Source organism: Calonectris borealis, chromosome 6 (assembly GCF_964195595.1).
Source record: "Calonectris borealis chromosome 6, bCalBor7.hap1.2, whole genome shotgun sequence".
Lineage (NCBI taxonomy): Eukaryota > Metazoa > Chordata > Aves > Procellariiformes > Procellariidae > Calonectris > Calonectris borealis.
In genome coordinates, this window is record NC_134317.1 from 12,290,185 (window position 1) to 12,533,977 (window position 243,793).

Here is a 243,793-nt window from a genome sequence, read left to right on the forward strand (position 1 = left end):
CGCCTGACAGAAGTGCCACAGTTACAGGGGGATCTTTTTCAGGAATGAAATCATCTGTAAGCGAGATGTGTCAACTGTGAACGTCAGCTCTACACAGAGGCTGTGGTCATACCTAAATGCATCTTCAGTGAATGATTTCACATGCTGTTTGAAGACCAAGCTGAACTGAAAACCAAATGCTTTTGCAGACATATTCTGTTTATCAGGACACAGAGTGGAGACAATATTATCCCAGAGGTTCTCCACTTGTACTCTTAAATCTTTGTCCTGGCCACACACAAGACTTCAGTCACAGCGCACAGCCGCGCAACAACCCCCAGTCATGAAGTGACACCAGTAGTATTGCAAGTTCACCAGCAATGACGCATGCTGAAAATCTCCTTTTTGCACATGTGTGAACATCCATTACTACAGTTTTTACGCTGTGCTCCAAAGACAGTGTAAAAATGGTGCTTTGTTGACTGGAAAAAGAGCAGCTTAAACTAGTTAAAGCATAGTGGCCATCTGTGCTACAGTTAACATTATGTGGTTTATAGGCCCTTTAAGCATTTGCATGTCTAAAGACTACTTAGAAGTATTATTTCTTTTAAGACTCCTGGTTTTGTCCAAGCCCGTGATGAATTCTGGCTACTTCTCTGCTGCAATCATACAGCCAAAACATATATTTTTTTACTGCCTCCTCCCAGATTCTATTCTGTATTTAGAAACTAGCAGTGATGGTTTTGGACTTGCAATTATGATATTAAGCTAAGTGTAAAGTATTTTTCTTGGCATAATCTAGAATATAAATAACTTTAACATCAGTTTCAGGTTCTCTTTGTTCCCCTAGGAATGCCAGTTCTCTTTCATAGTTAGTCTCAGAACTAAGATCATCCCAACATCACCCTTGCCCCAGTGCCCCCTTTCCAAGAAACACAAGCGAAGCAGGGCCAAGAACTCTGCTCTGCCCCCCAAGGCTTCAGCCAGACAACACAGAATTATTGCTCTCTGCAGATGTTCCCATACATTCCCTCAACCTTCATCCTCTTTCCCTCCCCATCTGCGGAGATGCAGCAGTTCACCATGACATGGGGCTCTCTCCAGCACTAGCATTGTCTCCAACCAAAGTTTGCATTTCTGTTCAAAGAATTTTTCACCATGGCATTTTTATGTCTCACAATGGCCCCTGGGCGAGCGCTTGAAATTTAAGGGCTACTGATTTTCACCTTCCCTCTGTAATACCAAGCACACAGGAATGTTGCCACCTAGTCCAGCTTCTAAACCATGACCCTCTGTGCGAGAGAGCGGTGGAGCCTCCCTGTAAGGGATGAAGCTAGAGTTTAAGTGATTACTGTCATAGCAGCCATTGACTAAGGAATGACAAGCTCAGATCAGATTTTGAAGTGAGTTCTTTCAGAAAAAACTTACTATTTTTATTTTAAAAAGACTATTCATCATCAATCCGATTTGCTCAGTGTAACATATACTGAGCAAATATAGGCATTTGCCTGTTCCAGCTTCCTCGTTCTTCCCAGGAGTGTTCCTGAACAGGGTCCTGCAACCACTGCTATGCTGTTAAGAAGCCTCTGAGCTGCCCCAGCTCAAGGAGTCACAAATACCTACCTTTCCTCTGCAAGCGTAGGCAGCAATGCCGACCGCAATGTCAACGGAGACAACAGCCAGCAGCGCGCGTATGGACCGAGGAGTCACAGCCCAGCCCCATTCAGTCACTGTGTTCGGTGAACGCACGCTAAACACCCCCTCGCATGCCATCACTGTCCTTACTCCACTTTTGTCTCTGCCGTCTCATAGCCCAACCCTAATCCTTACAAAAGGGTTAAGATCGTCCCCTGAGAAAGCACTGCTTCCAGAGCCGGGCTCAGAGCGCATTCACTACAGCAGAGCCTCCCTCCTAGCAGCTGGCTGGGGACACAGGGGCAGGAATCAGCCCCACAAACCCGCCGAGGAGCCTCAGACACCGTTCATGCAGACTGTCTGAGGCCATGTACGGAAGAGCTGCTATTGTTAGTGCCACTCAGGAAATATTCTAGGGAGTGTGTAATTGTTTACGCTCAGATTCTTTTATCAACGCTTAATTAACTGCAGTTACAACACATGTTCACCATTAATATTTTAAATTACTGAGATGTTTTTTAAATCTATTCTGTCGACCTTCTTAGAAACTTCCACCAAAGGTTCCAAAAGTGATAGGACGTACTCCTGCGCTTGCAGTACTAGCCCTTTCTTGCTTAAGCGGCTTCAAGTATGATCTCGCATGACTTCTACATTTCACGCCCATGACAGTACAAAAGGGACCGTTTCTAAAAGTTATGTGATGCTGATTTAATTTTCTTCCTTTGTAAACAGCTCTGGGCATTTCTAAAACACTGTTTTACCCAGCTACAACAAAAGCTGTTGTCATCCAGCCACGCTGCAGAAAGTGGTTACTTTGGATTTGGCCACATCTTCCAAATACACTGTTTCATCAGTCATTTCAACCCACAGAAGCCACAATGGGAAACATTTTGCTTCTAAAATCCAGAGACCACTTCTAAACGTCTAGAAATTTTCCCCCAGTTGGCTTCTTCAGCTGGATCCCCTCTGCTGAAGTAACTGAGCAGCAGCTTCCTCACCTTTTAAATAGGAACATACTGAAAGGCTAGTTTTCCTTTTCCAGAGACCTGGGAGGACTGCAAATGAAAGTCATTTTACAGTGCCTGGGTTTTGTTGAAAAATCGGTCAGAGCTCCAAAAATTAGCAAAAACCCAGTCTCTTTTTGAAGATTACTTTACAGGCTTGCAAGAAGATTCATTACTTGGGTCACATGGCTTGAAGTTGATCATTCTCAGCCTATGCTCTAGACAGTCTGGCTGTGTAGTACGCCTAGTCATGAAAGATTTCATGTTTGTGGTTTTGCAGGATTTTAGTTTCTGAAGGAGTTATTCTGACTGTTTAAGGGGACATTAACTAGTCTTCTTGTTCCCAGCCACCTCTTGCAAATATTGACGATTAAATCAAGATTACAATTAATGCATTCCTTCTGTGCATTATTGCACTTATGGTTGATCAAATCTGGAAACATTCCATTAACATTGGGAAGACCGCGCATTTTTTTCTGGAGCAGTTGTGCATTTCTTGGCCTAATCTTTGCGGCTTTATGCTTATATATTAAAGCCCCTCCCTTTCCTTCCTGCCATACTTCTCTCCTTGCAAATACCATGTTTTACATGGTTCTGCTCCCATCTTCCTTCCAATCCAACCCTTACTGGGATAAGAGTCTTCCTCAGTTACCCACTGGAGGAAACAAATTCTTACCATAATGGCATCTGAATGTCTGTGGGTAGTTCATTATAAATCATGGCTCTAACTTCCAGGGACACTCTATTTCCAAGCCAAGTTCCCCAAAGAACGCTCATAAAAGTTTGTGTGCTTGAGATCAGTGTATCTGGGCTCCAAGCCTGTGAAGGCACTCTGCATCTCAGTTTTAGGATCAGGACCTGTATTTGCTAAATTATTCAGTGCTTACGCTATTTAACAGAGAAACTAATAGCTGAAGGGATGCTTTAACTAAGCTTGCAGTTATTCTGTTCTTCCTACTCCATCCGTAATTGATAATAAATTGCAATATTCTCATGCATCAGTCCCAATGTATTTACCGAAGGCTTCCATTGATCCAGAGAATATTAGGACTACTACTAGAGGGATATCCAGATTTTAATGTAAAGTGATTTTTTCCGCAGGTGGGAAAGGACTTAAAGGGTCATCCCAGAATAGTTAAGGAGAAAGATATTCATTAGCTTCCTTTGCTGAGGGCAGCAAATATTTTATCTACTGATAGAGCACAACCAGTGATAATCACCACACTGAAATCTGTGCAACCCTTATATGCGTGCTCTGTTGGTTAATTCAGAATCGCTGTGTTATTCTTTTATCATCACTTCCCCCGAGGGATCAGTACCAAGATGACATCTCCTGATCCATTTCTGACAAGAGAGAGCTTCCCTATATACAGAAAAGGTTAACACAAATGAACAAAAATTTGAGACTTTGTGACAAATGCAGGTTTGCGTGTCTGGTGCTTCTGGAACAAAAGCAGCAGTTTGCTAGTAAGAAATGTACGCAGACCAGTCATTTATTATAACATTTAAGGGCTGCCTTTCCACAGCCATTCTGAATCTGCTTCCAGTCAGATCAAGGGCTGATACTTATTAGTGAAGCTACTCACAATCCAAAAAGATATGAAACTGAGGCATGGGTTTTAAATAAAAACAAGTCCTTCTTGCCCTTTTCAGTTATGCACTAGCTATAACCTGTATGTAGTAATAGAAAACCAGTTTTAAAGAAATACTGTAAAAATCACCCCAGCAATGTGGCATCACTACTACAAGCTAGAGCGCTTTATTTTGGGTTTTTGAAGATGAAAGCTTTGCTTTCCTGGCCACTCGTTCTGTCGCTACATAAAGACAAACACAAATCACTGCCTTAACCCTGACGACAGAGATAAGCTCTATATAAAGCTAAATACATTTTAACAGTGAGAGCAAAATGAACAGTTTCCTCTTACACATTTCAACACTAAGCCATTGAAATATGTTATTATACCTCTAAGAGGCTTTATACATAATGTAAGAATATATACAACTTTTCACCAGAGTTATCATTACAGTAGATATTTTCAACGAAGCAAAGGCTTTTGTAAGAAGTACAGAACAAGTAATAGAAAGAATGTAAAACAAGCCAAGAAAACATAAGCAAGCTTTAACTACAGCAACCAATTTCTGGACCCTATACCTTCACCTTTCTGCTAACCATTTGACCATCCCTACAAAATAATAACTAAATAAAGCCTAGAGTACCGACTTTATTTGTTGAGAGGGGTGTAAATCAAAACACTGCCACTCCACCACATTCTGTGCTGACTGGCAAATGCCAACATAGCTACAGGGTCCCAGGAGTTAGCATTCAGGAACAGCTCCTGGTAGCTTTATATTACTTGTACTGAGGAGTTCCTTGAATATTCCCACTTCTTCCATATTTAGGCTGAGCAAGGAATTATTGTTAAACTTCTTGCTAAACTCCAGCTTTCAGCGGGATTTTTCATACGCATTTTTTCCTTATGCAATTGTATGGTTTGTCTGACAGTGGGAATCTTTTACCCGGGCACTGGATGTACCACACACGTTTGTAGAAAATCACGCTTTTGTCCTATTTATTTTCTTTTCAACTAATGTATATGTTTTGGTGAAAGACAAGCTTAAAGTATGCCGTAAACATCTGGAGAAGGTGCGAGTTGGTGACTGTGATGATCCTGGTCTCTCAGGAGAAATTCCCACGTAGAGCTGGAGCTGCCCTGGGAAAGGTCTTCCTCCTGCACTGCTGAGCTCTAATGCTGGACCTGCTGCCTGCACCATTACATGTGACAGGCAATTTTCCTGGAGAGCTCAAAGCAAAGTGAAGACTAAGTTTTGTAAGACATACATACAGTAAAAACTTGCTATGTTATATGACCTTTGAAGCTTTGTAGCTCTCCCGGTATCATTCTGATCATCTGAAAAGTCATTTAAGCATGAACAAAAGCTCCAAAGATTGCAAGGTAAGATAGTACTGCCTATCTTGTTAGATGTACATATCTAGGGATACCATCTCTTCCCTCATCGCTCAAGGAAAGGGCTTGAGCCCAACTTGTTACAGTGACAGTGAATGGCAGTGAAAGTCAGGCTGGGACTAAAAACAGATAAGAGAGAGAGAGAGAGAGAGAATCAGATGAGGTAGTGAGAAAATGTCTTTTGCTCACAAAGGAGGAAAAAACATTCTGCACAACCGACAGCAGCAGACGGCTGCCTGGTTAGGTCGTCCATCTTTCCATTTCCAGGATGGTTCAGTCACTGAAACACCTGAGGGACAACTTTACAGTTAGGTGTCATCACAATTTATATTCTATTACTTTTAGGTTTCTCCTCTATAATTTTATTTTCAAAGAATTGTTGCTAGAATGCCTTTGTTTGCTGTTTAAGCATGCCCAGTCCTACAAAGGATTCCAGTTAGCTCTAGCAGGCATGAGGTATGCTGTTTCTTTGGAAACATCACATCTAATTAAAACACTAGTGCAGATATAATGCCCTTGGGTGCCTGCAATCCAAGGCATAGCTGGGATGCTGGGAGATGGGATAATTTCTCATGAATCTGTAAAGGTCATTTTGGGGACTAGTGGCATCACCTTCCAAGACACAGAGAAGCCAGATGTTAATAATGCCCTGAAGCAAGGGACAGAAAGTGCAGAGATAACCAGTGACGTCAGGAAGCCCCAGACTGTCATCATCTAACACTATTTAAATATTAATTGTTAGGGACTGTTCGACTGCTCCAGCAGGCATAATTTACCCAAACTGTTGAGTAACTTACTCCCTCTGCTCAGGAGTCAGGTTCCAGCCCCTACCCGATTTCCTCTGATACGCTTTCAGGATGTCGGCCCCGAAGCGGTGAATGAAGTGCCCAGACCTGGACACAGCGCTCCGGAGGCAGCCGTCCCAGAGGCATACGGGGAACCAGCCCTCCCTTGGCAGTGACACCCTACCTGCACGGTCGGGACTTCTCCAGGCTACTCCTTTTATTTTGCGTTTCTATTTTCTGTTGCCATGCCACATTGCATTGTTCAGCAAAACTTTTAAGCTTTTTTTTTACTAATGGAACTTTCCAAGCTCCTTCCTACCTCTTGACAAGATTATTTTCTCTTAGATCTATTCATTTACATTTACCAAAACTACATTTTCCTTCTTTTATTGTTTTTTAGACCTGCTTCTACTCACTTTGCAACAATTCCCAATGTACCGTAAATTTAAGATTTAATTATTTTTCTGTTGTCTCTCCCTCTAAACATCTTTTTAAAGTTAAGTTTGGCTCTGCATCACAGCATCTTTGTTTCCTGTCTTTTGGAGAACTTTCAGTCTGACTATAGTGTTCCTATGCAACTAGTGGTAAATCCTGAACCATGAGTTTATATCCTGTATGCGCTCGTACAATCTATAACAAAACTAGAGAAATTCTTAATACCCAAACAGGTAGCTAATTGCTTTTTTAATTCTTTTAGCCTTTTGGCTTCAATGATATGAGTCAGAGCGCTTTGGAAGCTATTTACATTCTGTGATAATAAGTGGTATTTCGTTCAGTTGTAAATATGTTGCCTTGAAGTTTCAGCCGCTGTTCCGTAGTCCTGTACTGGCAGGCAAGATAATGGGACAGCTTGACATGCTTTCTTTGGTACCACTCGTAATTTCACAATCCTACTGTCCCTTCTTAATTACCTCCTCTCTAGACTGCACACATGCATAGCCACATTAAAAGCAGATGATGTTACTTGTATAAAAACGCTAAAATTTGTTATTCAGCTTTATGGAAGCCAAATGAGTTCTGGACAAAGCTGATGCCTCGGATAAAGATTGTGTGTAAGGAGGAAATGGGCTTTCCGATAGCAGCTGTAGAGCCTAAAGCCTCAGGTAGAGGTGTGTTAACAACAGTCAATCTGTTAGTACTCAGGCAGTTCTCAATACATAATGAAAGCCTGTATTTTTTTTGCTTAGCATGTATTTTTAGATCTATTTGATTAATTGTTGTTTTCAACCTATCATTACATTTGCCTTAATGAGATTAACTTATTAAAAGCCATAGTTCCATAATTCATTCATATGGTCAGTTCTTTAGACATATAACAAATTATTTTGAAATGTTCTCAGAGAAAAAAATCTATTGCACTAGAGAAACTGTTAAAGCTTTTATTACAAGATTTGTTGCAAATCATTTAGCACTTGAATGCCTCTACTGATGAATAGGAGTCCGATCTGAGTCTGAGCCTGTAGTTTATTCTGTTAATTAATTAAAGCCATTTTTCTGTGAAGCCAACATAATTATTCATATTGTTATGAGGCTAAAAAACTGCAAACTAGATTCTGTTTTAGAAGATGAAGGATTCATCTAAAGAAAAAGACAGTGTAAATCTTGTAGTCTTGAAAGTCTGGTACAAATAGGCAAAGAATATGTGCAATTAATTACTATTAGAACCTCCATTTAAAAGCAGGGAAGTTGAGATATAGAAAGCTGCCCAAATCAAATTACATTGTAAGTCTGCGGTAAAGAAATTAAAATGTTTCTTGAGCTGCTTAGAGGTGGTGAAAACATTTCCCTTTGATGTGACCAGGCTACCTCTAATTTCCAATTTTCAGCTAACATGAGAGACACATTTATGTTACTAATGAACTTGTCCCCCAGGATAAAAGCAATATGTGCGACAGAGAAACACGTCAAACAGTTCCCGTTGAAAATGAAACTCTGGCAGCAAAACATATAGGCTGAGGGGTTTTTTCCTGCAGTTTATTTTGGGGGTTGATTTTGGAGTCTTTTTTGGTTGTTTCTAAGCCCAGCCTTTTGGATGTTTCAGGGTGAAATGAATGCAGTGTTTCAACTGAAGTGGGCATGTTTTCCAACTTAGATGTGTTCAGAGAAAGACAGCTGGTAGGAAACCTCTCTCTTTTTTATTAAGGGGTAAAATTGTAACTGATTTTTTTTAATGTCTACAAAAGCATTGGGAATCAGCAAGTCTGGAGACCAACGCTTTCTATTCACATATGGAAGTGTCCATTCCTCTTCTATGCTTCTCACCCCTATCTAGAAACTGTAGTTGGTCAGCAGGGTGGTTCTTTCTATTGAAACACTCGTCATTTCTGAGCAGGTGGCCGATGCGGGTGCTGAATCAGCACTACTAGTGAGATAAGTAGTCTGAGCAATAATCCTATTTAAGAATAATTAAGATGTGCCAGAAATACTTCTAGATCTTAAAAAAACCCCACACCCTGCTTCATAGAACTATCAACGCACCTTTCAAGAGACATTTTCTGTGTAGAAGTAGGTTACTGAGTGTGGGAGAAACACTGACGCTCATTTGTTGCAGCGAGCACACTGATAAACAGCCATATATTAACTGATAAACAGCCATATATTAGCATAATTCATCTGCATCTCACACCTTTACGATTGTCTTATTTTGGACCTGGTTTTATTTCTTCATCTTTATGGTAGACATTTTGCAACACTCCGATAGAAACATCCATCCTTGATGAAATGACACCAGAGGTCTGGGGATGTGAGCAAGCTGTGGTTAGTACATATCTGAAAATTTGGGAAAAGTTTGAAAATAGTGTTCGTTGGAAGAATCTGCTGGTTACAATATTTCTGCTCCGCTCTGCTCCACTCCTTTATTTCTGCAGTTCACCAAAAACATATTTAGCCCTTTGAGCTGTCACAGCCATCAATCTTTAAATACCTCAAGGTCATTCAAAAGAATTGTTTTTGAAAATAATATTCAGAGTTGACATCTGCATTGCAATGACATCTTAGTCTGCGTTGGAGGTCAGAGAGGCAAACTAGCCTTTTTCCAGATTAAGGCTTGGAAAGATCTCAGTCCTCCGCTCGATGACTAAATATTGCCTTAGTGCTAAAGACATATGTATATTTATACATGTATGCATCCAGAGGCAAAAAAATCCTACAGCCACAACATTGTTTTTAAAAGACTGTAATATTTTGTTAATCCTTACGGTGGAATAACAGAGCATTAGTCACAGTTTTCTGTATCAGAAGCACTTCCAGAAACAAAACCCACAAAGTACACACTTTCACCAGAGTCAAATTCTCGCTCCTCCAGCAGGTAGAGAGGCTGAATGTCTTAATGAATGCCAGGTACAAAATACCTACCCACAGCTGCCTTCCTTTCCCAGCTAACAGCTTGTGTTGGAGCAGCATCAAAGCTGGCTACAGGCATAGCAAATGTATGCACCTGCACAGGGTAATTACCGAAGCTAATGCCAGGATGTATTAGCTTCAGTGCTCTTGTGAAAAAAGTATGGATTAACTCACAGCATTCAGCTTATTATAGCTGTCTCACTGCACATCCAGTTTTTATGAGCACTTATAAAGCAATATCCATCTATGTTCCTTTTTTATTTCTGATGATGGAGTCCTTCAGCCGTGACATTGGAGTGTACTTCAAAGCTACTCCTTTGTCTGCTTTTCTCCCTCTTTTTTTTTTCTATTTCAAACTCAGCATTAGTTTGCAGGTTACTGCTCATGGCCTGCCACCACACATACACCCATTGATCTATTTGCAACTTTTATATAATATTTACTTTTTAATGTCTTAGTACGGGTTTCTTCTTCATCACCTGGAACCAGTGGGAAGATTGGTTAGCCCCAAAAGACAATTTAGAGATCGCTTCTAAAAATTAAAATGGCTTTGACAATCAGTGCTGTCTGCAGTGGGTATCCATCTAATGAGAACTGCACTTAGACACTCCTGACTTTTGATCAGTATTGTCCTATGCTGGAATAAATCTGGAAACATAGAAATGAAAAGCTGCTACTTCTGTAACCATTCTCTTGAGCTATCCCAAAACCACTTAAAATTATTTTTATTGTGAAGTTACTTTTCTGTGAAAATGGAGTAAAGATAAAAATAACTTTGAGCTCTAACACCCTGCCTGCCCTGTGTATGCCTGTTTTGTCTAGACTGTGAGCAACGAGAACCAGACACCATCTGAAATGTTAATTTAGTTTATTAAGGAAATGAGGCTTATATGATCCTGGTATCTGTCTGTGTCCCCTTAATGACTTTTGAACTCATTGTCTGATTTCAAGCTGAGGTGACCGAAGTGGGGGAACAACAAGATAATTAATCTACTACAAGCTTCGTGAAAATTGGAAGTTGGATAGAAGAGACAGAGCTATAAATGCCCTGAAAGCCTACTGCAAGAATGCACACGTAGTCTGAGATTAAAGAATCCATAAGTAAAGATCTCTTATAAATTTCCCCTCTGCAGGGAAAACCCTAGAATCTGAAATTGCAGTTGGTCAAGAAATACAAAGAAAGAGCAACCCAAGCTTTATTAGTCTGGTGCCCAGGGAATTAGTCTGCTTATCTGCTGACAACCAGCAATGCATCCTGCCATGCACAGGAGGAGCTAACACTACAGTGTGACAGGGATCAGATTGTCCTGCTGCTGGGCTGGGGATCAGCCACCGAGGCTGGGGTTGGCAGCCTGCAGAGCTGGCACAGCTTGGAACAGACGGCATAAATGCTGTGTGAAAACTGAGTGTTTACTGTAAGTGTACTCGCTTGGATTTGGCTGCCAAAAATTTAGGAACTAGAAGGGCATAAAGCAGCCTGTGACAAAAGTACTTCTTTTGATCAGAGGTGACTTGAATACCCAATGTTTCACTGCAGGGCTGCAGAGAAAAGAGATGCCAACTTTGACATCTGCAGATTCTCTGCTGCAAGGAAGACAATTAAGCTATTTTTAAAAGACTCTTTTCCTAGACTGGGTGAAAGGAAGAGCATAACTGGTACTAAGAAGCTGCCCCTGGAACTGTAGTTCATAGTGACACTGTACTGGAAGAGCAGTGCTGTGAGCGAGTGCAAGCAGATATGGTATATTTTACACAGAGCATGTGGGGTGGGACCAGGAAGACGAACAGAGAAAGATGTGAGAAAAAAGTGGTTGCGTTTCTTTTTGGTCCTATATGTATCTCTGGGCTGTTACTCATTTTTGTGCTCAGTCTCTCCCCATTTTCAGCCCAAATGTTCAGGGACACTCTGAAGTCATCCCGTACTTAGCTTAAGGGTGAACACGTGGCAGAGTCAGCTGCTTTTCATCTACTTTCTTTCTCCTTGGGGAGCCCTGTTCCGCTTCTAGCAGAGAAGGGAACCCTTCCTCTGAAGATGGAGGAGAAGGTCTAACACCAGGAGTGAAAATTCAGCTGTGCATATGCTGATGGTGTTGTGCCAGGCTTGCAGGCACGCAAAGCAGTTCATTAGCCCAAAAAAATAATGTTTCCTAGGTGTCACATTAAAAATGCAACTGTGTCCTCTGCAACTGCTAACAGTATAACAATAATTGTCATGTAGCAAGCTCTGATCGTTGTTATTTTCTGGTAGATGGAGCTCACTGATCCCTTCTGTCAGCCAGCTGCTGCTTTGGAAGTTGTCTAGACAGGGAATGATTTCATTTAGAGTATAGTTAATTCATTTTCTATCCATGATGAAAACTAGGCTCACCTGCACGCTGCCCTACATCATCTTCTTCAAAGCACTCCGCCGATGTAACAGGCCACATTTAGCCGACCACCTGGTTTGTAACCGGGGTTTTTTATTCCATCAGTCACGAGAGGGCACTGTTAAACATGGTCTCCCTCTTCTCCACCCGAGGGGTTGCCAGCAGGAAGATTACAGAGTTTGTAATATCTTAATGCCTTGGAGCTATGCAAACAGTTATACTTTTCAAAGTTATGCTTTAGACCTGCCTCCTCTGGTGGTGTAAGACACCAACAGCAGAAGGAAATATTAATTGTGTATTTACTAATAAGGAACATGACCATTGTAATTTACTCACTGCTTTGCAATCGGAAAAAAGGAACAAGAACTTGTCTCGTGTAGTTCTCAGCCCTGCACCCAGATTCTAGGCATCCCTTAACCTTCCCTGGGGAGGAGATGGAAGAAGTGGGTAGGGTGTTTTTGTAACACACAAAATTTAAGCCAACACAAATTACTCTTCTGTTTCTTTTTCTTATAAGCTGTAATGGACATGCAGTAGCCAATATTTGTTTAAAATAAATTTTCTCAACACAAGGCAAGATTACGGAACTCCCTGCTACAGGACACGCTGGGATCAGAGAACCAGCATGACTTGAAAGAGTCTGAATGTGTCCGTGGACACCAGCAAACGCTGAGTCTTCAAAATTAACACAATTAATTTTAAAAGGGTATTAGTAATTATTTTGTAGCTTAAGTGATCTCTTTAGAGAAGCCATGTAGGGGCTTGCTGTTATACGTTGCTTACTACATGGTGATTGTGCTACTCTGGAAAGTTCCAGGTAGGTGGCACCTAACGTGGCTGCACCATCATCAGCGCCAAGCTACGCGGGCAGTCTCTCTGCCCAGCTCTTTCTTCACAGTGCCGCGTAGACAAACCCTACATCCTATAGTATCCCTCTGTTAAAGCTTGTACCTGGAGCATTACCCCACAGGCTGTGAGGGTAACAAATACTGATTTGGCATCCCCAGGTTTTCAAGGAATCATTTGTTTCCTAATTGGTAAAATTTCCCTTGTGCTGACTAAGCTTCTTGTCAGGCAAAGTAATATCAAGCGAATTCTAGATTTCAAGCAAAGAGAAGCAGGGACCAAAATGTTCTCTATTGCTTTTACTTTTTACTATTGCTATTCCTCATTTTAAGCATCTGAAATGCTGTTTATATCACTGCCCATGTGCCAAAGTTCTTAAATAACTGCTTGTTTGTCCCATGAGCAACTGGAGGCCTTCACACTTAGTTCTCTAAGTGCTTTCTCCTCCCTCATTCCCAGTAGGTTAAGACGTGTATGAATAAAATACACAAATGTGTAACATAAAAATGCTTTGGAAAAGGTTGCGTTTAGTAAAGCAAATGGCCTGACTTTGGGCAATTGGTTATTTGTACTGCAGGAGGCCTGTGAAGCCCCACTGGGCGAAGTATTTTCATAGGTCTATAAAAGAAAAGACTTTGCTTTGGAAGGAGCTGGGGAACACCTTGTGTCCTCCTTGTGTTACAGCCTAGAAATGGAGTTTGAGTGTGAATTGCCTCTTTTATCTGGAGTCAATGAGCTCAGATAAGTGGCCAGACTGTAACTTTCTTTGGTGTCCCAAAACGTTCCTGTAGTTATTTCCTTGCTTAATTTCTCCAAAGGCTATATTGACACTTAGAAACAGGATTAATTCCTAGCTTCTGCTGTTGCTGGTAGAGCTGAGAATTGCATATACTGCCTTTAGGGGTGCTATGATGGTCTTACTCTTTCTATGAATGATGCTGTTTACTGAGTTTGGACAGGTGAGTGCCATTCACTGTATGAAGAAAGGTACGGTAAGAATACAGTAAGAAGGCAGACCTTGGCTTAAAGTAAATGACGCTTCATCTTCTAGCTATAGGAAGAAAAGCTGGAAATGTTTTTAAAGATCTTTTAAAGAAAAACTTGGTCCTGCAAAAGGAAGCTGGACTCCAAAATAGAAAGTCGGTGGCAATTTTGCAGGGGGAGGAGTCCCTAGATGGACTGTAAACTTCCAACCTTCTCTCCGAGTCTGAGAACTTATTGTGTCTATGGTAAGTATTTGCTCACTGGCTACATGCTTTTAAATGCTGTGGTGGGAGAAGTGGATTTGAAGCAAACATATGAAATGTTCATGGTCTTGTGTAATTCTTGGTATGTTGACAGAGCAGTAATGAAAGACTGTTTCAGCTGACCAGTTGGAATACAGATAGAGAATATGCATGTGGTAAGGAGATCTGCATTCAATTACTGTCCTACCACAGACTGGCTGCAGAGAAGACAATTATTCTGTGCCTCAGTTCCCTAATTCTAAAACAATGGTATTCCTTTGTCTGACTTGCCTACTTAGATGAGATGCTCCTTAGGGCACTGATTGTCTCTTAAAATGTTTTATCAGTTAATACAAAGCAGCTCTGATCATTTGAGTGCTACTGGAATTCTATTGCTCCTAATCAGAAAAAGTGGTTAATTAGTTATTTGTTATCTCTGGGTTTCATTTTTGTTTTCTTTACCTAATCTTGGCAACAATGCTTTATTCTTGGATAACAACATCACATAGTACTTTTGGAAAACTGTCTTACATGATGTCTTTATTTCTCTTTAATCCCATTCCATCAAAATTCAAGAATATCAGCAATGGTAGTCCAAATTCCCATGGAATAGGACCATGCAGATAATTTTTTTCTTAGACTAAAAAATTTTGTTATAAACACATATGATTACCACTGCAGAGCTGTTTCATTGCCAGTTAGCCCCCTGTGCATAAAGATAGGTTGATGCTTTCAGTATAAATTTGAGATGCCAAAATGTCACTAGCCTAGGTGAATTTTAATGCAGTCTCTTGTGCATGTGTGTTATTCACATTAAAAATATCACTTTGGCACAGAAGCCACTTGGGCTGACTTAAAAATGTTTGACCCGATAACGAGAAGACGTAACAGTCACTGGAAGCATTTCCAACTTGGGATATTTAATTAGACCTTATGACTGAAAATTCTTATGATCATCAGAAGATCAACATTCCAACATATTCCTGGTTATGTTTATTAAATATTCCCTTTTTTGGTCCTAAGTGCGAATGTTTGGAAAAATGTTAAGTTAATACAACCCACTTGACTTCACTGGCACATTTTACAAAAGGAGGAGGAAAAAATGTGGAAGCCACTGAAAACTAAAGAGCTCTTGCTTTGGAGAAAAACAAAGTTCAAGCCAATGCTACAGACTGGCTGGAACTCTTCCACAGTTTTAAAAGGAAAAGACCCTATTGAAGACTCTTTTCACAAAACTCTTTTGCTTCCTTTGAATAAAAGAGGAACCAAGCACACTTAACACTGTGTAAAACACATTTCTTTCAGAGAAGCCAGCTTTATCTTCAAGTCCCAGCTAGTTAATCTGTTCAAACTCATTTTTAACTTAAAGTCTTAGAAATTTGACACACCACAGGGTCTTAAAGTTTTTAGTCTAGACGGAATTTGCTGACAATACTCTCAGCTAGGGCACTGATATAGCAGGATTGGTTTCTCTCATTATGTTTGCTAAGAATAAATGTTTTTCTCTCTCAGGGAAAAAGAAGGAAGGGGACAAGTAAAGAATTTATTTTCTCTCTCCCTAGATCTGTAAACTGTACTAAACTACTACATCTGTATGGTGTCTTCAGATGCCTGTGCCGTCTGTGCATGATGTGCAAATACAGTTGTTTTGGAAGTGTCTGGGAAATCCTGTATGAAGCATTCCCCTCCACGAGTTGCATGTTTTCACCTGCTCTGCAATAGAGGTCTAGCTATAAATCCAGAAGCCGAGGTATATATACAGTGTAATTGGGGTTGGCTTCCAAAATATAGATGGTGAACTATTTATGTGGAACTCCTGCTGTGGGTGGTTGGCAATCCCAAATGTGCACCGGAGCATGGTCAGAGATGTGTTGCATTTCCAGGTAACTATAATACCCTCTTGCATTTCCACTGTTTGAGTATTGGTTGATAATTGCAACAGAATTTCCTGGCAAAAACTTTTAATTACAAATGCTATGTTACTCTCCTATAACTGCTGAAGTTACCAAATCTGAGCTTTGACAAATAACTTTATTGCCATGAATTAGACAACCTTCAAATATACCTTCTCAGTTTATCATGTTTACTTCTTCAGTGTAACAGATTTGTGTTATATGAGACTTACCAGCAGTTGTTTTTATCACACTGTTCTTACCTTTCATTCCCAAGGGTTAGACTGTGTGCATGGCACTCTTAAGGTTTGGATTTAAAAAAAAAAAAAAAAAAAAAAGAAAAAAGAAAGGGGGAAAAAAAAGCAAGAATATTGTGCGCCTCTGTAATCATGCTGTAGCCATGTAGCCATTACCAGTACTTCTTTCTTTAGGCTAGAAATTGAGATTAGAGACTGAAGGTTGTAATAAAAGTAAATTATATTCTGTAGTTAGCTTGGCTGGTCTCTGTACGGAATGGGAATGGGCACTAACTGCATATGTAATGGAAGCTCTCTAGTTCTCGGCTATTACTTGAGCAGAACATAAGTATGCTCTGGTAGGAATGGTTAATAAGCATATTTGCTGAATTTTTCCAGCCTCTGATTCATCTCAGAATCCCCTGTCCATTTGAACTTAGTTCTGCTGAAGTGAGAGTTTCAGGACAAAAAGCTGTGTCTTCCCCATATGTGCAGGTACTATCTGTTTCCATTTCATGAAGAAAAGGATAAAGCTAACTGCATGATGCAGAGTGGCAATATTGTCTTTCTATTAATTGTCTTTATAGTGATCCATTCATTCGTAGGGACAATCTAGCCTCAGTCAGTACCTGTTTCTCAAAGCCTTTTTGCATAACACAGAGTAACCGCTCCCTTTGTCCATCACTCGACTGGCGTGAAAACCAATAGTACTCTGCTGATGGATTTCATTCAGCAACAGTCAGAAGTAGTTAATGTTTTTAATGCTTTAATGTATGAAAGTGGAAGTTCTCTGCCACCACCAGTGGCTTTAGAAAAATGATGGTGCAGAATTTTTTGCAGTCCAACCAAATATTTGGTCTGCTAGTCTGAACGGTTTGTTACTTTGAAAGACAACTCGTACATTTTAGCTGCTATTAAAATCAGTGAAATTGCTAGTTTTTCCTTGTTTATGCCGCTAGCTTATACATTATTCCAACCTCTAAATACAAGAGGATAAAACAGATGCTGAGTTTCCAAATCTGTAATTTCCCCAACGGCCAAATGCTTACAGCCCTGTTGCCTTTTTCCAACAAACCTAGCAGTGTAAAGACTCAGATACCTGTACATGTTACCAGATATGCATAAACTGCCTATGCGGTCTTTTGCTGACACATCTAATTCATTTTTCTTGCTCCTGAGCTGAGTGAACTAATGCTGGCCTAAACGTTATATGTCAATGTTAGTACTACGTTGTGTCTGACCTCTTGGCTTCCTCCCTCCTTAGGTACTCAATCTCTATTTGCAGCATGAAACTCGGAGGCTTCTCAATGCTTTCTATGTTCATGGTCAGCAAAGACACAAGCAGGATGGGGGATGATAATTTAGTCTGCCTGCAGATTTGGGAAGATATTATAGTGGCTCACTTTTAGAAGATTATCTTCTAATCTCAAGAGGCTTAGAAGCTGCATTGCTTTTTAAAATGAGTGCTTACATTCTGCAAAAAACAGGCACTTGTATGCCAGAAAGAGAAAAGAAAGAACTGGCTCTGGGAAATGGATGAATGTGTTCCTCCCCAACAAAGTTACTTCTTAAGCATCTGATTCTACCAGTTTCTCTGCTTAATAAGGGATCATATCAAGAACAAACCCTATACTTAAGCAACTTCTGGAGCAGAAGTTTAAGTGAGAAGGAAGCACATATAAAAGTGCAATTTTATTTAGGCACCTTCTGAACTTTATCCTGAAAGGAGCCGAAAAGATTTTACAGAAAGATTGCAAGTGAGAGAATGAATCAGGAAGAAAGCACAAGGCAAAAGGAGAGGTTATCTTTACTCCCTTTATGCAGCTCTGCTCCTTGTACTCCTAATCACCTGATAATCATCTGAACCCTATAGTTCAGCTTCAGTAACTCGCTTTTCCAAACACTTCAGCTGGGTAACTTCATCCTTCATTTGTTTCCTGTGCCTTGCCCTACAGAAGCTATATAAGCTCTCTGAGGGTTTTGCTGGCTACAGACCGTGGCTTGTAGGCTACAAAAATCTAAATGTAGGTCAAGATGAATTGAAATCTTTTAAATATAGCCAGCCGCTGTTTCCTAAACATCTCCCTGGAGCAGCTGCATGAAGGATGTTTACAATTAAAAAAAAAAAACTCAGGCCGCCAGCTAAGAATGCACAGGATTATTCTCGTCAGCAGCATTCATTAAATGTCATATCTGAACATTCATTATCTTGAGCTTGATCTGATTTAGGATCAGCATCTGAAGAAGTGGCACTATTGACTTCCAGCATTCTAGAGGGCTCTCAGGACAAAGGCCCAACTAGAAGATAAACAGTCCTAGCAAGGACTCTGGGGAGAAACTCTGACAGGACACGGAGTGTTATGTCATACTGGCTTCTACTAGGACGGGAGATCCCGCACTTTTTTTTTTTCCCCTTCTTGATCCGACTTGTGTAATCAAAGAAACAGTAAAAAAGAGAGAGAAATATGTGAGCTCTGCTGAGAATGAGTCAATCCCTTGAAACCCAGCAGGGGCACCGTCTGCTCTCCTTATGGAGCTCAGTGGCTTTCATCCTGATTCAAGTGTCTCCTACTCCTCCCTCTCAGCTGAAGGCAGATGTGGGTTCACTGGCAACACGAGGCCTTGTTCTTTGTGAGTGTTTAAGGCCTGAGCAATCATTTTAAATTGAAAGCAGAGATGGTGATGCTATTACAAGATTGTCTAGAGCAGCAATTCCCAACTGGTAAGACATGAGAACATTTACAAGAAAGAAGTTTCATGAAGTCTAGGCTAGAAATCAGCAAAGAAAAGCATAAGCATGATGCAGAGCAGCATCTGCTTGGAATGAACGCTTCAAAATGTTGAGAAGAAAACTCTTTCCCAAAAGGTGTTGCCAGTACAGACTTTGGTCAGCTGTGGCATGGAGAAGTTCGTGCCAGGCTCTGCGTGGCTATCTCAGGGTTTCATGTTCTTTCCGTATTCTAATGCCAAATACACATTTATCTGCAGAAAGTTCATATAACAAGCATCTTTCTTTCAACAGCTCATGTGCCAATGGGTATGTAGCTGTCGGATTCTCTGTGTGCGCACTACCATTTGAAATCAACTGTAGATAGAGAGCCATGCACTTCAGCAGAGATCTGGGATGTATATCCATTTGTTTTGGACTAAAGAGAAACACATCTGTACAGTCCAGAATATGCCACCACCATGCACTGGGGAGGAAAAAGCCTAGGAGTAACAGTCTGGCTGCATGTAATTAGCATAGTATGTATGTACAGTTGAATGCTAATGGTGTTACCTGGCACCAGATTACCTGTGAAGTAAACTGGCTAATAGCTGTCTTCAAAATTTATTTGTACCAACTCATAGGTTTACTTTACTTTACAGATATTCTTAAAATTTCCTTGAAACTCTGTTGTGACTTCACAGAAAAGAAAACCTGAAGAGGGAGGTTCAACAGAGCCCGTGAAAACTGAGGTATTCAGAACCTCTGAAAAGAAAGTCACTTTTCTTTAGGACTCCCATTTCAGTGATTCAGGTTAAAAAAAAAAAAAAATAAGAAAAAAAGGCTCTGTTTATCTTTTTTCGAAGTCCCAGAGCCTTTTAAACAGGAAAAGCATCTTGTGCACTAACAGATAGTCAATCTAAGGGAATGAGGACTAAGAAAAGTATCACTGCCAGCACACAACTTCTTCTTGAAGAGGCAGCAGCAATTCCTCCTAGTTCACTCACTTGGTACCGCACCTGGAAGAGAAAGAGTCAAAAGGGATGGCTACAACTTTTCATGGACTCATACTGGTAACTGCTCTCAGCCTGTGCTGAGAGCTTGTGCTCAGTAAGACAAACGACGTACCGGGAAAAGGCAACATCTTGCACTGCCTCCTTGTACAGCCTACTCAGGTTGCAGGACACATCCTCTATCAATGGCTGAAAAATTCACCTCAGAATCAAAATGAAAAACGTTGAGATCTCTGCAAATATAAAACTCCTGACTTTGTGCAGCAAAGTACAGCTTTGCTGTGACTTGCTTATCTTGGCCACGTTTTTCTGAGTTGACTGCTATTGAGTGGAAACAGAGTGAGGGGAGAAAAAGAGTTAGAGCCTGGACTGTGGTTTGCTCCATCACCCCTAGAGGTATTTTAGAGTCTGGTGAGGAAGCAAGTTCTCTGCAGCTTGTGCTTTCCCTTTTCTGTAGCAGTTCAGAACCACATTTTAAGATACCTAGCAGTAATTTAATCGCAGCACAGAAGAATGCAAGATGACAGAAAGGAAAGGCTTTATCTATAGAATCTGGGCTTTTGGTGTGTCTATCCCCATATGTGTTTATCATCTGGCTATAAATCAATTTCAGATAAAAAGTCTTTTTTTTTTGTATTTTTAAATGTGTAAATAAAGACTTTTAAAAGTACTAGAGTAAAAAGGCTTTAAGTTTGCAATGTACCTGGATTTCCCTACCCCTCTCCTTCAGGGTCTCTAGTTTCACATTATAGACAGCAGTTCTAAGGTCTTAGTATTGAAGAGGATTCAGTTTGTCCCCATCTCTCATTTGCTCTTCCTTCTACACTACTTTAGCACTTAACACAATTAACTGTAAACGGTTTATTAAACTAAATCCCCTGCCCCAGATCTGGACGTCCCTGGGCAGATGTGCCGGTGCACGAGCCCTAGCCAGGCGCTGGGGGTGGGGTGGGGGAGGCAGAGGGCAGCCCTGAGTCCCCTGTGTGCCTGAGAGTGCCCCATTGCTGCTATCGGGGTATTGGGTGGCAGGGCTGCAGCTCCATACAGACCCCTACACTCTCCATACATACTCATATGCACACCCCTGTAAACACACCCCTTAGGCATCCTATCCAAGTCCCATACAGACCTTCACATACATCCTCTATGCACTTCCCCTTTATGCAAGTCATACACTCACCCCAGAAAACATATATACGTCCCATACATATTTCATGCACATCCCATGCAAGCCCAAAAACAAACCCCTCTATGCTTCCCCATTACATGCACCCCATACAGTCCCCATACACACACTGCCTACAACCCCCATATGCACCTTTTCTGTCTACACCCCCCATACACACCTCACACAGCCACCACATCCCCGTACACTCTTCTGTACGCATCTCATGTAGCACCCACATGCACCCCTATACACTCCTCATACACCCCCACGTACACGGCTCTATACGCTCCCCCATACCTAGCCGCCCCACAGGTGCGGGGCTGCCCCAGGGTGGCCGGTCCCTCCCCGCCGCCTCCGCCGCTCGCTGTGGCGGGCCCGGGGCTCCCCCCGGCCCCGCGGCCGCTGCCTAATAAGGCTCCGAGGCGGCCGCCAGCCCGCGCTGGCGGGGCAGGGAAGGAGTTAAAGGGAGCCGCGCCGACCGCAGTGAGTATCGCCGTCGGGCACCGCTTCCCCCGCGGGCTCCGCGCTTCCCCCGCTCCCGGAGCGCGCGGGGCCGCGGCTGCGAGCCGAGCCGAGCCGAGCGGCAGGTGGGCTGCGGCCGGAGGCGCCGGTCCGGGGCTGGGGGAGCTCGGCGGCGGGGTGGCTCCGGCAGCGCTTCCCGGATCCGCGGGGCTCTCCCTGCCGGCTGCGCCCCGGGACGCGGAGGGAAGCCCGGGGGCGGGCACGGGTGGGGGGCACTGGGGCACCCTCCGGAGGGGGAGGTGGAGTAGGCGGAGAAGGAGGAGGGAAACCTGCTTCCTCAGAGGGACGAGGTAGCCGCGCTGCAGTGGGCCAGCCCAGCGGCGCGGGCTGGCGGGCACATGCCGGGCTTGGAGCATCGGAGCCGCGGGTCTCCTGCGGGTGTCTCAACCCAGCTGCCATCCCTTCCCCTGCAAGAGCGTCAGCTGGGCTCCTGCAGGGAGAAGTGCTCACCTGCGGCTCCCTTCCCAGAGTGCGTTAATCTGAGAGCAAGCAAACCTGGTAGTAAGTACTTGTCATCTTTTATGTGTGATTTGTTATAGTTTTATTGTTGTCTGTTGGCAGGTAGCAAAGGATTGTTAAGCGCAAGCATTTATAAGCTAGGCTGTAACGATCATCTCTTTGGCTCTCCCTGGGACTTCTGAGCCTTTCAAATATAAGGGTGCGTATGTGGAGGCACATGTAGAAATGTTCCTTCACTGCACATCTACATCTTTCATGTTTCAGACAAAATGTATGTGTCTGTTTTTTGGTTTTTTTTTAAACTTCTGCTGTTCTCAAAGTAATTTGTACTACGTTGCACAACACACTTAAGGTCTCAGAGAAGGATAAATCTTGGTGACACCAGTTAAACATACTGCATAAGGATGGGGGAAGAAGATGAATGCTTAAAATCATTAACTTAGGGGGGGAGGTGAAATCACTTCTCTGCGTGCTGCCTTCACGCTATGGAGCAATACGCTTTTGGGGATTCTTTGCCATTTAATCCTCTTTCCTGTATGTGCACATCTGGACTCTGGCCTGGCACCGCTCCCTGCGCTCAGACTGGAAGGGAGTGGCATGGCAGACTAGCAGAGGCTAGAGACCAGGGATGAAAAGACAGAGAATCCTTCCCTTCTCTTACAGTTTAAAGATACTTTTTAGCCTCAGCCTTCTGCAGAGTAAATGCATAGGAATACTTCTCCCAGATGAGGAAGCAGAATCAAAAGTGTTTTGAAGCCTCGATTATGCTCTCTACAAAGGGAATGGCTGAGAGGATAAGTGCAAATACCTGGTTCCACACATCCTACTTCTGAGGGTTTCCAAGCATTGAACCCTACAGAGGGTGAGCATGGAGTTACATGACATGCAGAAGGCATGCTTCCCACTAAGACTCTCCAAAATGATGCCACCTCTTAGCAGCGTGCTGGAAATACCATTTCTGTCAGCGAAGCTGTAAGCGAAGGAGTAATTCCTCTCACATTTTAAATCCCAAACAGAACGACTATCTCCCTCCCCCTACTTCCTGCACACGTCTTTGTTTTTTTTCCTAATGACTTGCATTATTATTTGCCAAATATGGTATGTGTCTTCCTGTACAACTTTATATTTGCTGAGATGTTCCTGGAACTAGGCTCTAAGAGCACATTTTAGGAGCCTTCCGTTTTTAAACCAGAATTATATTTACTAATAATGTCAGATGGCATGAATAGTTAATTTTCATCTGGCATGTATCCACAGTATTTTGTTTCCTCAAATGATCCTATTCTTCTGTAGCTAGTCGCTACGTGCACTGTAATTTGTAACATAGTGCTCACTATAACACATTTTCATCACACACCTATGTTACACTCATCCTTAGCATTTTGCATTCTGACCCTACAGGACAAGTGTTTTAACTCCAGCAGTAACTGGAGTGACTTTGTTGGTCGCAGTAGAAGAATGTTTGCCACCAGAGGACCAGCCACTAGAAGGATCGGCAGCACGTCCTGTGCTGGTGTGCAATGTGTTAATGGTATTTAATCTGTTTAGAGAGACATGAGCAGAAAGAAAATGACTGGTTTAATACACATCACAGCTAGGATTTTATATGAATGTGGGAGGCTCAGACTAGTTAATATCACTGACCCAATTTTTATTGGTCTTGTAGGGAAATCTTAAAAGGTCTGCTGCAAAGAAAGTTAGAAATCTGATACTTTGCTGTTGCAAGCATCTCTCCATAGCTTTAGTTGCCTTGCTACGTGGTGCAAAGGAGGATGAAGGAAATAAATCAGTGAAGTTCTGTTGGTTTGCTTGTATAATGCTGAAAGGGAATTTATAAAGTCTGAAATAAGCAGTGATTATGTATTGTCATTGGCTTAAGTGTAAGAGGTGCATGATTTTTCACCAGTTTTTGGTCTGTTTTGTGTTCTCCCTGACTCCTCCTTTAAGATCATTAGGACTTCCTCTGGGCGATGGTCCTATTTTTACAGTCAATCAAAATCCATACCAATATCCTTACGCAGGCCAAATAGACTGTATTAGAAAGACTATAAACCAACAGCTACAAATTACTTTCAGAGCCCTCCTAAAACAAAATGCAGATGTAAATAGAGTTCAGAATGGCTCCAAATGCTGCGCCTTAAAGTTGTGGATGTCTAAATCCGGAAAGTGTGCTCAGAAGCTTTGTTTGAGAGCCATGTAGGGAGATAGCTGAAGTTTTTGGTTAGACTCTGGAGAACTGGGAGCCACAGTCTGTGGTTGTTGGACTCTTCTGAGTAGTTTGGGTTCAGGCCTGAGCACGGGCTGGAAGGGATCCTGGACTGTTTCATCCTGTTTTTGCAGAAAGACTCATCTCCTCCTTCATAAACTTGTCAAGTTCATACTAAAATATGCTGCAGTTTGCTTTTGCTGTGTTTAGAGCTGTAATATATAGCTTTTCCAAACTTTACTCCATAGGTATGAGTTAGGAGGTAACAAAGGGTTTTTTTTTTCGCCCTGGCTGGTTAATACCCTCTTCCCTCTGCGAAATTACTCATTTTTAACCTCCCATTGGAAGGTAGGATGTCCTTTCTCTCATTACTCTAGAAACATGTTGCTACACCTGTTGCAGTAGGCTTTTAAAAACTTTTTCTGAGCCTGAATGATGACAGTGGCATCCACTGTTCCAGACAGAATCTTAGCAAGCCTTGTACAGCTACCTTCATGCCCTTCACTGATGGAAATGCTTCCGCGATGTACATTAGGATTACATATGCTGTTTGGATTTCAGCACTGCATGCAGAGAAGATATGATTAATCTATAGTGCTGAAAAGGATTCGTTAGTGAAGCCAGATGGATCCAGGTAGGATGGACTCTGGACTTTTTAAAAAATTTATCACAGCTTTAAATGTCATCTGTGTTGTCTGTGATTACAGTATGGGTTTTGCTAAAATCTGGGTCTTTCCTAAGCAATTGTAAAGGGTCTGCTGAATGTGCTACAGCAAGGTCTGTCTCTAATAATGTCTTCATTAAGCCTCTCTACAAACAGAAGAGTATACTAATTGTCAGACTAACATGTCATTTGGCTCTGTCAACAAGCTACTGAACGCTAACTTATGAATGAAAACTTAAAAGGATCATTTGCAACCTGCTACATGAAAGAAATACCAAAATGAAATGAAAATACATTTATACCTCTGTTGTTGCTGCTGTTGCTATTAAAGGTGATGTAGAATTCCAGTTTAATTTTCCTGAGAATCTTGACTAATTTAATGAACTTTTTTGCCTCTGAAGTTTCAGCAGCTGCTCCCTATATAAAAGCTAGAAATAACTGGTTCTCCTTTAGTAGGAATGAAAAGAGAATTGAGCTCTATAGAAATGAGGAGATTAGAGCTCCATGAGGCATATACCCATTTAATGCTGCTGGAAACCAAACCCGCTCGAATAATCTTAACTCGCACTTCTGGTGAGCAGAAATTCTAGGGGGAAAAAAAAATTCCCTTAGTGACTTATTAACAAAGGCTTTTCAGGTTTACTGGGATTTATCATGTGAGCCTAATCTACCTTTTGTTCATCCAGTTGGCAGGCTTTAAGATTTAAAAGGGTCTGCAGAAACTCCTCCCCCAAACTCCTTATTTAATTAAAGAGGCTTGGTGCATTATTTACCTTTGAGTCTTCCATTTATGTGGGAACAATGAGTTGGGGTTAACATATTGTAAAATATTTGTGAACACTGTATTATAAGCAGAGACAGGGAAAAGAAACAGAAACTCTGGCTATACCTTCAAATTTACACTGACCTATATGGGTTCACTCAGAATGTCTGGAAGTGAGGCCACTCCTACGTAAATACTAAAGTATAAATACAGGTGTGTAACTCTACAACCAATTTCCCTGCCTCTGTAGGCGATTAAAGAGCCTGGATGCGAGTCAGTCTTCATTTGCTTCTATGGGAGCTCTCCAGAGTCATTGGATGTGCAGATGAGGCCTTGCACATACTGGTATTTTATATATTTTGCTTTGATAGTTCAGCAAAGACAGACTGGTAGCTGTAGTTCTCTCACTGGTTCCCCCAGTTTCTTCTCCTCCCCCACTCCATTCATTGCTGTAGTTGTGAGCATCAAGTTGCAGATAAAACGACTTCTGAGAGAGCAATGGGATGCAGCTCTTGCCAAAGGCAATTAAGCACTTAGGATTACAGTGTGCTTTACGAAGCGTGTTCTTGCTGAATCCTTTTCCTCTTCTGCTTGCTGGCACAAAGCAGTTTCTTGGCACTTACCTTGGTTATAACAAGTCTGAGCATTGCTAAACTTCACTACAGCGTGTCAGCTCTCTAAATAAGTCTAGCAAGCTGCAGCGTCTTATGTTTTGAGGATGGTCTTGCTGGTGATTCTTCAGTAAGAGTCAGCTTGACCTCATCACCTCTGCTGTAATTGGATTAAATTCACTCACTTGCCAGGAACATGGCCAGCTGATGGCATATTAATTATTCAGACTGAAGTGCTGTTTTGTATGCACAGGATTCCTGGTGCTAAAGGCATTTTTAGGGCTTGTGATGCAGCTGATATGCCATAGGATACAGAATTATCACCGAGGGACGTTTTCAGTTATTTTCTTCATCAAGCAAGGGTTAAAATGGACCATACATCTGTTTGAAAGTAGAAGATACAACCTGTGAGAAAAGGAAGAGATGCTCTAGTTGCCAGTCTTGTGCATCACTTCTGTTTCTTCTTGTGAAATGTGATAAATTGCTGAGTCCACAGGTGGTCTGAAGCTGCAGACCTCCTGGCTGGGGAAAGCGAGTGATAGCATGTGCTGTTTTACACACCCACTGCAGTTTATTTCTAATTGTTGCACAGCAGGTTAAGACCATTGCTCTGAGTTGTCTTTTTACTGCTTCTTCTGTTATTTTTCAGCTGTCTTGTGATCTGGGGTATTTGCAGAGTGACAGGATGATATCTGAACAGAAAGATGTCCCCAAAATGATACCAGAACTGCGTAGTGGAGGATAATCCGACTGCCAAGCCTGTAGTTTCATCCCAAGACCTTTTATATGCTGTCTAAACCAGTGTAATCCAGCTTGCAGTGGGAAATGCTGCTAAGTAGCAAAAATCACTATCTTGATTGTTAACCTCAGCAAAATATTAAGAGATGAGTGGGTAATGGGGAGACCAAGGACTGAGTTGCAAATACTCTTACAAAGAGGATCAGGATTTGAGTGGCTGGAGAGACACGGTAGTACTTGGTCTGGCATAGACCCTCTGAGATGTTCCAAATAATGGAAGGATCCCCGTTTTGTGAGTTGGCTGTTCTTATCTGCCTGGAAGTATTGCAAGTTTCCTGTTTGCTTCTAAGGCCTACAAGAGTTGTGTTTTGCAGGCAGCACGAGTCAAAGGAAATACAGCTACCAGCTCTTAGTTCTGATCAGGACATTGTTGCATTTGATTTCAAGATGATGTTGTTTTCTTAAGTGCTATAAACTGATGAATACTCATGGTGCAAAACAATAGATAAACAAGGTGAGACAGGGATGTGAGATTTTCCGTATCTACTAAGTGACAGTCACAATTTCCTTTACTGTGTAAACGTGCAGTGCAAATAATAACAAGGATGCCTGCTTTAATACCCTATTATAAAATGTATGTAGTTTGTGTAATCATATTTTCTGCAGCGTTAACTCTTATGAAGTTACTTGTCTCTTAACGGAATAAATATATCATTCCATTAATTCCTTATAATGATGCAAGCAGTTTGTTAAATACTGAAGTAAAGTTTTTTTTCATTCATATCTCGTATTTTATGTCATGTATTTGGAATCAGTGTCATTTAAAAAAAAAAAAAATAAAAGAATCACTGACTATCTCTCCTGAACAAGCATTAACAGTCTGACTGGGTAAAGAAAAAGTGTGAGGGCACGTTCTGTAAGAAGCACTCACAAAGTCTAGGTCGGGGAACCACTGTCTGTATGGTCTTACAGTGTGATTATATCAAAAGGAAAGTTACAAAACAGAAGCAATAAGCAGGCTGTGTTTAAAATACAAGGAAAGACAGATTTGTCAAAAATGGCCTGCTTTACTCAGGTTATTTACCTTAGATCTTTTATGATCATAAGCTTTCCTTTCCTTTGGTGAAGAAGAGGAAGGTATTAAGTCAATGCTTCATGTCTGAAAGTGTTACTAGCTCTCCCCATCACTAGTTCAAGTCCAGCCTAGTTTTGGAGGAGAGAAACCTTTTGTGTTTTGTGCAGCATAAGTTTACTCTAGTGCTGTTGTGCGTTAGATTGGTGGGATCTGCCTGTATGCATGCTGCCACTGTTTAAGTGCTGACATTCTGCCTGTGGTGGCCTCAGGGGACGTATCTGAGGCAGAGACTGTGAGACCATCGCAGAGGGAGCCCTGGCTTTGAAATCTAACAGCTGGTGTATGGGTGTCTCACCCCCAACATCAGAGCAGTGCAATTCCTCTGACCTCAACAGAGTTGCAGCATTCATGGTTTTCAGTAATGTGGGAGCGAAACTGGGCCTATATTCTTTTAACTGGTCTATTTAGCAGCTCTTTTCCATATGCAGTCTCCATGCCAGTGACAGGAGCTTCCTGGAACTGACAGGAGACACAAAAGACCCTCTTCTCTAAATCACTGGACCTTAAGCATATTGAAAGGATGTTACAACAAGCCTCATAATACACCATTGTCAGGCTCTCTCTGAAGATGCCTGCAGTGGTATCATACCTCTAAGCTTTCCAGAGGGGGTGCGATGACCCCACATGGAAGAAAATAGAAGAGTAATGGTTTAGGTGGCTGTGAGGAATTTTACGGTACTATTTCCCCTGGCTGTAACTTGAAACCAGCTGGAGGTATTTAGCGCTGACTGAACTCGTATCAGTAAGAGGCAAGCAAATATCTGAGCATGTATCATGCATGTTTTTTTTAGGAAGAGATCCTGGCTTGTGTGTCTATGCATGTCTGGGTGCATCTTTCTCACGGACAAGGGAGTGGTGGAAGAAGGTTTTTTTCATTTTCTCCTTCATTTCCCTTTCTTCTTCCTACTCATTTTCCTGTTCCTTCACAGTACAGCAGTTTTCATGTTGCTGTGAAAATGTCCGTGCTCGTGAGTGGAATGAACACATTTGAAAGGAAGAGGCTGCTGGTTTTTGAAGCCTGAACTTCAGCATTCCCAGGGGAGTTGCAGAGTTTGCATTCTGTGCTTCCTTCAGCCCTGCTCAGGGATGTGCCCTAACAGCATGTAGTACTCTTGCAGGAGAGTTTGTGGCAAACTACCTCTGTGTTGCTGGCAAAACAGGCTTGAGTCAGAGAATTAAATGTTTTATTATTTTCTTGGCAATCAATACAAACTTCTGATCACAGATTCAGACACTGAGGAACAAGACCACCGCAAACAATTACGAAGTCACTTACATAGATACTTATTCGGCCCTTTCCATCGTAGTCTCCACGTGCTGCACACTCGCTGCAGGTTACCATCGCAGCAGCGCTGAGGCAGGCTGTCCCTCGGGGGTGTCCCTGCCCCCTTTGCCATGGGGGACCCCACAGAGGGTCTCCAGCCCTCAGCAGCCGCCGTTTTCTTTCCCTAACACCTTGTATCCAGGCACTTGTCTGGCTGACGGACATTTTGGCATGATGGTTGGGCTCTGGCGTGTGGTGGTTTTCCCCACTGGGCCCCCCCTCGCCGCCAGAGCCGGCGGGAACCGGCTGGGACCAGCTCGGGGCAGCTCAGGGCCTCCTGACAGGCCGCCCAGCTGTGCAACCTGTCACTCGTGCAGCTACAACGTCGTTAAGCGAGAGATGTGAATTAAGGTGTGGCTGTGGGATGGCGGTGAGTGTCCATGAGAGAATCCCCTCACGCTGAGGGGCAGGTGAGGAGGCAGGAACTGTGCCATGTCCTACAGATGTGGCTGGCCTGAACACCTACCAGGCAGGCTCAAAAGCACTCGCTCCATTTTGCCTCAGCCCTGACCTGTGGGACCAAAACTTTATTGCAACTGATGGGGAATTTTGCTCAAGTTACATGCTTAAGTCAACCTGAACATAGGTACTGGGCTACTTACTGATAAATTAAGCACATCTCAGGCAGAGTGAAAGTCAGTGTGGCTGTTTAAAAGGCTGTTTTATAGAGGTTTTCTTCAAATGCTTCTAAACTTAGTCAGCAGAAGTATTGCTCCTTCATTTTACCTGAAATTGTGCCATTATCTAGTTCATCTCAGATGACTAATAAAATATTTAGTTCTCATTCAATCTATTTAGCTCTTATCTGATATGAAACTCGAAGTTATATTCCTTCTCCAAGGTATTTCCAAGCTATAGCTGTGGACGTTAAGGTATGGAGACCAAATTGCTAGTCCTGGTTAGCCTGATCAGAAGTTGGGGGCTCAGTTCCTGACTGGACCACGGTGACATTCAGAAAATGAGGTTGCAAAAGTTAATGACTTGCATGGCATCTCAGTGGCAAGGACAGAAAGTCAGAGATGTTCAAATCGTTTTCCAGGTAAAATAGTGTGGACCTTACCCCCTTTCTCCGCATGCGTGATCTTGACTTTAGACTTAACGTAGTATCCTCTAACTGCAGACTCTTTACCACTTTATTCTTTTTGCTTTGTCTGAGATGGTAAAAGTAAACATAAATGTGTAAATATGTTTTAGTACTTGATGTTATATTGTTTGGTTTTTTTTTTAATTATATTGACTTTGCTTGACGACTAAGGTAACCTGCTTTGAACTTGCTGTGACTGTTCATCAGTACATGAGCACTGTGCAGGATCCTATATGTGTGCCAGGTACCCGTATATTACATTAGCAATGTATGGTTATTGATATTGGTGTTGGAAACTGTAGTAACATAGCCTACTTCTCACCAAATTAAGGAGGAGAAAAACGCATGGTGTTTCATGTCTGTTCATGTCTGTGTTCTGTGGTGAACAGAACTCACTATATAGCTTTCCGGTGCTAGTTCCTTTCTAGCAGGTTTTATTATAAGCATAAGGTTTTCAGACAAACTGTGTCAAGAGCAGGCATAAGAGTTAACTTTGTCAAACCTTGTTAATTTTTGATCTGTGTAACATTGAAATTTTTTCCCCAAGAACAAAACAAAAATATTTTCTTTTAAAACCATAAGAGTTACAAGATAATGAACTAAATTGAACCTCAAAACAAAGGATTTATTATCTTGAAGACAAACTCACTGTAATTGCACTTCTTGTGAGGTATTTTTTTTTCATCTGTCCAAGCTTATATTTCACTTACAAGACAGGAAATACAGCTTTGCTGATTAAATTTTTTTAGATATAAATAACTTACTGTCTTCAAAGACGGTGTTCATTTAAAAAATGCTTCTAAAATGAAACTTTGTGATGAATTAAAAATTAAATTAAAATTTTGATTTACCTGGGTTAGTAAAATAATCAGTTATGGATGTCTGCACTGTATGTACAGATGTAAAAGATGCTTTCAGGGGGAAGGGTGTGAAAAGAAAAGCTCTGTACCTGTAACTAGTCTGAATGGTTTTATTTCCTATTCTTTGCTGTTCGTATCTGTCCCTGTCCCACTCCCACCCCTGCCATGAGAAGTAATGAATATGTTTGCTTTCTATCAACGTGCTCCTTTGCTGGGGTTAGAGTACAGATAAAATAACAAAATTAATCCAGAAGCTGCACAGGAGAAAGAATACCAGCTATGTGTATATTTTATTTTATTGCATTGTTTATGGATAATTATGATTAGATACTAAGAGACAGTGGTCAGCATGTTGGCAGAAAGTAGATGTCTAAAACAATATTCCTGCATTAAACTATGCGATGAATTCTAGCCTGGTTGTCACAGTGGCAGGAGGTCCTTTTCTGAAGCCCTGATGAATCTTGGTCATTGCTTATCCTCAGGAAGTGGTATGATGTGTGGGAATGCTGACTTTACCTAAAAAATGAATAACATTAAAACTGCCTCCGTGTTCCAGTTAGCCCAGCATTGTGTTCAACAAGCTAACAGAAGATTCTTCAACAGACATTTTTTGAGATCCACTTCTCTCCCTACCTCTCCACAGCTCTGTTAAAAATGTTAAAGGATACGTACCCATTTAGTCCTTTAAGCGTCCATTTATGGACCCGTTGTCCAGAAGTTTGTTTAATCCCTTTTTTGAACCCATGGACATCCTTTGCCTTCACAGCCTCGTGTGACAGCAAGTTCCAGAAGCTTGTAACCTGCTGGGTAAAAAAGTATTTTCTATTTAAACGGGTTTATTGTTAGTTTCAGTGAGTAGTGCTGTGCCCTAGTGTTGGAGGATTGTGCAAATAATAGTTCTGCATTCAGCAGCTCATGGGTTTTTTTGTTATACCTGCTCATATCCACCCTCAGCCGTCTTCTCTCCAAGCTGAGGAGTCCTAGCCTTTTTAGTCTCTCCATGTAAAATATCTGCTCCATTTCCATTTGGTCGTTCTTTTCTGCACCCCTCTAACATGACTACGTCCTTCTTGGTATGTGGAGAGCAGATCACAACACTCAAGTTGTGGGAGCGGTCAAACTGTGTGAAGTGGCAGAAACGCCCTGTCTTGCTCTCTTTCTGATGATGCCCTGCATTTTGCTGGCTTTTCTGACTGCTGCTGAACACTGAGCCAATGACTTTAGAGAGCTGTCAAGGATGGCTCCAGCTTCTGAACAGGAACAGTTAGAGCTGGTATTGCCTAGATGAATTACTTGAAATTTATCTACACTAAAGCCTACCTACCAACTTTTCCCCCAATCAGTTAGTTTTGTCATTGATGAACATGTTTAGTAATACCAGTCCCAGCACTGATCCCAGGGATTGCACTGCTGATTCCTCTCTACCTTAAAAAGTGTCTGTTAAGCGCTATCCTTTGCTTTCTTATACTTTCTAATGTGCTCACTCTTACTGTGAATGAAGACGGACTTGCCAGAGTGGGGTTCCCAGGTTCCCCCACACAGCCCTTCCTGTAGCTGGGAGTTATGCAAGCAGGATCTGAGAGTCCTCCAGTACAGAGGTTAGCTAGTGGTTTTTCAAATTCACATTTGAGGTTCTTCAGAACTTGTGTGAATGTTGTTCTGTCCCAGTGATTTATTAACATCTAACTTCCTTGTTTGGAGGTATTTCCTGAATTTACTTCAGATTGACCTGGTTCCTCTGCCAGATTTGCAAAAAAGAGCGCAATGGGTGTGGAAATCTCCCCAAAGATTTCAGCACTAAAGACTGATGTAAAGCATTTACTGAGCTTCTCTGCTACAGCTTTATCATCCCCATCTGCCCCTTTTACACCTTTGTCATCCAGCAGTTCGACTGCTTTCCTAGCTGGCTTCCTGTTATTGATGTATTTAAAGAGCTGTTTACTAGCACCGTGATCTTCATTTGCAGGCACTTTTTGGATTGTCTTTTAGCCCTCTTAATTTCCTGCTTACATTTGACTTGCCATGTTTTAATGCTTCCCTGTCTTTACTTAAGCAATTTATTTTCTAAGAGCTGATCTATGCCATGCAATACTCTCCTAACTCTCCCTGAGGCTTCTTGCTTTTTAAACTGCTCCTTTTTAGTGTCCTCTTTCTTTCTTGCCACATCCTTATATAGTTCCCTTTCTTAAAATTGAATATCTATACACTGGTTTTGTTTGGTGACCCTTAGTATCAGTGCCATTCTTTGTGTTACCTACAGGTAGTCTGTATAGCTTTCTGTTTTGGATTGCACCCTATACTCTCTTTTCCACTGGAGAACTGTATATGGATCTAGAATAATGACTGATACTATATTGTCCCTTTCTTTTCCATATAGGCAAATAATGAATATTTCTGAATGTCCTCATGTGTTGTTGATATATGGCAGCTGTTAATATTGTAATACTCTGTGGAAGCCATCTATTAAAATTGAGAGGCACAAGCTGGGCATGAAGCTGTTCTGGGTGCTAATGGAGATACATACATTACCTTTTGCATACACACAGTATATGCAGTGATGATTAAAACTTTGCACTTATACATATTCTAGCCCAGGATTTCATAAAATTCAAAACCCTTGCACTTAAAACATCCAGGAAGAAGATAGCCTTGCTTTTCCAGTTTTGCAGACATGGAAAAAACCTGAAGGAGAATACTCTGTGGTTATGAGAGAGGTCTCTGTGGACATGTTTAGGAGAGTTGAAGTGTGTTTATATTCATTTCTGTGCAGTTACAGGAAGATTGTCCTTCTTCCATAAACCATGTGCATGCATTTGAAGGTGCAGTACAGAAGTTTATTCTCTACAGATGCACTTTGAAGGGCTGCTTTTACAGATGCAATCCAGCATTGAAACAAGATATGCAAACAAGTTATTGTTGATTAATATTGCTTAGCTAGTCGAAGCTAATATTAATCAATAACACCTAGATAGCTGAATAAACCTAGTACTGTGTTCTCTTTGCACTATACCAGTAAAGTCACGTACATTCTTTTTACTAGGAGCACAGGACTGGAGTGTTTTGGATTTTTTTTTTTTTAATTGATGTGGTTTTGGGGTGTTTTTGTTTTTTTTGTTTTGTTTTTTTCCTGGGCCACATCCCCTGCTATAGCAGCCACCTTGCATTCTGTAAATAGAAACATCTAAATTTGCAGAGCTTGTCTGTTTGAGCCTTTACTTCACCTGTGAGTGCTGGACCAATCTTGCTTCAAATCTGGCTATATGTCTGTGCTTTGCTGTTGAAGGTCTTGGATTTAAGCCTACTACGTATCTGCCTGGACCAGAAAGCTGTTGGAAATGTACATGCTGTCTCTGTGTGATGACTTTGCTGATGAGTTGCAGGAGTTCCCCATCATATGAGAAGCTAAATAATGAACTAGACTTGTATACTTTAAAAGTTACTGCAAAAAAATGAAATTGTCCAGAGCAATTTCTTCATCAAAACTGACTGGAATAACATCTGTGGTGAAAACCTGTACCTCATCGCTTCATTGTAATACGTGCAAGGGAAATGATGTTAAGTGAAACAGTTGCGTGTCATAAAGAGGAACTGGACTTCACAACACAGAAGACTTCTTACAGTCCTGTATCTGACTAATCCATACTCTTGAGTGATTTCTTATCGAAACGTCAGTGGCTGTCAGGATCTTTTGTGGTTATTGGCTTCTGTGGAGGTATTTAGCTGTGGAATTGTTCTCAGTGCCAGGCTTCAGAAGGGTTTTGCTTGTTATCAAGATAGCATTTTCTACTTTACAGTTAGGCTGGTAGGTTTATGTAGCTACTCCAGCCAGGTTTCACTTGTCTGATATTTAGGTATCGATAACTTCAACAGCATATTAATTTGTGTTTTTCTAACTGTAAAATACATTCATAAATGTGAATTATTTGCAGGATTTCTACTAGAATGTTTTTCAAATGGTATGGTCAAATACATAGTTCTTACTACTTTCATCACTAGGTTTCGAAACACTTTACAAAGAAGTATCAGAGGGAAAGGATTTTGAAAGGACTTCTCTAAGGCCTGAAAAAAGGTAAGCAAGGTGAATCTTCTGATTCCATATCTGAATGCAAAGTTGTCTTATTCTAACTAAAATCAGAGTTCACTGAATAAAACTTCTGAGTGAATACATTTGCATTATTTATAATGGAGGCTTAGTCTAGATTTAGCTTGATGTACTGGAAAAAAAATACAAACAGAAAAGTTACTTATAAATGCAAGTGTACCCACGAGAATATTTAGGTATTATCAAATATTTTAAGTCCTTACCTTTTAAAATGCATGCTTCATATGCAGAATTTCTGGAGCTTATTGGAGAATTATTTTTGGGTGAATTTTTTAGCCCAATTCTCTGTGAGTCTCTAATAAAAGATTTTGCTCTGTACTTGCATTAATATTAGTTCTGTTGGCTCAGCTGGATTAATTAGCTCAAAAATATGTAATTAATTTAGTGGTAAACCAAAATACTAATTTCTTCCACAATGAGAGACGCAATGTAAAAACAGTTTTCAGAGGTTAACTCTGACTTCTTATTATCCATAGCTATTCCACCCCATCTGCAGACCAAGAAGATTTTTAGATGCTTATAAACTGGACATGAAGCTATTACTAGCTACCTTTTGGAAGTTCGTAGCCTGAAAAATAAATAAATGAGATTAAAAATCACCCTTTAAACTTATTACATGGACTCCCTGTACCTTGCCCCTTCCAGATGACAAAGTTATTCACTCTTTTCCGTCTTCAAATGAGAGAACCTGAACATGCTTTATAGGAAAACTGCTCTGTAAAGTTTCCAGGCTTACAGGAGACAGAAAGACTTCTGTAAACTAAAAAAATGAGCTTACTAGAAAAATAAAAAGCTTTGAACTCTTTGACAAATATTGTGAAAACAAAACCTGAGTTTAGGTTCATGTTAAGCGCTTGATGCTGTTATTTTGAACAGTTCTGGTTAACTTAAATTCAGAACAAGGGCTGACTGCTCCCTTTTGTATTATGGAGTTACGCAGTATGACAATTAACTTCGGGTTGTGTTATGCCAGTTGCTGTGCAAACACTGAGGAAGACCTTGTCACTGCTCCCAAAGAGTTTTGTCCAAGATAATGAACAGCTGCTTATTTCCAGTGCAGTGATTTTTTTTAATATATATATATCTTTTTTTTTTTTTTATGGAGAGCTGTACTGATAAAACTGAATAGTTGTGAAATGTTTGTTACTTTAATCTACGGGGATTTGCTGTGCTTCTGCCTTTACTCTCTACTTTTCAGAAGTGTGTCTTTTCATTGGTCTTATAACATACTTAATAACTTGTGTTGTTAAAACATCTCCTATAAAACCACCTGGTTTTTCATTTGAGAAAGAAAGATAGGAGACCAAAATCTCATGCAACACTTTTTTTTCTCATTTGTTACCTTTTCTAATGCTTTAGAAGAAAGGCACTCTCAAATTTAGATTTCTGCAGCTTCAGTTTCCAGCCCCTGGGTTTTGGTATGTCTTTCTCTGAGATAACTTTAGCATCTGGTTCTGAGAGTCACGCTCTGAAAGTACTTCTGCTCTGTATGATAAGAAACCTTGTAACCATCTTAAACTGGACTTTGTATGTTTTTTGGCTGCAATAGACATATATGTATATATTTGTATTTTTTAATATATTTTTCCCAATCTCCAAATCATTGTCATGCCCCATTTAATTCTCTCCAGACTTTTTCAATGCCCTTTTAAGGGTTTATATGGATAACTCCACTGTCAAGGCAGAAGTCTGTGATTCTTCCTGGCTTATGTGTGAGAGGACTTGCATTTGCTTCAGTGAGGCAGTAGACATTTTCCATTACGTGTGTGTGCGTCAAACTGAGAGGCCTTGCTTGCACTTCGAAGTTCTCTGAAATGGTAAATTTAAACCCAAACACTGGGGGAAAAAATGCTAATGCTGTATGTTTTTTAAAGAAAAAAGGAAGAAAACAAAGGAGAGGAAGAACTAACTAGGCCCTGGGGATTGATCTTGACTGTGCCTTATTACCACAGTTTTATCCTTTCCAGTTCTAAAAGATGCTGTCAGTTATTGAACTCTGATGACCTGATTAATGCATTGGAGGGATGCCTATAGATTGTGGTATTAATATTGTTTCCAGATGGTTTCCTGGCAGGCAGATTGGCAATAAGATGTCATCTTTGTGGTGATGAGGGGGAATAGTGTGGATTTTTTTTTTTTTTTTTCCTTCCCTTTTTATGGAGCTTGTCTCAGCAAATAAATACCAGTCATTGGGTCAGTTGCTCTGAAAAACAGTAGCCTTGTGGTAAGCTGAATTCTGTAGATTTATTGGAGTCTATAGAGTAATACAGAAAAAGGATATGATATCTATATTGCTTGCAGAGGCTTAAAAGCCCTGTAATACCTGCTCCTCCTTCAGTCAGCAGGGAATTGTCTCTTGAAGTTGCATGTATCCTGTGCATGTGGAATCTATGGGATAATCCTAGACATGTTTCTTGGGGCAAATACTGGATTTTACAGGACTTAATTCAGAGACTTGAGTTCAGTCAATGCAGCAGGCAGCAGCTGTTAGAAATTCTTGAGATACCACTGTTTAGGAATTGTCTTCCTGTAATTTGTGCTTCACCCAGGTACCACTGGTCAATCTCAATATAGGTGTGAAAGGGTTAAACTGAATTGCTGGCAGCATCCAGTGGGTCAGTATAAATGACTGAACTGTCCCTTCTAACCTTCCTCCCTGTCCCTTTGTGACAACAGCGTAGTGTCCTATCCACTTTTCTGTGCTGCCAAGGAATAGCTTCTTTTTAGTGACACACTGTTTTGTTTGCACGATGGCCACATGTACAGCTGGTTCCATTTAACCCATGAGTCTAAAATGGTTTGTGAAGTGGCTTCTTATTTTTATTGTTAAAGCAAAGATTAACCTCTAATCTCCTTTTCCTTACAAGGGGATTTCTTCCATATATCAATATATAAAGTGAAGACTTTTTGGGCAGAAGAATCAGCTGGGAGACTGGGATTGTCACAATGCAGCTCCTCCTTTGGATCTGAGTTCTTTCACTCCTAGAAAAATGTTTCTTTTCTCTGAAGCCGGGTTCAGTGGGAAGTCCCTATCCTAATAAACTGAAAATTAGCTTACTTTCTTGGCGGGATTTGCAAGCTGTGCTATTTCACTGTCAATAACTCACTTTAAAACCAGTTCAACTGTGTTTAGATGAGCTGTTCTCTGTGCAAACAGTGGTGCACATACGTTTTGTGCATCATAACTTACAAGGAATAAGATGGAAAATTCCCTCGATTTTTTTTTTTTTTTTCCCCTTCCACCTTCATTGCATTACTGTTTCACACCACATCCACATAAATGCAGGATTCTACCTATGGACATGCTAGGGCACAATTTTGTTCCTTTCTTATCTGTTGATCTCTTTTAACGTCAGAAGAGATCAAGATGGAATGAGATGATTTGTTTTGCTGACCTCAGGACCCCACATGTCCCCAGTGGCTTGCACAGAAAGTGCTTTATTGGAAGGTGGATGCTGTAGCTCTGAACTGTTATTGCACATGTTTTAACATATAACCTAGGGAGACCATTGTTCTGTTGGACTTTTAGCACTAGAAGAGAGGGAGATAATAAACTGCTATAGGAATAAAAGCCTTGGCCAGAGTTTCAAACTTTAATAACAGTTTTTGTTGCGAGGAAGCTCTGAAATTGCAGTGGTTCTGAGCCAGGCCATGCTATAAATCTGAGATGTTAGAGACAACTTGCTAGTAATGTCCTCTGAGATTTCTTACAGAAAATGTGGTTCTTATTGCAATGTGCCTCCTCATTCCAAGAGGACTGGCAGCTGGTTCTACTACTGCTTGAGCCAACAAGGCTGTAACTCTGTTTTTCTCTTAATCATCAAATTAATTTTCTTCTAGACCATGAAATAGAGGCTTCCATTTAGACACAGGTTTAATGGTGGGTTTAAACTTGCTACAGCCTCTAGGCTGGTAGTGTGCAGTGTAGCAGGGAGAGGCTCATGGTTTTGGCAAAGCTCCACTTATCTACTTCACTTAAATTCAGTTTGTGACCTGTCCTTCATCAGCTTCACTGCTGAGTCCTACCCGCTTCTGTCTACAGCCAGGCAGTAAAAATGCCATAGGAATTTGAAATTATGCATCCAAGACACAACAGGAAAAAGCCAACTCCTTCTGCCATAGTTCTAAACCAACTAAATCCCTAATGCGTGATTTGTGTCTTCTGTATATCTGGCCAAATGTTCCCATGCAGTAATTAATGGCAACTGTCTGGTGAGCAATCTCTAGTGGAAGGATCACTAAAGCTTTCTGTGAGAAAGCTTTCGAGGAAAACCAGTATTCCAAATTCATTTCAGCACTTCGGTCATCTTCTGAGGACCCACAGCAGCCTGAAGAATACAGAAGCAACCAAAGTCTTGCTCTAGTTTGGATTACAAAATCGAATTAATGTGGTGAGAAAATACATATCAATGTCATTGGCTAGTGTCTTCCATAGGAGAAGAAATTACTCCAGAATGGGTTCATTGCTATAGAAGTTTGAGAGGGGCGGGGAGCGTCTTGGCTTAGTCTGTCTAAACCAAGGAAATCTGAAATAGAGATTTATGTTCTCTGCTTAATTCTTAAAGTTGTGGGCACGGAGGGAGAAAGGGAAGTGTATTCAGTGGTATGAGGCTAAAGGCAAATTGCCCAGATCTGCCCTCAGAAATGTAAGCACAACTTTCAGTAATTTCAGAGGGAACTGCACAACATAATGAAAGGATAACGTGGTACACAGAAGTATCCAACTCCAGTACTATCATTGTAGGGAATGAGACCCAGTGGTCCAGGGGGGCCTGTTCAGCCTTATTTACAATAGCTGTGCCATACAACCTCTTTCATACTCTGATCTTTAAGTGGAATTAGGCTTGCTTCTTTAGTTAGTGGGAAGCTGCTCCTCTGCCATCTTGGAAGCATTCTTCTGATTTCTAACATAAATATATTCAGTATTCACTTTGCACCCATGACTTTTATGTCTCTGGTTATCCCAGCCCCTTGTTACTCAGAGTTGTTTTATTTAAGTATTTTTTCTGTTTGATTTTGTTTGTTTGATATCTCTTAACAGTATGCTATCAAGAGTGGGGCTACAACCCAGCAGAGCGATGTTTACAGTGAGAAACAAAATGAACCAGTAGGGTACGTACACATGAAAGTTAACCCAATTAGGTTGCAAAACTGCAGCTTTGGGTGTAGAACTGTTCCTCTTCAAAAGCACAGCTGACCTCTTGCTGTGCTCCTTTGCCACCTGTGCAAGAGGAGGTTGGAGGCACTAATGGCCTTATGCACAGGGTCCCTGGATGTGCCCTGATCTTACCCAGTGGAAAGTGAGCTGTGGCAAGAAATTAAATTAGCACAGTACTTCCTAGTTCCTCATTTTATATCCCAGCTGTTAAGTCCCTGAAAATCAGTGTGTTTAGTCTTTCAATGGCAAGGGATGATGATGCAAAGCAGTAGCTGCCCGAGATGACTTATGAAGAATGATTAGTTTGAGAATGTGAGGGGTCACACGAAGTAAGGCTTCATTTTGTGCCCAGTCTAGTAGTTCCTAAAAATAAATAAAAACAAAAATTAAAAATTTCCCCATTAGTACACTAGGGATGAAGCTGGAATGTGTATTATTTGGTCTCTACCTTTTTTGCTTTGTGTAGGTAGCATTTTTCAGAAGTATCTGTGTTCTGTTGAACATCAGTGGAATTTAGCATAAAGTATCTGAGGAGCTCTCTGAAAAATACGTTCTCTATGAATACGTATTTTTGCTTTTGTCATGCATTTGTCACGACTCTCCAGGGAGGCAATGCTGCATTTGGGAGCAGGGAGCTTACCTGCTTTCCTGTGGTTCTCCTGTGTGTGGGCTGAAATAAAATGGCAAGTTCCTGATCTGTATGGAAATAGGAAACAAGGCTGCTGTACCATGGTTAGATGCATGGAAAAAATGTGAATTTGATTTGGATTGAAGAACTTGAACATATAAGCTTTGTTTATATATGCAGGTCCTCTCCTTGGCCGTATCTCAAACTTGTTCCTCAATAAACCAAAATAAGCTGTGCAAGTATTAGGGAAAATGTCACTTGAAATCCAATGTGTCATATTTTACACCTCACAAAAGCTGTTAGTGGTATATTATGATAAGAGTAAAGAAAATATAAATTTGCAGTAGCAACAACATGAAACAACATGGTTTGCTATGAGGTTCCTAAAAGTTCTTCTTATTTCCATTTGAAATAGTAACTGAACCCCAGTGAGTATTGCTTGTGAATTGTGCTGCTCCTGCCTCCATCAAACAGCTTGCTCAACAAAAGCCTAGAAATAATGCAGTTAAATATATAAAGGGGGAATGTTTGAGTTGTATGCTTTCTTCGTTTCACCTTTTCTTAAAGCATCAACGTACATACAGCTGCTTTGTCCCAGTGGAAGTCATAGGAGGTTTTGATAAGTTCTTCATTGTGAAGCTCATTTGGATAGTTAATCACAATTGCCTTTGTATTTATACCAGTCCACTTTGGGAAGTCTGAGAGCCACAGCATGTCTCAGGCTACTGTGTTGCTATATCTTCTGCTTCCTCAGCCAACCCAGATTATCAAAGGTAGTAAGCGAATAAAATAAAATTGTTTCATAACTCCCATCCTCCTCTTCACAAAACTCTCATTCAAGCTGATAAGACTCCACTTTCCCCACCCTGGAAAGTACTAGAAACTTCCCTTAAAGATGTCTCTTGTAGTCTCGTTTTAAATTACAGTTATGGGCAGTATTGCAAAAACTCAAAGGTTAAATAATGTTGGGCTCGTGTCTGCTTAGGTGGAAGATTATAGCATGCATTTCACTTACTACTGCAGAGGCTCTAGCATTTGCTTAGTTTGCAAAAGCACTGCTATGGCTCTTGCCTGTGCACCAGATTTGGATGCAGTGAGGGCAAACCCAGATTTGCCCTTTTTCATTTGCATAAAGTAACCTTGAAGCTTCCCAGCTCCCCTCCTGTTCTCTGTTCCCCAAAAGTATTCTAATATTTGGAATTTGTAAACACAGGATTTGGGATTCCATATGCATCTGGAACTGATAAACTGTTGGTATTACAGAGATGTAACCCTTTATACCTCTAACCTAGGAATTCTCTAGAGAGAACTTACAGGCACATCTGATGTAGATGCAGGCAGATTCCTAGCAGCTAAAACCAAAATGAAAAAGTTACTGTTGAATGAGTGGAATTTTCATTGAAAACTGTGTCACTTGGAGGGGGGGGGAATAAAAACTATAGAATCTGTTTGGCAATAAATACAGCCATAATATTTTCGAGCTAGGAACTGAGGAGATCTGAATTAAACAAAACTTGTCAGATGGCATTAGTGGGGGAGAGAACCTTTTGGAGGAGAAGGGTAGTGAAGAGGGGGGGGTGTGTGGAAAACCCAAACTAAAACCTCACCCCTAACAGAATCTTCAATTAGTTGAGGTTCAGTGAATGGCTTTGTTGAAAATGCAAGAAAAGAATTTAAATAGAGAAGGCCTGATAAGGTGCAGGGCATCACAGATCTGTTTCCATAGTGACATTGTTCCAGCAGAGGCTTAAAGGAACATGAATACCATTGCAGCTGAACACTATAGAAGATACCAGTCTTCCAATGGGGATACTGGTTGTTGGTTGTTTGATGTTTTTCCCTATTAGTTGGATTTGGGAAAAAGGTGGTGAGGGGAAAACAAGGGCTTAGACAAATAATTGGCTTGACAGACTACTGCTTCCTTCCAGCTCCTGCTTTCTGCATTTTACATGCCCTCTCCACTCATTTTTACTTTGACTGTTGTAATTGTTAAAAACTGTATTCAAGTGTGTTTTTTTTAGAAAAAGAAAGAGACACCTCCACACCCTACTCGCCTACACTGAAGCAAACACCACTTTATACCAGTGTGGGATTCAAATATGCATGTTCCTTCATGTCTGTGTTTATTCTCCTTTGATAAAAAGGTGCAACTGAACTATTTACTTAAAAGTGAGCCTAGTGTGAGTATAGCACAGTACATTTAGTATTTCATGTCGCCCACTGTCGTATTCATCCTATACCCATTGGGAAATTCACCAAGCATCACCTTTTCATAACTGATGCTTTTCCCTTTGAAAAGCAGGGTCAAGCTCTGGTTAGGAGAAAAGCTGTTTCATGTTACAAATATTGTGGTGTTGGAGTTCTTCCTTCCATTTTTCTTCTCAAAATTGCCATTCTGCAGATTTTTCTTAGCTAAGTGTACTCTGAAAATAAGCACAAAACCCTTAAGTTATAGCTGTATAGAACATATTTTAAGATTAAAAGCATACCACTCATGTCTCTGTCTAAATTATGATACATTTTCTTAAAAAAAAAAAAATCTTTATTTAAATAAAACTGCAGCAGTTCTTGGACTTGAACTTTTTAGTACAAGCTGAATAAGCAACCTAATAAAAAGAGAAATGTAGAAAGAGGGTAGAAAAACTCTTTGTGCTTCTTTAGCAGCTTGACTTCAGTGCATGGAAGACTGGGGCAGTATGGAAATGCTGATTTTTAGTCAGGTTTAGACAACTCACTCAGACATGAGTAGCTTCATATTTTGGATGGATCAGCTGATGCTTATCATTACCATGACTATTCTTCTCAAAGTGTTTGAGACCATATGGAGTCGTTGGAGTTGCACCCAATCTGGATCTGATCATTGGCCTGTTTTCATCTAAGAACACAAGTAGTTTGAATTGGAAACATTATGTACTCATTGAATCCATTGACCTTTAAAGTTAGGGAGAATTACCTAGGGAAGAGTTTTGGCTTCAGTAAGGTAAATGGATTAATTTTTTTCCCCAAATTGATTAGTTGGCTCAAAATTTTACCTTTAAAGTAACTTGAATGCATATTGCAAAATATTAATTTTCTATATGTTGATTCAATAGCTGCTTTATGAAGATATATCCCAAAGGTACTCAGCAGCAGAGGGAAGAAAAGCAAATAACTGTGAAAGTGCAGTGTCTTGGCATGAACATGCTAACTTTAAACATACTATTCTAGTTAGACTGCGTGTTTGTTTTGGTTAAGGAAACAGGTTAGTACAAATGTCCTGTAATAGCATAAATTTGAGTATCTAACTCAGATTGTGATGATGACAATAAACTTGGAAGAGAATTAACTTAAAATGGATGTTTCTGCAGAAACTACTTATATTTTGTAATGAAATCAGTTTTTACATATTCCATGGGTTTTTTTTCTCTCAATCATAGCCTTTCTGAGTGCCAACAGAGCAGATAATGTGCACTAAATTCTTCCCCTTTTCCATACCTACCTTAACGGGAAAAAAGCTTACACTGAAATTTCTTATTTCACTTCTTGGGCGGGATAGAGAGCTGGGAATCACAGACACCAGGGCAAAAGTGTGGAAGACAAATGGCACTTTTAACTAAATTCTGCTTTTAATGAAAGATGCTTGTTTATACTGTGCTATTGTATTTAATATAAAATTCTGTAAATTAGTGGGAAACTGAAAATTGGACTCTTCAGTCTCACTCTTTCCTTTCCAAAGAGATTTCATTGTTAAGTGTCTCCTACTCTAGTGGGAGATTTTCAAAGATTTCATATATAGTCTTGCTACTGAGCTGTCAATCAAATAGCAGCCTACAATTACTTGAAGGGGAGTTTACAAAGATGAAACAGCCAAGCTTTTCTCAGTAGTGGCAGGTGGAAAAATGAGGGACAGTGTCCACAAGTTGCAGCTTGAGTGGTTCGCATTGAAGCTTAGGGGGGTAGTGCAGCACTGGAGTTGGTTACCCAGAAATGTTGTGGCACCTCTGTGGAGATATTCAAGGCTTGTCTAGACAAAATCAGAGCTGATCTGATGGTAGTTCTGCTTCAAGTGGGATGTTGGGTTAGGGGTGGGTAGAGATCCCTTCCACCTAACATTTCTGGGACTCTGCCATTATGTTCTCAGTTTATTAGTTTCCCTTCTTTCATCCTCATCCCTGGGTAAGAGAAAGACCTCTTACAGCATCTCCCAAAACTGGTGAACTCTCAGTCTGTCTGGGGTCCTGGTTCATAGTTTATAAATTTGGACAGCTCATTCGACTTAAAGTTTACAAAGCTGTCTCTGTCATCCCAATTCTGAACTTTCCTGCATCTCAGCAAACAATGGTACATTTTGATCATATTTTCATTTGTGTTTTTTTTTCTGATGTGACAAACAATCTCTGTCTATTGATCTTTCCTGGAAATAATAATGTCCTACATCTCTTAATCTACTGCTATATTCTTTGAGCCTGAAGATGCATGTTCTTAGAACACCGGATGGTAGATGTAGAATATCTGCCTAGCTGTTTGGAGTATAAAAGACCAGTGCTCCTGACTTTAAAGATTGTGAAATCACATATATTTTTAAAAGCAGTAATTTCATGCAGTGTTGTGTTCCTCACTGCAGCACATCTTTTTCTTGGAAGTCCTTTTTTAGAAGGAATATAGTTGCATTTGGACTTTCTGCCTACCTTGTAGAGCTTCTGCCACAACTTGCTTCTATAATAACTGCGTAATTTCTCTTTGAACTTGAAAGGAGCATTACGTTTTTGATGGGAGTCAAAAGTAGTATAGTTCAGATTCTCTCTCTGGAGATTGCATTTGTTAACGTAGCTTGGCTCTCTGCAGGCAAACACTTGTCTGTGAAGAAAATATATGTTGAATCATATAATTACACCTGTAATCTATTATGAAAGTCTGTTACTAAATGGGTAATGCCAGAAATAACTCATATGATGGTTTAGGTTGGCTTCCTGTACAGCTAGAATCACAGAATTTCCTGTTCTATCTGAGCAGACTTATTGTCACAAGCTCTATAGCTGGCGTTTGTTGCACTCCATTCCAGGAAGGCTCTCTGACATGACCCTTGTTTTGGTAGTTTTCCTATGCATGTGTGGACATCTCCACTGTCAGTGCAATTCACTGAAGGTGCCTCCTGTATCTTTTGGATATTGGACAAATGTACTGGAAAGCTGAGCATGACAAGTGCATTGTGGTATGCTTGTTTTAAGGCTGATGACTCCTTCCATAAGAATGGGATGCCTTTTACCTTTAAATAATACTTAATACTTTGAAACATGTTACACCGAATACAAATATTTATTTTTAAAATCCAAAATGGGTAATACTGTTAGATTTTTATAAAGACACAGGTGACAAAGCTGAGAAAATCACACTTACCTGCCAGACCAAATCTTCTAACAAACAGGAAATGAATGTTACACTATGATTCTGACAATGCCGTTGTCCAATGTATATCCATGCAGGAGAAACTTGGTTTGATGTAGCTTATGAGTTTTATCTCTGTCTTGTCTTGGGATTTCTTTGAGGATGGCAGGTCATCTGACAGTCCAGTAGGAGGTAATTTTGCCTCTCCTCACTGGTACGTGGACAATTTCTGCCTCTTTGGATGTGCTATTGTCACTTTGGTAGGCCAGATGCAGTCATCTAAATTTTACCATCCTATTGTCAAATTATTAACTCGCTGTGTGGTGAGATGTTCTATCTATCCTGAGTATTGCAGAAAACATATTTCATATTAGCACATGAACTAACTGCTGAACCGTACACAAAGATAGGCTTGGATTAGTTAGTGAAGGATGTTACCAGCTTTTACTTGAGATTACACGTGATTTTGGCACGATGGACCGACATCCACACTCTGTCTTCTCCTTAATAAAGAATTTAAGGAATATTGTGACATTAACCTATGTATTTCTAAGACAGCATGTAGGCAGGGACCTTTGAAAAGTTGCGTCTTGGAATAGAGGAAGATATTCAAACTCCAAATTCTGATCCCTTTGAATGTAATGTGATTTTATTTTCAGTCCTGATCCAGTTCCCCCTGTGCTTGGGTGAATGCTAGAGTTAGTAAAAAGGGAAGGGTAAGAATATGAGAACAGGGGGTGGGGAGACGGGAAGGAGGAGGTGAATGTTGTCATTGGTAGAAGCTGATACACTTAAGGTGTGGATCCAAGACCCCTCTAGACTGAAGATCAGAAACCTGTTCATGTTGCTGTATGAGCACTAACAGGCACAGCTCCTGGGCTAAGGAGTTTCCACTTAAAAACACAAATGTCCCATCCTTTTACAAGCAAAGAGGTGAGGAACTCTGTCCTGAAAAGATGAAGTACCTTGACAAAGGTCACTGTAGTTACCCCTTCTCACACAAACTCATAGTGGCTCAACTCATGTCTTTTGAGTCCAGGGAATTACTGCCAAGCCATTCTTTTCTTTCCTTAATGTTTTCTAACAGTCTAGTCAACAAAACAGAAAGTTGGTTACCAGGGAGCTGGCAGAGACCTTCCCTGTGCTATGGAGGGAGTGTGTGTGCATATTCTATTCCTAGGATAAAACTACAGTTCTGCCTTCCGGGAGCCTTTGGAAATAATTTTCTCTCACTTGCTATCCAGGCAAGCAGTATTCAACCTGTGGATTTGGTATCTTAGAAGTGTCCTGAGCCAGTTGTTGTTTCGGAACCCAGTGTTGCATGCACAGAACCCGGAAGATCTCAGTGGGTGAGAAAAAAGCCACCTTTTCCAACTACTCTTTGAGGTATATACCGAATGATTATTTGTTTTTTAAGAGTCGATTAATATTGGTCAATCTTTGTCTGAGTTAACACTGAAGAACTAGTGAATTAGCAGCTTTCTTCTACTTCCAAAGGAATCCATATTAGCTTTGCTGGTTCTGGTTGTTCAAAACTAGAAAATCACTTAAAATTATGTTGCGAGGGGAAAAAATCATTAAAGACAATGAATAATCTTGCAAAGGAAGTGTCCCACTGTGAAACCTGACACCAGTGGGTTGGTTTTTTTTTTTTCTTTTGTATGGGGGTTATATTTATGTTCTCCCCTCCCATCCTTAGTCACCCCGCTACTTCTAAGTGATGTGGAAAATGTTGGTGCCAAAAAACAGCTAGATGAAATATTGATAAATGTGGGAATCACTTACTTAGAACAGAGGCAAATTAGAAAACAGCTGGTTTTCATCTTTTCTGTTAACTTGGGAGGTGGGTGTGTGTGTGAAGAACTGAGGCTACTGATTTATGTCCCCATATCATGCTCTTGGAGAAGGGGAAAAACAAGAGTGCTGAGAGTGAGAATTGAGCACACAGCATTTCTTCAGGCTTCTATTCATTATAGATTGACTTCTAAGAAATGGAGGGAATGGTTTTTGGAGCTTTTTGTCTCTGCTCTATGTCAAATGTCGTAAGTGCTAGGGATGATATAAGGCTAATTCATGGTATGCTTTATTCCCAAAACAACTTTCTACTTGAAAAACTTTATTGAAATGAAATGAGTGTTCTCGTATGTCTACAGCATTGGGGAGATGTTGTGGTGCTGAGCATGGTGTCTGGGTTAATTCTAGATTGACTATCAGAAAGGTATTGTAATAATAAATACAACTGAGGATTTAAGAATCTGCACGCAATATGTTAATGGAGAACATAATTTAAATTCTTATGTAGAGCAAGTGGTTTTGGCATTACTGTGGATAGTTCTTTCAAATTGTCAGTCCAGGGGTGGCCAAATAACAAAGTTAGGGATTATAATACAGAATAAAACTGAAATATTTATTCTGGCATTTTCAAAACTCGTATCTGCAGCTCTGAGTGTAACTCAGAAAGGCTTGATAGAACTGAGAAGAATTCAGAGGTGGGCAGGAAAATTGGAGGTATGGAATGACATCCATAGGACCAGAGGGTAAACTAGGACTCTTTAGTTTAGAAAAAATCTTGGTTGAAGGCTGAGGGTGTCATAAAACTAGAAATGGTGTAGAGAAGATAAACAAGGAATAATCAGTCATAGCTTCATTTGAATAAAGGGAGAACTCAGTAGAACTCAGACAGCAAGCTTAAAACAAGTCTTATTTTCATTTTTTTTTTTTCTAGTACAAGGCATGTGCAATTGTGGAACTCACTGCAACAAAATGTCAAGAAGGCCAAAATGGGTTGAGGAAGAGGTTAAATTCATAGAGGTTAAACTCAGGGACTATGAAACATGATGGTCTGGCTTCTTAAGTCTGTAAACTACTGACTGCCAGAAGCCAGGAGGGTGTATTTGGGAAAGAATTGTTGTAAGCTTACTCTGGCTTTATGTGTTCTTTCCCAAGGCAAGTGCTACTGATGGTCACTGGAGATAGGATATGCATAAGAATGAGACATTGGGGCATTTTTATGGCTTGCTTTCCAACATTTCTAGCTGTCTGACTCCATTTACAGACATGATATTTTGGTAACGTTCCACTTAACGATCACACTACATCTTTATATTTATTCTGTACTCCTATCTTCATATCAAGGCATACAGTAGCCCTGTCTGCCAGAGCATCATCAAGGAACTTCTCTGAGTTACCTATTCAGTGTGACTCCATAAATTTCATGAGAGTGATTGCTTTGTGAGGTGCTGATCCCAATTCTGTTTTGTCTCTTTTGTAGCATATATACACTCACTTCAGCTTCACTTGCTGTTGCTTTAATCATCTTGGAAGCCTTTTCCACTTCTATTTATTGAAGTTATTTACTGTTGTTATGTAGGTAATTTAGCTGTTGCTTTCCTAATTGGGATCCATGCTTCTTTCCAGCCGCTAACCTTTCAGTTTGTCCACTTTCAGTTTTAAGTATTCCTTCCTTGAAATAATGGGTGGGGGGAATTTCCTGCTTTTGTCATGGAGAGGATGGAAGTGTGGTGTTATGGTTCATGTTTGTGAAATTGAAGGAAGTGATACTGTAAGCTGTTAGTTCTGTAAAGCTCTCTGACAAGTGACAGACAATTGTATTTCACATGGGCAAATGCACGTGAGTTTTTGTTATTCTGGATTTTGCTTGTTTAATCCTGTAACTGCCATGAGTGAATTCCAGGTCAATGCCAGTGTCACATTAGCGGTGTGTGAGTCAGTGCAGTGAAGCTGCAGGGGCATGCTGGTTCGTTAACTTCTGTAGTGGTGTGCTCAGAAAATATGTATATTTTTGCTGCTGTCCCAGAGACTGGGAGTGGGAACTTGGAAATTTCCCACTACAATCAATAGGAAACCAGCAAGCACTTAGGAATGACAATTGCTTTCCTTTCTGGCATCTGGTCCACTGCCTATTTTTGTGGTTTATGTAATATTCCAGCTTTCACACTCCTCTGGGGGTGCAGAAGTGACTGCTTTCTTCCCTGACCATGCATATTAAAATACAGCTTGCATACAGTGTGAACGTATGCAAATCTAGGCAAGCCATCTTCAGGGAGCTGAGGAAATTTTTATGCCTTCCTAGGAAGGATGTCATGTTGAAAAATGCTGTCCTGAGGAAAACAAAAGAACTGTGGCTTAAACACAGGACTTTTAAACCAATGAGGCAGGCTTCCTTAAAAAGAACTAGCTAAAGTTTGAGGGCTAGGCAGATACCACAGTTATCTCTAGCTCTATTTTCTATGACCAGAAGTTTTCAAACTAACTTTCTAGCGTTTGTAGTTGTGAAGAAATCTTTTAAAGGGTGCAGTAACTGCTGCAGCCATAGCCACCTGAGTTGGCAGGCAGCCTGAAACAATAAGCCTTGAGGTGTGAATTCCTCTCATTCATTCAATGGATGGCTAATTCAAATGGCATTGATACAACTTTAAAGGTGAACATTAACTGTTTCATTGTGCATCAAAGCAGCTAGAAAAATGGGAGGGTATGTAATGAAGGTGAGTAATATTGTGTTGGGCAGTCTTTTAACAGCACAGGGTGAGCTAAACACTTGGCTTCTGAGTATCTTTGCAGCCCAAGTCTGCTCAATTAAAGAAACATTAGCTGTAGATGAGCAGCAGTAAACAACGGAAAGTATGAAGTGAATAAAGAGAAAGGGAAAAATAGACCTTTGTCATAACATTTCAACTGGAGTTAGTCATGTGTTTGCCTGCTGGCAGTCTCATGCTCACCGAATTCTTTGACACCCTTGGCATGCAAAAAGGTTTGTCTATTTGCTGGATTTGGGGTTGTTATCTATCTAGTCTGAAGGAGGAGACATCAAGTATGCTTCCTACCTGATAAATAGAAGTTTATGAGATAGGGAAATGCATGCTGTATTTTGTTGCTGACAGAAGTAAAGAGTAATTTTTATTTTTCATTCAGCACAAAATAATTAGTTTGAGAGGGAGAGTGCTGTTGCTGTGTCGTCTGGCTCAGGAGGAATTGGCATGCCCTTTAAAAATGGTTTTGTGCTCATCTGAGTTAGAGAACATGGAAGAAACTTACTGTATGAGCTTTTATTTTAAGGCAGCTCCAGCTGCTAAATAACCATTCTGAGAGGCTGAGATGCATCTAAAAATCTCCTTTCTCTATATCAAACATAACTTAATCGCTCTAATTACAGATTGTTATTGATATTTTTCAAATTGCTGTTATGTTAAAGGACTTCGGTGTCATAGTTTGGGGAAAAGACTGCTAGCCTCAAAGTACTTCAGACTGGAATGAAGTCAAGTGGTATGAAAGTAGAAGAGGAAAGTAGTAAAGCTTTCTAAGACTTTCAATGTAGATACATTACCCAGGAAAAAGAGCTCTTGGATTTGCATGGAAGTCAGTTCTGCAAAAGCCAGGAGCAGACAGACATTGGAAACTGTCAACAATATGGGAATGTTAATTTGAATATTTATAATTAGTTATAACACAATCCTCTTAGGCTGTGTCCTCCCTTTACAGAAGCTTCTAGAAAGCAGATTCTCCTTGTCCAAATCCATTTGGACATTTATGACATAGTAGATTTTTGCCAAGAGGCCTGGAAGGTCAAATAGCAGATCTAGTCCAGAATACATTTGCTGGACAAACTGGTCTTAATTCTATTCATTGGACCTTGAACAGGCCTGCAGTTACCCCAGGAAGGGGTTTGAATTGTCCTGGATGCCCATTGCTGAGCACTGGCCTTCAAAAATTATTCTGCAGGTTTTTCCATCCCAACTCAACGGGTTTGTTAACACATGTCCTATCTTTTGTTTAGAAACTCAGAAACACAGTGAAACAGGCAGTGAAGCTTTCATATGTATATGTAAAACTATGTCAGGGCCACCTTAAAATCTGCCTACTTTCACACTCTGCCTTGAGTCATTACTTTCCCTGATGTATCACATGTACCTTCCAAAGGAAGGGGCCAAATGCTGTGAAACTTATTGGAAAGGTTTAAAATCTTTGACCTGTTCTGTGTTCCACTTGTTCCTGTTTTTGTTAGACTCTCTACAATTGGTAATTCCATTCAATCTGTCCCATATTCTTCTAATCAATTCCCTCCTAGATCTTTTTCCATCTGGCTGTTCTTGGAGACTTCTGATCTTGTTGCCACAAACTCCTAAACTGGTTCAATTTCATGACATGTAAGTGTTATAAAATTTTTTAAGGGTGGCCAGTATTTCCCAAACTCTCCATTCATTTTCCAATGTCTGAATCTGACAGCTGCTCAGTCCTTTAAGCTGATGCAGTGTCTCCTGCTGCCCTAATTGATCCTGCTGACCTTGCACAGCTAAAGCTGTGCATCTCACCTCAGAGATGGCTGCACTCCAGGGCTGGGTGTGACAATTCACATACTAAACTACAATACCTGGAAAGCAGTTTGGGGCAAAAAGGGCACATGAATGTATCAGATATTATTATCAGTGTTCCTGGAGGTCTTACTGTCTCCCCACTAAAACAGGTCCAGAAATTGGCTTGCTTTCCCTGTGGCTGAATTCAGCCAAGATCATTCCTATCCAACTTCTTAAGTGACTTGAAAACACTGAAATGAATTGCTTTAAACCCTAATAAGTAATTTCTATTACGAAGAAGGATGTATTCACTGCCAGCATGGTACTGGTGCTGAAAGTGGATTACATTAGCCTTTTGTTTGAAATCAACTGAGTTTACAACTCCACTTCAAAATCTTTAGAGCTTTAAAATAGAGCCAGCAGAAACTGTTTAACAAGTCAATGCTACCCTGGGATTTGCATTGTTCTATCTTTAGTTGTGAGAGGGAAAGACTTCATTTTCCTGTACTTTCACTTCACCCAGGGAGAGTGGTGCAGAACAATAAGCAGCCTATTCAGTTTTGCCTTACCACTGGTTTGCTAGGTTTTACCTAGGTGCAGATGCTTCCCTACACAATGAATCGCAATTCATTCACAGTTTCAGAGTGCTCTCACTTTAAAGTCTGATTTATTGTTAGATTGCACTGTCCTTTTGGATTGTTTCACTTTTCAAAACTTTAGTTATGATGAAGAATTCCTTAAAATGAGTTTATGGATCAGTGGAACCTTTTAGACTTCACATATTAACTTCTTATTCCTGTTGTACAAAGGGCAGCACATTCTTTCAGTGACGCAGGGAAAACAAGAGCATTGGTTTAAAGCATAGATGATATCCTACCATTTCAAATTCATAGATTTCTCAGTCACTGTATGTGTTCTAGTGAAACTAACAAACCAGGAAGCCTTAGTTTAAACATCAACTGCTTCTTCTGAGGTGGGGGAAGCATTTTCCATAAAATAAGGGCTTGTCTTTAATCCCCACACAATGAAAAAACTTCTGTCAACATAAGTAGGCAGAAGGGGAAGCAGAGAGTGAGTGGGTGAGTACCATTGTTTCACCAAATCTTTGTCTTTGCTCTCTCATTTGTGGCTTAAGCAGTGAGGAAGCTGAAGCAAGCAGTGTGTTTTACCTTAGTGAAAGGCTACATCAGTTTTGGCTTGCTTTTCGAACTTTCCTTGGTCTGAGTTGTTCCAACTCAGGAGTAAGACTTCTGTATTTTTCAAGGGCCACTGACTTGGAAGAAGAAGAGGTGAAACATCAGCTCTGTTAAAATAAAAACCATAGATGTTTCCTGTTTAGGACTGAGTTGGTTAATCTCTAGTTTGAGGAGAAAATGTAGGGACTGGGTTACTCATAGAGTCTGTCAAAAATGCGACAGATAATGAAGAGCAATATGTATTCAAATCAAGCTTGACTCCTGGTGTGTTGAGCATGCAGATTTTTCTGTGGCTCTGCCACAGAAGGAACCCCAGACAGTTCTGTATTTCCCCCACCTCTTTCCCCTCAAGGACAGGAGAAAGGGGAGACACAGACTCGTTATACTCTTACTATTAAAACCTTTTAAATGCATTGAGACACTTCCCATGCACTTCACATGCATTAAATCATGTGGAAGTCATGTTCATTGCTGGTGTGTGATTCAGGCAGAGTTTACCTGTGGACTCCTGGGTCCTGACTCCTTTGGGGTAAGTTAAGGCTGGTTTTGTACTTTTTTTCTTTGGCTGGAAATGACCTCCTTCAGACTAGCCTGTATCTTTCCATGAAATGCTTTAGCTGTGACAAAGATACTGTTTTCTTAAATGGTTTTGCCCGAAGAGTCCTCATTCACTCTGCCCCATCCCATTAACATCCTGGTTTTTTCAGAGGAACATGAAGAGACCTTGGTTGTCCTGTTGTTACATGTGCTATCTCTGACAGCTTACACAAGCCTCTGCCTTGTTGCACAAATAGAAGCAAAGTTAGATAGTCTAGCAGCATGAAGCGCTAAAGTTTTGGACTGCCCCATGGTATTTGCTGCTTAGAGCTTCCTTGTTCATATAGCAAATGCACAAAGTACTAGTGATGGAACCAAACAGACCTTGGGGTGTGTGTGGCAGTGATAGTTAATGGATAAAGCAGTGTGCCTCCCTCTGTAACTGTTGTTTCTATAAAGCATGCATACAGATTTGTTTCATCAATGTTTCACAGTACGAAAAGGTTTAAATATCAAGTGAGCAAAGCTTGAATTGGATTTTATACTCTGAACCTTTGTTTAGGATTTTTAATGTCTCCGTGTTCTAGGGTGCATGGATTGGTGATAAGACTGGAGGTTATGAGCAAAGGATACTTATTTTTGCTTTTTCCTGAAGACTTGTGAAAAGTGGGGGGGGAATGTAATAAACCTAGGCCTTGTGCTTAGATCTTGGAAAAACATGCTAATGTCACAAAATGTCTTTGAATGAACAATAATTGATATTTACAAATAGTTTTTTCTGTTGGAGTGCAATTTGCATCCTAACACAAAGTCTTCATTATAAACACTGGTTTCCCTGAGCTGGTACGGAAGACGCATCAGTGCCTCACGCTGCCAAGCACTGTGGTTTTTCAGAAGGAAGAAAAAGGCTTAATGCTATTTGTTCAACCCAGCCAGAGATCTACTGTTTATAATCTGAAATATCATAAAATGTGTTTCCAATTACCTCGTGCATATTTTTAAAGAATTAAATTTCCATCAAAGGATTTTGTGAGCTGTTTGATCTCACTGTGTCTAAAGAGCCCAATCTGACTGGAGATAGTTTTGTCTGAACACATACGGCACAATTGTAACAAATGTGCCCTTTAAGTGTACGTGACTTTAAGAGAAATCAGTCAATTTATTAGTGAGAGAAGAGGATGGTGGGGGGCTAATTTCCAATGTTAGCTGTGAAGCGAATAGCTAAAGACTGGACGTGCGAAGGGACTATGGTTCTTTGTGCTATATGGCTGATTTAAGCTTTTGTTTTCTTCTGTATTAATCTGGATATAGTATTCCATTTTCCAGACATCTTTAAGTGTGAGACAGAGCCCTACCCTACTGTGAGAACCTGGAAACAAAAGATGTAGGTTTTTTTGTTGCACTGAAAAAAGACTGCTTGTGATGCCATTGTGCTAGGCTCTGTACAAGCACATAGATTCTTTGCACAGAATTTCAATACATAAACCAAAGATAAAAAGAAGAAAAAGAGAAAGAAAAATGAAATTGTTTTATCCATTTTTCCAGAAGTAATGTCAGATGTTTGAATTCCTACTACTAGATTATTCTGCCTGCTAGACCATGTTGTCTTTCCAGTGTCAGACTCTAAACAATGTAATGATGGAATTCAGATTTCTGCTGCTCCTGGATGGAAACTGCATTTCCTAAACTAGAAAAGCAAGGCAAAATATTGACAGTCCACAGTTTTGCTTTCTGTGCTGGTACATCTTATGCAAAGAAACACCTGGAAAAAATAGCTTAGGTCTCAAGAGTGAAAACTAGTCCAGTGGATTAGCATGCTCATGTTGCCATTTTAGCTTTGGAACTGGCCTGGATATGTCTATAGAATACTGTACTGCCCTGATTAGGTTTACATGAGATGTAAGAACACCTTTCATGTTCCATTAAAGTAGCTGTTATGCCTCCTTTATCAACGCAGCTATTGAGAAATAATTCTCCTACTGCAGTCAAGCATGTATCATGGTTTTTGATCTCTTTTCCTGTCATCCTTTATTTCTGGGGAATCCTGACATGAAAGCAGAGTTTTTCTTACACATCTTGCTTCTTCCCAGCACTGACTGCTCACCTGAAATCCAGGTCTTGTTTTGATTCAACTGAAGATTGGGTATGTTGATATTGCTCTTTCTATGTACTAATCTGCAGTCCTCTTTTAGAAAGCTAAATTCATCTGCATTTAACTAATTAATGAAAATGCATACTACACCAAGTTAAACCGAAATTAAGTTGGAAACACTTAGTTACATGTGTTTGTGTGGTGGCATTTGAGCTGTCTTTTGCTGACATTTAATTGCTGACATTTAATGCTGACATTTAATTTGTTTTGGGCCCCTCACTACAAGAAGGACATGGAGGTGCTGGAGCGCGTCCAGAGGAGGGCAACGAAGCTGGTGAAGGGCCTGGAGCACAAGTCTTATGAGGAGCGGCTGAGGGAACTGGGGTTGTTTAGCCTGGAGAAGAGGAGGCTGAGGGGAGACCTCATCGCACTCTACAACTACCTGAAAGGAGGGTGTAGCGAGGTGGGTGTTGGTCTCTTCTCCCAAGTAACTAGCGATAGGACAAGAGGAAATGGCCTCAAGTTGTGCCAAGGGAGGTTTAGATTGAACATTAGGAAAAATTTCTTTACTGAAAGAGTGGTCAGGCCTTGGAACAGGCTGCCCAGGGAAGTGGTGGAGTCACCATCCCTGGAGGTATTTAAAAGACGTGTAGATGAGGCCCTTAGGGACATGGTGTAGTGGGCATGGTGGTGTTGGGTTGACGGTTGGACACGATGATCTTAGAGGTCTTTTCCAACCTGTATGATTCTATGATTCTATGATTCTATGAAATCCCTATGATATTACAAATAGATGTCAGGTAGAAAATAAGCAGCAGTAGGTGAAGCCTTAAAAAGACAAAGAGCCTTTCTATGCAGATGTCATCCATACTAAGAGGAAGGAAAGAGAAAGCCAGACACTCTGTACAGCAACAGCACGGTTGTATCTAAACAGAAAGGGGCCTGTTTTTCCAAAGTTTCCAGCTAGTGATAGTAGAGGCAGTAATGAGATACAGGACTGCTTTCCATCTTACTCTGCCAATTCAGCTCCAACAAAGATGCCAAGTAAGTTTCCATTTATGAGCTTTTCAGTAGAAAACAGCTTTAGCAAAATCCGTGCTCTTTTTTTTCTGCTGAAATTGTCTTCCCCAGTTTGTGATATTTGCTACCTGTCTGACTGTCATTAGCATGAAGCAATGGAAGATTTGTATAAATTATATGTATGGAAAATCCATAAATCATTCACTAGCTGTTTCTTAGTATTTCTGGAAGGGAAGGTAGCAACATCTCCAGGGACGGTTTTTCTATCAGCTGGACGTTCACTAATGTGATTAGCAGGCTAAATGCTCCAAATAAATCCATCACTGGCATCAATTGCATCAGAGGTGAATTTTGTTCATTTATTAATATGTCAGTAAAAACCCAGTACTCCTTTCCAAGACTCAGTGGAAATGGATCAAATTCAATACTTATTTTCATCCACACTGTGTTCCAAATTAGTGTTTGGAACATACAACATGTACAAAACCATTAAAATCTCCTGACCTTTGCTTTTACTGAAATCTTATGGGGAAATACCCTCGGATCAGAAGCACCATGACTGCAGTACACCATGTTCTGATTCTAGGTGAGTGGTTAATTCTAAGGACTTATTGACACCATGCAAACCTCAGTGGGGCAGAGTGGTTTGGTTTTTTTCCTTATTTGTTTGTTTTTGTATTTGTTTTTTAACCAATAATGTAAGGAGCACATATAATAATATGTGCTAATCTGGATCTTATTGCAAGTCAGACTCATGTTTGTTAACAGTCACGTGTTAGATCATGTATATGGGAGCAGAATGTGGGTCACAGAAAATGGGATGTTACATCTGAGAAAGCGGCTTTGGAAATGTTTTGGGGCTAGTACTGGATAAACAAAGAAATAAGGACTGTCATTGTGATGCTGTAGGCAAGAGATCTGATTAAGCCCTTATTGAGATGTAGAGAAGGGAAACACCAAGGAGGAGAGAAGTGGGGATGTTACTTTTTTGTAACACCACGGAGACCATTATACACTTACCATATCCAATTCTAGTAGCCACAATTCACAAAGGAGGCTGAAATTGGAAAAGATTCAGGAAAGAGATAAAAGAATGATTCATTGTCTGGAAAAATGCCTTGAAACCAGAGTCTAAAGAAGCTCAGTCCATTTAACTTTTCAAAAGGATAAAAACGTGACTCTAACTGATTATAATTGTACCTACCTGGACAGGAGGTTACTGATGGTAGAATTAGACCCAGAGGTTGGAATCTGAAGGAGAGTTTAATTCTCATTAGAACTGAGATGCCAAAATGTTTAACGATCTTAAAAAAATAATAATATGGCTTTAGAGACATCTTAGGGTGACTGGATGTCTTCTCTAAAGGATCTTAAATAAGGGGAGGAGTTTTGCATGATTTCTTTGGGCTGTGTCCCACCAAGCTCAGACAAAATGATTGGAATAATCTCTTCTAACTTTGAAGTCAGTAAAAGTTCTCAGTTGCCAGTTTGAATTCAGTTCAAACTTCTAGTCTGCGGTCCAGTTTATAGTCTATCTGAAGACCTATTAAGAAGCTAATTAGTGTTGTCTTGTTTTTGGAGGACAGATATCTGTTATAAAGCATCCTTATAACTGATGCCAAGGGAAAGTCTCATTAAAGCCTACGTGACTTTGATAGTTAACTTCTCTATTGTTACCATACTGCTTTAACTCCTGGGTTACAGCAGGCTGTCTTCCTGTAAATCATGTTGAAAGGTCATAGGCCAAATGAAGGCTAGAGTCTCTGTTTGTTTGTACCGTAGCACAGGTAAGCTAGGGAAAAAACTGGAGTGTACAGCCAGCCTTATAGCACAAGACAGGGACAAACTTTTGAGCTTTAATCCCTCATCTGCAGTTTTCGAGAACTCACTTCGGTCAAAAATGTTATGAATGAATGAGCACAAGTGTATATGTCTGCCCAGAACACACTCAAGTGTGAGATTTGTGTAGAAGAAGCAAGGGAAGCTTGTGTTAGTTTTTTGTGTGAAACAGAGAAACTTAGGGAAAATTCAAGTTTAATGAGGGTGATTTGTGTTATTTTGTCCACTGTAGCTGTGACCTTTAAAAACAATAATAGTAATTTGACTAAGAGAGCCACAAAGAGCAGCTGGGTAGTATTACTGTTAGGTATGTCATCCACAGGAACGCCTGTTGTCTCTTTCTGTCAGGGCTATGGGAAAACTGGCAATCTTTTAAAATGCCTCACTTCTCAGCTCATACTCAAATTGAAACACAAAAGAATAAGCTCTCTTTATCCTCAGTCTGTCTGAGAAGTCAGCTACTGATAATAAAAACATGTATGGTATTGCACAAGGAGAACAACTTATTTTAGGAGTAACTTGCAGTCTTTTAAAGGGTTGCCACTGTATCAGTTACAGGTAAGCCTATATAACATCTAATTAAGAATGTATTGATCTGAGTTTGAGAGAAAAAGCTGAAAAGCAATCAGGTTTTATTAAGCAAAATTTTCAAGAGTAAGAGCACGGTGTTTCCACCACTGAGTGAAAAATTGGCCTGTGCTAGTGCTTTTCATGTAAACACATTCTTTTTTTCAAGTAACCTTATTTCATGAGACTGTGTTTATTCCAAAATACACAAATCATTCTGGGTGAAAGCTATAAACTTATCGTATTTGTTTTGGTTGGAAATGGCCATGGTCTCTCTCAGACCCGCAGAAATTGAATAGTCTGGTGATTGGCACTGTGGAAAAGAATTTAGGCTTATCAATTGCAGTTACCAATATACATGGAAAAAAGATGCATCTGTTTTCTTGGGCATTCTAGGGAACAGATCATCTTCAGGGAGGTGGCAAATTATTTTCTATGTATGCTGTCAGTCTCTACACCTCACTCTTCTTGCAGCCACTTTGTATGTCTCTTGGAAATATCCAGAGAGAACGGGTCGTACAACATGTTTTTAAACAGAGTTTTTTGGTTCATCTCTCTCTGTTCACAAAGCTCAAGCATATGAGCAGTAACCCTGAAAACTTTGAGCCCCAATTTAGAAGACGGATGCCCATAGTTGAAGTTCTGTGCTAGATGCATTTCAGGGTGAATTTTATTCCCTATGATAGGGTATCATAAACCTAACACCACTAGGCTTGACTGAAAAGAACAGTGATTATTCTGTGGTTTTTTTAACATATGAATCTGTTGTCTAAAGCTCTTACCTTCTCTATTTGCATATTGGTCAGTAATGTATAGAGGATAGTCTGTTTCTGGCCAAGACACTTGCTTTCTTACCAGGCAGGTTGTCTCATTTGCATTTGTGCTATTTTCCCTATTTTTTTCTGCGAAGTTCTAAGTGTAGCAGCCACTTTTGCAGCTAACCTGAGTTAGCTGTTACAATGGAAAAGAGGAAGCTGGATTGTACCTGTCTTTCTTCTGTACCTGTTAGCTCTGAATGGGGCATGATACTGCACTAGACTAATCCCAAGTCTCAGCTTATTAACAAGGCACCAAAACCAGTCTAGGTTTGAACTAGGGCCAAAGAGAATGGCTGAAGCACTGAGATTCAGCAATGGCACATTATCTGTGAATATGGCAATGCACTGTCTACTTGGGATGTCTTGGAATTTGGAGACAATGGGGAAGTAGTAGAGGTTCTCCTGTGGGCAGGCTTGCTGTTAGAAGTGGGAAACACTTTCCCTTGCACCGTTCTTCAGGGAAGAAATAAAATATTTCTTTGGGGAACTCAATGTATATGGGAATATTTTCTAGTTATTGAAAATCTCATAGGGACTAGGAGTGGTTCAGATTTGTTTCTTTACAGGGAGTGGCATATATTTTTGCCAGACATGGCTCAGCTCTGATTAATATAAATCCTGATTAAAAGAAAGTTTGCTATATTTTATGTGATTGGACTTTCCTTCCCTGCCCCCTCCCCCATCCAAAGATCCCTTCAGTGTGACAAAAAGAATACAGGCTCCCTTTAAGAGGTTATATTAAAGGAACTATACCTCTTCAAAAAACTGATGCAAGTCATTGTAATCCTTCCAGTCCCCTCTTGTGAATATCTGTTTCTCAAGTGGATTCAGAAATCCCCAAAGAATTTTAGATAAACAGGATTATATTATGTAGCCAATAAAAGGAGAAGCAATGAACTATTATGAGCATTAAACATGAAAATTCTAGACTACAACATTTTTGCAAATTATAGTCTTATCAGTTTTTAAACTACTGAAAGATCTGAGGTTCTTTTTCGTCCTTTTAAGATTAAAATTTAATCTGGTATAGCCTTCTGGTTAAAGGGATGTCAATGACTGCATTTTCGATTACTGTATTTTCCACTGTTCATGTGTGTCTGGACTTCTAAATAACATCTGTATAAAACTCTTAAAGGCAGTAGCCTTCCTGTAAATTCATTAATTTAGTACAGTTTGGCTCATGAGCCCTTTAAAGGGCTGTGAATTAAGCTTGCTATGAATTTCCATTTTCCCTATTATTGGGTGATGTCATTGCAGGCATAAAGAAAGAATATGAATATAGATGGAGCAGCCAAAATTCACAAGAGCAGAAGATGTTAATTTTTTTTTGTTTGGATTAGAGATTCATTCCAGAGAAGTAAGTCTATTTTTCCAGCATTAAAACCATTAGGTTTTTATTTAGTATTGTTTTTTTCCCAAGTTTTGGCACTAGTGAGAGGTCAGGACCTCACAAAAACTGGTCATAAGCAGGTATTGCTTAATCTGTTTTCTCTGCTTGTTGATGCTGCAGTACTTCCACTACAGAGCCAATCTCCTGATGATCCCTGTAGGATCAAATGCAGATATTTTGATCCTCCAACAGCTGTAAAATCCTGATTTCTTTGTGGTTTCACATGTCCAGTTTGCTTTACAGTGATAAATATGCTTTTTCAGCAAGAAACAAAATAGCAATTATACTGAGTGACGGCAAGTCAAGATAGCTCCTGGTATTCTGAAGAAACTCAGTAGTTCAAGTTACATATCTCCTTTTCTGTCTCTACCTAGTAGAAACCTGTAATGGGCCAAGAACAGTCAATAGCTTTTTGTGCTTTTTAAGGAAGGAGGTGCTTTGGTGCAGGGCTGTCAACAGGGGCTTAATTGAGTCTTTTGGTTGTTTTTTTCTCTTTTTTTCATCTTTATTTGTGTGATGTGGGGGTTTAGAGGGATACACAAGTCTTCATCACTTACTAATTGTCTTGTATGCATGGTCCCTCATTAAGAGAGGAGGCTGGTTAGAGGCATAATCTAGGTGCTGACAGTGGTAGACACCTCCAGCTTAACCACAGTAAGGTGTCATCACTGTCCCTGCCAGTTACCAAAAGACTGCATAAGTCTTCAATACTGAAAATATACCAGTTTCCAGAATGTTAATGCAGTACCTTTATGAGCATAAAATTCACCTGTGTATTTTTGGGATGTTATTGGATATGTTCTTTTTTTCTTTTGATATCCTTTCTCAGTGAATGAGATTTATCATGTATTTTCTCTGAATCGGCTGATCTGCAGGCATAACTAGGGTGTCTAGTGGAATCAATCCAGTTCAGAAAGCTTGGAAGTTAAACCATTTCTTGGGATGGAAAATTAATACTCTGAAGCTGATCTTGATTGTTCTCCTTTAATTCAGTGGAAGACATTCATATGCACTGCTTTTCCTCACTGGTTTGTGCTAGTAACCTCTGTGAAATAAATTATAACAATTAAATTAAAATCTGGCTTTTAATACTCAAGAGTTGAATGCACTGCACGTGGCTCAGCTCAAGAGAAGCCACTATGCCATGGCTAATTCTCTTCTCAATGGGATCAGAATGAAAAATCACACTACAGAAGGCAGATGATTGCAGAAGATGCATTAATAGGAAAACTGCTTGTCCTGGGAAGAGCTTACAGCTGTAAATCTAGCTCACATTTTAAGTTTCTTACTCGGATTCCCTTAAAGAAAGGTTTGGTCTTTTAAGCATAATACTCTCGGATACTACATATGTAGTAGTACAAACAAATTGTATGTTTTCTTTATAGATGAGTAAGTTTGTCTCCAAAGTATTTTGAAAACACTAGAATCTTTTTCTGGTTAAATAATTTTTGATTGTTGAGCCTCTGGTGTAATGGTAAGCATATGGCCAAAATTATGATGTTCTTTGTTGCTAGGAAACATGTTTCCTTGTAAAACATAACTAATAAAGTGACCCGTGAGAGCAGAAAAGGAAATAGGAAGAGAGAGAAAAGGTAAACCCAAATAATATGAAAGCACAGGTTTCCTTAAGCTCTTTGGGTTGGAGAGTTGAAGTTAACAGATGTCTTTCTGCATTGTAAAGGTTTTTTTTTTTTTTCTCTTATGCTTTAACTAACAACAGATTTGCCTGATTATTTATTATATTTATTTGTAAACAATGCAAATCAGTTTCACCCTGTGGATGAACTGAGTAGCTTGGAGCAGATGTCTCACTTACCCATGTTTATGTGCTTAGATTTTATTGGATGTCTGTTCCTGAGCCTTAAACCTGTCAGCAGTGCCCCCAGTCTGTGTTACAGGGGTGCTTTTCATGCTCTGTAAGTTCAGAATCAGTCATTGCCATTAAAGCATTTGCTTTCCTCAGTGTTTGCTTAACTCAAATGCAAAAATATTGCAAAGGATTCAGTTCTGTCAAGTGCCAATAATACTGCATCTGAAGACTTCACATGACCATGTTTCTTCTGACTGAAAGCTGTACTAGGATTTTGTATCCTTGTTCCATGGTTGTTGCTTCGTTTTTATTTCCATCCATGTGTGCATACTTAGTATCACTTATCTAAATAGACTCACCAAATTCATAAAGAGCTTTATGTATGTGCAAGGCTGTGCAGCAAGCAACGAAGCTTGCAACAAAGTCCTTAAGGAAAGGGACTGGCATTAACTAACGTTAGCATTTAGGGAAAAATGGTTGGTATTTTCAAACCAGAGGGCATACTGGTATGCTTTATATGATTTGCATATCTGTTCCCTTTATTTAACATTAACAATACAAATCACCCACTGATTTTTTTTTTTCTTCCACAATTTAAAATTATTTTTTAAAAAATCTACAGTAGTTTACACTTCAAAATCAACTTGGTGGTCTCCAAAGAATGGGGAAAGAAGTAACTTTGTAACAGCACAGACAGCCTGAAAAGGCTAGAAACCTGTAAGTAGTCATTTATCTATTTTTCATCATTCACCTTTTTTTCCTGAAGCTACATGTCTTTGTGAGGAGCTTGTTGATAGTTTATTCTGCATGCTGACAATCCTTATCTTGTTGGAACAGTAAGGACATCTAACAGTTATTTAAATGACTTGTACGTTTTTTGCCTCTAACAGACCATTTTGGGCTGTGATGATTTGAATCACAGATAGAGCAGCCCTGCATAAGAGGGGTTAAAACATAGGCAGCACTTCAGTCTAAAGAAAGTAGTAGTTAAAATACACATAGCATGGGGAAATCTGGCAAAAAGAACGCCCACAAAAATCCTTTTCTACTCTCTGGGAGATTTATAAGGTACTACAGGACCTTCCCAAAGTAAATTTAAAATATTTAAAAAATGCAGCAAGACATCAGTAAAGTTATCACTAGCACTTTTTTAAAACTTAGGGCAAACAGACAAAGAACTTAAACATTTAAGAATAACAAAATCCGAATCCTCTAGTCCTCCAAAACAATTGCTACTTTAAAAAAAAAAAAAAGAACATACTTTGGGAATAGTGTTACATCAAATACTCTTCCAACAGTCTCCAGTTAATGCAAGAATACTTTCCACTTCTCTGGATGGATGTCTTGGACACGAGAATCTGAAAGAGTGTAACTGATGAAGTTTGCCAAAAGACATGATCAGAAGTCTCTTAAATCAAGGGAACCTTCCCATTCAGTTCAACAGAACTTGAATGCGAGGTATTAACCCAATTTTAAGTTGAGGCAGTTTAAATACTAAAGTGAAGTATGAAGTTATTCATTACACGACCAGTTTTGACTACTTGTTTTAAACTCGCAGCCCTTGGCAATATCAGGTCTGTTCCTTGACAGAATTAAGACCTGAAGTATAATTAAAAAATTTTAATATACCAGCCTTCAGCTGATCTGTCTTTCTACAGGAATGTAGAGAACAAATTTAGGCCCTAATACTGTGAAAACTTACTTTCATGATTAGTTTGATTCAGAAGTGCAATCATATTGAACTTGGCTAAAACTCTCTCTGTGCAAGCTTCAGTGTTGTTTACTGTTATGCACAAAGGCTTATGGGAGAATCTCCAACAAAGCACGTGATGATCAGGACTGCCGGAGAAGTGGCCTGTGGATGAGATTTGACTTTGATTCCTTCTAGCTACTGAGTGATTTATTTCCTCGTCAAATGTAAGAATACTTGTTTGCCTTTTGACCTTTAAGGAACTGGCATCATCTAGCTCTGCTCTGTCAGAAAGCTGGACAGCCCTTTGGAAGAGATGGTTAGAGGTCCAGAGCCTTCACTTAAGATTTGTTACCTGTTGTAAGTCTTGTGGCAGTACAGTGTAGTTGGGCATGAAACCATCAGCACTTAGGTCACTGCAGCAAGTAGAAAACACTGAAGCATATCTCCTGCAAGACAGGCTACTATCAAAAATTCATACTTTATCGAAATATATAGAAAACCTGTCTTCTCTAACATTGTTCCTGAGGAGCAAACATCACAAGAACGTCTGTCAGCGAGTCCATATGTGAGATCTTATGTTATGTCAGTAGCAAGCAAAGCAAAGAATAAAATCTCTGACATAACCACTTGGTAGTCCTCAATCATTCAGCAGCGTGTCACTTCAAGACTAGCAGTCTCAGCTTCTACTTTGTATAAAAATAAATAAAGTGGATAATTATGGGTGCCCTAAATCCCCTTAGTGTTCTGACTGGATAGTCTCTTACTTTGTCTTAATCATTTAATATTGTATAGAATACAATAGAATAGCTATTAATATAGATAGCACCTGCTATCTATAAGGAAGTTATAGAATCACAGAATCATTAAGGTTGGAAAAGACCTCTAAGATCATCGAGTCCAACCGTCAACCCAACACCACCACACCCACTACACCATGTCCCTAAGGGCCTCATCTACACGTCTTTTAAATACCTCCAGGGATGGTGACTCCACCACTTCCCTGGGCAGCCTGTTCCAAGGCCTGACCACTCTTTCAGTAAAGAAATTTCCCCTAATGTCCAATCTAAACCTCCCTTGGCGCAACTTGAGGCCATTTCCTCTCATCCTATCGCTGGTTACTTGGGAGAAGAGACCAACACCCACCTCGCTACAACCTCCCTTCAGGTAGTTGTAGAGCACAATGAGGTCTCCCCTCAGCCTCCTCTTCTCCAGGCTAAACAACCCCAGTTCCCTCAGCCGCTCCTCACAAGACTTGTGCTCCAGGCCCTTCACCAGCTTTGTTGCCCTCCTCTGGACACGCTCCAGCACCTCCATGTCCTTCTTGTAGTGAGGGGCCCAAAACTGAACACAGTATTCGAGGTGCGGCCTCACCAGTGCCGAGTACAGGGATGTTTTTGCCTAGAATGTTTTCCTGTGATTTCCCCCCCTTCCCCCCATATATATATGAGAAATATATGTCAGGAAGAAAACAAGAACACATGTACATACCTGGTCAGTTATGATTTGTTCATAGTGTTATAAATCTAGATTAACTCCATCAATACCAATGGAGTTACTTCAGTTTCTCTCAGAAAAACAGCATATGTTGAATTCTGCAAATCTACTGTTTCAAGGACTTAATATTTAAGAGAAATAATACTGACTTTTAAAAGGAATACTTTATTTGATTAGGGTTTTCACAGCAGTTACTGTTGTATTGTTATCTTTGTGTGATCCAGGAAACAAACAAACAAACAAACCCAAAACCCAAAACCAAAACAAAACAACAGTTGTTTTCTATATTCTCTATCCTTATTCTAGTTTGGAAAAGCATTGTTTGGAATATCTTTGTGCAGTGAATTTCTATTTTTTCTTTTTCTGCTCCACCATATAGGAAGGTTAACCCCCGCCCCAGGACAGAAAACTAACTGTTAACATAATAACATTCAATAATGAATAACTGAAGATTTCTTGTGTGCTAGCGGAGGAACTTCCTGGGAAAAAGTTGCTCTAAATCTTGATTTTTTTTTTTTTTTTTTTTTAAATCAGCTAGTATTTCTAGTTTAGTTCATTATCACTTCTAGATAATGCAAAATACATATGCTGGATATGGGAAGGCTTTTTAAAACAGCTTAAAACAAAGATTTGCTCTCCTGTGGCAAGTGTTCTTGCTCAAACACTTGCTTACTCAACAGGTCTGTCTCTTGTCTTTTCAAAGACTGATCTGCTAATTTTCCATCACTATAATGATGTTTTGGTGCTCTTCTCTCATCTCTTCAAAGTCATGCCAAGAGGAACTAGCCATCACTAGTGGTGCTTTATATGGAAAGTTTCTAAGCTTATAAAGCAGAAGGGTAGAAGTGCAACTGGCACCTTTTCATAACAGCATCTTGAAGATTTGAGGTTGGTGCATGAAAATCCAGTGTAACTGTAGTTCCTGTCTCCTTTCGATGTGAGAAGAGATAGCCCTGCTGCTCTCCTGACATCTGTTACTGTCCTGTGCTGCCCTGAGGCAACAGAGTATTGCTGAGTGTTGATATTTCCATTATTCCCTTCTTGCTTCTAAATCCCTTTGATCATTGGATCCACATGGTTGAATGCAAGTGGAATTAATATTACTTTAAGCCTCCAGGCTCGTTCAATTTAGCATGTTTCTTCCTTCATATGTATTCAATATTAGAGCCTCCTGTTGAACTGAAAACAAATACAGTGCGTTTGTCTGCTTAATTCATTTTACGAGCTTCTAAGATTCTATGCTGCTGTGTCCCAGCTAACATATGTTAAAAAAACTAGCAGAAGGCTAGCTTCATTTTTCTGTGGCTTTGTGTGGCACAGGAGCAAAGCAGTCACTTGCTGAATTGGACCAGCAGTTTTTCAGCTGAAAAATGATTATTGTGACTACAGCAGCAAGAATCTCTGCAGCTTGACCCATACAGGCTCAGCATGGATCTGTTTTATCCCTTTTCTTCTTGATGTGGGTTTACATTAAGCTCAGGTTTCAAATTCAGAGAAAAGCCAATACTGGAAGGAAAAACTTGCTGTGATTAAGGATGGCAATGGTAACTGAAATGTTTGCCAACCTCAGGAAATTGGCCTAAGATTTAGACTTACAAGAAACCATTTCAAATTGGGCAATTTTCTTCTTTATTCAAGTTTTGTTCTAAGGATTTCCAATTGTGATATCAAAAACTTGTAAAAATTGGTTTACTTTATATTTTTTCCCAGATCTGTCTTCATGCATAGCACCAATAAATCCAATAATTCCAGCTGTCTTTTCTGCTGTCTTTTCCAGCACAGGAGCAACTACCTCTTTGCAGTAACTGGTTAATAATTGTTTCAGATATCTCATGGGCTTAGCCAATAGTGCTGGGAAAAGCTGCTCTTGTCTGTTAAATCAACAAACCAATTCTCATTTGGAATTTTGCTGCACCCTGTTATTTGTTCTTGCTGTTATTCCCCATCAGAAACTTAAAAATAGAAAATAGGGCAGTAGTGAGTGTTTTTGGTATCTGTCCTGACTGTAGGAATTGCCCTTACTTTTATTTCTTTCTTTTTTTCTTTTTTTTTTCTGACTCCTCAAGAAGGGAATTATTTTTCTCTTTGTGTTCGTGACTCTGTGTGTGTTAGAAATACTGATGTTTTGCTGAACATACTGTGTAATGTCATCTTCTAAGATCCTAGAAAAGCTGTTTTCTTTGTCACTTGTTGGGTGAATCATTCAGATGTATGCTGTAGAACCACACGTAAGCAACAATGCTGCCTCTGATCACTTGGACTGAAATGTCCTCAAAACAAAACTGCATCTGGCCACACACTTTAAAGCTTCAGAGTGGATTGTGGTGTTTGCTTTAATGACAAAGCGTAAAGCTGTAATAGGCACCTCATGACAATTTGCGAACTTCTATAATTTATAGCCAATCTGTATTTCTGAATGCCTAAACAGCTGCTTGCTAAGGGCTTCTTATGTAGAAATTGTTTGGTTGTCATTCCTGGTCATACAAAGTTGACATGAGGTCATACAAAGTTGACATGAATGGCACTTATTGTGCAAATAGTAAAGGTGATTAAAAAACAAAGACTCAAGCCCTACTGATTTCTTGCAGCAGGGTTTTGATCCAGAGTTATCAAACGTACTTTTAAAAAACCCAATTCTTATAGCCATCTCTGAGATGACTAGCATTCTTGCACCAACTAGGAGATGCATTGAGAGAATTGTGGCAGGAAAGGATCACAAACTGAGAGGGAATCAAGATCAGAAATGGTATCTGGAAGTTTGGGCTCCCTGTCCTCTCTTCAAATTACTAGATCTTGTGTGGAATTTGCCTGGATTACTCTTGTTTAAAGGTTATCTATTAAAGCAATGAAAAAGATGCTTTGAAATATCTCCACTATTTGAAAACAGGACCATGGTATTTAATCTAAAGAAGAAAACTCTTGCTAGCTACTCTACCTCTGGTTTCAGATAACCTAGTCATTCCAAATATGAGGCTGTTGCCTCAGAGGCAGAAATCATCCATTGTCCTGTACCTCACCAGGCAGATTCCTGAAGGCTGTTTTTTCCTGCCAGATAAGGAATAGAATAAATAATGCAGGGTCATTGTGATTGCAGATCTCACAGAACTGTAATAGTGTAGTTCATGATTAATGGGTTTACATTGAGCTGCCAAAACTTTTACAGAAAGATATGCTACCAGATCCCTAGCCAGTGTAAACTGGTTCACTTTTGTGACCCTATGAAAATAGACTGATTTATACCAGGTTAAAACTTAGCTCTTTACCTTAAGACATTCCTCTCCCTTATGGAAACATAATAGCAATCATAAAAGCATTATTTACGTGTGCTTGCCTGGCCTCTGTACTTTACCTTTTATTTTAAGTAGCCTGGTGCATCATAAGCCATGCATTTTTTGTTTCAGTCATCAGTAGTAGTGTCCGTAGAATACATCACTGTACTCCCATACAGCTAAAAAGCATCTGATAGTGATGTCGTCGGAACATTGTGTCATTGCTGTGGGAGGACAAAGGAGGCAGGAAGAAGCAGTAGATCATCTGAGCAGTGATGTGAGGAATCAAGAAGGTATTGAGCAAAAAAGCCCTCCAAGCTGAAAATAAACACTCACACCCTCAAAAAAACCACAAACAAACCAAAACAAAACCTCAGGAAGCAGAGGATGAGCCTTTCAACAGAGTCCAGTGGATTGAATACTGCCATGAAGAAATGCAGGGGAAGAAGATGATGATAAATGTGGGAACTTGGAACTTCTCAAATCATTTAGCATTCTGCTGTTTAAGAACTGAGGAACGACAGCGTTTCACAGAGCCCAAGGACAGCAATAGAACTGGGTCCTGCTTCTTATATGGACCTGCTGTATGTCTTCACTAAAGTCATTCAGAGCTCAGGTTTGAAGGTGACATGGCAAAGATGCATGGGAGAGATCTAGCTGATGCCAAAAAAAAAAAAACCCAACACAAAACAAAAAAAACCCAAACCAAAACAAAAAACCCCCACCCCCCAAAAAAACCAAAACCAAAAACCAAAGTCTAAAAGCTAACACAGCTGTGGCTTCATTGTAGTAGCCAGCAGTGTGATACTGAGAAAAATTGGCTAAGCAGCAGCACAGGGGTGTGCGTGATTTGATTAACACGTAAATGTTCTGCAGTACTTTTTTAGCTGGGGAATGTGGAGACATGTTGGCAGGGAAGGGATCCATGGCCATTGGAAATAGTAGCAAAGTGATTGCGGTTACAGGAAAAGTAGGAACAGTATTGGAAGCATAGGGGAAGTCTTCCTATGTTGTAACCTGTAACGTGTGACATCCTTATGCTGTTTGTCTGAGCCTGTGTGGCAGTGCACTGCTGGGGCTGGGTGATATGAACTCTGATGCTGTGGCATAGTAGGAATTCCACTTCAGACCTCGAACTTGCTATGCAAAAAGCTCTTTGTGCTTTTACTGCCATCTTAGCTTCCCGTGCAATGAATCCAAGAGGTAGTTACTGAGGATTTAGGATTTGCTGATACTTGCCAAAATATTGCTATATTGATTTGGAGTTGTTTAGTGATACACGTATCTAATTTATATATTCATATGGTCTTATTTTTATTTATTAGCTGATCTTTATCCATCTGTCTTCACAGCTAGATTCCTCAGAAACTACACCTGATGTTAAAAAAAAATCCTCATTCTGATGCCTTTAGATGTAATTTAGTTCTCTTCTTTTTGTTTTTGGTTTTTTTTTTCCCCGTTACTTGAAATAGTTGGGTACTTAGGTGCTTGGTTTCTCTTCATGAGTGTTTGTGCTCACAAATCTTTTTCAAAAATCCATTATTTTGCATGTGATTTTGGAGGCATCTTTTAAAACTGAAGCCTAAGCATTCCATGATCAGCAGACTTGGATATGTATCACGAGGTGCAAATATTCCAGGAATTTCCTCAGCAAGACCGATGAACTTTCTGTTTGTGTACATTTGTAGTTTTCAGTGCAATGATTTCTACTCCCTATTTACTGGTTCTGGATATAGATTATCCTTATAATTGTCTTTTATTGGAAAAACACTGTTTTAATAATCTCCATGAGAAAACGAAATCTTCTTGTGCAACTGGCCAAACCGCCCTTTGCTAGAATTGTGTCTATCTGTGGGTCCACTGGGAAAAGCAGTTTCTATCCTTCTCTCTCACCCCCTCAGTGTTGGTTTCTGGATTTGTGGCATGAAAATTTTTTGTCTAAAAGGGGAATTTTGTGGTTTGCAGAACTCTCATTCCAATTTTACATTTTCTGTGACAATTTCATAGGGTAACTTTCTGGTTGTTCCTGGTGTAAGAAAGGACACTCTGCTTAAGGGGGAAAGGGTATGGATTTTATTGGTATTTTCTCAACCTCCCTCCCCAAACTTTACAAAATTGTTTGAACTTTTTAATCCCATTCATACTAATCAAAGATCAGGTTTCCCATTTCTTTTGTTATTTCCAAGTTAATTAAGAACCTTTTGTTCATGGACACCTTCTAGAACTGAGGCATACTGTTCCTTTTTTAATTGATAAATGATACGCCAAGGCACATCTGGTTTAGAGCTTCTCTGCAGAATTTAAAAGTGCACCCAGTTCTAAACTGGTTTTCAGAGCCTGTAGAGCACTGTGTTGAATGCACAGAATTCTCCTAGCAAGTGCTTGTAAATGAAGAGCTTGCCTTGGACCTGGTTCCTTATTCAGGTCTCACCAAAGGCATTGGCAGTCCTTCTACTGACTTCAGCAAAATTGAAGTGAGACAACATTATTCTGTCTGTTGCTCACCTCAGATATACTACTTGTGGAATAAAATGTGTGACCGGGAACAAAACACAAACTGGCTGGGTTCTGCCCTTTGTCCTCCATGGTTGAAATTGGTTGTCAGAATAAATTTGACAGGGGGAAATCAAATTTTAATCTCAATTAAGGCTTCAATATGCTGGTCTGTTAAGAAGTGTAAGTATCTCAGTGTGGTGGAGGGGAGCTAAGGGGAGGAGAGGGATGATTCTCTTAATCTATCATTAGAGATTTTTTTCTGGTAGGAACTGCATGCAAAAGGAACTGAAAAGAGAATGGAGAAAACATGAACAATTTTTGTATATGCAAGAGATATACATAAGAAGTAATGGGATGTGAAGTGTCAGTAGCATTTGAAGAACTAGCTTTTTTCGTATGTGTTTTTTTTAAATCTTCTTTAATGCTTTATCTTTAAAAAAAAAGTGAAGAATGCATTTCTGTTTCTAATATCAACGTTGCACATTTTTATTCACATCTGTGTAAACACTTGGATAATTGGCGTCCTTCTGACCTGCTCACTTTCAGTATTGGCATCCAGAGCGGTTGTTGGGATCTCATATAAAGGAGAATTGCCCTAGACTGGCAACTAGACAGATTGAGTGAGGCACTTGGGTGGGGAAAAATATAAAACACTTTGCAAACAACAAAGCTTAAAATGCGGAGGGGAGTGTGGGGGGAATGACTCTTCAACGACTTTGTGGGTGAAAGTCAGTCAAAAGAGGTTTGTATGAACCTCAGTCATTCTTGGATTATTTGTCTGTTTTTATATAAGAGGGGAAAAATCAAAGAAAATGTCCTAAAGTTCACTCAATTAAAGCTGTAGAATTCAAAAACGGAGCCGTCATGATTCTCAACCATACTGCCAGTACAGCTGAATATTGGTTGGCCTTCGCCAGCCTTCATCATATGTTCTTTGTTATATTCTCTCTGCCTGTGTGACCGTACTCTTCCCTGATCCTCAGTGCCTTTCTCCATCCTCAGAGTTGTCTTTTTAATCTCCTGTTGATTTCTTTTTCCTTCTTATTCTCTTTTTTGTTTTTAGTCTCAATTCTTCCTTTTTTTCCTCTGTTCTCTCTTTGCTCGAGATCATCTCTGCCTGGCAGTGATACGAAATGGTATTCATCTCCCATCTTTCACTGCCCATGAGGAGAGCTAGACCAATTACTCCCAATGTGATAGACAAGTTGATGTGACTGACAGGATCAAGCCTCTATAGAACATGTTCACAAGAGCATTGTGTTATGCCTTGCTCAATTTTGGCCTTTTAAAAGGGGATAAGAAAACTTTTGCTTTGTGGACATGATGGAAAGATTTTATTATTCCTATCACTTCTTTCCCTGCTGATAGAGTAAATGTTGATATGTTTATTGAACAGATATACTGTGTAAAGAGGGGCTGAGGATTGGATGGGGCCCAGATTTCATGAGAAGAGCCATTCTAATGAATTTCCATGCAGAAGAAGGAAAACAGGCCCTTCTTGGGCTTGTCTCCCAGCTGGAAGCAGGGCAGTCAGGACAGGCTTGGATCTCAGACTGAGTCCAACCATTCTTCTGTTCATACCAGCCCCACTGAAATGTGAAGAGGCTCCAAACCACTGTTTCACATTTGAATCTTCTTTTACATACACTTTTAAGCTGATAGCTTCGAGAACGTGCATTGTGTGCTTTTGTAGAACATAGCTGAACAAATGTGACGTGATCTAAGTAACTTGCTGCAACTCTCTAATTTACAAACCCAGTAAAAAGTATGTAAAAACTTTTTTGTGCAGTAAGGTGTTTGAATGTAACAGGGCAGTTATTTTATGTTTGAAAATGGAAATGTCTTTAAAGGCATTGATTTCTTTGCCTGCATGTCTCACTCTCTGCAGTCTCAAATGAAAGCTAAGTTTACTTGTTATCAGAAATGGACATTTGGCTAAGCTTTGCAAACTGGTGCTTAAGTAAGATTAAACCAGATTCCTTCTGTCTCCCTCCTTCTCGCTAAGCTCTGCAATGTTAATGATTTATATATTGTTGTCGTTTTCACAGGCTGATTTTTTTTCACCTTATAACAGTTGTTTCTTTGCAGATTTATAGTGTTCTCTACAGAATAATAGTTGTCTTGCTGGCCCATATCCAGCATGTGAAAGTCCTATATTGTAGTCCAAATTTAACATCAATTGTCAGATGAATCATAGAGTCATGGGATTGGAAGGGACTTCAGAAGGCCATCCAGTCTCTCCCATGTCCAAAGCTAAATCAACTGTACATGTAATTCCTGACAGACATTTGTATGGCTTCCAGCACTGAAGACTCCACAGACTCCTTGAGCAATCTCTTCCAGGACTGCTTCAATTCTTATTTATTAAGCTTTTTGCCTAATGTCTAAATTGTCCCTGGTACAATTAAAAGCTTATGACATCACATGTTATTTCTCATATACATCGAGAATAAATTTGTCTTCATTTTTTTTGCAGCAAGCTGTTAAGTGTTTGAATATAATTACCATCTTAACTTCTCCACCTAGTGGGGCCCATTTGGGGAATTATTCCATTTAAGAATGTATAAAAATGCTACCACTTTTTGTTTGCTTGTTTCCAAAGTCTCCAGCTGGTTCAGACTTGGAGTGCAGCATGCAGCACTGGATGTGGAACCTTACTAGTTGTGAGAAGAGCAGATGGATGGCTTCAGTGTTAGGAGTTGGTCGTGTTTGGTTACATTATTGCTAAAACCTGGACAGTAGAGGTAAATTAGAAAAGAAGTCTCCAGCTCAAAGGATGCATGTAGGGGTTCACATTTCATCATCTGAAGACTGCTTTAACTTCTTGGTTACAGATCTCTGGTACAGCTCTCCTGGGTGGCACTCAAAGCTTTCACTTCTTTCTTTCTATGAGAGACAGGAAGAAGGTCGCAGGAAGCTGTCCTGTGTCAGATAGGTAATGGGGGGTTGAGGGTGTTGTGGACCAGCCATAAGCTCATTCTCTCTAGTAGACATCGCTTTATCCTGAAGTTTTGAGAGCTGTTACCCCTGTAGAAAAATTTCATCTGCAATCTAATTGTAGATGTTCTTGTTCATGCTGTAACTGTATGACTGTCTGGAGCATCTTGCAGCAGTAAGTTTTGCATGCTATCTACTGCTTTTATGAAATAAATCCAAATCTTTTTTAATTAAGAAAAAAAAGTATTGTTATTGTATAGCCCCATCTCACATCTAGGTTATAACTTTTTCAGCAAGGTGGTGTTTCTGTTTGCTTTACAGTGCCAAATACATTGTTAAGGATTGATGTATAACCAATGATTGTCGGAGTATGCTGGCTTGCATACATGAACAAAACTGCTGTTTCCAGAAAAAATAAACTTGCAGGAGAACTTATGGGCTAGGTTTTCTGCTGACAGTTAATGGGACTTTATAGAATGGAAGGCAGCACAGAATTTGGCCTTGTGCAGAGTATCTCAGCATGAAGAACCAGTGGCTCTTTCAAATGAAGAACCCAATTCCTTTAGTATTAAGTATTTGCAGTATAATTTGAAACTGAGACAGGGCCATGGATAAACATCACTATCTCTGGCTGAAGTCAACAGGTTTCTTTCCAATGTTACCCCAGGGCTCACACACCTCAGCCAGTAGAGTGCATGTGTTCATTTTCCCAAATGGCATAGAACTTGGCGGACTTGGGTCTCTCTTTATTTTTTGAGTTCTGGCTATATTTGAAACTAAAGCACAAAGCAAAACGTAGAGCCTAAAAATTCTGTGTTTTATGAACTACAAATCTTCCATGACTCACCTTTCATGCAATTTTATGGCCTACTGGCTTGGAAATGGGCAATAGCAATTGGCCACCTGCAGCATCAGCATCAAGGAAAGTTAATGTTGTGGTTACTCTTTGAAATGTGAAATCTAAAAAAAAAAAAAAACACCAACAAAAAACCCTCAAACAAACAAACAAACAAAACACAAACAAAAAAACCCAAACAAACAAAACCCCCACCAACAGACAACTTCACTGTAAACTGCTGATTTAGCATAACGTTCTACCACCACTAAGACATCGCAAAAAATACTACTTTTTCTATAAAATCTTTTAGTTAAATCAAATGGTAGGCAGATCTTTCAAAACTTGCCTCATGCTAACTTGCTCCAGAATTTAACTTGCTAGCGCTGCTACAAGCCTTGCTGAAACCTACACTCAGATAAAAGGAATTACCTTACAAAATAAATAAGAAATAAGATTTTTCTTTCTTTTTAAAAGATTCTTTTTTTTATTCAGTCCTTGGATCTTTGACATCTTGATTTTACTTTTTTTTTAATTGCCTCCCAGCTCTATAGTCTTATACTAAATCATTGAAGCACTGAATCATTCTTCTCCCTCAATGGGAGAGTTAATACATATCAATGACTTTTAAGGGGCTTGGATGGAAGGTATTGTTTAAGTGCTAAGTACTACTGTTAGCAAAGCAATATTATTGGGCTTTTGTATGTTGAGTATTAAGGTCTGAAGCCAGAGCTGTAGCTGCAAATTTGTGCTTGTGCACTTGAAACTTCATGCTATTATCAGCTTATGCTGGCAACCACATGGTTGCCACTGGCACTGAAAGTTATTCTAGAATTGCAAGTTACATTTCAGGAAGGTTTCAAGAGTCTCTATTCCAAACGTTTCACCCAAGTCCTCTTAAATCCATGGTCAGCTGGCATGGTCAGCTGATGCCACATGGATATGAGTTGGAAACGGGTTGGAAACTCTTATCTGCTGCGTGAAGATGACCTCAAACAAATGTCTTCCTACAGGTTTTTCTGCTACTTGCATCAGTAGGCAGCAGAAAAGCAGCACAGCACTGGGAAAATTGTTTTCCTTCCTGCAAAAATAGGTTAGTAGTCTAGGTCCTGCTGTTCAGTGATCGAGGTCATACCCACACCCAGAGGTCTCCCTGAATTTTGGATGATCTTTGACACGTGCATGTTTCTATCATAAACACCAAATTCTACCAGTTATTTTCTGTGCTTGTAAAGCATAAGATATAAGGTGTAAATTAAGTACAAAGGTTTATTGGTAAGATGAGGACTGGTGCGATCTCTCTTTCTTCAATTATAAGTGCATGCTCTGCATATCCTGAAAATCCTTCTTTAAGGACTATAAAAGGTATTATTGGAAGTTTGTTCCTTTATGAGACCAGCTGTCAATGACGAAATTCAGATTGAGATTTTTAGTCCAAACCTTCCTCAGACTAAGATGTTTGGATTCTGGTATATATTGAGTACTAGAAATGATCCTTTAAAGGAAAACCAGTAGAATTTTATTGCCAGTGAGCTGCTGCTTAGTACACTGAAAACCTTTCTGTACGTCTTGCCTCCCTCCCCTCCCCCCGTTGTTGGTTTTTTTTTTTAAATGTTGCTTATAAACTAGAATTGTAGCAGGTTTTGAAGTCAGATTGAATTACTCTCCCCAATGTGCTTCTATAGGAAGCGACTTTGGAATGGGCAAGAACAAGCCCAACTTGCATCCCATTTGCCATCTGGGTTTCCCTCTGGCTTCAATTTGCTGCTATAAAATAATTCTTAGGTATGGATGCTGTACTGAACCTGCCCAATGCATGTCACATTTAGTTACTCATATTTCTTCCAAGATAACAGCTGCAAAGAAGCTGTGTTTCTTGTGGTCTCTCCTGATTTACTGCTTCTTAATCTGGTGTTTCAAATTAAACATGCAAGGTTTTGAGTCTTAAAATGTCATTGTATTCTTTTAAGACACATGTTCAGCTGCTTTGTAATGGGCATGTTTTTTCTTAAAGTTAAATGCTCAGTGGTTATGGAATAATTGAATAATGTAACATGTCTGTTTATAATCAAGACAAGTATATGTTATCAAAGTTACACATCCATTTCTCTTTTATATGTTTTTCCACATCCTCCTTTGTACCTGAAATACCCTTTGCAGCTACTTCAATATATCAATAAACCATTAAGGTGCAATTGTGCAAGGGCACACATCAGGGCTCATGTTAAATGTGTTCTGTTGCCGCAACATGACTACTGACAGTAGGTGAAGTTAGACACCTGTACAAATCCAGTGGGCCTGGTATCGTTAGTACCCTAAGCAGCACTGTTCAACTGTGGAAAATTAGAGGATGTTTACAACTGTCTGTATCTGCAGGGAAGTCACATTCTTGCTAGTGATTTCTTTGCTAGGCAGCACAGAGGGCTAGGGAGAGCATAATTTTCTTTTTCCTTGATAAGAACATGTGGGAATTTTTTTTTCCCTTATATGATATATATAAATAAAGGTTTTTGACTGCCATCCTTCTTGTGCTCTGATAAGCCTATCTTTAAATAAATGTAAGTCACTTAGCATCATCTTGAATTATTCTTTTATATAAGATCAGGATGGAATTCCTCACCCAGATATGTGATTGTACATGGAAACCATTTCAGGTTAAAGCCCGTGCTGCATTAGTTATGCAAATATAATAAAAGCACCAAATTTATTGATTAGACAAATAGATTCTCTTCTTACCTCTATCTCTGATCTGCTAAAAATAATTCAGTTCTACGTCACACAAGCCATATGACAATATCTTTTTGTCTCTTTTAGAGACTTGTTAGCTGAATATTAATTATGAAGTTTGTTCTCAGTTACACCAGGTTAGCCACTTCTACTTATGGACACTTCTACAGTAGCCACTGTTGTGATTTGCATATTCAACAAAAGCTAATGAACTGATCATCGCAGAAGCCCTGAAAGAGTATGTAGGAAGAGTTGTCATTTTTCTTGCAAGGATATCCAAGACATACAGTAGACTGTATGTAGTCAGGAAAACTGTACAGTAGACAGGAAATCTGCCACAAAACACTTTTGTTCTCCACTTACCTCAAACAGTGTAGCCCGAACTCCTAGAAGATATTGCACATAGATAGTGCTACATAAGAACATGACCTAGCATCATTTCAGAAAGCTCCTACTATATTTCATAGCTCAAACTCTATATCACAGTCTCACATGCGTACATCTCCTTTGGAGGTTGACAGCATTTCAGTCTTTAAAGCCGCCTGGAGAATGTTATTGTATCAGAATAAAACATAGGGGCTGCAATAGTATTTTGTTAAAATAAGCACCTGGAACAGCTTGAACCTGTTCCTTTCTTTTTCTGTGTACAAGCTAATGCAAAGCCTCATGGCTGACTTTCTGAGTGTGAAATCCAAGCCATTGAAATGATGGGATTTGAAGAACTTGCTTACTTCTGGGAAAATCTTTGACATGATGGTCCCAAATGAAATTGTAATTTAGTTTGGAACTTTTTGCTGTCACTTTAGTGAGCCTAAGCTTTAGCAAAAATTTCAAGTTGATCTGTAATTCCCATTTGTGTGGGACAATTATGCAAATGCATATTGTGGGGACATAGCCAGGGATTTTACATGCATGGTGTTGCCAAAATTTAAGCTTGTAAAATTTTTGGATCATGGAGTTGTGTGTGAAGATTTGGCACCTGATCCTGTTCCTACTGCCATGTCTAATAGTCGCTATCAAATTTTACTGGGAAAAGGATAGAATATTTAGGGGTCTGGGTTGAAAATGTCTTGAAAATTTTTATGACGAAAGGGCTTTTCTTGAAACTAGGTATGTAGAGAACAAGTGAGATGATGATGATCATTTATGGACAAGACAACAGAGGAAGAAACCCCAGTATTAGTCATGACTTGACAAAATCTCATTTGCTCCCATAGTGTCAGGACACATTAGAAAAATAAAAGATCTATTTCTCTTGTATTAATAGCATGGCCAGCTCAAATTAGTCCTACCTGCAACAGCATAATCTTGTTATTCCTTTACCAGAGGCCAATACCTGTTATAATTGCTGGAACTGAAGGAGCAGCTGCCTGGAATAGCGTGGCTGCAATTGGTGGGGTTACAAGTCCCTCGCTTCCTGTTCCGGCTTCCAACCTCTTCCCATCTGCTAAATCTACACATGACTTCATCACCTTTGCTGATCCTCTGTGGTTTATTGTTCTCCCTACATGCTGTTTCTTGGATACCGGTAGCTGACAGGAGGCAGGATACTTCCTTGTGTGGTCTTGTAGGGCAAGACTGAAAAGATAGTCACAAGTCATGTGGCTGCAAAAATTCATTTCTGTAGTTGATGGAGAATGTGTTCAGTTATAGTTTTGTGTAGAAGTAGGGTAACCATATGTTAGTCCTTGTGGTAAAGAAAGAAGCTGTAGGAAAGGAAATAAGGTCTGTGAAAAGAGGAAGCTGTCAAGCAGGTTTAGAAACGAAAGAAACTCTTTTAAATACTGAAGGTTTTGAAGCATAATGGATAACATTTAGTCCCTAGTAAAACTCTGTTGAATTCAGTGATCTCTGTAAGGGAATAAATTTTACCTAATGTTTTAAAATGTGTGCTTTTTGAAAACACACCCCAATTGATTTATAAAAAAATAAAGGTAAATGAGACCTAGCTTCCTGTACGTATGGTAATTTTGTGCCTTTGTCTAGTTACGCTATTTATGTGGTCCTACTACTGTAGCCTGACTCCCATCCTTTAATACAGTTATCCTCACAGCACTTCTTTATGGTAAGGAAGTACAATAATCCCCACTTTACAAATGGGGAGCCATGGCAAAAGAGAGGCTTAGTGACTTGCCTGAGATCATGCAGGCAGCCCATTATGGAGCGGGGAATTCAACCAGGACTCCCAAACAGGAGACAAATGCTCTAACCCCTGGGCTGTCTGTTCTTCTGCTCCTATTTTTAAAGAGCTCAAAAGGTTCTATCCAGATTTCAGAGATGGTTCCGAGGTTATTGAATGCAGTCTGGCTAAAATAACAGAGTAGCTGGACCAAGTGAAAATGTGCCACTTAGGTGCAGAGTTGCAATATCAGTAAATCAAATAAAGGCTTTTCAGCTGGCAGCTCTGGTTTCCTTTCACTTGCGCGAGCTTGCTCTCTCATACACACACACATGCCCTCTCTGCAACTCATTTTTCTTCTGTCTCAGAGGAAGGACTTGGTAAAAGGAAATTAGTATAACTAAATGGTTATGTAGGAAGCTGATGGTGAGTATTTACTTATATAAAATAAGTGAAGGAAAAACAACTATGGGGTGGATTTCTTAATGTTTGCTTTTTTGGATTTATTTTTGTGAGCAGAGTATTGAGTAACAGAAATTTGTTCACAGTAGAAAATGCTTGAAACACATTAGTCTGCTTTGGTATTAGAAAGATTAGAGGGCACACTCTGAGAATTTGTAAGGATTTATTGCTTTTTAGAAAGGATTAAGAATAAAAAAAATCCAGATTAGAAATGCTGTCTAGTCACATTGCTACCCTACCAGCCAAGATTTGCATGGTGGTTTTCTTTTATGTTTAATACCACAATGTTTGTATTGCAACTTCAGTTACAGTTGGTTTTGTTTAAAGACCATAGTCTAGGTGCGCACAGCATGTGAAATGAAATGTTATGAGTTCACGTAGCATCCTTGAAATCTTATTCAGCAGCAAGCTTGAAATACTGAAGAGAAAGATTTTAGGGATAGGCTCATTCTAGAAAGTTGCTTAAATACAAGAAAAAAAATCAGATACATTCCATAGCTTTTAAGTGTCTGCTTTCTTCCTGTCTATCAAATTTTAAGCTTGAACAAGATTTGTTCTCTGGAACATTATTACTTTAAAATATTTGGACATGGTAGTTCCATAGTAACACCAAACTGTACAACATGGAATTATTTATTTGTTTGGGAACATAATTGTTAAACATCCTCTAAGCTGGAAAAAAAACTTCCTAATTATTTACTAGAAGCATCTTCAGCATACATAGCTAATTAAAGTCAGACTGCTAAATGTGGATGATTAGAGGCTTATGTTGCTAGAAAACTGCTTGTGCTGATTTGAGCTAATATTCATTTGTAAATTCAATCCCATTTAGACACTTTATTTAGAAAAGCATAAATCCGTGCAAGATGTGCGTATGGAAAAGACTCGATATTACTTTATTTTATGCTTTACAGTCTTTCTATATTAGGCAACAATTTGTTGACAGTTTTTGGCATCTTACCAACATGCAATAGAAATGTAGCCTGACCAGTAAGAGTGGCTTAGTTGTTCAGGATTGTTTTCTTCTTTCTATTTTCCCCCCTCCTGTTTCTTTCTTTTCTTTTCTTTTCTTTTCTTTTTTTTTTTTTCATTTCATTTTGTGTGGGGCTTGAATAGCCAGAGAAATCAGTGGAAAGCTGGTGTTGGGCTTTAGCTCAGTCTTTTCATCAGAGGGTATTTCCTAGCCACAGGTCTTCTCGTACAGTGCAGTCCGGACATACCTGAGCCCAGTGATGCTTGGAGGATGAGCATATGTTCAATAAAGTGTATTTTCCAGGCGTGTGCCAGTGGCTGTATTTCATGTACTTGGTGAATTTGGTCTTGTAGCATACCCAGTGAGGAGGTTTCTGTATGTAAGCAGGTGTCATGCCTAACAAGTTCTTTAAAGTTGCCCTGCATAAGCAGTGCATTGTACCTAAGGACAGATACTTGAGCATTCGGTCCCTACAGAATTGTCGTGTGACCATCTGCAGTGCATATAGTTTTCTCCCTTACTTGTTTCAGCCATTATAATGGCATTGGCCAAAATGGAGTTCCATTTGCATGGGTGAATATCAGGTTTGAATTGGATTCTGGATGTTGGTTGTTGGGTTTTTTTGTTTTGTTTTCAATTTTACTACTCTTACAATATTATTTTTAAAACAAAATTTAGGGGGTATATGCTTTTTTTGATGTTGTTTTGATTTTGTAAACTGTCTGCAAAGTTGATACAGATGTGTGTGGACAGATAGGTTTTGTTACTGACTTCTTATGGAATCAAATGTATTACAGTGTCTTCATACTGGAGAAGATTTTCATAGCATTATACCTGGCATGTTATTGTCACTACTGGTGGTCTGAAAATTTTATTGCAGGCTTGTATTGGCAGACTGATTTGTTAGGTAAGAGTTTCACAGCTAGAGAGACTAGCTGTGAAAGATTTTGGCAGATTTTGGCATTTATAGGCTATGGAAAGCTGTAGCTTAGCAGTGGAGAAAAACGTGGGAAGAAAAACTGAAGATTCAGTAGTTAGTTGAGCATGTCGAAAAGTGAAGATCATCTGTGGAAAAGATAAATTCAAGGAAGTACTTTGAGAAAGAGGACAGAAAAAAAGAAAATCAGAGATAAACCTTAAAATGGGTTTCAGGCCAATTCAGAAGAGGTAAGCAGATACAAAATTATCAACGTCATATACTAGAAGTGACAAAAGATCACAGTTGATATTTATGGCAATTTGAGATTTGAAAAATGTTTGTTCTTAATCTGTAAAGAAAAATAAATTCTAAAAATGTGCTGGTAAATATGGACTCAGTATGCATCAGTTTACAGCTGTAATGATGTAATTGAAAGTCTGCTGGGGTAAACTGGTTTTAGCTGAGCGGAGAACTGAGTTTGGAGTCTTGTCCTTAACAAAAGAACAATTAATTGAAAGAATAATTCTCTCACTTTTTCAGGCAAATGGTTGTTCATTGCAGTGACTATAGCTGTGAGAGACTGTCGATCTTTGTCTCTTAGGGTGCTAAGTACATTTATTAGAAAAGAAGCAAGTCTTTGATTTCACCTCTTGTCTCTGGAATACAATCAGTTTCTTCCTTATTTAAATTATATTATGATTTCATATGGTTCTTTGATAGGTTAAGGTACAATGATAATTTTGGTGGTTTTTTCTGTTTGTGTTTTGAAGAGTTGCTTATACTGGAAAGGGAGACTTACACTGTGCTCTCAAGTGACTGGGTGCCAATACAGAGTTTCACTGCAAGATTAACTCTCGTGTAAATGAAGGCAGAATTTCTCAGTTTAAAGCTTTGCATTGCAGTTAAGGAAACCATCTTTATTCCATTTATGTGCTCGTCTCAGCAATTCAATTGTTAGAAACACTAGAGGATTTTCTTGGTTTTTTGCATGTCAATATACAGAAATGCTAACAGAACACAATTCCAGAAGAAATCCAAAGTCCACGTCATCTGGATTCTTATGAATGAAGAAGGAGATTTCAAGCATTTTTTAAAAATCTGCATGCATACATGATTTAACTAATATCTTGGAAGGATTTGCCTTCTAAATCATAGTTCCTGACAAGTGCATACTGTGAAGCAGAAAGCTCTGTGGCTCCCACACCTTAGAACAAAACACCCTCTGAAGGCACCTCTTTCTCTCTGTTGGGAGCCAAAACTTCTAGTTCAGATTAAACATTTAACTTTTAGACTAATAATTTCCATGAGGGGAGCTGCCCTCTTAAGCTGTTTTTGATCAATGAGAGCAGGTGTTTCTGTATGTTTATGGAGCATGTCAGGTATGCTATATGGAAAACTATGTTTTCAGACAGGGTTTTCAGATGCATACGTGTGACATTCAAGTCCTATTTGGAAATGAATGAGTTTTGTGTTCCTCTGCCCCCCGAATAACTGCAGCCTGTTCTAGAAAAAGTATCCTTCACACAGTCAGGAATAATGTAGCCCTAGATTAATTGATTTTTCTCTTGTTCAAATTGAAGTTCACTGTTTACTCAAGTATTGTTTATCGTAACTTTCATCAGAATCAGATTAATAAATACATATCATGGATTGGTGTGTATGGCAGAGGATTATGACTGGAAGCCCAGTGTTCTTCATTGGTTCAACATGACCTATTGGTGGGTTAAGCCATTTCTCAGTTTTTTTTCTTTGTGAAACTTGTCTCTTAAATAGGCATTTTACAGTGGGGCTTCTAATTTACATAGATGATTCAAGGAACTGGTACTAGGGTCAGCTACTACTTTTTTTTCTGGAAAACCTGAAATTTTACTTTTCAAAAATAAAATAATTTTTACTTTCTGTTGGGAAGTATGAAATATGTAGCAGAAGAATCACCTCTGAAGCAGCTATCTGTAATGAGGTCTCTAAAATGCCATTTTTGTAGCATTAGGAAATTTGGTCTCCATGCTATTTTACTAGTCTATGTACTATAGAAGGATTTGCAGTAAAGTAGAGACTTAGAATTTCTGCAAAAGTATTTGTTATGTACTAGCAGTACTTTGGAAAGAGATATCCAGATATTTCTTAAGACCTTGAAAGCATGGTATGAAAAATCAGATTTTCCACATTCCTGCTTGCAACTGAAATCCAGTGCAAACAGAGGTCTCTTTATTTCATAAGTACTTGTTTAACGCTGGCTCTACTTTTGAGACTTATTGATTTTGGTGTAGTAGTCCAGGCCAGGAAAATCAAAGTCACGTTGCAAAAATATCCTCCTGAAATAAGTTATTACCTTTTAATGCAGTTGTAAAGGATGACATTTTGGTTAAGTCTCTGGCCAGGGACTTGAGAGTTCAAACTGAGTTCAGCTCAAGGCTGTGACCCTGACCGCAACTGTAGGCACACAGGCCATCTTCCTGGGTCTCAGTTCCCCACCCAGCAAATAGCACTTGTCACCTTAAGCTGAAGACTCTTATTATGTATACGAATATAGCATACATACGTGCTCCAGTCTGCTCCTGGTCTGATTCTTAGCTGTTACTGTAATGTAAGTAATTAATCATCATAACTTCTATATTACCACTTGTTTCTCTTTTACAGTCCACATCATGGGGGATGTGAAAATGGTGACATCTACTCGAGTCTCCAAAACCTCCCTGACACTCAGCCCTCCTGTCCCTGCTGAAGCACCAGCATTTACTCTTCCTCCTCGGAATATCCGAGTGCAGCTGGGAGCCATCGCAAGATTTGAGGGGAAGGTAAGAATGATAGAGGGCTTCTCCATCTGGTTTTGCCCTTTCCTCAAGCTGCCTACTAGGCTGCAAAGATAGTGAAGTTGCCTCTGCAATACAGGACCTTTACTCAAGAAGTACACACCAGTGTTTACCCTCCTAAGGAGACAGGAGCATTACAGGTCTGTTTCTGAGTAGAGGAGAGTGTTGCAAAACCTGAGTATCTGCGAAGTATAATCTAGTTGAGCACGCCAGGCACTGAGCTTAGTATCAGTGGAAAACTGCTTCAAGAGCTGTCTCTAATCAGAGAGTATGTATTCTCCTACTGCATATTCATCTCCCTGCATCCCAAATCTGCCTGTTTGTGAAGCTTCATGTGTAACACAAATCTAACCTTGCTACAGCATGTTCTTCCTAAGTAGTCAAGCTAGGAATCTGTAGAGAGTTGCGACATTTTTGTATCTGCACCACCTGCCATACATGTTGTTAATCTGAAAGCAAAAAGAGCATTTTTAGAGGAAAGATTGATTTGTTCAAGGCAACTTGTTAACCCAAAGGGTTTAAAAGGGTGTGTAGTGGGGTGTGGATCCCAGATTCTCCCCTTCCCCTCATGTTTAGGGCACTGAATTGTGCTTACTGGCATCCATATTTCTTTCATGCTTCAATCCTGGTATGATCTTTTCCTTGTTCCAGCTACCTTCCTTTCTCCTCCCTTAACCCAAATCTTCTTCCTGGAGCTGCCAGTTTTCTCTCTCAGCCCTTTCAGCGTCCTTCTGTCCATGTCACGCTCTGATTGCATGCTGACAACCATATCACCAAACTAACCCACTTGTAATCTTTGAAGTGGTGGGACTTGTCTGACAGAGGCAGGAAACTGCAGCTTTACTGTAAAAAAAGCAAGGGCTAGAAGGAATTTGGGAAATTCGTAACTTCTGAAACTCTAACGTAAACAGAGGGCCGGTAGAGGGCATCTGATATTTATCTCATTTGTTTATGCAAGACCAGGCCAGGAACTGGGATTTTTCAACAGGAACTGGGCAGAAAAACAATTTTTGGAGTATATAAATTTTTAAGTGCAAAACCAAAACTCAGAAGTAGTTCTTGGATTTGACTTTCTGAAGAAAAGTTGGCATTTTTTACAGAAGGCAGATAATTTCAATGAAAGTGTTTAAGCCAAAGAACAGTTTTTTATCAAACCTTTAGAAAGATTTTTTAAAAAATTATCTTACTTTTATTGTGATTTTAAGGCACCAGTCAGAAACTCTCTGTGTGTATGACATTGGCCAGTCCCAGTGAGCATTTACTTTCTTACTGTTTTTATCTTCCCCCGCCCCCTCATTATCTCACCTTGTTGTTGCAGAAACAGTGGAAAAATGGCAACATGTTGCTACTCTATGCATGTGACACCTATGCACTATACTATTCTAACTCTGGTTCTTCCAGACAACACTGTAACTGGCAATAACAGTACAGTGAAATCAAAGTTGAAGCATGTGATGTTGCTAAGATTTGGTTTTGCATTTCTCATGTTTCCTAATTAAAACCTCAAGTGGGATATTTCCAATTTTTAGTGCACTCTGCAGACTTTTTATTATTAGTCAAATGGAAGCAATTGTAAAATACAATGATGTACAAGCTAGAGTGCCATCACTGCTTTGCATTTTTTTTCCAATCTGGTTTTAAGGTGTTAATTTTTCAGGGATACCTATCCCCTTTTTCAAGTCACTTTGAAGGCTGGAAGGGTAATGACTGAGGGTTTTTTTGAGTGGCTTGGAAAAAATACACAAATTCAATACTAATTAAACTGACAGGCTTAAGTTCCTTGAAGGAACAAAGCATTGATTGAAGTCCTGGATTGAACCTACTTGATGAAAATCTAAATTCCAGTTCTGCCCATTTGGCATATGAGCATGACTGAAACCTTTAACTTTCCACCTTTAAAATGGGTGGATGATAATATGCTAGTTGCATGCATCTCATATAGCTGAAATAAACCTTTAATGCTCAAAGTGCTTTTGTAAGTGCCAAACATCAAGAGCACAGCTTTGCTGAAATACATGTGAGATCTGCAGTTACTTTGTGGCAGGTAGCCTGCCTTAATGGTTTGGCAAACCAAGATGACGCAATTATAGCCACTGTCTTTGGCACTTCAGCCCCTTGCTGTGCATGGAGCATTGCCTGGTTTTTGTTCAGTCCAGCTTGCGGCCCTGGAGGAGCTTTGTTTTACCTCTCTCAGCTAACACAAGTGAGGAGAAACATGTAATACAGCTGAAGACATAAACAAGCCAATCTTTATCATTGTAAATTAGTTAAAAATTTCCTGGAATCCACCCTAGCTGGAGGCTGAGATATGAACTTGCAATTTTTTTTTTTTTTTTTTTTTTTTTTTGCTTGGGGGGCGGGGAAGAAACAAGCTACATTATAATAATTGGGCATAGAGAGTAATGGAGCACAGCATGTTATCCTTACTATCTTATGCAAGAAAAATTAGGGTTTTAATTATAAAACTATTAAAAGTGAGTCTGTGTGATCTGTTATTTATAATATAACATGGTTGGGGAGATTGTGTTTGGTTCTGTTGTTTATAACTGATGGGTTCAAATTAGTATTTTGTTTGTGCTCCTAGTCTAGTAACATGGGCAGGGTGAGGGGGAGCGCAACAGTGCGGTTTGAAAGGATACTGTCACTTAATAGCTGCAGCAGCCTGCAGAGCTTGTATCATCTGGGTCCATCTTCAGCTGGGTAGTACAATGTTGCTTCTTCTGTCACTTCAATGTTCCAGAGGTTCAGAAGGACAGTGGACCTGTTCAGAAGGACAGGTCCAGAAGGACAATCTTAATAAAAACAATTGATTAAGATTTAGTAATAGAAGTAGCTACTGAACATACTTAGGTTTTTCTATCCTGGAAAATAGGCTGCAGATGTTATGATGGGATGTTGCTGATACTCTGCTTCATCACACAGTATAAATATTAAACTAGATTCAGGCTAAAGGAAAATAAAAAGTTTTAAAAATGGCTAGACAGGAGATTTTCTTCAAAGAGTTCCTCTGCAGTGGAATTTATCTTATCAGAAAGAACAAACATTTTGAGAATCCGAGACAGGATATAAATCTGATATTGTGATGATCCTGTACTCTCATTAAGTGAACAAGGAAGAGAGGACCCGAAGTCAAACTTGTGGCTTTTCTTTCCAGTGGCACGTAAGATAACTTGTGTGAAATGGCAATTCAAGATCAAGGAGAGTGCAGAAATTGAGAAATAGCCCATAAATGTAGGAAATTGGAGGTAGAAAGGAACTGGAGTTGCCATTAACAGGAATTCTTTTTTCTTCTGTTCCTCCCACTACCACCCTGGGTTTCTTACTAAAATCTCAGCAAGTTTATCTATATCTGACTGCAGATCTCAATTTTCCAATGTGACCTCAGCATAAAAAGTTAGCTCATCATCTTTCAAGTGTATGAGCATGATTTTGGCCTGGAGCACCGACGGAGGGGGGGAACCCCTTAGTAAGGCAAAGGCAAGGTTACCTTCCCTAGATGCTCCCCAAACGTCTGCTGCATGGACATCTCAGTTGTTCATCAATCAATTGCTGAGGTGATTTTTAGGGAAACCATCCCAGATTATGATGAAATTGTGCTGTGGGTTCCCAGCTTGTTAGGAATTGATTGATGTGCTGTTCTTCAATTGCACATCATGTGTGAGGAAAACAGCTCAGGGCAGTAATCTCCTGCCTTGTGTTAAGGTATTGTAGCTTGTCCGTCAAAGCCTTTAAGATACTCTTGGAAAAGAAGAGCAAGCCAAAATGTTACCAGGCTTTGTTTTAAGCTCTTTCTTTCTCTGTTGTATTAATCACTGGATTATTTATCAGTACTTTGCAACATTAAATTGTGATTGTATATCTTTATCTTTCTAATTCGTCTGAACATCACTGGATTTTATAATGCTCAATGGCATACTAATGAAGGAGATTCCTTCCTTTGTAGTAAATATCATGGGGGTTTCTGTGGCAAATGTCACATGAGAGGACAGGGAAATCCTTTTCAGCCATAGCACCTGAATAAGCATCTGTAAATTATCAGGCAAGGTGGTATTTTGATGCTGTTGATAACATTTGATCAATTCATAATCCAAGCCCAGTATCCTATCAAATTCTTTCAGACTTCGGGTGTTCCTAAATTTCACTTTCTGAAACTGTACAGGATACTTTAAGCACGACATGGAGCACAGTACTCTGCTGACCTACAAGTAGAAGATCATTAGCCATATATCTAGTTTAAAATTTAATTTGTTTCAGTCTCTCTCACTCTCTGAAATTCAGCTGCACTATTCTATAACAAAGGTTCAAAACATCACAGTAGACCAATACAGATACAAATAGTATAATTTCCCATACAGTCAAATGAAATAAAGCTTTTAAACATTTCCATGAATTTCACTAGCTTTTCTAACTCTCATGAGAACGGCAAGCATATATTAATATGAGTGCTGGGCAGAAGCCCCTAGAAAGATTTTTCACTGGAATTTGCAAATCTGTACAAGTTTCCTTTTCTTGTGATGGACAGAGAGTGACCACAGATTTCCACAACTTTGCACATTTTTGTGCCTACCTGATGTCTTAGTATCCTGTTTACTGGTCTTTCGGAGACTACAGGCTCAGTGGCTTAAGACTGAAGCCTGTCTTATGTCTCAAACTCCATCCTTTTTGAGAAGACCTCCTCCTTCATATTTAGAAATTTGACTTCTAAATACTGGATGACTTTATTTATCCAGCTCTAAGTTCTTACTGCAGCTATTTAGAGAGGAAGTTATCTCTCCATTGTAGAACCTAGCAGTTATTTAAATGTTGCCCTGACTCCACTCCGCATCCACCTATACCCATAGCTTACGTGTTGCTCTCACTTGAATTGGCCCATCCTAGTGTTAAGGCTCAGATTCAGCTTTTGCTTGGGTTTGTGAGCCTTGCCATGTGTGTATTAAGATGGCAAGCTAATCCTCTGGTTCCCTTTCTGTGTTTAGAAGCACTGAAAAGTTCTTTTATGACTGTCTGGGGAAGTCTTAGAAAGCAGGTTGGCTTTCTGCGGCAGAAAAAAATACTGGGACCCTGAAGTCCTGGTGATATGTGTAGGTGAATAGAGCAGCAGGATGGACTGACCCCAGCAGGGCTCTGCACTGTGACTGCCCACATAAGGAGTCAGTGAGTGTTGGTGCTCTCATCCAGATTTCCCTAGTCCACGTTAACGTCTATACAGAAAGATACTTCAAGGCATAGAGAGATTTACTTAAGTTTCTGCAGCAAAGTGATGGAGAAGCTGAGAACAAAAAATGAGACTCTCTACTGTTCTCCAACCACTGAACCACATGCTCTTGATCTTTCCCTCCCTATTTTAAGCTTTGGGTTCTGAGACCAATAAAATAGTCTGCAGCAGGGTTGTTGCTGTAAAAAAAAAATGAAGGTGGTTGCCCAAAACAAGCATTTTTAGTTGATAACTATGTGATTAGCTGCCCACACATAATTTGTCTGAACTTAAATAGCAATAGACTCACTACATCAAAAATATAGCATGAACACTTCTGGTTCTGTACTGTAATGTCACTGAGTGTCAAGCAGTAAAAAATGACAAGTCAAAGAACTGTCGGTTTCCAACAAACCCTTCCCTGTCCAGAGTGATATTGAACTCTGCATTTGATTCCGGCAAGCAGTTAACTCAGCCTGCTTTGGCTGCACACATGTATAATTTTTGAGGGTAATATTGATGGTCATTAATTTTATGATCCTAAAGAATACTTGTGCTACAGCTCTGCTTGAGAGGAACAGCCAAACGTCATGCTACAGACCACAGACTGATTGCCTAGGGGTCAGGAAATAATTTTTCTCCTTGGATAAAGCATTCCACAGTTGGCAACAGTGCAGTACGGGTTGTGTTTCTGCTTCATGTGAACCATCATGTATGGTCCATTGCCAGAACCAAGATATCAAACTACTAAATCTAGTCTGGTATTCTAATCCCAGGGGGTTAGATTCCATGTATTGACATGTAGCTCATAGTTTGAGTAGATGTTGAGATACTTAGTTCAGTTTGCTGCCCGTTGGGTAGTTGCTGTTCTGCTCTTCCTCTTCCGTCCCCCTCCAGGTAAGGGAGCTGGATGGTAAATTTTAAGGCAAGCCAGGCCAATGTCAAATCCTGCCCCTTTTTAATGTGCTTTCTGGTGGTCCTTCTATCACCCTGCTGTTGCAACACCCTATCTGTATCTGTTTGAATCAGTTAAGTCCAATGATGTGCATCAATATGCCAACTTCTGAGCTGCTTTTGGTGCTCTTGGTTGCACAGGTACTCTCTGAAACATCGTGACTGAGAAAATAAACTGGGATCAGGCAATGAGAAACAAGAGGCAATGGGAAGATTGACAGTAATTCTGCCATCTGTTCTGAGATAGAGGGGAGACCCATTTCTGTGGTGTGTTAAGAGATAAAAGAGTAGGGAAGCGTTAAAAGAAGCGTTGAAGGGAAACACTCCCACAGCTTTTATAAATCCTTTCAACTACCTGCTAATGGAAAAACTGAGATCTAACCAGTTGGTTTTACTGTGGCTGCTGCATCAGCTTTGCATGGCAAAACCTTTGTTATCTTCCCTTTGCTTTGGACTTGAAGCAGCAATGTGTGCTCCATTTCCAAGCCTTAGTCAAGCAGGCGCTCCAGAAGTATGCCTTAATTACATTGTATGCCTAGATTTGAGATGGCAGGATCTTAAATGAGAGAAGCCCATATTATGACAGAAGATGATGACATGGCACGAAATCCTTTGCTGCCGGCATGAGATGTTTGCTGTTACAAAATGTACTGGGCAGCTAATTGCATGAAGCTGCCAGTGGTTTTGGATCTGCACTTTCTGGAGGGGTGCCTGTTCTGAGCCATATGAGGAAGAAACTCAGGAAGGATCCATGTTTTCATGGGAGACAGTTGTCTGATGAAAGTGAATGCTGTGGGAGGACTTGAGCTGATCTGTAAAACTACCATGCACTGTGACACTCCCAGAAATCTGATACGAAACACTGAGGCATGTTTTGGGGAGCAAAGAATTGAAAAAGTTATCAATTTAACCGGAGATTTTATTTGATCTTTCTTTCTGCATACCAGTGAGCATTCTTGGGAAAAATGTGGTGCATTCAGAAGTTACTGAAACATTTTGTATCAAACAGACATTGGGGTATAGACAGCTGAAATAAAAAAGGAAAATAAACACAAGTTAGGTGGCTGTGAACAGCTTATTGCACATCTTTTTTCTGTTTGGATCTTCTACTCCTATTTCTTCTTCCTTGGTGTAATTGACCTCCCATTATATTCACTTACCACAGTGCTGGTTTTTTTACCCATTTATGTGTTCTCCTGGGTAATGCATGCATTATTTTATTTGGTTTTATTTTATCGTATAACTCTGTATTGGCACGTGGAAACAGCTGCTCAAAAGAGTTTCAGCTTTAGACAACGGCAAAGTGGGAGTGGCTGCTCTGCTGGGAAGTGGTTAAGGTGAGATTCAGTCAAAATTGCTTCTCCACACAGTGTCTACACCCAGAATTATTCAAAGACACTTCCCTTCATCAACTGACACAAGCACCCATATGTTGACACCCATTTTCCCTGCCTTGCATATGATATGTCTTTTAGAAAAAACTGCAGGGGTGCAAGTTGCTGCTCAAGAAATTTCTAAGTTTTAGACAGGAGTGGTGGTCTGTGAGCTCCAATTCTGTCTCTCAGTCTCTTTAACTCATAAATTCACTTCATACCTGTCTCCCTGTCACCTATGTCCATCATAGTTATACTCAGGACTTTCCAGGTAGAAGTATTTAAGCATTCCTTGTGTAGCCTGTGTGCAGTGTGTGTGATGGTTCTCAAAAGTGCTGGACTTAGTACACCATCCCATGCAACTGATCTGTGCGTGCGCTGGGGCAACAGCCAAGATTTCTGGATGTTTGGTAGCAAAGTTTGGTCAGACCTTTTGCAGAGTTGCTCCAATCTGCCAGACGTTCAGAAATCCTAGACAATGCTGAATATCCTCAAATGCCACCCAGACAAAATTTCTAAGCAGGAAAGAGGCCATGACTGGGGAAGACTGGACATGCAGTATCCCTATTCTCTGTTGCCATTTCTCAGGGTTGATTTTTTTTTTTTTTTTTTGGTATAATTGAGCCTGTTTTCAGTAACCCACCCACCCCCAAACTGTGGAAGAAATGTACTATTTGCCACTATCACATTTATTATTCTGTTTGCTTTCTATGTCCTTTCCCACCTTAATTGCTTATCTACAACCAGCAGGGGACAGGAGTTCTCTGCTGCTCTGTGCAATGGTGGAAACACTGGCTCCCTATTCTTGGTTGTTTTGGTACTAACTACTGTAATGAAAAGAACATCAAAACCATTTTTTTTTAATAATAATGATAATAATAATAATAGAAGTTTTTTAGAACACTTTAACTAATGTACATATGGAGCTAAAAAGAATCTCTTACTATTTTGTGTAGCATCTACCCAAACCAGCATTGTTTTAGCTGAAGCCAGACCATGCATTTGTGCCGCTCTTGGTCACCACTTTTTCTTTCTTTCTTTACTTTTTCTTTAGCATGTTTCCAATTATTTTGGATTTTGAGATGGAAGCAATTAAAATCACATGAGGAACCTGACAATAAAATTCTGTGTGATTTAATTGCATCTACCTGCTCCCAGTTCAAGTTGGGGGAACCAGTGAACTGTTGACTCTGAAAAGCTTGTTGTAGATATCTGTTTTGTGATCACTCACTACTGTGATGTATCACTGTAAAGCATGGCTTTGTGTCAGCTAAAGAAGGCAAGTGTGTTTGTTTAAGGATTTATCCATAGGGATATCCCTAGGGTTGATTTTGAAGAAAATTTACTTCATTAGTAGGGATTTCTGGACTTGCTATTTTTCTATAGTCCTTAAATAGAACTCAGAGAAAAATTTCTTAAATTATGTATTGACGAATTTGCAGAGGAAAAGAGATATAAAATATTCATGTTGTGGTGTAAAGAAGGTCCAGTCTTTTACAAAAGTAATGATGGAATAAATACCATGACTAATCATAAAGTCCACCATTTAGGGATGATAAGATAAAAATGTTTGAAAAAGGAATAGAAGAAAATCTAGCGGTTTCCCAAGAGAAAAACAGCTAATCAGCATATCCTAAATAGCTGAACAAAAATATGTTCAGAGATTGAGTCCATGTAGGTCAGGGTAGAAGCGGTCAATATAATTCTTCTTATTTTTCTTGTCCCATTATGGTTAATCATGAATCTTTCAAATTTCAACAAAGTCTTATTAGATTCTTCAGTTCTGCTTTTAATTTGAAAAATACCATCATCTTTTCCAGGCTAGTCTCCCTTGCTCCTCTGCACCAGTGCGTAAGTCTTTGTTGTGGTCAATTCCACTGGCAATAAAACTCATCATGTAGTGTTTTGCTTTCTTATTTAAATAAATGTTCTTAGTAGTACGTGAAACATGACTGCAACTTATCATTATGATGTTTTAAATTTGCTTTTTTGGGGAATTGTGCATTTGACTCCTTTCACAGGTTAAAGAAGACCTAGTAACTAGAACAGTGTGAGCAGTTAACTTTCTTTTCCTTGTGCTGCAATAGCCTATAGTGGCGTGAGAGGGATGAAATGGGGAATAGTTTTTTTTGTGGGGGTTATTTTTTTTTTCCAGACATATGCTCCTAGCTGGAAAAACTTTAAATTTCCTTTTTCTAACTAACCTAAAGGGTAGGATGTAGTACTTATCATCAGGCATGCATTTGGCTAACTAGTAATATATTTGCTTTCTCCCATCATCAGCAAGGCTTAAACTTTGCTCCAGCACCTTGCCTTCATCTGGCTGATGAAACCACAAAGGTCAGGGAGGGGTTCAGTGCCATATGTAACTGTAAATAGCACGTAAAATAGCGAAGTATGCATTTGACTGTCTATAAATGTGTCCCTGAGAGTTTGACCTAAGTTACATGAAACGACACCAATCACACTTCTTGGTATAATTCTGCTTTTCCCCTGTAGGAAAAGAAAGTAGTCATTAATAGACAGCAAGCATGATGCATTCAGAATCTTTGCAGAAGACCACATGTGGAGAAGGTTTATAATCAAAACACATCATTACTCATTGCGGTTTTGCTCAGTCCGCACTCACTCTAGCACCTAGACTCCAAAGCTAAAAATTTCTGCTTTTGACATGTTACTTGGCTCTGTTCGCTCATGGATACAGCATGAAGTTTGGAAACCTACTGGGCAAAACCAGACAACATACTTTTTTTCACATGTAACATCTGGACTCCCTAGCATCTAAGTGCATGCTGAACAGAAAATAACATTGCTGTGAATCGCGTACAATTCAACCCATTCATGAAGGAGCGAAACCAGTCTGTCTGACAGGGAGCAGCAAGGGCTGGCTGCTCCCCAAAGGAAAGCGAGCCAGGAGCCAAGGGTGAGCCATGCACAGGCTGTGCCATCACCAATGGGCTGCAGTCCCACAGGCTCTGAACATAGCAGGCAGTGCCGTGTGCTCTAACAGGGTCTGCTGATAGTGCCAGACATGGCAAGCAATGAACCAGGTTCAGGATCCAACCAGAGGGTACAGTCAGGAGCAAAAGTAGGCAAGGCCAGATTCTCCTTCCATAGGTGCCCAGCTCAGTTTTTAATATGCAGTCTGTAAGACATTATCACTATGTTACTGGAGGTTACTGAACCTCTAGCAGATGCCTGAAACAGCACATATTTCTGTGTCTAAGCTGCCAGAGTTCATTGGTTAGTGTCTGGGGACAAATCTGCCTTCATCATGATTTTTAAGCCAAAAGTCATCCCAGTTCATAGTTCAGCATCACGTGAATACAGATGTCTGTGTTATTCTCTTACGTGGAGGAAATAATCTTTGGAAGAGGAGAGATGTTGATATGTTGGGGTAGTGCTTGATGAGGGAGACACTGCTACTCCTATTGCTGTCCAAGGTCATGTGTCAAAGCTCTCTGCACTAGCAGGAGCCAGAAAATCAAGGCATTCCACTGACTGGTCATCTCTGAGATGACTAGTCCAGTATAAGGGCCTTGAATTGCCTGCCTAAATATGTTGAATTTATTCTTCTAGGAAACCTGACAGCTAAGTTATTGGTTGGGAATTAAATCATATTTGTTGACTCACAAGTTAGTAACCTGACCTCTGGGCTAGCCTTCCCACTTTAAGGATATGTTGTAGTGAGATTCTAGAGATGATCTAAGCTCCTATGCCTTTCTTCTTCAGAGGAGTTTTAGGAACATACACCACTCTGCATTAGATAGTGAAACCCTGGAAATGTTCCATTTTTGGGTTAAAAAAAAAAATCTTTTTCTAGGCTTTCTGATGAAGAAGATAGTTTTATTCTCCGTAAATCAGTGCATTGCTGTAAACCTGCAGCCAAACAGAGCAAAGCAATCCTTGTCTTCTGAAAATACTGTGGCTAAAACTGGTATAAATTCCAAGTCAGCTTTGCATGTTTTTATTGCTTATATAGAGACCTTTGTAATTCATGTGCAGAATGAGGTGAAATGGAAAAATAAATTATTTTGTCTTTCTCTCTGAATTTTCCTTGCTTTTCTGCACCTTTTCAAAATACTATAGTAAATGTTACTCTGTGGAATATACTATTTATTATAAATACAACAGCTGAGCTTACTAAAATACTAATTAAAAGTCATACTGTATGCCAATGCGTAATGTATACAAGAACTTTTCATTTAGAGATGACAAAAATCTGCACATGTAGCCCAAAGAAAATGGAGAAGCAAAGACTGACAAATTAAATAATACTGTTCATGGTTACTTGGCTTTTGGTGACAGAACATTGAGCTTATTTCATCCGGCTCTGTGCTCTCGACTCATGTTGAATCAGAATGGTAATTTTCCTCTAGCTGCACAGTAGACTCAAATTGTAATTGCGTGGCTTGAGAGGTTGCCATTCTTTCCATGTGCCCCATAATACATCAGCAAGCCTATAGTTATGGTGCATATATTATTTAAATCGGTTTTGCAAAGCTTAGAATATTAGTGTAATGCACACTATTTTGTAAAAGCTTTGTAAAAGCACCCCCACACACAGAGTAGTATCTGGCATCTCATATCTGAAATCTAACTCATTTATATCACATTCCTATACTTATCAGGCAAACAATGAATAAAGACATTTTCTGTTCTGTGAACACCCTGGAACAAAAGTTCAATATACTTAAGCTCGATTCTTTTGTCTATATAAATTCCTTTATAAAAGAATAACTCAGCAGTTTGTCTCTACAGGGAGGCAAATATAAGTATTTCAAAACAAAGTTATGTTAAAACAGGGCTGGAACAAAAATTATGATAAAATCTTGGAAATACAGATTAAAGAACTATGGTAAATGGTATCGATTTTTGCTTATTTCATGGTACCACTTAAACAGCCGAATTCGACTAGAGTCCTAGTGTATGTTTGCTGATAGTATTTAACACATACACAGGCCAGACTAGAGTTGGACCCTTCTCTGATGACCTTCCTAGCTAAAACAACAGAGGAAATAGTCATTGTTACCTGCCTTGACATTTATGTGGAGTACTGGGGCACAGTGAGATTTATTGGTTTGTGCAAGATCACACAGAAATACATGCCTAGATTCAGAACTGAACTGCTGCCTTCCAGAATTTCAATTCCCATCCAGAACCTATCCTTGTTGCAGATAAATAGCTTCTGATTTTGGAAGAGAAAGTTAAGTTTTGCAATACATGCAACTATCACCAATATCTAGGTGACTGCTATTGGATTAAGAGCATCACTTAATGGAAACACAATGCCAGAATTAGGTCCTCAGTGCCTTGACACAAAAGCTAGTTTGTTTGCCTGTTGGGACATGCTAATGGACAGAAGTGTAGACAAAGATTTGTCTGCTTGGGAGGCTATTACATGCTCATAGGTTTAATGGAAAACATTATGTTGGATTTGTTCAGATCTCTCAACAGGAATGCCAGCAACTGCAGTTAAGTGGAGCTCTATTGAAAGCATATGCAGAGTAAGCACTTTTTCCACAACCTAAACAAATGTAGCTATTTTTGAGTGCACGTGTGTGTTGCTCTTACCAAGATCACAGCAATTTTAGTTTTGAGAGAAAGCATTAGAAAGAAGAGGCAAGCCCACAAAATTTCTCTTGAACTCAGCATGTCTATAAATATTTATTCTGAACTGTTGAACTAGAAATTTATAGCCACATCAATTTACAGTTAGTATTTCAGTTAGTGCTTTGAGGGTTTTTTCTTTTAAACAGTTGTTGCTCAGCCCTTGATTTTTATTTTTATTTTAAACACAGCAGTTTGTATATTGTACCATATGAGTTATCTCTGCTAAGCTGTTATTAAAAAGTGTATGTGTGAAGCCTGGAAAGCTTATAGATTTTACAGATTATTACAAGATAAAAACATCACTGACAGTTGCTAATGAGCAGTTGATGTCTTGCAATAGGCTTATGTATGGAAGTCTTAATTATTTAATGCATAGCAGTAAGTTGCACATAGCGGAATAAACAATGCAATGAGAAATGCTAGATGTTTAGGCTGTCTAATGTATTCATTTCTTCACAATCCGACATTGCATTTTATACCTCTTTGTAATCACATCAGTTCTACTTTTTAATGAAATGTAAAACTAATGACATTTCACGCCCGGTGTGCTTGCCAGCCCTACCAAGTAGCATTAACAACGAAACAGTACACATAACTGAGGAGAATTGTTATAAGCTATTCAGAGCACTGCCTTTGCCAGCAGCATTCGTCACTATCAGCAGACAGTCTTTAAATGAACATACAACTGTGCAGTCAACTCAGCAACAAAATCCAGTTTTAGCATTTTCTGTGGCCACTGCCAGACTCCTAAATTGCAGGAAATAAATCTTGTTTGGCTGGAAATTGATAAAGTATGGGCATGTTCATTCAGAGCAAAGAGTTTTTGTTACCACCTTACATTCCAGATGTGAATTGTTGCCCTTAATTATTAATTTCATAGCTCCAAACATATTTTTCCAGTAGCTGTGTGTTTTGGGCACAGAAAGAAAGCACGTTTTCTTTTTTTATTAATTTTCCACAGTAGGTCATGCATACTGTGTGCGCGCATGGACATTTACAGAGATTCCTTACCTGTTGATAGCATGTATTGATATTGAATCCTAAGAAAGAGCACCCCCAAGCTAGGAAAGTATGAAGCTCTTTTGGTCAGTGGCATAGCTCCTACAAGAGGATAGAGCCACTAGTATTCGTGACGTGTAAAATAAATTCACATCCTATTAAGACAGAAATTTCTCATCAGTAAGTAAAAAAAAAAATCTTTCAGTCTTCCACAAATAATATGCAATGGAAAAATTAGTTTTTTGCAAGTGTTATTACAGTGAATGATAATCATTCTCTTGAGAAAGGAAAGAAACAGAGTGGATTGTCGTCTTTAAAAAGTGACTGCCAATTCAAACCCCAAATATTATTGTTACGAAGGGATTGTTGTTCTGAAAATAATTGACGCTATTTTGCTTTTTTTGTGTGGTATCAGCAGAGTTTTTGACCCTGATGATGTCCCAGTCTCAAGCTGTGGCTCAAATGTCTGGATTCTATGATCAGTTCTGTGAGATAAAACAGCTAGAAGTTTACAGTTTTCCTTCTAAGTGGGGACATACACACATTTTGCTAATGACAGAGCAAAATGTTGGTGTTAATTTCATCCTGTACTTGTCAGGGGGCTTCCTAGTGCTTGTGCCTGGTCTAAACAGTCTTTATCCACCTTTCTGAATTGTTACTGAATGAAGGATTCACAACTGAAAGTAAAAATCTTTGTCAAGTGTTAAAAGCTAAGCTTTTTGTGGTGGGAAGAGGGGAGATAGTTTCCCAACAATTTATTTTTATTGCGTTAAACTGTTTTATATTTCAGCCTTTCTTCTAGTGCTGCCAAATAAAATTTATGAACAAAAGTAGCGGCAAACACAGTAAATCAGGCTGTCCTGTTGAAGTGGAAATGAATGAACTGCTCCTGTTCTGACAGCTCTTACAACACAGTGAAAGTCTGGTCTGATTTTTCAAAATCTTGTTTTCTGTAGCAAAGATTGCTGCTGCTCTGAAATGAACACTGTCCTGTCAGGAAACTTCTGGCATGCTCCTAAACTCATTACTACTGACTTAAAGCAGCTGCTTCATTTAGTAATATTTGATAGACATCTTGATTCAGAATCACCTAAGATGGGGAGGAAGAGAAGGATAGGGAAAGAGAGCACATTTTAGGGGCTTACTGGGCTATGTGGAACAATTAGCAAGAGCCTTACTTCCATTCAGCAGCCACAGTTGTTTCCCTTTGAACTCATTTACATTCTTACTGCATAATCCTAAATGACCCATAATCACGCACACAGATCAGCTATTTCTTTGCATTTTTTGGCATTTTAAGCTATTCAAACTATTCAGCAGCTCATAAAATTTAGCACTTTTTAACAGGCCTTAACATCAGTTGATCCATGGGAAGAAAGCTTCCTCTTTGCAGTTCGCCTTTTTTTTTTCCTTTAAGGAGAGACTCAGAAGCAGAGAAAATTCTCATTAAAATTGATGAGAGGGCTGCAAAGTTTATCTTCCCTATTTTGTTGAGAGCTCTTGTGCTTGCCCTTGCCTTTGAAATCTTTTTGGCCCGTTCTACAGACACTTCTATTCCACAGAACTGTATGGCAGTATTGAAGTTACTGAGAGCTGACAGGGTCATATCTTACTATGTTGCTCACGTTCTCCTATGGTGGTGAGTTAACATTCTCTTATTTGTAACGCTATTTTACATGCTTCTCGTTTTGCTGCCAAGACTCTGGACCTATTCTGTCTGGACCCTCTTCACTGTTACTTTGATACCTGTATACAAACACATTAATATGATGTTGATGGCTTCAGTCATTATTTAGGGTAAAAAAAGCAGCTGCACTCCTGTGCTGCAACTTCAGTTCAGTCTTTGCATTGATAGCTGCAATAGCAAATTTGTTGGCAAGGAGGAAATAAGGTCAAATTATTTGATCTAACATTACTACGTACGGAAAGCTAACTTCCTTTTAGTGTGAGCAAAGTCTCCAAGTGTCTCCATGTCTCAGATCCTCAGCTATGAAGTCAGAGTGATGCTTTCCCACATGCCAACTACCTCTTTTGGAACTGAAATTGTCTTCAGTTTATACATAACTTGGTATCCTGCACACTCCTCTTTTGACAAAGTGTCAGAATTTCACCACTTTGCAGGGACCTTGTCATCTTTGTGCGCCAGTGTAACTCATAAAAATGTGCAACAACTACAAGGGAGTAGGAGGGAGGCAGGACAGCATTTGGGTGGCAATGGGGGAAATAACCTAAGCTTTCTCCTAGACTTTTTCCAAGTTTTATGGCATCTGACTTCTTTTGAATTGCCAACCTAGACGAACTTTTTTTAAAAGGGGGAAAATTAACAATGACTAAATATAAATATAGATCTAAAGATGGACAGAGATTCAGTCTACTTATAATCCCATCTTAAGTTCAGAAAATTTGTATTTACAGAAAAAAAGGTCCAGGTGAGCTATATGGGTGGTTTGCATAAAACTCTCCTCATGTGCTTAATGGCGAGAGGTCAGCTGCCTACAACGTCGGGAAAGTAAAAAGGCAGATGTTGCTGCTGGTAGAATGATTTATTAAAGCTCCATCAAAAAAACACTGCCACTCTGAGACTGCAACACCTGTGTGAAAATGCCCCCATTAGTGTAACAGAGGTTTACAACCTCTGATTCACTTGCTGATTGACATTATAGGTACACAGAAATGTGTTTCTCTAGACAGTGTGTTCCCCTCATGTCCACTATACTGGTAACGGTAGAGTCCACCTAGATAGTGTTCTGTATTTCATCTGAATGATGTTTCAGGTTATTTTTGGGCTGTCTGAAGACTCCTATAACAACGTTACTTTAAATGCAATAAATTTAAACTTATTCTTTAAATGAAATAAAATCTAATTTAGGAAAAGCACCTATGCATATGATTCATTCCAAAAGATGTAAGTAGGGCTTAAGCATTTTCTTAAGAGCTGCGTTAATTGGGGCTGGTGTTTGAACTTAGAAATTAAATAAATTCAAAGCAGCTTGACACCCAGTGCTGTGCTGAAATTCCACTTGAATCCTTCAGAAATAATTTAGGACAAATAGACTTGTAGATGTTGTGGTACCTGGGAAAGAAATGCTTTATTCAAACAGCTATACTCTGGTGACTGAGCATAAAGCCAATACTCCGTGCACCTCTGGGAACTCTCTACACTGAGTTTTACAAAAAAATATGATTAAATGTAGAAGATTGAAGAAGAAATGATCTGCAGCTGCTGTCTGCTTTTCAGTTAGCAGACCATGTCTTCCATGGATAGGTCATAAATTCTTCACTGCTGGGAGTACTATAAATGTTGATTCCCCTAAGAACTGGGGTAGTATGTGTAGTGTTCAGCACCTTTGCAATCTGCAAAAAGGGGTTGAATAGTGAGATAACAAAATTTGCAGATAATGCAGAACTACTTTAAAGAGTCAAACCTAAAATTGGTGGGGTGCCATCTGCAAAAGGATTTCTTTCTGTTCAGTGCCTGCACCATAAAACATCAAATGCCATTTGGCATTGAAGAATACAAAGTAGAAAAATAAAATATTCTTAGTTCAATTTTTATTAGCTATTATTATTCAAAAGAGAGATCTTGCCCTGAACAGCTCTCTGACTAATCAGCTCAAGGTGGGAAAAATAGCAAATAGTGTTAAGAAAAATTTGGAAAGAAAAAAAACCCCAACAGTCTGCTGTGTCAATCTAGAAATCTGTGAGTTCCCACATTTTGGATGCTACATGCAGTTCTGATCTGTCCTTATGTCAGGCTAGAAAAGAGACAGAAAATTTGACAAGGGTTATCAGAGGTATTTCATGGCTCCTAGTACAAGCACAGTTTAAAAAACAAGGGCTCTTCAGCTTGAACAATACAAGTAGATAAGGATTTGAAACAGGTTTATACAATCATGAATGACATGGAAGTGAATAAAGAATGTTTATTTGCTATTTTCCAAAATATAAAAAATAGGAAGCCAAAGTAAAATGTCAAGTAACAAGGTTAAAACAGACAGTGCCTTGGACACAGTCTGGGAGGCCCACCTAAGCCTGCCCTAATGATGTACTAAGGTACTGCACTCGCTCAGGCTTGTACGCTCCAGAGTGTAACTTCTGGCTGTTCTCTAAATTCCCACTGTATGCATGAAGTAAATCTGGTTTTATGACCATCTCATAATTTGACATTTTCAGATGGAAAATCCAAACCAGGTTTATTTTTATAATTTCTGTAAAGCTTCACAGAAATGTAGGGTTCAAAGTGTTCTCTTTACAAAGAAGCTTGCTGTTTTTCATGAATTCTCCAGTGCATTACTGTTTTGGGCACCTTTCCTTTCTTGTAACATCTTTTGCGCATGACCACCATAATGGCTGTGTTTGTGTGTGCATTTTCTGTGTGCATGTTTCTTTATGCGTTTTAAGATGGAAGTTTTGTCCTTGAGTACCTGAATTCCTATTTAGACAATTAGGTATTGTAAAGTGCGCTGGTAGTTCACTAGACCCAATTACATATGTTTCTTCTAGATTATCTCAGTAGTGTGCATGTAATGCCAGCATTGGTTTATGATCTGAAGTGAAAGCATGCTTCCAGCCAAATGGAGCATTGCAGAGTTAATGAAGCAAGATCTAATGAGTTTTCAACAGAGTCAAAGAATTTTGTGTAAGATAAACTTTTGTCTTTTTGCTACAGAATTCTAGATTGTCAGTACTGGTGTCAGGGAGGGTATAAGCACAGAAACGTGGCAGAAAGTTATTCTTCCATGTGATCAAATCATTCCACACTCTCTAGGATGAATGGACTTTTTGCCAAGCTCCTGCAGAAAGAGCAGCACATTGCCAGACAGCAAAGTGAAACTCTATGAAAGGGTCTCTCGTGTGAAAATTTAGAGAATCCTTTAACTCTTTACTTTCCCCTAGCTTCTGTCTCATCTGAATTCCATAGTTGTGTCCTATGATCTACAGATTAGATCCAGGATCCATAATCTGAACTTGGTTCGTGTAGGTTTATTATATTATGGAGGTTTTATTGGACTTTTAAAAATAAACTAAGTATGCTGGTTTTCATTCATATCCCCATAGTTGGGTACAGCAGTCAAAGTGAGCAGAATTGCTCAGCACTCACTATCATGTTTTCAGTCAGTGAAAACCACACATTACTCAGTATCTTCTGAAATTGGGCCACAGGTTTTTCCATGGGACTAGGAAGAGGTAAACTTCATACGGCACACTAATGATTGCACTGAAATAATAATTTTAAAGGAACAGCTTTTAATAAATAGGAAGAAAGTGCTAAGTCTCTTTTTACCTTCTGGGTCTCCTTACCTTTGCATTGAATTCTATGAATTGCCTCTCCAGGTAATTATTCCATATGTCTTCTCAGGGCAAACAGGACAATGACAAATCCTGCAGCCTTTCTATGTTAGTGCTGTGGCATATGATGTTTCTACTCGAGACTAAAAGAATATGAGATTTTCTTCACTCACGGTGTTAACATTCGCAATATCAAGGAGTTCAATTCAGCAAAGGTTTCCTTTTCATTGCCCAAATGAGAATCAAGCAAAATGTGTATCATTTGAAACTACTATAGGTGAAACCTTGAGAAGGAGTTCATCATAATTATGTATGGTCTGAGATTGCCTAAGAACAGAATGCAGTGATTGCCAGGGATGGCTGCCTGAAGAATGAGTTGTAGCATTTGATGGTGCTTTGCAGGTGTTTGATTCTACTTTCTACTTTTGATTCTTTTTTTTATTGTTGCTGGTTTTGGTTGGTTTTTTGGTTTGGGTTTTTTTTTTTGCAAGACAACGGTCTGCTTGAAGGCCTGTGTTGTCATTTTTCTCTCCCTGCTCCACACCATTTGGGAGAAGAAACAGATAATTGCACACACCAGTTGTGAAGGCTTACGTCTTCAGAGTTGTGTTCCAGTTAAGGTTACGCCCAAAGAACTAATTTATGAGGACTGTGTGCATGTGGAACAAGAAACCTAAACACCAGATGTAGTGTACCAGAGTTCAGCACTTAAACGAAAACATACGCAAGGTTTACAGAAAGACCATTATTGTTTCTTTTACGTACAATAGGTAATGCTTTGAAGTGAGCTATGTTTAGTCCTGGTATGTATTCCATTTTTGCTTTAAACGAGGCAATTATAGATTCTAGACTGCTCTGTAGAAGAGGTAGGTTATTTGCTTTGTTTGCAAGGTCATAGCTAAGTCTCCAAATATTTAACATTTTCATGTTTAACCTTGCCAGGCAAGTTCTCTGTTTTAGAAGCAAGCTTTTAAAATGGATAAACTATTGTTGAGATATGGTTTGTGTGTGTTTAAAGTCTCAAAAGGAGCTTAACAATGTATCATGTCCACTTTCCTTTATCAAGAACATCTGCTGTTCATTTGTTAAAGCAAACTGTAGCTTAAGCCTAACAGAAGCTTTGTTACAAGACTTACAGAAAGAGCTGCACTGGCCAGAACCATGTTTCCCACCTGCACTAACCAAAAAATTTAAATAAAATTAAAAATATACCACCTGTTAGGTGGGGTTGTATTCACAATGTTCATGTTGTAGTCTCCACAGTTTTGTAGTACTTTTTTCCTAAGACTGACATTAAGAGTTCACATCAGTATGAACTGTTACACCAAGAAGTGGCTTTTTTTCTTGTTAGAGAGCACAGCTCTATCCACATGGACAGAGCTTGTGTTACGGTGTATCCAGTTCTTAGCATCCTCTGCTAAGTTTGCTCTCAAGTACTTCATTCCCCTCTCTTTTGATCAAAGTCCAGATTCAAAAACTCTTGGCTCTTGATTCAAGGAAGGTGGAGGACGCTGGCTAGAGTCTGATGACTATGGGAAACACCTCTTTTTTTGTAGGACCTAGGATGAGCCACACCTACAGAACAGCTGTTACTGTCTGGATTGAATCTCTTGGGGCTGCATGAGAGTCTTCAACCGTATGACCTTCAGATGAGCCCATCTAATACATAACTTGCAATAAAGTGAATAATATTCCATTTTTGCTGATACCTAGACATTGGAAGAAGAGGTACACTATACAGTCTCTACCGCATTTCAAGTGTAAGTGCTATACATTGTTTTTTCCTATATCTTCACTTCTTTGAGTAGAATTACAAAATTTGTCATGCTACTTAATCGCATTTCTTCTGCTGCTTTCTTGATACACTCTGATGGATTTTTGCAAAACTCTCAGTTTTGCAAAAGGTGCAAGCAGTTCACGCCCTGCTAGTAATGAGTTTTTGCTAGGTCTAGTCCCTTCTTTTTTTGTGTGAGGCTTTTGTTTGCCCGCAGCAGAATAAAAGTCAAAAAGTTTGTCAGATATTCTGAGTGGTTTTCCACATCTCCCTTGATGTCTCCTCCTGGTATGACTTCTAATGATATGTCCAAAGCATACACTTTGGAGCTCAATGGTAACATCTGGCAACTATAACTGAGGCTATCCTCTTTTTATCCCTTTGCAACTTCTGATCTCTGTGGCCTTTTCTGAGAAATGACTGGTTACTGGTTGAAGGTGGACATGGAACAGAGGATAGGCTACAAACCCTTCTCGAAAAGTTACCTCACTCTCTGGCATTCCTTAATGTTAAGATAGGCAGGCAGCCAAATAAGCAAAACACCTGCTGTTCTTCTAAAGGAGGTCACTGCTGTCAGACATCATCTACCAACCCACTGACTAATTTCTCTTAAAAGTCTAATGCTTGTCCTATCCACTGTGGATGTGGGAAATAGTTTATTCTCTTCTGCTTTGCAGGTACGTTCATGTATTAGAAAACATTCCTCATTACTGCCATTCTTCGTGTAAGACTTGTTACCCAGGTCATGCAAACTTTGTTTTCATGTTGTTTTAATGCTTTCAGACACTACAGTCTAACTATATATGTGCTAGCTACAGTACTAACCACTAGGGGTTTTAATAAATTATTTCTCTGTGTTGCAATGAATGCGATACAGGCTAAAAGCATCACTTTTAATAGCCTTAAGGGCTGCATATCCCTAAAAGTCTCAAGACAAGTGGAAAAGTCTATTTTTGCATAACCCTTTAACAATGCACATTAATTAAAACAACAAAAACTTCCATATATTTTCTCTAAGAAGTATATTCTGTATTTTTCTGTCTCAAATATAAATGTCATGATACCAAGTTCTTCTCACTGAGAACCAGGTGTCAAAAAGCAGTGTCACTTAGCTGCAGGAGCAGTAAACCTGCTTATTTTAGGATGTTAAATACTACCTACTGTACCCTGTTATTCTTTAACAGCCTACAAAGGGGACAACCTTCCTCAAAAAGCAGCAAGGTGTACAAATTGGGTTGAAAGCTATATTTTAAATAGCGTGTGAAGTATAAAAAGTTGAATAGGGAATATTTCTGTCTTTCAAAGGTAAATTCAAAATCAATTTTCTTTCGATGGATTGAACCACCCAAATACAACTGATTCTTTTATTCAATGATTGAATACTTTACATGCGTAGGTCTTAATTCTGGATTTTGTGGAATTAAAGGCAAAGGTAGTCTACAGAAATAGCAACACAACTGAACGCTATGTGCTGACAGAATCTGGATGTTTTTAAATTCTGACTTCATGGGAGAAGGATTGTCTCTTGAGAGGAATTTTAGTCATTAGTGGAATTCATATTGCAGCATATGAAATCATCTCTATGAGGGGAGTTATTTCGAAAAGCAACTTCATAACAGTTGTAACATTGCCAGTCTTAGTACAACTTTTGATGGGCCTGTCTATATATGATGTAATTTGGGGAGATTTTGCAGACGAAGACATCCTTTTGAAAGCTGTTTTCTTCCTGATCTCATTGCTTGTGTGTTGATGTGACCTTGAGCAGCAACATGGGACATTTATCTAGTCCTTAACATCAAGCACTGAACACCTCAGCCAGTTTAAACGTAATGCTAGAATACGTCATGTAATGTTTGCCATCATTTCCAGTATTCTGAAGGTATTACTGTCAAAGTGAGCAACATTTAGGAGTAGTACACACCCCCTCAGTGTTTCACAGTTACTTACACTTTGGTTTATTGTCACTTACGGCTGCATTTAAGTAGGCAAACCTATCTTTTTTTGAAATTGGTATATAAACAGCTCTTTTACAGAGCATAGATATAGGCCAAGTTTTAGAAAATCTTTCCTGAGCTTTCGAACAAGAAAAAGGCTCACTGAATATATTTGGCATTGGTGGTCACTGAATGCCTTTAGGTTTGTGACAATGGGGACTAGTTTGTAGCAGCACATTTTTTAATAATACTATCCTTTAGTGTACAGCTTCAACAGATTTGTTGTATTTTTTCTCCTTATTTCTTTTCTTTGGGAACCTAGTGCCATTCTTTTTCAATAGCATTCCCTCAGACCTAGGTGTAGAACTGAATCTGAATTCTGGAAGTTTCACAGGCAACAGGTTCTCTCTCAGCTCTTCCCACTTGCTGTGTTGATGCATGGAGCAGAAGGCCTGTTTTACCTTAGCAGATTTTTCCAGGAAGACTCTAAGCGATTGATGGGTCCAGACAAAAACTCAAAACTCATGTTTGTGCTAATACAACTGTTATTTGCTGCTTGCTGTCAATTTTCTACTTGTTAGTGTTGTAGAGCAGGTAAAGAAAAGCTGTAGCCTCACTGGGACTGGCAATACTCACACAGGCCAAGCTGTAAATAAAGGTTATAGCCTTCTCTACTGGGCATTAAATAAGCAGATAAATTTCTCTTTGCTGTGGATTTATTCAAGGCAGATGTTTTTAGTGAGTGCTGGAAAGGTTAGGGAGGAATATAAAACCTGCTGCAGTTCTGGAATTGATCCATTAGGATCAAAACCTAGTAACCAGTGATTCGTTTAAGGGTCCCTGACACTTTTATGGCAAGACTATGTATTTCGGAGAGGGCTGGCTCAGTTTGAAACACATTCCAAACCCAAACCTGAAATAAATCCTTGCAACAGAGCAACTTTGTAAGCTCCTGCTTTCCCATCATTTCATTTTTGACAAAAAATGAAAGAAAAAAAATACAGAATTTGGGAAGGGAATGACTCAACCTTTTGAAAGGAAATGGCATGCTGATCGTCTGTGTTTGTAATTTTGTGTGTGGCATTTCCTCAGTGTAGAGGTGTGGATGAACAAAATAATACAGACATAGCAAGCATAAAATAAACACTCATGGAAGAAATGGAAAAATACTTAATGTAGGCTCGGCCATGTGATACTGGAAGGGCATGTATAATGATCTACCGGAACTCAAGGGGTCAGGTAAAAATGGCCTTGTGTGGTCCAAGAGGGACTTAAGAATATGATAAAACAAAAAGAAAAATGGAAGGAAGGTGTTTCCCATTGCTTCAACTCCAATTGTTCCCTGGGATAAGTGATGGAAGGTTTATGCTTGGAAGCTTTGGACCTGGCTTGAACAATACATAGAAGAAAACACCAGAAGGAATGATTGTGAACTGGAAAAAATAGTAAATATATTAGGTGATGTGTAATTGATGACTTGTATTCACAGACCAGAATCTCAGCAGCTGTAAACAGATGTGGCTAGACTAATGTTAGTAAAGAGGTTGTGATGTAATGCACTGAAAAGGTGGTTCTTTCTTCACACCAATTCAAGTACTACTCTGTCATTTTACTGTATTATATTACTTGAAATAGCATTTTCTAAGCCATTTTGCCTAAAATATTTCAAATTCAAGGAAATCTTAATATCCAGTGAAGCAAAAACAAGAGGTAGAAACTCCATCCTAATATACTCTCTGGCTTTGGGTAAATCACTTAATTTCTCTGTTGGTTTCTTAATCTAAAATGAAAAGATAGGTAGGAGGGCATTGACAAGTTAATAGTAAGAAACAGTTCTTTGGTCACTTTCTGTACCAGTGAGCATATTATCAACTAACAAGAGTTACACTACTGTAAAAATCTCATATTGATGCTTCACAACTCCCTTTTCTGAAAGTGAGATGTGCTGAGAAAGATATTCTTGGGAGCCTGCCCTCTGAGTAAGCTCTAAACCAGTATGCTGGAGTAGTGTTAGGGGGCATGGTTGAGTGGGAGCTGCTGTTTTTCAGAAAGCACAGGAAAGAAAAGGCATGGCCGCAAAGAGCTTTAGAAAGATGCTGTGGTATTTTTAAACAGCAATCAACTCCCTATTGTGCAGGATCCCACAATGTATTCTTCATAGAACATGGCTCTTACTTAGGTAAAGATAGACTCAGAAAGAATTTGAGAAGTTTGTACCAGAAGTGGAAAGTTTCTGCAGCTTATTCAGCATATTCATGCTCTTGGCAAACATTAATGTCCTCTATATATATATATAGTAAGTAGTGCCAGGAAGAAGAGGTCGCCACATCACTGGCAAAATTAATTTGTCTGAACTGATACCCAAAGAATTAAAGGAAAGAGAAAAATTTCTGACAGCTGTAGGTTAAGCTCCAACAGATGAGAAACCCAGCTGGAGTGAGGTGGGGCTGGATTAAAAATGAAAGGTTTTGAAAGAAGAGAACCTAAGAATGGGTAAGGTTGGTTGGCTAAAGATTGTAATTTGGAAAGTAAGTGCTGTGCAGTCAAAAGAAAGCAGAGCTGAAATGCGGATTGGAAACTGAGAGGAGAATGTTGGGAGGAATTTGCGCAAGCCACAACCAAGCCTTCTTCAAATCAAGACAGATCATCAATATTTTGCCCACCTGGAGGCTGAAGGGACTTCCTGTTCAGTTGCCAAGATTTGATAACGTAGTTCAAAATGCAACATTGCTCCTTTCCCAGTGAGCAAACACAGCCACAACTATTACTCATCCCAGCTCATCTTGATCCACTCAGTTACTTCATAACATGGAGGCAAAGGATCAAAGAGTCGGAAGATGGAGAGCTAACATATCCGAGTAGGGGAATAGGAAAGAAGGGGAAATACTGTAATCAGGAGTTGTTATGATGACTGGGGAAGTGTGCTAACAGTTAACACATACTAAAGCGACCTTCAAAGAGGATGGCATCTCTCATAAAGCAGAGGAAGAACCTTTGCCTGAGGAGTTTGGTGGAAACTGGTGTATGTCTGCTTTTCCCATTTTTTTTTATGAAAGAGAGACACAGATCCTCAGCAGGTTTCAACAGCTCAGTTGAAATCAGTAACTCCATTCTCAGTTATACCAACTAAGAATCCGCCTGCAAATCTGAAGGTGTTATTAATGCCATAGCAAGCAAGGGTATATTAATATGGTTGCTATTTAATGAGCACAGGACTGGTTCATTTTGTTGAAAACTCTTCCTTGGGCTACCAGCAGACCACAAAACTCTTTAAGTTGAGCAGTGTGTTTATGTGAATACGTCTAGGTCTTTATAGTCCCCCTACCACCATAACATGAGAATGACCCTTAATGACACTCTCTCAAATTGCAACTCCTTATCTTTTGCTTTTAAAGATCAAGACAAAATTTGGTATGTGTCTGCATTTCTTGCTTGTATATTGTCAGGAACTACCATATCTCAGCACATTTGAAAACTAGATGGCTCCATACAGATTTACAATATAAACCTAATCCTTGGCAACCATGCTAGAAATTTTTGGTCTAGATACCTTGCAATCTTGCATACTTAGAGGTACAGTAGCTCTATTGCCCTTGAGTTTCTGAACAATGGGGACCCAGGTGTCAGGATTCTTCGTTGGTACCATCACTATGCTTCTGCAGGTAAACCATTCTAGTGGGAAACTTTTCTGTGTAGGTATCTATCTGCCTGCCTAGTCTTATGATTTTAACAGTTTGACTTATCCAAGAGTTTTTTCATTTCATTATGTTCTGCCATTTGGCTTGCAAAGAGTATGTGTTTAACAGCTCCTCTGTCAAGAACTTTCCACTGCATTGCTAAATGTCCAACATTTCTTCCTAATACCATCATCTGTTATGTTTGCCTTCTTTCTCCACTCTCTCTCACATCTTTCCAGGTCAGAGGCTACCCCGAGCCTCAGATCACGTGGTACAGAAACGGGCATCCTGTCCCAGAGGGAGACCATTATGTTGTGGACCGCAGCATTCGGGGGATATTCAGCTTGGTAATCAAAGGTGTACAGGAAGGTGATGGTGGTAAATACACCTGTGAGGCTGCAAATGATGGTGGGGTTCGTCAAGTGACTGTGGAACTGACAGTGGAAGGTAAGAGGATACTTAAATTGTTGTTGCGATGATTATAGAGTTTAATTAAATGAACAAGCTGTGTTAAACTGTCTGGTTAAAATCACAACTGTACACACATGCTTTCTCACTGGTGCAAGAGTAAGATTCATTAATTGCATTTCACAGTTTAAAACATTTTGCAGGGAACTACATGTCTATAGCCAGATAAAGTGTGCATTCAGTTTCAGATGTGTATGATTACGCCCAGGTAACAAAAGACCTAGCTTTAAAGACTTTTCTATAAACTTCATAATTTTCATGGAAGCCACCACGCAGGACAGAAACAAAGGCCTGGAAAGTTAGCGTTTTCCCTCACGCAGTAAAAACTGTGGTGATCTTGGTTGCTTCACAGCCTGCCAGATAGGCACAATGAGGCAATGGGTTTCTGGAGTTCTCCATGCATGCTTCCATTTGCTAAGCTGAACGCCTGGTTGTAATTGCATGCTTAATGTCACACGGAAAACAGCCAAGATCAAACCCAGGAATTTTTAAGAGAACATCTGCATATTAGATAGTTGCAAACTGCCAAATTCAAAATGTAAAGAGTGACACAAAGCCAGGGAAGGATGGAAATCAATTGTACTGCTGGTCTCTTTGCAATTTGGTCGTGTTAGAGATCTGTTGAATATCAAAGCTCCGCAGGTCACAACTTTGTGTTGAATTCTTGAAGCAAAGCAAAAATCGCCAGCAGTCCTGAAACAATCAGCATTTCGGTTTATTCAGAGTCAAAATCGCTAACAGATATCCTCAGAGTACATAAGTACATACTGAAATATGCATAGATCTGGCATGATTGTTACTGCCTTCTGTTGTAAAAATTATGCAAAATCTTTTTTTCCCTCTAGTTTTAAGTTGTGACAACTTTTATGAGTGACAGCTTGCATGGAGGTGGAGAATTTTTTTAAAGCTGTTTTTATATCAGTTTTTCTGACCTGGGCTTTGTTACAGTTGAAAAGCAATTTGATGGCAGTATCCAAAGACTGAATTTCTCAGAGTTTAAGAACTACATGATCTTTGTTCTAAAAATCCCTCTATGCATCAAGATAACAAAGTGCAGATTTTTTCTGTTCTCAGGAAAGATATCTGTGTGGGGCTGACTGCTACTTGAAAACATCAGTGACTGAAACACAATCTAGTCTTCCCACCCTGCACGGCTGTCCTATCTGACAGTAATGTAGATTCTTATGAGGCTCTAGAACAAATATTTTTTTCATAGCCATCAGAGCTGTTTTTTCATGCTGCCACTCTGGATCTACCCCAGGTCACTACCCTTTTTTAATGTGCCAAAGCTACCAGGAATGCTGTGAGCTGTAGATGGCGCTGAGCTTACACGACTTCGCACGCACCTCCCTGTTGCTCACACCACCAAGCATGATGAATTATTGTGCTTCAAAAAGAATCTCTTTACAGAAAAGGTAGTCTGGGCTAGCACAGGACTAAAAAACAAACCAAGTAAAATAAGACCTCTTTCAGAGTTCAAAAACCTTTTTTTGCTATCTTAATTTGAATTACTGCTGCACTGTAGAAATTAGACACAGTGTCTCATTCACTTGTTTAAAAATATTTTTGCACGAATAATCTGCAGTGTTGTTACTACTGAGGCCAGGGGTTAGATGGTAACTCTGCTAAAACTTGTTTCTGAAATTGGAGAGCCTAACTTTGGACTACAGATGACATAACCTTATACTGCAGGTGTTGCATTCCTCCTTTATGTTTGAAACCTGGAGAAATGCATATTTTACATAGTCTTTAGTATCTGTAATTCCCAATGGTCTTGACAAAACTTCTGACTTCCTATCTTTCTGTCCTATGCTTACAGGAAACTCCTTGAAGAAATACAGCCTGCCATCCACTGCCAAAACCCCTGGGTAAGAAGTCCACTGGCTTTGATACTGTTTAACAGACACCTAAATATGTTTGGTAGGAAAACAAGTAAAGTGACTCTTTCTAAAGAATAACCACTTCTCCCCATTTTAAGTGCCTCTTGCATTTTGACTTTAGCTCCGATTCACTTTGAGGGCCAGTCAAAAAGGGTTGGATCCTTGTCCAGTTCTCAGTAATTCCTCACTGGAAACGTATCCCCAAGGCTCCTTACCTGTGCAAGGATCAGAGAGAATGGAGGAAAGCAAAGCCTGGTGGTTAATGAATCAGTTCTGCACAGCGTTGCATTGGAATAGAGTAACTGCTTGGCACGATTTCTCACGCTTGTGAGACAAGGATAGCAAGAATGGCTGGGCTCTCAGAGGCAGGGCAGTGCCAGCTACAGCAACATCTGAAAACAAACACTTTGATATTTGTGAACTCACATGCTCTAAGTCCAAATCTCCATTTATCCCAAGCAGAATAGCTACGAGAGCTGCTGTGTTAGCAAAATGGTTGAGGCTGTCAGGAAGACATAAGCAACTTGATACAGCTACTGCTCCCTCATGCTGATAGGAATTAATCTGGCTGAAAACAGAACATTCTGCTGGTATCTGCAATATTGCACCCTCCTCTGCTGCAATATTGCACCGACTTGTCTCTGCTCTCTGATATTCAGAAATCCTTCCCCACATCTTCCATGACCTGACAGTTTCCTTATAAAGCCAGAGCAAATACTGGTCATCAGTAAGAAATAAAAGCAACTGAAATCAGCATTCTCTCACATATAATTTAAGTATTTCCAAGCACACAGTGGGTAAACTGTAGTCCAGAAGAAAGAATTGTTCCAGTTTGGAGTAACTGTTAGCAAGAATGGGTTGAAGGGGTGATCTATGCTGGCACACAGAAGAGCCTTCTTGCTGTCATGTACTTTCTGCACTTCCGTAAGCATTTACAATTAAGGAAATGCCACTGTTTTAAAAGCCCCAGGCCTAATTCTTCCAACAGCTGAATTAATTTCTTTATAAGTAGCTTGAATTTAAGCAGAATTATTTCTGATTTATATCCCTGGGACTGAGTCGCCCTGGGTGTAGACAAAAATACATGTTTCTGATTATGTTAGTGATCAGAATACAGATAATTAAAACTGAAGATTTTAATTTTGTCATTGATATGAACATTGTTTATGTATGTTTTGAATTTTAAAATTAACTAAAATTACAACAGTGAAAATAGTAAGTGAAACTGAGTAATCAGGAAGGCTTTTACATGATAATGTCTGTATTGCAAATGTGCTACAGAAATACACACATGTTAAATAATCAAAGCTAGAAAGGACAGGTTGCTGTTAGGTTTTTTAATACTTTCAGACTTTCCAAAGCATTATCCTAATCCATTGCATTGCATGGAGTTAGAGTCATTGTCGTCATTTTTCATTCTCATGTGTTTTACTCCTATTCAGTATTAACAATTTTATGGTATGGAAAGTTTATGCCTTACATAAACAGGGAGGAGGGAAAAGAAAAAAAAATATGCATTTCAGTTTGTGTATATCTAGAAAACAGCCATAAAGCTGCAGGCTAGCTAGTAGTTGATTTTCTTTTAATGCGTTAGTGTATGTGTATAGATATATAAATATAGAAACACCACCTAAAGATGGTCACTAAAAGACTGCTTTAATACACATTTATACTCTTCTTTAGTGGTAGCATGAGGAAGATGACATTGAAAGCTATCAGATATTTAATTATATGATGAAGTGTTTTCCATTTTAGCATATTACAGTCACGCTTCTCTCCCAAGACTTTTTGTTGGTCCTCTTGTCCATGTAAATCCTTTCATTGTGGTATCGTCTCTTATGTAGAAACCTCAAGCTGCCTATATGGCAACCATCATGTCTTGGCAGCACCTTGGACTAAGGCGATGCGGTCTCTGTTAGTATCTGACACCTGGTAGAAATGGTGAGGTATTGACACATCTTATTTGCATGTGGTAAAAGGCCATCTGGAAAAGAAGGCCTTGAAAATGGTTCAGTTTGCTTGAAATTAAAGGTTTAAAAAAAAAAAAAAAAAGAAATCACCATTTGCCATCTGCTCATATATGTCTTTGTTGTACCAGGGCTTCAGAGCAAAGAGTGTGAGTGTTCCCTCTGACATTAACAGACCCGAAGTTGCATCTTTTTTTTTTTCTTGCTATAATACTGCTTGACGTTTTATAGCTGTGTAACTGAGGGTTTTGGACTGCAGTCACTGATGTTACTCTAGTTTCATTCCACATGTCATTTCCCTGCTGTGCCATTCATGTAAGTAGAGCTGGGCATTTACACTTAACAGACATTCACCCCGGATGGGTGTACTTTGGTTTTGTGCCCTTTTCATGTTTGCTTGGCAAACACTGTAGTGAATGAGATTCCAAACAGAAGCCTTCCCCAAACCAAAAATCTTTACCAGGACATGTCAGAAATGTTGCAAAAACAAGTTGCTGATTCATAAATCAGAAATTACTGTGTCATTGCATTCCATGTCAAAACAAATTACATGATAAAGAACTGTGAACAGTGAACAAGTATGCACAAATAATCTATTAGGAGGCAACTAAGAAACAGAAAATGGGAAAAACTAAATGCATGCAGTACGTCCTATTCATTTGGTTTGCCCAGCTCTGCTTATAAGCAACTGAAATTGTCCCCAAGATCTGTTATGTGAGTTATGTGTATGCTGGATGAGGGCGTGTAGCATCATACTATTTAGTTGCATAAGGAGTCAAGAGCAGTCATCACCAGGATTTCCATTTCTTCCATTGGCCAAAAAAAATATTGTTTAACTACAATCTTGGTTGCCACCAATTATATATCCTTGTTGGCAGACCACTGGTCTAAAATGCTTCCTGAAGTGTGCTCTAACCACAACAGCTTCCAGTTCTTCTGTAAAACCAGGATGTCAATTGCCTTTCCAGAGGAAGACTTACTGTGCCATCTGTGGAGCATAGGCCAAGCATCTGGGGAGAGTCTCCACCCAAGTTTGCTACAAAACCCAATAGAGTTGTTGTGCGTGAAGGCCAAACAGGCAAATTCTCATGTAAAATAACAGGACGACCTCAGCCTCAAGTAACTTGGTTTAAGGTATGATTTCCCAAAAAATGAATGTTTTCTTTCTATTTTGAAATTTTGTGACTTGAAAGGATGAAATGCACTTGCCACTGCAAATTATCATGGTGAGAATTTACATATAAATTTGCATACATACTTCCTCATTTTTATGCTGAATAAACTCACAAAAGATAGTAGTGTTCCTTCTTAGTATAAACTTCTCCCTTATCTGTCTCATTGTTGAAAATATTTGTACAAAAAAATCATCTGAAAGCACCAAACAAGATCCAGGTTCTATTATAAAAATAGCAAGTATGGGATATACTTGCCCAAAGACCTTACTAACTAGGTAAGAGAAATAGACAAAGAATGGGAAATGTGAATATTATCATCATCTCTGTTTTATAGAGAAGGTTTGCAAGGATTTAATGCTTTGACTGTGGTTACAGAGGAGTCTCTGACAGCTGTGAAAATTAAGCTGTATTTCCTAAGTTCCGTGTTAGTATCTCAGTCATAAACTGCCTTTTCTGTATCACTCACATTGGCTTTTATCTGTAAATTAGAATGAAGACGATGTTTGCAAAGAAATGAAATTAATTGAAAAAAAATTAACTGTTTAGGAATTAACAGATATGATTGGGTTTTGGCATGCACGATTATTTTTTGCAAATTAAAAAAAAGAAAATCCAAGGCAGATGAACAGCAGTTCAACTGTTTCAGTCTGACCTCTGCTAAAACAGTGGTAGCAGAAAAATGTCTGACATAAAATAAAGGAGACCTGAGCTGTCAACTTCAGATCTGCATTAAAATTGGGAATTGTGAGCATCTGTCATTTACAAAATGCTTTATAAATGAGTAATATTTAAAATTAGAGTATTAAAAAAGCATTGAAGACTTAAGTCCTAGTGCCCTCTTTGGGCATACGCAAGATCTCCAACCACTTTTTTTTGTTAGTAAGGAGAGAGCTTTCAGGTGATAATTAAATATTACACTGCTTAGGCCATTTTTACTGAAACTATTTAGTATTTTAGAGAATTACAATTACTTTCTTTAATTTGGAAAAGCAAATATATGACTGCTCTGTTGGCATCCTGCTCCCCTTCAGCCTTTAGCAGACAGTTGCCTTATGTATAGTAAAAAAAAAAAAAGCTTTTCTCAGAGCTTTTATTTTCTTCTGGTGTCTCCAGGTTTTCAGGGGGGAAAACGAAACCACAAAAAAAACCCAGAAAACTGCTCGTAGAGCAGGGAAATGCTTCCAGGTTATTGTCTGATTTATTCCAGACTTATCCTCATTGTCTGTAATACAAGAATGCCAGGGTACATCTCAGAAAACAAGCAGCCTCTTGCTGTGGAAGTGCTAAGAAAGACATCTCCTACAGTTCAGTTAGCGGATGCATCTAGAGTTTGCTTCTCCCTCCAGCTGCCATCAGTTCTTTTGGGCCTGCTGGCTCTCTAGGCAGTCTGCAATGCAGCTGCTACCCAACAGCCTGCTTCCACTCCCACCAGACTCACTGAGGTTTTCCAGCCATGCAACTCAGTGCAAAACAGGATTTGTCATTCAGTTCTCTTTGTCCAGGGCTGCATGGTAAACAGCAAGTAGGGACTAGCAACCCAGCAGCTTGGATCTACACTTTGGTACTACTTCATACATGTTTTTGCAGTTTGTTAGAGGTTATATTATATATTTTACTATTGATTGTCAGCTTCTATAATGTATTATTCTATAATCTGGCATTCATTGTCTGATCAAATAAATGAAGTATGCAAAGTTCTTTTTATTAGCAGCTCCATGAGTTCTGTTCATGTTTATGTCCTTAAAAACCATATTTCAACACTTGCAGGTCTGCATATATTATTCTGTAAAATACTACAGGTGTGTTGTTTAGAGGTTCAGTAGTCATACCATTGCTGGCCTGCAGACACCCAGTCCACTCTTTTGAACTTATCCTCAATCCATCACTTTTGGTTAAATTGGTTTTCTTTAGGCTTTCGTAGTATTATTTTAGTACCTGTTTCGAGCACCATGAAGCTGCCCTTCAATAATTCATATGCTCTTTAAAGTGCAAATGTGTCGTTGCTCTTTATCAGAGTTATTGGCAGGTTGTTGTTGTGAAGCATGTTTTTGCATCCCTATTCATAAGGCGTGGATTAACAGGCATTCATGCATGTGCGTTGGCTAGCTGCAAACAAGCTAAGGCCCACAATGCTTCTGCTCATGTCAGAACAGCGCTGCAGGGTGAGCGGTAGGTGTTTCAGCTCTGCCTCAGCATCATGGAAATGAACTTACATGGCTGCTGGACCACAACTGGCTAGTGCAGAGCCAACACGTGACCACCTTCCATACAGCATGGAAGCTTTATAAACAATTAAAATTGTACTTTTCAGAACTAATGAATAAGCTTTTATGTAAATATCTTACTCTGCTTATTGTTTTCTTTCCCCTCTTCTTACTTGTTAAGTTGCAAAGAACAGAAGCTTCTACTGTATCACCACCAAACCCCTGATGTGAACTAGCTCTTTTTGTTCAAATAGGACTTACAGCACCCAGATAGCAGTAAGTTGATAGAGACTTCAGGAATTACAGTGTCTGAAAACACTGTAGTGTTTCCCAAATGTTTACTGACCAAAGCCCTACAAATCGTAGATTTGTACGCTTTCCCTTCCTAAACTTAGAATAGGAAAAGCTGCAGTGGCTGATAGTAAGGGACTCCTCTTTAATGGCTGGTGTTGAAGCAGAAGCACTGGTTTGCTCACAAATGAGGTGTTGGTCAATTATTTCATAGAGTTTAAAGGAAACAATTGTCATTCTGATCATCTAATCTATGTAACAGACAGCATAGAACTACATGGGTTTTTTTCCTGCCTCAAAGCCATACCTTTTGTTTTAACTCCAGTGTAGTACTGCAAAGGAGCTGTGTTGCAGCAATGCCTCGCTTAATATATGCCTAGTGCCTTCTGCCACCCCCACCTGGCCAGTTCCTGAAGTGATACAGGATAAAGTTGCTATTGAGGGATAGAGAACTACTCCCCAACTTGGAAGTTTTTGCTTAAAAGTGTGATGTTTGACTTCCTGGAACAAACGTGAACAGAAAACTGGTTTGAGCCCACACGCCAGTGAAAAGAAATTTTTCTAGGAATATGGATATAGTAAATAATGAAAAGCCAAAACCAAACTGAGATGAGTGGGTGGCAAAATGCAGGGGGAAAACAGCCTCATGCAGATGTGAATTATAGAACTTTTGGACACAGTTTTTTGTTTATACCATCTGAGTATTATTCATAGAAGGAATTTGGCTAAAAGATAGGAGAAAGACATTTTGACCTGATGTTTTACTAAAAAATTTCTTGCTCCCCTTCTCTTACCCATAGCTAGCTGTCTCATGGTGTCTTGTGATATTTGCAGGGTGATATTCAGTTGCAGCAAAATGAGCGTTTCAACATGTTTGAGAAAACAGGCATCCAATTCTTGGAAATCCAAAATGCTCAGCTTGCTGATTCAGGAATTTACACGTGCACAGTGGTAAACAGCGCTGGGAAGGCATCTGTGTCTGCAGAGCTCACTGTTCAAGGTACGGCAAAGAGTTTACAGGAGAGAACACAAGTGAATCACAGACATTCCTTTAAAATATCTTTAGTTGTGTTCTCAGTATAAGCATTCACTTTTTCCCATTATCTTCCTCTCTTTTCATTAAATGATACTGTGATAGCTTGGAGTGTGCTACAGCTGAAAACATTCTGTTGGTTCAATGGGAAGAAGTCTATCCAAATGCTTTGTAACAACTTTCTTTAAAACCAACTTTTCTCTTTTACTGTGCTTTTGACCTCCGTAGGTTTTGAACATAGATTTTAATTTCAGCGAATGGAAACCTTGCACTTGTCATTATAATCAGTAATTAATTTTCTATTTGTTGAGTAGTAACACCAGATGCACGTTTATACCAGCTCCCTTTTGGGAAACAAAATTGTATCTATATTTGTAGAACCAGAAAAGTAAAGTAAAGGAGCATAACTCTAAACTGTAAGAGAGAAAAAACAGCTTAATGATATTAAAATTCAGGCTTCTTAATCCCAACCCTGCCTTATTTCACTGTTGTTAAAGGAACTAAATGCCTTTGTATAAATAATTTAGGATGTTCTATTCTACATATGCATTATCACATACAGTTCATTTTGCAGTTTGATGCTTCTTAGAGTGCCCTTTGCATACAGCCTTTAGCAACCACACTAAAGAGGAATTTCATCAGTCAGTGGGTAAGCAGTCACTGGATCCAATTAAATAATTAAATCAACAGCTCCTGGCTTCAGCTGCAGTCATAAGATCAGCGAGTTACATACGCACCTAGCAGTGAATTTTTTGATGCAAGATTTTTAGGTTCACATCAATGCTGTCACTCTGTGAGATATCAAGAATATAAATAACAAAGAGGGATAACATTTGGGATTCTCAGAACTACAACTAGCATTTGCCACTTAAAGCTCTACTTTTTATCTCTAAGTTCCAATCTGATGAAGCCATTGTAGAAGGAGCTTCTACAGATTGCCTATTCAACTGATGTTTTTTAGAAAGGGCTATTTTGTTCAATAAGCCTTTTTTTTAAACATGAAACTTGATCCTTAGTTGCTCTCCCTGAAGTGGTGAGCTTTCTGTTGTGTAATGGGTACATTTGATGCGGAACTGGGGTCACAAAGTCAGTTGTGGTATATGTTTGCTTCAGATGCTGACCACATCTCTGAATAATGCGGGCATTCTTTCTTGGATTAGTACAGGTCAGTAAAAAGGGCACTCTCTTGCAATGTACTTGACTAATCAGATGATTCCACTTACCTAACCACAATATATAATACCTAATTCTTTCATTATCAATTAAATCAGGTCATGGAGTTGCTGCAAGATGCTAGCAGACAATCAAGTGGCTCAGAATTACTACATTTTCTTTTAAATCCATGCAATCTCATATATAGATAATCTTGTTCCAAGAGCTACATTTTTTTCCCAAAGTTCCCATAGTGGAAAGTGGAGAGGGAGGGGGAAAATGTTCTTTTAATTGACCGGGTTGTATGGTATTGTCTTGTCTGCAACCAGTAGTTATTCAGCTTCCTCTTCTGCATTTATCCAGTCTCTTTTCAGCTTTAATTTTTACGTGAAGAATTTCTGTTACTGTTTATTGACAGGTTTATTGTAGTGAGGTCAATGGGTTATCTCCCTCTTCTTACTGCAACTTTTGTGTGTGTGTAAATAGATTCTTTTGGTCACTCTGAATGGTGCGGCAAGTCCAAGCATTTAGATGTGGATTTTTGCTTGCAAAACACAGTGGAAATCAAGGTATCATCCATCACATGTTTTTGTCTTTTCCCTGAGGCAAAGACTATGAAAGCATTTTTATGGAGTGTTTGTTGATGACTTGCAAAATTCATTATCTTGCAAATTCATTATTACATGTCTTTCTACTGTAGTTTCTAGTCTCACAGCTGACAACAGCGTAGATGCAATTTTGATCTGACCAGGAGAAAACAAGCTGCATCCTGTAGTATTAACTAGGGAAAATGGAGAGATGTGGTTAGTATTTGATCTGGAGTTGTATTTCTTTGCTCCCAAGAGAAACAAATACTGTCAAGATTTGGGAGAATGCATGGAGGATTACATACATACGAACTAAGAGACTGACTATGGGCAAATGTGTGCTCAGTTATATCAATGCAGCTGATGAGGTACCTTGGCAAATCAATATAGCTCAGCCATGTTCCCAGATTTCCTGGTGGTGTTGCAAAGTGAAGAAATGCAATATGCTAGCTTTTGTGTTATTCATGTTAAACATGATAATACTTGCTACACAGTAAATGAGTTGGTAAAAGTTTACAGGTGGGCTCAGGTTTTAGGAGTTTTTACTATTGTTAATTTGGTTTTGTGTTTTAGCCAGAGGACAGCTGCAGTTTCACTGTGGGCATGCTCAGGTGTAATACCGATGGTTTGTCTTTCTCCGCTTCTACAAGCTCTGTGGAGTTCCCCTCAGATCTGACGAGCTGCCTCCCAGTTGGAATCTCTTTCTTACTTCTCTCCCCCAACAAGGAGCCTTTGAGGTTCACAGAACCTTTAGTTCTCAAGGGACTTGAGAACTTAGTTGACCCAGCAATGTCTCAAAATGGACCAAGACCTCTTTGTGTTTCAGCTGAGCAGCTTGCTGTTGTCCATATAAAATTTCAGGTGTGGTAATAGTCAATCTTGATTTCAATGAATTGAAAATATGAAGAGTGAAGGTTCTTAAGTATATTCTTTGCTTAAAATATTTCTAATTTATGGAATTGTGTACAATATTGTATGTATAAGTTACCTGTTATTTCTTTTTTTATTTCAGGTCCAGATAAGACTGACACACATGCTCAGCCACCATGGTATGTTTTTACTGGAGTACTTTCTCAGAATATTTTATTGCAGTGCACTAATTTTGACATTTACTGCATGAGCCTTCCTCACAAAGTGATAAATCTTTTTGGGTCAGTCCGTATTTGGAAATTAGAAAATATTTACTTGCAATGAGATTCTCTCTTACTGCCAAATTCAGCTGTCCTGGTAGACTCCTATGAAATAGTTGGTGGAACTGGTGGCAACACTATGAAGTACAGAGTTCTGGTCTGGTTTAGGAAAGCAAAATTTAGATGGCTTTATGCTTACTGTTCCCATGTAGCCAAATAGATATATAATCTGAACAAAAACTATGTGAGGAGAAATTATACTCTGTACCAATTGGTCAAATCTCCTTTTTGGAGTCAAAAACCTGCATGTATCTTGTCAGTACTGAGCTGGTTGTTCTTTGCGGTCATAAGCAAAATGTGATCTGGCCATAGTCTTTGCTGCTGTCTGAAAATACCTTACAAAAGTATGGGTAAAGTAACAAGAAACAAAAATTTTCATGTTTTAGGGCTTTATCAAAATTTTTAAAGTTAAATTACTATAATTTTAAAAAAAATTTTGTAAAATGGCTTTTCTTCATGAATAGAAAATACAGGAATGAAAGGCTCTAAGCTGACTCTGTAAGACACTTTCATGAAGGCCAGTTGCTTTACAATCTTCAGGGTGTTTAATCTGTCCTCACATGCCCTGGATGGGATTTCAAAATGGCATGTTTACATTGTCCTAACTCCATGTCCACTGAAAGTGGATCTGAAAATGCTGTGCTACCCTGTTTTTCAGGTCTGTGTGATTTTTAGGAACATACTTTAAAATAAGTTTAGTGTAAATGAAACTGTGCAGCTCTACAGCCAGAACTCCCCCTGTACTGGATTCTCCAGAATAGTTTTGCCTCTTCCATTGTTTATTCACAAAAAAAGAGATATTTTGTAAAATATAAAAATCTTACAGTTGTAACTGCAAATCTCATAGACATTATTTCTCTGGTATATTTAACTCTGGCTGAAGAAAGTACCACGCTAAATATCCTGAATCTCCCTGAGAGAGTAAGTCAATGGCACTAAGTATAGTAAAACAGAGCTGGGCTAGAAATTACTCCCTGTATTTCAAATGTGTTCCAATTCTGCCTTGGAATAATACTTTGGAAGTGTGAGACACAGACACACTGCTCTACAGGTAATAGCTTAGTGGTCAGGGCAGTCAACTTCAGTGAAGGAAACTTAGATTCAAGTCCCCAATTAGTCAGCTACTCTTGTGCCCCCGAAGTACTGAGCAGTAGATCCATCATAATTCTGAGAAACTCTTCCTAATAAAACCATAGCTGATATTCTTACGTCCAGGCAATTGATTATTTTTTTGACAACACCTCCTCTTCCTCCCCTAGACTTTAGTCAAGTTTCCTGATCAGTCCTCTTTTGAAATCATCTAAATTACAAGACACCATAATTAGAAATAGTAAATTCACTGCACAATTTACATTTTCATTTCCCTTTAGGGAACTATTTTATGTGGCATTTTGAGCTGTAATTATATGTGGCCTCAATTTATTAAAGCATGAAGTAGTGTTACATCATGGTCATTCCAGGGTCTCGTGTAGTTGCTCTCTATCTAAAGCAGTGTATGCAAGGTTAGTGTCTGACTCACAAAACATGTTAGAACCTGAGCAGTGGATTTGTATTCAGAAACTCCTCAGCTGAGACAGTGTCTGAGCACTGATCACATTTTATGAAGCTTTTCACTTCACCTCTTTCATCCGTGTTCTTAATCTGTGTGAAGGAAACAAAAGGCTAATTAGTTCACCTTCTTGCTAAGGACTTGTATATTTATATCATTGCTGATAATAATAATTAGTCTTATTAGTGTCATATATCTGTAAACTTATCACTTTCCTTTAGCATGCCGTCAAAACCAACACTTGCTGTTAAAGCCGTTGAAAATTCAGAATTCAAACAGGCAACTAGCAATGGGATTGCTAAAGAGCTGAAATCCAGCAGCACTGAACTCATGGTTGAAACCAAAGACAGGGTGTCAGCAAAGAAAGAGACCTTCTACATCGCCAGAGAAGCCAAAGATATTAAGCAGGGACAGCACCAAGAAGCCAATGCAGTGTATCCTCAAGAACCTAAAGAAGGAAAAAAGGGATCTCAGGTCTTGCAGAAAACTTCAAGCACCATCACACTACAAGCTGTCAAACTGCAGCCAGAACCAAAGGCAGAACCCCAGGCCACTTTCGTCAGACAGGGTGAAGACAGGAAAAGGGCTGTGCAGCCCCTGATGTCAGCTCAACAAACCCCATCTCTGACAGGGCAAGTCAGTCCAAGGAGCAGAGAAGCAGAAAACACATCTGGAGGCCGGAAGGCTGTAATGGAGGAGAAGAGGGAGCCTCTGGGAATTCCCCCTCAGTTTGAGAGCTGTCCACAGAGCCTGGAAGCATCAGAAGGCCAGGAGATTAAATTCAAGAGCAAAGGTAAAGAGATGAAAGTTATCAGAGCCCTGGGGTTAGTCAGGTTCCGCTTCTGTGTGTAAGTGTGGAAGCATTCCTTCTTCATTGCAATTTTTCCTCTTTCTAAAGCAATTTGGAAATAGATGCAGAATCTCATGCTGTTTCCACACTACTTTCCTCAATGAAATTTTCAAATCATTCCATGCTGTAGTGTCCATCCCTTCTCTCATCTGGGGTTTCCCAAGATGTAATCAATGCTGCTCTTTCTAGGAGGTAGTTTTAGGGCCTCTTATATATGAGGGTGCAAGAGAGAAAATAGATGGTATGCTTTCCAGAACTGTAATTAGTTATATTGCCCTTGAGCCAAAAAAATGATCAGATAAGAAACTACAATCAGTCACTGCATTTCCCTTGTGGCATCTACTTTTACCCCTCATATTTGGTCAACCTAGTGCTGATCTGAGTGCTTTCTAACAGCTGAAATGATAAAGTCAGAATTAAAAGGGAGGGTTAGAGTTTGCTCTGCAGAATTTGACCGGGTTTTAAACTCTCAGAAGAGTAATGAGAGATGCATTTTGCTGAATCCAGGGAGTAGATTTGGAACAGTTCTCTTTTTTTTATTACAATTTTAGTAGAAAATAATTTTGAAGCATTTTTCTACCTTTTTTTTTAAATAACATTTGCACTTTAAAGTGTTCCCAAAAGTGAAGGAGAAATTGGTTTTTATGTTTCTGGAGGAAAAAAAAATCACAACAAAACCATGGTAATTTATTTCATTTCTTGATATTTCTTGCCCCATGAGTAAAGAATACAATTTATATCACAAGCCCAGAGAGTAAGGAGGAGAGAAAATATTCCAAAGATCCTGGCATCTTTTGAATAGTTTATTTTTCAGGTATATTAGTACTAAGTATATGGATTGCTTTCCATCAGAGCATCTCAAAAACTTTGCAAGGTTTAACTAATTCATGATGCTGTTTGGTAGGGAAATGTAGTCCCTGTTGCACAGAAACCGAGGAGATAATTCTGTTCTTATTGAAGCCAGTGAATGCCTTTTCATTTGGCTTTGCACTCAAAGCACAAACTTACATGCAAAGGCAAGGTGTCTGTAGGGAAGCTACGGTGGAATGTCCCTAGTGCGCTTTAATAAGTTATCCGAGAAACTCTCTTTTCCGAGAATCCTCTCTGCAAAGGGTGACCAGGGTTGCTTTCACAGGCACCTCTGCTTCCTGATTGCAATGGACAATGGAAATGCTATTACACCCTTAAGGAGGCTTCTACCTGCCAGGCTGTCAGCTCAGCATGCTTCTGGGTCTGTGCGGTTACTACAAAGCATCCAGGTTCTTTGACATTTCAGGACTTGATTTTTTTTCCCCCCAGCTTCTGGAGGATCTCCCACCTCTGTTGTTCTTCACTAATAGTCTGTGGATTCCAATGTGCTCTTTCTCTGCTGAGCAGGAAAGAGAGTCTTTTCTGAATAATAACTTCTAGTTTCTAGTGGAGAAAATTCACAGAAAAAGGACATTTCCTGCTTTCCAATGTATGCAATGGGCATTCCATTTTTTGCCCCATTTGTGGGTGTAGTGGTAACCTGCCCCCTTCCAAATTTTTTATGGATTTGAAGCTGGATTTAGGGACTGGGTTTTTTTGTTTTGTTTTTTGGGTGTGGTGTTTTTTTTTTTCTTTCCCCAAAAGAAGGAATTCCTTGTTTTCCTGTTTCTAGCCACTTGTATCAGGTGGGGTCCTGCTTCTAGCTAAGGGTTCCTCTTCATGATAAGCCACTCCCCTGTCCTTGTATTTTCTCTGTTCAGAAGGGTTTCCTGCAGTATATCGTATGTCTTTGTTGCAGATATTCCTGCCATCTTTTACTGTCTCTACCTTCCTCCGGGGCTGAGCACTCTTGCTATAATGAAATGGGTAGAATTGGGAAGGAACATCAGGCCCCAGAAGGCCTTCTTTGCTGAAAATAAGTGAAGGTTGGGGTGGGTGACCTTTTCTGGCATTCTTTCCTAACCTTTCCTCTTTGCTTATCATAGCAACTGCCCCATGAAGCCCAGACCTTCCTCAGCACTACTAGGAGCCAAATCTGGTTTTCTAGAGCTCTGACACAGGCAAAGCAGGCAGTGAAGCCACAGCTATTTTGCTTCTGCTCCCTGAAAGTTTACTGTCCTAGGAAGCTGCCTGCTTTGCCTACATCTGGACCCCACACTGGAAAAAAATACTCAGAATCACAGAATGTTTGAGGTTGAAAGGGACGTCTGGAGGTCATCTGGTTCAACACCCCTGCTCATGCAGTGTCAACTAAAGCAGGTTGTCCAGGACTATGTCGAGATGGCTTTTGAATATCACCAGGGAGGGAGACTCCACAACCTCTCTGGGCAACCGGTGCCAGTTTAGTAACCCTCACAGTAAAAAAGTGTTTATGTTCAGACAGAACCTCCTACGTTTCAGTTTGTGCTCATTGCCTCTGGTCCTATCACTGGACATCACTGAAAAGAGCCTGGTTCTGTCTTCTTTATGCCCTCCCTTCAGATATTTATACACACTGATGAGATCCCCCTCAAGCCTTGTCTTCTCCAGGCTGAAGAGTCCCAGAATAAACAACCTCAGTGGTAGGTACTGTGGATTGCAAAGTACTGCTAGGTGCTCAGAGAAACCAGTTTAGCAGGGTAGGAAGGAATGGGGAGAAATTTCTTTATTTCTCCTCTAATATCTCATCACATCCACTTTGTCTGTTACTTTTAGAGGAACAATTTTCAGATAGAAGTGCTTGGGGTTTTTCAAGTTACCAAATATTTGTTATTTTAAAAGATGGACTGGCCAAGAGGTTTTGGAAGATCAGAAATATCAAACCATCTTTTTGAAGATAGTTTTGTGTATTAGTTGCTCATTAAGGTTTATATAATTATGTATGTGTAAATTATACCTAATTTACACTAAAGCAAATAATGGAATTACACTAAGGGGAATACCTGTTGATAAAAATTCAAATACCTGATTGTCTAGTTTCAGGGAGCCCAAAACCAGATGTGGAGTGGTTCAAAGAGGGTGAATCTATTAAAGCTGGAGAAGATGTCCAAATATATGAAGAAGATGGAATTCATTGCCTATGGTTAAAGAAAGCCTGCTTGGGGGACAGTGGATCTTACAGCTGTGCAGCCTTCAACCCGAAAGGCCAGACTTCCACCAGTTGGTTGTTAACTGTCAGAAGTAAGTAAGTTCTTGTGAGCCCATCTGCACTTTGAAAACTGTGGCTGGGCTTTTCTAAGCTGTTAGAGGGTGGTGACTACAAAATTTCTATTACAACTTCTCAATGCAGGATAATTCTGATTCCTAGCTCTGTGAATAATGTGGTGTGGGATAGCTGGCAAGCCACTTTCTGCATCAGTTTCCCTTCTGACCTTTTGTTTTTGTTGTTTGTACAGCTAAAACCATCTCATTGAATGTTTTGTACACAGGGAGGCCTGTTCTCCGCTGAGGTTTTCTACTAATGCTTGTGCATTTGGCAATACAGGTTGCCAAAGATTTTATCGTTGTTGTTCTGCATTCAATTCTTTTGGAGTTGCTTAGCATTTCTATAGGACACTGCATATCTGAAATGTTTTGCAAGCACAAACCAATCCTGTGCAGTAAAGCGAATAAGAAGAAAAGTGAAGGAATGAGAATTGCCTTCTGCTAAATTCAAGTACACTTCCCAGTGACAAATTATTTTGAGCTTGAAGGCACTGTCTTACTGTCTGGTTGAAAGATTTGTTGCCTCTTAGCAAATCCTGCCCTCAGTTCTAATCTTTTCACCTGGTTTTAGGTTTTGTCCTGGAGCTATGATCATGTTTATGCAACATTTATCTATTTGCTGTGCCTGAGATTAAACCAGGATACCCAAGATACGCTCTTTCTGTCTCATGAGAGACCTGTAAACTGCATTCTTAAGTCACCCTATTTCACTGCCAGCCAGGGGAAATTTGGGAGAGGGACTGGGAGAAGACAGTCTGGAAGAAGAGAGAAAAATTATCCTTCCTGTTCTTTGCACTGAGCTCTCTGGTAATATGTTGCATACACTTCTAGTGATTGGCTGCAAATGGTGGATTCTGGCATAGAAAACCACCACCTAAAATATAGCTTGAGGGCTGGCAATGCCTGCCTTGTAGATTATAGAAGAACCCCTTCTTCATACCAGTCCATTGCTCAAAATGATTTCTATTTCCCAATAAAACTTTTCACCATGGTTTTGATTTTTTTTTTTTTTGCTTGTTTGCATGGGATGAATCTTTTAGCCCAGCCATGTCACCTGAGCATACCTAGAAAAAGTCACTAAGTGGTAAAGATAATTTTTTCAATTTGGGTTAAAGGAACTGTTTTCATTTTGGTTTTAAAGGGCCTAAAGTTCAAGAGGTTGCTCCATGCTTTTCCAGTGTCTTGAAAGGATGCACTGTGAGTGAAGGGCAAGACTTTGTGCTGCAGTGCTGTGTAGGAGGCGTACCTGTGCCTCAGATCACATGGCTTCTCAATGGTAAGGAATCCCCTGGTCTGCAATACATGGCATGCACGCACTTACATCCACAGTCTCAAATGCCACTCTGATCAGTACATAGCAAGGCTGTGAATACTGCACAAAGCACTATAGATCACCGTAATATAATTCACTAGAATATTTGAAGAAAATCAGTTTATATGCACGTAATATGCACGAAGGGTGGTTTTCTTGAGCAGTTTTCTGTCTTACTGCAGTTTTCCAGTACGTCCAGCAGGGGACTCTGGTGACAAGATTGTACGCAAATGGGTTTCCTGGGTTTTGTTAAACACAGCTTTTCACCACGCTGCAACAAAGCCTGTGTGGCTACTGAATGCTGAATGTTGTGCTGCCCCCACCCCCTTGGCATTAGCCTCTGCTCTGAGAGTAACGGATTGGCATCATGATCCTGCAGGAATAATAAGTTCTAAGCAAAATAAGGGCGGTATATCACTCTTCACGGTAGGAAGGAAACCCATGCCCAATTCCACCCTTCCATCAGCTGGGGGGTCATAATTGGTATTAGCAGCTATGTCCCCAAGGTCTTAAAATCACAGCTTTTCTGCTTGCTTCTCTACTAGAAATATGTTCCTTGAGATTCTAATGCTTGCCCAAAGCTGACTAAAAAAAAGGATAAATAAAACATTTTTTACTTTTATCAGACTGTATAATCTCCTATCCTGCCCTGATTCCACAACTCAACATGCAAGTTTCCTTAACAGTCCCCTCTTAATATTGGAGTTGGGTCCAAACATCAGCATTTTGCTTAGATTCCAAATGATTTCAGAGATCCAGGGACTACATGCTTTGGCTAAGGGTTCTTTCCATTTAAAGCCGTATCTATTAAACACTAGAGAGCTTTATTCAGCTTGACCCTTGATCACCTCTGTTAACCCTGAAGTGCAATTGATTTTTTTGCAGACTCTCCCAGGCTATCTATCTTTGTGGGTATGTTGTGTGTGTGGTTTAAAGACAAAGAATACCATACTTTGCCATAAAGATGTTTCCTCCAGGATTGTTTTAAAATTAATTATTTGCACATGATCTCTGTTTTTCTTTAGCTATTCAGAGTAAATGGGATAACTGAAAAAGGTGGCAGGGCAAATGAACCATGACCTTGAGATTGGTATGTTCCCACAGCCTGGTCTGTTCCCCTTCCCAATAGCTCCATGTCTAGAACAGAAAGGCCACCACTTTATTTACAACACAAAACATGTGAGTAAAGGGTCTGACACTCTCCCATTGGAAATAATCTGTTTCTCTGTCTGAAGGCTACTCTGCAGTTCCTCCTTTGCAGACGTGAGTAGAATCACTGTTTTGCTATGCAAGAATTGTGTCTTGCAGCACAGAAGGAGCAACTCCGACCCATACGGTCAGTCATTTAATCTTCACGTTCCAAGGGTATTCCCTGGTCATAAAGTGTTCCCTTAGTCATTGAATGATGTAGTTATACCCAGTTGTCTTCCACGTACAGAGCATCTTCCTGTCTCAAGTGACTTTCTGTGTTACAGTTCATCAGCCATAGATACAGCATTGCCATTGATGTAACCGTGTTCTGCTTTGCTAACCAGAAAACCATTGTCTCTTGAAAAATATAGCCTAGAGATCAATAAGCAACATGTTTCTGTAGGCTCCGGTACGTACTGTGCCCCCCTGCCTTTTTTCAGGATGTTTGTTCTGCACTGATCTTTCTTCTCACTAATCTCAGATGAGTCTGCCCCTGTTCAGGTATAACCATGTTTATATTGCATCCAAGCTTCTAACTGCAATTGGACCAATATCACAAGGAGGCAAAAGCAGGTGGGTTTTTTTCTGATAGTTGGATTTCAAACCATTAGGGTTCTGTAAGTGAAAGCCAGTGCATTAATTCTGCTCTTAAATCAAAAGACAGTGATGTGTCTGAGTAACAGAAGCACAAGAAACTACTGTAATAATAGAAATTAGGGACATCATACAGTATTCTAAAGACATAAGCACACTACTTTCATTCCAGACTCCTAAAACATACCATTATAGTTTAATGCTTTTCTGTCTTGCATCTGATTGTGATACATAACTGTTTATATACCATTTTGATACAAACTTAAACGGATTATAAACAGTAGTTTAATGCTGATAATTCCATGTACGCTCCTAGGGTCATTATTTTACCTAAGGATTAAATTGGCTATTGTGATATCCATTTGAATGCAAACATTTCCTTCCTTCCTACAAGTTAGCTAGATACTACAAACTTCTCATACTTATATTCACTATCAAATAAAGGAGAAAGTTGTGTTTCTGGTCCTGAAATATTACTCCAAGCAGACATAACAATGCTTTTGGCAAAATGACATGATGGAGTCTTTCATCAACTGGCCATATGAAGAGAACAGTATATTCACAGTATATAATTTGAGGCAGGCAGAAAAATTTTGTTGTAAAAAAAGGTGTGTTACAGTCTGCTGTCCATGCTTGGAATATAAAGCTTTTTATGTTCACAACCGATGGGCTGCGGCAGAGAAAAAAGAGATCTACTGTTCAAAATACAGCACTTTTGCAGAACTCCATAGAAATAAAAATCATATGGGACAGGACGTGTAAAGTTCACAAGAAAATATCAAATGCAAATTGTCTTCCAAGCATGACAATGATAACAAACTAGAATTAATTTTTGAAAGGAATAGTGAGAAAAGTATGTACATCTCAGTGAAATAATGAATGTAAAGACCAAGTTATCAAATCATAAGAAACATGAACAGAAGGCTGCTTTGAGAAACAAATAAAAAATAGGAAAAGAGCAGAACAGTCTCACTCCTAGGCTGGCCAGCCCTTGACACTGAAAGTCCTGTATGCTGTCCAATCTGCCTTCCCGTGATCTCCGAGGAATCCACACCACCTGAGAAGTAAAAGACTTGCAATAACTTCTTGTAAATGTTACATACAAGTACTACTTTAGATACTGAGCATTTTTACCAGCTGCGACTACATACAAATTTAAAACATTTTCCAAGCCATTATATAGATTGACCTCTCTTTCAGGTCAACCAAGACAAAAAATAGATTATGTATGTTGTGCATTGTCTATAATTACTTCTTAGCATCTGTGAAGATGAGTAGTTTTTCCATATTCATAGAGACTTTACAAATAAGAGCTACCTAACTGAACTATGGATTTTATTCGAGCTCTTACTCATCTTTGCAGCTCTACCATCTTCAGTTTCTTTCTTATACTTTTTCCCTATTTTAAAGATTTAAAGCTTTTTTCCAACTTTTTCAAGATGGTTCTTTTGTCCTGTTGCTCTCACTCTGCCTTTTATTTTAAGTTTCTTTCTGAATTTTCACTGATTTACTAGCAAATTCCCTGAAAGTAAACTTCTTGTGTTTTAGTTCTGGCTTCATCAAAGCCTTATAAATAACTTCTTACACGTGCTCTCTGTGACAATACTTCAGTATGTAACTCCAATTTACTTTAGCTTCTTTAAATACTTTATTGGTAACTTCTTTTTAAATTGTAGGAATAAGGCCTATATGACTGTATTTTAAATATCTTCCTTTTCATATTCCTTTCCATGTGGTTTTTTTTACCTAAGTTGAATTGAACCTTTTTCTGCTGAATTTAAAAACAGTATGACCATGACTTCAGCATAACAATTCTCTGAGTAGTGTTTGGTTTTAGGATAGCTTTCTGATCTGTCCAGAAAGCTTTTAATAAATGGGCCAGGGGAAAATTTCTTTTCTTCTGGCATAACATGCCAGCAGAAAGGTATTTTTTGTTATTGTTCCTGCTGCCAAGCTGTCATGGAGATTTGACTGTTTTGCCTCTGGAGAAGGGAACATTTCACTACTGGGAGAGTTGTTTTTATTAGATCAAATTATAAGTACAATGGACATAACTTAGAATCTTGCTGCAGGTTATTTGTGAGGGCTGATATACTCATGGTTTTTTTCTGGGGTCTGATGAAAAGTTTATTCTGTAAGTGAATTCACTATTCTGTGAATAGTGCTAAAAAATAGTCACAATTTTGTTGGGAGCTGGAGTGAAAAAGAGGATGCCCTGACAAAATTTGAGGACACGGTGAAGGAGACCACATTTTCTTTTTCCACCTAGAACACTTACCCTATTCATTTGCTTATTTACAACAGAAATAAAAAGGCATTGTTCTGCTTTTGATGATGCAGCTTTTATCCTGAGTGTATTTCTGATATGGTTAACATCATAGCATCATTAGGCACCATTATTATTTCAATGTCAGAATCCCAGACAGGATCCCTGTCAGGTTAGATATTCTACAGTCAGGCCAGGAAGGCAGTCCAGTGCCCCATGTCCTCTTACAAAACTTTGTCTGCTTGGGCTTTAGCTCTACATGTACATATTTGAATGTAATGTTATTCCCACATGCAAAAACTATGTGATTGGACCTAATAGTTACAACAGTCTGTGTGTAACTGAGTGAAAGGGAGCTCAAAGGAACCGGTAATATGTGACCTGTGAAGAAGGTGGAGAGAGTTTATTCTGAAATTGGAGTCTTCTGGGCAGTTAATTAAATGTTCATCTGAGTTTTTCATGCAGTAGAAAATTTGCTAACTTAACAAACAGATGACTTATAAGATAAGTAAAGGAACAAGATCATCTACCACATTTTATAATATATGTAAGTATATGCTGGTTTTGGCACATGTTTGTATTTCAGAATGAAACTTCATGTGCAGATAGATAATGCATAGATAATGACTGCCTTCTGAGTTTGCTAGTGTTGAAAATCAGAGATGAGAGAAAAATCTGTCCCATCATTTAATTTATCCTGCTCATAGTGCAGAGCTGGTTCTTAGAAACCCCAGAGCTTTTGTCCTAACCTTTTAAAATTATTTTGGCAACGAAATCAATTTTGATCTTTCCTTTTGACCATGATTTGCCAAGCGTCAGATGTCTTTGATTCAATCCTGCACAATTTCCCTGCAGTTTCACCCTCTTCTCTTAGATGACCCTAATTTTGTTTTCCAGCATGATGTTTATGCACAGATATCAGGCCCTCTTAAGCATTGCATGCACTGGGAAAGCAACCAATGATGAGTCAGTAGTGGAAACTATTTAATATTGGGAAAACAAATTGTAGAATCATTTCAGAAAGTAAGGTTGAGATTGATGACAGTTCCTGAAACAATAGGAAGGCAACTTCAATCATCTACACTAACATTTAAGCATGTTCCAAACCAATTAAAGGAACCAGTTTCTTAAAATGAACTTCTTTAATAGTCATGTCACCACAGATCAGAGTGTACCTGTCTGCTACCAGACTATACGTACTGTAGCGTAGATTGACTGCTTGTGTAAATCAGCCTCTTGCCTCCGTCATAGATTTTGCTGTCTCTCTTGGAATGTCTTCCACTACAAAGTACTTGATGGAGGACTTCAAGTGCTTCTCCATGCCCAACAGGTTTTGCACACCTAGACAATAATGCTAATCTCTAGTTTCAGGCAAAATACAAGGTGAAGACAATGTCTGAAGCAAACACACAAGACATTTCTTTTCTTATCAACCTGAAAGAGAATCTATTCAAAATACAAAGATAAATCTTTCTCCTCTTGCTGTTACTCAAGGTAGCACCCAGTGAACCTAATGGTGAGATTTGTCTGACAACCATATTGAGCTTTGTGCTTGGGATGCTGCTCTCTGTAGTCACTAGAGAGCAGTGGTTGTGCACCAGAGAGCGGGATTTGGCTCTGCACTTTAATATACTGGCTGGTGTTAAGCATCCAGATTTCACTGAAAACAAGAAGTGCTTTTGAAACTTAAGACAATTCTCTTCCTTTCTGTCTGCAGACCAGCCAATTCAGTATGCCCATTCCACTTTTGAAGATGGAGTTGCAAAATTGACTGTCCAAGATGCCCTACCAGAAGATGATGGCATTTATACCTGTCTGGCTGAAAACAACACAGGACAGGCATCTTGCAGTGCTCAGGTCACAGTCAAAGGTGAATATCTCAGCCTGCTGTAATTACTGCAATGATATCAGCTATAATCTTTTTTAAAAAAATATCTTGGATCCTTACAAAGGTGGTTGAAAGTGGATTCTGTGTTTTTTCTAAGTTGTTGTCAGCTCGGTACCTTTTCTCCCCCTTGGAGGTGTGTGCAACTTAAGTGCTAAGGACTCTGAAATATAAAGTAATATGCATGTTTCAGGAAAAAGCATCAATGCTCTGACCTTACCAAGAAGGGCTTAGTGTGGTACAGAGCAGTAAGGCTAAGTTTTGGAAGAGGTGTACCACTGTAGGAAAGGACTGTCACTGCTGAAAGAAAAATACATGCAGTTATCACCAGTATCACCCATCAGGCAGAGAGTGTTATGGTGAGGCAGATGCTACCCCTTTCTTTTGAAAGGTAAAGCACAGAGACCAGTGCCAGGGACTGCAATTGTGATAGCAAACGCCAATAGTCTTGTTCTGCTACCAGGATTTATCAGAGATAATTCTGAAGAGGTATGTATCAGCTAATTGGGAGCAGTATATCTCTAAATAAGCAGAATTTTGGAATTGAAAGTACTAGAAGAATATTGTAGTAAGCAATTGATGTGATCTGTTGTCTCTAAAATCTGAGAGCACCCATTTTGCAAATATCAATAATTTGATACCTTCAGTGCTGATTTGACATAGCTGATTTGTCCATGAAAGCCATAATTCTGCACTAGGATCTGAACAAACACAGTTTAAAAGACCAGAGATCACAATGAAGACAAGAGGTGACAAAATCCCACGGATAAATTGAACAGCGAGGTAGTATCAATCAGTATTATGGTCTTTATTTGTATAATCTCATCTGGCATCAGTTTATACAGTTTCATTTTATGGCCTGGAGATGATCAGCCCCCTCCCTCTACAATCCCCTCAGACTCCCCCTCTCTCTACAGTCAAGCCTGTATTTGGTATTTGTCATCTGCAAATGATTTTTTCCCAAAGTTATAATAGTTTGGCACTGCCTGTCCAACAGACTGCTGAGTGACAGCTGCCAAGGGAACTATTCCATTTGTCTATGACCAAATAATACCTGCCTCAAATTTGTACATGCAGCTTGGTGGGAAATGTATCCTGATCCCTGGGATCCCAAGATTTTTCTTCATTTGCCAATGTTCTGTGGTGTTTGTCTACAGCACTTCAGTGATATGCCTGCCCCTATTCTGTCTGTATGAATCCACTTGAAACCCTAGACAAGCTTAAAATGAAAACAAAGTAATTCTGGTAAACCTATGAGTTAATTTCTTGATTACCGAATTGCAAATGCAGTCATCCCCTCCCTGCCCTCCCCCTCGCCCCCCTGAAAAAAGGCACAAAGTAGGAAAACATTGATTTAAAATAAGCCTGAAACTAATCTGTTCTCAAAGCTGTCATTTATAATTTCTCTGAAGCATTTCATCTGCATTAGCTAAAGGCCAATCAAGAGTGCTCCACCTCAAGGGAGCTGTCTTTGACATGGGACCTGCTGATTCTTCACTGGGACACAGAAACCAAAAACACAGCCCCTCTCTTACTAACCATCTCTGAGTTATTTTAGGGCTGACATACAATGCTAATGTGGGAGCAATAGTGACCTAGCCTTTCCCTAGGCTTGTGTACTCTGCTGAGCTATTTCAGGCTACGTAGTCACTGTTGCATTTAGTTGGATTTCTCCTGTACTTTAGCTAGTCTGGGACTAGAAAGCTGCATTGCCACGATTACGGGGAGTTAGTTCCTCTGTTATGCATCCATTCTATTTTCTGGGAGTCATGGAGTGTGGGGGGGAAGAAGGAGAGCAGAATTAAGAACATGTATGACAGGCTGTAAAGCCACGTGTTCAACATTTTTACAGCTTTAGCTGTCCGCTCCACTTCCTCCCTAAAACTCATTATGTCCCTGTTGCTGTGAGGATTACAGTAACTTTCCCCAAGACTCAGATCAATGTGGATTTGCCTGCCAAAAATAGTACCAAATTTAAAATCGTGATTTCCAAATCTCTTACCTTTCATATATTTTTTCCATCGACTCTCTAGCAAATGCTTATTGGCATTAGAGTTCTCTGAGACTCTGAATGCTGCTGCTAAGGCTTCTCTAAATGCTCAGCTTTTGCAGACAGATTACAGCAGGAAATCAGTGTATGTGCGGAAAGAGAGAAAACTTCAAAAATCCTCTCCTGACCAGACATTGATTTTTGGAATAAAGTCTGTAAAAACGGTTTCTGAATTGTAACCCATCTCTCTCCAGTTCCTTTTTCTCTCCAAGATGATTTAAGGTTTTCACATTTCATGCAGTGCTCAGTTTGTTCATTCATTGCTCGGGAAATATTTTCCTTTTGTATGTGAAAAGTAATTTGTATTTAATCTAAGAAGGAATGGATATTCTTGGCATATCATCAGTATCAGAATTTAGTGTCAGAATTCAGCTTTTCCTTAACTTGCTACTGTGGTCCTTGGACACATCTCCGAGTCTGTCTGGGTCTACGTTTCACTTCATATTGTCATTTTTGGCTTTGCTATTCTAAAGCAGCAAGGGTCTCATGGAGGGGCATATCTGCTGTGATCATTGGGGAAACTTTACTTGGAGTGGGTTGTCTGTCTTAACAGTAAAAGTCAATTTCATTTTTCAAAGGCAAAAAGCTCCACCTTCTAAAATAAATTAAGCTCACAGATAACTCAGAAAAGTCCCATAATGGCAGCAAGGATAGTCAGTGACAAACTGTTCAAAGGAAAAAAAAACAACCACAACGAAAGCCTCATGTTTGAATTATAGTTCAAGATGATACTTAAACCTGCTAGTGGGTTACAGGTGTTATCTGGCCACATATTATGTTTTCTGATCATCTTTTGTGCATTCTTTGTCCTTTAGAAGATCTGTTGCTTTGTTTTTGTCAAATGAAATTTCCTTTTGTGGGATTATTGTAGGAAACAACATTTTAAAGGCCCTTTGCCCAATAAAGGGCTACTGCTCCAAGTCCTGTTAAACACAAGGGGGGCATTTTTTTCAGTACTTTCAGTATGCTTTGCATTGGGCCCTGGATAACTAGCTAGTCTTATTGTGGCATAGCATTCCTTCTAAGTCATCGGTCTGAGATTCATTTATGGTTGCCTTTTGCTTCCTTATTATTAAGCAGGATAAATTCTGCCTAGCGCTGAGCAACCTCAGTCCTTCGTTGGTTTTGTATGAAAAACGCTGAAGGTACTTAGTTGTTTGTAGGAGGCTTTTGGCACTGTGTCGAAAAAGTCCCACACTTCATATGGACGGGGCATAAGAAATGCAATGGTCTTAAAAAATTCAAACTAATCAGTCTTCTGTTTATTTAAGACAAGAAAATAATATCACTTAAGTGATCTGAAGGCTGAGTAAATTGGGATAGATCCATTAGGCAGTCTGTGGAGAAACTAAGTTAATCAAGGTGGCAGCCTGTGGAGAAACTAAGTTAATCAAGGTGAAGCTAATTTTGGCCTTGTAAAAGACTAAGTAGACTAAATTGAATCCTGACAGCCATCTTCTCTGTGACAGTGGTTTCTTACAGCTGAAATACAGGTAGAGATAAACTACAGGGAATGAACAGCACTTCTTTGAAAAAACAGCCTAACAAATGTCTTCACCATGAGAACTTTTTCTAACTGAACTCTCCAGTGAGTGGGGTACACTGGATAAAGTGCTAGGTTAATTAGTCTAATGCAAGAAAGCCTGAGAGGTGAGAAACATGATCCAGGTTACTCAAACATTCAATGATAGAGGTTCCTGAAATGGTACCATTTGCTGCTCTGCAAATGTTAGAATTTTTTTCCTTTAAATTTCTGCATAATTTTCTATACACAGGAAAATCAGAATTTGGGAGGCTTAATTGCTTTTTCCAGCATTCTCTAGGTATAGGAGCAAGCTGAAGTGCTTGTTACATGAGGGCTGACTCCCAGGAAAATGTCCTTCTCTCTTGCAGGTCTGCAGTAGATGACAAACAAAATATCTGACCCACTGCAGGCTCCTTGAGAGTTCTCCAGCCTCCTCCCACCAGGCAGCAGCATCACTGATTGATTTCAAGAGGGAGGGCACGAAGCATGGGTAGTGATAGCAGCAGCACAGGCTTGCAGCCAGGGTACTTTTGTGGGCTCTAATGCTCTGCAGCCACCCATTTTACTGATGCTTGTCTTCTGCACGCTGCTTTTTTGAATAGAGGCCTAATACTGCCTCCCTTGGTGAGCAAACACTATTCAGCAAATACTGCTGCTCCTGCTCACTGGCTCTTGACCTCATTTCTCCCTCCCTGCCAGCAGTGCACTTTCCTGACTTCACATCTGTTCCCCTTTCTCCCCCACCACTTTCTGTTCACACTTTTTTTTTTTTGTGCGGCCTCCCCAGCATAAGTGTCTATGTTGGGAAGCCTGTAGCCCTTACAATCCGATTACTGTAGTCATTCATTGATCATTGGATGAGCAGATTAGAGTCACCTGAAAGCCTGTCAGAGTCCGTGGTGTAACCAGTTTATCAGAGCAGTGAAGGGAGATGCTTTCTGGAAAACCAGTTCATTTTGTTCCTGTCACTCTTCCATCTGGTGTGAGTGGGACCATAAAATATAACCAGGTGGAAGAAAGGCTTTCAGGTAGGATTCTTTTCTTCCAGTCATGAGAGATGCTGTCTTTAGGTCATAGGTTGTTTTTCTTTCTATCTCAGAATGACCTCTCTTAGACATTAATCTTTTAAAGAAGGTTATCACTGCAATAAGCAGCCTCTCTTTGAAGACTTAATTGAGAGGCTACAGCTTTGTTTCTCTCAGATATATTTCTGCCTAAGGTAAATGAAGTATGATGTCTTACTTGCCTACAGTGATGAAATATTTGTGACAGCTTTTCAAAGTCACTATTTATTTGAAAGCATTTTGCTGTATTCCAAGTGTGACATAAATATAAAGGACTATAGAAGATTTTCCAAAATGTACAAGTCTACTCTTGTTCAATGTCCAAAAGGTATTCCAAACCAGTAGCTTGGTGGAACCACTTGGCTATGTAAGAATTGGTTTCAGACACTGAGGGGGTTTTTGTCACTGTATTGAAAGGTCAGAGATAAGCTGTCATGAGCATCAAAGAAATTCTGTTCCAGTACTTTCAAGAGTATCCCAAAGTTCTCAGTCCATCACTCTGTATGGGTCACTAACAGCTGTAATCCTTGTAAGACTAAGCTTCTTTTTTTAAAAAATTGCCTTCTTTCAACACCTCATGACCAAACGTGAAACACAATGCCGGCTAGCAACCAAAAATGAAGGACAAAAGCAAAACATGTGTGGAAGCTTTTAATGATATAGGATTTGTGCCATCAATATAAACAACGTTCTCTAAAGACAGCTTCTTGATATAAATAATTTCCAGTAAAAGGGGAACCAAATTTGGATGCAAATGAGGGATGAGTGCTTGCAGAATGAGCAAAAGTTAAATGGCAGGAATTGCATTAATATTTCTAATAAATGAAAAACAAAGATGAGATGCTGACAGGAAAAATGTTTAATTTAAAAAGAAAAGAAAGAGGAAAAAAAACCCACCCCTACATCTGATGGTCTTCTCAACTGTGAAGTGATCAAATGCTGTGAACATTAAGCTATTATGTACCAGAATGACAGAAAACAGATGGTTATTATAACAGTCTTGGGAATGGCCCTGCATTGGCCAAGAGGCAAACTGTCCCAACCTGGATTGTCAAATTCTATAATACTCTAAGTTTCAGCTGAGAAGTGGAAGTAATCAAAATACATATAAAACCTGTTAACTGAATATATGCCTGAGTAATTTTGAAAGCATGGGCATGATGTTACCCCAAAGAATGTTTCCAAGAGCAGCTGATGTGGATTAGCTAATGGGAACTCAAACAGTCAGCCATCAAACTATCTCATAGGATTAGCTCAATTTATAAAACTCTCCAGAAATGACTGTTGTGCAGGTAGATTTGAAGTAGGCAAGCTGTAGGATGGGAGGAAGCCCGAATCAGAATTAATCACTGAAAATTGGTCCCAAAGCATCTGAGAGTTGAATGTAGTGTGTGTTTTTCTGGAGGAAAATGGACTTGGTTTCTGACACTAAGCATCATTTCTGCATTCATTTTCTGGCCTTTTTCCTGCTTTTCTCGTGTAGTTATGAATTCACCCAGCTTATGTTATTTCTATGAATTGACTTCCAGCCTAGCTTCACTGAGCATCCTTTCCATGATTACTAGATTAACTTGAATTTATCAAAACACGGTCCTGTTGTGCAGATGTTGCTAAACAAATGACAAAGAGCAAATGCATATTTTAGTCACTTGTGTACCATCAGTCATGATACATCAGATGGACTAGCCACCAAAGAGAATTTAGTCTGTAGAATGGTTATGTAACAATTAAAAAACACAACATCACAAGTAAAATGGCTACCTAAGTGCTAGAAGTGAGCTGTTTTAACATCTAAGCTTTTCATCTCTAGTGCCTCATACTTAGGCAGAGTGAGAGTCACAAATGGAAGAGAACCTATAGGATTGATGTTTGCCTTGAAATTACAACTCAGAAGGTGAAATATGTCTTTAAGCAAGTTGTTTCCCAATGTTAGAATTAAAATTATAGAGGCAGCAAGACAGACTCTAAGGATATATCTGTGCCTACTTTTTTCACTTTTTTTTTAAAGATAATCAGCGCTTCTGTTAGTGTGAGTTTTGTTCCTTTCCATTAATTTCTTTTGTATTTGGGAACAGACATGTTGACAGTATTTAGGAGACTGTTGAGTACCTTGGATTACCAGCTGATGTAAAACATATACACAAACATATATATGCTCCAGTGCAAAAATCTCATGCAAGTTTCACTTACAGAAGAAAGATTCTTGCATAAGCAGAGGAGCACGGCCAATGCTTACAGAAAAGCAGAGGATGTCAGGGTCTCACAAGTGTTTTGTCATGTGTTCAAGAAAATAATAATTAACAAATGGCTTTTAATCAAAGGACTCAGTGAACTAAAGGGAATGGTTTGAGAGCAGGGTGATGTGCATGTTTCTTCTCAGTATAAATATTTTTGTGACTACCATTATCAAAAGTATAGGGAAATGGAAAGACCATGGAGAAGAGTTGTGAGCAAAGGATATTCAGCACCAGCAGAAAGATAAGAGCTTTAAAGGTGAGAATTAAAGAATTGCTTTATGAATAGCATATGCAGGAGGAGAAGTTGAGTTGTAGGAAAGGAAGGTCCAAGTAAGGAAAAGAGGAGATGGGTTTGCCTAAGGGAAGCATCTGTCTTTGAGTTAGGTAACTAAATAGAAATCTGAAAATTTCAAACATATAAGCTGGTGTATATAAAGCCAAGTAAGGATGGCAAGTTCTTAAAGGTGTGTTTCTTCAGTTTAGTCTTACAAATTTAACAGCGTGTTGCTCAAGCATCTTATGGGGTTGCAGCATAGAGTCCCTAGGTTAGTATGGCCAACCAAACTGAAAACAAAGCTGAAAAAACAAATACAGGGCCCCCATGCTGAAATTCAGCAGGTCCTGCCATGTCCTTACTAGTTCTGCAAGTCTATGCAGTTCTCTTGCCCTAAAAGGCAAAAATGTCCACATAACAGAAGCAGCATATCAGAATTTGTTGTATGTACATTTGGGATAGAAAATGTAGCTAACTAGGCAGATATACCAGTCCAATATCTGCTTTAGCACTTCTTCTTGAGATCTAATTTTGTCAAGCAGTGATACCTCACTTTTAGAAGAATAAGGTTTCTATATTACAGACTGGAAAAATGAGCAATACAGAGATCTCTAAGGGCCTTAATACAGGTTATAGTGTGAGTCCTAATGAGCAGGTCATTCCTTTGCAGTAAAGGAACAGAGGGCAGGAACTTTGTATAGCTGTATATGACTGAAGGTGTTTCCATGCAGCTTCATTTTAGTCAAGGCTTGTGTCCACATACACAGACTTTGCCTTTTTTTTTTTCAGGGTAATGTCTTAGTTTGAGAGATTTTTAATATAAATTCATCAAGAAGAGACAACTGACTACAAACAATGCCATACTAGAACTACCTTATTTTTTCTGGACTTAAACGCCAAACAAGCCTTGCTTTAGAATTCCTTGCTGACACCAACTTTTAGCCAGAAATATAATATTGCTGTATTTTTTTCTTTTTTTTTTTTCTTTATATTAATCTAACTTCAAATGTTTCCTTGCTCTCAAGCTGAGTCTTATTTGTCTTATTTGAGGGGTTCCTTAAAGCATTCTTAGTACAGTATCCTTTTGACTACTCACTCAACAGAGTAAGCAGAACTATTTTAATATTACCACAGGTAACTATTCTGTTGCCAGAGTGGATTTGCCAGAGGAGGAAGGGCTGAAGGGGCTGTAACTCCTTATATCAGTGGCATCCTCGGAGACACTTGCGCTTTATGTGGCTGCCTGTTCCTATTGTGCTTCCATTGCATTTCAGCTCGTGCACAGCCCAGGGTTTATTTCTAATGGAAGTGGTATCTCTATACATCACGATACACTGCAATTAAGTTAAATTCTGCCTGGGCAGCCACAAAAAAAATTGAGACTGTACATGTGAAGGTGAAATTCTGCCTCAGCAGTATGCACATTTTCACTGTGGAGCTAACCTGGCTTGATTTAGCATATATGAAGCACCTTTTCTGCAGTTCTCCACGTCAGACTGGTATCTAACGCTGGGGAATTTGTTAGCAGTGGGCCAGCTGAGCTGCCTTATAAATGCATTTGGTAGGTATACATGCTCTCAGGTCTTCCATGGAGTTGCTGTCTGTGGCAGTGACAAAAGAACAATTACTTAATGTAAATAACTTGCAAACAGTGTTAGTCATTAATAAGGCAGACAGTTCTGACAGCAAAAGCAAACACCACTTTGGCTGCAAAAGCTTCCAGTGAGACTGTCACTGAGGAATTCGGTCTGCTGACTGCAAGTGATCTGCTGTGAACTCCGCTGGCTACTTTATATCTCTGTCCCCTGCACTCTAAATTGAGATTTTTCCTGAGGAGGGGAAGTGGAGAGGGAGGTGCTGATCTCTTCTCCCTGGGATCCAGTGACAGGACACGTGGGAATGGTTCAAAGCTGCGCCGGGGAGGTTTAGACTGGACATTAAGAATAATTTCTTTACCAAGAGGGTGGTCAAACACTAGAACAGGCTTCCTAGAGAGGTGTCCCCAGCCTGTCAGTGTTTAAGAGGCATTTGGACAATGCCCTTAACAACATGCTTTAACTTTTGGTCAGCCCTGAATTGGTCAGGCAGTTGGACTAGATGATCACTGTAGGTCCCTTCCAACTGAAATGATCTGTTCTATTCTATTCTCTTTTGACTGTTTCTCCCAAATCATGATTCTTAGTGGTGTAGTCAGCCTTTTGATAGTGCGATTTCTGGGGTGGCATCTCTTTCAAATGCTGGGGGTTGCAGAACAAACTGAGTAGACAAAACAGAGGTTAAAATGCTGAGGACCTCGTGATACTCCATAGAGAAGGAAAGACCTGGGAAAGAAGGAGCGTACATGGAGCTGCAGGATAGGGCTGGAAGTCTAGCCTGCAGTAAAATAAATAGATTGCCAGAGTAGATAACATGGAACTGGGCCTCCTTTGTATATCCCTAACCACCCTGACTAGTCTAGGCTTAGGCCATTGTCAATCTTGGGTTAACAGTTTCTCTGTGTAATGCAAGGCACAACATCCAGACTATAACTTGGCCCGGCTCTTCAGTGAAAGCATCTCCCAAGGATATTTGAATCTCACCTTTCATTTACAAAAACAGATTATAATTGCAGAAATAAATGATGGGAGGTAGATGTGTAAAGAACACTGCTAGGTCATTAAACTTCTAGTTCTCATGACCTAAGTTTGCAAAACAGCATACCAACCTGAGATCTTTAATAAAGCAGAAATATCCATACATGTCTCAAGAACATAGAGGTCTCATTTTTTTTTATGCCAGTATAAATCAAGTTTGGAATTCTTGGAAAACTTGCAGAAAATATTTTGACCATATTCCTTCAGGCCTGAGACTGAAAAATACTTTACAGGAAGAAAGACAGGTGAGATGAGTGTCCTAATATCAATTTTTCTGCCTTATAAAATCTGTTCTTTTTTGAGTTGATAGCATTGTTAACGTGAGATCTGGTAACAGCTGGATTTATTTACATTGAAAATATTTGAAGAGGTGAAACTCTTTTCAAGATCAAGATCTGTGTGTGAACCTGAGTCTTGCTTTGAGAGATTGTAGTGAAATCTGCTGCTTTTCTCTCTGAGCTTCCTCACACAGAGAGCTTTTTGAGTTAAGATTCTCCTCAGCTCAGTTGACTTATTAGCCTCTGAGCCAAAATGATATTTAAACACCATAAATGGTAAATGTTGCTGAGGCAGTCCTTTCGCACAGCTCAGACTAGGCATTATTTGGCAGTTAACTGCATGATTCTGGCAAACGGATTCCTCGAGTATAATTAAATCTCTTATAAGACTAAACACTGCAAGTTGTTTGCAGTGTTCTGAACATAAGGCAGAAAACTCTCTATTCTTTGCATGTCCTTGACTTGTAACCAGTTGTAACCCTGACCTTGTGCAGCTGAGTTATTGCATTGAAGGTGTATATGTGCAGTGCTGTAGCTGACCCTGCTTGAGCCGGGGGCTGGACTAGGCGATCTCCAGAGGTCTCTTCCGAACGCAATTAACGTGTGATTCTGCGCAGTGTTGAGCATAATGAAGTCCTGATATTTCAACAGGAGATGTCAGCATTCTGCAGCTCACATTAAAAAGTCTTCAATACATCTGGGTAGGCAAATGAACAAGAAAATTTACTAGAACAGATGATGTCCATAAAATGTTTACTTTTTGACTACAGGCCAGGTAAAACCCAGGTCCAGTCTTTGGAAACCTTCTTAAAGTTTGTATCTGATCTGGATTTTCTTCTTGTTCAACAGCAAATCTGGGAATGGAAATGCCATAGTGCAGTTATTGATTCTTTTTTTCCTTCTCTCTGAGTGTATAGATTGATCTATCTCTTTTATCTTAGAAAGTAAATAGTTGGTTGCATACTTGCAGTTAAACTGGTACGTGTGTACTGTACAATTGATTTGTGTTAGGTTAACTGTTCAGTGCAGCATGAATTTTCCACTTTTTCTTTTACATATACACCTTCAACACAATAATTCACCCTTGCTTATCAATATAAAGATGTTTACAGTTGTGTTCAAGCACCAAATTCTGATCCAGGTCTAGGTTTTAAAAATTCAAGTGTATTTTGGCTTAGCCCCACAGCTAACATTAAGACTCCTGTTGCAATAATTTCCAGTCTGCAGATATGTGGAGGTTAAATTTATGTAAGGACTCTTTAAATCCTAGATTGAGAAAAGTCAAATAATAGGAAAACATTTTTTATCAACTTAAATTTCTATTAATACAGGTTAATAGATAAACAGATGTTTGATATGGTAGCTGTAGATGGGTTAACTTATTATTGATTACACAAACACAGGGAAACAGAATAAGAGATTAAAAGAAATAGTTATGTATCAGAGGCAATATATATCTTTTCCCGTTGCCATCCAAATACGCTGAGAATCTGTATTTTTGTAAGAAACTGGAAGAGTTTAAATTCTCCTTAATCTCTGCGGATATAATGCACTAAGTGGCTTTTTTAAACATAGATTTGGATGCTTATTAGAGTGTCTTTCTAATAAAAAAATGAACCCTTAGGGGTAAGGCAATGCTGTGGGAAAAGCCTATATTACTTTTGCTTTGTAGAAAACATATGTGGGTATATAAGGTACTCTTTAAATGCTCCGCTTACTATTTCTGGTCTCCCAGGCTGTGTTTCCCACTGAGCTGTGCATCTTATTACTTGCTGTTTCCCAAGATTCATGCATGTTAAAGCCTGAGGAAAGGCAAAAACCATAGGAACCATGTGAGTGCGATCATTTTGGTGGACTTTTAAATCTATCACGCTGTGTAATGCCTTATCAAAAGCCTGTTGAAATGACATGCTCACCAGAGAATGCCCCAGCTGGGCTTATGTATTATGCCAGACCACAGCCCTGTGCAAAATTTGTTAAACTTTTTGATCTCATAATTTTATAAGAGCCTTTGAGAATTCAGTGCTCTGTAAGCAGCCTTTGAAGAAATCATGGTATCTTCTGTATTACCTTGCATGATTTGACCTGCAGAAAACCAACAGCTGTGGTTAAAAAATTGTGGCAGCTTTTATAAGCTACTGTAAAATAAACTAGTTGCACAGTCTGAAAACAAGTTATTGAAATGTACCTGTGTTTTATCAAGCCCACCCTATGTAGTGCTTTCTGATGTTCCTCATGAATTGCTTTGACATGATCCACTTAGGGAGAACTCACTGCAGCAGCAGAAGTTGGTTGGGGAAAGGAAAGGGAGGGAGAAAGGGTAGAATTTTTTTAGTCACTATGGCAGTACTGCCATGTGTTAACTCTTATATTCCTTCTTTTCATTCTTAGAGGTGAACCTACTCCTACTTGAAAGTAATAAGAAGTAAGAGTGGTGAGGGAGATGTTAAATGGCTATAGGCGATTAGAGCGCATTAACATAATAGGAAGAGATCGGATCTCCTCTTTTTCACATCCAGTTGATTAAGCTTGAGGATGCGTAGATATATAACAAAGTCATGCCCTTATGCTAATGTCAGACAAAATTTTCCTTAGGTTCCACATTTCCTTTCTGGTGCCAGATGTGTCAAATTTTTATTGTGTGTAGTTTTGGCAGCAAAAATACCCTGCAGTGTTACAAACATGGTTGTTTCAGCCAGAAGTATAGTGACTTGCAGTATCTGAGCTGGGAGCTGTACCTGTGCTTTCTTCTTCCTCTTCCTTCCCCCTGCTTTGGGCTCTGAAGCCAGCTGTCATTGAAGAGCATAGGAATTTTGAACTCCAGAAGAGTTCATGTGGTGAAAGGGGCTTTGGAGGAATGAGGGAAAGCAAGCCCTAATACTGGCCTTTTGTTGTGTGCAGCCTGCTTATTTGTGTCCTGTTTTTCTTCTCTCCTTGCCCTCCATTTTTCTGGTGCAGATTTTGTTCCTGATGTATGAGACTAGTTAGCACCTAGCTGTGGCCAGGGAACGTGAACTTCTACAGTTGTTAAACTTTCTGAAGCTACCCTTTTGCAAACAGTGCCTTGTTTTTTGTGTATGGTTTTCCTTGTACTACTTTCCTGGCAAAATAATTAGCCAAGTGTTTCCAAAAGGAAGTAGAATCACACAGTATCTTTTCACCATAAATGGGAACAGGAGTTATTTGCTTAATCTTGAATGAGCAGTGTCCCTTCTTTTCCCAAGTACCCTCCAAAATCAAATTGATTGCTGTTTTTCCAAACAAGTGCTGTAAAGGCTAAAATTGAAGAAGCCCTTAGGTATATTAAAATAAGCTGTGAATATGTACGGCGCTGCTATCTCATGGTAAAATTGTGAAATGTTAAAGCCTTTATCAGAGGAGCACTGAGTCACTGCATGGTGCTATGTAATAAATAAACAACTAAAAGCATTCAGCTTCAGAAGAATTTGAAAATAGTTAACATTCATGCTTTGTAATTTGGCCTCTGTATGATTGTATCAGTCCCTTCTGAGAAAATGCAATGATTTTAGACTAAGGCTAAATAAAACTAAATAACGTATCTAAAACTGGCTCTGTTGTCTTGTGTAAAACATCTGCGAGAAACTAAAGTTGTCAGTAGGTCAGTTTAATTTTTTTCTAAGTCTAGAAGTCTACAATATAAAATTTTAAGTAAAGATGTTACATGAAATGAGCCCCTATGATTTCTTAATGAACAAATAGTGTTTATGGATTAGAACTTAAGTCTTTTTAATTGTTGCTGCTTAGTCAAGAAACATTAGACAATTTTTGTGATATTCTGCTTAAGTTGTTGTTACAATAAACATATGCTACTGATGAACATATACTACTGAACAACAGTAGCATAAGATTAGAGATCCCCATTAAAAAAAATTATTTAAAAAGTAGGGGAGAATGCTTGTGTTTTGAAGAAAGCCTGTTCAAGTTGCCATAGAGTCAGTCTTTTTAGCCATATATTTACTGTATCCTGGATGTCACACATTTGAAAAGGAATACTGGTCACCTTAAATACCGGTTGCCTTAGCCATGCTAGCTTCTAATGGATGTCACACGTTTGAAAAGGAATACTGATTGCCTTAGCCATGATAGCTTCTAATTTTTGAGCTCTTACATACAACAGATTTCATATCTGTAGGTAAAGAAATGCCCCCGTGCTCCAAAGCACATCAGCATAAAAAAGGAGACGTTTTTACTCTTGCTTTGTAATAGGTATTGAGAAATCAGGTAATACTTCAGGGACTAAATCAAAGTGTATGTATATTGGTATATCATAGGTTTACAAGGATAGGAATGTCTTCAGGAAGGTTATGATATATAAAGTTGCCTTTGTTTCTGTCCCTGGAGTAATCCTCAAGTTTTCAATATTTCGGACTTAATAATCCATCTTAATGTTCCTCTGCATGATTACATTCAGTTTGCCCTAATGAAATAACTCTTTAGTCTCTCCAGTAACTTTTCTTGCACTGTTGAAGCTGTACCCTTTAAGTTTTTTACTACCCATCTACCGTACACTTCTGTTTTTTGATACTTACCATCATAATTTTCCATTTAAGCACAGAACTGGTCTTCATACAAGAGATCAGCATAAACCTATGCAGTGCTTAAATTCAGTGTAAACGCTATTTTTAAGGTTTGTGTGATGGTGAGGCGGGTTCTGTCCCCCTTCATTTCAATTTGACAGCTTCACTTACAAATAATGAGCACTGATCTGTAACAATGGCAAGTTGTTCTTCATCCTTTAATCCTGTGGGTCACCCTTTTAGAGGCCTGCACCCCCAGTAAATCTTCTTAATGTCACTCATATCAGTAGGTCTCCTCACCAGCATAGGATACATCTGTCTGAGATAACTTTAGAAACGGAGGCCTGAGTTTTTTGTAATCTGTTGGGTTTGTGATTCATATATGCAATTACCATGAATTATTCGCTTGCTTCCTTTTAATGTTTATGCAGCTCTGTGCAAGAAGGTGGTTTTATTCCAGTACCTGAAACTTTCATTTCTACAGCACATATTTTTGAGGAGTTAGCATTGCTGAAAAATTCCTTTTGGGAAATGATTTTGCTCTATTCCTTCTGTAGTTGCTCACCCATTTCTTTTTAATAAGCTGAGGCTGTATTGTCTTCCTTGATTACAGAAATCCATTTATTTAGACTACATGGAACAGGCACATCAGTCTAATAAAGCAAAGAGCAAGTTGCGAGGGATGTGGAGTGCTGCTAGTACTTAATGCTGTTTGTACCAGGGCTCTGCTGGAGGCAGCTCGGTCTATTCTGGGAGAATTGCTGTTAGAGTCACTACCAGCAAATTTGTTTCCTGGTCGCTGTTAACTCTCTTGTGGGTGCTGTTTCAGCTCTTTTTTTATCTGTCCTTCTCTGAAGGCTTAAACTTCTCTGATCATACCCCAGATCTGTTTCTGTGTTGGTCTAGAACCACACCTCTGCTTTTATTTTCCTTTCCCTGCTCTCCTTTTATTGCATATCTGCCTTCTCGATTTGCAATGTTATGAATTGTTTCAATAAAAGGGGTAAGAGAAACATAATCATTTAAGTGTCCTTTTCTCTCTTTTTTTTTCTATGCCTCTCTCCTGTTTTATTACTTTCTTGTTTTTCCTTTTCATCCTTTCTTCTTTTCCTCCTTTTTCCCATTATATGGATTTCTGCTTTCCCTCCCAGGTCTATTTCAGTTTGAGGGACAAAGGGATTTTCTGCAAGGCATTAGAGTAGTGAAGGAGCATGTGCTGATATTGCTTAGTACAGCAGTTGTTTGAAGCTGTTTCCCTGAGTAGACAGTACAAAAGAGGAATATGGTGAACCACAGCAGTTTATTATTGTAGATTGGTTGGGCCCAACTTCATGCCTATTTTCTGTACAGCATTAGTCACTTAGAAGCAGTTGCTATAGGAAGCCCTAAGACTGATCAACGTAGCCTGATGGTGTATCAGGCATTTCAGAGTAGTAAGTCCATAACACCGAGCTGAGTGGGTCTCAATCAGGTCCCATATTTCCATTCTCACATGCATCAATGTCTCACTGCTCAATGCCAAGAAAAGACCTACAACGTAAGCCAACGAGACAAGATTTTGGCTAGAAAAAGCTTTGCTAGAGAAAAGGAAAAAACTTCCTCTCCAGGCAGCTTCCAAATTTACATTGAGCTCAAATAACCCTGGGACAAGCTTAACTTGTTGCTTCCAGGAGGTTCAGTGGACTTGCTCAGTCCACTCACTGAGTTCAGTGAGTTGCTTTCAGTTTTTCTAATTACCATCCTTTTATGAATGGTGTTTTTTTTCCAGCCTGGCACTTTGTGTTTCTGTAAAACTATTTTGGATGATCTTGATACACCTTTGAAAATCTTGAAGGTAGAAATAGGCAAAATGAAGCTAATGTGTGGACAGAAGGTAGGGTTGGTATTTTAAAGGCAAGACGTAAGAGATCTGAACTCAAGCTAAACAAAACAAAAAGTGTATCCAAGTGACCGATAAATATTTATGACTTCTTACATTTGGTCATGATCACTACTTTGGCTTCAGAAGTGTCTTTGCTCAGGTTTTTAGAGCAGAAGTATCTTTCCTGGTCTAGTGTACCACATAGGTCACAGTTAAATGATCTTGCTTCATAGCCTCTGAATCCTAGACAGAGGAGACCACTGTGGATACTGGAAATTACATATCTATCACAGATAGATTTTATTTTTAAGAGTGATTAATTTAACTCCAACACTCATTGTTCGATTGTACAGCCTCAAAAAAAAAAAAAAAGAAAAAAAAAAAAGCCCTAATCCAACAGTTTGTTTTGTGATATATGTTGATAACCTCAGGTTTCAATCTTTCCCATCATCAGTCAGTTGGCTAAGTGTAATACAGGAGAAGAGTATGGTGAACTCAAACCCATTTGATATTGACTGTCTAACAATCTAAATAGTTTGTAGTTTCATACAGGGTGGCGAATCCTATATTCCTGTAAGTTTACATTTTTAACGCATCAATCATGAGAATAGCAATTTGTAACATATCTTAAGATTTTTATGTGAATTTGGCAGTGATTAAAGGCATTGAATTGTTGGTTACAAGTTGTTGGGGTTTTTTTTTGCACCTGAGCATGTGTACTTGGGGAAAATGAGTGTAAATTTCTGTGTGATACTCTATGATATCTGTTAACAATGATTTAAGAGGATCCCTGGAGGAAAGACGGTTCCATTCCCATTTCTTGCCTTTCTGCCTGGACTACTGGCAAGGTGAAACAGCTATATTGGGTGGTTTCAGTGATTTTTGCCTTCTGAGAGCTAAAACAAGACCACTGACTCAAAATCAGTTTGAACCTAAGGTCAGTTAAAATTTGTCATGAAAATTCCAGTAAGAGACTCCTTTTGTTCTCTTCTTGGCTTCATAGAAAAGAAGAGCAGCAAGAAGGCAGAAAGTGCACAGGCTGCCAAGTTAAACAAGACTTTTGCACCCATCTTCCTTAAAGGCCTGACTGACCTCAAAGTAATGGATGGAAGTCAAGTGATAATGACTGTGGAGGTATCAGGTGTGTAGCTATAGAACAGTATTGTTTTAAAATTTTAAGTCCTGCTGCAAAGTATGTGCTTTTTTTCCACTGTCCTTTTCTTTTAGCAGGTGTCTTTGCATTTGGAAATAATATTTCAAGGAACCAATTTTTTAAAAGTAAAAGCTAGGTTTGTCTAATCTGATCTTCAGGGTGGATGAACATTGTCCAGTGTTAATGTGTTCAGACCTGTACAAGTGTTTCTTTATTGGAAGAATAATAATAGTAAGGTTATTACTGGGTCCTGCTGTTGAACTAAAATTAAGTCTTAGTGGATGTGTAATAGCTTTTGTTGTGAACCAAACAAGATTGAATTCCTGTCAGTTGGGGTAAGATTAGTGCTACAGAAAAAAGCAGTCCTGGTATGAACTTTGGTAATAGAAACCCTTGATAACCACCTAGAACTCATTCTCCCTCTCTGTTGTATACATACTTCCCTTATTAATTTGTAATTTAACTGTAATAAGACAGACTTAGAACTACTCCACATTAAACAGCATCGACAGAGTTAATGAAATTCCTGGATGTTTTTAAGATGAAATTGCAGAATCAGGTGGCAGAAAACAACCAACCTTGTTCATTTTCTTAATCAATATCTGGTGATTTTTTGTGTGTGTCTCTGATTTTTGTTGTTTCCTATTTTTCAGCTAACCCACCTCCTGAAATTATCTGGCTGCACAATGGGAAAGAAATCCAAGAGACAGAAGATTTCCACTTTGAGAAGAAAGGCAATGAGTACAGTCTGTACATCCAGGAAGTATTTCCTGAAGACACAGGCAAATACACCTGTGAAGCCTGGAATGAATTAGGAGAAACTCAAACCCAGGCTACATTGACAGTACAAGGTATAAAGTTGTTCTCTACCTTAGGAAATGCTAGAAGAAAATAATTATAATGTGCTGGAGGAGTGTCTATTTAAAGTACATGAGTTTATAAAGTCTGTTGTGAAGGATGCTAGGAGTTCTCAGTCTCTGCATCTGAATTAGAAAGGATATTGAGCAGAAGCAACTTAAAAAAAATCTTTTCACTCTGGAACATTATGTTACTATTTCAAAAATACATTCCTGAGTCCTATTCCTAGGGACAGTGCAAAACTTCTGCTAAATGCAGCTTCAGATTATAACTATAAGGCTTACTTAGCTATGGACTTAATGTAAACCATTTAATGATGTTTTTCTTTCTAATTAAAGTCCTGAGTATTTGGAAAAGCTGCCTAGGAGCCAGGTATCCTGGCTTTAATATTAGCATTGTAGTGGTAGCAGGTGAGGAACACATGATTTCTGCAATTCGAGAACTAGCTGCAAAAATTTGGCTTTGAATGTCCACATATGATGTAAATCCCCCAGTAAACACTGAAGTGCCTACAAACTTCCTGTGATTGGGCATTCACTACCTTCATGACAGGGGACTTAATTTAATCTTACTGTATGCCAACATTTTCCCATAGTCATTACTGAGAATTATTGGAAATCAATGGGAGACTTTTATTATTTTTAATGTGAAGGATCTTAACCCCAGGATTTCAGAGAGCTGTGCCTCCAGGGGTGGGTCTGTAGTCTGTTGTCACTGTCTGCTCTGAATTCAGACCCTCCTCTAGTCTCTAAGCTCCCCTGAGATCTAGCCTCAGGGTCAGTCTTCTATATTAAATGCAATTTTATACAATTGTTAATGATGATTTATTACATGAGCTCTCAACTGCACAGCAGTCATAGTACTGTCACTTGCCCTTAAAGCTATTCCTACCCATATTCTCTAAGGACAAATCTTCAAGATTCCTTTTAGGGCAGCTTTAAAGTCCCTTTGTTTTCCTCTCAATATAAGCCTGGATCGAGCCAGTAAAGTGCCAAGTAAATGATTAATTTTAGTACCAATACAAGTTACTTCCAAAATTAAAGCCTGACTTATTTTCAGATTAAAAACTTATACCCTGCATGTTCAAAATAAATTTGCTTGTCTGTGATTGCTTTCCCTGAAATTAGTTAGCTTATTAGTTACATTGAAGCTTGGCATTTTCTCCTGATTTGTAAACTCTGTTTGTAAACTACAGAACCTCAGGATGGTATTCAGCCCTGGTTCATTAGCAAACCAAGATCAGTGACAGCAGCTCCTGGGCAAAATGTCCTTATATCCTGTGCCATTGCTGGAGATCCTTTCCCTACTGTTCACTGGTTTAAAGATGGGCAAGAAATAATGCCGGGAACAGCATGTGAAATCTTGCAAAATGAAGACATCTTCACACTGATCTTGAGGAATGTGCAGTCTCGTCATGCAGGCCAATACGAAATTCAGCTCAGGTATGTTTGCCATGAAAAGAGCTTGTTCCCTTGGAACAATTAATTATGTTTACACTCAAGTTGAAATTCCCACCTGAAGAAGACAAGAGTTCCATCCTATTTGCACAAAACAGTAGGGTACTAAAGGAACAAAATATTTCTGAGGGATGAAAAGAACTAATAAAACTCAAAGAGGAAAGAGGAAACACAAGAAGAGTCAGAAAGAAGGACAAAGCAATATAGAGTTTCATTTTGGGATCCTGAAAAACAAAACTTTGTGGCAGCAGTATGGGAAGCAATTTGGGTTTCTAGCAAGGGAAACCACAATCAATGTCTTGAATTTGGAGCTATTGTTTAACATGTTTGGCATCTCTCTGGATATTTGTAAGGATGCCTGCTTTCCATGGGAACAACCTGATCAGGAAGGGCCGTTCCACAAGATTATGATCCATACCTTTAAGGGGAGAAAGTGTTTCCTGGCCATGTTTGAAATGTCTGAATTTTATATGGAAGTTGTAGTCTCCTTTTTCTGATGTATCTTTGAAATGAGGCACCCTGATGCTTTGAACTTCTTGTCATTCCTGCAAAATTTGGAAGAGCTGTTTTGAATTTTGTTTTTTCTGGTAAAATAACTGTGCTTTAAATGAAGAACCTTGTAGGAAGTGCCACAGCGTTTTCCATCTCTAATGGTGAAGATTGGGTGTAATTACGTATCCCCTATGTGGTTATAGAAAACTTAGTGTACAACTTTAAACTGATGTTATCATTCTATGCTATTTATTGTGCATAGATGTATTGCCTTACTTGGCTAATAATTCTGACTTTCTTTATTAAAATTTATTTAACCATCATGGACATTTGAATCCATTACACTGGAAGAAAATTATCTGCTTTGCTCCTCATGCTAGCTTTTTAGTCCAGACAGACTAGTTCAGTAGGCAGTTTAGACAGATACTGCCCAGTATCACAAAGCATTATCATTGCAGTTCTGCAATGCTTGCACTTGCCTGGTTTATGGTGGTGTTTGTCTTTTTTCATGCTATAAACAAGTTTTTTTTTTTATATACTTCAGTCTAGTACAAAATTTAAAAACTGAATTGTCCTTTGCCTGCTTGTAAATAAATTACTCATGCCTTCCTAAGCCAAGGAGGGAGGGCATTTCTTAATAAATTTAACTCATTTAGCCTCTAAACAGTGAGTTTAATTTTTTATAGTTACAGTTTATTTTCCAACCAGTGTTGCCCGAATGATGGACATGTCACTGTGCCTAGCTCTAAGGTATGTTTCCATAGACTATCACAGGCAGCCACAAATTAGCCTCAGTATATTTTAGTATTTAAAATCAGATGAGGCACTCACTTTTCACCAGGAAAGAGTGCTTTAGAAAATTATAGCTGTTGTATATCAAGATTTCCTATAATGAAGTTTTTCTACTCTTAATTTCAAGTCTTATTACTAACATTTATGTAGGAAGGGCCATATGTGTCATGACCTTTTTGCAAATAAGCTCTTCAGTAGATTTAGACCCTTTGTATTCTACAATAAATTGTGAACTGACTCATTTCAGAACAATTGGCTTGTTTGCATTCAGCCCAGGTCATCTATGGCATCCATAATGCTGATTTGTGCAGGTCATGTCTACATACATCCTTGCATCGAAGAAAAGTCTCTTGGCGTTTCTAACATACAATACCTCTGGTGGAATTAGAAATGCCAGTTCAATTTCATTAAGGTCACTAACCTCTACATGAAAGAGCAGGCCAAATTGCAAGAATTGCTACCTTCTACTGGTACATTTCCACACTTTGGTGTGTGTGCCCTGGACATGGACATCTCCTCTTATAATATGCTGGTAGTTACACTTGAACTGAAAGAGAATGAGATATTTCAGCAAAACTTCAGGGATGAAAGAAGAAAAGAGAACAGGAAGAACAAAGGAGAGCCAAGAGGGCTTTGTGGAAGACTTTATTGTGGCTGACTTGAGCAAGTCAACCTTAATGATCAGGTGTAGTTGGTGATGACTCAGGCCAAATTCACCACTGAAGACATTTGTCAAAGTGGAAACCTTACAATATCGTGACTCTAGAACATAACAGAACGTACACTTAGGAAATAAATTTCAGAAAATTAGCGGAGAATCACAATTTTTTGGGGGGTGAGAAGAAGTAAAGTTGTAACTAGAAAACAACACAGCAGATTAAATGCTAGTTTCAGTTATTCCCTGGTCCTTTTACTGGAGGAATAGCTGAGGATCCCAAAAAGATCAGTGCATTCATGTTGGCATTTTCTGATCCATGATGAGTAAAGCTATGCTGCAATTAGAGCAAGGGGAATGCTGATACCTCCTTTCACCCTGCTGTCATTTGTAAAATTTCAGTTACTGTTTGGGGAACAGAAAGTCATATGCTTTTAGACGACTGCTTATATACTATGAATAACAGAGAAGTAACTGCTGCAGGAATATCCGAGGAGCCAAATGTCAGCTGTATAACTTCAAGTTTGCAATAGAGTTAAAATAATTTTCAGCAGCAAATAGTCTTGTCTAAATAGCTTTTGAGCTGCCTGCATTTGTCTTGAGTACTTGATTGAGAATTGTTTATATATTCAGAAACAGTCTTAACAGTACCTGAGAGGAGGAGAGCTACGTTTAGTGTCTTTCGCTCAAAAACTCCTACAAAGTCCATTAAAAATATGGAATAACTGAGAAACCACAAGTCAATTCACTGAAGAGTTTATAGAGAAGTTGACAGTGGGCTATTTTTAAACATAATAATTTTCTTTTCAAATAAAATGTGCAGCTCCTTTTCATGTATTAATTTTAGAAACATGTTGTATTGCTGCTTTTAGGGAGTCATTCCTTCTCCAACTCCCTTAATTTAGTCTGGGCATGGTTTCCTACCAGTGTTAATTATTTTCCAATTTTCTTCTCCATTATTCTTAAGCTCTAAATTCTGTCCTAATACCTCCACAGTTCTTCTTTTGTGTTGGCTGCTCACAAATTAAAACTCTGGTCTTAAAAATTTGGGTTTAACAAAAGCTCTATTTCTCTCTTCCTAGTTCTTACTCCTTTCATGAGAGTAAGCTGACAAGGGTGTATAGCCCAGTGTGATCCTAGTGTGACCCATCAATGATTGCTGGTTGGCTTTCTGTCTTTCCCTCTCCCTCAGCATTATTTAGAATATGTGTTTGCTTTGCCTTTTACTATATATCAGACTACTAAGTCTGACTTTTAAGAGGGTAGTCATTGTAGCCTCTCCTGGTCCTTGTTTTAAACCTACACAGACCTCTGATTCCTCTACACTTGCATTCTTCATTTTAATTGTCCTAATAATGTTCCATTGAGCTGTTATTGCTCAGGCCTCAAGGAATGGCGTTGCATAAATATAAAAAACCCGACAGATTTACCTATTACTGTGGTTCATCTGTTGAAATTTGAATGTTTTACAGCCTGCAAAATGCCGGCTTGTGTAGTTGAGAGATAAGAAATCAGTCAGAGTCTCTGTGAAACCATCATGATTGAAATGGGTAATAACAATCCTTTTTTGACTCAGAAAACCAGACATCTTTTTCTTCTCCTGTCCTTTGCATCCTTCCAGTGATGCAAGCAGTGATATCCTTTTATCCCAGTATGACTTTCCCATGTTTTTTCAGTCAGTGTGTACAACGTAAATGAAGAGGTAAGCAAGGAAATTGGGAGTACTGGGCAAAGACTGTGTTTGTTGAGCAAAGCCTTTATCTTTATAACAGCACAGTAAACATGAGAGACCTCAGAAATACTCCTGCAGTTCCTTAAACAAATCATCTGCTTTGTTAACCTTTGTCTTCTCAGATGCTGAATATTTCTCTTCTCCCCCACTCTATCTTCGATAAAAGTTTGGTTAGTGTTGGTTAATCTGATTTAGAGATTCTGATAATCTGATTAAAATCAGAGGTAAACATTCATCTTATAAATCAGTGGTACCTTGAATACTCTGCAATTCAGGTTATATAAAAAGCCATTGTAAGATTACATTCCATTACACCAAAGAGTAAATATAGTTCTGTCTTTCTGTAAAATACAGTTTGCAAACCTTGTTTTCTGCTATCAACACATTGTCTAGTTCTAGGAAAGAAAACCATGACCCCTTCCCATTCCATTCTCCCACTCAATGCTGTAAAATGCAAATAAAATGATTGGTCTTTCAGGTATAAAAAGCTTTTGGCCAAACCCTCGAGCGAGGTAAATCAGTGCATCCTCTTTGAAGCCAGTAGAGCTGCTCTGCTTTATGTCAGCTGAAGTTGTGATCCAGTAGATTAGTTGCTTTCTTTGGGGTTAAAGCTTCATGGAGTCTGGACTTTCTCTCCATTTAACTAACTCACAAAAGAGTTGCAAAACCTCATTCTGAGGCTTTGCAGTTACCTGCACTGAAGCACCAGCTATAGCTTTGTCCCTTTCAGTTCATTCTTAAAAAAATGTCATTTACTCTGCAATACTTGTTTCACACTTGGTAGGCCAGTAGGAATTTTTGGTGTGTCCCCACACTGTAATTAACAGTGCTTATTTTCCTCTTCCTCCAGAGAGCGCTTCCTAGGGACATGCAGACAATAAGTCTCATCTAAGGTTCAGTGAAAATATTTGAGTAGATTCTGCCAAGAAACTAGTATTTCAAGATATTTTGAACATAAAAGCCATTCCAGGGAAAACTGATCCCACAATAGGACAGAGAGCTATTTTTAAAATTGCTTCAGGCTTTGCAGCTGGGGTTTTATTTGGTTTTGGTGGGGGTTTTTTATTATTATTCCTTGACATTTTAAAGATAAGTCCTGTGCATGGGCATTCTACAGAACAATCCTGCAAAAGTCAACACTTCCAGACACTTCTTTACAGCATAGCTACTAAGCATAGGTTTTATCCATGTCTATTATACCACAATAACAGAGCCACTAAGATCTGTCTTTGTCTAGGGTTTTGATGATAAAATGCCAACTCGGAGAACCTCAAGTTGCAGAAGTAATATTGTTATTGCCAAGATTCAAAACAGCAGAGACGTGAAAGACTTGAAGTAGTGCTTATGTACTGCAAAGCTCTATTTTTTCTAACTGCCCCTATGTATCTTGCCTTGCCTAGATTCTGAAATTGCGTAAATGTAAAAATATTTACAAAGTTTCCAGAATTATTCTTGATTGAATTTAGCATCTAAATCATCCAGTCCTTCTTAATTTTTCTTGGCTTGTTTCTCTTTTTCCATCTTGTGATCTCCAAGGTGGGTCAGTGTTACTAACTTCACCTTTTTAGACTCTGCAACTGAATTCAGAAGACAAAATTATGTATGTTCTCCCTGCTCCTAAAATCAGTAACAAAACTCACTTTGATTCCATTGGGAGCAGGACTTGCCCTGAGAAGGCTACACTTTTGAACAGGGCTATGATGAATCAGACACAGACTCGAGGTTTGTATCCAGTGGTCTAGTTTTCTGAATCAGAAATCATAATTAAGATCAAAAAATTACCTTGTGAATCATTTTTCCATCTAGGTACTTCTATGTCCCACTGTTGCCATAATTTGTAAGTGCTTCCCAAGGTTTTAAAAATAGAAAGAACAAAATGCACTCCTGCTTTCTTACCCCCTCCTTTATTTTCCAAACCCTGTGAAAAATAGCTTAGTTTAGAGAGATTTACTTTGTCTTCCTTATTTGCTTCTTTGCATATGTGAAGAATTTGCAGAGGGAAAGATGCGTTGCAGAAATGAGTCCTGCAGAAATGTTATTCTTCACAGTGGTCAGGACCACATTCAGTATCCCTAGATCTCTCTCGTGGGAGAGTGCTGTCTCTGTTACTTTAACCTCCCCGACTGGTGACACAATTCTTGTGGGCAAATATTTTTGCCATACAGTCATGACAGAAGCTGAGCAGTGGTGCCTCCCTATTTGATGTATGCTGTAAATGCTCTATACTTCAGCTTGCATGGCCTCTCCTACTTTGTCAGCTTTGGATCGGTTTTATGTCCTAAAGGAAGAGTAATTGAGCTCTAGGAGAGTATGGGAGGCATCTTCTGGTAAATCAACAGCCTGCTAACAGCCCTGTAGCACTGGTGAACGAGAAGGTACTTGAGCAGTTTCAGAGTGTGTCTCCTTTTCTTAAAAGCTTCTGAGAAGCAGGAAAAAAATTAATGAGTTTCAACAGTGGCAAAAGGGGCCAGTTTGAAATGTATTGTTTGAAGACAACAGGTTTTCAGCAATGTTGGTACCCTGCTATCATTTGATGCCAATCAGTATGTTGGGAGGAGGTGATGTGCAATTCTTTCTATTTATCTTTCCATTTGTCTTTCCTTCTTTCTATTTCTCTTGCTTCCAAATGGAGGTCACACATAAGAGGAAGTAAAAATGGCAGGTCTCCAGGGCAGGACTGAGTTAAATACTCTCTGCATTGACTTGGATCCTCTCCTGCCATTTGGACAGTTTCTGTTTGGTGCTCAGATGTTCTCTAGTCTTTTGTGTTGAAGGAAATTAGGGTTGTGGCTTTCAGTGCTGTTCTTACGGATCACCTTCAATAACAGTTTCTAGTGTACGTATTCTGACTTGTTGGATACAAAATGTTGAAAACGTTTCTATGGCTTCCTGTTGTTAATGGTCTTAAGGTCAAATAAGATGTGATCCTAGCAGCAGGGCCTTTACTTTGCAGTCCAATTATTTTGGTCAACCCCACCAATTTCTTCTTGGTGTTAAAGGTTTGATTTTCATATTAGGCTGATCCACTGTTTCATTTTCTAAGGCAACAGAAAGCAAGGGAAATCCATCTGAAAAGGTGATGGCACCAATTGCTATTATAAAGACATAACTTAATGCTGCATCTGTGTTAATGATCTTGCCTACTGTGTGACTTCATTGCAAGTTGCAAATGTGTGAAATTATAGTTTATTCACCCAAACAGAACCATATCTAGGAATGTATTTCCATGCACTATTTAAAAAACAGGACAGACAATATGTTTGTCACTCCTGAAAGTGAAAAGGCACTCCTGAGTCTGTGTTTTAAACTTCAGGGCAACGTGGACTTGGAGGTGCTCTTATCTAGCAAGTCTTCTGAAAAGAGAACACAGCTAGGAAAACCCACATCTCTTTCCTTCCTCCCCCCAACGCACATGTGTTTTGTTCACGTCCAGGAAATGTTTTCAGTAGCAAAAATTATTTTTGTTTGAAAGAGAAAAATCCAGGAGTTTGTAGTCCATTTACAAGCTTACACTTAAACTGGGAAGGACAAAAGTGTTTTCACTAATAAAAGATATCTCTAGTCCTTAATCAATTCAAGTCTGGTTTTTTAATAGCAGTTCAGGGGATTGGTGGCAACAGTTACACAACTGCTGCCCTGGGGGAGTTAAATTTTGCTTTTGGCATCTCCTGTGTTAAGTGGAGAAGAGCCGTTTGGGGCTAGAAGAATGATATATATCTGCGGGAGGGAGGGAGCAGTGGGGGTGGGGGGAGCACTTTAAATGAATTCTTTAATGGGAGCCCTTTCCAGAAGGCATCCATGGTATTCCTCTGCAAAAGGAAGAATAAGTACTCAGCACCATATATGGTGACACTTTTATGTTTTTTAATATAAACATGTAGAGGCTGGAGCAATCCATGTAGGTGGGTTTTGCTGATTGGTTGGGCCGGGAGGGAGGGAAGGAAATGAGACCCTGCTTTTAATATCTTAACATTAGAAAACTTAAGAGCTTGGGTTTGAATAAATAAACATTAGGCAGAGTTGGAAAGATTTTCAACTTTGCAAAATAGCCCCTTCCTCTGCCTTGATTTTCCAGCTTTTGTATTTGTTTTCCTTTAGCTTGTTTGTTTGCAGCTGTTTCATTCTGTAAATTGCTTTGATTTTTGTTCAGGGAGTTGTTTCCAGTGTAGACATCAACAGATCAGTAAAAGCTATTTGAGATAGCTTGGCTCCAAATATAAGGGGACCAAATCCACCCAGTCAGCCACCACAATGGTGGGCATAGGAAAGGAGAATGCCACACTGGGTTTGAGCTGCTTTACTGCAACACACAATCACTTAGCTCAGGCAAGTTACAGCTTTGGAGGGAGAAACCTCTGCTTTTCTGATTTCACTTAAATATTTCAGGAACCAAGTTGGAGAATGCAGCTGCCAGGTGTCTCTGATGCTGCGGGAGAGTTCAGCTTCCAGAGCAGAAATGCTCAGAGAGTGAGTATTTTTCCCAGGGACTTGCATGGGTGGGTTCTATTTTTTGCTCCGTTAATTCCCTGCCCTTACAGACCCAGGCTGGCTGCTGTTCAACCTAATCCCCAAATGTGACCCAACAAATTGTTTTCATCATACAGGCTAAGCACATTGTACCAAGCCAGAGTAGAGAAGATCTTTTTTGTTTGTGCCCTTATATGGCTCCTGAAGTCATCATTGATGCAATAAACTAATGGAGTGTGCTCCTCTAATCAACCTCCCCTTCTATAAACACATTTTGTTCCTGCTCTGAGATTGTTCCCTGACATTTTTAAACCAGCCCCTTTCCTGGCTCTCTCTTTCTTTTCTTTTTCGGATCATAGTGGGAGGGAATCAGCCAGCTCTGGAGAGCAAAGAGATGATGGAGATCATGGTAAACTAACATTTGGTAGAACAAGTGGCTTCAAAAAGAACAGCAGTGATACCAGAGCAGCTGAGGAAGAGCAGGAAGACATCCGAGGCGTGCTGAAGAGGAGAGTAGAAACTCGGGAACACACAGAGGAGAGCCTGAGGCAGCAGGAAGCTGAGCAACTTGATTTCCGTGACATTTTAGGCAAAAAAGTCAGCACCAAAAGTTTTTCTGAGGAGGAACTGAAAGAAATCCCAGCCGAGCAAATGGACTTCCGAGCAAACCTGCAGCGGCAGGTCAAACCCAAGGCCTTGTCAGAGGAGGAAAGGAAAGTTCATGCTCCTCAGCAGGTGGACTTTCGCTCTGTGCTGGCCAAGAAAGGCACCCCAAAACCCCCATTGCCAGAGAAGGTGCCACCTCCTAAACCAGCCATTACAGATTTCAGATCTGTGCTGGGCTCAAAGAAAAAGCCACCTGCAGAGAATGGCAGCGCTAGCACCCCAGCACCAAATGCCCGCACAAATTCTGAAGCCCAGAATGCAACCCCCAATTCTCAAGCCCCTGTTCCCAAACCAGCAGTGAAAAAAGAAGAGAAGAACGACAGAAACTGTGAACATGGGTGCGCAGTAGTGGATGGCGGAATAATTGGGAAAAAAGCTGAAAACAAAGCACCAGCAAGCAAACCACCAGCAAGCAAAGGAACGGCACCCTCCTTTACAGAGAAGCTTCAGGATGCTCAAGTAGTAGATGGTGAAAAATTGGTCTTACAGTGTCGGATTTCCTCTGATCCCCCTGCAGCTGTCACCTGGACTCTAGACAGCAAAACCATCAAATCATCAAAGTCCATTGTCATCTCCCAAGAAGGTAAATTAATTGAATTACAAGCCAGCTGGATGGCACACTGTTATATCCGGCTCTTGATTAATAATATTTAGTTCATTAAAGGTAACGCAATACTTTATTTAAGTCCTGTGCCAGTAACTGTTTCCAGATGCAGCTTTCCTGTTATTTCAGTGGAGTACACAAGGAATAGTATTGTTTGACATTTCTTGCAGATTCTCCTTTAACAGCCTGCAGATGTAATTTTTATAAAGTTGAACTTCTTGCATTTTTAAATGCTGTTTACATTGCTAACGCTGTTTAAGGAGCTGGTACATGACGTTTATTTAAGCTGAACTTTAAGGATTTAGAACATTGAAAACAGAATAATATTACTGCTGGTTTACAAATTCTAATTTAATTCTTCTGTATGTTTAATATTTTAGGCTTTTTATTGCAATAAGAAACACAGAAGCAAAGAGGGGTTGTGTTATAGAAAGAAATTACACCAACTTCAAGTTACGTAGTGAAGATCAGAGTTGAGAATTGATTTCCAGTGTATTTAATGCCCCACCACAGATGCTTCTGTTGCCTTTACAGACACTGAAATATTTGAACCCCACTGGCCTGACCACTTTTAACTAATTTCAAAACAGTACAGAGTTTGGTAAAAGTCCTTAGAGAGAACACTTACTGTTGTCAAATTGAATGATTTCTTTATATTCCACATTCTGGATAATCAAACCATACTAGACTGGTTTTGTATGAAAGTTCATATTATATCTAGATAAAATATATTTTCCTTGGGACAAAAATAAGGAGGATAACCGATAAGACAAAAAAACTTCTTTACTTCATATTTGTTTCATAAAACACTGAGGGAATTATATGGAGAATGACACTGTCCTGCATGTTGTAGTAAAAAAGTTCATGTTCACAGTAAGAATTACAGCTTGACACAGGAGTCTGCACTCTTAACTGTGAATCTTTCTTCATTCAATCCAGACTATTTTCAGTGTTATTAAATGAGAACCAAATGAATACACACAATGGTTCACCACAACGAGTGAATCCTTGTGTAGCGTTCCAAGCACTGAAGCGTGAGGATTGCTTTAAAGTGGATGCAGTCAGAAACAACATTGCCTTCAGATGGGGGGAAGAAAAGGTACCTGAGTACTACATTAAGGGGATACCAAAGTAAGTAGATGGAGAGAGGGAAATGGTAGCAGGTGCGTTGTGTCTGGCATGTGTCTGAAGTAGCATAAAATTTTATTTGTGAGTACATGATGATTTTCACCAGAGGGGACTGTATAGGGGTAACTGTCATGTACATGAGAAAAAGTTGGCTGGTGGAAATACCATCCTTGTAAAAAGGACTGACAGGATCAGGAAGGTGGGAGACTGCAATTTAATCAGCTTTACACTGAAAGCAAGATTTCAAGGGTTTTCGTGGAGTTGCTCAGAGTGAAAAGAAATTATGCATCTCAAAGTTTCATGTCTCTTATCAAAGTACATCACATAGACAGCAACTCTGTATCAAAGCTTCTGAGCTATGGTGGAGCCTCCTAAAGACCCGAAGCTTTAGTGTTGTCGTGCTGCAGAAAGCTGTTTTCTTGACTGAAATAATCTGAGTAATTGACTGTTACAATCCCCCAACTCATATTCACTTTATAAAATGGTACTGTGGAGCTGAAAATCCAGTGCAGTTGTGTTTACAGTGAAGTGATCCTCATGTACAGAAATGCTCTACCACTTGCGTGAACAGGGCATGTAACTTATCCCATCCAGTTTGTCTGGGATAGGTGACACTCTTGTTCATAACACCCCAGAGCTGGCATTTTGTCAGGATGTCACACTTCAGCAGTGCTTTCCATTGAGGTATGGAATGAAGGTCACCACTGGATAAGGAATCCACTGTTTCAGGACAGCTGCTTGCAGTGAGTGAAGAAACTGTCCCTATGTATGAGTTGTACCTGCATTATTACACTAGTGTCTTGCTTAGGTAGTCAGTATTATCGGTATTTCGAAGTTATGCTTTCTTTTGCACATATTTGCAGAGGATCTTAGAAAGAAACATGACACAGGGAAGTTAATGCTACAGTTTTCTCCTTTAATGGAAAGAAATGGAATGAGGATTAGAACTATTTTTTTTTAAACCTTATTACATACCCTCTGGTACACGGAGGGGATGCATTGCGTGATGGTCAATTTACCTTTTTTCCTGACAGTACCTGCTAGCTTTGGCACTTGGAGAACAATGTGTTGCTGCGCTCCCACTGTGACATGCTTTCATGCCAACCGTGAAGTAATTAACTATGTATGCATGATACTTACTTTAAGTAAGTTCCAGTTTTCTTAGAGATTGATTTTTCTTTTTTCCCCTAATTAGGACCTCATAAATAGTTGAAGAAACCAAGGGAGGAGAAGGAATAATTAGAGCTATAGACTAGAAATAAAAAATTCAGGATGAATATCGGGAAATACTGTTCAATAGAGAAACTGCATGGATTAATCTCTCAGAAAGTGTTTGGAGCAGCTTTAAGCATAAAGAGCAACAATAAAACTGGATGCAGTACTCAGCAGCCCAATGCCAAAATCCCAGATTCCATCTTTTGCCCCAAACACTGAAAAGGCACCTTCGTCACACCCACAGGTGTCATGTCCTTCAGCAGCAGTGCCTTTGGCCAACCTCGGAGCAGCATTTAATGGGCTCTGGAGATAATCCCCTAGAGTCATCCTCAGCTAAAAGAAGGTTGAGTCTGTGGGGAAGGAGAGGAATTCAGAGCAAATGGACCTAGCTCACATTAATGGGCTTAGATCTTGCAAAGCCATTTTTTATTTCTTCGGTATGATCTTGCTCTTCTTGTGTTCAGTGACAAAATCCACTATGGAAGTGGATAAACTGGGTCTATTCTTAGCTATTTCATCAACTGGTTTTGTGCTGCATGATGTTTGGTAGTGACCACTGGTTCTCACGTATGGAAAATTTTCCAGAGGTATCTCACAGAAGAATAACTTACTTGTTCCTAGTGAGTTGGATGCTGGAAAATCCTCTATCTAGAGTGAGACATGTCTATCTGCTTGTTATCATACTACAAGCCCATCTTAGTTAGTATGGGCCACTGGCCCATAAACTATTTAACGGAAGTAACACATGAACCTGCAAAACGCCATGTATTTATTTGCCTTTTGGAAATTAAATTAACCCTCTCTGTCATTGCCAGAAAGCAAGAAGAGATAGCAGTTCGCTGATCTCGTGGTCCCAAATATATTGTGAAGATAAATACATAAAATCTGGTTTCAGGAACATGCCCACCTGATAAAACAAGTAGCCTATATGGCCAGGAAGGGCAGACTTAAAAGTATACTAGTGTGTAACAAATTCACAGGATAGGCAAACTAACTAGTCCCTTTGTGTAGTCACTTACTGAAAGTAACTTTCCTTGGCATATTTGCCCTAGCTGATAGTAAGGCCCTTTACCTGTTAGAAACAACTCTCTTCACACATCTCCCCTGTGTCTGAAGAGGCTAACACTACATTGCCTGTCCAAGGCAGTTTAGCCATTAGTGTGCAAGAGAAGGGGGATGTTAGCCCCACTTCTGTACCATCAGAGAAGCCCGAATTCAAACACCAGGATCAGAATAGTCACTGATTGGTAAGGTCTTTGGCAAAGGAAAAACTAAATTCCACTCCAAAAAAGACATATTCATGCAGTATTTGTGCTGTGCTCTAGGACTTAATCTAGGCCTTGCAATGTATTCTATTATTCCAGGGTTAAGTTTACATTAGCAATTAGAAGTCAGAATCTGGGCAGCATTATACTGAATGTCACAATCACAACATATCTAAGATCAATCTCATTCCTTCCATTTTACATTTCAACTATTAATACTGTTTTGTTTCCCTTTGAAATCATGAACATAGTACTTGTTTCTCCATTTCTTTTAACAATTCCCCAAATAGTATTCTGTCAGTTGATTGGCATGAGTGATTTGATGCTTAAAGTATCATTTTTATGACAAAGTGAGCTCTTACACCATTTTTCTTTTACAAACATGTCTGACCCGATAGGAGTTTATTAATGGTTTGATTTTATGTTTTTCTTCCTTTAAACACTTGTCAGAGTGCGGTTATCAACATTCCTGGGATAGATATTAATGTGTTTTTCGCCTGTGAAATCTCAAAATAAATGGTAACTGTAACAAACACACAAAAAAGGGTACTCATAAATTAAAGCATTATGCATTTTTACGGGCAGGTAGATGGTGTATGGTTAAGAGGCAGCTGATTTTAATATGAGAGAGTTCTTTCTTTGAAGTTATGGAGGGGCTTTTGTTTGGAAAAAGTTTTTAAGAAGGCTCTAGCAGACATTACAGTGGAGTTGGACATATAAGGACTGAATAGAACAAGCTTCCTCACACGGTGAACTCTTTAGAGCAGGAACCATTTTGTTTTACATTTGTATAGTACTTGGCACAGCAATGCCCTGTGCTAGTGTCCTGCTATGTGACTCACTCTTGGATAGAAAATCTTTGCATGGTTACGAAAGTTGTTCTAGAAGACGACAGTGAAAGGGGTTTGGAAGTTGGCATCCTTACTAGACTGGAGAATTGAGGTGCACAGTGAATATAAGTCAAAACTGGCAAACTTGCCATTTTTAAAATCAGCTTGTTCTGCTTTTTTTTTGCTAGAGTTAGTACCATGTGACTATATAGATTGAAGAGGAACTACTTAATATAGGCTCAGGTAGCAGTGATGGTGTAGCTCAGAAAATGCCCAGAGGTTGTATTGCTGTGTCTAAGAGCATTTTTTTCTTCCTATGTGTCTTGGCAGCATAAAGAGTTGGTAATCTTGTTAGCAATAATGCCCTAACAACTTTCTTGTGACTTAACATAACTCCTAAATCTTCCCATCAGTTGTGCAAGTCTGTGTCTGTCAGTCTAACTAGGATCTGCCATGACTTTTTTGATTTCTTTTTAATTAACTTTGAGCAAGAGTTTGGTGTGTAATTAACACAACTCTGTGTACTGCTGAAAGTAGCTGGATTCTGCAGCTTAAAAAAAGCTTTTTCTGAAAGTTTAAGGCTAGGGAGATCGTCTGAGCTATCAGTTCTGACACAACTCCATGCTTGTCACATGCCACAAAATTTCCCTCTGTACTGCCATTTTTGTTTGAATCTTCCTTCTTCCAGAAATGCATGTAGCGTGGGTTTAAATATAGCAAAAGAGAGACATTTGCTATAATCAGTGGTAATTTATTGCAATGTCTAATTATTCTTAGAAGTGTTTTGTTTTTAAATCAAGAAACAAAGCAATGTCTTATTTCTAATTTGAATTTATCTGGTTTCTTCTTCCATACACTTGTTTCCTTTCTCTGCTAAGCTAAAGAGCCCATTTGTACTTGATAGAATGGCTTTGACTTTGTAAGCAAGATACCTTTCTATCTCTCTTTTTTCCAAAACTTGACAAGTCACACTCTTACTAACTTTCTCTCCATAATGCACTTTATCCAGCCCTTGGAGGCTTGGGGTTGTTTTGTTTTGCTTTTCTTTTTAACTCCTCTTCAGTTGCTGTTTGTTGGTTTATTATCCTATTTAGAAAATAGGCAGCAGAACTGTATGTCGGTATCAGCATCAGTGAGATGGAGGTCACCTTCCTATTGCTGTGCTTACTGGAGGTCATTGGTCCTTCTGCCTCACAACAGTGGAGCTCATGTTTGTTACTTCTGTATTAAATCTTTAAACCTTCTGAAAATAGAACCCTTGCTGTCCATGGATGCTTGTCATTTCACTGTCCTAAGCCCCATTTTCTTTGAGTGAATAGGACTCAGCTTAACAAGTAAATGAGATTGTTTATGAGGACTGCCCTGTTTTCTCTCTCTTGTCTTTTCCCTTTCCAACATTCTTTCTATCATCTGTAAGTTTAACAACATTAATTTATGAATACTTCTACATCACAGATTAAAATATTGAATAACTTTGATCCTAGTCTGATCACAGAGGAAATCCACTGGAAACATAGCAAGTGATGATTTCCTATTGTCAGCTTCTTCATGAGATCTTTATTTTGGCAGCTCTAACTCTTCCTAACATAAATATCATTAATATAGTAATATAGCATTAATTACAAGCAGAATAATCTGAGATAACACAAATATTGCAGTAAAGACTAACAAAATTACCTTTACACAGATACATTTGCTAGTTAAATGTGTAATCTCATGAATAATGAAAGTAGATTTCTTACATTGTTTTCCTTAAAACTCTATCAATTAGCAATAATTAAATTTGACATTTTTCTTCTCTGAAACTCATGCGAGTTTTTTCACTACTTTGCCTGTTGTCATTGTAACTGTAGTCAATATTTTCCAGAGCAACCCACTTGCCATTTTAAAACATGACTGTGACACTAGCATATATTTGCACTTTCCCAGACAATTTGTGATTTATTAGAAAGTTTACACCAGTGGGCCAACAAGTTCCTTAACATATTTGTTATGGCTCCTAGGCACAATTTCTCATGGCCTAGTATTTATTAATATTGCCTAAATTCTCCATAGTACTTCTTTATCCCATGGGATACAAATGAGAAAGACATAAACTTCAGTCTGCATCACAGATAGGAGTCAGGAGGTTGGCCAGCTAGATGCCAGTGCAGGGAATTAGACTCAGGAGCTGGTTTTTGTTGGTTTGTTTATTTGTTTTATATCTGAACTCCACTTTCTGTGGAGTTTCATGGAAAGAATGCAGAGGCCTAGAGATATTTTAAACTGGCTTGCACTATTTTTGATTAAGTCAGAAAATCCTTTAATAGCTCAAAATGCAAGGGAAAGGCTTTGTGTATCTAGACCAGAGCCTCCAGTAAACTGTCAGCTTCTGTGGCTGTTAAGGTCTTTTCTAGAGCTGCACCAGTTCCGATGTCTAAGTGGAAGATCCCAGTATTCATATTTACTCCAATCCTGCCCTTTGGGACAGTGTTTTAAAGACTGTCCGTGGGCTGGTTCCTAAAAAAAAAGCAGAGGGATGGGGGGACAAAATTGATAGCAAATTGTTTTAGTTGACTGGGATTTGTAAAATGCCAGGATTCAGAATACCCAACTGGATTAACCAGTCTGGGCTTTCTTGCAGTTATGAGAAAATAAGCTTGTTTCAGGTCATGAAGGATTTTTGCAGAGGAAATACCAAATACTTCGTTGAAAGACATTTGGCCTTCTAGCCCCGGGAATTGACTGTAGCTCTAGATCATAGAACGTAGGCCTATTGGGGATTTTCCTGTCCTTATGAAATCTCATCAAGTTTTGCCTGTTTGGTGTTTTTTTTTTTCCTGGTTTTCTAAGAAAATGAGGTTTCTACAGACATCTGTTCTCTCAGCCTCCCCTTACACTCCTGACCCAGCCTGGCTAATACTTTTTTGAACCATTGGCCAGTTTCACACTAAGTCCTAGTAGTCTACAGTTTCATGAAAACTAGTGGCTAAATAAAGGAGAATGACCTAAATTATCTCATTTCCCCTTCACTCCTCCACTGAGGGCAGAATACCACCATTGCACCTGATGGTAGCAACAAGCCCAGCAATCCCCATGTACTTTGCATGTGCTGTTCCAGTGTAGTTGCTGGAGAGTATGGAGAAGTGGAGGGAAATAGGGTACAGATTGTTGGTGCAGGGGGGTGGAAGTCAGGAGAAAAAGGATGCAGCCCTTGAAAAAACAGATTTCCTTCATCCTCCTTGTCACAAAATAACTTCATTAAAATTCAACACACACAAATATTCTTTTGGAATTTTTTCATGAGGACTCTGCTTCCAGTGGAATAAGCAAAATGCAGTTTCAATCAGACTCCTTTCATGCAACCTGGCCAGGGCTAAATTCTAAAAGCAAAACTAACAGAGCACTGAATGCACATAGCAAGTTGAGGATCGTCGCGAGAAAACCCTAGGATTTGCTTCTAGATTTTAGTATAAGTGTGGGGAATGACTTATTGTTAGAGTGGGATGTTTCTGTTTGTATGTGCTGCATAAGGAAGTGTTTCTCATAAGGTGTTAACTTCTATCGCTGCATTATGCTGTATGGACAACACTGCAACAGTATGAGTGGTGAGGAACGACCCTATGTCACATTAGTCTTCAATGAGCTGATTAGCATGCAGGTGAGGAAGGGCTTTTGAGCAGATAGAAAACTCCAGCAAAAACTAAAGTAAATGCTTCTTTGTTCCAGTCCCTTAACGATCCAGTTATCCTTACAAGCCAGACTCCTTCCCTGCAATAAGGTGGCCAGAGATCTCCTTCATATGTGTGTCTTTCTTCCATAGTTTATGTTCTTTTGCAATAGCATTTTTAGGTTCTAATGTGTGATCTTTTCTAATCACGTCATATAGATTTATACAAATTCTTAGACTGGAAGTTATCTTTGGCTTGCTCTCCAGTTATCTCTTTAAACAGCAGAGACATGTGAATTTATATTTGCTAGATGCCTGCAAGAATACTTTTCTAGTGTCCCTCCTCCATTTGGAATGGAACTGCAGCTCGTGACATTTTTGGCTCAGCCTGACTCATGGAGATGAGTTGCCTCAGGGAAGGCACGTGGCTTTTCTTTTCACCCTGTGGTTGGCTGAGCACAGCACATGTGAGTGAGGGGTCAGTTCTCTTCTGAGATAGTTTTCACATTGTTTCTCAGGGGGAAAATTGTCATTATTTAGAGCTTCTTGATTTTGTGGAGGATGAAGAGGTGGGAAAAATTCATTTTCTTCTAACTCTTGTGTGTGTCTGGCAAACCAAATTTGTTGGGAACCATTTGAATGGTTTTTATAAGATTTGTCTTGAACAATAACATCCAGTTTTACAACAAGGGAAAATCTGAATGCCAAAAGTATAATTGCCATGTCAGAACTGAGGTCTAGTCTCCAGGGGGAGCCAGTAAACTCTCAAAGTTCTTCTGATAGAGGGGTGTTCTTTTCAAGGACCTTTTGAGGTCCTTTTCAAGGACCAGTGTCACCTGTGCCTGTGCCATCTCCCTGTGCCATCATCACAAGGGATACATTTAATGGGGAGCCTGGGATCAGCCATTCTGGAAGGTAGAAGGCAGCCTCCAGTTAACATAGAGAGAAAGGTGGCAAATAGCAAGAGATGCTGGGAAATTTCCTTATGTCTCAGGACACGGGAAATGTCTGAAAAAGATCATCTATCCAATCTCGCCATTAATTAGGAGACACTGTGAGAACGGTAAACGGGGGAGGGGGGAAGGTATTACTGCAGCTGAAATAAGTGGAGGGTGGAGGCATTCTGGACAAGCTAACAGCAATGGGTGGAAGTGCACACTGTCTCAGGCTGCGTTTAGGGGACAGGGCAGGCTTTCCAGTGAGGAAGGAGAAAGTAAGCCCACACTTCACCCTCACTTAATGAGGCATATTTAGAAGGGGAAAGTCTGGAGTGTTTTAATTGGGATTCTCCCTGGGGAGCAAAGTACTTCGTTGTTCCAAGCAATGCAAGTGAGCATAAGGGATTAGGTAAACAACAGTTCTCCTTCCTCATCCCCCAACTACTGGGAACAGCTTCTGTTTTGGTTCACAGAGTTTTATTTTTTAAGAGGAAATGTATTTCCCTTGGGTCAAACCAATCTTCCCTTGGTAACTATAGAGCTTATGTCGCATCCTGTTTCTGCAAATCCAATGAAGTCAAATTTTGCTTTTTTGTCTGAAAAGAAATGGATTTGTTGCAGTGACTAATTTGATTGCCACTGATATACTGGATTTTCTAACAGATATTTTACAATTCCAGACACTTGTTCTCTGAGTAATTAAAGCAAAAAGAAAATGGCTGTCAGTGTCATTTTTAAACTTGGGCACTAAGCTTAAGTTCTACTTTCACACGTGGATACTCATGGGAGTGCTAGAGATAAGGCTGAATCAAAATATTGCAGATGGTCACTTGACAGAAACCCTCTTATTTACAGTCCTACACTACTGGCACTTTTGGAAAAAGAGCATCGGAGTGAGGACTTCTTATCCCTGCTATAAGACAAAGAACAGCAGCAGCAGTTCTGCTCTGGATCTTCTCTACCCTCATTCATTAACCACTTTAGGGCTGCAGGACAGAGTACCCTGAGGGAAGAGCAATAAGATTCAATTTATCTATCAATGTGTTTTTATTTTATTTAGCATTAATAAGGTTCCAATTCTGATGTCGAATTTTTAAGGACAAAATATCTTTTTCTAGCAGTGAAGATCACCTGTAGTAAAGGATTGGATCATTTAATGCATTCTGTTCCTTAATAGCACTAAGGTTTTTGTGAACTGCAGCATAACATCCATTTGATCTCTCTTTCCTTTGTATTAGGAACACTGTGTTCCCTTGCCATTGAGAAGGCCATGCCTGAAGATGGGGGCGAATACAAATGCATAGCTGAGAATGCAGCAGGAAAAGTTGAATGTGCTTGCAAAGTGCTGGTAGAAGGTAAGTACTTTGCTGGATATGGGAAAACCCTTCCTTAGAACTTCGTCCTTCCACCCTTTATTTCCCAATACCAGCCTTTATGAACCACATACACAAAAAAGAACTCTGCCCCCTTCCCTCCTGCATTTTTCGGTCAATGTGTAATTCAATGTCTACCATAAAGGAGCATGAGCAGAGCCATGGCTGCTTTGTGGAATAATCTATGTTCTCCTGCTGCCTACTGTATTTCTACAAGGATTTTAGAGCAGCAAGTTGAACCCATGAAGATTTGCTTCTGAGCTGTACGCATTCTTTAAGAGCACGTAAGAATTCGGTGTGTGAGACTGGGCACCAGTCTGCCTCAGGACTATATATGGCACATTTCTCAGTCTAGAACTTTTCAATTCTTTGCATTCAATGACATCTGATCATTTGGTTTTTTCTAGTGGAAGTGAGTAAATTAGCAGCTCAACCACCCTTGTATGCCATAGTCTTAGAACATGGACAATTTGCTGACTGAGGTACCTGTTTTCAGCCTCAGTCATGCTGATGACACTCTACTCTTGCCAAGCAGTCTTGGCCTTGGGCAAATATTTTGTCATGAGGTTGAGAGCACAGACTTTTAAAACTGCCACGGACCTTAAGTTACTTAGGAGACTTTATGTGCTTCTTATCAGCTCACCTTCTGGTGAATTCATCCTTGAATACTCTGACATTTTCCATTGTAACTAAAAAGAACACAAAACTAAACAAGCCCAATAACATCAATCTTGGGTATTAAGCCTTCACAACTATGTTGCAGATGTGATATTTGGGGCAGGAGGTCTAGAAAAGAAAACTTTTTTTTTTTTTTCCTAATGTAGCATGACACAAGGTAAGAACATGATCCTGTAACTCCTTCCGTAAAGGTCAGTCTTCACGTAGCTGGAAAAGGAATTAATTATACATATAATTACAATTAATTATATTGGTTCCTGTAATGGCACCTTCCATGATACTATGGTCTCAACATAGTCTGGCTTAGACAGTTGATAAGCTATTGTTTATATTTCTGTAATTTAAAGTAATACATTTTACTAGCACTGAAGTTCAAAGATGACTATCAAGAAGAGGCTTTAAGCAAAATCTAGTACCCTGTAACACCTTAACTACCACAGATGCAGAGGGTTAAAGGATCAGATCATCAAGTGCTTAGCACACAGTATTTCTCCAGAGCTGCCCTAGCATCTTTTAAATGTCTCAGTCACCTATGTGTTTTTTCCTTTGACTTTATCTTCTGATCTCCTTCAAGTAGTTGCTTTTCTTCCTGAAGCCTCCCTTAGTGTATTTCCCACTTCCAGTTTCCTGCTGGGCATGTTCTAGGAGGCTGGAGGTAGACTTTGGCTTGCAAAGTCTTGATCATGGGAGGCTGTCAGCTCTTGACATATTCATTGCATGATGACATGAATTGCGTTACATCAGCTATCTGGCTCACCCTGGTAGTGGCACCCGTGGGGTTAGGAGCTATCTGCTCACGTAAAATTGGACCAGAATGACCATATTCCTTACCTTGATACTGGCTGCCTCATCTGTCTTTTCCATTCCCTACTGGCATGCTGCTTTGTATGGCTGAGGAGAGGTTTTTGAGGAATGGCACTACAGCAAACTCCAGCTATTTAGGAGAGACACCATTTGATATCCCACACCTGTGACTGGCAGAGGGGATGACTGTTATTTTTAAATTAGAATTGTGATCTAAAATAACAATTAAAATTGCTCCCTTCTACTCAGTCTGTTGTCAGCATCCCAGATGCTGATTTTTAGACTCAACAAGTAACCATAAATATCACTATATTCCTTTTGGCTGCATGGACTCAAATCAGATTGGAGGAGTATTTTACTTCAGTTGTCGAATTAGCTCAGGGACAAATCTGTAGAATCTGAGTGTCTGAACTCAGATCTAGCACCGCCTTCTGCTCTGAATTGTTTGCTAGGAGATTCTGTCTTTCCCTGTTAACTTTTTAGGAAACTTAGAGAGTTTCACGCTCTGGCACCTAGAAGTAGGTGACTGAAATAGATAGTTCGGAAACATTTATGTTATCTTTTCTCTGGTAATTAAATTTCAAACAGCTCTCTCATGCACAAATCCTCCGAAAGATGAATATTTGAAAGCTATAAATTGATACAGCTATTGCTGAAATCATAATCCAGATTTGGGATCTTTCTTCCAAATAGAAATGTCAGGATCAAACAATCTAACATGTAGAGCTCGTTAGGATTTGCATTATATGACATGCTCGACCTGGGATAACCTTGCTGAAAAAGGATTGCACCTTTTAGTTATATGTGTTTATGTCATATGGGATACACATGGAAGAGAGCATGTATTGACTCTCAGCTGTCGGTGGAGCCTGCAGTGCTGAGTAGTTGCTGGATATGAGCTGTGCAATCTTGAGAATAATGAAATCCATCAAACTTGAGTCCTGTGGTGCCCCTTTTGCTATTTTTCTTTAGGAATGAACCAATGCATAATAATATCTTCTTGGAAAGATTTAAACACACAGAGGAAATGCTACTTTTCAAAATGTGTTCATCTATATAGATCACATAGACAATGGAATAGAAGAATGACATGGCAAGAGATTCTTTTGGATGAAATGATGCTTCAAATATGCCTTTGTTTCCCTCTTCCATGCACTGCCTAAAGCAGCTTTGTGCACATTGTATTTTCTTCTGGTCAGTTAAAACAGACCTATCAGCTTACATGGTGCCTCTTGTAGAACTCAGTGCAGCTGCTTTCATAGAGGGCTTCTCCCTCTCTGCTCCCTCTTCCTTTTAGAATGTGACATTCTCCAGCAAGTCTGTGCAAAAAATCTTTCTTGAAAACCAAAAGGACAGCAATTTCCTCTAACTTTGCAGAAAGATGCAAAACAAGCTGATGTTAATAGGCAGCTTTTTCATTATTGATTTTTAAATAGGATTTGTATTTTATAATTTGTTTTGATTGCAGATGCCTCATCCACAAAGACCTCAAAGCCTACTGAGAAGAAGACCAAGAAACCTAAGACCACACTTCCCCCTGTGCTGCCAACAGAGAGTAAGTGACAGTGATTTTTATTACTTCCTTTTCACTGGAAACAAGAGAGTGCTTTGGGATTCTGTGGTCATTCCCTTCTGTTTGCAGGCATAATATCAGAAGCTTGTGCTGTTTCTTTAACCCTTGCACATAAGTCATGTGAACTGAGTTTGCTTTGTGGGGATTAGAAGTAAGTGCTGAAACTGTGAGTTCAGACCTAGCCCACTCTATTCTCAGTTTTCCATAATGGTGCAATAAACTTATGACACAGATTTATTTTTGGCTGCTTCCCAAAGAGCACAGAAGTTCTCGAGTAGTTTGCTTCAAGTTGTGTTCTGCCCTGTGTAGGCAATACACTGTCTTACCATTGGTAGGCAAGGAATCTGAAATGTCCTGTAGTATAATCTGTCCTTTTTTCCATGACCATGGGGAGTGGTTTGGTGAATTTTACATTCCTTGTTTTAAGCCTAAATGCCTTACTTGCTTTTAATGCTTTCTGAAATAAGAAATCAGCTATAAATTCCCATGTTTGCTACTCTGCATACACGCATTTGATTAAGAGGAAACTTTAAATGGTAAATGCAGCACAATAATGTCAGTTTAGAAATTCCTAATACCACTACTACTCTTGAAATTAAGTGTCCATGGGATAGAAATATCTCTTAAATCAAACACTGGACTTTGAAAGTTGTCATCATCTAAGATGTCCACTATGTGAGTTCCTATAAAAGATGTAAAGACATGGTTCTAATGGAAACATGAAATATTTTATTCAGCTCTCCCTCAAAAAAAAAAAAAGAAATAAACTATAATCTGATTTTCCAGCACGGAACATTTTCAGCTGCTTTCAGCAGGACTCAGTGCAGTTTTGTACTGATTGATGACCACAGGTAATAACTGTGCTTCTGGAATTGTTGACTTACATAGAGTTATGCCCTGGGCTACAGCTCTTTCTGAGTTGCTGGCTGAGCATTGTAACTTTCCCTCCAGCCAATCATTTGGGAGTGTGGGAAGGGTCACACTGACATGCTCCACCTCTGCACCTGAGCTTCAGATGCTGTAAATAATAGCAATTAAGAACAATCATTTTGTTCTTGAACATCAATAGAAAAGAAAGTTCTAAAGCCATTTAAAGCTTCACGGGATAGTGTTTTGAAGAGTGTTTTCTATGCACACAAATGCATACATTTCCTCTGATCCTCCCAGCAGTGTTATCAATTGCAGCTTTCCCAGGAGAAAGTGTGAGTTGGGAACTAAGTCTGAATATGCGGATATATGACCTGATCCACATCCTGCTGAAATCACTGCTTGTCTTGCTGTTGATTTTAGCAGAAATTGGATATAGGTAGCAAAACAGAAGCTAGCAACTCTGGCTTCAGAGATTATTGGGAAAAGAAGGTTGAAATAATGGTGAACAGTTTTCTTAAGGTTGCTCCATGGCATATTATATCAGTGTTTAAAGTTCTTGAACTTCTCATAAGATCTTTTTTGAAAATACCTTTAAAACGTCTTTCCTGTTGCACTGAAAACATCAAGGTAACCAGAGAGAATGTTAGGAAGCTGGGCTTTGGAAGAACTTTTGGAAAACCTTGGTAAAATACATATTTAATTTTAAAAGGATTTGGCTGCAGAGAATCCACAGGTGGTTTTTAACATCTCAACCTCAGTCTCTGAGGACTGTGGGTATTTGTCTGTCTGAAATGAGGGTTATATTTGTATGTTTGTCAGAGGCAAAATATACAAAACTGATCCAGTAGACTTCACAGTTTCAATTTAAACTGAAATCCCTTTCAGATGTAGAGATTTTAAAGTTCCTTACCTGAAAGATAATGGGCTTAACAAGTCAGATATTTGTGCATCTTTACTGTATTTCTCTTGAAAATAAGGTTAATAAAGAATGACTGTGAAGTAGGGCGTCCCAATCTAATAAGGAGATAAATTTTTACTCTCATCTCTTCTAGTCTTTGTTGCCACATCAACTCACCAACAGTCCTAATGGCAAGTAGAGTGTAAGGAATGATATTGAAAAAATAGAGAACAAAAATTCCTAATAATCCCACTGAATAAATTCTGAATTTTGAATAGTGAATTCAGTCACAACAGTATATAGTGTACAGGGTACTCTGTCATTTTTAGAAATACTTCTCGGGGAAAAAAATCTGTATTTTTTATTTTCTGTAAGAAACTGCAAGTCAAATTTCATGGTTAGCAGCTATGTCAACCTTTTCTTCCTTCAGATAAATTATAAGTGAACCTTGGTTTTTGCCCTAGTAGAAACCTTCAGGAAAGTAATTAACTTTTAGTTTCTGAAAGCAAAGATCAATACATTTCTTTTTGTGAAAGAGAATGAATGTTGTCAGTATGTTAATCTGTAGAATTTGTCTCACTGTGAGAATAGTTGCTGACCCAGGTCATTTGACTGCTCATTCTGACAACATTATTTTATTACTGGAATTTTGGGTTTTGTAAGCTACAGAAATCCAATAGTAAGTAAAATTTTGGGCATTACCTCTTTTGAAATGCAATGCATACTAGACTCTGGTTTAGACTAAGCAGTTATTCTCAGAAAAACATCTATGAAGGCAGCTTTGTAGCATTCAATGTTTAACAATATCTCTGAATGGATGCTTGCAGTGTTTACATGCAGAAAGATTGCTCCCATGCTAGCAAATTAGGAAAAATACGATGTATTTCTTTTTGCTTACTATTAATATTCTGTTACCAGAATTTAGTAATAATTATGAGTCTGCAGAATGCAACTCTGTAATGATAAATAGAATAAATAATAATGTTTCTGAGAATAACAAACAGATCAGCTTTGAACCTGTGTGAAATCAATCCCGAGGAAGAATGGAGGAAGGACACCTCTTTTTTTAATGTTGGAATTGGTTCATTCTTCACTGACTGTATTGACTTAGGCTTTGTCACTTGTGTCTTTGCTAGGTGGAAGTGAAATGCTACTGAGTTAGAATAATAAAGTGTTACGTTTCTTCAACGCAGATATAAAAGACTAGAAGAGACAGTGGAAAATTGGAACCTTTCATTATTTATCATACTGCATACTCTATGGTATGCCAGAACAATTAGTGGATAATATAAGGGTCTTCTAGTTTGACATAATCCTGCAGCAGAAGTACTAAGCTAAAAATTCTCACCACTTGAACATTTCTCTAGAGAGCTTTGAAAGCATCTGCTGTAAAGGGATTTGGGCACCCAATTCCCATTGAAATTAGAAGTAACTTCAAATTAGTCTTAAAGGGAATTGCTTGTTCAAATTACCAAGGCCACCTGCAAAATCTTCAGTCCCTTTAAATAAATGGTTTTGGCCTGTGGAAAAAATCAAAGTGCTGCTAGAGATTTTTAGAGAGTAAATAAGGATTTGATGGTTTATAAATAAATATTCTCTTTTTTAAAAAATCTATTACTACTCCACACTTCCTAAAATTTTGTCCTCCTTAACGTGTGTTACGCTGAGGACCAAACCAGCAGTAAATCACAGCTTGAGCAATTAGCCCAAGATCACACATTCATTTGCAGACCTAGAACCCAACGTTCTTGATCCTCAGTCTTGTGTGTAGTTTGCATGCCACGTTCAAAATACTATAGATTTTTTAAACTGACATCCCAAAATTTTACATAAAACATGAGTTTTCCAAAAGGCAGACTTTTTTTTCGAAGTTTTTTTTTCAAGATGTACTGGGGGAAAAGGCATATTACAACAGTTAGATGCTATTTCCTAAACTTCACCAGGGCTGAGCAGAGCAACATAACTTTACTATAGTAGGAAGAAACTTTATCTGAATCATAGCTACTGAGAAAAGAATTGGCTTTAATGCTTTAGAAGATAACCCTCCTAAATCTAAGCATTGGATTACAGTGTTTGGAAAGAAATGCCCACTGTTTTTTGTAGGGCTAATTCACAGCACTACTTCCAGTAAATACTAAGAAACGGCAACAATCACCTGTCATAATCAGTGGTATGAAAACCTAACAGGATATCCTGGATTCCCTCGCCTGAGTAATACACTTGTTAAACCCGCTGTTCTCATATCCAAACCACATACACTGAAGGGATGATCCAGCACAGAGTTTAATTGCACAAATATAAGTTCTTTTGCTCAGTTAAAAATAAAGTTAGGTCAAAGAAAAGAACTTCCTCCACAAGGGGGAAGGGGCCCAAAATACATTTCTTAGCAGTATTTGGTATCTTGCTGATATAAATCTTTTATATCTGCTACTATATAAAATCTGTTTGATTTCCTGTCAAACACATTTTTAGTTAAGTAACAATGCATTCTCTTGCTGACAGTTGGCAATAAAATGTCGCCACTGACACTGTCCAGATCAAATCCTCTGGAAGGCTGCACTGTTATCTTCACAGATCTGGTTTCTCAACATTGTTGGTACTTGAATGCAAGGCTGAGCAGTGGCATCTCTGAAGCAACATGTCACAAATGTAAATATGTCAGACAGGACTCTCTATCATTTTATATATTCTTTTCCATAGTGGATGGGATTCTAAGCGTTTTAATTACCATGGAAAAATTACGAGTCAGTGGCCAAGTGATTAGCACGCAGTTCTGTTATTTATTCTTCAATAAACAATCTTGTCAGAGAATCCAAGTCTACAAGCACCATTTTAAGAAAATGTCATTAAAACATTAAACTTGATGTGTCCGGTTTAGATAATATGTAACTAAGTCAGTAAATACTTCAAGTTTTTTCTTGATTTCATTCTATCAATATAATATGAAACACAGCACTGATGAATATAAAATGTTTCAAAATCTTCCTTTCATGTCAAATTCTTTTGTCATCAGTATAAAACTTGCCCCTTTCTAAGGGGAGAACCCAGTTACTAAGGAAGTAAATAATCAGGTCAGAGATGTTCTTTTAATTGCAGAAATAAGACCACTGCGTAGCAGCTGTGATCTGGTGACTGCTGCTGCTGTCCTCTTTGGTCCCTGGGATAGTTTGAGATGCTTTTAAGGGTCAATGAGGCTATTCAAACCAGTTCTCACAGCCTCATTCATTTCCCAGAAGGTCTGTGCTACTCTACTCCTGACTGTTGCAAGAAGAACCAAGACATTTTCTGCACAGTGAGTGCAAGTACTTAGTGTGTTGGAACAATATGAGTTACAATGCCAGGGAAGCCTCTGACCAAACTTTTTCGAGGAAAAAAATTTAATCTTTTTTTTCTATGAGAAGCTGAAACTTCCTCTTTTAGTATATGTAAATAAAATTGCCATGAGCTGTTTTTAAGACCTAGATATGATTTCTCTGAAACTCTGAATAATGAAAGGTGCCTGAATTCATTCCTCAGGACTGGGGTCCAAGGGTAAATAGCTGTGGCACAAGGCCAACCAAACTAGCTGAAGTAAAAAGGCAATGTAAGATTTAACTTGGTGACTCTGAAGGTTGGTTGCCTCCACAGATGAAAAGAAAATTCAGTTACTGTACGTATAAAGAGAGCAATGGAGAAACACTAATTTGTTGTGTAAATCACTTCTCCTTGATGCCAGTTCAGCACTGTTTAGCTAATGCCAGGTATACATTTTGAATCTCTGCCAAGTTACTTTACAGCTCACACCACACTCACATTTTCTGAGCTAATGTTGGCACAGAACAGCATTTTCCATGTGTTTTTCATACAGTCCATCCTACATAGCTGTATGTTGACAGAAGAAGACAGAAATGTTTATTGACTGTCTCACGCAGAGAAAAATGAGTACAGTTTTTGCAATGTGGTCTTGAACTGAAGAGGTGCCATGCACCATTAATTCCCAGTTAAGTCATTGACTAGAAATTGCAGATCTGAGGCATGTAATAGAAGCATTCACCAAAGTTTCTTCTCTACAAAACAGGGACCTAAATCCATTGGTTTAATTAACGTGCAAAAGCACATAACACCTTGCTTTTCCCACTGAAATCATTTGGAGCTCCTGAACGTCCAAATGACCTGACAGTATTTTCCTACTTAATAGACTGGGTAGCAGGCTAGTAACCTAGTTTAGATTGCTGTTCCCACACACTTGGGCACAGCATTTTAGCATCTACTTGTAGCTGTTCTCACAGGAAATAAGAAATATGAAAATTAAATCTATATTTAAGAGATTAACATTGTTGTCTTGCTCCCACCAGAGCTTTTAGTGGAATTCCCATGACCTGGGTTGTTTGTAAGCTCTATTTGATACTGGATCTCTTCTGCACTGCTCATATTTGCTTTAATTGCAGAAATTGCTGAAGCACTGTGCTGCTAAGCTGCTATGAAATTGTTTCTTCCTCCAGCCGAGCTGTTTTAAAATACTGAGTTACTTTCAGTGCACTATGTTGCGTTATTGAAGCTCTGAGTGTGCTAGTATATGCTAGGTCTCTCTTGACTTGAATGCAAGAGTGAGTATTTCCTGGATTTTTATTTTTATTTTGAGAAGGAGGAGGCTGGATTTTTTTCAATTAGAAGACAATCTCTGCACAATTTAGGAACTAAATATGGCATGTTGCAACAAAATGACAGTTGTTTTTGATAAAAAAAATAAAAGCTATTAAAAACTGTTCCGAAACACGCAAGCTCAAATAACTGACTTGTATGGCATTTAGTTTTCTAATTTCTGCTTGTCACCAAATTTAAGCCAGAGTTGCTTTCTATTTTATTGTATTTAGATAATAAACAGTTATTTGGAAGCAGTATGAGGAATTTGCTCTTTGAGAAGCAATGAAGCAGAACTGTTTAAGCTTTCAAACCTTGACGAAGTGTTCAGGCTACTGGTGCTAGTGCATTGTCACTGTCATTTTTCTCTGTAGCAATTAGCATAGGTTCATGAATCTATGAATAAATTGGTAAGTAATGATGTGTTGTCTTTTTCTACTGCAATTGTAGCCATCATCTTTCTCCTATTTCATCTTGTCTGTGCTAAGTAATACCTGTAATAAGTTTTTGTACCATCAGGGAAGTCTGTGACAGAAGCAAGGATAGAACTAAATAATTTATTGCCTTGACCACAAGGCCAAGTGTTTTATTTTTTCTGTACTTCTAGGTTGCAGTCACTCCATGCTTTCTAGTATAGCAGTGCATAGTAAGCTTTACAGACAACAGTTGCCTTTGATTCAGACCCTGACATCTATCCCCAGAAGAGTCTGAAGGAGGTTACACTGTGATTCATTTACATGTGGGAGAGAGAGACTTCATAATGTCACATCCCACATGTCTGAAGCATTCAAGTGAGATGAAGAAGAAGGAACAGAGACTTGAATCTGGGTTTTCCGTCTCCTGTATAAATATTCTTGCTACCATGATATCTGACACGTTACAGACATGACTCCTTTTTTCGGTTTCTCTTAAAGGAAACTCTGAAAAAAACAATTTAGTTCCTTTCAGAAGATGAAATCTTGAAAAGTTTTGCATGAGGGGAAAATGTTTTCCTATGTGACTATAGTATTAGATTATGTCATTAGCCCTTCTCCTATCCTCAGCTCAAATGAGGCTATTCCACAAGCAGACAGAAGCAGGGAAATGTCTTGCTCCTTATGTTGACCGAGTTAGGTATTTATTGTACTTGTTTACCAGGTGCTGAAATCCATCACTATAGAGGACATGCACATAATTTTGGGCATGTCACTGAAGGAAGACAGTAGGAATTATGGACTGGCTATCTTGAGTATGATGTTTTTTTCAGACTGTAAGAGTTTTACTTCATACTTTATGAAAGCAAGCTGTGCAGAGAGCCATTTCAGGGGAGGGCTATGCCTATTTTTAGTAAAATTCCAAAAAAGGGAAACAAAAAAGAAAGACGGAGGCTTCTGAACATATCTGCTCTCACGAATTCAACATCAGGGCAAAGCACAGCACAACCAAATGTCCCACAGCTATCAGCCTGTATGGGATCTCTCCCTTCTTTAGTTTATGTCCCCCCGCCCCAGACACAAGCTCTCTAAGAGGCAAACCTGCCTATAAAGTTATGTAAATACCAGCCTTGTAATGTTTACATTAAGTTGTTTCTAGAAGGCAGATTCATTGAAGGAGAGGATAATATGTCCTTTTTCTTCCAGGCTGGTTTTCAGCTTCAGCCCGTTTCAATGTAAATCTCAAAGAGAGACAAACTGTCTTTTTTTGAAAAAACAGCAGAGGCAGACTTGAACTAACATTTCCAAGAGGCTCAAATATTTTAATGAAAACAATCATTTGACCTTGGCCACTTTGGGTAATCTTATTAGATTTTTTCACTAACTGTCTCCAGCAGCTTTTGAAATAAAAGTTGCGTTTCAAAAAGATGCATGAGATGAGCTGGTATTCTTAAGGAAGATCTAAGAACAGTGGAGTGTACGCCGTTAGCCAAAGTCAGCTTCACAGACCCAGAGACACATCCTTATACTTATCCCCTTCCACACTACCCCTTCCTTTCATTTCTGCTCAGGGCTATTTGTGTCTGCAAAACAGGATATTCAGCCAGACCTTCCAGCAACTCTTTGCAATCTGCATGGTTTGATGAAGTCCAGTGACAGTCTGTATATCCTCAGTTAAGTGAACGTAATGTCCTGGTGGGTAAAAACTAAAAACTAAACAAAAATTTTGTATTTGCATATAAAAAGCAGTACCTTAGCTGAATGAGGTGATGGGTTCATGTTCTTTGCTTTGCTGCTGTGGAAATCCTCATTGAGATGAGAGCCTTTTGAACTGCCTTAAGCATAGCCCTTAGTTATTCCAGAGCTAGGAGGGACACCATGCATTTATTCCACTTACAGGGTAAATGTAATACCTGGTGGTTCATCATACATCCTAGCCTGTATAGAAACATTGTTCTTTAACAGTGATGAATTGAATGTCACTGACTGTAGTTGTGAATGAACAAATTATGTTATTGGGGTCCCTTCCATGATGAACCTGTGGCTAATAGTAGGCAGAGAAAAGTGAGAGGGGTATCTGAGTACATAGATATCCATTCTGTGCATGTATTGTGCAAAGGCAGAGAATGACATTGTCAGCCAGGACGGAAAAAAAATCTTGAGACATTAAGAGTCAGAGTGAAACATGAACATTTGGAGAGTGTAGTGACTCCACCAGCACCTTGCTTGTTAACTAAGGTACTGCAACAAATATACAACGTAGGCCAAGAGGTGATAGCTGAGTGAAAATCATGCTGGATTAAGGAATTTGCTTTTTCTCCTATTTGTCTGCAGTAACATATCTGAAAAATAGCAAGAGTATCTGCAACCCAAGATGGCACTTGACAAATGGTGCTTTTTCCTCATTGTTGGTGCTCTTTGTTCATATCAGGCTTAATGGAGTGTAGAAGTAATCAAATTCATGTTGTTGCTTTAGCTTGTATTAAAAGCCATTATAGTTCTGAGGAGACACCCAACAGCTATTTCATTCTCAGTTTAGAGAAGAGCAGAGAACCTCATGTCAAATACAGCACACACACACAAATATTTACATGTTTTTAAATCATATAACTGAGTTAGTTTGCATGGGATTATGCATCTAATGAATAACTAATGGATTACTTCCATTAATAGGGATGTTTAACAGCAGATGATAGCCCAGACTCTACAGCCCTTCCAGCTGGCACCTGATCATATAAGTAGTTTCATCCCTGTAACTGTGACTACAGCCTGAAATAAATGAGAGTTTCAGCTCATGTGACAATACAATGACAAAGAGGAAAGCTGCTTTGAAAACACCACTTGTTGCTCATAAAGCTTGGGCAGGAAAGAGGAGCTGGAAATATATTTGCTGTCACTTACTGCAGCAGCCAGGGTACATGTCAGTCTGTTCATGGCCCAGAAAGTAATGGGTCCCTTTAATGACCAGTAGCGCTCGTTCAAGGTCTCCATTTAACCAGGGTTAAGCCCACATGGAAGACATGGCAGGACAGATACTTAGCTTATGCCCTGGTGGTCCAGTTATACAAGGATAAACACCTCACAAGTACTAATTTAAACCTTTAACTAGTTCTGTTGAGCTGACAGTCATAGAAGAAAGGCTTCCTTGGGAGATATCCAATTATTCTTTTTTGACTCAGCCATAAGTACTGCAAGAATATCCTACCTCTCCAGTACTGTGTTTCTAGTTCCAACCAAATCAATAAAGACAGAGCATATAAAAGCTAAGCATACTTTGAGAAAAGATTACTATGAAATGAAAGTTTACAAAAAGAAGGTGTCAACAACTTCTTCTCTATTCAGTGCATAGTGAAATATTCCCAAGAATGAATTGAATAAACACTGGTGTTAACAGCTAAACCATTATACATTTGGTTTTTTTAACAACCTATAGTATATCGGTTACTATCTCCAGTGACTCTAAAACTTAAAATCAGTCTTCACATCTGTCTGTTGCTTGAGCTATAACATTAGACTCACAACTCATGGCTCCTTATTCATGGGGCATCAGGCGATGTGTTCCCTGGGTATCATGCACAACTTGTAGTTTGCTGTAGCAAAGGGCGTTAAAATGAAAGACTCTCTTTATTGGTTTGGTGGATTTTTGAGGATTTTTTTTACGGCTCAGTGTCTTGCTACATTGAAATAACTTAAGTAAACAATGAACCAAAAAATTCAAACCTTTTGAGACTGTTAGGGCTATCACTAGGCACCTATGTATATGCTGCCAGATGTTCAAAAGCACTTAGCCGATACTGCCTCCACCGGAGGCAATAACATCTTAAAAGCCAGACTACTTCAATCAAGCTGCCTACTTGAGCATAAGAAAATACGAAATGTCCTTTCACAGCAGAGGCCATCCTCTGACAAAGATGCTTAGGATAGCAGACAAAAAGAGAGTGCTCCAAAAGGAATGAACCTCTTCACTTCTGGAATTCAGTGGTTTGAAGGCATCCAGACTGTTACATTTATGGCCACCACTAGACCTAACTCCTATGAATTTGTCCTTTTGAACCTGTTTATGTTTTTATCTTGCAAAACATTACTTATCTGTGAACCTTGCTTATGCATACTATATTTTAAAATACTTCTTTTGTTTCTTTTATGACTGCTGCCTGGTAATTTAATTGGGTAGCCCCTAGTTCTTGTTTTCTGAAAAATAGTTAATAGTAATTTTCTACCTACCTGTCCTCTACTTTCTTTCTACCTACCATTCACAATTTGTAGAACATTGTCTTCCCAATATTTATGTGCCCAGGTTTCAAATTCTGTTTTGACCCTTTCTTTTGTGAATATAGCAAAAAGTTGTCTCTGCCTAGGGAAGAGGATGAGGCAGAGGGGTGATACTAGTGTTTACTGCCCGTATATCGCTGTTTCTTTGCTAGCTCACAAGTGGTGTAAGTAGTAGTATGTGGTGTTAACTACCCTAGTTTTAACTGACTTCATTCAGCATTGATTATGCTGGAAATCTGAGCACAAATTCAGTACGAGGTGGATCTTGGTCTGGTGTTTTCACCCCAGTAAAACTGCTATAAGGAATGGAGTATGACAAAGTATGGGATATGTATAGCATATTGCTTTGATTCTTTTAAAAGCTCCAACTTCAATATTCTGAGGATCATTCAGGATAATAAAAGTGTTTTTAAAAAGTATTTTTAATTCTTGAATTTAATATGCTGAAAGAACATACTAGATTTTCAACTGCTAACAAAGCATCGCTATGGATGTAAGCTTTGCAGTTAAGCTGGTACCTTCCAAAGCTCACCTTTGAATTAACAACTTTTTTTTTTTTTTTTAACTAGGTGAGGCCACAGTGAAGAAGAAACCAGCTCCAAAGACTCCTCCAAAAGCAGGTAATTTGTTGCATGTGTCATCCTGTAGGAATAAATAATAAACCAAAACAGTTTTAAAGAACAGACACCACATTTCTAAGCACAGCTGTTTGCCTACTAAATTTGTTTGCATATGCGATTCAGTGGTGAGTATGAAGTTCTATGAGAGAAAACTGGAAAGCAAAGTCTATTTTTCAAACTTGTTCATAAGGTTACATTGTGCTAAGACTTAAATTACGAGCATGCAAAAAAGTTAATATCAAATAAATATAGCAAGATCCTACCAAACGTCAGTAGTAGTGTTGTAACCACACACCTTAGCCTTCAATGGAAGAGATTCTTCTATGTATCACAGAATGCCACCTCTGCATGAGTGGCTACCACAGAGAAGTTGATAGATTCTGCATTTCCTCATAACTGGCATTATGGTAACCTGTTCATGTGTTTGCACTCTCCTAGACAAAGCTGTCTATATTTAAAGTTACCCAGAATGTTCCTTTATAGGAACCTGCTTTCAGTGTCTTAAAACGTTGTCAGACTTTTAAACTGTTCAAGCTGTTTTCTTTGCCAGATGTGTGCCTCATCCTAGTTTCCTTCAGATATTTCAAAACAAAAACACTTTTCAAAGAACAAGTCGGGGCGGGGAGGGGGGGTGGAAAAAAACAACACTTTGTTTTAATTACATTGAAAAGAAAAAGAAAGCACTTTTTTCATGCCCAGTAGCCCTGTGCTTTGGACAGGAATGTTACATTTGGCAGTGAGGTCATTCTAATGTTAGAGAATGCCTTTTACTGTTTCTGTCAAAGTGTTCTCAAATCTGCACACATACACCACCACACCCCAAATATTTTTTACTGTGCTGCTCCTGTAAAGCAACAGAACAGGTTTCACCCTGGAATTGTCCACACTGTGATATTTCTGGCATCTGTCCCTAGCAGCTACCAGGGGTCTGGCACACTCAGCATCACAACCAAGTCAGGAAGTAGCACTATTAGCAAAAGAGATATTCTGCCACCTATTGATACTCAGGCAGTGAGAGGGAAGACAAGGAGAAATACCTGATCCAGACGTGGAGGAGTATGAACGGGACCGCAAGATTTAAAAGAAGCACTGTAATACATAAACAAAAGGATCTGCCATTGCTTATGGGAAAATTGAGTGTGATAGAGAAAGATGTTGATTTCCTTCCTTGTCTCTCTATTACATGTCCCACATGATGTTTACTTGGCTACTGAAGCCAGAATCTTCGTAGGCAGGCATTGAGTCTTAAATTTTCTGAATGCTGTTGATGACATTAGGGACTAGGTTTGCAGACCACCTCAGCACACGCAAATTGATACAAAGTTAGCCAGAGCCATTCTTCAAAAATACAAAGTGCAAAAGAAAAAAGAAGTTTTTCTGAAAAACCCAACACAAAATTTCATAAGCTGTATATTTGGAATTGGTGGTAGATCTTAACACTTTTGGCCTTTGGATTTCTGTACCTTAGTCTTGCATGAGCAAACTTCTGATGGGTAGATTGTTATTGCTTCACTACAGTAGAATTAACAATGCCCACAGAATTGTTTCATTGCAAGCAACAGATCTGGATTTCAAATGCTGCTCTGAAACCATTGAGCTGAGAGATGTATGTGTTTTGAATTTTCAGAAAAATAGAAAGTAAAATCACCTAAAGAGACATGGTCTTTTTTTTTCATCAGCTGCTCCTCCTCAGATTACTCAGTTCCCAGAAGACAGAAAAGTCCGTGCAGGTGAATCAGTGGAACTGTTTGCCAAGGTGGTAGGAACAGCACCCATAACTTGCACCTGGATGAAATTCCGTAAGCAGGTAAATTGTTTGCTGGTCTGTTTTAACAATCATTGAAAAAGTAGAGCTGGAAAGGAACTCCAATGACCCATCTTGTCCATCTCCCTTCACCAGGAACTGGCAAAGTCCATGTCATTCCTGCCAGATGTTTTCCTCACCTCTGCTGAAAACATTCCAATGATGAAGATTTCACAACCTCCATTAGCAACCTATTACAGTGCTTAAATATCCATAGCGTTAGAAATTTTTTCCTAGTGCCAAACCCAAATCTTTCTTGCTACAGTTTAAACCCATTGTTGCCTATCCCCGCCTATAGCAAATGACTGTTCCTTTGAGAAAAGCCTTAGACTATGTAATTAATGGATAGGTGATGTGAAAGATATAGGTATCTGAAAAGTATCTGTCACAGGAAACTTTTCTATCCTTCAAAAATAACCTCTTCTTCATTCACGCTTTGTTGAAAGTTATGTCAGAGGGGCAAAACGCCATATAAGAAGCTTGAGTGAAATGTCTTACAACCCAAATGTCACCATGCAAGGCACAACAGCAATTGTGCTGCCGTGAGTGCCATAACGCCCTAGGTTTAAAGTTCCTTCGACTTGAATTAATTTCCATGAACTACATTATATGGGTCCATAAGGGCAGTTTCTAAAGAGAGTTGCTTTAGCAAATAATAAAACCACTTTAAATCAAATAACCCAATATGCAAGTACAAGCTGGAAGATGAACTGCCATGTTAGGATAGAGCAAATATAAATATGTACTGTAGCTGCTATTCTTTTTATTTCATTCTGAACTCGTTATGCACTCTATAGAGCATAAATAAAAACATCTCCTCCTACAAGGAACTTTAGACTCTAAATCCAGATGTGTCAGCATTTAATTGAAAGAATTCAAAACAGTTTGCTAGTGCAAAGGGTATTCCAGAGCCAATCTTTGCTAACCCCAAATAACCTCCTACTTTAGGGGAAAGGATGTTTTTTTTTCCTGAACTTCTTTATTTTCTTAAAATTCTTTAGTTTCAAGATGAGTTAAAAAGTGGCCTGCTCATTTCTACAAAAATAGGTCTCAGAAGCTCCAGTTACATTCATTCCTGTTTTGCTGAACTCTGTCTTAACATGTGGGTAAAATGTTACCCCTCAAAAGTGAGATTCTGGTTTGTGCTGAATTCTGAGTTTGTTGTTGAATACAACAATCCTATTTACATAGATTTCAGGGCCATTTTTTCTACCAAATCTATGTGGTAACAGAGACCAGCAGCTCATAATACCCATATCAGATCCATAATCTGTGATTCTACACCTTTTTTCCTTTGTAAAATGTTATTTTTAGCATCTTTATACTTTCTTCTTTAGTTATTCACTATGAGACAATCTAAAGGTTTGCAAAATCATTAAAATGACATAAATTTTTAAATGGTTCATTATGGCAGGTGAATGAGAGAGAAAAAAAAACTTCAGGAAGGTTAATAAACACTGTAGGAGGACAAGTGAGGGCAGCAGTCTTTCATTTATTAAATAAAATGGGGAGCCAGTTAGTATGTACTGTGCTGCACCATTATTCTGCTTTCTTTTTCACTTATACTTCACCACATGTTGTTTTATTCTTGGATTTCTTCCTCTTCTATAAATGTGGTTGATTTCAACTCTGTTCCATTCCCAGTCCTAAAAGTGAAAATCACCCAAGTGTTCTTACAGTTTTCCTGTAAGGGGCTATTTGTAGTAGTTATTTGAGCAGATCCAGTAACAGGATCCAGCTGAATCCAGTTGTGATTTCAGCCCTGCCACTGTATGCTGCAGCGTGCAGGAGGGACTTGTCCTCTCCGTGTTCCTACCTCACATTCCCTCAGGTTCAAGAAAGCCACAGTGGCCTCTCACAGGTATATTCTGGACAAATATCTTTTGCTTGAAAAAAGGGAGTGCCACAGAGTTTTGACCCATACTGTTGTACATGATGGCAGTCTAGCCGAGGGATGCTAGTACTGTGCTCAGCTAAAAAGGGGAAAGCCTTTGAAAGCCTCTTCATTAGTTGAGGAACAAAGTCCACCATTTAACATTGCCAATTGTTGGAGCTTCTTAACTACGACCAGTGACTTTCTTTTGGGAACACAGGGATCCAGCCTCCTGTCCCCAGAACCATTGCAAGCCACTGAGCATCCTTTCAGGGCTTTCTCTGCATACTTCCAGGGCTTTCCCTGCATAACACAGATCTAGTTCTACTAGATTTTTTTATTACTGTTACCCTTTGACTAATTCTAATGAAGCAAAACATATAAGCCAGTGTAGAATCTCAGAAGAACAAAATACGGGGCCAGGGGGAAACAACTTTCAGTATAATTTAAACTGTAATCCTACATAATCCCATTTGCTAACTTTCTATTCGAGTTACTGTAGGAGTATCTTTCTCAGGTTACTTTTGGGCATATAGCAAGGCATGTGTTCTATCTCAGTTGAGGAGAAAGCAGGAAAGTCCTGCTCTTAGCCTTGTCATTTCTTATTCTCTGAATATATGAGACATGATAAGGCAAACTAAATAGCCTTCATTTTTAATGAAATTCTGAGAATGAGTTGGAAGAGTCACTTATCTAAGAAGGAAGTGGTGGGAGGAAGAAGGGCATTGACATTATGTTGCCTGTTTCATAAGAACACAGTGTACAGCTTCTATAATTGCAGTGTAGCATTATGAGGTTTTTAAATAATCTGTCATGTCTCAAGCTAATACTGATTAAAATCTAAGTCTCCTTGGCCATTTATGCTATGATAGCTTTGTTTCAATTAAAAACTAGTTCATAATATGCCTATGGTATTCAGCTGAGACTTTGATTTTTGCCTCTCCAGAAAACAAAAATGCTATAGGAAAGCTAAATCTGCTCTTCGGATGTCTCTCTGCACAGCTGTAGCTGTAGCATTACATCTCCATTTCAGGCAACATCATCTTCAATTGTTCAAACCAAGAAACTGTTACCCTGCTTTGTGTGGAAGTATAGAATAAGGCCAGTTAAGAGAAAAGGGTAAAAGTCATAGCTAGGGATGATTTGCACACTGGGGAATGGCAAATGATTAGGGTATTTAAAGCTAAACCCTTGTTCCACTGTGGTCTCTGTGAGATATGTGAGACTAAACTTTGTTCTTTTGCCAATTACGCAGTTTGCACTTTCAGCCTGTCAAAGAGGAGTTATAAAGTGAAACTCCTGTTCTTAGTGGAGTCCCAGCAACACCAATGCTCCCTGTTGCCTTTGCAGGACTGGAGCAATTATAATGTTCCACAGCATTTCTAGATGTTTTATGTTGATTACACTCTACCAGCTGCACATTATTCACTGCTGTAACAGAGTTATCTGCAGATAACACTCAATATGATAACCTTGTATTGTAATTTGAGCTCTTTCAGATATGAAGAAATTTATCCCATAAAATCTTTTTTTTTTTCTTTTGAATTTGGCAGATTGAAGAAAATGAATATATTAAAATTGAGAATGCTGAAAACAGCAGCAAGCTGACAATATCATCAACAAAGCAAGAACACTGTGGATGTTACACCCTAGTTGTAGAGAACAAACTTGGCAGCAGACAAGCACAAGTCAACCTTACAGTTGTTGGTAAGTCCATAATAATGTTTTAGATATATACTCATTCTTCAGACATCACTCTACATTTGCTTTATATATGACGATATGCAAAAAATTAAATAAAATAATCAGATAAGTTAAGAAGACTGAAATGAAAAACTAGTACTTTAAAAAATATCTGGACTGGACAGTGACATTGTAATAAGGACTATAAGCAAGTTCAGTAGGGCTATACTGCGTTTTATTCTGAAAAACTACTAATTACAGATGGAGGTACAAAATAGCTCAGACTTCTAAAAAAAAAAAACCACAAGAAAAAAACAGCTTATGTCTCCATTTTTTGGTTAGATACCACTTCTTTCTCCCGTTTAATGTTTGCAGCATCTAGATGTTTGCTAGACTGCAAAACTGTTAGTTCAGGAAGGATTAAGGTGGTTTCTATTAGACTGTAAATTTGAAAACATCCCATTGCTTGGAGGAGGGAGATTCTATGCTTTTAAATGAAATTCCTACCATTGTCTACTGTTTTATAGTGACAGAAAACAGTGCATCAAGGTAGTCTATTTTGAATATGGAGCCCTTTGCATATGGGCTTTTACACACATGTTTTAAAGCTTCAAACAGCCTTGTCAGACGACATGTTCAGGCCATCAACCTGTAGCAGGCTGCGGACAGCTGCAGATAGCTGTAGACTGGTAGACAGTTGCAGTATGTTTGCAGATAAAACTGCAACCTAGATCTAGACCAGCCAGCTTGAGTATCAGACAAAATCTAGAGCTGTGACATCTAGCTCTGAAAGGGCTAATGAACCCACCTTGGTGTGGATACACAGCAAATGGTTTCCAGGGAAATCTAGGGACGTTCTACAAGCAAAGAGGGTGATTTGGTTAAAACATTAGTCTGCGGGATGGGTCTGTTTGTAGGCTCTGTTATCTATGGCCTGCAGACGGGGTTTTGACACAAGGCGGGGGAGCGCAGAGCTTACCCAGGCATTGGGACGAATTCTAATTCAACCAGCAAGGCTGCATCCTAATCACACACTCATAACTGCATTGGCCCTGCTGTCCTAAGAGATATGTGGGCTAGCAACCAAGTAAAGAAATGTGTGTATAAGGCCAAAGATGAAAATCAGACTCCAGTGAAATCAGTGGCAAAATACCATGAACCCAAGTTGGACTGGAAACTCATTCCAGCAATCCAGTTGAATAACATACAAAGTTTAATGAGTAGAATCACACTTTCAAGTACAATATCCACTGCTAAAGAGTGAATGACCCTCAGCTGCATCCTGCTGTACATATTGTCAATAGAGGCCTCCTGGTTATTTAAATTAATTTCTTTCATCTAATCTGTGGCTTTCATTGCAGTTAAAAGATAACTGAATGAATGCGTGCAAATATCAAGTAGATTCCATCAACGTGCCAGAGAATTCAAGAATAGAAGAAAATAGAATAAGTATTTTTCACATGATGCATAGATAAATTGTACTACCCCATCCAACAGTGGGTTGTGCAGGTCAGAAGTATAGCTAGGTTAAAAATAAACACCATGAAAAATTGTCCTCGAATAATCATCATATACATTGTTCTGGGTACAGCTTTTGGCTCCAAAGCCCCAACACAGCTGATTAGCAGCTAGAAGAATGGCAGGAGATTAATCGCTCTTTACATTTCCCTTTTTTTCACTCTTCCCTAGGCAACTGCTGCACACTGCTAACTGTAGCAGGTTATTGGGCAAGACGGATTTTTTTTAGCTGAACTAGGCCGACAATTCCTGTTATCTTGTCACTGTGTGAGCCTTGACTCGTTATTATATAAGTCACTGTTTTATATCCTTTGGAGTTAATTGGTTTGAAAGTCTTTGAATTCTATAACCTTATAAAGCTACATCTCAGCCTCCTGCTTTGCTCTTCCATAAGAAATGTGCCAGAGAACAGTGGGATTCCCAGAGATGGGACAGTTGGGTGAAGAATCCTTACAATGTGCTGGAGTTTGCCATGCGTTTTCACTGATGACAAGCTATCTGTTTCCAACTGAAAAGAATAAATTCCCTCTTGTAAAATTGCCAAGCTCTTCAGTGAGACATCTTGCTGATGTCAGCACTGCCAAAGGCATGACAAAGCCTCAAGATTCCTAGTTTGCTACACATGTGTTTTAAGGCCAGATTCTTCCATTTGGGTACTCAAAAATGTGGGAAAAGGGAGCAAAAATGTCTTCTTTCTAGGAAGTGGGTTAGAATCTCACTACGGAGATGAAAGCTTTCACCCTGTTTGCACCTTTGAAGGTGTTAAATGTCCATGTAAGTTGGAAGGTACTTTTCTCCAAAGCCTGCTCCAGTCAAAATAGGGAAACTCTACTTCTCTAAATAGGCAAAATGTGAGACCTCTTAGTCTACCAAAGCTCATCTTCAGTCCTAAATTCCCACTTGTCCATTCTCTCTGCTGCATCCAAAGTACTGGGAAGAAACTTGCCCTCCCTGCCCTGACCTCACATTCATAACAAGTGTTTGTGGAGTAAGCCCTGGTGCTAAAGATCAGCTCTGTTTGCCTCAGCTATTTATAAGAAGGCTCTAAACTCTGTGTGAGCTGCCTCTCTATGAGTTTACCAATAAAAGGCACATCTATGTGGATGCAGTGTGCTCAAAACACTGCTGACTGACCACAGTCCACAACTGAGTCTTGAATGTATCGAGGGAAACTACAAATAGAGAACATCTGCTCTCTGAAGGAGTGTGTCTGAGCCAACCTAGAGCTATGTTTCTCAAAGAGGTAGCTAACAGGCTTGTCTGTTCTGAATTTTAGCAAATCAAAGGCATTTGTTAAAATATAAAATGAAATAAATAAGGAAATAAAGAAGTATTTATTTTATTATTACTCCTTACAGCCATGTGGGTTGCAAAGTTTTCGTGCTGATGGGCAAGCTTCTCATGTGAAAGACTCCAATAAGCATTTCCCAAATTAAATTTGGACTGTAACACATGCCAGGGAGCAGGTTGCCCAGAAAAGTTGTGCAGTCTCCATCCTTGGAGGTTTTCAAGTTCAGACTGGATAAGCATCTGAACAATCTGGTCTGACCTTACGGCTGATCCTGCTTTGAGCAGAAGGTCTAAAGACCTTCCTGAGGATATTTAAGATCTTGGTTTTATGCTTTCGCTTGTCAAAAACCTTTCTTTGCAAAAAATAACATTATTGACTTACCTCCAACCAGAGGACAAAGCTCTGAGCTTATATGCCAGGATTCAAATCAAAAATAATCCTGCTATGATTTAAACCCTGAGTCCTAAACTGTAAACTATAGCTGGGTATGATTATTATAAGTGATTTTTAGTAATGACTTTTAGGGAAAAAAATCTACCCTGCATTCCTTTGAATTTGGCTCCTAATGTCTTAAATTTAACTGCTCACACTGTCAGGTTCAGACTTCAACTGCAAGCTTAGCTGAACTGAGCAGGGGTTCTGACACTTAAAGAGTTTGAATAGCATATAATTCGATGCAGTTTGGGCCATGGGAAAAGATGCTCTTGAAAGAAACCCAACTTTATTCTAAGGATATTTTTTGCCTTTGCGATTTTAATGAATATCAATGAACAAAATGTCCATTACACTCAGCCTCCAGTGTGAGCTGTTTGCAGTCCACACACCAGATGCACAGATATGTAGTCAAGTTAGAGGACACTTGTTAATTGATAGGCAGTGCAGTGTGGTGATGAGTACACAGCACTGAGCCCCAAGGACTGTCTTGAGTTTCACACTGATTCATTGTGTAACTTTGTCTCTATAAGCACTAATAATACTGGGAGACCTGCAGTAGAAGCGAGACATCCGAGTTAAGCAATGTCTTCTTTTAAAGGGTTGACTGGTCCCAAAATGTCCATGTGAAGTCTTCTATTGTTACGATTAGTTCTCTTAAATAAGCAATTTCATTAGCTGAGTGATCTCTCTAGGGAGATTTTGCAACATGTTTCTGCTCCAAAACCAAAATGGCCTGATGTGGGACTAAGCTAATGATTTACAGCAGACACTGTGTCAGCTTAAAGTGGACTTCTGTTGCCAAAGCTATATTAAATGAGGCAGTGATGAGTTTAGTGTAATACAGGACTGATTTAGGCAGAGTAGAGCCCTCACTCTACAGTGATAGCAAGGAATATTTATTCCTTTCATGCCATTTATTAGATGTATATGGGTAAATTTATCAAATTTCTGGTTCTGAACATTTTATCTATGTGACAGGAATACCCCAATCTGTAACCACTTTTGAAAAAGGAACTTGGTTTTCATACTGGCTAAAGCTGGATACTATGACAAAGAGTCAAAAGAATAACAGAGTATTCAACAAGGAGTATTTGGCCCTAGAGAAGTAGTCTGTTCTGCAGCTATGCCACAAGCTTCCTTCATGATTTTGGGCAAACTGCTTCATGTTTCCATGCCTATTATAGAGGGTTTTCTGATTATCAGTGTTTGGTGAATACTTTGGATATTAGTGACATCTTTTCCTTTTGTTAGTGACATCTTTTACTAATACAGAAGTAAAAACACATTTTTACTGATTTTTATCAACTTTGTTTGTCTTTTATAAATCCTTTAGATTTGTATTGTTCCTGGTGTGGTATTGTATAAAAAAAAATTATCATGGTGATTAGTAAGCTCTATGATAGATAGATGCAGAAGAATAAAAGCAATATCATTATACCCTGAGAGGCCTAAAGATAATTGTTATGGTGTTTTGATTACACTAAGCATTTGTGCACCTACAGTGTACTGTGTCCTCATGCACTGTTGGACAGTGATAAACCATGTACTTAAGGACACTTATATATAAGCCTGTTGCACACAGGCCTGGAAGTAGTGTAACATGAACTCACTGAATAATACCTGCTCTTCTGCATGAGGTTACGATTCCATACTTGAGTTGGGATGCAGAAGTTACTTTCTGAGAGGAAACTGTTACTTCTATGCCTTTAGCAGAATCTGCACGAGCGGAGTCTTTTCAAGCAAAAATGAGAAAATGCAAGTTTAGCTTGAGGACAAGATCTGGTCATGACTAACTCCAATAGTCATTGAATATAATGGTAGGATTATTAATTGCTTCTATGAAGGGCTTGGTCCTCGTTCAACAAATTACATATATGCATGCTATATTAGCATTAGTTCTTTGCCCTGAAACTCTATTAGAAGGAAATGTGGTGGCATAACCAACAGTTCACAGTGGCATTAGCAGCATTTTTTGTGAGTGCCTGAGAAGTCTGGCTCAGTGCTAGCCACTCAGACTGAGTGGATCCAGCGGTGGTCAGAAACTGCATTCTCCCTCTGGAAAAGCAAGTGCAGACATCTGTAAGGAGATAGTGAAGCAGAACAACCATAGACACTTCTACAGAGAATACTGCAGCTCAGAAGTGCTAACATGAATGCTTCTGAAACTTCATCTTCTTTTGAGAAGCATCAGATTATATCTTTCAGTATCCATGTGATTCCCTGTTTATAGTTAGGATTGAGAATGTGGTGAATTTCCTAAGAATATGTGGGTGGACTCAGTCTCTAACCTTTAGCTTTTTAAATTCCTCTGGATTGTTGGAGGATTTTTGTCACCAGTTTTATGGTTAAAGGGCAACTAGACTGGTGGTTAAGGAAGAGATGTCTTATGTTGCTGTTGTTGCTGCTGCTGTTGTAGTTCAATAGTGTTGTAACCTCCACTGTCAGCCTCCCCACTAATGCTTGGTGTCAAAACTCTGCAGTTGTATCAATACTAAATTTTCACAGCAAGATAATAATGTATAGAGGAAAAACAGCTTACGTTGCCCCATGCATCAGTGCTGGTACACTGATCCAGATTTACTCCTTGAAGGGCCATCTAGTTTCAATGTCATTTCTGTTAGGAGAAATTCCAGTAGAACTCCCTGCTTAGGAGAGAGGTTATTTTTCCCGATACTTACCTACGCCTTTCTTCTGATGAAGAAAAGGAAGTATCATGACAGTATTTCTCACAACAAAATTCCTGTATTTTACCTGCTGTTAAATGCTAGGAATATCTTAGTTAGTAAGAAATGATTCACCACGACTCCTGCACACAAACATGGGGTTCCTAGGACCCACACTTACCCCAGTGGAGACTTGGAATCTGCTGATAGTCTTACTGGGGAAAGTCCTATTTCAGTGGACAGGTATCAGAGCTCTAATTCAATCAGTTATCAAACCAGATGCCTAATGTGTAGCACATGAGTAATCCGAATAGCTTGTTGACTCAAGCACAGGAGCAGATGGTTTAGAAAAAGGGCTCCTGAGAATGCATTATAGATTTGTTTGTTCCATTAGGCCTGTGGTAGAAGGAGATGTTCTTGTGCTGAGGGCATTTGCGTGGGAGTGGTGAGCTCCGGTTTCGTTCCCAGCTCCATTCTCCTGCGTGTCCTTGGGCAAGGTCATTTTAGTCTTTTATGCCTTAGTTACCCCAACTGGCAAAGGGGGAACAACAGCACGAAGCGGTGCTCTGGGCCTCCAGCATTTGTGAGCTACTTTATCCGCAGGTCTCAGAAGGGCAGTTTTTAAATAACTTAGTTTCACGTCAGAGTTGTCAGGAGGGGCAATATGGTGAGGGATCACACTTCGAGGAGGCTAGCAGCAGTCCGCAGTGTGTATTACAGGGGAGGGGTGAATTTCAAACTCTGGTCCCCTGAGCTAACTAACCTTGTCCATGTGGTCCTTGGCTCTGCTGGGGAGGCTGTTTCATTAGGAGAAAATTTCTGTTCATTTCAACTTCTCTTGTCTTGTTTTGCTGGATAATACAGGCGTACTTTTCTAGTTTAATTTTATGCTAAACCTATGGTATACTAACATCCAGAAGGGTGCTAATGGGTGTTACAGAGTGTTAAGGGATAATAATATCTCTACTTGTAGCACTCCCCTCCCGTGGAAAAAAAGCTGCAGGGCATAGTTTTCCGAGCAAAGCAGAGAGGTCTGCCATGACCCCGAACCCTGTCAGCAATAATGCAGAGTTCAGTTATGACCTTTTATGGTTTCGCTTTTCTCCTGCTGATGAATTTCAAATGAAGGCTTTGCCAATGCTGTCGGCATGGACAGTGTTCAACTGACTTTTGCAGTATATTAAATACCTTCTCTGGCTAAACAGCTTGTGGAATGGAATTAAATTGTTTCTTTCTGTCTGTTCTTCATCTGGCAGACAAATATCATAATAGCTAATAATAGTATTATACAGCAATACGATAACTGGATTTAGAAAGAAAACAAACCAATTTTGAGAACAGATAAAGAAAACTACTTCAGAGGCATTGCTTCAGTGCTGTCTCTGTTCATAAAGGAAAAATAACTTTTTTCGGAGGCTGTGGTTATACTTTTCTCCATTTTCAGATGCTTTCTTCTGGAACAGCATTGCTGCTTAAGAGACCGCCAGAGCCCTGCAAACTCTTGATGTGCAGCAAGCTCTATTGCCTTGCTTTGGCTCAGCCTGACCCTCACTTCAAGTAGCAGAACAATTTCCATTTCCCTGCACTCAGAGTTAGATAAGGAGATTGCTGCCTTTTTTGGTCTCGTGGAATGGTGCTTGTGTTCTGCAGACTCTGTAAACTGAGCCATGTGGAGAAGGCAGTGAGATCTGGATAGCATGGTTTCATGTTATGTGGGCGTTCTGTATGAGCTGTGGGTTCGCCACCTATGCAGACAGAGAGAAAGTCCCTTTCCTTATCAGGAGGAATTTTGGGTTACGCACCACTGAAAAAAAGGCAAGGATCTCAAGTCAAATTTGTCTCATAAATAGCAATGATTTAAAGGCTAAGCATGCTTATGCTTTATGCTTCTCAGAGTGTACAAATATAAATTAATTAAAGGTTACTCCAGGCTATATATCAAAACCTGTTTACCAAAATATTTCTGAGAATTTGTCTGAGGAAGGAGTGCAGCTGAATTCAATTTGGGAGTAAATAAGAAGTGTGCGTTTCAATCCTGGTATGGTCTTAAATGTGGCTTATGCATTTCATGTGAGGCCAGCTCGTGACCTTACCATCTGCCCTAAGGAACACATGCCACAAAGAAGAAACTGGAATCTGACCTCCTTGCTCTGGGGTAGTGGTAATTTATGTCTCCTTTTGTTGGGAAGTAGGTTTTTTTTAATCTGTGCCTAGTTTGCTGGAGCACAAAGGGAGGAAAGCAGTACAGCCCTCCTTCACATCACCTCCACTCCTCTCTGACTCCCCTGTGCATGGTGTATAGCACGGATGAGTTGCTACTGCTGTTTCCTCTGTGCCACTAGTGTCAGTGACTTTATGCAGTCTCTGTGCTGCTGTGCAGGCTTGAGGATAAATTAGCTGCTTGTCCATCTCCTTTGCCTGCCACTAGGCTTTGGGAGCCAGCTCGGGGCAACCCTACTGATATTCCTAAAGAGATTACGTAGGGAGCTTTGTTGCTTGAGTCCCCCTTAGCATTTAACTGCCCAACCTCCAACTATCTTGTTAGCCTCTGCCGTCATACTATTAGGCAAATGAGGTGATCATGCATCCTAGTAAAAGAGGTGTAAGTACTATCTGCTACAAAGGAGGTGGAATTCGTAGGATTCTGACGAAGTTCAATAGGACTGTGTGGATACAACCAATTTGACCATGATAATCTAGAATATCATAAAGCGTAGCTAAGTCTTGATTTTGGTGTTATACGCATGCTGTAAGTTAGCCAAGACTGGAATACCCCTAGTTTCATACAGTTAAGACATCTTATGGTGGAGAATATATATATGTTTTCTTTTGTTGCATGTAATAGTGAAACTGAAGTTAGAGCTCAGTATTTTCAACTAATTGCTTCCCCTATAGAAATGTTCACAAGGAGCAGTGTATTTTTGGATGCACTCCCTTCCTTCCAGTTCACATATTGGCTTGTGGCTATGGTTTGGTCTAGAACAGTAATAACAAAATTGTGGTCCAATGAAGCCTATGTAAAGCCTTCGTAATATAAGCCTAAGTATGAAGTATGTTTCTGTGTGTAAAAGACTGCACGTGACATGCAAATGAAATATTGAAGACGGGCAGCTCAAGGACATTAATGGTATACTAAACACTAAAACAGAAGGACAAAATAGAGAACTGTGCTTGACTTCCACACCCCTCCTCAACCCACTGGATATTTTTATTGGAAGCAGTTAATTGTGCTGATAGAGATTTCATATTCCAGAAGGGAATGTAGTTTGGCAAAATATCCTAGCTTTCAATACAGACAGATGAATAAAGGGTAACTTTTAAAATCCCCACAGAATAAACTGTTGAGAAACAAAACAGACACATGGAGAGACCATCTGCAAATTCTCTGAATGTGCAGAGCTGTAGAATAGCATCCAGTCTGATAGCAAATAATTTTTAAGCATGGTAAAATGGTACATATACATCTGTCATATTAAGAAAGAGCAAAGATTAGGCTTTCGTTCTTGTTTATGATCTCCCACAGCAGCTACTACCCCCGTATTTATACATTGAGCAGATCTGCAAGCAGCAGCACATGGTAGACTTCAAACAAAAACGTGCATCTTTCTGGCTCAAGAGAGTCCAGCGAGGGTTGCAGGTTTTTGTCTTTCCTACTGGGAAAAATTTATTAGGAAAGTAGAAATATTCCGAAGGCTGGCAGATATTAGACTAAAGCCATGTAGCATTTTCTTTACCACTGATGTCCCCTTGGCCATGAATGTTTTCTCTCCTGTGCTCACATACCTAAGCCTTGCTTCTGTAAACTATGCGGGCCAAATGGATTGCAGTTATCTAGTCATGGAAAGAGAGGTCACTAAGGTAACTGTGGCCTAGGCAACTGATAAATCATGCCCAGAGTTACATTTGGAAACAGAAGTGTGTTGAAAGTCAGCAAAGAGAGACTGTATTTTGATGTCCTGCATGGAAAGCAGGCTACTGTGTTCTGCAAAGATTGACGCATACGCATTCTTTCTTCCTTCAATGTAAAATTCAGTGCAGAGCATCAGAGCAAGCTAACGCTTTCTTTTTTTTAAAAAAACCAAACACATACCGTCCACATTTAGCTGTGTGCATAGCAGATGTCAGAGAATCTGCACTATTTTGACAAACCCGAACAGATGCCTCTGTAAGGTGATAGACTACTGGCTTAGCTTTTTCTTCAAAGTATTTTCCTCTTGCTATCAGCAACTGCTCTGTTCTGTTTGGATTTAGGATAAGTTAGCTGTTACTTATCCAAGTTCTTCTATCTGCATCTTGAGATGATGCAATGATGATTATATAGGAGGAAAACAAGACACACAGCTGAATATTCTTCCATACAGATTTTGAAGAGGACAGAGGTAGCATCATTCCCTACAAGGTCTGCATGGATAATAAGTTGTAGTGAAAAGAAGATGTCTGTCGCTGTTGTTTGACTAAAATCATACAGTCCAGCTCTCTGGTGGCTGCTGTACTGTTGTACAAAGATTCTGTTGTGAATGGTGTGAGCATTGAATTTGCACTTCTTGCAGCTCTGAGGAGGCTGGGGCAGGACTAGTACAGGGAAGAGGGGTGCTGCTGTTTGGGCACCAGGAGTTCAAGATTCAGTTCTCATCTTTGCTACAATCTCTCTTTCTAATCTTGGACAAATCATTTAACCTCTCTGTGATTTAGTTCATGATATCTGCACTATAAATTCATGCTTGTTTAAGTAGTCCCTTTTATTCTGCCAGAAAATGAGGCGAGTAAAATGTGACAACTAAGCAGGGCAATAAGCCATTCCAGAGGTTAAGGACATCTGGTCTCTGATATTTGTGTTTAACAAGAGATGTACTGTATAATGATGACTCCTAGTGGAATGGTGTCTTAAGTATTGCCAAAATGAATAAAGATAAACTATGTTCTGGCAGTCTCTTTTTCTTCTGTCTGGGCATTCTCATGCTGAATGCAGCGGCAAACGCTTGGTGCCCACCTCCCTTCCTCCCTCCCAGTCTTTTCCCTCATAGTTAAAAGTTCTATTTATATATCTTCTAATATGTTTAAGTTGTGTGGGAAGATGGATTATCCATCACAACTGAACTAAAAGGAATTACAAAAGTTTTTTCAGGGAAATCATTGGTCAATGGAACTTGCACTCTTCCAAATAGTGAACTGATATTTAAGTGTCTTGATCAGGTTAGACTACCCCATTTTCCCGATCTATAAGTAAAACCACAGCAGTCAGAGAAGTCCCTCTGTCCAAGAACTAAAGCCATGTTTTTGGCAAACTATGGCTATTTCTGTCTGCTCAGTGATTCTCCTAGGAATGATAATTTGAGTATGGAGGGATAACTGATAGTCTACCACAGTAAGGCTTTGATCAAATTCAAAGGCAGTTCTCCCCAGCATTTGGATGTTTTTATTGCTGAGAAAGTGGTTGTGGTTTTGGCTGGTTTGGCGGCTCTGCCTTTCTTAAGGAGAAAGTGATAATGTTCATTAGCAGTTTTAAGCAGCAAAATGGGACAGGATTTTATCAGTCCATGTCCAGTGTAACCACTGTTTGTAGCATCTCACACTTTCTATCTTTTTCTTTTCATCTTCTGTCATTTATCCCATCCCTTGATTTCTCATTCAACCTTTGGCCACTAGTTCATCCAGATCAACATCATCATTATTTTGTAGGTTTTGCTAGATTACTTCTGAGAGGATTGTTCCCAAGGAAGATATTTGTTCCCTTTAAAGTCTTTTGAAGTGCTTAACTTCCATAATTATTTTCTTAATCAGTATTTTTTTAAAAAATTCAACATTTTTCTGTCTTACGAAAACATTCATTTCAATAACTATGTAATCATTAAACTTCGTTTTGAAAAAGTCATGTAACTGCAAGGCTTTTGTATTGTGTCGGATGTTTGCATAGTTGGCTGCTGATCTGCACACCAGGTTCCGGTGATATTGGCTCCATTCAAGCAAATAAGGACTGCAAGAGCAAGCCTCCAACTGAGGGAAACCAGAAGTTTCTATCTTCCACCTCCCCAACAATTTCCAAAATGCACATGAGATGATTAAAAAAATCTCAATATTTAAATGATGTATTCTAAGTTGAATTCCTTTTTACCAAAAAGTGCACTAGGCTTCCAAAAACTGCACATAGACAGGCGAAGTTGTCACCCTTCAAGATCTGTGTTTCTATACCAACAAACTTGTTTTGGTATTTCTGATACCCAGGTAGAGTCGGATAAGTGGCACGTTCTGAGGCTGTGAAAGGTTAGTAGTGGCCCTGAAGTATGGAAGCAGATGAAGGGAGCTGGAGGAAAAGCATCACAGCTATGGTGACTGTTACAGGGGTAAACCTCTAAGGAAGTTCACCAAGGAGTAGTTTGCACTATTGTGGGAGATTTGATTTCAGTACTTGCAGGCATAGCTGTGACTCATTTTAGTCTCAGTAGTTTCTGTAATGATAGCTGTGAAGGGCATTAGGCTTCAGCATGGCTTAGCAAGATGCTCAGGGAACTGAACTGCCCATGCTGAGGCCCATGTGGGATTGGCATCCATGTTAGCTAATTCAGGTAAGTCTATCTGTGCTGCAGTTGTTCCTTTTTGCTGTAGTACAAACCTCTGAAGCAGAGCAATGGCATAGAAAGAAAAGGGGTGTTAGCTAGGGCCAGTAATACCCTAATGGAAGTCCTACCTCTTACTTTCATGATTTCATCTAATGTGCTTTGCATATATGTCTTTGCAGATAAACCAGACCCACCTGCCGGAACACCTTGCGCATCAGACATACGGAGTTCCTCCCTCACTCTCTCATGGTACGGTTCCTCTTATGATGGTGGAAGTGCGGTGCAGTCCTACACTGTGGAGATCTGGAACTCAGTGGATAACAAATGGACAGATCTCACTACCTGCCGCAGCACCTCTTTCAATGTGCAGGACCTGCAGGCTGACCGGGAGTACAAATTCCGTGTGCGAGCTGCTAACGTGTACGGCATCAGCGAGCCCAGTCAAGAATCCGAGCTGGTAAAAGTTGGAGAGAAACACGAAGGTTAGTTTTTAAAAGAAAAAAAAAAAATCTAAATTCAATTACATGATATCTTAACAGTTCCCCGTGAGGTCAGGCAGCCGTACACACTCCTTTGCATGTGCCTCTGTGCAATGAATGCTTATGCTGGCTGTAAGTGTGCTGAAGTCCCCTTGCAGACTTAATGTGGGTGTCTGCGCATGTAAGTTTTGCATGCTTCTATTGTGGAAACTTGGCTTCAGTGATCCTAAAACCATGCCTTGTGAAAGAAACCAATAATTTGACTTCTGGCTTGCTGTGTGAGTGCTGGCTGACAGACTTCTGTAGTTCAGTGCACAGGTAATGGGAGATGAAACCTTTCACACGTAAGTTACACATTCAGACCGTGCCCAGTTGGAAATGATGTTTGGTGGCTTACCTGAAACATACTGATGGATTCATTACAGTTTATACTGGACACACCATGGAAAAACAAGCCATAAACACAATCCCAAATTTGCTTTTGGAAAAAGTAAATGTGCTTGCTGTTAGCCAATGACTGGATATGCAGCAGAAACTGAATTAGCCTCTCATACCTAGTTGTAGTTCCCGTGCTTCAAATCCCAGCATGGTAGAGCACCTCAGTCCTGTTGCCCCTAGTACACCAATCTTGTGAATTCAAGGCTGTCCTACTTAGGTTGGCTTTGCAGTGTTATCGGTACTAAAAATATTTTTTAGGGTTTTTGATTACAGTTGCACATACCTGTAAAAATATTTTTCAGTATCTTTTGCCTCTTATTTTTTGTTTAAGATCTTCTCAAAGGACTAATGGGAAGAGATGGACTAATTTTAGAAATTATTTGGAAACTGGTACCAAAATTTTAAACACACACAAAAATCAGCATTATTTTTTAAAAACAGATATTGAATGCATATTTTTGTGCACACCCACATCTACCTGCTGTGCAAGGATCACTTTGATAGTCATACCACACTGAAAAGCCCAGACCAGGCATAATGTATTTTGCCATTTTTCCTGTCTTTGAGGAGTGGACTGTGTGTTGTGTCTCTTCATCCTTACTTATGTATGCAGGGCTTTGGAGTTTTAATTGTCTCACATAATCCTTGTGATGTTATCTTTTATTGGCACAGCAAGACAAAATGATAGCAAAGTGGTGCAGCATCACATAACGGTGTAAACCTCTCAACAGACATTTCCAAACAAAAGTAAATCATATTTCTCTCAAGTACTAAATTGAGTAGTAAATTAATTGGATTAATTAGTAGTAACTAAATTGGATGCATTCTGAGAAATTACTTTCCTCTATTTTAAAGATTTAAAATCTGATCTAAATCACCATCTAGCTTTTCTTCAAAGGGGGGGAAATAACATTAAGAGTAGCAATAAAATTGAAAGGAAGCTAGACGGTATTGGCTCTTCATAATAAAATTCCATGTGTTTGAATGCCCTCTTTCTTTAGTTGCAGAATGAACACCTTCTAGAGTTGGGGACCTGACTTCCCTACACTTGTTTTTCCTAGAGCAAGCACTACTTGTACTGGACCAAAGCAAACAAACTATTTTTCTTTTTAAGACTGAGGGTTTTCTTACATAGATTTAATACAAAAAAGGCTAGAAAGTGTATGACTCATTGTGATACATACAAAAAACAAGCAAAAAAGTTGTTTTGAGTGAAAAGAAAATGTATTCTCTTTGCAGGACGGTGGGTTGTCTTGGTACTCTCAATGCCAGGGCTTCTTGATTTCAATTCTTGATACTGCAGCTAGCATGGAGAAAGGGCAAGTCATATAAAGCATGATTTTTCAAGTGTGTGAATATAACTGGTGCTTTAATTAAAAGCATGTGTTCAGGACCTCTCAAAGTCAGGCCTTTAAGCTGCCATCTATGTAAACACTCAGCTGAGTAACTAGGGATTTTCCATCGCTGTCAGAAAGACTGATTACTGATTTTCATACTAAGGTGGCCAGTGCATATTAGCAATCTCAATATAATCCCAGTGAAGAAAGGCATGGCTAACTTTTCACTGTGCATTTAAAGAAAACAGCTACTAAAATAAGGTAGTAAGACACAACAGATTAAAGTAGGCATTGCCATGTTTGAGGAAAATTTGGTACCATTGACCCACTTCCGAGAAAGGTTTTAGCACAGCTACTCAGTGCTTACCAAGCTCAGATATGTTCCACTTATCTAACTTAGGCTTCCACTGGCGGACCAAAATGTTTCTAGTTCATGTCTTCAATATAGTGTCACTGCAGAACCGGGCACTGACTTCTTTGTCTAATCAGGATTTGGCAGACATTAACTACTGGCAGCGTGGTTGGGATCAGCTCCCTTATGCAGCCCTTAAAAGGGGAGGAAAATGTGATGTGCTCTATGCAAGTGTGGTTTCTAGCTGAGAAAGATCTGAGGACAGCTACCCCTGAGTGGGGAGGGCTCTCTTCCCTCCCTCCTCTTCTGGTAAATCGCTGCAAACCAGCTAGTCTATGCTGGGACATACAAGGGTTGCAAATCCACAAAAAAGAGAGAAGGGCTTTAGTAACAGATTATATCTATTTGATTGGCTTTGCTACCAGAATACAGATGCAGCATTATGTGTTGGATGTGAAAAGGTGATGCCCATGCATCAGACCAACTACCTGCTCACCCTGCACCCTTTTTTTCTGTTGTTTTCTTCTCATCCACTGCATATAACTGTATACTCTAAAGCACCTAACCGCACTAATGTTTCATAACATAAATCTGTTGACACAGTGGGGATAAATCACTCGCTTAGGCTTGCACTCTACAATGGCAAAGTGCAGCTTCAGCAGCTAAAGGAAGAATTATACAGGTCACTGTGCAACTGCCTTTGCAGTTTCTCAAATTATTGGTCATAGCCACAGGTTTTGGGAGCAAGCCCAAGCAGTGTAAGTAATAAATAACAACATTCCAGGTACAACTCCTTTCCCCTCACACTTGCAGGCAACATAGGGAACAACACACAAACTGGTGCTACTGACAGTTCATGCACATGAAAATTAAAAATTAAAATCAAGACACTCAGGCCAGCTTTTACTCTGTCTTACATCACTGGCTTGCCAACATTCCTGCCTGCCTTTGAGTATGCCTGCAGAACTGAGACTCCATTTGGACCTCAGTGATTTTAAAATTCAGCCATGCTCAGGAAAGTGCATGCTGTCCAAATTTTCTAGTCATCTTGAGTCTGAAAATTTTGTCTGGATGCTTTGCAGGAAATCTTTTCATGTATAAACTTGCTTTACTTTTGGCTTTGCAATCCCAAAAATGCATAGAAAAGCCAGAAAAGGATTTGTCATTGAACCAGAAGTGTTGTTATTGATTTTAATATTTTTAATTTATTTTCTATTTCAGTAAGGCATTCCAAAAGCTATTTATTAGATGACTTTGAACTGATTCAGTATGCTGATGTTTCTAGTAGGCAGGTAAAATACACAAGTACTGCAAAAGACATGAACTTAATTTATTAACAAATGGTGACCAGATTGTGATTGTGTAGTCAATAGTCACGTAGAAGTGGTGAAGAGATTTTAATTATGAAGTTAATGCACAAACTCCCTGACTGCTTTTTGCTATTTAGCCATAGGGTCTACTAGTTGCCCATGTTACTGTGAATAATTTGACTATCTTATGTAAGTACCATATCCTATATAATAAGTTATTCATGTCTCTTTATTTTCATCACAGAACTTAAAGAGGATGAAGTGGAGCTATCAGATGATGGTAAGAAGTTCATGTTTTAATCAGGACAAATGCAAAGCTGTTTTTTTAATTCATGTTTTATGGAGGTTTTAATCATGGTCCTTCATACTTATTTGTAGAAGGGAAAGAAACAGAGGTCAACTATCGGACGGTTACTATCAACACTGAACAAAAAGTTTCAGATGTCTATAATATTGAAGAAAGACTGGGATCGTAAGTACTATATTGTGCTTTTGAAGATAGGGAATTTTCAAGGCTACCAGTCAATTATAAAGATCATGTGCATTCATTCTTTGACGGTGTCAAGCACTTTCAACATTCCAGCTGGGCTCCTCTGTTGCAGTAAAAATTGATTTTAACATATGTTGGCCTCCACTCCAAAAGATCCTTTATTCCTATTAATTGATAATTTTAAACAGGCATTACATGCATTTCTGGCAAGGAAGATGGAGCCCATAAATGAATAAAGCTAGTGGATTCATTCATTGTTCAGTGTTCTAAAAGCTAGCTGAAAAAAAGGTACACATTGTGTACTTGCATTTCCATTATATCCATTAGTGGTAATAAGATTACCCTGCCCACGGGCTAGAATCTCTGTTGACAGCGGTCATAATCCCAAAAGCATTAATAGTATTGCTCAGTGAAGGTCAGTGATTAGCCTGGCTGTGTTTCTCAGTGCTCAAACTCGTGATTATGTGAATTGCATGCCATGATAATCCTTCAGCAATTTGTGCTGCTGGTGGTGCTGACGGCCAGGGGATCCCGTATGCTGCCATTAACAAATCTTGATAAGTGTATCGTAGAGGTAGGATTGTACATATACAGCAATGTGAAGTAATAGTACTGAAGCCTCTAGCATTCAGATTCTGATTTCACCTATATCCTATACTTGAGATGTCTCCTGTCTGCTGCCCCTTCAGAGGGGCATGTCCTATAGAAAACTGTGCGCAGAAAAATTTGAGTCACATAAATTAAAGCCTGGCAGGTGTCCATTTTTTGAACCCTCTTATATAAAACTTGCTAATTGGAATAGCAGGGTATCTCTAAATGTGGTATTCATGCAAAAGTTCTTGCAGATTACTCTGCACAAAATCAGTACAGAACAGTACTTGATATGAAGGCATTTTTAGTTCAGAATGGAGTGGTTGCGCTGGAATGTTTAGTAAAATGTTGCTATTCATGGTGGCCCGTACATTGCAAAAACGTTTTATGGAAATAGTTATATATTTTCAGGGGGAAATTTGGACAAGTCTTTAGGCTTGTTGAAAAGAAGACTGGAAAAGTTTGGGCAGGAAAATTTTTCAAAGCATATTCTGCTAAGGAAAAAGAAAACATAAGGGATGAAATCAGCATCATGAACTGTCTGCATCATCCAAAACTTGTCCAATGTGTAGATGCCTTTGAAGAAAAAGCCAACATTGTTATGGTCTTGGAAATGTAAGTATAAAGCAGATCACACTGACAAAGCTAATAATGTTGAAAATAATTGTGCATACAAAAGTAGCTACTTACCTAGACATGGGACTGTCAAGAGCTTCAGCATCTGCAGGGCCTGGATGGTTTTCACATCTTGCAAGTTTTTCCAATTATTTATCCAACTTGTTTAAACTGTGTAAGTGAATCTGTGTAGTATCTCTTAAAAATCAGTGAAGATGTGTTACAGTCTTTATTGTCTAGTTTGTTTGTTTTTTAATCAAGTACATGTGGTGTTTTTCTGCAGCTCACTCTTATTGCCAACTTGGGAGGAGAGAGAAAAAAAGTTAGCTGCAATTTGGGTTTGCATTTAGAACCAAAACATGTTTAGAGGAGAAAAAATATTTTTTTCTTTCGGCAGTTCTAAACATGTATTGAAGAAGCTTGTGTCAAATTTCACTTTAAACACTGATCAATTGTCTCTTGCAGAGAATTGAATGTTGGTGCACAACAGATAGTAGGAGAGAAAGATACGCTTGAGAATGCAAACATCTAAGCTGTATTCTAACAAAATTGTTGAATTTCCATGGAAAATTCACCCAGGCAAATTTATAGTACCCAAGAGGTATTGGGAACACTTCAGTTTTCATCAAGTGCTATATCCAGTTTTTATATTTTTAAGAGACCTTAAAGGATTAGTCTGATGTGGTTTTCCTGCAACAATATAAATACTCTGATTGCAAAACATTTATTTATAAGGGAGTGCTGTCTGAAAAATATCCACTGGTGAACACAGTGAATGTTCTAAATCTAGATAAGTAGATGCAGAAAGATCGGTTACACTGACTGTTTCCCACAAAAAACTAATTAAACATGAATTAATCTGCCCCTAATGTCAATACACAGATTCTCCATGATGGTCCAAGTGTAGCAGTTGTAAAAGGGAATTTCTCCTTTACTTGAAAGTCATTGCACTCTTCATCCAAAGCTATACAATCAAGGAAAGCTGAATTTGAAGACAGCCTATGCTGCTGTCTTGTTCTTGCTGAGTAAGATAGCAACACTTATTTTTACCTCCCAGAAATCGTTCACCTTGAGCTACTTATGCCACACCCCTGTGGGAAACAGCAGAAAAGCACCACAAAAGCAGTGTTGTAAAGCATCTCACAGGGCTGTGACTTGGTTATCTTTGTCCTTAAAGATAGTAGATATTTACTTCCAGAAAAAAGAAGGTTCAGGATGTGTTCATGCACCAGAATTCATTATAAGAAAAGAATCTGCACAGCGTGGGATGGAAAGTAAACGTCAGACTTCAAAAACAATAATGACCAATGTGATCGACGTTTACATCACCCGTAACGCACCTGCTTAGTGTGAATCCCATACTTGGGGCAGTAGCAGCTGGAAAGAAAATGAAATCCTGATCTGTGCTGATGTTTTTCCCAAAAAGTTACATCAGTCACTGTTCTGCTGCCACATCTACTTCATGCACTGTCTGCTGCAAGAAGGAGAAGCAGTTTTTTTGCTGGCTGGAAGTGGTGAATAAGATATAAATTGTTATAAGAAAAAGAGATGATACGTATGTTTTGCTTGCTTGGCACTTGCCTAGATTGCCTAGTAGTGCAAACGACTATTGCACTAGCATATTTCAGAGACTGGATCTCCATTATACAACCTTAGTACTTATGTGCAAGAAGGTGCTTTTATTTTTAGATTCAGCTGATGATGGTAAGGGAAGGGAGCCCTACTTAGCTTGGAATTGGGAGCTGGCAGACCTAATGGAAAACAAGGAAATGTATAAAGAGTTTTGAATAGCATATGGCTTTACACTCCGTTAGTTCTCCCCCTGCCAAAAAAGGGGTTTTACTTTTTAAAAATATAGAAAAGTGTAATCAAATTTAAAGTAGTTTTGTTAACCAGTTAATTAGGATGTGATTTTAGTTTGGGATGGCCACCTTTTCTGGCTTTTGAACCCTCCCACTGAAATTTCCATAGTGTCGAGAGCCGTAGGAGGAAGGGTTCTTAAAGCAGCACGCAGGCAGGCAGTAGCAGTCTGTGCCTGTTCTGGAGCAGGTCTGGGCAGTGAGATGCTTGTGTGACACCTTTGTGTCAGATGACTTGGTAGCCTCTACACTGTCACGTTACCCAGCTGACACAGTCCCAGCATGGCAACTGCACCTGTGGTGTTAGAGAGCCACTGATGGATCATTTTTGGTTTAGCCATTAAGCTAATATTTCTTTGCATATCGAAGAAGTTGTGGGAAATACCTTCAAAAATTATTAGTATCCAATCTGTTCTCTATTCCCATCGGAGTCTAAATGCGTGGATTTCAAAGAAATCAAGCTCACCTGCCATCAGTCTCCTTTTAAACCAGATTTTAGCAGTGACTGGAATTTAGCAGCTCCCCCTCCACTCAAATTGGAGCTATTGATGAGGAGCACCTTTGGATTTTTCTTCCTGATATTCATCCTAAATTTTTCATTTCAATTTTATTCCCATATTTTTCTTATAACTTTTTGAACTTCACCCCCTGTCCTTTTAATATTTGTCATACCACTATTTTATATGGTTTGATTTCATATTTATAATAAATTCAGAATTTTTTATCATTCATTTAAAATCGAACACAATAATAATTCAAATCATAGAATCCGAGAATCATAGAATGGTTTGGGTTGGAAGGGACCTTAAAGATCATCCAGTTCCAACCCCCCTGCCATGGGTGGGGACACCTTCCACTAGACCAGGTTGCTCAAAGCCCCATCCAACCTGGCCTTGAACACTTCCAGGGATGGGGCATCCACAACTTCTCTGGGCAACCTGTGCCAGTGCCTCACCACCCTCATAGTGAAGTATTTCTTCCTTATATCTAATCTAAATCTACCCTCTTTCAGTTTAAAGCCATTACCCCTTGTCCTATCACTACATGCCCTTGTAAAAAGTCCCTCTCCAGTCTTCTTGTAGGCCCCTTTCACTTGATGTGCTCTTCCCTGGAAACCCTCCCATGTACCATTTGCTGGAAGTCAGGGGCAAATCTCAGGCATTTCCTTTTCAACTATAGCGATGTACTGGTTGCGCAATAAGCCTCTCAGTGGAGAAAGAATATCTGAAAAATAGTAGCATGTTGTGAATGGCATTCAGCACTGGGAGCTAAGTGCCTTAAAGTTTTTACATACTTCAGATAGTCAGTTTATTTTACACAGATCAGAAGAAGATTATGGTATTGCAAATTAAGATTATTAAAGCAAAATTTTAGCAGTAAACTCCATTCACGTGATGTGACTTAAGTTGGCACAAGTCACTAAGGTTTTCTCTTTTTTTCGAAGGGAGATTTATTAAAATGCAGTTGAGTATTTGCCTGGGCAATACATTCTTCTCACTGTTCCCCCATGACCAAAATCTTATAGTAAGATATTTTTAAAATGTGTATTCTGTGACTCTATAGACAGGAATATGTGCCCTCATCTAGAGAAGACTGAAAAGAGGAGAATCCAGAAAAGAATGAGAGATTTAGATTCTGAACTAGTTGTGACTGTTTGAAGAGAGCCAACTTCTCCTTCTATGTATACGTAGAACCTCATCTGCATTGGTTCAATTCAGCTTCCTCACCTGGCAAAAATTAAACTGGATTTGGCTCAGGATATAAATGCAAAAATATGTATTCTATAGATGCAATTGGAGTTTAATCTAATGATGTTACCAGAGTGTCTGAAGGTCCCAGGGTAAAAACAGCATGCAGGTATATTAACAATAGTTAATTTCCAAATAATATGCTAAAAAGTGGTGCTTGAGATAATGGTACGATTTCTGGAAATTTTTCACTTTAGGGATCTGAAAAGTATGGCACTTTTGTAGTAAAAATAAGTCATTATCTGTATTAAATAGCAAAAAAACAATTGGTACTTTTTCGTATTAGGATGGTTATCATTCGGAATTGCAGAGTGCTCTAAATACAAACATTTTGCATGCAGATGTTTTCATAAATACCTCCATACTGGTAATGTCTTACTGATCCCCAACTTATCAGAGCTGTTTATTCAACAGCTCTAGCCATATTATTGCCTTTATGTTAGAAATGTGCTATAATCCAACGTAACTTCTCAGTTTGTCAAGCGTATGCTATTCTTACTATTTCCATGTTAATAGGAAACTACAGTAGCATTTCTAATTATATATTTTCTGAAATCTTATAGCCAAAGCAACAAATATGTCCAGAACTCCAGATGTTTCAATTTCAGTTTAGTACATGAGGGATATAATCATATATTTGACAACCTGCAAACATTGCAAGGCCAGTTTTCAGTTGTGTGTTTTCTTTCTGTAACTGAAATGTGCAATTACATTTGGCAATAAGCATGAATGCTGCAAAATATTAAGCCATATAAAGACCATGGAGCGTTTAATTTAGAACAGATTTCTAAAAGCAAAGCTGCTCTTCACCATTTGTTCCTTTCTGTATGGGTCATTCACCCGCCGCATACAAAAAAGTATTTCCCATCTTTGGATGTAAGCAGATAAACCAGTTGAGTGATTACTCAGAATTTAAAAAAAAAAACCAAACAACAAACCAAACAAAACAAACAAACCACAGCTTAAATTTTGCCTTATTAAATCTAGGTTAAAAATGTCCCACTTTAGTTCCACAAACAGTTCAATCCAGGAGATTGTACCCTGGAAAGACCAATTATTTCACACCTTAAATAAGCATAAAAATGGAATTGACCTACAAGGAGTGTGATGATGGCTCAGCTAAAAATACCAGCACTGAAAGAGTTGTGCGTTATATCCTTGCCCTGTCACAGCTAAGGAGGAAATTCCCTCTGAGCTCACTTGGGTCAGTAATTTACCCTTTGAGCTTTGCATTCCAATTAACCATATCATTTGAATTCTTCTTTCTTCAGCCTTTCTTTGTCACTCTCAATCTCTCTTCTTCCCAAATTTTTGCTCATCTATTAGAAGTTTTGTTCTCTTTTCCTGGGACCCATCCCACATATCTTAGTTTTCTTTATTTCTATATTATGTTATCTGCACTTGTGTAGTGATGGAGCATAGAGGGGAAGGAAGCAGTGGGAAACATGAGCTCAGAGCGCGGAGCAGTGTTATAAACACATGTCAGCGGGGTGACAATCACATGGCACACGCTTTACTGCCAGCTGCAGGTGACTGAATCCTAAAGGCAGGATGTAAATCCAGCTACATCCCTAACGCCTGGGATAGCAGTATGAGTGTTTCACAGTCCTAACCTGGGAAAGAGATTCAGAATGGAAAAAATCTATTGATTTATACCACACACAAGAGGTGATTCTTCCTATATGATCCTTGTGTCTATGGAAAGTGCCATTACAAAACAGATTGCGTCTTGAAGTGACTATTGCAAGCTTGAACTATCTGTATTTCTGTAAAGGAAATAGTTTGATTACTCCCAAAATGAAAATGCTACAGAAGTCCTCCTTTTATTCTGTCTTTCATAGGGTTTCTGGAGGAGAACTCTTTGAACGAATCATTGATGAAGACTTTGAACTGACAGAGAGAGAGTGCATTAAATATATGAAGCAGATTTCAGAAGGAGTTCAGTACATCCATAAGCAGGGTATTGTCCACTTGGATTTGAAGCCAGAAAATATTATGTGTGTCAACAAGACCGGTACAAGTATCAAGCTCATTGACTTTGGACTTGCAAGAAGATTAGGTAATGACTTTTCAGCCTATTTCAACATGACATGGGGAAAAGGGCAGGACAAGCAGTAATTCATACTTACTATTATATTCTTTCATGTATGAAGAGTAAATAGACATGTTTCCTATAAATAGTTCTGGTTTTAGGAAAAAATAGAAAAGGCAAAAAGAAAACATTCAAGTGAGAGTAGGGCACCTCATCTTCAAGAGGAGTTTGCAGTGAAGTGTATACAATCTACCTATCTGTTTCTATGGGTAGGTATCCCTGTAGATTACAAGGTAAAATACACAGTAGTAGTAATGTTAACAAATATTTGCTACAGGAAACTATAAAACATGTATCTCTAACTGTAAAAAATGGAACAAAACCTTGATGTACACGAATACTGCAAATCGTTAAAACTTTTGTAACAGCAGGAGTTAAGGTGATGTTTTAGAAGCCTTTCAGATATGGATAATGACATTCAATTTACATTTCCCCATTACTTCTATCATTTCTTATCCTAAACAGCAGCATATTGTCACACATGTTAAACATGAGAGGAATTCTATAAAGAGCTGTGTTTTGGTCATGCTCAAAATGATTAATAAAATAGCACTACTAAAAAATAATGCAATGGCATTGGGACAGGGGGAAGTTCCATTTGACAAGCTCTTCCTCTTCCTAAGCTGTTTTTAGCTGCTTCCTATCATTCATTTTGGACTAAGCTTTCCAACATGCTCTGCAATTTGAAAGCCAAAGTCCTTGGAGGTTTCTTGTCTTCATATCGCTCAGCGTTAATTCAGCTCTAAAAAGCAGCCCTCCAGTTGTGTTTGTTAAACAATACCAACATCACACACTGATCTTTTTTAATCTTGTACTTTCACAAGTGAAGAAAAATCATTCCAGGAATTGAAAAGAGCTAAAATACTTTATGAACCTGTTATACTGGGAGAGCTGAGATTTGTGGCTCTTCCACCATTAAATTGATTGGGACAACTCCTATGAATTGCTCATATACTCTCTATATAAAGGGGCTACTGCTAGATTCTTAGTTGTAATCTTTCGCCTTCGCTCTTTAAGCAAAATTATATTTAATACTTATTAAAAAGTAGAACAATTATTTTTGTAAGAGTACAGTTTGAAATTACAACCTTCTGTTTTTTGTTATCTGTCTACATGCTGCTCATCCTACTTCTTTTGACACTTAAGTAACAGACTACCGCATACCCAAGAATATTTTACTAAAACAAACCAAAAATGGTATGTTGAATGAATAGGAAAAAAGAAACCTGCTTTTCAGATTTTTCGATTATGTTCAACTCCAAAAGGGTATTACATGAATCTTGGTCACATGGACACTGTCAACTCAAAGATAAGGTGTTTATTTCATTCATTAAAAAAAAGAGATTGCTGCCATTTATTTTCCTTCACCAGTATGGAGCCAATAGTTTTCTGGGAGCATGAACTGGATTTTTTTCTTGTTGAGGAAACAGATGAACTGTTAAGTAAGTTCCAGTGCTGAAGTTTTTGTGACTTCATCACAAAAGACATTCCAGTGTGAATGGAAAGACTTCATCCCATGAAGATGAAAGACTTCATCCCATGACATTCCAGCTGTCAGCCTGAAAACTATACATTTACTGCTGAACTGAGTGGATTTCATCAACAAGACCTAAAATGTAACCACAGAATGGCGTTTTTGTAGGAGTTTCTTCAACTACCTTTTTAATTTCAAACCACAGTTAAACCTACATTTAGCAAAAGGAAGATCCTATTTTCAGTAGCCTGTTCATATCCATCAGCTTTTCCATTTTTCTGTTAATCCTTTGGCATCACTGTATATTGCACAGCTGACATTAGCTTGTGAGCTGCTACAGTCATGCCGTATGTAGTAAATCTCTAACCTATAACTTTTCTTGATGTACAGGCACTGACACTGATTTTGATTTTACAATACTGTACATTCATTTGGCTTAATATGTTGCTAATTCTTGCAAAGTTACATTATAGGTGTTTGCTGTTTCTTTCATCAGCCTGCCGTTCTGGATAACTTGGTGTGTGTGGCTTTTCCCTAGGAAGAGAAAGTGCCCTCCCATTCCATGCTCATAAAGCAAAAGCACTGTGTTAACCATCATGAAGATGTCTGTAACATTTTGGTTGAGATGTTTTCCGAAAGTAGAAAACAATTTTTACTGTTTCATTTACTTAAAAAAATTGCTAAAAACACTTTTCACTAAGTGCCCTCTTCTTGCCAGTTGTCTTATGTGGTGCACTGAGGGCACATTCCGCCACTTGTGTTCCTTCAAGCCTTCTGATTTTGAAATTGGCTGTCAAATTCACTTTGGCTTTTGATAGATGTGGGATTGGAGCCCTCATACTATGGACCTGACCCTGATTGAGCAGAAACCGCTCAACCAAGGGTCTGCTGAAGGGAACAGTGGCTGATTTTGCACTTCAACTTCTGAGACTTACTTTTAACTTTCTGTAACTAGTGCAAACTAATGCCTCTAAATATTCAATGTTTTACTTGGTTCTAAAGAAATTAGAATCAGCTCCTTCTGCAGTCATCCTCTGCAGCTAATTAGTTCTCTTACACTGTCAGGAAATACCAAAGCTCCAGTGGGATCTTTTCCTGACCTTTTTTGGTGTGCTGAGGAACACATGTAGAAAATCGTTTAAGATAAACTTCTTGAGGAGAAAAGAGAATGGGTTTTGAGTACTGTAAAGATTTTTTTTTTTAATCAGTTGATTATACACAGTGTCGGCAACAGTTTCCAGCTAGCTTGTCAGCTTTCTATCTGAACTAAGGGATATCCAAACACAGATCCTACTTGTGTACTAAGCTTGTAAACATCTGGATAAAGATTTGACATATTATTGCATAGAAAAGGTCTTATTCTTTTCTTTTTTCTTTTATACACAGAAAATGCTGTATCAGTTGTTTCACACTGTATGCTTGCACTCAAGTGCCATGTTTTCAAAAAAACATTTCTCTGACCTATGGGCACCACATTTCATACACCAGCCTTTTGCATACACAGTGGCTCGTGGTAGTTTACACAGTGCACAGAAAAGCCTCCAAACTTGGATGTGAAAATCTGAGCCTGAGATTTGGACGATCATGATGAAGCTTTTAGAAAATAGGTTCTTTGTGACAAATTTCAGTAATTTTTCATAAGGACAGTTGGAAAAAAATGTAGGTGTTGGCCTTACAAAGAAGGCAAATGGGAAAATGGGATCTTAGGTTTCCCGTTTGTGCTTGGAAAAGGAAGGGTGATCTCTCACTCTTCATTGCCACTGTGGAGAAGACATTGCCCTTGTTTTAGGCTACGTCAGTTTAGGTTGGATATGAAGAAAAGGATCCTACCTTTTGGGGTAAGAAAACTCTGGTTACGTGAGTGAAGGGATGTTGTGGAATAGCTTTAGAATGTGCTTTTTAAAGGCTAGTCAGGCATCTGGCAGGAAGGTCTTGATGTCAGTGAACTTGCGTGGGAGGATCTAGGTGATTTCCTGGGGCTGCTCCCAGGCATTCTTCTGTCTGTTTCTGTCTCTAGAAATTGGTACTTTCTGCATGGATGGGTCTCTGAAAGCAGGGATAACATGTGAAAATGAGGTTTCTGCAATTAATTTACTATCACCGTACCTGAGCAGAGCAAAAAGGGTTTCACAGCATTTAAAATGGGAAACTGGCACGACTGTGAGTGAATTAAGTAGTAGCACTTAAAAGCTGCCTCACGCATGGTGTTCAATCCTTAAGCAAGTTATTAATCCCATATATCTTTCAATTCTCATTTGGTAAGTTGGGGATTTGCATACCTCAAAAGAGTACTAACTTAGGTGTATGATTACATTTTATGAAATGACTTAACAGCTTTCAGTGGAGATGACTGTAGGTGTGGAGTCAGTATTGGGATCAGCATTTATGTTGCAAAACTTGGTAGTGGAAATTCTGGTAAATAAAAATATTCTGTAATGATTCAGTGTTGTGGACAAGTAGCTTCTGTTGTAGTCTTCTCAAAACTTTGATCTGCTGTTGTTTGAGATTTTTTAAGCTTTTCTCTTGATCATAGAGCTCAAAATCTCTGTACTTGTGGTAACCTTAACAGGAGTAGGATTGGAATCTGTTACATCTGTTTTTCTTTCCATTCATACATGTTTTGTTTAGATGGTAATCTCTTTGGGAGAGGGATGGTTCCTCACTGTGTCATCCTACTGTGCCTAATCTGGATGCTACTCTTGCACAAAAGATAAATGTAATGCAATGAATCTGACTTAATGCAAACACTGATTGCTCAGGCACATGTGCAGACTAGACAAGAGTTTCTCAACCTAAATCCAAGCCTGTTTCAAGTCAGAAACAATTTATTTCCCGACATTTTTATACTTTTATAATACAAATTTTTTACTGGGATTGTTTTTTTCTCCAATCTCTGATCTATTCTTTAGTTCCCTTCCTTCCTGACCTTGCTTATTCTTTTCTTCTTCTTCCCATCCTATTTAGAATAAGCATCAATGAAAATGAGTCCATTAAGATTTGCCTAATAAGTTCTATCTAAATGACTTGTGTTGTATGTCACACTATGACCAGAAGTTACACATACCACTCATAGCTGCACACTGGCAGCATAAACTGGCAGTACTAGGTTCTATACAGGTTGTTATTCTACCTTAATCCCTGTATTTTCCAGTAGAGCAATACTGGTGGTCAGCACAAGAAAGATGAAGAGCAAGTTCATGTGTCCCATGGCTTCATTCTTTCGGTTCATATGGCTAGCAGTAGCTTCATCATAACTCATTTTAAAAGCATCCACATCGTGTTTAAGCAGAGCCAAATGTAGAACACCTGTGCTGCAGGCCAGCTGAATAGAAATTTGGAGTAGCAGCTGATGACCAAGCGTTTGTGGTCCCCCTTCACTGCTTTGGAGCTCCACAGGTATGCTTGTAGGCAAGCCTGGTTTTAAGAGCAGCCTTAAAGCCAGTTTACTGACAAGGTAGTGATCTGACAGGTGCATGTCATCTGCTTTTCTTGTTTCACCACCGACCTGTGCCACTTCAAATTTCAGAGACATGCAACCCAGTATTGATTTTCTTTCCTGTTTAAACTATAAAAAATGTGTTGGATTAAAATAGTTATTTCTTATTATTATAATTTTATCACTACTGTTTCTCTTTATGGTAGAATCCCTGAGCAGATCCCTGAGCTTTGATAAATCTTAGATAATTTGTGAAAACTTCAACTTCTTTCTAACTCTGGAATCCTGAAGACCTCTTGTGCAACTGCTAAAGTGATGGAGGCTCAAACACTTTGTACTTCAGGACATCCAAATCTGAATTAAACACTAAAAGTTCTCTTCTTTCTTAGACTTAGTCTTGTGGAAACTCCTTGCAATAGGAACCTTCTTATTATGTGCTGTGTGCTTGAGGATGCTTAATAAATAATTCTTTATTGCTATATATGTATCAGCTAAGAAAATAGCAGTTGAGGCATTATTTATTTTTTCTGATAAGGATCTTTAACAAAATCACAAATACGAGGACAAAACTGGGTTTCCTCTTACTGGGGAATAATTGTTTTTAAAAATCTGCATGCAGCAGTTAATGGTTTTCTCTTTCATTCTTCACAGAAAATGCAGGTTCTCTGAAAGTTCTCTTTGGGACCCCTGAGTTTGTGGCTCCAGAAGTTATAAACTATGAACCTATTGGATATGAAACAGATATGTGGAGTATAGGAGTTATCTGCTACATTTTGTGAGTACCTTTGCTATTCTTAACACAAATACTGACAGTTGCTGAACATATGAAATTTCCATCAACTTTTGAATTCTTCTCCAATTTTCAGGCCTTTTGTATTCTAATTAGAAGCTCCAGCATGTTTAATAAAAATTCTTTGTTCTCTGAAGGGTGTAATCAGTAAACTGCAGAACTAGCAGTTCTGGAAATTCAGCCATTTAGTGCTGTACATCTTACATCATAAACCAGCAATGCTTCATCTCATTTAAAAAGACAATGTGACAGTACTTTATTATTAACTTTAAACTATTTTTTCTCCCCAGATGTTAAAGAGAAATGTACTAATAACCAATAATTTTCATTCTTTTATTCCCAAGAGAGAAAAGTTTTGTGAAATTTTGGGGTCGTCTTATTCAGATTGTATCCCTCGTGGGACAGACTAAAGTATCCCAGCATTACCGTATCTGCTCACAGTGCATTTTAATTTATTACTAAGCAGAAACCACTGGATAAATACATTTTATAAGCAGCATGGATCAAGCTCATGGAAATATTTTAGAGGACGGTTGGTTGCAGCTCTTGGTTACATATTTCGGTATTTGATTTGATCTTTATATGTGATTTGATAACACGTGATTATGAAGTTCAATGGGTCTAGAGAAATATATATGGAAATAGGATCTCCCTGCCTAGAACAGCAAGTGATCTTTTTCCAACCGTGACTTTACACATTTGATGCCATATAAACAAATGTAAAGAGAAGCTCAGTTTGGAGCACGGTTCTTCCTCCCTCGCTCCAGTTTCAATAGTAAGTAAATGGCAGATCAGCTTTGCACTCATTCTTTTAAAAGGCTTCTCTCAATACCTTACTTTCTTTTTTAAAAGCCCCCTCCTCCCTGGCTACCCTCTTTCTTGACACCTGGCAATGCACAGTTGTTTGCCTCATCTTTACTCAGTCTTTCTGTGATTCTCCTTGCCTTGTCAGCCTACACTTGTTCTCATACTCTTCTCATTTCCAAACTAAGCAACATAATTTTCTTTCTTGTCCTGTGCAAAAGCTACTACATCAACTCTCTTACTCCCAGCAAAAACTCTGAATATTTCTGTTATCTTCTGTTTCTTATGTGAAGTGTACTATACTCTTCAAGGTCACTTTGCTTTGCCAGTTTATTTACAGGACCTTTATTTTCCATTCACTTCCAGCATTTCTTTCTAGATCTTGAAAGCTCGTTTGGATCATTCTGTAGTTCAAATAATGTAGACCACACACGCAGTACTCAGATGACAAATTCATTTATTCCTCTAGCTTTTGAGGCCTCCTTAGTTACAGAGCACTGGCAGAGCCGTACGGAGATCCCAGACTGCCTGCGCAGCAATGGAAACCCCCCCAGTTACATCAATGCTGCATTGCCCCCTAGAGGCCTCTTACACCCTAAGGAACAAGACATCAGCCACAGCCTGACACGCACATTTGGGGGGTTTAACGTCTTTTGCTGTCATTTGTTATCAAACAAATGTGAGTTTTCGTGCGTTTGCAGTATAAGCGGTGACATGTCAGACAACCGAGGCAAAAATCGGTGATAGCAGTTGTGTGTGCTCCTAAGGCACGCAGCCAGGGTTGCTGCTCCAATACGGTACGTGCTGGAGAACGCCGTCATCGTCTAAGTAGACAAGGCAAAGGGAGCAGGTGAAACAGATGGAGAAAAGGTGAAATGTCTTGCCAAAGACATTCTGCCAAAGCGGCAGAACTGCTTCTTCCCAGTTTCTCTGGGAAGTTTCTGCCCAGTTTCTGCCACCAGAAGCAAGATATTTGGATGCTGTAATGTTCGGCTGATGGGATTGGGGTGGTGTTACACTTGACCTGATATACTTGTGAAATATATTATGAAATTACTTGTTTGCTAAGGTGTCTTTAAGCTTATTTAACTCCACATGAGGGTAAATTACATTACCCAAACGCAACGAAAATCTTCTTTATGCCTAGCTATTGCTGCAATAATGATTAACAGTAATAATTAGCTTTTGTCTTTCTTGCAAACAGAACAAAGTAATAGAAGTTAGGGAAGACCTGTGAGTCATCACTTGGACTTTCCCTCTCCACCCCAGAGTGACAGGCTCCCAATCTTCACTTCTTTAAAGCGCAGCTATTTTTGCAGACTCTCAACTATGAGCCATTATCCAAAACGGACCATCACATCATCATTACAGAATGCAAACAAAAGTCATTGAGAACTGCATCTCTCTTCAGTTGTAGCTCTGCTTTCCTGTTTTGATTATAAGCTCAGAACTGCCAAATCTCATGCACAAAGTGTAACACTCACTCATTTGGTGTCTGTCTCTCATACCATCACTGTGCTCATAACAGTATTTGCATTCCCTCTCGCCCTGACATGGTGAGCGGGGCCATGAAGGAAGGGGTGAGCACTGCAGCAGCACTGGACTTGAGGACAGGTCTGCTGCAAGCAGCTGATGGCCCAAAGCTACTGTGTCCATCACATGTCCTAAGTGAAGCAGCAGGGAGCACGCTATTGCATGACTTGACATAACACCTCTTTTAAGGTAGGATTCTAGAGTGTTGAGAGACCTGTAACCTGCCTAGAAAGAGACTATGTGTCCATTATGTCCTGTACAACAATGAACACAAATCAGGTTTAGCAAAGAGCTGCTAAAGAGATCTCGGTGGGTGAAGGGTCTTCCCTGCAGAAGAATAAATGGTGGGATGTAATCTCAAGTAGGAAACAGGGTGACCACGCTCCTCCAAAATTCTGCAGCAAGATCTCTCTCCTAGCCTTCTGCTAAGCAGGCGTAAGTACAGATACCGCACTCTCTGTTGGGATGCTGCATCTGTCTTCCTTATGGCATGACTGACTTAATTCCATCCTACAGCTCATGGGTTCCCTTTCCACATTTCTAAGGTACACATTAAATCCTTTTAATCTTTCTGGATAACTTATTCAGTCCTGTCTCTTCATCAGTCTTTGTTCTTCCTTAAATTTCCCTGTTTGTATTCTCCACCTCATGTTTTTTATCTTCCACTTTTATCTTGTTCTCTGTCCTGTTCTGCATCACAGTACTGTCCCACATACTTAAGCTGATCTATTGCCTTTGAAGTAACAGGCCACAAATATTATAGCTTGTGTATCTCCATTTATGTCTATTTCAGTGTTTCTTTTTGCATTTACAATAATCTTTATCTAATGAAGGTTAAACCTTCTGAATTCCTTCCAGCTCTTTCTGTCCCGTTTATTCTTCTGGGCATTGCTGAATTTGTTTGTTGTTTTTTCTATTTCTCTTCTGATGATCCATTTGGATAGCCAGTGTTTCCAATATTTAGTAATCTGAAACAACTTCTCATTCTATTTTTATTCCAAACCAAATTTCGGTCTAAGATTTCAGCACTGCCTGTACATACACTGAAAGTGGATAGCCCTTTTCCTTCTGTCACTGTAGAATCTGACTAGTTTCAGTGAGGAACTGGCTGTGGCTGATTCAAACTTCTGCTTGCTTTCCGTTAGCTCTTCTTGCTTTATCAGTGTCAGGCAGTGTATATCTTTTCAGAGTTGATCTCTGTCAATTAATGATTTTTTAATATGCTGTATCTTAAGCTGTTTTTTAATATCATATTTGATCTTGCTGTATACACTTTTCCTTCAGCACCTTCCTAATAACACGCACTCTGATTCTTCAAACATTCCCTTTCCTTTTTATCTATTGTGTTATTCATCACTGCTGTTATTCCTCCCTTGTTTGGCAGTTTGGGTTGGTTGAAAGATCTTTCGGCATCGTTCATCTTTTGGGTGTGCTGACTTGGGACTTTGATAAGGCAAGACACGCTGCTGGCTTACACTTGGCTCCATGTTGTACTAAAAATTTAAGCCTCCTTAATATAAAGATGAGAGAGCACTCCTTGTTCTTTCAATAAAGCAAGTTAGGAGGGCGTTAATGTCATGACTGTACTGCTCAAAAGAAAATGAGTTATTTGTTCAGAGGCACTGGCAAATAGTGAATCCTCATTAATCCACTGGGCACATAAAACAAGGATGAGCACAGAGTAACACCCTTGCTTCAGCAATGAGCTGTCTTCCTTTACGTGGGTTCAGTGGTCTGTTTCTTCCTTGAGACGACCAGTGTGGGAATCAGTCAGCCCTCAGCTAAGGAAAAGGTGGTTTTGTCCAGTGGATGGGTGTCCCCCACAAAGTAGCCTGAGACTATTTACTTGTTTTATTTCACTTGTAAAAGAATTAAATTACTACATGATCTCCAGGGTGCAGGCATTATCATGTGCTTATTTGACATGACCTGCACAGGTTTATCAGAAGCAGATAGTGCTCTTCATACTGAGATCTGTTATTTTTTCCACTGCTAATGCAATGCAAAGACTGTAAGGAAGAGCTCAGAGTCATCAGCCCAAACCAGTAGCTGTTGCAAGCACTGCTTGCAGAGGAATGCTCAGAGTCTGACTTTTTAAGTGCAGCAAACTCATCTTTCCTGGATTAGTGGCAGTCTTAATGCAAAGATTTCCAAGTGAAATGCTATGGTGTTTGTTACATAGGCAGTGAGACTGGCATCCACGTTGGACCCTTTTGATCTTAACATTTCTAAATCTGCACTCAGAGCTTTGTCAGAACAGACCAATAAATGTTAAGGAACTTCTAGAGGATAAAATATCTTTCTTCTTTATTTAGAAGTGGAAACTGTGAAAGATTTTCTAAACAAATGGTTCTTAACATGCCAGGAAGATGCCTGGTTAAGTAGCTGGAAAAATGTTTTCAGTAAACAACTTGCTGCTTCTCTAATAGTAACTTCGCAGTGTAAGCTCAGTATTAATTGTCTGGAGTGGTAGCTCATCTTTATCACTTAGCTTCAGCATTCCAAAAAGAAATTGTTTCCATAATCTGTCAAAAGAGTGGCTGGGCCATTACTTTAAATGGCTATTAAGAAATGAACAACCAAGACTTAGGTCAGTGAAATCTGTGCTAAAGATAAGAATTTCTGGTTATAATCTACACTAGTTGCCCGATTTTGTTTTCTGACTATAGACAAGGATCTAGTTCTCCTTAGAAGTATTTCCATGACAAGGCAACTGATTCACAGTGTAAAACTGTGATAGAGAGAGAAAATTATTTTTGCCTTGTAAATTTGCAACAGCACATTCAGAAATATGAAAATAGGTTCATTGAAACGTTTGAATGGGTACTGTTACAACGGTGTTTGGAAATGACAAGGTGAGTGGAGGTTTAACCGATACCCATCTGGTAATTCACCAAATGCATGGGATGAGTCAATCCTACCACGGCATTTAAGATTTTATCAGATGATTCTGTCATGTAATTCTTAAAAAAAAAAAAAAAGCCAACCAAAACAACCAAAGGTTTTTTTTCCTCTTTAATCTCCTTCTATTTATCCCCATCCCTCAAAAGCTGTGTGTGACATTCAGCATCCCTTTGCCCAGGAAGCTAGATGTCTTTACAAGCACTGCCTCTTATAGCAGTGTGGAGCACTGGTGTTTCCACACGAAGCAATGTCTCTGTACCTGTAGCAGTTTCTTTAGCATGGAAATGATCTCTCAATACTGCAGCTTTACTGTCTGGAAATAGGCCAAAATATTATCTACTGTGGCACAAGAGCTGCACAATCGTATTTGTGGTAATACTATGCAGAGGTCACCTTTGCCATACTTCGATCAAGTATTGAAGGGAAATGGGATTGTTACGGCTCTGGCTGCCCAAGTGTGTCCTCTGGAAGCTTAACTGGATGAAGAGAAGACGTGCATCTCCTATATTGACAGGGAACTAAAGAAATACTTCACAGACCCTTCATTTGTATAAAATGTGAGCCTTTTTAGCAGCCACTGAATTGACTAAGAGATTACTGTACTTACTACATAGCCAAAAAAGAGACAACTTAGCAATCAGTATCTGGAACCCAAAGCTTAGAACTGCAATCTGGATGAGATTTTTTCACTTTCTAAAACATTATAGAGAACAATGACATTGTCAGAAATAATAGGAAAATGCTTAAATATTGGAGTGGAGATACATTTAAGGCCCTGCAGGAGTGCTTTGCGGATTCCAGGACAGAGATTTTGCTTCAACGATTTACCTGGCCGTGACAGCTGATGTGCATGAGGGCAGAACAGAGTCTCTCACTGCGCCGCAGCTATACCAACTCTCCAGTGCTATCAGGCATAAACCTTGTCTCTTCCAGTAAAGTAAGTGTCAAAGACAGAGAACAGTCATGGTAAAGTTGTTTTATGTGAGCATTTTTTGGTATGTTAATCTTTCAGCTTTCTGTAACTCATGCCTATTATATGTTCATAAATGGGTTTATGCCACCTTATACATTTATAAAGTCATGCTTCGCTGTTGCATTTGAATGCACCCCATATAATGGAAAGTAAGACAGCAAGTACCTTCTGTTCTGATTTACCTCTTTCTGCCTGAGAAGAAACAAACCTTTTATCTTCAGCTCATGTATTATTACTAGCATTTCTGAAGTACACACGTAAGATTCTAGACTCTGCTGTACTGCACACAACTTCCAGAAATGGTAAAAGATTTAGTATCTGCTTTGTCTGAGGCTTCAAATAGTGTCTGTTTCTGCTTTGCTTATAGAAATAAAATCCTTAGGAACAAAGTCCAAATCAGATTTTGAATGCAATTAGTAACAAAAGAGTAGCAAAATAACTTTGGAGGAGGAGATTATACTAGTATTATTAATCTACTAGCTCACTTCATTTGATCCCAATCTCTTTTTCTACTAGTCTGTGCTGTGATATTCAGTAGCATCACAATATTCATATAGTATTATATCCATATAGTATTTTCAGAACCCTAATAAGTTCTACTTATTTTTCCATATTGTAAAAAAAATGTACTACTGTTGAAATGTAACTGGTTATTGTAACTGGTTAACATGATTGTACAGAGAAAGCAAATAAAGTCTGTAAAATTTCATGAACAATAGGTTATTATGTAAATTGCATGCCAGGAAGAAGACCTGAAAAACTGAATAACTTGTAATTCTAAGGAATAAGCAACCTTTCACCTGAGTTTTTACTGAAAGGGTGATATATACAGGAATCAAAAGTATCTGGATGCACAAAGATACGGTGTAATAAAGGACAACGCTCAACTGGAGAAAGATACTCTGCAAAAATGACACCATGATGTTCTGTAATTGCCTTTCCCTGGCAATTTATCAGTTATATTGAGTAAAAAGCTTTGGAAGCTCAACTTAGGTTATAAAAGAGTATTATTTCCATTTCATGCATCATCATGACTGATTGAGAACATAAAGACCAAATTACTTTTGGATGCATCTGCATAACTTCACAGCCTGCAGTGATGTAGCACTGTTTTATCTGGCTGTATAATTCAGGGTGGTTTTGTTTACAAAATAGCCCTGTGGATTTCATGATTTCATGATGCATCTTTCTTCTCGGGCTCTCTCTGCAGGAGAGAGAATGGACAAAATGTACAAAAAAACTTGGTTTGACGGTAAAGGCAGCAAAGTCACTCTAAAAGCACCAGAAAAAAAAAAGCTATTCAACTGCATTTGGTGTGAAAATTGCAGTATTATTTATGCAGAACTAGACAAGTCATTTAACAAACTAGTATGCTCCACTTTCACCTAATTCTAGTTCTCTTCTCAAAAATGTCTTGGGAGAAGAGAAAGAAACAGCAAAAATTTTCCTTTCACTTTTGCAGTCAAAATTCTAGTTTCCTTCCTATAAGACTATCTGTAGTTAGCTTTGAGTCCTTTTTTTTTTTTAAAGGGAGCTTTTACTGATAAAGATCTGCAGAGCATAGGAGATGTCACACACAATTTTAATTTGCTCCTCTGATAATTTGCAAATTGACACTGTTTGTTTTGTGTCTGGCTGTCTATTCTATCCCCAGGGTCAGCGGACTTTCTCCTTTCATGGGAGACAACGACAACGAAACCCTAGCCAATGTTACCTCAGCAACGTGGGACTTCGATGATGAGGCTTTTGATGAAATCTCTGATGATGCCAAGGACTTTATCAGCAATCTACTAAAGAAAGATATGAAGTAAAGCTGTTGGACTTGATACACTTTCTATGTTTGCATTTAGCTGAACTTGTCATTCGTGTTTCCTCACTGTGAATCTCCACGTTGACGCAGGCACCTCTGGCGATACTTTATAAGGAGCTCTGTGTGCCCATCTGTGTCTGTGTGCAGCTCTCGTTTTATTTTACAGCGCAGGGTCTGAATGGAGCGCTTTCTTCTAATCGCCTGCTCATTCTGCTTTTCCCTTCCCTTGGGCAAGATGCACCCTGAAGTTTTGTGTGACTACTCTTATCCTCCCTGTTGTGTGACACAGATTCCTGCATGACATGTTCTGTCTTGATCTGAATGGGTTGCAATTTTGCCAGATTTATTTCCATGTGTTGCTTTTAAGTGCGGTACCTCTGAGTAGGCAGCTTTCCTATAAATCTAGTAATTGGGCAAGAAAAAAAAAAAAATCAGAGCTGGAAGCCCTGTTTACAGCAGACTGAAGAAACCAAGGAGAGAAAATGTACTTTTTCCAATAAGTTTGCAATCGGACGGATGGAGAACAGAGGGTTATTTATCCATGTACCATGAACAACGTGAAGAATGGGTGTGGCTTGATTAGAGATTTGGACATTTTTGTTTTGTTAAATGTTCAGTGCTGCAGGGAAGGAGAGTATTAAGTGGTGGGAAAGGGGAAATCTCTGTAAGTGAAGGGAAGGAGATCTGGGACAGGGTTCTACCAGCATGAGGTAGCTGAATCATTGCCATTGTGCCTCTGCTGTATGTGTTCCATGCCTGAAACATACAGCTTTTCATGCTTTGTTTTATAATGTTTTATTAACACTTAAAAATGCACAGTTTTCTCTCAAAAAACCCTACAGAAATTGTGGAAGTGAGTTTAAGAAGTAAGCATGGCTGAGAAAGCAGTGCCATGTGATCTATGTTGCTAAATTTAGGAAACAGAAAAATCAGCTCTTAGAAAAGAGAGCGCGAAATAATGTTAAAGCAGGTAGGTTCAACTATCATTAATGGCAACACTGACTAGTCTTTTTATATAAAAACAGGAGTCGCTTAAATTGTACTCAATGTCTTCAGCATCCTTGGCTGCAAAAAGACACCAAAAACATGGAAGCCAAAAAACTTTCCAAAGATAGGATGAAGAAATATATGGCCAGAAGAAAATGGCAGGTAATGAAGAGGACATAGAATTGGGCTAGTTATCCTAATAAGTCTCTTTATTTCTAATGTTTATTCTGAGAAACATGTCATGCCAGGTGGTTTCTGCTGCTGGTGAAAACTCCAGTGTGGCCAGAGTATGCATGCAGTAAAGCAGGTTTGGTTTCTACGGGCGAGCAGTAGGAGGGTGCACGGCTGCATATATGTGACACGTGATGATTCCATCTCAGGCTACTAAAAGGCATATGAGTTTAAGTATGGTTCTTCCTATTCTTTTGGGGGTATGATCATCTCTCCTCCCTGCCTCTGAGGACTGGGGGATTATGTTATCCTTAACAAACCTGAACAGCTAAGGAAAAGCTTATCCGCCTGGCCTCGCTAAAGATACCTCATTTTGTGGTAGTTTCATTCTCCTAAGCCAGTAGTTCTGTCCTGCTGGAGCACCAAGCTTCTCATGGATTCAGTCAGATTGGTTTAATAATTTTCTTTGATGTATTTGGTCTCCGTATCTTCTTTCTTCTTAATGCTGGAACTGTTGTAGCAGGTCCATCTGTGCCATTCTGATAGCTAGGGGAGTTGATGTATAAAATCGTGGATCCAGCCTTTTGAGTAGGCTATAAAATATTCATTTATGTAAATCTACCTTATATTTCCTCTTATGTTCTACTGCACGTGTTTCTTAGGAGCTTATGCAAGCTGGACAAAAATACAAGTGTCCGTACTGGAGTCAGTGTAGTTTGAGCATATTTTAGTATCCTGGCGGTTGATTCTCGAGCCTGTCAGAGGTCTGCTTCCATCATGCAGATGGTACTTTCTCATTCATTTCGTATTAGCTGGTTATTCATCCTTGATGAAACTCAGTCCAGCCCATATGGCTATTGAGAGAGCCGTCCGCCACCAGAGCTAAGTTCCAGTCAAACAGGACATAGCTTTTTTGCTGGCCCTCCTCTCGCACAGTGCTTTTTATCCGCAGCTAACAGAGACATTCATTTAGGTATGAGTTCATCAGGGGAAGTTTATATCTGCAACTAAATTTGGTAATTCAGACCAGCCTGCTCTGTCTCTCCTAAAACAACAGAGCTATATATAAGCAGTTTGTCCAACAATTCCAGCGAGGTTTGCAGAGATCCGAGATAATTTGTCCGAAGCACGATTGTTACAGAAAATCACATGCCTTTTGGATTGGATTGATCAGAAGCCTTTTATGTTATGTCTTAGAAAACAGGCCATGCTGTCCGAGCAATAGGAAGACTGTCGTCCATGGCAATGATTTCTGGTATGAGTGGGAGGAAGGCCTCTGGGAGCTCACCTACCAGCCCTATAAATGCAGACAAAGTAGAGAACGAAGGTAAGGAATTTTGCTGCACCATACTTTTACCTCTCTGTGAATCAATTGTACTAAAACTTTTAGCAAAATGCTACAGACCAATCATCGAGTTGATTATTCCTGCTCTCTCTCTGTTTTTATCTTCTTTTTTTTAAAGAAATCTATCAAAAATTCATTGTTCTCACATTGTTCTGCTACTCAAAATGCCCCAGTATAAGTATGGGCAGTAAACTCTTCTCTTTTTAAAGCCAAAGAATTAAGGGCAGATTTGTCAGCTGCACTTTCTATCAGTTTGGGAATGCATGTTTATACAAAGATTACAGTGATGTATTGCCTTCTCATGCAAGCGAGCAAGCAATAAAGTATTAACACTTGCTGTAACCAAGACATGTACTCTGCATTAACCATGCTCCTCAGACAGGGGCATTTAAGAAAAAAAAAAAAAGTGTCTACATTATTCCCGTACGTCCCCATTTGAGATGTGGATTTGTGGTGTGTAGCAATCAGAGGTGCAGATGTTTGACACTTCTGAAAATCAAGCAAGTAATTTTGACATATCCACATAGACTGTGGGCCTGATACAAGTTGAACTAGTTTACCCATCTGACTAGCAACAGTCCAGGTTCGGTTAGAAACAAATTCAAGAAAAAAATAAAGATGATTTGTAGCATGGTGGCCTGCATGTTCATTTCATTCTATTTATGGCCTGAATCTTTGTCCAGCTGCAGAAGATTGGCACAAAACTAAGCAGCTAGCGTCCTCACTGTCCCATTAGCCTTACAGAATTAAGTGAAATAAAAGATGCTTTCATTACCATTTGGTAATTAAAAATTAAAATGCATCTTTTGAGAACATGCCCTGTAAAATAATTAACTATCTCTTCGCTCTCCTCCAGATGCTTTCCTTGAAGAAGTGGCTGAAGAAAAGCCCCATGTAAAGCCATATTTTACTAAAACAATCCTTGACATAGAGGTTGTGGAAGGAAGTGCTGCTAGATTTGACTGCAAAATTGAAGGTACTTAGCATATCTGTTTCTTTCTTTCCTTCCTTGCCAGCTTTCTGCATTGTGCTGTTTAACTCTTTCATTTTTTTTCTGTATTATTGTTGAGGTGGTGCCATTTTGCTTTACCAATATCTGCATGTCACAGCGTGAATGTGTTGCAATAACAGAAATTATTTGGAGCTTCATGGGCTTGTTCTGTGCTTGCAATAGAACAGAAGTCTCCAAGAGTCAATGTGTGAATCATTAACAAGTGGGAACAGTAAGGTGATTTTTGAGGGTAGAAACAGTAAAAACATGACGCAATTGTAGTAGGACGAATTGCAAGAGTACGCTCTTAGAAACTGCTAACCAGAAACCAAAAATAAGTAGGAAGTCACTTGTCTGAAATGACAGACAAGTTTCAGGTGACCTCAAGATAACTTTAAGCCATACATACATTGTATTAAAGGCAAAGAAGTCCCTAACAGTGTATTTGGATGAGAAGTAATGATAATACCATTGCGCTGGTTACAAAAGTCACATCTAGAAAATACTGTATTGTTGTTTGGTTTTTTTAACTTATGCGTTCAAGAAAGAAAACTCAGACTGGAATATGCAGATAGAAAGAATAAGTTTATGAGAAAGTATTTAAGGAGCTTGGGCTCGGTCAGCCTAACAGTCTGAAGGCCAAGACCGCTAGCACTTCTACTGCAATGAGATTGAACCTTCTGTATCACAGCTGTAGATGAAAGCTAGAAATTAGGACGAGAAGAGCTGTTAAAACAAAATGGATGGAGTCGGTACCATACTGCATGTGTGTAAGTTAGACAATTTATAATCTTAAAATGAGGTTCAGAAACTGCCTCACTGACCTTCTGCTTGTTTGTTTCTGTGCTCCTAATCTCTTTCACTGCCTGTGTTTCCTACCTCACAGCGGAGATGTGAGGATGGATTATTGTTGCTGATGGATGCTCAGCGTGAGGGGTAGGTGTATAAGTACTGCATGGAATGAAGTAGATGAATTACCATGGCTGATGTTCCAAACTTTCCAGTGTATCACTGTAACGTTCGTTGTGTATTAGGGATTCCTGCACTTTATTTCTGCTCAGTGGGAAGTCATCCTCCTGTCACAGTCCAGAACTTGGCTGAGACAACAAGCCTTCAATCTGTTACAGCAGCCAAGAGTACTGTATAAGGGATTGTTCTCCAGCATGCATCGTACAGCTCTGCTCTCGATGCTTCGAGTATAGCAGAGCCATTTGCTTCACAAAAGGCTCCAAAACTCCTGTTGAGATGCATAATCAAAATGCTTTTCTTAGACTCCCTCGCTTATCCTAACAAACACAAATAGGAAATGGGAGTGCCATGGTCACTGTGCAGGACAGGCTGGTGTGTAAGATTAGGAGGAGGAAGATTCAGAATAGCCACAGCAAAGCAACCCGAGAAGGATATTAAATTGTAGTTGTAGCCCAAAACACCTTACCCGTGAAATGCTAAATCTCGGTGTTGGGAACTGTGGTTTCCACAAAAGCTGCAACGTAAGGTAAGCCTCAAATACGGCGAAGAGTCCTTCGCTGGCTGATGTCCAAGACACACAAAAAGCTGTCTGCAGTCACTGCTAAAGTAGTGGAAAGTGGAATCTAGTCAGTATCTCAGTGCCAACTCCCAATTTTTTGCTATTCATAATAAAGTTGTTTCAGGTAAATGTGAAGTAAAAAAGCCTCAGATCATCTACCTTTATTTTAAATAGAACTCAATGAAATATTTGTATATCAACATATTGGTATGTCCATACACTGACGTGGAATTAAAGCTTAAAGTAATCACAGATTAGTTAATACTCGTTTATTGCAATTGCTGTTCTCTCTCCACTGTTGCAGGCTATCCTGACCCTGAGGTAATGTGGTACAAAGATGATCAGCCTGTCAAGGAGTCCCGTCACTTCCAGATAGATTACGATGAGGATGGGAACTGTTCTTTGACTATTTCTGAAGTATGTGGGGACGATGATGCCAAATACACCTGCAAAGCTGTTAACAGCCTTGGGGAAGCCACGTGCACCGCAGAACTTCTTGTGGAAACAATGGGAAAAGAAGGAGAAGATGAAGATGAGGAGGAGGAAGAATGAAACAAGGCTCAAAGAAAAAACAATTGAAAAAAATATATTTAAAGACTCTCCTTATAAGGCTCAGAAAACCAAGTTATCAAAAGCACCTTGTGTGATATGTAGGTCTTTGGCGGGTTGTTTTTTCAGCATGATCAGTTGACACCTGTTTGCTTTACGTATGGGCATTAATTCAAATCAGCAGGCAATTTTAAGTTGCTAGCATGATTGTATTTACTTTAAGCAAGTCATCAACTAAGTTGCCCAGTCTATTTTTAAATCAAATGTATGGAAAACAAGTCTACAGTCATATTCTGAACGTCTTAAAGAAAAACAGTCTATTTACTGAGCTCATTGCTCTATACCATCACTTTCCTCAGCCAAAACTGCAGCTAAGTTGGCTCCCCAAGATCTACTTTACAAGGAATTGTTCGCCAGACGCGCAGTGAATCTCTCCAGTCCCAAGAAACAGGCTGCTCCCCGAGCAGTATCTTCTATAAGGGAAGGTCTGACACAGCCAGCATTGCAATTTGTATGTTGGTATGGTTCATTTTCCATTTGTTTTAAACAGAATTTCACGGCCCTAACTTCAAACTACTGCCCTTTCTCAGTGCGCCGTTAGTGCCGTTGTAATACTGGCTAAAGTTAAACATCCAGGTGGTTTCCCGAGATACTTCTGGTCTTGCTTTTAACCAGCTCATCACACCTTGTCACCTTTCCCTTACAGAACCTGTCACTTCAGTGCAGTTACAGCTGCCTACTTAAGAAACAGACTGAAAACACAAAGACCGAGAATATTTTCTGTTGTTCTGGTCAGTCTAACAATGACTTATGATTCACATATATGCTGCTGTGAAAAAAACAGGTTATTGCACAATCAGTGACTTCTATGTGTGTGAATGGAATCCCAGGTTAGTTAAAGTTTTACTTGCATTTATTTGGTGATTGCAAAACAGATTTCAACTGATGATAAGCTGGAAACTCCCACAGATTTTTGGAGTAGCCAAAAAGATAGTAGCCTGGATTACAAACTCCTTTATACTTAGCAGTTTCCAAAGAATCTTAATCTATATAGGACCTATTGCTACCTTATGAGCTTGACTGTCTTGTTTTTGTCTTGAACCTGCACCAGTAAGGCTGTTGTGTTTTTTAAAAATGCAGAAAAACAAAGCAAAACAACAAAATCCAAAACCCGTTTTTTTTTCTCAGAAATGGTTAATGCACTCAGACTTAGTAACTTTGCTTTCCTTTCACAGTATTGGCACTTCTTAATTTTTTTTTTTCTGTTGTTGTTCAGAGGTAATATCAGAGGCTGCAAGGTGATACGCATAATCCAAAACCAGTGTGTTCTATTTATCATTCCAAAAGTGATTCTTTTTCTTTTCCACTTTTTGTGTGTACAATGCAACCATTTGCATTTCAAAGGTTACCTCTTTTAAAAAAAACCATTACCTTAAGTCCTCACCATTAAGTAGTCAGTGTACTTTAATACAGGTGTGTACAATATCAACCTTAGGTTGTTTGATATTACCTAGTTGTGTATGTGTTTCATATGATTTGCTCTTCTACATTCAAAGCTCAACTCATGTGGATGACACAATGGTTTTTAACTGCTTTACTCTCTGTTGCTAAGTTCAGATTGCCAGCATGTCTTTTCCTTCTCAATTGATAAAAACCTCTTCTTATACTAAACACAGTATTGCCACAATTCCTTATACAGAAAGGTTTTGAATCTGATTTAGAGCATACAGAGCTTTTCTCACGTTTTTTAAAATGTTTTAGGCAACAACGGGGTGTATTTTGTACCTTAATAAAAATATGCTAATGTTCTCCCAGTTTGTTAAACCATCAGAATTGCAAAGATGAGAACGCTACGGCTGTAGTTACTCACAGTTCCTAAATAAATAATACCACAAAGCACGCTCCTTGTATACTCTATTGCAGGCGTCACCGCGTTCACGTTGGCTAAGCATATTGTAACAGCGGTCTTCTCCTGTTCTGTCCCGAGACCTGCTTGGCACAGAAATGGATGAGGTGGCAACAGTGAAACCTCCTTGATCGTTGTGGTGTTGCTGCACTTCTCTTACCCCGTCAGGGCAGGCTGGCGCTGTGCGGAGGCCGCTCTGCCCGACCACTGTCAGGTACAGCGTGGGGCTGACACTAGTTGTAGCTGTGTGCTCTGCCACACGTCGCCAGCCTCATCGCATCCTGCACAATGAACACAAATGTGGATGGGGCACCACGACAG

The 243,793-nt window shown here is 39.2% G+C and overlaps 1 protein-coding gene across 4 annotated transcripts; it reads left to right on the forward strand.

The window, feature by feature from the left end:
• Window positions 1-21,940: 21,940 nt before the first annotated feature.
• Window positions 21,941-243,465, forward strand: MYLK (myosin light chain kinase). Of its 4 annotated transcripts, XM_075152849.1 has the most exons (33): window positions 21,959-22,188; window positions 35,528-35,600; window positions 86,928-87,085; window positions 114,147-114,354; window positions 116,195-116,243; window positions 119,191-119,356; window positions 122,727-122,892; window positions 125,677-125,713; window positions 127,625-128,196; window positions 131,179-131,382; window positions 132,548-132,682; window positions 138,487-138,639; window positions 156,118-156,255; window positions 156,921-157,118; window positions 158,321-158,567; window positions 166,640-166,720; window positions 167,080-167,969; window positions 178,254-178,370; window positions 181,339-181,425; window positions 193,086-193,136; window positions 194,816-194,943; window positions 198,367-198,520; window positions 211,140-211,442; window positions 215,121-215,156; window positions 215,255-215,348; window positions 216,369-216,572; window positions 222,021-222,238; window positions 227,833-227,956; window positions 235,840-235,992; window positions 237,021-237,144; window positions 238,351-238,480; window positions 239,355-239,474; window positions 241,322-243,465. In XM_075152849.1, the coding sequence occupies exons 3-33, from the start codon at window positions 86,936-86,938 to the stop codon at window positions 241,567-241,569; spliced, it is 5,685 nt and encodes a 1,894-aa protein (XP_075008950.1). In that variant the 5' UTR covers window positions 21,959-22,188; window positions 35,528-35,600; window positions 86,928-86,935; the 3' UTR covers window positions 241,570-243,465. The 4 variants fall into 4 exon arrangements, with proteins under 4 accessions (XP_075008948.1, XP_075008949.1, XP_075008950.1 ...); XM_075152847.1 differs by lacking the exon at window positions 35,528-35,600 and having other exon boundaries at window positions 21,941-22,188; XM_075152850.1 differs by lacking the exons at window positions 21,959-22,188; window positions 35,528-35,600 and adding an exon at window positions 48,083-48,169.
• Window positions 243,466-243,793: the final 328 nt, after the last annotated feature.

Excerpts from the sequence above, each read along its gene's own strand:
- MYLK (XM_075152847.1), top strand. The coding sequence starts at position 22,026 with ATGCCGGGCTTGGAGCATCGGAGCCGCGGGTCTCCTGCGGGTGTCTCA. Across the intron at positions 235,993-237,020 it reads CTACTAAAGAAAGATATGAA|GAGTCGCTTAAATTGTACTC; the intron begins GTAAAGCTGTTG and ends ATATAAAAACAG. Across the intron at positions 237,145-238,350 it reads TGGCCAGAAGAAAATGGCAG|AAAACAGGCCATGCTGTCCG; the intron begins GTAATGAAGAGG and ends GTTATGTCTTAG.